This window comes from Rattus rattus, chromosome 5 (assembly GCF_011064425.1).
Source record: "Rattus rattus isolate New Zealand chromosome 5, Rrattus_CSIRO_v1, whole genome shotgun sequence".
NCBI lineage: Eukaryota > Metazoa > Chordata > Mammalia > Rodentia > Muridae > Rattus > Rattus rattus.
Genome location: NC_046158.1, coordinates 103,626,122 through 103,914,479, shown reverse-complemented (window position 1 = coordinate 103,914,479; position 288,358 = coordinate 103,626,122). Strand labels below are relative to the sequence as shown.

At 44.7% G+C, this 288,358-nt stretch overlaps 2 protein-coding genes and 1 non-coding gene across 3 annotated transcripts in view; all 3 read left to right on the top strand.

Annotated features, from left to right (window-relative positions):
- The window catches only part of Cep152 (centrosomal protein 152), a 70,496-nt gene extending 45,269 nt beyond the window's left edge, over window positions 1-25,227 (top strand). The window contains exons 21-28 of the mRNA XM_032904119.1: window positions 2,225-2,875; window positions 5,320-5,461; window positions 15,487-15,651; window positions 17,808-17,904; window positions 18,541-18,644; window positions 21,004-21,160; window positions 21,370-21,482; window positions 24,011-25,227. Coding sequence (XP_032760010.1) covers window positions 2,225-2,875; window positions 5,320-5,461; window positions 15,487-15,651; window positions 17,808-17,904; window positions 18,541-18,644; window positions 21,004-21,160; window positions 21,370-21,482; window positions 24,011-25,020 — 2,439 coding nt within the window. The 3' untranslated portion in view covers window positions 25,021-25,227. The remainder of the gene's footprint in view (window positions 1-2,224; window positions 2,876-5,319; window positions 5,462-15,486; window positions 15,652-17,807; window positions 17,905-18,540; window positions 18,645-21,003; window positions 21,161-21,369; window positions 21,483-24,010) is intronic.
- On the top strand, window positions 13,573-13,704 carry LOC116902539. Its single transcript, XR_004388142.1, has one exon. It is a non-coding gene; the product is annotated as a small nucleolar RNA SNORA19 (small nucleolar RNA).
- A 62,354-nt stretch (window positions 25,228-87,581) lies between the features above and the next one.
- On the top strand, window positions 87,582-284,491 carry Fbn1 (fibrillin 1). Its single transcript, XM_032904117.1, has 65 exons — window positions 87,582-87,913; window positions 115,443-115,525; window positions 117,122-117,220; window positions 125,635-125,730; window positions 127,611-127,706; window positions 180,985-181,182; window positions 183,896-184,021; window positions 189,259-189,384; window positions 192,481-192,639; window positions 197,283-197,465; window positions 198,023-198,163; window positions 198,703-198,822; window positions 202,170-202,295; window positions 203,784-203,906; window positions 206,732-206,854; window positions 207,898-208,050; window positions 211,798-211,851; window positions 213,215-213,340; window positions 214,861-214,986; window positions 215,513-215,632; window positions 215,854-215,991; window positions 216,381-216,431; window positions 217,950-218,075; window positions 219,982-220,209; window positions 220,913-221,038; window positions 221,150-221,278; window positions 221,543-221,668; window positions 221,759-221,884; window positions 223,011-223,133; window positions 224,117-224,242; window positions 225,456-225,581; window positions 232,731-232,853; window positions 233,007-233,129; window positions 234,535-234,660; window positions 236,672-236,794; window positions 238,459-238,581; window positions 238,875-239,039; window positions 240,678-240,746; window positions 240,840-240,965; window positions 241,833-241,955; window positions 242,583-242,741; window positions 243,445-243,516; window positions 246,238-246,363; window positions 249,212-249,334; window positions 252,376-252,501; window positions 255,146-255,262; window positions 256,454-256,582; window positions 257,358-257,477; window positions 260,622-260,747; window positions 263,781-263,930; window positions 264,298-264,363; window positions 264,578-264,694; window positions 266,460-266,579; window positions 267,957-268,079; window positions 268,381-268,512; window positions 269,993-270,118; window positions 270,672-270,878; window positions 272,649-272,774; window positions 272,986-273,108; window positions 275,779-275,895; window positions 276,161-276,289; window positions 277,058-277,177; window positions 278,593-278,824; window positions 281,823-281,997; window positions 283,119-284,491. Exons 1-65 carry the CDS (start codon window positions 87,750-87,752, stop codon window positions 283,506-283,508), a joined length of 8,619 nt encoding a protein of 2,872 aa, XP_032760008.1. The 5' UTR covers window positions 87,582-87,749; the 3' UTR covers window positions 283,509-284,491.
- Window positions 284,492-288,358: the final 3,867 nt, after the last annotated feature.

Sequence of the window (288,358 nt, the reverse complement as noted above, 5' to 3'; positions counted from 1 at the left end):
TTAGCAGTGGAACCTGTCCTTGCCTTTCTGTAGGGAAGACATACGTCTCAGCTCCTTAAACCTCTCATTGTCAGCGATTGCTTAGACCTCAGCAAGTGTTGGTTGAGATTGAGAACAGGTCTCTGCTGTTCACTACCCTTCTGTACATGTGAAGACTTCCTGAGTTGTCTGTAGTCCTAGAGTGCGGTGTGTTCACTGTGTAAATACCCAGCTTCCTAGAGAGTCTATGCTCCTCAAAAGATAAACCCAGATTTGCAACCACATGCCCTGCCCCCAACCTAATTTATAGGGCTTAAACTAATTCCACCCAAAAGGCAAGCAAGCTGAAAAATAGCTTTAAAGTTTGACCCCGTAATTCTAACATTGATGTTGAAAAATAAAGGACTAGACCATTTTTACTGTTTAGGGAAAGGTATTGTGGTCTACACAACAGAGTGCATTTGAAAGCAAAACCTGCCTTGAATCACAGCACCACAGTTCATACAAGACGGGCTTAAGGGATAGGCCCAAGGAGGAATAAATGGTTAACAAATTGAGTTGTTCCATGGTGAATAGTCTTGGGGAAGTCGTTCTAGCCACCTGTGTATCCTAGTGAATCTTAGGTTGCTAGGGTTGGAGTCTGATAAATGAAAGTGTGGCACTGCATGCTGTAACTCCAGCACTCGAGAGATATGTCACCCAGGTCATCCTTGGCCGCAGAGAATGAGGCAAAAGTAAACCCGTAAATAAATGTCTGCATTTTCTTACTGGGTAATAAGTAGTACATGAGGATTCCTTATTTATCTCTGCTTGTGCGTCTGAAATATCTCCAAGGGAAGGGAACACAGAAGCAGTATATGCTGGGACCCCAGAGTCAAGGAAAAGAATAAAGCTAGGTAGACCATAGAACATCGAGAGCCTGAGGTCTTCACGAATTCAGAAGGCACTTCGATCCCAGCACTTAGGAGGCCGAGGCAGGGGGATCCCCCCCCCCATGCCTCAGTGGGTAGAATGCATGCTATGCAAGCACGGGCATCTGAGTTTGGAGCCTCGGACCCCACGCAGGCAAGTGCAGCTGTAGCCCCACCACTGGGCTGGAGATGGCAGGAGCCAGAGATTGCGACAGCCTGTCTAGTGGAGTACGAGTTTCAAGGCTGAGAGACTTTGTCTCTGAAAAACTAAGATGGAGCGCGATGGAGGAGGGATCCCAGGGTCTGACACCTTCACAGCGCGCGTGTGCACACGCACAGTACAGACACAGCTCTGTCTCTCTCTCTCTCTCTCTTCACAGCACGCGTGTGCACACGCACAGTGCAGACACAGCTCTGTCTCTCTCTCTTCACAGCACGTGTGTGCACACGCACAGTGCAGACACAGCTCTGTCTCTCTCTTCACAGCACGCGTGTGCACACGCACAGTGCAGACACAGCTCTGTCTCTCTCTCTCTTGCACACAATAAAATAAGAAGGAGAAGATCGGTCTAGTATAAGCATATTTTACCAACTGTCACACGGGGGTTTATTTTTCCCTTCATCTTTGTATTTTAAATTGCTTGTTTAGTTGGGAGCTTAGCCCAGATACTCAGGGTTTGTTGATAGTAAAAACTGTCAGAAACTGAAATGTGTGCGGCTGTCTCCTGTGTGCGGCTGCCTCCTGTGTGCGGCTGTCTCCTGTGTGCGGCTGTCTCCTGTGTGCGGCTGTCTCCTGTGTGCGGCTGTCTCCTGTGTGCGGCTGTGTCCTGTGTGCGGCTGTGTGCTCCTGTGTGCGGCTGTGTGTGCCTGTGTCATGTGTGCGGCTGTGTGTGCGGCTGTGTCCTGTGTGCGGCTGTCTCCTGTGCCTGTGTGCGGCTGTCTCTCTGTGCGGCTGCCTCCTGAGTGCTGCTGCCTCCTGAGTGCTGCTGCCTCCTGTGTGCGGCTGTCTCCTGTGTGCGGCTGTCTCCTGAGTGCGGCTGTCTCCTGTGTGCGGCTGTCTCCTGTGTGCGGCTGTGTCCTGTGTGCGGCTGTCTCCTGTGTGCGGCTGTCTCCTGTGTGCGGCTGTCTCCTGTGTGCGGCTGTCTCCTGTGTGCGGCTGTGTCCTGTGTGCGGCTGTCTCCTGTGTGCGGCTGTGTCCTGTGTGCGGCTGTGCTGTCGGCTGTGTCCTGTGTGCGGCTGTGTCCTGTGTGCGGCTGTGTCCTGTGTGCGGCTGTCTCCTGTGTGCGGCTGTCTCCTGTGTGCTGCTGTCTCACATGTGCTGTTGTACTTTTTAGCTGTCACTTGCACTCTCTGAAGCTAAAGAGAAGTGGAAAAGTGAGCTTCAGAATATGAAGCCAAATGTAGCGTCTGTCAAGGAACTGGAAGAGAAAATTCACTCTCTGCAGAAGGAACTGGAGTTGAAGGATGAGGAAGTCCCTGTGGCTGTCAGGGCTGAGTTGGCTAAGGCCAGAACTGAATGGAACAAAGAAAAACAGGAAGAAATCCACAAGATTCAAGAACAAAACGAGGAAGATTATCGGCAGTTTTTAGAGGACCATCGAAATAAAATTAATGAGGTGCTTACAGCAGCTAAAGAGGACTTTGTGAAGCAGAAAACCGAACTACTTCTTCAGAAGGAGACAGAATTCCAGGCATGTCTGGACCAGAGTCGCAAGGAGTGGGCACTGCAGGAAGCCCAGCGGACACAACTGGAAGTCCATCGGTACGAGGACGACATCCTCACTGTGCTTGACTTTCTCCTGAGGGACACCCGGCTGGAATATGATGGTGATTCACAAGGCAAGCAGCTTTTGGAAGTCATGTCAGTTTGTTCTTCAAAATGGTCATCTGTTCAGTATTTTGAGAAAGTCAAAGCCTGCATACACAAAGCTCTTCAAGATACATTGTCCTTGCTTATAGACAACATTGCCTCAGAACGGGAGAAGGTATGTTTTTACAGAGAGCTGTTGAATACCGAGGGTTGATTACGATTGCAGAAAGCGGACATGAGGGTTTGTCTTGTCATCATTTTACGATTAGTAGATTAGGATGTGTGTTTTCACTGATGATTTTATAAGCTTTAGTGCAGCAGGTCTACTGGGTTACATTTGTTGCTGGACTTTTTTTTTTAATTGCTTCATAACTCCATCACTGTGAGGCAGGGCATTTGACCTCTAGACATCTTTTACTTAGCCATGCATACGTTATTTTTATAAGGATATAACATTTAGAAAGTAAATAATTGTGTTCCTAACCACTTCGGTAAGTATTCATCATATTAAGACAGAGGGTTAGTTATTTTTGCTTTAGTTTTCTTTTTGTTCTTGAAGAGGTTAGAAGTCAATTTCTTGTCCTCAGTGAACTTATGTCTTACTTATACAAAAAGTTCCAGTAAGGTCCCAAAATTGTTAAAAGAAACAAGCAAACAAGAGGTTTGATTCATTTACTGAAATTCCTAGAGTCCAGTTTCATAGATGTCCTATGTGTGTGCTTGCAGAATGAATTCCCTGTGTTCTTTTAGTCACACAAACACTGTCTGAGACCAGTTAAAACCAGTCTGACCAACTTAGGTTTGAAGGGATGAGGCATTGATGACAGTTTTAGACTCGTGTTGTAGTATGTGGTCAGCTGTTTCAGTGTTTAAGACTAGAAGTGGGGGAGTGTCTGATAAGCTACTCTGAGGAAGCTCTAGATATCAGAGTTCGGGTCTGGGAAGAAGTCACAAAGGCTTCTCAAAGCCACTTTTGAGCATGTGGGGCTAACGTCTACCGGAAAGGCTTACATGATGGGGATGGGTGTTCCAGTGTAAGAGACAGATTATCGAGTTGCTTTGGGCAAACCCATGTTGTTGTTGACGCTCCCTGGCCCAGCTCTAAGCATGGTATCTGTGGGCCTGTGTGCATCCTCTATAAATGAAAATGGACCTTAGAGCCAGAGGAGCCGATGTGGTCAGCGCACCTCATCCTGGTTCATGTGTTTATCCTAGATTTTACAACAGTGTTGCTATTACATAGTTGCCATCAATAAAACTGACTGGCAAGAGCACTTCCCAAGAGCATTGCTAAATACTTCATTGAGAATAATGGGGGAAAATAATGAAAATAAGAAAAATAGCAGGTTTTAAGAGTATAAGTGATGAAATCATGCCAGTGTTTCCAAAAGACTCCAATTCTTACAAGTAAAACCGTGGCACCAGCTTTCACCTGCACGTGTTTACTAAAGGTGTTTATATAGTTGCTCAGGAATCTGACCTTTCCTATAGTGGAAACGCAAGTTTTCAAGGTCTTCTCATTTTACCCCAATGCAGAATCCATCTGGAGGTCTGTCAGGGCTTCTAATTGCACAAGCAGTGGGAGCTCATCTGTGTGACCTATCTGGCTCATGGCTGTGGACATGAGACAATCCGCTAAGAGTTTAGATGTTCACAGCTGTCCTTGGGTGGGTCAAATTCCATTCCTGAGGAAGATGACTTGAAACGCCTAATCTCCAGTTTGTCATAGAAGCAGCACAGCTCAGGACACTGTGGGTCAGTCAGTGACCCCACTTTTGCAGTATACGTTCCATAAATACAAAAGGCTGATTTATACTTTGTTAAACCCATAGGATTTAGAATTGCGCATGGAAATTGAAACAGACCCCCCACCCCAAAGCCTGCAAAGATGGAAAGGTGCAGGAAATGAGAAAGACAATCCTTAAGAAATTATTTTATCAAAAGATACTAATAAAATAGTTCTTAATGGATAGAAGAAAATGGAAGTATTCTTGGAAGAATTCCAAGCAAACTTAAGGCGGTGCATTCTGTCCCCCTCCAGGGACAAGACAGCGACACCATGTGCTCTGTTTCTTTAGTAGGTAGTAGGCGGCTGAAATCTGGAAATTGCGCTTTAAAGCCAGTTAACTTAGTAAGTGTGACGCCCGTGAGAGTAATGGGCACTAAGGGCCTTCCGTGTTAGCGAGGAAAGGGCTTGCACCACAGATCATTTCTGTAAGCACCGTCTGTCTTTAATTTGGCATCAAGTGGTCTTTTCTACCGAGGAACAGAATATGTTAAAGTACTTATTTTGAATATGTTAGGAAGTAAAATATTTGTATCATAGTGGCTAGTGAAAGTGTGTTAGATTTTCCGGAGTAATTCCAAAACCATTCATTATCTCTCCTGTGGTGTAGCCAGACAGGGAGGCCTGACCATTGGCACATTGGATGCTGGTCATACACCGTCCTAAGAGAGAGAGTCACTGCTGACATTTGAGCAAGGTTGTTGACAGGCAGTGCTTTCTTTTTGCATTTTTAATATTGGAGTTATATTTCTTTATTCTTTAATGTTAGGATTTTAAACAAATATTTGTAGATATTTTCCCCAGGCATTAAGAATGAAGACATTTTATTTCAGAGAAACGTGGTCAAGACCTCTGCAGATGCTGTCAGCTGGGACACTGGCCAGGGAGATTCTGGGGTCCCAGCACCCCCTCCTGTCTCCACCTCTGGACCCAGTGCACAGTCGTCGGCCTTGCTGGAAGCGGAAGCACAAACCGGTACTGATTGTGTTTCCTGTCTAGATTGCAGTCGGTGTTTAGGGACGGGGCTCACTTAGACCCTCTTCCATCTGACGTGCTTCCTTCCGTAAGGATGAGGACGGAGAGGTCCATAGAGCAGTCGGACAGTTAATCCAAGCCGTTGAGAAACAAGTTTTCACACTCAAGAAGTGCTGCATAGGAAACAGTGGAGCGTGTACATTCAAACCCCGTCAACTGGCGTCAGTCGTTTCTCTCTTTTTATTTAATTAAAATAAGATTACATCATTCAGTTTCTCCCTCACTTCCCTTCATTCCCTTCTGTCCTTTTACTTCACTATTATTGGGGTGTGTGTGTGTGTGTGTGTGTGTGTGTGTGTGTGTGTGTGTGTGTGTCTAGATAATTGCAGTCTATTTAGTGTTGCTTATGAGTATTTAATTTCAGGGCAGGCCATTTAGAATTGGATAGTCCGTGCACTCATTCCTGGGAAACACTAATTTTTTTTTTTTTTTTTTTTATTAACTTGAGTTTTTCTTATATACATTTCGAGTGTTATTCCCTTTCCCGGTTTCCGGGCAAACATCCCCCTCCCCTCTCCCATTCCTTATGGGTGTTCCCCTCCCCACCCTCCGCCCATTGCCGCCCTCCCCCCAACAGTCTAGTTCACTGGGGGTTCAGTCTTAGCAGGACCCAGGGCTTCCCCTTCCACTGGTGCTCTTACTAGGATATTCATTGCTACCTATGAGGTCAGAGTCCAGGGTAAGACCATGTATAGTCTTTAGGTAGTGGCTTAGTCCCTGGAAGCTGTGGTTGCTTGGCATTGTTGTACGTATGGGGTCTCGAGCCCCTTCAAGCTCTTCCACTTCTTTCTCTGATTCCTTCAACGGGGGTCCTATTCTCAGTTCAGTGGTTTGCTGCTGGCATTCGCCTCTGTATTTGCTGTATTCTGGCTGTGTGTCTCTCAGGAGCGATCTACATCCGGCTCCTGTCGGTCTGCACTTCTTTTGCTTCATCCATCTTGTCTAATTGGGTGGCTGTATATGTATGGGCCACATGTGGGGCAGGCTCTGAATGGGTGTTCCTTCAGTCTCTGTTTTAATCTTTTTGCCTCTCTCTTCCCTGCCAAGGGTATTCTTGTTCCCCTTTTAAAGAAGGAGTGAAGCATTCACATTTTGATCATCCGTCTTGAGTTTCATTTGTTCTAGGCATCTAGGGTAATTCAAGCATTTGGGCTAATAGCCACTTATCAATGAGTGCATACCATGTATGTCTTTCTGTGATTGGGTTAGCTCACTCAGGATGATATTTTCCAGTTCCAACCATTTGCCTCACAATTTCATAAAGTCGTTGTTTTTGATAGCTGAGTAATATTCCATTGTGTAGATGTACCACATTTTCTGTATCCATTCCTCTGTTGAAGGCATCTGGGTTCTTTCCAGCTTCTGGCTATTATAAATAAGGCTACGATGAACATAGTGGAGCACGTGTCTTTTTTTATATGTTGGGGCATATTTTGGGTATATGCCCAAGAGAGGTATAGCTGGATCCTCAGGCAGTTCAATGTCCAATTTTCTGAGGATCCTCCAGACTGATTTCCAGAATGGTTGTACCAGTCTGCAACCCCACCAACAATGGAGGAGTGTTCCTCTTTCTCCACATCCTCGCCAGCATCTGTTGTCACCTGAGTTTTTGATCTTAGCCATTCTCACTGGTGTGAGATGAAATCTCAGGGTTGTTTTGATTTGCATTTCCCTTATGACTAAAGATGTTGAACATTTCTTTAGGTGTTTCTCAGCCATTCGGCATTCCTCAGCTGTGAATTCTTTGTTTAGCTCTGAACCCCATTTTTTAATAGGGTTATTTGTTTCCCTGCGGTCCAACTTCTTGAGTTCTTTGTATATTTTGGATATAAGGCCTCTATCTGTTGTAGGATTGGTAAAGATCTTTTCCCAATCTGTTGGTTGCCGTTTTGTCCTAACCACAGTGTCCTTTGCCTTACAGAAGCTTTGCAGTTTTATGAGATCCCATTTGTCGATTCTTGATCTTAGAGCGTAAGCCATTGGTGTTTTGTTTAGGAAATTTGGGAAACACTAATTTATTCATTCTCATTCTCTTTCTCCCGCCCCTTCCATTCCTTTCTCCCCCTTCCTCCCTTGTCTCTCTCTCTTTCTCTCCCTCTCCCTGCCCCCCCCCCATCTTTTGCATTCCTTAGTTCTTTGTTAGGGGCGGGGCCCTGGGAGAAATACCTTATCTACTTTGGCATGTCACCTGGTATTGTAATTGTTCAGACCTTGTTTACACAGCCGTTTTGTGGAGATTTCATTAGTGTAGCTTTCTTGTCATATCTAGAAAATATAACCTTACGTCAGTCTCCCCCACCCCCATCTCCGTGATGTCCCTGAGCTGTGTAGGAGTTACGTTGCAAATATATCATTTAGAATCGGGTGCCCCACAAACAGCGTTCTGACTGGTTGCAGCTTCTGCAGAAGGATATTTTTTGAGGAGAGGCGAGAGCTTCATTTATCTGTGGGTTGCTCAGTGTCGTGGTTTGTGGGTGTGACAGCTGGGGGACGTCTGACTGCTTTTCTCCCTTGAGCTTGTATATCAACATCTGGTACTAAGAAAGCTGGTTTTCAGGGAGGAGACTTTCAGTTTAGATCCAGCTCAAATCCCCCAAAGTGTGTGTTATCCTCTGCAATAGGGACTTACCTTCAATTTCAGGGAGGCAGCCAAGGGCAGTGTAAGCAGCCCGCATTGTTTTGGGAGTCTCTTAGACTAACTTGGCAACTAAAACTCAAAAGGTTTCTCATGCCTGGTACTGGGCTTTGTTAGATCTATGACTCATGGGAAGTCATTATGTCCCCATGTATCATAACTTCATTTATGTTGTGTGTATGCATGTGGTATGCACCTGTATGCGTGTGTGTGCTCACATACATGTATATAATGCTAGGTAAATATACACTATGATCCCTATGGCTATTTCAAACGTCTTTAATGTTTTACCGTTATTTATCCATTCTCCCCTCCATGTTGTCCTTCTTCCCCATTTATCCTGTTTCCCTGGTTGTTTCTCCTGTTATATTTTATGTTTGATGTGTGTATGTGTGCATGCGTACATGCAGTCATAGGGTGGGGACACATGTACTACATGTGTGTACATGTAGTACATGTGTGGAGATCAAAGGACGACTTTATAGTCTGCTTTCCTTCTATGGTGTCTGGGGCTAAAACCCAAGCAACCAGGCACATGCAGCCGTGCTTCTACCACTGGGCCATCCTGCCAGTGTCTTACCATGGTAGCCTTTCTGAGAGGCTCTGATGGCTGTTGTAGATGTGCAGATTTCAGGACGGGAGTGGTGCTACTCTATCTTCTTCTATCACATAACAAAGTACATGGTAATGCGTAAGCGTTTGATGCAGTAAGATTTCGACTTTTTCAGGTAACATCTTTCAAGTTTTAAAAATTTTAAATTTATGTGTTTGAGTATTTTGCCTGATTTCAGAAGCCAGAAGAGGGCGTGGAGTTACAGACAGTTGTGAGTCCCCATAAGGATGCTGGGAATTGAACCCAAGTCCTGTGGAAGAGCAGCCAGGATTCTAAACTGCAGAGTCATTGCTCCAGCCCCCAAGTAACTTATACCTCATACTATGCCAAGGCCTTCACAGTCAAGAGTTTGCCTGGTAATAGCAGGCTATGGCCTATTCCCTGAGATTTCTGAACCAGTAACAGACAAATTCACAAGACCCATCCTTTCCAGTGAAATGACTCCTTGTGTTTGATCCTGCCCTGTGCACACCCTTCTGCTGCAGAACTGCCATTTTGTTAGAACCCGGAAGAGCTGACAGAGGCTGGGGCAAATCCTGTGATCCTGTGTACTGGCTCACACATCCCCGTTCACTTCCGGCTCACACATCCCCGTTCACTTCAGGTCCCTGGATCGTGAGTTGTCAGGTGCTTTCATCATCGTCCTCATCATCATCGTCCTCGTCAGAACCTTTCCCCTGACCTCGGGTTCTAGGCGGCCGCGGAGGATGATAGATCCTAGTCTGTGTTTTGTTTTTTATATTTCATTTGTAATGGCATGAGAGTTCTGTAATCTGTTAAATGGTAGAGATAAAATGTAGGTGTGACTTGGCTTCCTATGGCAGTAATTGGCCTGGGCCAGAGACCAGCGGCACTGTATGAAGATTCTCCTTTTCATTTCTCTTGTCATTTTCCTTAAGCACATCCATAAGCTCGTTAGGAAAGTCCTTTATAGTACTACTTCTGGAAGTTACCACAGGGGGTGTTAGCTTTGGATACAGTTTCCTAATCTTGTTGTTTTTCAGTAATTTTGACTGATGATAAAATATTTTGACACATGCCAAGAACATAGGCATGGAGGGAAGTATGCAAGCCAACAGCCAGTGACGCAGCACTTGGTAAGAAGGAGAAGGTCTTTGTATTTTTTTAAAAGATTTATTTATTTTATGTATATGAGTACACTGTAGCTTTTTTTTTTTTTTTTTTTTTTTTTTTTGTTAGATACAAGAGAAGAGGCATTGGATCCCATTACAGATGGTTGTGAGCCACCATGTGGTTGCTGGGAATTGAACTCAGGACCTTTGAAGAACAGTCAGTGCTCTTAACCGCTGAGCTGTCTAAGATCAGGAATTCAAGGCCCATACCTAAACATAGTAAAAGCCATATACAGCAAACCAGTAGCCAACATCAAACTAAATGAAGAGAAACTTGAAGTAATCCCACTAAAATCAGGGACTAGACAAGGCTGCCCACTCTCTCCCTACCTATTGAATATAGTACTTGAAGTCCTAGATAGAGCAATCAGACAGCAAAATGAGGTTAAAGGGATACAAGTTGGAAGGGAAAAAATCAAAATGTCACTGTTTGCAGATGACATGATAGTGCACTTAAGTGACCCCAAAAGTTCCACCAGAGAACTACTAAGCCTGATAAACAATTTCAACTAAGTGGCTTGATATAAAATTAACTCAAACAAATCAGTAGCCTTCCTCTATGCAAAGGATAAACAGGCTGAGAAATTAGGGATATCACCCTTCATCATAGTCACAAATAATATAAAATACCTCAGTGTGACTCTAACCAAACAAATGAAAGATCTGTATGATAAGAACTTCAAGTCTCAGAAGAAAGAAATTGAAGAAGATCTCAGATAATGGAAAGATCTCCCATATTCATGGATTGGCAGGATTAATATAGTAAAAATGACCATCTTGCCAAAAGCAATCTGCAGATTCAATGCAATCCCCATCAAAATTCCAGCTCAATTTGCAAATTCATTTAGAATAACAAAAAACCCAGGATACTTAAAACTATCCTCAACAATAAAAGAAATTCTGTGGGGATCACCATCCCTGACCTCAAGCAGTATTACAGAGCAATAGTGATAAAAGCTGTATGGTATTGGTACAGAGACAGGCAGGTAGCTCAATGGAATAGAATTGAAGACCCAGAAATGAACCCATACACCTATGGTCACTTGATCTTTGACAAAGGAGCTAAAACCATCCAGTGGAAAAAAGATAGCATTTTCAACAAATGGTGCTGGTTCAATTGGAGGTCAGCATGTAGAAGAATGCAAATCGATCCATTCTTATCGCCCTGTACAAAGCTCAAGTCCAAGTGGATCAAGGACCTCCACATCAAACCAGATACACTGAAATTAATAGAAGAAAATGTAGGGAAGAGCCTCAAACACATTGGCATTGACGAAAATTTCCTGAACAGAACAGCAATGGCTTATGCGCTAAGATCAAGAATTGACAAATGGGACCTCATAAAAGGCAAAGGACACTGTCATTAGGACAAAATGGCAACCAACAGATTGGGAAAAGATCTTTACCAATTCTACATCCAATAGAGGGCTAATATCCAATATATAGAAAGACTCAAGAAGTTAGACTCCAAAGAATCAAATAACCCTATTAAAAAGTGGGGGACAGAGCTAAACAAAGAATTCTCAGCTAAGGAATATCGAATGGCTGAGAAGCACCCAAAGAAATGTACAATATCCTTAGTCATCAGGGAAATGCAAATCAAAACAACACTGAGATTCCACCTCGTACCAGTCAGAATGGCTAAGATAAAAAACTCAGGTCACAACAGATGCTAGCGAGGATGCGGAGAAAGAGGAACACTCCTCCTTGTTGGTGGGACTGCAAGCTGGTACAACCACTCTGAAAATCAGTCTGGAGGTTCCTCAGAAAATTGGACACTGCACTACCTGACGACCCAGCTATATCACTCCTGAGCATATACTCAGAAGATGCTCCAACATTTAACAAAGACACGTGCTCCCCTATGTTCATAGCAGCCTTATTTATAACAGCCAGAAGCTGAAAAGAACCCAGACTTCATTCAACAGAGGAATGGATACAGAGGGTGTGGTACATCTACACAATGGAGTACTAGTCAGCTATTAAAAACAATGACTTGATGAAATTCATAGACAAATGGATGGAACTAGAAAATATTCTGAGTGAGGTAACCCAATCACAGAAAAACACACATGGTATGCATTCACTGGTAAGTGGTTATTAGTCCAAAAACTTGGAATAGACGAGATACAATTCACAGACCACATGAAGCTCAAGAAGGACTAACAAAGTGTGGCTGCTTTAGGCCTTCTTAAAAGGGGGAACAAAAATATTCATAAGACGACGAGATATGGAGATAAAGTGTAGAACAAACACTGAAGGAAAGGCCATTCAGAGACTGCCCTGATGACCTGGAGATCCAGCCCATCTATATACAACCACCAAACTCAGACAATATTGCTGATGGCAAGAAGTGCATGCTGACAGGAGCCTGATATAGCTGTCTCCTGAGAGGCTCTGCCAGAGCCTGACAAATACAGAGGATGCTTGCAGCCAACCATTGAACTGAGAATGGGTCCCACTGGAGGAGTTAGAGAAAGGATTGAAAGAGCTGAAGAGGCTTGCAACCCCATGAGAACAACAATACCAACCAACCAGAGCTCCCAGGGACTAAACCACCATACAAAGAGAACACAAGGACAGACCCATGGCTCCAGCTACATATGTAGCAGAGGATGGCCTTGTTGGGCACCAATGGGAGGAGAAGCCCTTGGTCCTGTCAAGGCTAGATGCCCCAGTGTAGGGGAATGTCAGGGCAGGGAGGTGGGAAGGGATGGGTAGGTGGGGGAACACCCTCATAGAAGCAGGGGGAGGGCGATGGGATAGGGAGTTTATGGATGGGAAACCAGGAAAGGATCTAATATTTGAAATGTTAATAAAAAATATCCAATAAAAAAGCTAAAAGAAAAAAAGGATACCAAACTTTTAACCAGTTACAATAAATTTTATTTTCCCGATAAGAAAAAAACAAAGAAAGAAATAGAAGGTCTGTTGTACTCTCCCACTGCTCCTTCCACAGCGTCTCACAGGCAGTGTTAACAGAGCTGATTTTCAAGTCTTTTTGTTGCTTTTTTTTTCTTTATATGTGTGTGTGTGTGTGTGTGTGTGTGTGTGTGTGTGTGTACATATATATATATATACATACATACATATGCATAAACTTAAACATTATAACAATTGATGAATATACATTATATTCTTGTAATCTGAGTTTTTTCACGTGACGTCATGCCCCTCAGCAGGTCCCTGTGCTGACACTCAGTTTATCTGTTTTTATCAATATAGACTGTGGTACTGTTCACAGATATTAGTCACAGTTTAGCTATTCCTTGTCCGTAGACATGTTTGCCTGGTTTTTAGTCTCACCATCAGCATCTCAGGTCTGGAATCCACTGGCTGCGCCAGTGTGATGCTTCTGTGACTCTGCCTTATGAACATAAACGGCATCATTGGAAAGACCCGGAGCAGTCAGGAGGGCTACGAGGGATGTCCCTGGACCTGACTCCCAAAGTGACCCATACGCCTTCCCCGCGCTCCCCCATCTGTTTCTCCTCCAGCGCATCGTTTACAGTTGTAGCCACCCATCTTCCCTAACACTTCTGTGTAACTTTTTATAAATTCTATGTGTTGCTGGGAGCAATATTGTTATTATTGTGTTCTCACTATATGCTAGATACTAGCCCATAGGATTCTGTTTATGGCTCCCAAACATTTTAAATGGATTTTCAATCTGCACATTTCATTGACCTGCTTTCTTTTGAATATGTGAGCAGTGTTATTTCTTATGTGCTATACAAATAGTTGAAGGTTAATTAGCAGAGCAACTGCATATAGTAATTCTGCCAGTCCCCTTCAGACAAAAAAAAAAGTAAGATGGACATACTTGTATTAGGTAAGTAGCAGGCCTTTATCTATGACTATGTGACCATTAGACTTTATATTTATGAAATGGGAAATTCAGAAATGTATAATGTAGTCATAGCATATGATTTGGAATCTGGGGTTGAAACCCTAGTTCCAGTAGTCTATTGCTAGGCTGAATTGTATGAACTTCAGTTTTTCTCTTCTGAACAATGGGCATAATTTCTGCTTTCTTTAGCTACCATAAAATTGCACAGAAAAAGTGTGATTAAGTAGTAGCTGTTGTTATTAACCCTGTGTTTTTTTGTGCAGAAAAAAAAAATAAATGGATTTTCAAATTTGGAGATAATTTCAAACTTACAAAAAGATTGTTAAAAGAATAAACACTCGTTTAGCTAGTTGTAGCTGTTGAGGACTTTTTTCTGTTTTGTTCATATTTGTGTGTGTGTGTGTGTGTGAAAAATGTCATTCATTGTAGAACTATCTGAGGGTGTGGTACTTTCCATAATTGTGATCTTTTATGCCTAACTGCCTCAGTCTGTGTTTTCTAAGAATAGGGATTTTCCTTTGTGTGCTCCTAGTACAGTATATTTAACATTGAGGTATGAACTGCTGTCTCCTTCCCGTTTTGTCAGCTGACCCCCGGGCTGCCTAGTATAGCACTGGCTGTGCGCTGCCCCGTTTACCTGGCGCCCGTAAGGTAACTGCTGTCTCATCCTTTGCTGCAGAGCTTTCCCACGGCTTCCCTCTGCCTTTCATCACTTGAAATGTTGGGGACTAAATTTCTCTCTCACCTCCCCGCCTTTTTTAAACAGAACTTATTCACTTGGAGCTTATCTGTTCTCAGATTGTGTCGTCTTGGCTGGAAGACTTCTGTCTCGTCACATCTGGAAGTACATAGTGTCCATTTTTCTTTTATTGTTGAGGCTGATTTTGATCACCTGGTGACAAAAGCCATGTGCAGTTTATTCACTGTGTAATCACTGCCCTCCCTCCATCAGCAGCCAGGAAGCTCCGTAGGGAGCACGTTGAGGGCCAGGCAAACGGCCTCTCACTAAAGCTTCCTCGTACTGTGGCACTCACTGCTGACTCTTCCCGCATCCTCTCAGTACTCGTAAAATAATCCTCTCAACTCTAACTGTGTCTCTATATTTACCAGTTGGTTTCAGCACGTTTTTATAGTAAAATCTTTGCTTACTGGATCATTCATCCAACTATTTATTTGTCTATCCATCTTTGTCAGTATTTGTATGATTCACATATCTTTATTTTTCAATACCTTACAATTCATTAGTGTATTTAATCACTGCTCAAATTGCCCAGACTTATGTAGGGAGACCTTTCAGATTATTGCCCGTGTCCTTGTTCTGTGCTCATAATTCTTACTTCTTTTTTTACTTTCTAGCTTGGCAAGATATTTCTGTTTTATTTTGTATATACTATCTTCTATTTTTCAGGTTAGCCATTTCTTTAAAAATTCTAATTCTCTTTATGGAGAGTGGTATTCAATATTAAGATCTCGGCATTAGGCTTTATAGCAATTTTAAACTGGATGCTATTATCAAGTCTTATGTATCAAAGCATTAAGCCTATGGAGGCTAAGTAACCAATCAGCAATAGTGGGACTGGAGCTTGGCCCCGCCTCCTTCTTGAGCACCCAGCTCTTTGAATTCTGCTGTGCCTTTGGCCATGTGTTCTGCCGTCTGGGTTCCTGTTTTCTTGCTTGGCCCCTTAACCCAAACAGTTTTATAAAAAGGTCTTGTATCATTTAATTTTTTTACAGATAAAAAGATCTTTGAAATGAAAGATTTATGCTGTGGACACTGCTTCCAGGAACTTGAAAAGGAAAAGCAGGAGTGTCAAGATCTGAGAAGGAAACTGGAGAAGAGCCGCAGGCACCTTCAGCATTTAGAAAGGACGCACAAAGCCACGGTGGAGAAACTTGGAGGTTAGCACATCCGGCTCACGGCCACTGTAGGAGGCTGGTGGGTCCCGGCTGAAAAGTCCAGATGGAATGTTTTGTTGATATGGGCACCAGTTCTCTCTTGGGGTCAATATAAACCAGTTTTGATCTGTATTTACTAATTGAATTAAAGAGCTTAACATTCCTTTCTTGATTGATCAGACAGCGTTTGCAAGTCAAGCTTTGCTTTGGGAGGCGGACCTAGCATAAATAAAGCATGTGGGTCTGGGCCAGCTTCTATCCAGTCCTCTTGAGCGCGCTGTCAGGGTTATCCGCTACTTGTCCCGTTTCCTGTCTGAGCTGCAGGCTTTACCCACTCCTCCACCTTCCTCTGTACCACTAGCCTTCACCTGTTCTCTTGACCGTACATTATGTCTGAAATGTCCCCGTTTTCTTTGCGTCTGGCTGTCACACTGTCATGTAGACTTGACCCCACCAGTTACTCCTTGGTCTAACTTTCATGCTTTAGGATTAACTCACAAAATGCTGTTCCTGCAACATCCTCTTTGCTTTTCCCAACTGTGAGAAGTGGGCACAGCTGTGTGGTCCTGTATCTCTGCTTGACTTTCTCCATTCTCAATGTTGTCTTCCTATATTCTCCTTGCTGGAGACCCTCTATGCCTCATCTCAGAGTCTTAGTGCTAACCACAATATTCTGCACAGTAAATGTTTGAGTGAATAATTATAATTCAACACCCTGAACCTGAATACCAGGGTCTCAAACAGTTGTGTGTGGGGGTGGGAGGGTGGGGGTGGGGAGAGGCAAGCAAGCACTCACTTAGTCTTCCATTCCCTCTAGGCTTACCTGGCTGTCAGCATCCACCGCCCAGCCTTTCTGCTTCCTTTCCCTACTGTAGTCCAGCCTTCATAAGGCAGCTAAAAATGGATTGGATTGTAATACCTTACTGTTAGACCCCTGCTCAGTAACCGTGATTTATACACAGTGATCTTAGCACTGTACACTGTGACCACAGAATAGTTTTTTATTTATGTATTTAGAAACAGAATCATCATATAGCCCTGGCTAGCCTGGGACTGGCTTTGCAGGCTAAGTTGCCCTTGGCTTCACAGAGATCTGCCTGCTTCAGCCCCTGAGCTCTGAGGTGGAAGCCATGCGTCACCATACCTGGTATAAAATAGGCATTTTGGGCTGTTATCTTGAATAATTCACAAACTCCAGGGAAAGTGGGTGCTTCTCGGGAAACAGCAGGCTGAGGAAAGGGCGAGGGCCGAAACTGAAGTAAGGCATTTGATAGCTGTAGCTGCTGTAAGTCTATAGTCTATTCGACTCTAAGTCTGTTATGTGAAATCTGCAGGTCTGCTTGCTTGTGTAAAGTTCCTTTTTGATGAAAGCATTTACCGGAGAGTAGCAGAGAGTAGTGGCGTCAAAGTCCACCGTGTCTTAGCTCCTGAGTCTGCTGGTGGGTGGGCGGCCTTGTTCATAGTTACTGAGTGTTGGTTTGCCAGGACTTGGAAGAGGTTTTATACATTTGTTGTGTTATCCATGCTGTGATTTGTAAGGTACATAACACCGTTCCCATTTCACACATGGGACAAACTCAGGCTTAGAAAGAGGAGTTTGCTCAGGCCCACCCAACTAGTACTTCACCTCAGGTTAAGCATCTACAGGGCACATTTTCAGCTTCATATCCCCTGGGCTCTGTCAGCCTCCTGTGAACACTTTATAGTATTTTTTCAAAGTGGTACCTACTTTAGACTATTTTCTCTTTATTTTATATCGAGGTTTCTCTCAAGAATGATTTATATGAATTCTAAGCTAGAGGCCAAGCATATGTAGAATTAGAAAACTCAGTAGATCTTTGTGGGGATGTAGTTTGGTGGTAGAACTCTTGCATACCCTATGCAGTGCTGAGTTTTAGCCATTGTTCTACAAGAAACCCGAAACAGACCCATTCTGGAGAGCTTCCATTTAGCTGGGATATACACAGACAGCTCGACACGAGGTTCAGGATGTGTACAGTGGAGAGAAAGATGAAGCAGGGTTTAGATGCTCAGAACACTGTAAAAGAAGCTTCAGCGCCAGGCTGACTGAGGAATGAGAGCCGGGAGGAGGCAGCCCCCGGAGGCACTGCGTACAAACTGTGGGACGGTGCAGCAGACTAACAGGCTTTCTGTTACAGAGGAGAACAGCAGGGTGGTTGAAGAATTAATAGAGGAGAACCATGACATGAAGAATAAGCTGGAGACACTGAGGGCCCTTTGCAGAACACCGCCACAGTAAGAGTGCAGGTCATACGGGCCTTAATGGCAGGGGAACTGTCGCTTGCCCTGTGTTATTTCACGGAAGTGTCTTCACGGGGAAGACTGCTATTATTCTGTTGCTGTACGTCACTTAGGCTATTTGGACGTGTGCAATGTTAAAAAATGGGGCTTGGGGATTATCGTGACCTTTACTGGCACGGTTAGAGAAGCCTTTCCCTGCGTTCTAGGGACCTCCTACAATGTGCACTTCAGTACATTTTCCTTGTGTGGATTTGTAGATATTTACCGAGGTAATCATAATGTTGATTTCCTTTGTTGTTGTTGTTTTTATTGAGACAAGGCTTAGTCTTTCCCAAGGCTAGCCTCACATGTACCTCAAGATTACCTTGTTTCAGCCTCAGTCCCGTGAGTGCTGGGACTGCAGGTGTGTGTCCCCATACTCAGTGTCTGGGGGTGGAGCCCAGGGCTTCCTGGGTGCTAAGGGAGCTCCTTCCTAACAGCTCCCTCCCTGGCCTTCCTCTGACCTAATGACTGAACGTGGCAGCTCCTTTGTGGGAGGTGCCGGGACAGCTCGGGTGGTCTTATAGAGTGCACATTCCAAGCAAAGCTCTCTGCTCACCGCCTCTGTGGTTCTACGATCTGTGTTTTTAGGTCACTGTCTGCAGGAGCCGCTGAGAGTGCTAGGCTGCTCTGCAGTGGGCAGGCCTTGGAAGAACTCCGCGGGCAGTACATTAAAGCCGTGAAAAAAATTAAACGTGAGTCTCCAGAGGGTTCTCAAGATCCTTGCTGGCATGGGCCTTTTTTTTTTTTTTTTTTTTGCACTGTTGTGAAATGGAAATTTAGGGTTTGCCATTTTAGTGACTTTTCCAAACCTCCTTTTTCTTCAGTCTTAGAAGAGATTGTCAATACCACCTCAAATTACACAAAAAGGGATTAGTTTACCCAGCTGACACAAACAGGTTTGGGTTTTTTTTTAATCATTTATTTTTATTTTATGTATCTCTGTGTGTGTGTGTGTCTGTTGCCTGTGTATTGTTGATTATCAACTTTTTAGTCTTTGTTTAGACATTAGAATCAAGCTATCTTAAAATGTAATATCTTTACAGCATAAGTAACTTGTAGAACATAACACACAAAGATTGAGGTAGGCTAAGAGGCAGGACCTCCTCAGCCTGTGCGAGGGAGGGACAGAGCCGGGAAGGAGAGAGGAGGATCACCTGAGTGAGATCGGCAGTGCGTCCTACTGTAGACTCAGGACTGTGAAGATGAATCCAGCCAGGATCCTTTTTCCTTATTTCAAACAGCTGTGAATTTGCCAGGGCCTTGCGAGTTCTGTCCAACTTGTAAGAGCATCTCCAGGTTGTCTCCAGAGTGAATACTCCTGTGTTCTAACTGCAGAAGTGCATGACTGTTGTTGTAAAATTATAAAAAATAAAAATTCTGTCTTTTATCCCCCACTAGGTCCACACCGCAGTGCCCCAAGATATCTGCTGGATATCTTGCCTGAAACACACATCCCAACAACATGGCGGCCCCGCTGCCGCCACACCCTCTCCCAAACTCAATTCTCCACAAGAAAGACCACACAACACAATAACCTTTGATCCAATTGATAAGATATAATTGCCCATCTAAACATTCAAAGCCTGGTACACATCCATCCCTTAAGAACATTCATAACAACCTGTAAAGGTACAGTGTGGAATCTTAGCGTCAGCCTCCATTTTGTCTCTCTCGGCTCCTCTCTCTCCTCCCCTTCCGTTCCCGTCTCCTCCTCTTCCTTCAAACTTTTCTCCCGCCCATCCTTCCTTCTCATCCAATGACAGGCCTCCTTCTATCTTGTAACCTGCCTCACCTATGACATCATCCCACACATGACATGGGTGTATGTCTCATACAGCAGTCAGGGCTTAGATAGAGAAACACACTTTCCTCCTAAAATTGCTTTCATTTTTAACAAAAGGCAGGAAAGGTCTCAGGTTCTACTTGTTGGGTTTCAGAGTTGCTTTTAGATGTAAAAGGCCAGTGAGATTTGTTTTTCAGTTATCCTTTGTCCCGGCAAAGGGCATAGTTAAACAAATAATTCTTTTGTTGTTTTTTTCTTCTTTGTTAGTTAATTAATTAACTAACAGTTAGTTAATTACCTTTACATCTCAACCACAGTTTCCCCTTCCTTCTCTCCTCCCTCTTTACTCCCTCTTCCCCCAAGTGCCCATTCACTCCTCTGTTTCTCTTCAAGAGGAGTCCTCCCGTGAGGATCAACCAGCCTTGGCATATCAAGTTGCAGTAAAGCCAGGCACATCTCCTACTGAGACTAGACAAGGCAGCCCAGTAGGAGGAAAGGGTCCCAAAGGCAGGCAGAGTCAGACAGGCCTCCTGCTAACAAACTGCTCTTGCAAGCTTCCAGTAAGAAGTGGAAATTACGCTGTCTTCATCCTGACACAATAGCCATGATGTCATGTCTTCCTTACATTTTAGAACGGTAGCTAGAGGTCATGTGGCAACTTTAATTTTTCCCATTTCAAGGAAGGAAAGGTGGACCCTAGTTAGCATCTGCACGTATAACATGGGATTTTCAGATGTTTGCTGTCACTGGCAGTCAGTTCCTGTGTGAGCCAGCATTCCTGCTGTAGCTAAGTGGCAGAGTCTAGATGCAGAATGTAGTTATAGATTTAGTTTTTAAGTTCGCTTCAAGCGGAAGTTGTGTCGATGAAGACGAAGGTACGATTATGAGTTTCTGTGAATTTCAGAAGGGAATATGATTCTTCCCACTCTGCAAAACATCTTCTACATTACCCCGTGAGTTTAGTCCTGTTCCGTAAATGCTACTGAGCATTGGTTAAAGATAGACCGGAGCCTTTCAGGCGCAGGAGACGGGCAAGGTCTTCTTCCTTTCCGCCGTCACCTTTCTGCTCTCTCTTTCTGGGTATTTCTTTTCTCTCCTTGAGTCACGAGGAACAACAGAACACATGCTTCTGCTCACTGTGTTCTTCTACCAAGTCCTTCAGAATGTGACAAGATAGGTTGCGTTCCTGCCCATGTGCAGCCGTCACCACATAAGTCTAGAGCGCTTTTCTTTTGAGTCTACCAAATTGGTTTCTTCACCGCCCACAGGTGACATGCTTCGTTACATTCAGGAGAGCAGGGAAAGGGCCACGGAGATGGTGAAGGCAGAAGTGTTGCGGGAGCGGCAGGACACTGCCCGGAAGATGCACAAGTACTATCTGAGTTGCCTTCAGCAGATCCTGGAGGATAACGGGAAGGAAGAGGGGTGAGTTCAGTGTACACTGCGAGGCCAGACTGCACCCGGACGGTGCGCCGTCATTCCCTCAACCACAGGACTGGTTCTGTGGTCATAGAGAGGCTTAGGCCGGGCTTCCCTCCCTGTTGGCAGAGGCATTAGGAAACAGTCCCAGGGCTGAGGAGTCTCGTGTTTTTCATTTAAACTGTTTTAATTTTATATCCTGGAATTACCCCCAGAGCTGAGAAAAAGATTATGAGTGCTGCTAGCAAGCTCGCTACAATGGTGGGGTTGCTGGGGACAATCGCAGAGTCCGGCTGCAGAGTCAGCTGCGCCCAGGCAGGCCACTCAGGTGAGTTCTCACCCCTCTTTATTTGGCTACCTGATGGTCTCTGTTGAAGGCAGATGTGCAGCCTTACCAGCCAACGCCATTATGTCCATCCCAAGAATGATAGACAGGAGTGATAGACAGGATTATGAATGATGGAGCCCGAGAAAAGGCAAAAATATAACTGGGTTTTGACCAGAAACTGTAGGAAACCCCTGAAACCAAGATGGTAGCATTCGAGGAAATGGGGAAACCTTGCCCTCAACTGTCCCCTAACAGTACAGGTCAGAGCAACAGCAAACCTATTTCACACGCAGGATCATCTGTCCCAGGAGACGCAGTGGCTCGTGGGTGCCTGTGGGTGATGAGCGGGTGGTGCAGAGCTGTGCTGAGCTGGAGGCAGGTGCTGTATCCTCCTCCTCCCTCCTCTCCAGCTCCCTCCCTCCCTCTCCTCCCTCCCCTCCTCTCCAGCCCCCTCCCTCCCTCTCCTCCTCCCCTCCCTCCCCTCCCCTCCCCTCCTCTTCAGCCCCCCCTCCCCTCCCTCTCCTCCCTCCCTCCTCTCCTCCCCTCCCCTCCTCTTCAGCCCCCCCCCTCCCTCTCCTCCCTCCCCTCCCTCTCCTCCCCTCCCCTCCTCTCCTCCCCTCCCCTCCTCTCCTCCCCCTCCCCTCCTCTCCCGCTCCCCTCCCCTCCCTCCCTCCCCTCCCCTCCCCTCCCTCCCCTCCCCTCCTCTCCAGCCCCCTCCCTCCCTCTCCTCCCTCCCCCTCCTCTCCCTCCCCTCCCCTCCCTCTCCCTCCCCCTCCCCTCCTCTCAGCCCCCTCCCTCCCTCTCCTCCCTCTCCTCCTCTCCCTCCCTCCCCTCCCTTCTCTCCCTCTCCCCTCCCCCCCCTCCCCTCCCTCCCTTCTCTCCCTCTCCTCCTCCCCCCCTCCCCTCCCTTCTTCTCCCTCTCCCTCCCTCCCCTCCCTCCCTCCCTTCTCTCCCTCTCCTCCTCTCCCACTCCCTCCCCTCCCTTCTTCTCCCTCTCCTCCTCTCCCCCTCCCTCCCCTCCCTTCTTCCCCCTCCCTCCCCTCCCTTCTCCTCCCTCTCCTCCTCTCCAGTTCCTTCTCCTCCCTTCCCACTCCTGTTTCTCTTTTTCCTTCCCAACCCTGGTGTTGGACTGAGTGGAAACATGGTAGCATTCTGAGTACTTGGATGTCAGGGATTCTGTTAGCCTCTATGCCCAGGGCATCAGCTCTCCGTCTTTCCACTTCCTTGCAACATACCTGTTCCCCTGTACTAGCTCCATAGTCATATACACAGCCAGACACTGCACTGAAGATATCTAAGAGATAAATGTTTAACCAAGAATCGCTAAATATTTAAAGAACATTATCACCATGAAAGAAAGACCAAATAAACACAGAACAAAGCTAACAGATTATGTACCTAATTAAAAGGATACTTAAGCAACAACCTGAAGATGTTCAGAAGTATAGTGAATGTTCTTAGAAATTTGTAAACTTTAGGAACACCAACAAAGAGGTAGAAATGAATATATAACTTCCAAACTATTAGAGGAATCTTTTTAAGAAAAAATATTAGTCTAATAAAATCAAAAAAGAGAAAAAGCTAGAAGACACCAACAGATACCAACAGCAAGCATGGGGTTGGCTTATGGGGTAAGGCTTTTACAAAATAGAGACTTGCTGTTTTTACAAGAGCTCAAACACCCAAGGTGACAGAGAATGACAGTAAACAGATGGAACGGGGCTATTGACTATAAACATAAAGACAGAAGTAGGCCACAGAGACAGATATCGCATGAGCCCATATAACACAGCTTTAAAATCTGAAAAATAAACACTGGTAGAAATATAAGAAGAAAACTGCTGAATTCTTAGTTGGACACACTTAACATGACTATGTGGAGATTCAGCTTTTGACCTTCTGGTTGCCTGGATGCAGGGGTTGTTCAGGCTCCTGAAGCATTTCTCATAGTATCACAGGCGTGACTTGTCTAAGTTTTGGATCGGTGCACTGTAGGTCAAAGGGTGCTGGCATGTAACAAGAAAGCAGCCTTGTTTGGGGAGCAAAGTCATGAAAATCATGTCCCTAGTAGAAGCAGCTTCTGTTTGTCAACTCAGGGTTACTCTGAGACACAAGTCTTCAAACTTGACGCCGTGGCTGTTTTTCTTCTGATCTGGTTCAATGTTCTGGCTTTCACAAAGGGCCGCCTTACCACACTTTGACAGAAACTTCATGCTTGACATCAGACTTGGAGCAATGTTGCACTGCAGTCAGCTCTTGAAGTGTAGAACCCACTGAGAAAGTGGATGGAGTAGCTGAAAAATAGGGCTCTCTTCTCTCCAGTGACTCCTGCTTGTGTCAAGATGACATAACTAACATTTCAGCCACAAACCCCACCATGTCTATGGACATGAGTGAAAGAATGTTTTTACTCGTGCAGCACTGATGCATTTTCTTTTCAATGCACAAAATTATAAATATATTGATCTCTTTAGAGCATTAATTTCCCTTATTCTTGTGCTCCTAATTTTATGTTCCTTTGCACGTAGTAGCACTTCCCCTGGCTTCAGAGATGCTGACGGGCGTTGAAAGATCAGAGAGGAGTGATGTGAGTCAAAGTACTCCACATTACGTGGAAAGCAAACCGAGCAGTGGAGAGACTATCCCCAGGAGTGCGTGTGAGCGGTGGCCTGGGAGGAAGGCTGAGCCCAGTTCACAGAGGCGGTTAGAGGATTGGAAGCACAGAGCAGTGAAACCCGTGACTTCCACAACTTTGCCTTCGGACTGTCAGTGTGGGGATGGGAGCTGCAGATACTCAGACAACTTGGCAAAGGATGTGGCCCCCGAGTTTCTTCCATGCCGGGGCGAAGGAGGCTTTGATTTGCAGGAGAAGAAAGAAGCACTTGGAGCCGGCTCTGAGTCGCTGCTTTACTCAGCAAATACTCACTCCCTCCTTGGTGGTGCCGAAAAGAAACCGTCTCCTAGACTCACCTCAGAGTCCGTGCACACAACCCTGAGAGGTCCCAGGGAAATACCAAAGTCAAAGCCGTTTGTGTGTGGTTCTCTAATAGAAACCGAGAGTGTTGCGTCTGAGAAGAGTCAGGGTGTGGGCTCTCAGGACACTCCAGTGAAGGACGGAGTGGGGCCCAGCGGCTCTCCAGCCTGGCCGCCTGGCAGTACTGTACCCTGTGGCAGTCCTGCTGTGCTGTTTCTCGGTGATAGGTCACAAAGGACTCAGGAGATGCTGGGGGACTCTGTTCAGAGGAAACAGTTCTCAGCACCCACTTGTCTTCCAGATGCCCAGAAAGGTAATACAGTTTGTCGGAGCAGTTACGCTCTAGATCTGCCCAGAGAAACCCTGCGTTCCCAGCAAGGGAGGATGGGTGCAACTCTGGGGCCCTCATCTCCACAGAGCACTGATGTGTTAAAGACAGATTTCAGGAAACCCAGCAGCACAGGACCAGCTTCACTGTGTCAGAAGCCTTTGATAAAGTTAACTGCTCCAGTGACTGGCCAGCAAGATAGTGGCTTTGACAGCCCACTTGTCAATCTAGGCTAATTATGTGCTGTGTTTCAGAATAGTCATTAGTTACTATTTAGATAAGAGACTGGACGGGAATACTTCATGCTAACAAACCATTATGAGGTCTGCCTGCGAGTGTTCGTGTACTTGATAGCCTTGTATCTGAGGACAGTGTTCTTCTCATGAAGTTACTTGAGGCTCTTATGCTGCCGTAATGTTGGAGGCCTGAATGGCGTGCTGTGTGGGCTGCTGTGTGGGCTGCTGTGTGGGCTGCTGCTGTGTCTGGTTGCTCAGCCTCTACTCTTATATTTATGTGCTGACTTATTTTGCAGTGTTAAAATATTTAATAAAATCATGCATAATCTGAAGATTTGTCGTGTCTTATCTTGTAGTTTATAATCTAGAAATAATACGTCATCACCATGTTTGAAATTGACTCAAAAAAAAAATAACTTTGATTGATTACTTGTTTGACCAGCTAGATGCAGTGTTTAAGCTCAGCTCATAAATATCAATATGCTATATATTACTTCTTACTAATTTTCCTTGTGACTTGTTTTTTGATTGATGAGTTGCTTGGAAATGTCACTTTATTTTCAGGAATTTGGGGATCCCCACTCCCCAACAAACACACACATAGTAGTTTTCCATATTTTCCATTGTTCTTTGGAGAACTCTAGCTCTTTTCTACAGATATGTGCCATGGTCTGTGGTGGACTGTCTTTCACCTGACAGGAGTGTATCTTCTGCGTGCATGCATGAGGCTTTGGGTCATTGGCACTGCCATCCTTGCTGTGGCTGAACTCTATGGGCCTTTCTTTCTTTTAGGCAGAGGGACTGGGGGCTGCAGAGAGGGCTCAGTGCTCACGTTCAGTTCCCAGCACCCCATATGAGTGGCGCACAACCTAGGGCAATGCCAGTTCCAGGGACCCAAAGCTACCTTCTGGCCTCTGCACTTATACACACAGACATACAGATATATAAGTAAATGTATATTAAAATTTCCTACTGAGGGGGATGTTCCTTTCTGACTATAGTCATTACATTGTTTTTCTTTCAGTTCTGTTGTTTTTGTTGTTGTTGTTCATGTACTTTGAGATGCTTTGTAAGGAGTCTGTTTTATTTGTTGTGGCTTTTTAATGTATTGACCCTTTGAACTTAATATCAATCTTAAGGTTCACTTTTGTCGTAATGACTGTAGCCACTTCAGCTCTTTTATGATTAGTGTTTGCTGTGTCTTCTGCTCTTTATCCTTTTTTTTTTTCTTTTCATTTTTTAACTTAATGGGGGGCTCTAGAAGCAAGTCACTGGAACTTGCTTTTATTTACCCACACACGTTCCCGTCTTCCTCTCGCTTCCTTTTCTGTTTCTTCCCTCCCTCCCTCCCACTTCCCCTGTCTTTCCTTTGAGCCAGTGTATGTTAACTGTTGGGTGTGGGGCTCACCCTGGAGCATTGTCCTCTTACCAAGTGTTGTACCCTAAACTAACCCCTCCCCTGGCAGCTTTCCAATGCCAAGAGCTCCTTGACCTTATGCTAAGGACTTCCTGCCTTATCCCCACTCCACAATGCTAGGATCACTTTATTTTATTTTATTATTATTATTTTTTTTGGGTCTGGCTTGAACTTGTGCAAGACTTGTACATGCTGTCACAATTCAAAAGTGGCCGGTTATCCAACTCAGAAGTGCTTAGTCCTATAACATTTGAGACACTCTTGAAGCAGTGGGCTTATCCTACCAAATAATAAAATGTGATGTTAAAAAAACTTTTTTGGAAAAAAAACTGTTCTGAAGATTTGGGGGAGTGTTATATGCAGTTATCTTTTGTTTTGCTCTCTCTTCCTGCTCTGATACTATGTTGTGCCGTGAGTCTTGATCTTCATTGTTCATCCTGTTTGTTAATTGTCACTAACCCACGTCTGGGTTTTTACTATCTTGGGTCACTGTTTCCTATTCGCATTGCCCCAAATAATTATCTATGGTGTTTTGCATGTATACATTGTAGCAACCTTGGATTTGTCTTGCTTCGTTGTTTTGCTGTGTGTTTGTGTTTGGCTTCACATCTAGTTGAACCTTTGTCTTTTCCTCCTCTTCCCATGCTCCCGAGAAAGCAAATGAGTCCATCGGGCTTCCCTTACGGGATCAGTTTAAGAATGTCTTTATAGGATGTGTGTGTGTGGGAGCTTTAGTCAGTATTTAAAGTCGATGGCCTAGGAGCCATGAGGTAGCTCGGCAGGGGTATTTTATCACCAAGCCTGACGGACCTGGATTTGATACCCTGAATTCATTTGATAGAAGACACACGGCTCTCACAAGTTGTCCCCTTGCTTCTACACGTGTGTCGTGGTGTGCACATGTGCGTGCTCACACACCCACACACTAAGTAAACAGTTCTTTTGTTGTTTATGGACTAGGATGTGACTAGGAATTTACCAGCCAGCAGGAAAGCCTGTCTCACTGGAGACGCCTTTGTAATTTTGAACTTCAACTTGGTTTCTTTCATCTTAAAAATTTTCAAAGAATTTAGAATTTTCTGGTAATAGAATTTCAAAATCTCTGGATATAATTTGGAATAAAACATTTAAACCCCATGTTGCCTTGCTTACTGGTGCACTGGATCCCACGGAAGAGAAATGAAGTTGGTGCTGCTGTTTGTTCTCTGTCAGTTTTCTCAGAGCAAGGCAGTGCCTGTGTCCCTTTCTCCCTCAGCCCTCTTTGGCCTGAGCTAGTCACAGTGGTCCTCGTTCCTCATGCCTAATTGGTTTAGGGTGGGTCACATCCCTCTTGCAGCCTAGGCATGACTGCAAAGTTGCAAATAAAATGTTCCTTTTAAAAAGCCACCGCCTTCCATACTGAAAAGGCAGGCCTGGCACATGACAGCCAGGCCTCATGCACTTGCTGCAGGCTGCTGCATCTAGCTGTGTCTTCTGCATCTGTTGCACTCCACCTCAAGAGGAAACCAACCAGCGAGGAGGGGCAGACTCTGCCGAATGTCCCCAGACTACCGAGGTGGCACACACCCTTACTGTTGGGAAAACTGGAGCCTTTCTGGGACCTGCAACTGCCTTACCACGACAGTATGTTCACGGGGTTGGAAAGTTCAGTAAGATTCCTTGTGAAGGGCCTGATGATGCTCATATGTAGTAAAGACTCCGCTTGTTTTAGCTCTGAGTGAATAAAGCAGTTCCAGCTGCCAATCTCCCTTCACTCACCCCTTCTGTCCATGTTCTCGGTACTTGGTAAAAATGACACGGGAGTATATCAATTCTAGGTCAAGCAAATGCCCAGAGGCTGGCCTAATATTAACGTCTAGAAGAAAAGGGTTCTTTCCTTCTCGGATTGGTATGTACCTGGCCAGTTGCCAAGAAAAGGTGGCAGCTGAGAGATAAAGGTGTCACCTGCTCGAAGCCAGTTTTCCTCTTCCTGCCGCTTCCTGAATAGGCATAGAGACCAAGTTGACCTTCACATGGCCTTTCCTTGAAGAAGGATTATTTACATTTATTTACCTGTTCCAAAAGCAAGGATGTGCTGGATAAAAGAAAATCATCTCAAAGGCAGCGGGCTTGCCCAGGGTTTCCCTCAGTGAAATGCTGGAGCGTTGTTGGTTTTGAAGAGGTCTGTAAAGACTTCAGAAACAAACACAGGAGTTTGACGCGGTTTGGATATGGACACCATGTGCAGCAAACACTGCCAGAATTGAAGAGGCTTTTGTCCTGAGTCCCACACAGCATGTTACTGTAGCTGGGGGCGAAAAAAAATCCGTGGCCAAACAGCCAGGAATCTGTTAAGCTGAAAAACTTGGAGTCTTTAGCTTCTCATCCCTGGCTCAGCTCAAGATCAGATAGCCTGCTCTTCCCCTGCCCCCGGACCCGAGCTGGCCTCTGCAGAGAAGGACGGCATAAGGTAAGTGCAGGGGGCAGACATCCCAGACAGACTCAGCTTTCAAAACATGCCTCTGATGGCCGTTCACCTCAGCAACTGGCCGAGCAGAGAGCTTGGAAACGGCAGAGACCTTCCCTCAGCACTCACTTCAGCAAGGACAAGTATGTGATTATATAATAAGCTTTGTCTCCTGGCACCCGGAGAGCTGACCTACAATGTCAAATGTGCAACTTATTAAGCAAATTCCACCGAGCCTACAACACACACTCGCTCTCTCAGGACGTTCAGTCTCTTTACCACGAGAGCGCCCTGCCCTCCACGGTTCCCGCTGGCAAACCCACTCTTATCTGGATCCTTGGCCTTGTAGTCACACCAGGTTTCTCTGTGGGTTTTTAAGAATACAAAACAAGTCGATCTGCTTCCCCCCCACACCCACCACTGCCCTTTCCGTCCGTGACTCCAGAGACCACAGATAATTGTTTAGGCCCAGTTTCACAATGCTATTCTGCTGGAGAAAATGTTTCCATAGTCCCCTGCCTCCTCAGGGGCAAGCAGAGCTTCGTTTTCTTCATTAAGATGCATACCCTAACAGATGCCTGGGATCTATTTAAGTGGGCACACAGCTGTGCTCTCTTTCTAGTCTAGAAAAGCCTTGACTCCCCAGCGAGCAGACAGGGTGAGTGGCTGCGTCTGATGTGAGTGGGTGACTCTAAGTTCATTAACTGGCAGAAGTCATTCTTTGCTGAGGACAGACAAAGAACCTCCATGGGGAGAGCTGTGTCACTGTCACCACAGATCGAGCTTTGGAGACACAGATGGCAACACCCACTAACGTGCTCGCCCGACATCCAGCCTGTTGCAAGTGCAGCAGATGTAATAGCATTTGTGATAACTTTGTTTGTGAGCAAGTCCACATGTCGAAAATTAAGGTCAGTCACAGGAGCTGTAAGTAGATAGACATGGAAGGCCCCGTGTGTGCTCCAGTCCCCAGTTGGAGCCCACCCTGGAAGCACAGTTTCTATTCAGCCGTGTACACAGGTGTACATGAAGTGGTTTATTTTGTTTTCTAAGTAGCATGTGATAGTCATTGCTCTGTGCCTTTAAAGTCAGCATATGAGTGACAGGTCACAACTTTTAGTGCTGAAATCCTAAAAGTGTGGCACATGCCTTTAATCCCAGCATTAGAGAGGTGGAGTCAGATGGATCTTTTTGAGTTCAAAGCCAACCTGGTCTACATAGTTTCAGGACAGATGAGGCTGTGTAGAGACTCTGTCTCACAATAAACAAGACAACCCAGAAGCAATGAAAACTAGACTGAGACCAGCTGTTTATCATATATTTATAGTAAAGCTATTTACATATGCACACAAGAAGGCCAAAAAGGTGAGCATAAGTGCTCTTGCTAGACTTCCTGTCCCCTACTGTCACCTCAGGTCTCTCTGCTCTTTCCAGGCCCCCCTTCAACCTCTGGGCTGTTCCTTCTTCCTCTCCCCACCTCTGACTTTATCTCATCTTACCTCTATCCCTTCTCCCAGCCTTGCTGTGAATTCTGACTTCTGCCTGCCCGCCCATCTTTTGTACTAGGAGAGGGTTGTATAAAAGATGGCCAGGGTCAAGAAGGCTGGGTCTGGGGGTACAGGGTGAAGCCCTAGGACCGTCTGTCTTTCTTGCCTGTTCTGGTATAGGTGAAGTGTTTACAGTTGGCATCTAGACGCAGACAGAACCAGTAAGAGATACAGAGCACAGACTGTGGGTGGAGCTGTGACAGGGAATATTAAAGACCCCGATCAGCCTTTGTTGGGGCAGAATGCACAAATGCCTTGGACAGAGGGAAGGGAAGAACACAGCAAGCAGGGAGCCCATGTGTCCAGCCAAAGTTAACGTCCACAAGCAGCATCTGTTTGTAAGGGAAGCAATGCTCACGTGAGATAATCCTCTAAACTGGGTTCATTTGACGCAGGACTTTTTTCACATCTGTAAAGCCCTTTGCACAGTACCTGGATTTGGGTATCAGAAGCATGTGAGTACAGTATGGCTGCTGTTTCCCTTCCAGCCAAATCTTGCAAGAGCAAGTGTCTTGATCCTTTCTTAATGGTAAACATATTAGAAGGGAATCCTGAGGACCTATAGTTCATCCCTACAAATTGAGACTCTGTAAGTTACCCACATGACGGGCAGCTGTAAGTTTAATGGAGTGTGACCACAGTCTTGGCTCTAATACCTAATTGACAGAAGAGGATCTAGAGGTTCAGTCGCTGTGCTTTTTCCTCAGCTGATGCTTCAGGGTGGAGCCAGCTCACAGCTCAGACTTTAAGGATACTGCTCTGAGAGAAGACAGGATTGAGAGGACAGAGCGAGGGAGGAGTATACGCATGGGGAAATATACATTATATGGGAGGGGAGCAGGCAGAGGGAGGGAGGTGGCAAAGAACCTGATATCCTACCCCTTTCTCATGTGTGACTGAAGACTGCATTACTCTATTTTTTAGTCACCATTAGAAGCAACTAACTGAACAAACCCTTGGGTACCTGATTCAGAAGTTAATAGTGTCTCAGCTTTACCATTCTATAACTGTCAGGAAGCTAAGCAAACCTAGGCGTCAGGGACCCCACCCCTCCCTATGCATGCTTGGATTCTCTTAATCCCTGACTCTCTGAGCTACTTCTCCAGTACAACCCCAATGGGATGGCCTTCTTACCCTACTTACTGTTCTTTCCCTGCAATTAGCTTCTAAGAACAAGCGTCCAGGGTACAGGTTCTCAACCTGTAGGTCTTGACCCCTTAGGAAATTACTGAATGACCCTTTCACAGGGTTTGTCTCAGACCATCAGAAAACAGATATTTACATTAGAATTCATAAATAGCAAAAGCACAGTTATGAAGTAGCAATGAAACAATTTAATGGTTGTGGGCCACCATAGCAATGAGGAACTGTATCAGAGTCACAGGAAGGAAGGTTGAGAACCACTGCTAGAGGCAAGGAACTTAGAACCCAAGCAGAGTTCTGAGATCCCTGAAGATAGGGACCGTGACACTGTGTCTGCCTTCCATAAGGATTCATTCTCAAGATCAGACTCTGAGAATGGTTTTTGTCACCATGAAATAATAGAACTGGTGCTTGCATGCACATGTGTCTGGGGAACCGTTCTTGCCTGAGGAAAGTGTGTCCTCAAAGAGCATGGGGCAGACGTTCATGTGGAAATGGGGGATCCCTTTGCGCTTTGAAGCAGTTAAGTGTGGTTGGTTGGGAGCAACAGACAGGCAACACCTGCAAGTCTAATCCACAAAGGATTCCAATTGGAGCTGTATTATGTTCTCATTTAATGCTTTACCCCCTCTGGTGGTCCCATAGAGCACGTGATAACCTGGGTATAGGCTGACAGATTTTAAAGGAACAATTTTTAAATGTGCTTAAAGCTTGCTCATGTATTGTAGAACATCTGTTCAAGTCTTTAAAATGTCAGTTAAAAACTGAAGATCATCATTAGTTCATCCATCCCCACCCCTACCCCTGCACTCAGGTAAATGATAAGACAAGAAGGGAAACAACTCGCCCAGGACAAAGTACTCTTCTCACAGCTGACTGCAGTATTTACCTACAAGTGCGTGTTGCCCGGAGAACGTATCCACTCGGATGCTCACCAACTCACCCAGGGGAGGCATGAGGAAACTGGAAGTCAAGTTTAGTAAGTATATCTAGTCTTGCTATTCTGGGGGCGGGGGGGGGAGGAGCCTTGCCCCAGGAAGGAGAGGGTAAGAAATCTCAAGAACCCTTAGAGATGAGTATCCTGACCAGGAGGGCCCTGCATTTTGCCCCTTTGCTTCTGCTGACTGCAATATTTGCTCAGCGGTGGCTCCTGCTGCTCCTGTTCCGTAGTATAAAGCTGCGCTGTGGGATTCTTAGGGCACATTCCACATGGCTTAGTTAAGGGCGAAGTAACAGTTGGAGGTTCTGGGGGATGTAACAGAACCCAACCCAGCCCGGAACTGCTCTTGCCCATTCTCTCCATCTGTGATCCAGCATCACCCAGCACAGGAGAAGCAAAGCAGCAAACACAGACGATCATGTTGCTGACACTATCAGATAAAAAACAATTCAAGGTAGCTTATTATAACTGTACAGAATGATGTAAAGGAAAATATGCTTATAATAAATGAAAAGATAGGACATTTCAGTAAGAAAATAAACCTTGAAAAAAAAAAGCCAAACCCCAAAACTTTGTGCTAAAGATTAAATTATCTGCAATATAAAATTTACCTGATGGGCTTAGCAGCAGCAGGAAATGATGGAAAAGTCACTCAGCACAGTGATTAGAGACTGAGAAGAAATAAAACCTTGGATGTATAGTAATATGTAAAAGGCTTAATGTATCAATGATAAGTTCAGAGGAGAAGGGAGTAGAACATTTTAAGTAATGCTAGCCAAAACCCAAATTTTTGTGTAAATTATGTTTATAGTTTTTAAAAGCTCATAGCACAGTGAGATTTCTGAAAACAAAATAAGTGGGCACTCCTGGAAATACCCAGAGAAAAACAATCATTTTTTCTTCAGAAATAATGATATGGATAGTAAATTAAATCTCATCAGAAATAATGGGACCAGAGGCAGTTGTGCTGGCTAATTTTATGTTGGCTTGACACTGGTTAGAGCCTATCAGAGAAAGATACCTCAATTATGAAAATGCCACTATAAGATGCGGCTATAGGCAAGCCTGCAGGGCATTTTAATTAGTGATTGATGCAAGAGGGCCCAACCCATTGTGGGTAGTGACACCCTGGGCTGACAGTCCTAAATTCTGTTAAGTAAGCAGGTTGAGCAAGCCATGAGGAGCAAGCCAGTAAGCAGTCCCCCTCCATGGCCTCTGCATCAGCTCCTGCCTCCAGGTCCCTGCCCTGTTTTATAGTTCCTGGCCTGACTTCCTTCAGGGATGAACAGTAATGTGCAAACTTAAGCCAAATAAACCCTTTCCTCCCTAAGTGGCTTTTGATTATGGTGTTTCATCAGAGCCATAGTAACCCTGAATAAGACAATACTAACATATATGTATATATATATATATTTCTAAAACATGTATATAAATATGTGTGTATGTACATGTTGGGATGAGACTCAAAACTAAACATGAAATGTGCTTAATGTTAGTATTGTCTAATTTTGGAAACATATAAATATATATTCAAATATGTAATATTTATATAATAAATAGAAATAATAAATAAATTTTCCAAAACTGAAATGTTTCTCACACTGGACACTCAGTTTATAAAATGTATAAAATAGAAAGAAAGTTTGATTCAAATAAACTGCTTGTGACTCTAAGCTTGAGCATATTTCACAGTTGATCTTTATATTTGTGTCCAAGAAGAAGTAACTTTGGTCATGGCATTTCATCATAGCATGAAAATCCTAAGGCAACAGTAATCTAACACTGTGTGTATATGTGTGCATGTGTATGGATGCTTACATAGTTGGTGCATGTGTGAGCACATGCCTGTGGAGGTCAGAGGGGCTAGACTGGCTGTCCAGACAGCCCCAGGGACCCTCCTGTCTCGCGTGCCCAGTGCTGTGAGTACAAGTGCGTGATGCCACGCTTAGCTTTTTGATGTGGGTTCAAATTCCAGTCTTCATCTTGGCACTGCAAGCCCTTTACCATCTCCTCAGCCCTGACAACACCTTTAAAGAACTTCACAAGAAAAATACCTGTCAGGTTTATATAACGTATCTACAGAAACATTTAAAAAAGGAGAGAAGTCCAGTAGGGTAGATCACACCTATAACCGGAGGCAGAAGAATTTCTTTGAGTTTGAGGGCAGCCTAGTGTACAGTGAATCCCAGGCCATCCTGAACTACAGTGAGGTCCTGTTTCAAAAACAAATGAGAGAGGCTATTGAGAAGGGGAAAAGAGAGAGAGGGGAGGAGAGGGGGGAGGAGGAGGGGAGGGGAGGAGAGGGAGGGGAGGAGAGGGGAGGAGGAGAGGGGAGGAGAGGGGGGGTGGAGGGAGGAGAGGGGATGGAAGAGAGGGGAGGGAGGAGAGGGGATGGAAGAGGGGGAGGGAGGAGAGGGGGGAGGAGAGGGAGGGAGGAGAGGGGAGGGAGGAGAGGGGGAGGAGGGGGAGGAGGAGAGAGGGGAGGAGAGGGATGGAAGAGAGGGGAGGGAGGAGAGGGGATGGAAGAGAGGGGAGGGAGGGAGAGGGGGGAGGAGAGGGGGTGGAGGGAGGAGGGGGATGGAAGAGAGGGGAAGGAGGAGGGGGAGGGAGGAGAGGGGGGAGGAGAGGGAGGGAAGAGGGGGGGGAGGAGGAGAGGGGATGGAAGAGAGGGGGGAGGAGAGAGGGGAGGAGAGAGGAGGGTGGAGGGAGGAGAGGGGATGGAAGAGAGGGGGGGAGGAGAGGGGGAGGAGAGAGGAGGGTGGAGGGAGGAGAGGGGATGGAAGAGAGGGGAAGGAGGAGAGGGGAGGGAGGAGAGGGGGAGGAGGGGGAGGGAAGAGGGTGGAGGAGAGAGGAGGGAGGAGAGAGGGGAGGAGAGAGGGGAGGGAGGAGGGGGAGGGAGGAGAGAGGGGGAGGAGAGAGGAGGGTGGAGGGAGGAGAGGGGAGGAGGAGAGGGGGAGGAGAGGGGAGGAGGAGAGGGGAGGAGGAGAGAGGGGGAGGAGAGGGGAGGGTGGAGGGAGGAGAGGGGATGGAAGAGAGGGGAGGGAAGAGAGGGGAGGAGGAGAGAGGGGGAGGAGAGAGGAGGGTGGAGAGAGGGGGAGGAGAGAGAGGGAGGGAGGAGAGGGAGGACATGGAAGAGAGGGAGAGGGGGAGGGGGAGGGAGGGGAAAGGGGGGAGAGGGGGAGAGAGAGGGAGAGAGGGAGAGGGAGAGAGAAGAGAAGGAAGAAAGGGAAGATGAAGGGAAGGAAAGAGGGGGGCAGACGAGGACCTCAAATCCAATCAGGAAAGTTATCCCTGTAGCAGACCTGCCCTTAATGCCGTAGGCATCTTGCCTGGCCAATTAATATTGTTGCACACAGAGTCCACACTGAGGAAGGCTGACAGGTCTCTCTTAATAGTCTGCTGAGAAGTTTTTAGCACTGGGGGCTAGACGGCAGGGAGGAAGCTTGGAGCCTCATTTCTGCTGTATTTTTTGGTGTCCCACAATTAGATGTGTGCATGTGTGTGCACTCATCTGCATGTTCTTAGCAGTAGCATTGTCTCATCTAGTTCTGATGGTAACTACCAGCAGTGGACATTGTCAGTAGTGCTTTGGGAGGTGGTCCACCCTTGTCACTGAGCTTTTAATTTAGCAGCCTACAGCTTTTGGCAGCCACTTTATCCACTCATATAGGGTATTTTTCTTTAATTTTATGATTTGCCTAGCTTGCCAAGAAGCTGATTTCCTCTTTATTGCTTTTTCTTGCGTGGTTATTTTTGGTTGGAACCCCCTCCCACCCATCTCCCTACCTGACTCATACACCTTTTCGTTCCCTGTGGTCCACCTTTGACTTTTATATTCCATGCATTCTATTATTCTTCCCATCTCTTAAAGAACGTTTTCCTTTTTCATGGGATTTCTCTAGCTTTCCAGGATCTCTCTACACATACTTATTCCCATATAAATGTACATTTATAAAAGGTGGAATATATAGGCTCTGCCCTGAGAGAACATGCTGGCTCTGAGCTGAGTGACCCCACCTGATAATATTTCCAGTTCCATCCATTTTCCTATTTTTCATTTCAGTTTTCTTTATGGCTGAATAAAATTCCATTGTGTACATGTATATGTCTATATCCATTATGTATATGTATATGTCTATATCCATTATGTACATGTATACGTCTGTATCCATTGTGTATATGTATATGTGTATATATATGTATCCATTATATATGTATATATGTATATATATCCATTATGTATATGTGTATATGTATATTTGTATCTATTATGTATATGTATACATCTGTATCCATTATGTACATGTATACATATGTATCCATTATGTATATGTACCACATTTTCCCTATCCTTTCATCTGTCAATGGCCATCCAGGCTGGTTCCATTTCTTTGTTACTATGGCGATGGCAGCAGTAAATGGAGATGAGCAAGTGTCCTATGTAAGATGGAGAGACCTTGGCCACTGTGGCGCTCACAGGCACATCTTGAATCCTTTGAGTGGTACAGCTGGGCTGTAGATGAAAGTTCTCTTTTTAGAGTTTTATGTTTTTGGTTTTGTCTTTTAAAAGATGCATCCATGCTAATTTCCATCAGTTGTCCCCCATGTACAATCCCACCAAAGTGAAGATGATGATTCTTGTCTCATTATTTCAGCCACTCTAAGTGGGGTGAGATGGACTCCCAAAATGGTTTTAATTTGCATTTCTCTGATGGATAAGGATGTTGAGTGCTTTTGTTTTGTTGAGACAGAGTCTTTCGATGTAGCCCAGACTGGCCTGGGACTCCCAGAGACCTTCCCCCTCTTCATAAGCACTAGAACTAAAGGCATGACCAGATATTGAATACTTAAAATATTGGCTATTCATTGGCATTTCTTTCACTAAGGATTCCCTATTTAGTTCTTATCTCATTGTTTGATTGGATCACTTGTTTTCTTATTGTTTAGGTGCCCCCCCACCCAGTTCCTCATACATCCTGTATGCTAATCCTCTCAGACGTAGGCATCAAAGGAGGGCCACTGCTCCTCAGGCTGTCTCTTCACTCACCAGCTCCCCCTGCTGTCAGAGCCTTTAAATCACATGTGGTACCACTTGATTAGATGCTCATTTCTGGGGTACTGAAGCCCCTGAAGAGAGCCCTCAGCCTTGAAGTGTTTTTTCTCCTTGCCCCCAGCAGCATCAGGTTTTACCTCGATGTCTTCCATAAATTTGGAGTTGGGTTTTGCGCAGGATGAAAGGTAACAGGCTGCCAGTATCCGACATGTAGGCATCCAGCTTCTCAGCACCATGTGTTCAAAAGGCTGCCTTTCCTCTAATACACATTTCTGGCATCTTTACAAAAGAGTCCGCTGTCTATATCTGCTTGGGCTTATATCAGGGTCTTGTTCTAATCACTGATCTCTCTGTGTGTTGGTACCCTGTTGGTTTTATTATTACAGCGTTCTCATATGATTGAAGTCAGCTCACCTGACATCTCCAGCAGAATCCATTTTGCTTAGGACAGCTTTGACCCTCCAGGGTCTCTGGTGCTTTTATATCAGTTCTTTAATTCTTTTTTTTTTTTTTTTTTCCGGAGCTGGGAACCGAACCCAGGGCCTTGCGCTCGCTAGGCAAGCGCTCTACCGCTGAGCTAAATCCCCAGCCCCCCCAGTTCTTTAATTCTTTATTTCTCCTTTGGATCTGTTTGTTTTCCTTCTCTTGTCTTATTGCTCTCGCTAAGACTTCAAACACTCTATTGAATAGAAGTGGAGAGTGTATCCCCTTGCTTTGTTTCTGGTCTTGGTAAAACAATCCTTTGAGGTTTCTTCTGTGTAGCTCGATGTTGACTATAGGTCTTTTACACAGAGACTTTACTAAGTCCACGTTCTGTGATGGTTTGCATGAGAATGGTCCCCGCAGGCCCATAGGTCTGAGTGCTTGGTGCTCAGTTGATGGAACTGTTTGGGAAAAATTGGGAGGTGTGGTCTTGCTGGAGGAAGTGTGTCACCGGGGCAGGCTTTTATCAAGAGCCTCCCTCCATCGCACTGCCAGGCTCTTAGCCTCCGGATTGTGGTTATGATGTGGGCTCACAGCCCCAACCCTGTGGAACCTCAAACTCATTTGTAAGTTGTCTTGATCATGGTGTCTTATGGCAGCAATAGAGAAGTAGCCAATACAGAAAACGTTCTCTGTATTCCTCGTCTCCTTGGGGCTTTTATTATGAAGGATATTGGATCTCGTCTGAAGCTCTTCTATGTCTATTGAGCTGATCACATGATTTCTGTCCTTCAGTCCATTTCCGTGATGTGCCAGGTTTATTGACCCGCATATGTTAAACCATCCTGCATGTCTGGAATGAAGCTAACTTAAGCAAGATGGGTTGTCTTTCTTGATGTGTTCTTGAATTTGCAAATATTTTGTTGAAAGAGAGAGAGAGAGAGAGAGAGAGAGAGAGAGAGAGAGAGAGAGAGAGAGAGAACAGAGACAGAGAACTTCAAATCATGATTCTGCTTGAAATCATTGCCTGGAGAGCGTGAAGCAGGTGACTTTTGTTGCACTCTGCCTCTGTGCACGTCCATTCTTCACTCTGTATTTCGCAGTGAGGCACCGCCTGCCAGGGCCCTTACACCATGTCCGAGTCTGGTGTGACTTTTCTCCTGTGCTCCTTCCCACAGGCCTCCAGGGACCAGCTGCCCCTGTGCCTGGGGAGCAGAGGAGTGTCCTGGGATTATTTGTAAACTCCTCCCTCGGTGACACGGGGTTAATACAGAATGTATTATGTATTATGTAATATGTGAATGTCGAGTGCGTTACATAAAGCAGACTGTATCAGGAGAAGACTCCCGGTTTTGAAGGCAATGGGGAATGCACGCTTTTTCGTTACAGGATCTTGTTCTTTCTTATTTTCTCCTTTTCTTGTGTTTTTGTTTCTCTTGTCATTCTATTTCTTAAAAATTTCTTCTTTTTTTTTTTTTTTTTTGTTCTTTTTTTCGTAGCTGGGGACCGAACCCAGGGCCTTGCGCTTCCTAGGTAAGCGCTCTACCACTGAGCTAAATCCCCAGCCCCAAAATTTCTTCTTAATATTCTCCTTTTATTCTTGTTTTTTATTTGGTTTCTAGTTTTCCTTCTCCTTTTTTTTTCCTTTTTAAAAGGTTGACCTTTTAAACACAGGTTTAAAAAGTGTTCTTTGTCTAACATAGAAGGTGATTTAATGATATCTACTTAGAAAATTAGTTTGTTGCTCACTAAATAGGACAGTGAAGTGTGGTGCATTGGGATTATATCACACGTACTGGGTAATGAGTTTCACATAATAACTGCTCATTAAATTGTTTTCTTCTGAATGAAACTTCATTAGAAATTCCAACTCTGTGGCAAGCACATTGTGAGGTCAGGATGTTGCCAAACGGACTGTACCTGTGACTCAGTTAGCCTAACCCAAACTGACAGAGAAACTGATGGAATGTTAATTGATAGCAGCTGGGTGACTGGCAGGCCTGCAGCCACAGGGCAGGGCCAAGGATCTCTCAGCAACTATAAAACTTACATTTGTCAAAGACCCCAGAGGCTTTTTAATGAGAATGACCTTTGGTTAAAACTAGAATAAAGGGGAAATAAAGATAGTGATTTGGGGACTGTGGATCTAGCATATTTTCCACTTCACAGCTGCCAACTTAGAAGACAAAACTCATGGAATTCTTATAGCTACTCTGGCGTGGCTTTAATGATCTTGAAACCTGGTTAGGTGGGCTCATGAGCTGTTGCTTGGCAACACTGGAAACATACACTGGTGTGTGTGTTGGGGGCGGGGGAGGGTGGATGTCAGGAGGAGTCCCAGAATACTAAGTGGTCCTGTGGGTACCTTGGCTGAGGGAAAAGCAGGTTGCAGTGATTGGATTTGCCTCTTAGGGGAGTCCCAGAGCGGCAGCGTGGAGCAGTCGGAAGACTTGGGATGTATGATTCAGAGGTGTGCATCACCAGCTGGATATGCACCAGTAAGGACCCCCGCCTCCTAGTCCATGAACGACTCCAAGTTACTACTGGAATAAAGAAACAAGGCTAAACTTCCTCATACTGGTTCCAGGGCATCTTTTGGTAGGGCTTGAGAGTCCCTGAGGAATCAAAGGCCACCTTGTTCACTAAATGAGACAACTAGCCCATGTGGGTCAAGCTGGGCACTCACCCTGGTGGCCACATGCTGATCAGGTTGTGACGCTCGTGTGGGCGAGCCGAGGGTTGATCTGAACGCAGAAGAGCCGTTGGGTGTGTCTCGCCCTCCCTGCCACACAGCTCCATTTTTTGTGGCCTTTTAAAGCAGGTCCTTGATGCCATTCATTATCTGCAGATACCTTAGAACCCTGGCTACTCTTGAGACATGTCAAGGCCGAATTTAGTTTTCTCTCAGAGATGCCACACGACAAACCTGATCCACAGTGCTTCCTCCCCATCCGTTCCCGCTATCGTATCATCATATTCTCTGTGTATGTGTCAGGAGCTTAGTAAAGGGTTCTCACTGTGAGCTTATTTTCTCAGGGAGTCAGTGAGTCTGTATGTGCTGTTAAGAAACATTCGCTCTGTTGCTTCAAGTGCTGGGACTGTGGTCCTTTGGACCAGGCCAAGTGCTTTATCCGCTGAGCATTAAAAGCTCTATTACCCCGAAGCTGTGCGATGTGATTATTTCCTGTACATGCATCGGTGTGAGTTTGCATATGTGCAGGAATACTGTGTGGAGGCCTGCGGAGGTCAGAGGTCAATGTCCTTGTGCCTTCCCCAGGCTTTCTTCACCTTAATTTTTGAGTTTGTTTGTTTTTCGCCAAATCCAGAGCTTGCCATTTTTAGCTAGGCTGAATGGTGAGTGAGCCTTAAGGAATTGCCTGTCACCATCCCTTGTCCCCTGGTCCTGTCCTCTTGTCATGTCCACGCATGCCTCCCACATCTGGGTTGCGGACACTCATGGAGTTTGTCATGGGCACTGAAGCCAGAACTCAGGCCCTCACACTTGCATGGCGAGCATTTTACCCACTGAGCCGAGTCCCGTTTCCTCCCTTAGGAATATTTTTGTCAATAGAGTCTCAAGGAGTCAGACTCTGGTTACGGTGCAATATGTTGAATGACCAGTTCTCTCGTCATAAGTGTAAGGTCCCTCTGCTTTCCTAGACTCATTTATAAGATGTAGGTATTTTGAGCCTTTTATTTTACTCTATTAATTTGCAAAGGGCTGCTACCAGTATTGCACACTATGATAATTTAGATAAAAAGAATAAACTTGAATATCTGACTGACATGGTCCTGGGAACCAAACCTTTGCAAGGGCACCACATGGTCTTAACCACTGAGCAGTCTTTCCAGGACCAGACAGTTCTCTCCGAGTACACACTTCCAGTGACCGGGAAACCAGCGTTAGTCTCTGTCAAAGGTCGTATCATTTCCTAATGGTCCCATGCAATGAAAACCAAGCTTTTAAGACACGGCCTCTGGGGGAGGTTCTAGATGTAAGCTTCTCAAGTAGAGTCGCAGGGCTTTAGAGAGTCACATTGGCAGTCAGTATGTAGTTATATTTGGCGTTTCCTCTCCCAAATACGTGCTTTCTGTTTTCTCCTCTTCTTCCTCTTCCCCCTCTTCTTCCTCTTCCTCCTCCTCTGCCTCCTCCTCCTCTGCCTCCTCCTCCTCCTCCTCCTTATTTCTAATTTATTGGCTGGCGCTTCTAGGGTGACATTAGTTCACAGTGATAGCAAATGATTTCTGCCTTATATCTGATTGCAGAGAGGATGTTTTTATAGCAGTGTTCCCAAGGTTTCTGAAGTTGTTTAAAAGTGAAGAAACCTGACTACAGTTGTCCCTTCCTCTACTCCTCCCAGCTCCTCCCCACCTCGCCTCCCATCTGAATTCACTTCCTTTCTGCCTCTCATTAGAAAAGAGCAGGCCTCTACGAGATAATAGCAAAACACAGAGAAATAAAATATACTAAGACAATACAAAACGCATACAGTGAAGATGGACAAGACGACAGAAAAAGAAGAGTCCCAAGAGCAGACACAAGAGTCAGAGATGCGCGGGTTCAGAAACCCCCATAAAAACACCAGACTGGACGCCTGTAATGTGCGCAGAGGACCCAGAGCCGACCTGTGCTGGCCTTGTGCTTGCTGCTCCAGTCTCTGCGAGTTCTTATGAGCTTTCCTTGGTTGATGTGAGGCCTGCTCTCCAGGTGTTTGAGGGAAGGGATTTAATGGAGGGGAAACTGTAATCAGGATATATTGTATGAGAAAAGAATCTATCTTCAGTAAAAGGGGGGAATAAACCAACTATATGGCCAGTGGTGCCACTCCCAGTTACAAGCCCAAAGGACACTAAGTTACCACACAGATGTTTGCACGTCCATGGTTATTGAAACGCTATTCACAGTACCTAAGTCATGGAACCAGCCTATGTGTCTGTCAACAAATGAACGTGGACAGGAAGTCAGGCGTATATACACAAAGGACATATTCGCCTCAAAGAAGAGTTATGTCATTTACAAGAAAATGGGGGCAATTAAAGATCAGTATTTTAAATGAAACAAGATAGACCAACAAAAGTATCACATTTTCTCCCAGTATTTTGGATCTTAGATTTACATAGATATATAAGATCATTTGAATATATAAATGCCACAGAGGCAGAAAGGAGAGCAGGTGAAGGAAGAAGATCAGGACAGAGTTGGGGGATGAGAGAGAGATGCAGGGAAGAGCATGAGGGTGAATATAGACCCGGTAGTAACGATGTTCTTGGAAGAGTTTGCCTGATGAAACGCATCACTTGTACAATGGATATGAAGATACACTAATAAACCATAAAGCCATTTAAAACAGGTGCAGAGTCAATGCCAGGTGTGGTGGTGCACACCCTTAATCCCAGCAGCCAGGAAGCAGAGCGTGGATCTCTGTGAGTTTGAGGATAGTCTGGTCTACAGGAGTTCCAGGTCAGCCAGGGCTGTGTAGTGAGATCCTGTCTTTAAAAGAGTGATATCGGATTGTGTTACAGAAATATATTATTGGTATTTTAAAGAGTCTGAAATATCTGTAGAAAATGTGATTAGCTTCTGCTTTCTAAATGCATTCAGTGATCATGAACTTCTCATCAATTTTGCCTGCAGTGTTTACCTGACCAGTTCCAACATTCTATTGGCTGTTATTTCAAAACCATCTTTAAGACAAAATTACATGAATTGCTTTGACTTCTGTTTGAATATAATTAAATGCTAAATTTATGAAATATATTTTAGTGTTTAATCTTTTTTGCTTTGCCAAATGCGTTGATTTATATTAATATATATTAAACCACTCTTGAATTCCTAAAATAAACCGTTAAATGACTGTGTTTTGTTCCTTTAATGTTCCTCCATATTTTCCTTGTTGCTATTATATTTAAAGTTTTTTGACTCTTACAGTCAGAAGTTATAAGCTTTAGTTTTCTTTGATATGTCAATATCAGCTCATACTTGTCGCAGGATATTTGATCACACTGTGAACCCCAGGATTGTGTTTTTTACTAGAAAACCCTGTTTCTATTTGTGGTGTGGTTCAGCCTTAGCTTACACCTTTGATCTCTTTGGTTGGAATACAGATATGCCTTTAATGCACACACTGAATCCCAAACAATGAAGGTAAAGTTATGGGACATTCACAAAAAGGGACCTACCACGACTGCCTCCAAAAGACCCATCAAGCAGCTGAAGAGTCAGATGCAGATGTGTGCACCCAACCAACAGACAGAAGCTGCTGACCCCTGTGGTTGAATTAGGGGAAAGCTGGAGGAAGCTAAGGAGGAGGGCAATCCTGTAGAAGGGTCAGCAGTCTCAATTAACCTGGACCCCTGAGATCTCTCAGACACTGGACCACCAACCAGGCAGCATACACCAGCTGAGATGAGGCTCCCAACACATACAGCAGAGGAATCCCGGGTCTGCGTCCAGTCAGAGAAGATGCACCTAACCCTCAAGAGACTGGAGGCCCCAAGAAGCTTAGAGGTTGGGTGGGATGGGTGGGGTGGGGACATCCTTGTGGAGACAGGGGGAGTGGGGGGGAGGTATGGGATGTGGAACCCTTGGGGGAGGGGTAGACCAGGAGGAGAATAAAATCCGGAGTGTAAAAACAAGTTAGTTTCTAGAAGGAAGCACCCATGTTTGAAAGCAATATCTGATTGAGTGGCAAAGTGACAAATCAGAGAATTTCACAGAATAGGACATGTCCAACTCTCATGAGAACAGAGAGATAAGAAAGGCTACTTAAAGAGAGCACCACAAAGAAGAAGGGGGTTGGGCAGTCTTACCAGGACAGTTGTACTGGTAAGACCAGACCAACACCATCTTGGATTTGAGAGACCAGACCAACTCCATCTTGGACTTGAGAGCCAGTCCAACTCCATCTTGGACTTGAAAGCCAGTCCAACTCCATCTTGGATTTGAGAGACCAGACCAACTCCATCTTGGGTTCAGGCTCCATCCTTGACCTAAGGTTGAACCAGAGTTAACCAACAAGCCTGCACCTATCACTAGTCTCCAGGTCACTCCCTAACAACCACCAATCGGGAGGAAAGTAGAAGTTATAGTTGTACCTAAAGATATTTACTTATGAAAGTTATAGTTTGGCACCCAGCACCAGCCAATTATTTTAAAGGGCAACAAATACCATAATAGCCCCCCAGTCAGATGTGTGCTAAGCTGGAAACCTCCTTGCTTGCTTGCAACTGGGATTGGGGCTTCACCCTCCCGTCCTGCTGCATCAGTGATGACCGTGTGGCCCAAGCTCAAACATGAATAAAGCCCCTAGTTTGATTGCAACAGAATTGGCTCCTTCGTGGTCTTTTGGAGTTTGAGAAACAGGCACAGTACAGAGGTCGCAGAGATGGAACAACCTAGACACAGGTGAGGATAGAATGAGCCGGAGAACGAGGAGCTAGACGATTAGAACAGATGGCCAGAGTTAGTTTGAGATGAAATAGAATAAAAGGTCAGAGGCCGAGAGAGAAGCCAGATTGAATCAGTCAGCTTGGAGAGGAGTTTGAGGCAGAACAGCCGAGTCGACCAGCCAGCTAGAGATCAGACAGAACTAGAAAGGGGTGAGCTTATCTAGCAGTAAGACTCAGGGGTCGAAAACATTCTAGGTCTAGATAACATTGTATGGAGGCTAGAAGCTTCTAGGACTAGGACTAGGTTAACAGAAGGAGGCAGTGAGCCTCCCAGACATCAATTATATCAGGCAAATAAAAGTTATGTTTACCCATACCAGCTTCATAAATGAAGTAGAGGTTTTTATACTTTGCATAAATCCCTACAAGAATTGGGGTATTGGGGGGGGTTGAAAGTTTGGTAAGTTCCTGGGGAGTTTAGAAGCACTGACTGGTGGAGCAGAGAGGTGGTTACTGGCCATGATGAAGTGGATGTTTGGAAGCCCACCTAGTCTTCTGAGCATATCTAGAGTTTCTTGTCGCTGATGGTTTGGCAGTATGATCACATTGATGTGTGGGATTGGAAAACCATGGGGCGGGGGCGTGGGGACCAGTCTGGAGGAAGAGTGAGGCCGAGATGTGTCCAACCCTGAAAATCTTGTCCTGAGACTGGCAAGTATAGGATTGTTTTTCTGTCCTGGCCCACGTGGCCTGCATGAGCCCCACCTCTGACAACCTTGAGGCAGTCATGTAGCCTGGTGGCCAAATTACAGGTTTAACTTCCTCTCTCTCTACAAGGACATGCCCAACAAGAACCCAGGATTTTTCTTCATGCAATTGAAGCATGAATTCTCAGCACCTTGGCACCATCCAATAATGTACGCTCACCCTGAAAACCCCTACCCACTCCCCAAGGTATCTATAGCTTTTGTTACCCCCAATAAAGAAGAGCTGTTTTACTGAACACCAACTTGGAGAAAGCTGTTTCTCTGACACTCACTGCCAACCAAGGTCCTGCATGATGCACCCACCCGGATAAACTGCCCTCCTTCCTGTCCTGCATGGTGGGTAACAGTGCTCAGATTTCCTGAGGGGAGAAGCAGAACCAGGCTGGCATTGATGGACACAGTGACTCTCCTGTATCCATTCTCAGCTTTCCTCTCAATGCAACCAATTTGGCAACTCACTTGTCCAAGAGACTCTCATGGGGACAACAAGTGCATTTATAAAGCCCAATGGCTTACAATGGGTCGTGTGATTTCTTCTTACTCTTAGAAATCTGCTGTCTCTATGTGAAACACCCCAAGCTGACCTGCTGGAAGATGAGAGACCACATGAAGAAAGCCAGTAGCCCATCTAAGACTTCCTGACTAGCCTGGAGTCAGAGAGTGTCCACACAAGCTCCCAGGCAGGACCAACAGAGCAAAGCTAGCCAGTGGGGACTGCAGAGGAGAAGGCATGGAACGGATCACCTGACCCGCAGGAGCAGTAGCGCACGCCCTTTTTCCTGGGCTGTGTTTGTTACGCAGCAGTGCTTGTTAATACAGACCTGTGTCCTTAGAGAAAAGGCTTTGACAAAGAGGTTTTATTATAGAGCAGTACGTTCACATGACACTTTTTTATGAGTTTTCTTATTTTAGAGTGAACTCCATTCCCAATTCTAATGTTCTTATTTGCCAAGTTTTCTGAAATAAATGAGAACACATTTATTTCAACCAAGTTTGGTATGATTTTAATCTTTAAAAAAACAAATACACTTCTATCTGTAGCTTATCTATAGTTAAACATAGGCTTCTACTATATAATTCTGTTAGTTATTCCTTACATTTTATTATTTTTTTATTTTGTGTGCTCAATAAAATTTGTCACTTTTACTCTTTTGTGATTTATTTTGCTGCTATTTTTCTAGAGTTTTGGGTTAAATGATAACTTTTCCACTAAAAATGCATTAGAACTGTGGATTTTCTTTTGTTCAGCTATGGCAGAATTTCATGTCTAAAGTTATTTTCTTTCCTCTATCTTGTTACATCTAAACTGGTAGTTCAACATCTTTTATATTTTTACAGAAAATAATTTTTTTTTACCTTTTCAACCTAACGTTTAGTTATAAATTTGAGAACTTACCGTGAATTTCAATCCGAAGCCTTCTGAATTGGTAAAGAGTGTGATCCTTTGTAGTTTGACTGTGAAGGAATATTTTGATTAATTAATGTAATATTAAAGGAGGGCTGTAAAGCCAGAGAGACATCCATGGGCTCTCGGGAAGCACAGAGGGAGAGGTGTCATGGGTAGCACTATCTGTTAGAATGCCTTGGCGGTGTCCCTGTTGGACCTTTACACAGGGAGCGAAGGGTCAGAAAGAGAGCGGCAATCAAAGACATAGTGAGTAAGTATCCTATCCTGCCCCAAGCCACACGCTGCTAATTCTTTGTCCATAGAAGTTTAAGAGATAGGTGTGTGTGTGTGTGTGTGTGTGTGTGTGTGTGTGTGTGTGTGTGTGGTGTGTGTGTGTGTATCACATGCGTGGTCTGTAATGAGAATATGTAGATATTTCCAATCTAAAGTCCTTTGATACAAGCAACTCACAGATACCTTTTCCTTATACTCCCAGTGTTGCCTCTCCTACAGGCCGGGTTCCTGACTTGTGCAGATACCACCCCAGTTGATGTTTTTGTTGTTAGCAACACCCTAGCCGGAAAAGACTGGATGTGAACTTTTCATCTGAAAATCACAAAGAATTTCAGCTTTTTACACTATCAGTAATATCAGTTTAGGAGAAAAATTTGACATGCTTTATCCAATTTTGCTAGGTTTTAAAATTAATAAACACTGGAGGAAAAGGGAATTAGTTATGGTCTGTTGATCAGCTGGGACAAACCATTGCTTGTCAAAACAATGAAGTGAGGAGGGAAATATGTTTTGGGTAAATAAATATATTGTGTAACTAAATCCTCATCAGGTTCTGACATAGATAGGCAGAAAAAAAAAATCGTTCTGACTTCTGTTGTAGAGGAAGGATTCTGACGTGTAATAAAGCCACTGGACCAGCCATGGTGTCTGCTTGCCAAGGTGGAGTTTGAGGCTTTAATATGGCTGCATTCCCTGAAACAGGTAGGGTGTCAAGACCTTGCCAGTGTTGGGTTGTTACTGTTTGTTTGTGTTTTTTTTTTCCTGTTGGATGTGTATAAATATGAAAGAAAATCCCCACATGTTCAGTAGACCCCTTTCTTTATCTGATGTAGGAATCTGGCCTTCAGACATAGTCCTGCTCACACACACGGCAGTTGTGGACACGCACTGTACTCTTAGGTTTCTCTTCAGTAGCATATGTGGTATCTGCCATTGCCATCTCCTGGCAGCGAGTGACAAGTCTGTGACCTGTGGGTTCCTGTCTGTCAGGGATTGAGTACAAGTCCTAGACATCACCCTGCAAAGGCTCCTCTCCTACTCCCCAGGATCTCTGGGATTTCAGTGTGTCCTTCCCCCGATGTCTGCAGGTCTTTGTCTTTAAATACCTGGCCTTCTCCAGTGACCTGTCCTGGAGACCTGGGGCATTCTGTAAGCACACAGCATCCATCCCCCCTCCTCTGTGTGGCCCATGGCCAGTGACAGACCAGATCAGCTGAGTTCTACTTTAGAGATGTGATCGGCCCTCCAGAGCACTCTGGTGGTGCTGGCTGGGGCTGGGGCTGTGCCTAAAGTCATAATCTCTCTTAGCCTTCCTCTCTTTCCATTGTCATGTCCCTTGTCCCTTTAATTGGTCTCTCCTGGAAGCACTTCCTCAATAAATCACAAATAAATCCTCATTGTAGAGTCTGTTCTGGGTAAACTGACCTGAGGCATGGCTCAGTCAAGTAAAAAGGAAGAGGGTGATATAGAGAATTGGGTCCTTCCAAGTCACTGCAAAGGATCAAGAACCAGAAGCCACCATTTAAGACTATAATGCCATAGTCACAAACAAAGGGTCAGGGAGCATCTGTCACCGTGGTCATACCTATTTCTCGTAGCCCAAGCCGTTGACAGGCAAGAGACCCATGCATGTGCCCACTGTTGTGTACACCTTATCTACAGCTGTAACTTCCTGGAAGCCACAGCAAGATGGCATCTTCGTAGGCTCTAACCGGCTGAGCCCACTGCAAATGCAGAACCTAGCTCTAAGGGTTTCCTCTCCTGTCCATGCAATATAAGAGAACACTTAAAAGCTAGTGGACATTGAAGCTGGTCCCAGTCCATCTTAATCAACCACAGTGGCAGAAGGCAAGAGAAAGTAACATGTATTCACTTCAGGGACACTTAGTATTGTGGGTTTTGTTTGTTTTTGGTTTGTTTGTTTGGCTGATGGACCACAGATCTGGCACTCTGTGTGTGTGTGTGTGTGTGTGTGTGTGTATGTGTGTGTGTGTATATGTGTGTGTATGTATGTGTGTATATATGTGTATGTATGTATGTGTGTATGTATGCGTATGTGTGTATGTATGTGTATATGTGTGTGTATGTGTGTATATGTGTATGTGTGTATATGTGTGTGTATGTGTGTGTATATGTGCATGTGTATGTGCGTGTGTATGTGCGTGTGTGTGTGTGTGTGTGTGTATGTGTGTGTTAGCACACATGTGGGAGTATGCATGCGTACCTGTGGTGGCCATAACTTGACATTAGGCTGTCTTCCTCGGTTGCTCTGTATCTTGCTTATTTGTTGAGACAGGTTCTTACTGTGTAGCCTTTGCTAGCCTGGAATTCACTATGTAGACTAAGCTGGATTTAAAGTCACAGAGATGCCTGCCTCTGTTTCTCAAGTGCTGAGGTTGAAGATGTGGGCCACTATGCCCAGCTTCCACTCATGTTTTAAGACGGATTCTCTTCACTGAACCTGGAACTTAGCATTCCAGGAAGGCTGGTTGAGAGCCCCGGAACTCACCCTGCACTGGGATACAGATATTCCCAGCTAGCCACGCCCAGACCTTTCTGTGGGTGCTGTGCATCCCAAGCTCTCATGGTGAACTGACTTTGGGTGTATGCTCAGTGTCTACAGGCCTAGCACCAGGCAGCGTGCTAACCTTGTTTTCTCTAACCTTGCTGTGAGTTCTGATACATAGTGACCTTTCATAGACCTGATGAACAGAAAAACAGGAGAAAGGGACTCCTTTTTGCATTATTTAGTCAGGGACAAGCACATTTAAGATTAGTAGCAAAGCTGCATAGAAGTAGATGCCCCAGCACAGAGCGGTCAGGTCCCTGGAGAAAGACCTTCAAGCAGAAGATACCGGTTTGAGCTGCACAGAAAACATTGCTGTACCCTCACAGAGAAGGCTCGTCTTTGACTTCACATTCTCAGGCTGTAAGCAGAACTCAAGCAGGTGTGCACAGGCCATTGAATAGACAGTTGACACACGTGCGTCCATGTTCTCAGCATCGTTTTGTATCTTTTTGTAGACCTGCTCTGTGTGTGAGTGAGTGTGGCGGTCAGAGGACAAATCTCACCATCTCTGAGACAGGGCCTTTGTTCTCTGCCTCATGTACCAAGCCACCTGACCCACTAGCTTCCTGGGGTTCTCCCCTCTGTGTCTCCCATCTCACAGGACGAGTACCAGGATTTCAGATGCATGGTACCTGTCCACCTTGACGTGGTTTCCAGATCTTAACAAGCGACTTACTGCTGAGCCATCTTGACAATATTTTATGACTTTATGTGGTCCTCGTTGTCCTGACTAAAGGAACTCTTTAATAGTGTGACATGTAGGTTTCTGTGAAAATATATGAGTAAAAAACAAACACAAAAACTCCTGAGCACTCTTTCCCCATTAGAGAGACGTGTGAGACCAGAAAGTGACAGAGCGGTGGCTGGGTGTGATATTAAAGAATGGCAAAACCAGTGTATATTAAATGTTTGTTCTGTACCAGGGACTGTGCGAGAGGGGATGGCCATGGAATTCTCACTATTCTAGGGGGTTTAGCTGAATTTTACAGATCACCGTCCTCAGAGAAATGGAGAGTAAATGCTCCTGTGTTTCAGAGAAAGACAGCACAGCAATGGCTTCAACCCGGTTCTGTCTCCCAGGCTGTGCTTTCAGTTACTCTGGCAAAAGCCAGTGGTGACTAATTGTCTAATCATGTATCTAGCCCTTAATTGTTGCTTTCTGTTTCCTTGTGGCCAGAGATTTATTTTAATTTTTCCTGTGGTTGATGGTCCATGACATAAGATTCCACAGTCATATACTGTAAGTGCAAAATGCTTGTGTGGACGGCCAAGAAAAACTTCCCCTTCAGGTCACAATCGCTCGAGACCTCCGCCTTTACGCTGCGAGCTCGTGTTTACAGCTGGAGTGGGTTAGCATCGCTGGTTACTCCTAGCTGTTCATTTATTTTAAAATGAGTACATGTCAGGCAGCGCTGTGGACACTGGGGATATTAATGAAGACCCTCTTTTCATGGAGCTTTCAATCCCGTTGGAAGGGGCACATGAGTAAATTCCATCGGGCACATCTGGAGTGGAAAGTTGGCCTAAGCTCAGGGAGGGCAGTGTTACAGGCAGCAGCAGCTTCCCATGTTCCTGGGTGTTGAACTGTCTGTTGAAGGTGGTTCCGGAAAGCGTTGGGGTCAGAGGACATCTGAGCAAGGACCTAAGAAGAACGGAGGAGAAGAGTCATCCGTGGTAGCACTTTCTAGGTAGAGGTGCAAGCAGGTGTAAAGATTCTGTGAGAAATACAAGGAAGCGTCCTGATATAGCATGATGGGCAGGCATGGGCTGGATAGGAATGGCATGAGTTAATGAAGGCACTACCATAGGGGTCTCGTAGGCCCTGATAAAGACAAACTTTATTCAGAGTAAGACATCGTGGGGCACTTTTAACAGGGGTCATAGGATGTGGGTCACTTTCCAGGAAGGACCCTGTGGCTTTGGGGACCATAGGGCAGGGATGCAAAGACAAGGTGGGAGCCAGCTCAAAGGGAAGCATATAGAATTATCCCAGATGTGTGGATGTCACTGTCATCACTACACATCAACCGTGAAGGTTGCTGCTGAGAGACTGGGGTTGAGTGGTTGACTAATTCAGGAGCCATTGTTGAATTTTACAATGTTGAAATTGTGTGTAACCTTGAACAAGGTGTTTATGCAGATAGGCACTGCCTTGTGGGAGCCAAGGTAGCTGCAGCAGTGCTGGCTTTTCTGGAAAGTTCTACAGAGGAACTCAATGCTAAGATAGCTTAGAAGCCTTTTGTCTTTTTAGTGATGGGGGTTCAAGGTTTCACTGTGCAGCCCTGCCTACCTTGCACTCACTATATAAACCAGGCTGGTCTTGAACCCACAGAGATCCACTTGCCTCTGCCTTTTGAATGGGCCACCACACTTAGCTTTAAAACTCTTTTCATTTATTTTTAAATATATTTTTATTCTTACCAGACACACAAGAATTGTACAAACTTGGTGGGCTAGAATGTGATATTTCTGAACCACATTTGGAAATATGTGTATGGTGTGTGCCAATCACATAATAACCTTTGATTTAGTTTTAAAGATGGGATGACACCACGTCGATTTGTTGAAGGGATCTATCTAATGGAAGAAACTCTTCTTAGACTGGAGTGTAGATTGCCCACCCTTAAAATCACTAGTCCTGAGATCCTGAAGTTCCACTTTATTTTTTCATTAATGGCTGGTCTTCTGTTGCTTAATCCCCCAGGGACAGAGCCAAGCACATGTTTTTGGCATTCAACTCTTTCCCCAGCATCCCAGGAAGTGCCAAGCATGTCGCATCGCAGAAGCACCAGGCACCGTGGAATCTGCTTCACTTAGACCTCAGGGTTCTGTTCTCCCTACTTCCTTACTCAGTTAAGCTCAGAATGGGCTGGGCAGTTCTCCTGAAACTTCTAGTTCTGAAATTAGATCCATATACCTAACTCCCCATCCCCAACGTGTGCACCATTATGCGGTATCCTGAGCACACGTTATTTGAATTGAATCCACAGAGCACTGACTGGGGATCAGTTGATGCCTGCCAGGCCGACTTCATGAATTGTTCAGCCTCGTTTTTATTTTGGCCATGGGTTAGCATTGATAGTAAACCTCCGAGGGAAATAGCAGTTTGACTTATGTCTTGGAATTCTAGGACACCAACTCACAAGAACAGCAGGCAAACTCTAGCTCCTACCTCACCCACTGGAAATAGTCTAATTTAAAAAGCCTACGTCAAAAACTTCAAGAATTTGCTTTTGATCCCTGCCCCATCCCGCACTGGACAGAAAGAGTCAATTTGACATAATGTTAGATTTTAAGATTGCTAAGAAGTGTTTAAAAAAGCTGTCACTAGTTCATGATATTCTAGAAACTTCCCTGCCTCTCCTGTTGCACATCCTCTGTTTGGGGCCTTGCCACCTACCTTTCTCATTGAGCTTTCTACGTCAGTCCTCACTGTAAAATTAGCATGCTGACTGTGAATAAAATATGGGATTTTTGTCAATGACCTGAGTCCATTCTTTTCAAACTATACAAAGTAAGCGTAACACCATAACTAATAGAGAGAGATGGCTGCCTTGGAGGACAGCAGTCAGGGGGACAAAGACCCCAGAGTGAGTCCAAGAATGTTGGCCATTAAATAGCATCTGCCTTTTGTTTCCCACACCCAGCAAATGGTGGTCCAAATGGGGGTCATGTGCCCCCATAAGTCTAGGAACGATTTTCATTATTCTATTAAGTCACTATAGCTTTAAGTCCCCAAGAGGACATTTAATGTTTCACACATTTTCAAGTATTTGGATGGTTTCATAGAGTCCATCATTTCTGAGATGATGTTATACAGATGCTAATAGTCTGGCACAAATATTTCTTGCTGAAATTTGAGAAACTACATTATAACAAAATATTTAGTATGTTACCATGTATGTTTCGAGGGAAGCAATCCACCACTGACCCACATCCCCAGCTCACACATGTATGGTTTGAAAGGGTACATTACTAAGTTCTTGGACCATGTTTACTAGGACATATCTACATATTCCAGCAAGGTGATTTATCAATAACTAGTTTCATTATTAGTTTAAATAATTGATTCCACATGTGCACTATTAGTAACTTGTGATTCTCAAAGCTTTGTGTGTTACATTTTCTTGGTTTGTTGATGTAAGAGAGTTCTGTTGGTTCAGGTACTGGAATACTGTTTTAGGGGCATCCAGACAATCACACTGAACCCCAGGATTGTCAGGAGATGGATGGACTGTGGACTGACTTCTGTTTCATGTACACCTCAATCCACTTCAACGGCTCCTTCTTCCAATCTTCCCTCTCCTCTGGGAGGTTTTTGTCCTGCTGTCTTTTGACTTGAAGGGTTAGCACGGCTTCCCAGCCTTCCCAATTTTTTAGATCATTGACAGTTAAATGTCCTGAGTCCCATCTTCTGTGATCATTGCTTTTTTTTTTTTATCATGTTATAGTTTTTGCCTTTGATGACGCATCTGATACTGATTTTGAATAGACATTTTTAAGGAGACTATGATGACCTATTAAGACCTAGAGATCTGAACACACATAGGAACTACCCTAGTGGCCTAGTTTATGTTGTGTGTATGAGGCAATCACTAACCACATCAAGATCGAGCCCAAAGAGATTATAAACAACCAGCTGCCAGCACACTGTTTTGGAAAAGAGCCAGAGAATCTTTTTTATTTTATTTTTTAAAGATTTATTTTTTATGTGAGTACACTGTCTTCAGACACACGAGAAGAAGGCATTGGATCCCATTACAGATGGTTGTGAGCCACCATGTGGTTGCTGGGAATTGAACTTAGGACCTTGGGAAGAGCAGTCAGTGTGCTCTTAACCTCTGAGCCATCTCTCCAGTCCCCTTACTTTTTTTTATTGGTTTTCTAAGACAGGATTTCCCAGTATTGTAGGGGGAGGAACTAATATTAAAATCTGGTTTCCTAATTGTTTATTGATTATGTCAATATTGATGGCAGAAGCCAGTTGTTGGGTGAGGGGGAAAAAGGCTGAATTTCCAGGTATCAGGAGGAAGAGGAGGGATCAAGAGTTTGGGGAGAGGGGAGGAAAAGAGGGAGGAGAGAGGGGATTTTGGGTCAGGCTTTGGGGAGAGGAGCACACCCACCGTGTAAGGCCTGGGGGCAATTAGATCTCGGTGGCAGCCTCTGGATAGCTGATGGGTTTAGAGCAATAGATTCTTCGCCCAGCAGTTGTGCTATCTGGCTGGTTTTAAAGCGTTAGAACTGTCCGGTGTTTTCCATTCGAAGTGTCTCTGGGCAGGAGAAAAGGCATAGCTAGCCGCGGGGGACGGGTGAGATGGCTATTGTCAGCACCCGGCAAGGAGCAAACATAGATTAAAATTACATGCAACACTGTATAACCTTAGCTGTCACGGAACGAGCTCTGTAGACCAGGCTGGCCTCACAGAGCTCAGCCTGCTTCTGCCTCCCAAGTGCTGTCATGTCATTGAAGGCGTGCACCACATTCCGTCTATCAGTTGATGTTTTCCAAATTATACCCTCCTCAAGTTCCTCGTGGCCTTTCCACATTCTCTGAAAACCTCGTGTTCTTCTTTTTTCTTTTTAAATGATCCATTGAGTCAATGAGTAGTGCCCATACATGCTCGGATGTGGGGCCATCCATTTTAGCACAATGAAACTACCAGAGATGACACCTCAAATTTCCCAGCAACCACCACGGGTCAATAGCGCCTCAGCTAAGGGCAGGGCTTATAAGCCCCGCCCATCTCATGCTGCAATTCTTACCGGCCTGATCTTGCGCAGATCACTCATAACCACAGCTGTTATGAGTGCAGAAGAAAGCACTTCATGTCGGTTCTCCCTAACCTCTGGCCCTTTCTGTTTCCTCTTTGCTAATATTCCATGAGCCCCGAGGGAAGGGGGTGTGATCCAGATATCCCATTTATGGCTGAGCGCCCCGCAGACAGTTATTCTCTATATTTTGCCTACTTGTGAGTACGTATTAAATACCATCCATTGCACAAAGAAGTTTTTCTGAAGAGGTCTGAGGGCTGCACTAATCGGTGAGTGGAGAGAGGTCAGGTCACAGGGCAGTCTGGTACTATGTTCATTTAGTGGGATAATGGTAGTAGACATTCTCCTAGGACCCAGAACACCCCAGTCATGAGTTCTTTTCCAGATTTATAGAACCAGAAAGAGTCTCTTCCTATGAAGAAACTAGGTTATTTTTTTAAGTTACAAACTTTTTAGAAGCTAAGGGATGCCATGCACTAGAAAACCAAAGCACTAGCTAGTCATAGACTTATCAGATATTTATATACCACCCACCTTCTAGTTTAATCTTCTGGCTTGCAGTTGGAGCATTTTGTTGAACCTGTCTTAAAAAGTAAATTGAACATTTTTTGTTTGTTTATTTTCTGAGACAGGAGCTCACATCGAAGCTCAGGCAGGCCTAGACTTCACAATATAGATCTGGAAGGTTTGCATTGGTATTTCTGAGGACAACTGAATTATTGTTATGAGTGCTTAGCACAGAAAGCTGCACCCTTTAAATTATGTATTTGGAAACTTTGTCCTTAGAAAGACAATCATAAAATGCTGATCTCGCCTACCAAATGACTTGAACATTTGCGGCAGAAGCCCTCTTTCCCTCGGTATAGTTCAGATAAACCTCTTCTTGGAAAACTCATGGTCTCAACAGTTCACAATCCCACCACCCCTTCAGATTCTAAATTAAACCATTTCTTCTCAACACAGCATGCAGGCTTCCCAGTCTTATGCACCTGCTTCCCCAGGGCTGTCCTTTCTGGGCAGAGATGCTTCCTGCCTTGGAAAAACCATCCTAACGTATCTCAGGAAGGAAGGAAGACCAAGTAAAAAGCAGCTCTGAGGGTTCAGGACAGTCCTAGCCACACCACCCGGCCATTCTATTGCCTCTGGGTTTGCTACCAACTTTAATTCGATAGCCATCATCTTTCTTGTTATGGAGACGCATGGGAGCTAGGCCGAAGTCTACACGTCCAAACATTTACCTTCCCTCTCAGCCCCTCTCATCTTCTCTCAGACCGAGGAGCTGCTGCTCACGGTGAGGGTGGAAGAGTCTGATATTAGAAACTGGGATCCACAGAGAGCGAAGGAAATGGCGGTGCTGGTGTTCACTGATGGGCATCACTGCTCATCCTTCAGCAACCCCTTCTCTACAGCAAAGAGAAGGCCAAGCAGCTAACAGATCCTCTCTAGATACCTGGATGGATGGCATGCTGCTGACTGGGTGAATCCTTGCTACAGCTCCCTGCAATTCTCCCTGCCAAGGCTACCTCCTGACTCTCCCCATTTCTCCCGTATTTCCTGAATAGCATATGAATCACAACAGATTCTCTGAAGACTTCTAGAAGTATTTTATAATTGTGCCTACATCTGTCAGCTTTGTGAGGTCAGCTGGGGGCCTTGAGCCGTTGGGTCATTTGTTTTTGTGTTGGGCCACCTAAGAGGGTCCTGGCACTGTGGACACATTTCCTGTCCTCCTGGGGTATCTGGCTTCAACCTCCCTGGGATACCTCATAGTGTACCCCTTAAGCCTTGGGATACTTCATAGTGTACCCCCTTAAGTCCTGGGATACCTCATAGTGTACCCCCTTAAGCCCTGGGATACCTCATAGTGTACCCCCTTAAGCCCTGGGATACCTCATGGTGTACCCCCTTAAGCTTTGTTCTGACCACCCAACTGCTAGTTTGAACCAAGACTGCTTCAATATCCTGGGTGGCAAAATTTAATAAGTAGATTTTTATTAATTCCAAGATAATAAAACATAAAAGTAAGTCCTAAGATGCACTTAAAACTGTCATATATTATTTTAGGCTCATGACCGATGAAATAATGGTAATAATGATGTGTTTAAATCCACTAAATCATGGGGCCAGCTGAAAGCACTCCAGAAAGTAGAGGTAATAGCTATAGGTCAGACTGAAGTCTGAAAGATGACCACACAGAGGCCGGGGAGGCTCAGGGATGTGTGTTTCTTCTGAGACAAGAACCTTGGTAACTGAATCTCTGAAGTGCAGAGAAGACATTGGCTTATAAAGCTTGAAGGTCCAATGACTTAGTAATGGAAACCCCATTCACAGACTGCAGTGAGCAGTGCCTGTCCCTCCATAGGCTTGTCAGTCAGTTCTACAGAATTGGTAGGTCGGGGAACTCGGTGTGTGTATGCTCTCAGGTGCTTTTAATAACAACATCCCATTCAGTTTTCTAGTGAACCCCAGTGATGCAGGCAGAGTGAATGGTTCTCTCACCTCACGGATGAAAAAGATGAAGACTGAACCGTACACGTACCTCCCGACCCTTCATGAACATTTACAGGGTCCGAGGCTTCTGTGGAAGGCAGGTTCGGCTACAGTAGCTCTAGAATGGAGATGGGAAGCAGTGCATAGCTACCATGCTTCCATCCAAGGTTCCTGCTCTGTAAGACCAGAGACAACCTGAACGCATCCAGTTTGCTTGGCCAAGAAGAATTGCAAAGTTTCAAGGCATTGAGGAGAAGTAAATGGGTATCATATGTTTCCTAAATTAATATCTTGGTGCTACAGGCTAATCCTATTTAAAAATCAGCATATGGGTTAGAGAGCTGGCTCGGTAGTTAAGAGGACTTACTCTTCTTGTAGAGAGCCTGAATTCTGTGATGGCTCAAAATTCCTGTAACTCCAGTTCTAGGGGATCCAACTGCCCAACTCAGGCCTCCGCAGGCTACTGCACATCTGAAGAGTTCATAAACACACATATGCATAAGATGATAAATCTAAGAAAAGAAAAATAGTGCAGACCCCTGTAATAGAATTTGTCACCATCTTTATGATGGCTCTTCAATGGACTGTCATACCCCCACCTCACCCCCAAGCTTACAGGGAAGATATTTAGGGCTATAGAGGATCACTTGTAGCTGGTCCTGCATGTCTTGTTCAGGACAAAGGCCCTTACTTACTGCTCTTTGTCTTTTAACTGATGGTGTAGCACTGAACTGGAGTGGCTTTTGCTTTCGTGAAATGGATACTTAGTATCTAAGAAGCAGCTGAATTTCCTAGTCACTATCTCAATGATAGAACAGGCTCCCCTGCCAGAATGTCTCTTGAACACGGTGGATAATTGGTTTGCTCCGTGGCTTTCAAACTAAGTTTTTACAGAATTGTCACAGAGACAATGCAGAAGGGAAGAACACACTTGGAGCACACGTTCTGGACTGTTCTCTGTCTCATTCACATGCTGGAGTTCTGTGTAGGTTGGGAACAGATACAGTTTTCACATTGCACGTATGTTAAAAGCCTGTAGCTAGATGGGCTTGAGGTTCCTGTCTAAAGCTAACACTGAGTAATCTGGGCAGGTTGCTGAGCTCTACAGTGTGAATTAGAACTGGACCAACCACTCTGTCAGCCCATTCTTTCCGGAAGCCTAGACTTAGTATTCTCTCCTCTCAGCGACAGGTCTCTTCTTAGGCTGGTTCAGGGTGGTTCAGGGAAAGAAGGGAACTGAGGGATTTTGACACAAAGCTAAGCTAGCCGTGGAAACTTGTACAACCACAATTTTATCCACCAACTGTTTATTCTGCCTCTCCACTTCGGTGCTGTTCCGCTCACTGAGAATAGTGCGGTACAAGACTAGACATGGCACAGCTCTCACTAGAATCCCATGTAATACAGAGACGTGGCCATGGTAACTCTGATAAAGGAAAACATTTAATTGGGGCTGTCTTACAGTTCCAGAGATTAGGCCATGACAAATGGTGGGAAACATGGGGGCAGGCAGGCAGACCTAGTGCTGGAGAAGGAGCTGAGAGCTCTGCATCTTGATCCACAGGGAGAAAAAGTGAGAGCCACGTTAGGCCTAGCTTGAGCATCCAAGACCTCAAAGCCTGCCCCGACAGCGACACACTTCCTCCAACAGGGCCACACTTCCTCCAACAGGGCCACACTTCCTCCAACAAGGCCACACCCAATATTGCCACTCCCTATTGGCCAAGCATTTGAACACACGACTCTGTGAGAGCCATTCCTATTCAAACCACCACAGCAGTTAACTCCCCTTGGCCTTTGGACTGAGACCTGAAGGAAGTGATCCGGGGGAGAAGACAGGAAAAACTTCTGAGGATTGAGGTGGCATTATACCCACACTCAAAGCAGAGGCGCCATTTCCCCAGTTTGCAGACGAGAATGTACCAAAGCAGAGAGAAACAAGTCTTATGGAGTAAGATTGGGGAGGTAGCCATGGCCAACCTTCCAGTGCCAGGGTGTCCACAATGGCTTTGTTTAGAGTAACATTTGCCAGGAGGATAAGATGAGACAGTGGGAGTGTGAATCTTGGAGGTGAGAGTGAATCTTGGGCTGGAGTAGATGTCCATGAGTAGTCATTTATTTTTCCACCCTCTAACAGCAGGAAAATTCCCCATAAACAGAAATGAAGAAAAAAAAATCCCCCTACCCCTTCTCTCTCTCCCTCCCTCCTCCTTCTCCTTCCCTTCTCCCCTCCTCTCTCTCTCTCTCTCTCTCTCTCTCTCTCTCTCTCTCCCTCCCTCTCCCTCCCTCCTCCTTTTCCTCCTCCCTTCTCCCTCCCCCCTCTCTCTCCCCCTCTCCCTCTCTCCTTCTCTCCCTCTGTGTGTGTGTGTGTGTGTGTGTGTGTGTGTGTGTGTCTGTGTCTGTGTCTGTGTCTGTGTGCTCCTTGACACAAACTCAGTGGAGACAATCAGAAATGCTTAGACTTCCCCTTTGGGAGTTTCCTCCTGTGTGCACACAACTCAAATGCTCAGAAAGAACGCCTGATACACAGCTGAAAGGATTCCAGGCTACCCCTCCCTCTTGGTTTTCATAGCATGCCCAGGCACTGTGGAAATCTCACAAGATGTAAAAATGAACTCTGTGGATTTTAGAGAACAGAAGATGTTATGGAAACTCCATTTTATAGACAAAGAAATGAGATTCCAAGAGCTCAACCTTTACACAAAGTCATTTGATGTATACAAGTATCTAAAAACCTGGGTCTCCTGAGTCCTAGTGTGCACTATAATCTCTTTAGTTCATGTGTTTGTGTTTTGTGTTTGTGTGAGTGTGCCTGTGTGTGCCTGTGTGTGTGTGTGTGTGTGTTGATCTAACCAACATGGACTGTAAAATGCTCCACTGTGGGTGTGGCATCAGGTCTGATATGAACTCATCCATTGGCCACACTCATCTGTCCAGTCATTGTTCACATGCATTTAGGACCCTAGCGACAGAAGGTCCCCAAGATGCTTTCCAACCTCCCAGCGTCTGACCCCAAGTCTTTTCTCATCAGGCATTTGGACAACAGACAGGATTCCTGATGGTGAGAGAGAACCTTTTGGACCGACTTACCTCCTTCTGGCAGAAACACCACCCATCAAACCAGAGGGGAGTAAGAAATCACAAGAGTTTAGTCATCTAAACTCAGAGAGGCCAACGTCTGAGTAAAGACAGACTCAGCTTATTAAATGTAACTTCTCGGAAACCACCCGACAAGATCAAGATGGTGAACCCCTTAAGGGATGGGAATAAAGGGCCCCTTTTAGCTAAGACTCCACCCTTTTGGGGAGACCCTTGTATCACACATGCAGAAAGTATGTGAAGTTGGAACATGATGTGTTCTGGGATGGCAGCATCCCAGCGGGTCCCATCTGAAGCTCGGCACTGGGAGGGGTGATATTGCCTTGGCTGGGAATTAAACAGTGACTGTGCAGGCTTCAGGGAATTGTACTAAGGATGAGGTCACCCCGCTGTGCCGGGCTCTCTTCACACAGCATGCTATCTGTAACAGACAGTTAGAGAAGGAAACTCTCGACATTCCAGTAAGTCTTTACCTAGACCCAGGTGATGCTCCTTTCCCAGCCATACAGGAGCCCTTTTGTGGAGCATGGGTTCCAGATCCAGACAATTTTACTTCACATTCTCTACGGCAGAGATGGGAAAGGCCACCCAGTTCTGCAAAGTGACCCGTGTGGTCTGAGTAACAAAATGCCCACCTCCCTTGTCTGTTCACTCATTTACTTGCTTACGTAACAAAAAGATTTATTTAGTGACGACATTTTAGTACTTGGGATTGATGGACAAACAAGAAAAACTCACTGCCTCAGGGAGCTTGCATTCAGGCTGGATCCTGTAAAGGTCTAAGGTTTTACCATTATTCTCTGAGCAACAGGCAGCCTTTCAGTGGTATTGGGATTTCTCACATCTACTTATTTCAGATGTGTGTATGATAAGGGCACATCGGTTATGGCACATGCAGAGGTGAAAGGAGGACTTCAAGGGAAACAGTGTTCTCCAGCACTGTGAGAGTTCCAGGGATTGAACGCAGATCCACAGGCTTGGAGGCAAGCCCCTTCACCTGCTCAGCCATCTTGCCAGCCATTCACGGACATATTTTACTGGATACTAAGTGTCTGACAGACTTTGCTTTCAGCTGGGCCATGGTAGCTGGAGAGAAGATCCTATCTCAAAACACACACACACACACACACACACACACACACACCTTGCACATGTCAACATGCATGTGCACACTCACAAAAACCATAAAACAACAACAATGAAAAAGAGTGCATTCTTTGCTTTCACTCAGCCCACGGTTTTCAAATGCCCTCTCTAAAGCATGTTGGAATCTGATTGCCAGTGTGATGACACGAAGAGGCAGGACATTTGGGTGGTGGTCAGGACAGATGCTGTCCTCCACCCCCATGAAGAATTGTAGAGGTGAGTTGTTTAGGAGCGTGGTAGCTGAACCCCATGTTCCCATGTGTTGTCTCGACATGTGATGCTTTCTACCATGTTATGATGGAATAAGAGGGAGTCCTTGATCTTGGACAGTTCAGCCTCAGAGCTGTGTGCTGAGGGAGTCTTTGTTTAACTTCCCCCGTCTCTTGTACTGCACTAAGGTGCATCGTATCCACCCGACCCGAGTAACAACAGTGTGATTTTCCACATGGTTTTCTTCCTCCCGTCCTAGAGCCACAGAAGAGCTTCCCCTAGCTTTTCATCATATAACAAGGGAGCCTTTACAGTTCTCTTACTTATAACAAGATGTTTCAAAACCGCCTAATTCCCCCCCCATAAACAGTGGAGTGCCTACTTCTGATACGTTGTTGCCAATTTCAGCTTCTCCCCGCCCATTGTCCCAGTTCCACTTGAAACCTTGTCTTTGGACCCTCTCTTCTCAGGTTGCCCATCTGTCGGGGTGCCTGTGTCTCTGTTCTCACTGACACATGGGTTCCTCTCCAGTTCCTCTTTGGACAGTACATTTGCCTCCCAGGAAACCTCCCCGACTTCCCTCTCCCAGTCCATCTGCTTGAGGGCCCCAGACAATTGTCCTCTGAACATCGATTACCCTGCTTACCTGAAACAAATCGGTCTGGTTTCAGAGACATTGCTGTTCAAAGCTCCTCTTCGCCAGCCCGACAAGGCCGTTTGGGTCCTTTGTTACAGAAACACAAACTGACCAAGACTCTAAGGTACTACCAAGTATCCCCCATTAAATACACTCTGCTGTACTTGAGAACCCACATTTGTGTACGTGGATGTATTATATATTCCCAGGTATAGCTTGGCTTGGGTGTTTCTGACCAAATAATTTATATTCACTTGAAAATGTTAATTAAATCAGTTAATCCCAGTACTCAGGATGTAGAGGAAGGTGGCTCTCTTAATGTTTGAGGTCAGCTTGGTCTACAAATTGATTTCCAGGCCAGCCAGGGCTACACAGTACACAGTGAGTGTGTGTGTGTGTGTGTGTGTGTGTGAGAGAGAGAGAGAGAGAGAGAGAGAGAGAGAGAGAGAGAGAGACAGAGAGAGAGAGACAGAGAGAGACAGAGAGAGACAGAGGGAGGGAGGGGAGATAGGAAGAGAGAGAGGAAGAAAAAAGAAAGAAAAAAGTTGGCTCTTTAAAAAAAATCTCCTAGTAATTTAATCTTAAAGGTGCTTCCATATCAAAGAGTTCAGACTTCACACACATGTGCATAGGAGAAGAGTCATATCATGACTGTAAAAATGAGAAGAGATTTGCCTTGAAGAGATGAAATATGGCTCTAATCCTCTGGCAGTATATTTAGCTTCAAACTCAATGAGCTAAAAAATCTGTTCCTCGGTGAATATAAATTGACTGTCACAAATCTGAGTACTGAGTGCGTGTGTGTTTATTTCTGTCTTCATTTGTGTGCACTATGTATTGTATAACATTACCTCATATGCTGTAATCATCATGTGTCACATACGAGATACAGAAACCACAGTATGAGTGTCCCACTATGTATCAAAGCCATCCAAGTCTAATTAAATTATTGTACAGAACGTGCAAACCTCAGAAATAAGAAACTAAATCCAAATATTTGAATATCCCCTTCTATAAAATCACAGCACTGTTATTTATTAATTTTCTATAATTTTAGTTTAGCTTTTTGTCCTTTTTATTTTTAAATATCACTTTGGAACAATTTAATGAATGATCTGCAAGGCAGTCCTCTCATTGAACTAACTTATGAGATGTGAGTTATTGCATAGGGACTGGTCATCAGTTTACTATACGGTTCTCCAAAGTCAAAAGACTCCTTTCAGTGCAGAGCAAAAGCACGCTTTTTTTTCACTCGATATCCATGTGTGGTAGAAAAACCTGCCCCCTCGCCCCTCAAACTGGTTCTATTTTCCTAAATAGAGCACGCTAAGACATCTGGTTATTTGAGATTTGCATGATCTTGAAGATCATCAGACCTAGAACTTAGTAGGTTGGTCACAGACGAAGAGTGTATGGTGTGGCTTGGCCATTGCTGTCTTCTCAGAGCAGGGTGGTTTTATCTGCAGAGGTTAGACAAGAGAACACGAGCTCTGGCCCATGCCTTTTTGTGCAAGCCTTCATCCTTCAGGCGCCAAGCCCTTTAACACACCCCTTTACCACATGTCCACGCCCCTCTCTGACGCATGCGTTATGACGCCTCCATCTTTCCTGTATGCCACGGAGTCGGGAACAAGCAAGAGAGGCAGAGGGGATTAAGATACTTTGTATCTAGAATAGCTCTGTGCTGCTTCCCTGTCAGGGAAGAAACAGGGCAGAGAGCCTCTCAGAACTTGTCACCATCAAATCAAACCCAACAGGGACAAGAAGCCCTTCTTAGAGGCTCTCTCCCTTTCTGCCGCTAAAGCAAGGCTTCAGGCTTCCCGACACCCATATCTCGGCTTAGAACGTAAAACATACATCCGGCAGCCTGAAACGCAGACATTTCCTGAAATACTTGCTGTCATTGAGAAGCCAGTGGTCAGTGCAGGATTCCCTGGTCCTCTTTGCAGCCGTTCTCTCCAGAGTCATCTTGTCCCAGCCTGTTAGGAAAACGCACAGTCTCAGGGTGGCTATTCCCTGAGCCTTCCCAGGCGACCAAAGCAAAGGAAAACTGGGGAGACATTGCCAGTTTGAGCTGTAATTTTTGCCCTTTAATGACAAGTTCTTGTAATATGAACTCATTTCCCCCCAGAAAAGGTTATATTTCTGCCTCCCGGGGTTTACAAATAACTCCTGACACATTTTTGAAGCATCCGTCATTGAACAATGCTTTCTTCTTGTTCTCATCATGAAGTTAAAATTCATAGAAATGGGACAGATGAAATACTTTTCTGTGGTTTCCAGACAATATTGAGGTAGCAACCATAATGGACATGGGTGGACAGTTGTTATTTGCTCTTATTGAACTTGAAATTTCCCATATTGGACACATTATCTTTCTGGAATGTTCTGTCAGATACCAAAATCCCCTGGTTTTATTCTAACTAACTCTATCATCTCTCTTTTAAACTAAACTGAAAAGTGAGTTTTCTGGTAAGCAATATAGAAAAACAGCAGCACAATACTTAGCAACTGTAGTAAACAAAAGACTGTTCTAGAGTGAAAGGAACTCCGCTGTGGTTTCACAGGCATAACTTCTAAGACATCATTAATTTTCTGTTAGTTTATCTCCAGTGTCTGAAGAAAAACCATTCAGATCAGTGTTTTTCACTCTTCCTCATGCTGGGACCCTTTAATACAGTTCCTCATGTTGCAGTGACCCCTAACCAAAAATTATTTTGTTGCTATTTCATAACTCTAATTTTGCTACTGTTATAAATCATAATGTAATTTTTTGATATGCAGGATATTTGATATTCAATCCCCAAAGAGGTTGTGACCCACAGGTCGAGAACTGCTGATTTAGATCTAAATGAGAAAACCCAAGACCCAGTATAATCCTCTGATCACAAAGACAGTGTTTGGCCTGTACTTTGTCATTCATGTTGTCTACGCGTGTAGAGTCATTGTTTTTGACTATATATGCATGGTGTGTTGGTCATTTTTTCTAGAGGTTAAGGGGGAAATGATATGTTCTGCTCTTGTCTCCTAGTTTTATTCCCTCATGGTGGGGGAGGATGTGGTGAGCAGAACTGCTGATGGATGCAACCAGGAAGCAGAGAGATGGAGAGTCCTTGTGATCCGGGGGTTTCCTTCTGTTCTCTACTTCATGTGGGTCCCCAGCCTAGGAGACAGTACTGCCTCATTCAGGGCAGCTTTTCTTCTCTTCTGAGGAAAGTTTCTCAAAGACAGCCCTGGAGGGTGCTCCTAAATCTCCCAAGCCATTTCCTAATCCAGTTGTATCAACAGTCAAGATCGAACATTGTATACAATATGTTCTCGTTATTTTGCTTTTTAAAACTTACCATTACATTATGAACATCCCCCCCCCAACAATAGTTTTCTAGGATGCAACTAAAAATAGCATATAAGTCTATCATATAGACTTAACTGTTGCCTTATTAGTCAGTAAGACTACCAATATCTCAGTAACAGAAACACTACTACTACGATTATCTTTACATTAAAAAATAAAGATTGGTTTCTGCAGTTAAAGTGAACATTTTAGGAAGTTTTTGCTGTACATAACCTAAAGCACAGCATGTCAGAAGAGTACAGTGACAACATTGTAACCAGTGCTCAACTGAGCACAGGCTAGGCAGTGGCTAAGCTTGCTCCCAGACTATCTTAGGAAGACGTCTGGTGACGAGTCATTCCACCTGGAACTCATCCTCTTCGTCCCCAGGTGCTGCCCGCTATCCACCACCTACCCTGCCGCAATGCACCTGGGATGCCTGGTCCCTACCCACTGTTCCTACTTCTCCAGATTGGCCACAGTTGGCTTGCTCTCTGGCTCGACCGAATCCTCAGTTGCCTGCTTCTGCCCTGGACCATCTATCAAGATAAAGATCTATTGCTCCTGATTTTGCTTTTAATATCACTTCCCATAGTGACTCACAACAGATTTATCTTTTCCAGCTCTTTACTTTTTTTTTAACTGAGTTTATATTCCTTTTCAAAGAATTACAAAAGGTGTTCAGTCTGTTTCAGAGAGATTATTCTCAATAAAACACCAACACATTTCTTTCTTTCTCCCTTCCATTCCCTTCTTCCTCCATGTGTATATATGCAGATATAGAAATGGACATGTGTCTCTAAGTTTGTCTGTGCCTATCTTGTGTGCATAGAGATAATATATGTTGTTGCTGACATGAGCCACTAAAAATTTTTTATTGGATATTTTATGTATACACATTTCAAATGTATCCCCTTTCCCAGTTCCCCCCTCTCCCATCTCCCTTCCCCTGCTTTTCTGAGGATCCTCCCCCTCCCACCCACTCACTCCCACCTCAACACCTTGGCATTCCCCTACACTGGGAAAACAAGCCTTCACAGGACCCAGGGCTTCTCCTTCTATTGATGCCGGACAATGTCATCCTCTGCTACATATGTGGCTGGAGCCATGTGCACTCTTTGGTTCGTGGTTTAATCCCTGGGAGCTCTGGGGAGTCTGGTTGGTATTGTTGTTCTTCCTGTGAGGTTACAAACCCTTTCAACTCCTTCAGTCCTTTCTCTAACTTCTCCATTGGGGTCCCTGTGCTCAGTCTGATGGTGAGCTGCAAGCATCCACGTCTGTATCAGTAAGGCTCTGGCAGAGCCTCTCAGGAGACATCCATATCAGGCTCCTGTCAGCATGCACTTCTTGGTATCAGCCATAGTGACTGGGTTTGGTGGCTACATATGGGATGGATCCCCAGGTGGGACAGTCTCCGGATGAACTTTCCTTCAGTCTCTGCTCCACTCTTTGTCCCTGTATTCCCTTTAGACAGGAGCAATTCTGGGTTAAAAATTTGGAGATGGGTGGGTGGCCACATCCTTCAACCAGGGGCCTTACCTAACCTCTGGTTATGGTCTCTACAGGTTCTCCCTCCCATTTGTTGGACGTTTCAGCTAATCTCATCCCCACTGGGTCCTGGGAGCCTCTTGCTTTCCTGGCATCTGGACTTGCTGGTAGCTACCCCCATTCCCCATTGCTACAAACCTCTGTTCAAATTGCTGACCCTCTGTATATCATCCCCATACCTGCTCCTGCTCCTCTTTTTCCTAACTCCCCCTCCTTTCTTCTTCCCAAGTCTCTACCACCCTCTACCTCTCCATGAATATTTTGTTCCTCCTTCTAAGAAGGACTGAAGCATCCACATATTTGTCTTACTTCTTGAGCTTCATATGGTCTGTGAATTGTATCTTGGATATTCTGAGCTTTTGGGCTAATATCCACTTACCAGTGAGTTCATACCATGTGTGTTCTTTTGGGACTGGGTCACCTCACTCAGGATGATATTTTGAAGTTCCATCCATTTGCCTATGAATTTCATGAAATCGTTTTTGACAGCTGAGTAGTATTCCATTGTGTAGATGTACCACATTGTCTGTATCCATTCCTCTGTTGAGGGACATTTGGGTTCTTTCCAGCTTCTGGCTATTATAAATAAGGCTGCTATGAACATAGTGGAGCATGTGTCTTTGTTATATGTTGGAGCATCTTTTGGATATATGCCCAGGGGTGGTATAGCTGGGACCTCAGTACTATGTCCAATTTTCTGAGGAACCTCCAGACTGATGGCTTCCTTGAAAATCTGTGCAACTATACATGGCCACTGTCATGTTTCCACAGATGTGAAGCTAGTATCTCATGGGTTTCTCTCCAGCCACAGGGAAACCTGCTGAGAGTCCCTTCTTTCCCAAAGCTACTCCCGCTACTTGCTTGAGCATATGGGTCAGGATCCTAAGGCTGGACAACACTATTGGGTTTGCTTACAGGCTCCACCCCCACCCTAGGAGGAGCTGTGGATGTGAGCAATCTCATCGTTTCAAACTAGGAAAAGTGGGTATAGACAAGCGATTTGTGCAAGATAAAACAATCTGGGCAATGGCGAAGAGCTTTATAACTCCCTCTTACTGGTAGGAGTTAGCCACTTTGACCATGGCACTTTAAACAATAAAGCAATGCCAAGCTGGGAGCCAGAGAGATGGCTCAGTTAGTAAGAACCCATGTTACTCAACTAGTAAGAACCCAGAGGACCTGGGTTCAATTCCCAGCATCCATTTGGTGCTCATAGCTATCAGTAACTGTAGTTTCAGGCATCCAATGTACTCTTCTGACCTCCAAGGACACCAGGCACACACATAGTACACAGACATACATTCAGGCAAGTCACATACAATAATAAAATACATAGATCTTTTTAAAAATGCAAAGCTTAAGTAAGCTTCCAGGGAAGCGTTCAGTATGCTCGGTCTCCATCTCTCCTTCTTCCAGTTAGTCCTATTCATGATGTCTTATCATAAATCCCCTGGTCAAAATCTGGCCTTACCCTTGCACCAGAAAAGCATTTATGGGGCTGGAGAGATAGCTCAGAGGTTAGGAGCACTGGCTACTCTTTCAGATGACCCAGGTTCAATTCCCAGCACCCGCATGGAGGATTCAAATGTTTGAAATCCTGATTTCCGGGGATCTGACATCCAGCCCTGCCCTCTTTGGGTACGGGGGACACATGTGGCACACAGGCATACATGTAGGCCAAACACTTACGCACACAGAATAAATCCTTTTAAAAGCATTTATAAATGTTGAAAACTATTACAAAAAAATAAATTTTGAATTGTAGAATTTGGAGACTTTGAAGGCTAGGCAGGAGGGTTGGGGAACTAGAGTCTTGACTCTGAACATCCAGATCCAAGTGGTTATGGGAACTGCAGCTCTGGAATCCTAGTCCGCACAGCATACAGCTCTGCTAAGGGCTCTGCTCAGCAAACGAGGCCCCTCCCATGTGGCTCCTCCCATGTGCAGTGATCTCACGGTCACTTTTGTCTGGATTCCCCTCTTGAGTTGTGTGTGGTGTTAGTCACCGTTTTTGTGTGCCATTTACAAGGTTTTTTGCGAAATAGAAATAATTTGTGCATCTAAAGAATTTAATTCTTTTAAGTGAATTTCAAGTATTCTTGAGTCCTGGCTATTCCTTTCTGTGTTTGTTTTGAGATAGAATCTTTGTTTAGGCCAAGGGAGGCCAAGAATCATTTGATATGAAGACCAAGCTGACCTTGAACTCTAGGCAATGTTCTTAGCTCTACCATTAGAATGCTAAGGGCCATGATTACAGCGTTTGATGCAGGAATTCTTACTTCACTAATTCTTGTTGGTTCTAAGTAGGTGTGGAGGTCAACTCAGTATTGGAGCCTGTGACATCACCCTGGTATGAGAGACAGAACACTTAATCCAACTCATTGGATAGATCAGGGTCCAGGTTAACCCTGAAGACACCCTAACCAAGTACTCCATCTGCGTCTGAGGGATGGAGGGAAAGGAATCTGTTTTCCCACTGGCATTTGGAGAGAGCGATGTTGGTGGAATAGTTACTTGTCTCATTGCTGTGATAAGGTAACAGACAGGAGCAGCTTTAGAAAGGAAACTTCTGCTTGGCTCACAGTTCTAGGTGTCCAGTCCTCCTTGGCATAGTGTGTGACAGGAGCCGGACGCAGCTGGCCAGATTGCCTGCATACTCAGGAAGCAGAGGGTGATGAGCACTGCTGCCCAGCTGTCTTTCTCCTTTTCACACAGTCCAGTGTCCCAGTCCATGGAATGGACCATTAGGGTGGGTACCATAATTAATGTAGATAATCCCTCATAAAAAGATCTATTTCTATAGAGATTCTAAGTCCCATCCAGTTGACAATCAAGAATAAACACCACACTGGGTGTTACTGAACAGAAGTTTTGTTGTTAAGCCATCTATTTCCCCATTCTTTGGTGTGGGGGCTTTTAGACTTTTAAGCGTCTGGATGTGAGTAGTCTGCAGTTAAAGGTTCTCGTGCTCCACGTGAAATCAGTAAAGATACTCACAGGGAATGCATGCCTTGTTTTCTCTGAAGTCTGAATGGAATCTACTTTTTTTTTCTTCATGTTAGAATCTGTGTATGCCTGCCACTATGACATCTAGGAATTTTTTAATTGTAAGGGAAAGGAGCTGGGAGGAATAGCCTGCATGATTTTGGTTGACACAAAAATTAAGCCAAACAATTTTGAAACAGAAGTCTCAGAGTTACAAGACTTACACTGTCATGAAGTAATCAAAATGGCAGTATGTGACTGCTATCAACACAATCAAAGTAATGAGCAACAGAGCCCACGAATGCCCTATCGATTGCTGGTGTTTGATATGAATGCTGACACAAATTAATGAAGAAAGAACAAATCATGCCAATAAATGATACCTGATAGTTCTGTGGATGAAAATGACCCTAGACCCTTCCTCATATGAAAAAAAATTAACTTGAAAATACCTAGACTGGTTGAGATATGGCTTAGAATGCTTGCCTAGCATTCATGAAACCCTGGTCATGTCTCCAGCTTGAATAAAACCATGTGTGATTACAAGCCTGTAATCCTAGCACCTGGGAGACAGAGTCAGGAGATCAGAAGTTCAAGGCCATCCTAGTCTATATAGTGAATATTTTATGGGAGAATCTCTTTGGGACTCTCTCTCTCTCTCTCTCTCTTTCTCTCTCTTTCTCTCTCTCTCTCTCTGTGTGTGTGTGTGTGTGTGTGTGTGTGTGTGTGAAAAAGAAACCACTGTAAGTGAGAAAAAAATAAATTGAATTTCAGAAGATAAAAACTTCTCTAGGCTGGAAAATGGCTCAGCAGTTACAAGGCTTGCTGTTCTCCAAGAAGACCTAAGTTTGGTTCCAACATCCATTTCAGGCGGCTCATGACTGCCTGTAACTCTAGTCCCAGGGGATCTAATGCCTCTGGCTTTCTTGGGTACCTGCACACATGTGTCACACACGCAGGAATAAATATAAGAATATATCTGTAAGGATAAAAACTCCTGGTTGCCAAAAATGTCAACAAAATCGAAAGGCAATAGAAGACTTGGTTGTGATATACATGACACACGACTTGGAATATTTATGACCAAAGCCTGGCGTGGTGGTGGTCCAAGTCTGTAATCCTAGCACTCAAGTAACAGAGCCGTGAAGATTACCGCAGTCTCAGAAAAAGCCTGATCTACACAGAGAATAACTCTTGGGTGTACTTGGCCTAAGCTGGACAAGGTAGGTCAGGATAGCCAGGCATTCAGACTAGTCTTTAATATGTAACAAATTCAAGATCAGCCTAGGCTATAGGAGTCTGTGTTTCAACTTTCCCCACCACCAAAAAGGCACTGGATGGGAATTTTAGCCATTACTAGGTTGAAAAGATACATAAATAGGCAAAAACAGTATGCTTGGGGACTTTAGTGTCCCATCTACTTTCAACATAATTGCAAGACAGAAAAAGTTTTGGCTCCTCTGGGCCCTTCATTTTTTTTCCTATATACATTTTCCTCAGTATTCTAGTATGCATTCCTCTTACTAGGATAAATACCAAGACCAAGAGCAACTTGGGGGGAAGAGTTTATTACAGCTCACAGGTTACAGTTAGTTAATTACAGCTCACAGGTTACAGTTACTCATTGAGGGAACCCAGGCAGGAACCCAAGGTAGGAACTCAGGGCAGGAACTGTGAAGGAATGCTGTTTACTGTCTTGCACTCCAGTTCACATTCAACATTCTGTTTTATATATCCTAGGGCCTATGGACAGTAGAGACCACAGTGAGCTGGGCCACTTAAATCAATTAGCAATCAAGAAAATGTTCCACGGACATGCCCATAGGGCAATTAAAGTAATTCTTTACAAAGGGGTTCCCTCTTCCAAGATGTGTCAAGTTGACAACTGTCTTAGTGTTTCATTGCCGTGAAGAGACATTATGACCAAGGCAACTCTTATAAGGACAATATTTCACTGGGGAAGGTTCAGAGGTTCAGTCCATTATCATCAAGGCAGAAGTAAGGCAGCATCCAGGAAGACATGGTACAGGATGAGCTGAGCGTTCTATATCTTCATTTGAAAGATTGCTAAGAGAAAACTGGCTTCCAGGCAGCTAGGATGAGTGTCTTAAAGCCCACACCCACAGTGACACAATAAGGCCACAGCTACTCAAACAAGGCCACACCTTCTCAGAGTGCCACTCCCTGGACTGAGTGTATTCAAACCATCACAACAACCAAGCCATTGAACTCTGTCTTCCATTTCTGCATAACATGTCATTGTAGCTCTAATCTTGATTATGTTTGTCTCTGTGTTACAGATCTATGGATCAATTTGTGGGAGAGTGACCTCAATATGAAATTTTTCAATTCCAGACGTATCTTTCTATTTACTTGTGTTTTCTCTAACTTCTTTTGGAAGCATTTTATTATTTCCATGCCTTATACATATTTTAACATACACTAAGCTTTTCATATTTTAAAATAACATTTTAAATGTTTAAAGCAAAATATCTTTCCAGGCATGGTGGTGCATGATTTTAACTCCAGCACTCAGGAGACAGAGGCAGGTGGTTCTCTATGAGGCCAGCCTGGTCTACAGAGCAAGTTCCTGGACAGTCTGTGCTGTTACACAGAAAAATCCTCTCCAGAAAAAACATCCAACCAACCAACCAACCAACCAACAAACCAAATAACCAACCAACCAACCAACCAACCATCCAACCAATCAACCAACAAACAAACCAAATAATCAACCAACCAACCAACCAATCAACCAACTAACCAACCAACAAACTACATAACCAACCCACAAACCAATTAACCAACCAACCAACCAACCAACCAACCAACCAACCAACCAACCAACCAACCAACCAACCAGCCAGCCAGCCAGCCAACCAACCAACCAACCAACCAACCAACCCAGTAACCAGCCAACCAACCAACCAACCAATGGACCTTTAATTTAATTTTCGTTCTTGCAGTATATTTTTGATGGGTATAGAATTTTGAGCCACTAATTTCTTATTTTTTTGTTCTCTTTGTGTGTTCTTATGTGTGTTTGTGCAAGTGTGCTTTCTGTGTATACATTTGAGGCCAGGGTCAATTTTGGGTGTCTTGTTCCATCAATCTCCATGTGTTCCTTCTGTTTTCATTATTTTGTAAGACACAGCCTGTCATTGAACTGGGAGCTCATCAATTGGCTAAACTAACTGATCAGTGAGCTCTTGGGACTCTCTTGTCTATGTCCCCCTATCCCTAAGGTTACAGGCATGGGCCCATCATAACTGGCCTTTAAACTTGACCAGAGCCCTTTACTGGCCAAGCCATTTCCCCAGCTCCCTGAACTAATGCATTTTTACTGTTATTGTTCCACAGTCTAAGGATGTTGTTTCATGGGCCTGGGCGATGACTCAGTCATAAAGCACTTGTGGCACAGTCAAAGGACCCTAGTGTGATCCCCAGCACCCGTGTTCAGCAGCTCCATGTGGTGGCACAGTGGGAGGTAGAGGTGAGTGGATCCCTCAGGTCCTCTGGCCAGCCAGCTTAGTCTTTTGGAGAGCTCCAGGTCAGTGAGAGACCATATTTTAGGGGGAAAAAGTGAATAGTTTCTGGGGAACAGCTGAGAGCTTGCATCCTTATTGGCAAGTAGGAGGCAGAGAGAGAGAGAGAGAGAGAGAGAGAGAGAGAGAGAGAGAGAGAGAGAGAGAGAGAGAAATCTGCTTTTGAAACCTCAAAGCCCACCCCCAGTGAAATATTTCCTTCGACAAAACCACACCTACTAATTCTTTCTAAACAGTTACACCACCTTGGGACCAGACGTTCAAATATATGAGCCCGTGGGGGTGTTCTCATTCAAAACACCACAGATGGCAATATCTATTTATATTATTCGTCTGTGTACAAAATATCATTTATTTGGCACCGTATTTTCTTTACGTATGTCTTATTTAAAAATGAGTGGGATTTTCTTTGTATTTATTGATCTTACATTTGATGAGTATCTATAAATAGATTTTTCCAAAGAAGGACAATTTTTGCATAAAGTTTGCTCTCAGGCCCTTCTACTCTTTCTACAACTTCAAACACATGTATGTTAGACCTTCTGGTATGGTGTCATAAACATGGGAAGTTCTGTTTTCCTTTCCCTTCTTTTTCTTCTTCATCTTTAAAAAAAGTTGATCTTTTCCTCTGTGCTGTCTTAACAGTTCATGTTTACTAATTTGCTTGGGAGAGTGACATGCATGCATTCCGTAGCGTGAGTGTGGAGATCAGATGTCAACCTGTGGGAGAGGCTTCTCTCTTCCCACATCTCGGGTGACTGGGCTTGGCGGTAGCAGTTTTGTCCACTGAGCCATCTCCCCGGCCCCCGACTATGCTGTCACCTCAGCTCTACATTTCGCTCGGCTAGCACACTTGAGGTTGCCATTACTGTGTGGACCACTTTAGGCTTTGCCTCTGGGTCTTTTGTGGCTTTTGCTTTTCTTCATCTCCTTCATTGTTGGCACACTTCTTATACGTCCCTGAGTTCCAGGCCATCCTGAGTTATGCAGTAAGACGCCATCTCAAGTTAAATAAAATAAAATGAACCGGGGAGTATTTGATCAACACCTATCTTCTGAGTGAGTTTTTGTGAAGCTGTTACTATCTCTCTCTTTAGTAGTTAAGTGGCCAGGAAGCTATTGAACGAGGGCCTCGTGCTTCCTGGGTAAGTCCCTTCTCTCTGACCTACATCCCCAGCCCTGTTGAGATATTTCTAATTACAAGTTTCACCCCTCTGTCTTTTTAGTTTTTTTTTTACTATGTTTTCATCTTTAATTTATGGCTTTCAAGAATTTCTCTCATTCCACTTAGGTTGCCATATTTATTGTTTATGATATATAGGCTTTTTAGTAACCTTTCCACCTTGATTCCTGATATTGGCCATTTATGTTTTATCTCTTTTTAATCTTGAAGTGTTGAATTATCCATAACAGGCTTTCAGGAATGTTAAAAAAAAAACACTGGGCCACACCCTCAGGCGTCATCTTGGTGGTTAGGCGGTTCCCTGTGGCCAGTATAGTGTTCAGTGAGGGACACAGCTGGGAACTGTTAGCAGTTAATAGCCAGGAGATGGGGGATGGGCTCACGAGCCCAGCTGAGCAGATCTTGGCAAAGAACAGCCTTATCTACTTAGGAAAGAAAACACATTCTGAGTGTGAGATAAGGCTTGAGCAAAAGCAGGATGCTAAGCAAAAAGGGATCTGTAGACACAGAGCGGGGCTTGGTGGGGACCAGAGGGCAGACAGATAACAGTGGAAAGGCTCAGTTTGGATTCCCTGGGTCACTAGGGAAGCAAAAGAGGCCAAGGATCCTAAAAACCATGACTATTCTCCTAAACTAACCACACCAGCTGCCTGTGTCAGCATCCATGATCTGATAAATACCTAGGTAATAGAAATAAATATTTTTTTCTTTCTTTTCATTTTGATTTTGGGATTGATTTTGGTTCTGGGTCATATGCAAGCTTGGCAAATGCTGTACCATTAAGCTATGTCCCCACACCTCTTTATACTTACACTGGGATGAGGACCCATTACATGTCCTAGACAGGCCTCAACTTTGCAATCCTCCTGCTTCTGCCTCCAGAGCAGCTAGAATTATGAACCTGTGCCATGTCCGCATTCATTTTTACTCCACAAATATGAAGTATATTTTTAGGTACCCACCATCAGGAATTCTATGTAAAATCCTGTAGCGTATTTTCATTGGACAATGTAGTGGGTTTCATTAGGAGCTTTGTCTGTGGGTCTGTAGCTCACTTTGACCACATCCATCACTCCCTCGGTAGTAATTCCAATACAGACTCAGATCTTAAACTGAGAACTCAAGATGTACCTGTGTGATTGTGTATTTTAGGCTGGCTTTAAACAAACAATTCTCTGTTCAAAGGAAACACATAAATCCCTTGCTTTGACTGATAGTCTTTGAGTACCCACACACGGCTGTCATATTTCTCATTCATAGATTTTCTGGAAGTGGAAGTGATACAAAACAATGCCTTATCACCCTCCTTTCCCCTGTTCTATTGTCCCAAGGGGAGATGTGTCTGTCCTTTTCTTCTAATCTCCACCAGCAGCCCCGTCTGTTTCTGATATTTGCAGGGTGTTTCTCCTTTGTAATTACTCAAAACTTCGACCCCTTACCATGAGAATCTGAAACTCAAAAACAAACTTTGGCTGTCAAGATAGGCCTCTCTTCCAGGTCGGTTTGTAGGATTAATATAAATCAAACTGCGGCAGAAAGCAACTTGAAATAGCTGGTAAATATACTTCCCTTACAGATGCTCACACAGCCAAGTCCCAAGCATCGCCTCTCATCTACAAAGTTGACGCCTCTGTCTGCCTGCTGTGTCTCCTCACTGGGATCTCCTCAGAACAGCCATGCAGCACAGAGCGTACTCATTGTCTTCCTTCCAAATTCAATTTCTCCTGCCTCCATCTCCTCCCCATTGCTGTCTGCTCCCCAGACAGCTCGCTTCAAATCTGTGTCAACGTTGGCTTTCCCCTGTCTGTAGCTTCTCAGATTGAATTCTTCACACAGCCATCACAGCTCTGCTGTGAAATTGAACTATAATTTCCCATTCTTTTTCCTGTGTGCTGTCACATACTTGGAGGACATTCTCACCACTAAGACTAGATGCTGAATTCATTTCCTCTCGTTTTTCTTTCTTTGTGTGTGAGACATGTGCTCAACTGTTCATGTGTGTAGGTGCACATGTGCACCGACATACCTATCTATCATCTATCTATCTATCTATCTATCTATCTATCTATCTATCTATCTGTCTGTCTGTCTGTCTGTCTGTCTGTCTGTCTGTCTATCTATCTATCTATCTATGTACCTGTGTATCTATTTATCCATCTATTCAATTTTTTTATTCGTCCACTGTTTTTACAGGTAGATTCGTATGTAGCCCAGGCTGTCCTCAGTCTGGTACCGTACCTGAGGATGACTTTAAACACTTGATCTTCCAGCCTCTACCTTCCAACTGCTAGGATTATCAGCAATATGCCCCGATGCCCTCCTATCCTATCATGCTCTAAATTCTTCTGAAAATATGTTTACTTTATTCACTTATTTCCATATGTGTATGTGTGCACTTATGTCATGGCATGTATGTAGAGCTCAGAGAGCAACATGTAGAGCGTTGTCTCCTCTACCGTGTGGGTCCTGGGGATTGAGCTCAGGGTGTCACTTTTACTGAATGAGCCATCTTGCCAGCCCTCCAAATTCTTTAGTGATGTGTATTTCCCTGAATTCTTCAATCTTCTAGCCTTGACCCACTTGTAATCGTCTCTCATTCTTCTTTGCCTTTATGAAAGCCATCTGGTGCTGTTCCTGGGTTTGGCCTTCCCTTGTATAAAAGCTCTTCTTCCTGCAAGAGAGGAGGGCTTTGCTGTCCAGCTGTAATCGGTTTCTTCAGGTTGTCATCCCTCAGCCCCTCTCTCTCCACAGACATTCTTCTGGTCACTAGGCCAGAGTTATTTTCCCCCTTCTGAACATCTAGAATTTAAATCCTCTGTCTACAGTATTTATTGCCTCAGATTATGACCCCCAACCCCAGCTTGTTTCAGCTCTCTTTTCTTCTGCTATATGGATGATGGATGATTGAACCCATGCCAAGCAAGCATTCTACCACTGAGCCACACTGTCCAAATTTCTTTTATTATTCATTTGTAGACAGGGTCCCACCTTCTTAGGCTGGCCTAGGGTGTGCCTAAGCTGGGTTTGAACGTGCACCTTCTGCTTCCACCTCACAAGCAGCTGGGCTTATAGGCCTACACTATCAGGCCTGATTTTAGTGTCATTTTTTTGATGTTCTGGCTTAAAATTCTATTAGACATCACTACAGTTTCATCATGTCCCTCCCCTTCTACTAACGGCAGACTCCAGGCTGAGCCTTTTCTTCTGTGAAACAATTGGTATGAGTTAAGAGGAGAAATAATACGGATCTTGATAACAGAGGACTGGGGGGCTGGACAGAGAGGCTGAGGGATCCTAGGAGAGAGGACAATCACAGAAAGGAGGCCAGGGTACAGGCAGGCAAAGTGTTGGTCTGAAAGATTTGGAGAAGTTTAAGGGGGCCTTGTTTCTATAGCACAGGGCTGTAGAAACTACTTCCTGTGGGCTCCGTGACTTTCTTGCCTTCAGTAAGGCCTTTAGCAAGATTTTTTTTAAATGTCCTTTTACCCTTTACTGAAGATTGTGAGTTATGGCACCGTGTGGAGACAGGCTTTCAGGGGAAGATAAGAAAGGCATTCTGTCTCTCCCTCCTTTTCTTTCTACCTGTCTTTCTCCCCCTCTTCCCCTCCCCCTCTCCTCTTCCCCTCTCTCCTCTTCCCTCTGTTTTGTCCTCTCCCTTTCCTCCTTCCCTCCCCCCTCCCCTTATCTCCCTCTCCTCATCATCTGTCTGGTCTATGGGAACAGTATCTTTCATTTCTTGGTATCCTGTGGGTGCCCTGCAGTTTTATGAGTTTAAGACATTCATTGCTAAGTCGGCTGTTTGCCTGTACCATTCTTAAACCTTTGTACATCTCTTTGCCCTATTCCTGTAGAACTGTTACGGTTTCCAGTGGGGTTAATCTACCTCAGTGACTGTTCAGGGAGATCCATCAGGGTTTGGAAAGAAAATAAAGTAAAAACTAAACAAAGCATGAGTGCTCACACCCAAAAAAATAATCCTTTAAAATGTTTGCATGCGTATATTATATTACACATATGTTATATTATAACATTATATATAATGTAAAATTATATTATACATTATGTTATATAACATATATTTAGCATTCTAACATAATAGAAGTGGTATCTAGTTAGATCCTGCTTAGCAATGACAGACTAGAACAGCCTTGGTGCAGATTTAAACCATAGGTTTCTATATCTAGATATCCTTCAAGGAACTAGATATTGTAAAACTACAGATTTCCGAGATGTGGAAGACCCTTGGGTAAGTGCTATTATGCCCAGGTATGTGAGACTTCATTCGCTGGCTGGTTTAACCTCAAGCTATTTACCTAGAGCTCCACTGTCTACTGAAGTCTACACCTCAGATTTTCTTGAAGAGGAAACAAAGTCTCCTCCAAGTGAAGTGGCTTGCCAAGGCCACAGCAGTAGCGAGGCCAGGTCTGATCGTATGTCATTTACTCCCAGGCTTGTTCTAGCACTGTTCCTGTGGCTGACTTGCAAACAATGGGAACACTTTCCAGCGTTTCCAGACTTCCCCCACCCCTATTCTATCATTCTGGACACTTCCCAAGGGTTTATTATCTATGGAAAGATACCCAGAATGATGTCATGAATATGGCTGCTGGTGGAATCCTGCAGACATTGAGCAAGACCAAGCTATAGTATAGACAGCTTGAGGTCCGGATGGAGCACAGGGAATCGATTAAGACTGCTAAATTGAGTCAATTATGAGACAATATTTTCTGTTAAAACAGCTGAGCTTTAGTAGGTGTGAGAAGCACACAAGACGCTTGTCTAAGACGGCCCTGGTCAGCGTAGGTGAGTACGTGGTAGGTCTTAGAATTAAGACAGACAGTGCAAACGGAGGGGCAAGTTTAGGCATTTTGCTTAGATATTTGTTGCCCATTTCTTTTTGTATTATATATTTTTATTTTATATGCATTGGTGTTTTGCCTGAATGTATGTCTGTGCGAGGGTGTCAGATCATGGAGTGACAGAAAGTTGTGAGCCACCATGTGGGTCCTGGGAATTGAACCTGGGTTCTTTGGAAGGGCAGTCAGTGCTCTTAACTGCAGAGCCATCTCTCCAGCCCCTTGTTATCCATTTTTATGCAGTGAACAGCCTCAAAATTCAGAGGCTTCAAGCGCTCCATTTCTGTTTTTTGGTTTTTGGTTTGTTTTTTTTTTTTTTCATAATTTCACTGCTTTACTAATTCTTACACTCCCATTAGCTAGGATTACAGTGGCAGCCGAAGATGTCTGAGCTCCCCCATGTGATCCTTAGAGGAACAAAGCTCCCAGAAGGCTGTGGACTGGGAACTCGGGTTCTCAGAGACTCGTAGCTTCTTCAGTCTTGTGCTCCTGGGACTCTACAGATCAATGCACCATAGAGATGCCATCAGTGTCGCTGAGAGGCAGAGCAGGAAGGAAAGGGTGAAATGAAATTCACCGTAATTTAATAGAAAAGTGATATTCCCTCACTTCTGCCACACTAGAGGAGAGACTCTCAGTGGGTCCAGCCCATGCTCAGGGGAGGGAATTACCCTATGGCGTGAGTACCTGGGTGGGATTTTTGGAGGCCATTTCAGAGGCTGCTACACAATGACTTTGGCCCAGGAAGGAGTGGGTGGAGGCATCCAGCAGGAACTTGGACATCTGCACTGGGGCTCCAGGGACACTCTGGGGTGGAGGTACAGATTTGGGACTTTATGTTATAAGCAAGGGGTGAAATCATGGGAATAGATAAGTCAGCTAGGAAGAAACACGTTTTAATATCCACTAATTACTAGTATCCACTAATTACTAGTATCCACTAATTACTGTTGGGGGAAAATTGAGATTGAAAGTAAAAACAGATGTAGAAAAAGATAATGTTACTAAAGGAGACAGCTTGTCAGTCCTGTCTTTTTTTTTTTTTTTTTTTTTTTTTGGTTCTTTTTTTCGAGCTGGGGACCGAACCCAGGGCCTTTGCTTCCTAGGTAAGCACTCTACCGCTGAGCTAAATCCCAGCCCCTGTCAGTCCTGTCTTAATTAGAGTTTCAGATGGCCCATGACAGCAGGTTATGGTCTGCATTTCCTGGAATAAAGGGACTCTCATTAGGGTCCTGAAATAAAGTTCATTCTCTGCTGAAATTCTTCAATGTAAGTGACTAATTGAACCCCGGCGGAAATCGAGTGTCGCTTGCCCTCTGTCAGTTTGAACACAGAGGTCAGAATGGATTCCAGTTCTTCCAGGGCTCGGGGATGGAGACAATAAATGTTCTTGTGGTGTGACTAATCACGGTCATTTAAGAAACGATACCCCCGGGTCCACAGTAGCCTGCTGCCCTTCACAAATGCTCAGCCCAGGGTGTGTCCCAGAGAAGGATGGGAAATACCTCATCTGTCTCCTCTGGCCCCTAATCCTTCCCCCTTTCTGCTTTCGCCTCCTGCTCCTCTTTTTGTGTCTGGAATGTTCTTCCAAGACAGTTCTATTCAGCCAAACCCTACCCTCCTTTCAAGGCCCTACTCAAATCCCATTTCACTCATTAAATCTTCCTGACCAGAGCAGTCATGCCACTCCACCCACCCGTCTCCCACGTGGGTTCCTCACTTTGGTGACACCCAGCTTTGGAATGAGTCCCTAAGCCATTTTCTGTGCCGGTCTTTGCCTCACAGGCCAGGTAAATGGTAAACTTTGCCGATTGGAAACCCTCAGTCCAAAGGCCTGAGAGCTGCAAAACGTTACGTCACTTTCCCATTGAAAAAGATCAGCAGAATGCTTCACTGCCCATGAAAACTAAATGGAGCCCAAGTGTCAATCAAGGTCCACAGATGAAATCTGAGTTTTGCCTATAAAAGTCTTGGAGTACTCTCCTTCCCCTCTCGGTTTACTGTTTGCCATGTTTGGGACTTCGAAGATATGGACTCCTTTTTCCTATTCTGAGAGGGGGTGAAGCCCTGGGAGTATTTTTTAGGGGCATCTGCAAGATCTACCCTGGTGTGGCACACAGAGCTGGTGTTTAGTAAACATGTGTCAAATGGTACCCAGGGAGGGTGTGTTTTTAATTTGTGATGGATCCAATGTTACATCCCTCACTGCTGGCCAGGCCTCTTCTTTACCCTCCTCTGCTGTTGGGCTGGTATCTGTTATGTCTGGTAAGAAAAAAAAAAAAGACAGGCAATACCAGGGTGGGACCCAGAACTCATCAAAACATAAGTGAAATGAGGCTGGGAAATGGAGCTTTTGTTTTGGGTGGAGAGGAACTGTTTGCTTTGGGGGATTGAGGTAATGAAAGCTATTTCAATAACATAATTCAACATTTGTACACGCTCTCTGCCAGAAGTATGGCTAGGCTAGGCGAGCCTCACCCAGAGACCCCCATCTGCAAAATGCACAGGCTTAGTCTGAAGTGAGAACAAATTCTCCCCTCTGTTCGACGGCAGACAAAACTATACAGACCCTGTGGTTATGACTACGTCAGATGTATCACAGGAACAAAGACTCATGGGAAATGGAGAAAACGTTAGAATGGCGGGATTATAGGGAAACACCTAGAAACTAAGCAGTCAAGATATTCCTTTGATAAAGAAAAGTTCTGAAAGACGATGGAAAAATAAACAGTCTCGTCCTCGATGTGGCGTTTAGAAGGAGGTACTTAACTTTGGTCAAATTGGCTAATGAACAATTAATAAAATGTACATATACATCAGTCGATGGCTGTCAGTCAACTCATATTTACGTCCATCGCCACAGCCAAGGTTCACTTCCTTCATTCTCAAGAAAGTAGTGGGGCAACTGAGGCCCGACAAGCACCATGGCTCACCAAGGCTCTGTCAGTGGCTGGAACTGTGCTGGTCCTTTCTTTAGTACACCAAATAATAAGGAAGAATGGCGTGAGATTTTTAAAGTTGTCACCATATCGCTACCCAGAAAGGAACTTCATTGGCTATTTTGGCTAATATCCGTGGTTCTCCTTTGCAGGAAAAGCTGTCCTGTGTGGAAGTCACGGGGAGGAGAAACTGAAAGTGAAAGACAGGCTTGAGGACTGCCACAGCCCTTGCCAGCCCCCTACTTGCTGGGGAAGACTTGAGATCACACTGTGAGGTAAATGGAACCCTTACTGGGGTTTGTTCTGTGCTACCTGGACCAAGTCTTCTGAGTGCCCTGCATTCAGTTGCTCCCTTCCTTATGTTGCTGAGTGGCAGCCTCCAGGAGACAGGGTCACATTGCCTCTTGCATGCCACCTGAATACAGAGCGAACAGGCCATTTCAAGATTGCACAGTGGGTCAGAACAGCCTGGATACACAGAGGTCAGGCCAAAGTCTCTCCTAACCCCCAGAAGCCTTGCTTCTGTTAACCATGGAACTATGGTTCCTCTGTTTGGACCCGTTTCCCACCCTTAGTAATAATATCCATGCCACCTGTTTGTATCTGGGGAACTTTGAAAGATGTCCCTGTCGATGTCCACCGCAGACTTTAACAACTGGGTCCTTGCGTCTAGTTCCTAGATCCCACTGTGCATCTACAGTTAAGAACACTGCTCTCTCTCTAAGTAGTCATGATACCTTAAAAGGGTTCGTTGATACTTTCTCAGGGAAGCTTTCCCTGTTGACCCTAGCCTAGGCCTAGTCACCGTCATATACACAGTAGCCTGTGTTTGTTGGCATGTGACATTGTAGCTATTGTTTCAAGCTTGCCTTCCCTGTAGACCACCTGCTGTGCACAGGGACTGAAACTCCTGGCTTACTCACAAGTAATTCCGATTCATTCATGCACTGGGTGGCAGGAGTATTCAATCCCTACTTCTTCAATGAATGGTTCTTTCCTTTATTACATTTAGGGTATATGTACTCATACTCACGCTCGTACGTGTGTGTATGAGTGTGCTGAGTACATTGATCGGAGGACAACGTTCTTTCCTTCCTTTTGCCACGTAGATCCCAGTGATAGAACTCAGGTTATCAGACTTGACACTTTATTTGGGCGGAGCCATCTCCTGGCTCTGGAATGAATGACTCTTTACTTACCTGGGGATGCATGACCGAATCTCCAGTTCATGGATCTGTCAAGGGCACTTTTTCTTTGAAGGCGAGACCTTAATTAAACCAGATAATATACTTAAGTGATTATGAATTTAAACCAGTGTTTTCCTCTTCCCATTCGGGTATGAAAGCGGCGCAGTGAGTCCGTTTTCATGGTCCATCTCAAAAAGAAGGTGGAGTTGGTAACGTGCCTCGATCTTTGTAATCTCATATCTGGGCACGAAATGTTGAAAACAAGAAAAATCCCGATCAACAAGATGTGTGCATTCTTTTTTTTTATTATTGGATATTTCTTTATTTACATTTCAAATGTTATTCCCTTTCCCGGTTTCCTGTCCATAAGCTCCCTATCTCCTCCCCCTCCCCTTCTTCTATAAGGGTGTTTCCCTCCCCATCCATCCCCCTTCCCGCCCCACCCTGACATTCCCTTACACTGGGAGGTCCAACCTTGGCAAGACCAAGGGCTTCTTCTTCCATTGGTACTCAACAGGGCCATCCTCTGCTACATATGCAGTTGGAGCCATGGGTGAGTCTTTGGGTAGTAGTTTAGCCCCTGGAAGCTCTGGTTGGTTGGCATTGTTCTTATGGAGTTGCAAACCTCTTCAGCTCTTTCAAGATGTGTGCATTCTTAGGGTATTTGTGCTGAACGTGACAGTTGGTGATCAGAAGTCCCTGGTTCATGTGGTATACCCTGATGTGGATTTCAGCTAAGCTGTAGTGCTGAGGATACTTGTGTATTCTAGACACACGCACCCCTCGTGCACATGTACGCATGTGCTCTCTGTATAGTGCGCGCTCATGTGAAAATAGAGTTCTTCCAGGAAACCCCATTCTTAACTGAGAATTGGGCAAGAGAATCACAGGCCCCTGACTGACTTAGACTTTTGCAGTCCCTTAATTTAGCCTAGGTGAGTAGCTTGCCCCGAGCCTTGGAAGAACCGCTCCTCCAGCCGTCTCTTGACACGGACGTGCCCCCTTTTCAGCCAACCTGTTGGCTGGCTCTGTGGTGGTGGCCTTGCCACAAGCCCAGCTGGAGCCTACAGTTTCTCCTCCCAGCCAGACAGCAGAGACACAGAAGGCTGGGTTGAGAAGCAAGGACCACTGCCACAGGGCCCCTTTCTGGCCAGGGCCTCCTGGGCCTCGGAGACCAAGGTGTCCAACATGCGTTCTCAGTGCAGGTGGCACAGCTCTCCGTCTTCTGTCCGCGGGAATCTCCGGTCTAGACCTCTCAGCCGCAGGCAGAACGGTCTAAACCGCTACTCCATCTCTTCCCATTCCCTTTTCTCCACCCCGGGACGGAATATCCCAGGCCAGGCAGGACTGGGTCACCTCCGCCTCCTCCCAGGGCACTGATCCGGCGAATGAGGGAGGCCCGGGTCCCGGGCGGTGGCTGGCAGAGGGGAGTGGAAAGGGAGGATAGATGGGGCCGGGGGTGGGGTGGTGATGGGGGGAGGTGGGGAGGGTGTCATTTTCTTTTTCTTTCTTTCTTTTTTTTTAAAAAAGTATTTCTCTCGCGAGAAACCGCTGCGCGGACGATACTTGAAGAGGTGGGAAAGGAGGGGGCCGCAGAGTTGGGGCAGAGACTGTGGGTGCCACAGGCGGCCACAGCTGGGACAGCTGCGGAGCAGAGCAGCCACCGCCGCCTGAGAGTCCAAGCCGCTAGTCCAGTGGGTCTCACGGGGTCCCGCCGGGGTCGGGCGGCAGGCGGGGGTCTGGAGGGCCGTTTGCGCGGCCTCGAGGGCAGGAGGCCGGGCAGGGTGAGGGGTTGTCTCGAGCATCTGCAGCTGGCCCTCTCTGCCTGACAGCTGCAAGACCCGGGACTGCAGTGCCCTGCTCCACGTCGGATGCAGGGGACTGCGGGGTTGGCGGTGACCCGGTATGTGGGCGGAGAGGACCCTGTTTGGGGAGCTGGGGCGTCAGCCGTCACCGCGCGCAATCAGTGCCATTAAGACATTGTAGGCAGCCGGCTCGCGGGACGCCGGGGCTCCCTGGGGACACAGTACTTGGCGCCGCGAGGCCGCAGGGTCCGCGGATGCCAGTCGCCGGGCTCTGGCTCTGCAGCCAGCTGGAATCGAACGGTCCTCGTTCCTCCGGCTAACTGCGCCACGCGCAGGCGGCGCGCGGGCTGGGCTCGGCACCGGGGACTGCGAGCTTTCAGCATCCCGGAGCCCTGAGTGTCTCCCCACCCCCGCCCCCGCCTTGGGGACTTGTCTGTGTTGCAGGACAGGGGCTGCCCGAAGTGGGAGCAGTCCCGAGAGAAGAAAGCGGTAGGACCCAGGCCGGGACCTCCCTGTAGCAGGACAGCGGGACAGCGAGACAGCGAGACAGCGGGATCCCGGAGACGCGGGCCGCTGGAAGGCGCGGCGGCGGCGGAGCGAGTGGCGGCCGGCGGCACCATGCGGCGAGGAGGGCTGCTGGAGGTCGCGCTGGCTTTCGCCCTGCTCCTCGAGTCCTACACGAGCCATGGGGCGGATGCCAATCTGGAGGCTGGGAGCCTAAAGGAGACCAGAGCCAATCGCGCCAAGAGACGAGGCGGCGGAGGACACGATGCTCTGAAAGGGTAAGAGAGGCTCCCAGCCGCTTAGGTGTGCCTCCCCTCGCCCTTCTTGGGACTTTGAGATCCACAGCAACTGACAGGGCCAGTTCTGGCCGGTAGAGGACCCTGGGTGAGACCTCTTGGGGACAGCCTGAAAGCGCCATGGTTACTCGGTCATCAACTCTTGTTCAGATAACTTGCCTTGTTCCTGGCCCAGAGGAGAGGTCCTGGCTGGAGGGAATCCTGGGCTATTGTTGAGGCAGATTTGGGGAGGCGAGAAAGATTCCTTGTGGAAGAAGGGGAGGAGCTGAAACCCAGAGAAAGGGAGAAGCCCACTGCTTTTGCTGCTTACCAATTCCGGTAGTGTGCAGGGAGAAGTGCTTTCCCATGTGGGCATCAGCTCTTTGGGAGGCAGCAAGGAAAGGAAAGAATTCGGAGACCAAGATGAGCTGCATGGTGAGGAGATGGTCCGCTCCTAAGACATGCTCATGAAGACCAGGACTGTACACTCCCTTTCAGACTCTGGAAGTCTGCGGGGCAAAGGTTTTTGAGAACTAGTGTCTGGGCTACTTGAATTCTGCTTGTGGCTGCTGGAGTAATGTCGCTGTGGCTGGCCCAAAGCGGGTGTTCTTGTGGTATCTTCTTGGAAAACCCATGTACTATTAGCTTCCCACGCCCCAGTATTACAGCAGGAGTGATTTAGATTGGTCAGGTTGGCGGTCTAAGGCTTGGCAGTTTCCGGAGCTGAAGGAGAGTGGAAATAATTCTTTTAAGCGTTTTTAAACGTTTAAAAAGGACAATCTCTGAAATTAAGTTGGAGCCTCTATTAGAAGGGGTAGGATGGAAATGAATGGCCACTGTTCTGTCCTTTGGAAGAGCCTGCTCATTGATCTCAGGGAATGCACACGCTGAACTTTCTTGTCATTCTAGGGGTGCATTGACCCTGTAACTTGATAATGTGACCCGGATGACATGGTGAAGGTGCTCTTAGGATATTCTTTTGTTTGTTTTGTATACTGTTTTGTGTATATGTAGTGATGTAGTGTATGTATGTATGTATGTATGTATGTATGTTTGTATGTATTTGTATGGCTTCAGTACAAGAAGCAAGAGAGGGGTGCATGGAACAGTTTTTGAGTCCTTGTCTGGATGAGGGATCAGTGAGCACTTAGGCTGTGCTAAAATCTTTCTGATTGTTTGATCTCAGAAAATAGCTAAACCAGTTCTGTCCTGACCTTTGTGGAAAACAGACCCAGAATTCTAACAACATCATTGGGAATAACTCTGACCAAGCAACAGACAACAGTTGCCCTGTGTAGAAGGCTTGACGAGAGTTCAGTAAATGGGTGGAAAAGCTGATTTTAATATGTTCTCAAGAGGGCTTTGTTTGGTTCAGCATTTTTCTTTCAAAAGTATATTTCTGCTGCACAATATCATCTTAGTGTCTATTGTGATGGAATTGCTCATATATACATGTACACACACACACACACACACACACACACACACACACATATATATATGAGAGGGAGCTAGGAGGAAGGGAGGGAGGGAGAGAGGGAGAGATATAGATAGACATAGATGATGGATGGATAGATTAGATAGATAGATAGATAGATGGATAGATAGATAGATAGATGGATAGATAGATAGATAGATCGATCTTTCACTCTGGGTGGCAAGTCTTAAGGCTAGAGCTTTATGGATCTTAACGTGTTTCTGTCACCAGCTCGTGTGTCCCTTTGGGAGGAGACAACCTGACAGGCAGAGAGTATTTCCTTTTTCTGCTGGCAGAGCTGCTCTTTACCACACCACTGGGGTTCACATGTGCTTATGAATGCCGTTACATCTCTGTACTTCTCCTAGTGTCTGATCTCCAACAGATCCCAGCCTGTCGCAGTTTTTGTGAGTCTTTTTCACACGCAGCATTAGTAGAACAGCCATTATGACTATCCCTAGCTCTTATGATATTTATATGGCTTTCTGCCTCCATTTCTATGTATGGCTGTGGCCAAAAAGACTTTAAAAGATATACAATTAAAAGTACTTCCTTTCTACTTTTTATGTACATTGCACATATTTTTCTAGCAAAATTATAGACATATACACATCTACATATGCAGTACATATATTACCTACATGCATGTTATATATATGTATATATATGAACATATGTATGTATACATGCCTTACTATATGGATAAACTGTATATAATGTATGCCTTCACTTTTTATATATCTTCATTGTATCCAACTGTTAACTTATGTTCTTTTGGTTTGTAGATTTCAATGATATGGTGGTGCAGAGCCAAATGATGGCTCTTGAGAGTATAGTAAATATTTTGCTATTAACAACATCTTTCTGTATATTGCATGCATATGCATAAGCTTATATGTGGCACAATGTAATCTAAGCACAACTGCTGGATCATAGTTTTCTCCTAGATTCTAAACACACCCATTCTGATGCTGATTTTGAAATCTCTCTTTACTCACTGCCATTACGGTCTCACGTGAAGAGTCTTTCAGCCATGGTCTGCTGTGTAAACCATAAGAAGAGCAAGCTATGCACGGTGTTTGCCCAGTTATAAGGTTTCTATTTGTCTTCACTAATGTGTTATGCAGTTCAAAGCTCCCCTCTGACTACGCTGACACCTGCTTGTTAGTTGGATGGACATGCTGGGTTTCTGAAGTAGAGGTGGTTTGTAGACCCACTTATGTGAAACAGAGGTGATGACTGAGGTGTTTTGATGCATTGCTAATAATTCACACACTGATGTCTGGCACGGACTGTCTGCTCTCCCACAAGCCCCACCCTCTGCTCTTCCTCTGATGGTGACAGGTGCCAGACCTAAGTTTCCTGTCAGGTCTGTTGCTCTGCAGACTGGAGAACTTGTCCCCCGCTAGGCATGCCACCCCAGTCCGTCTTCTCTCCTGCTCCCTTTAGCAGTGTTTCCTTCCGTTTTTCTTCTTGCTGGGCAGCAGAGCTTTGGCACTGTAGAAATTTAAGCATCCTCAGTCCCCACCCCAACTTTTGCTATGTTTTCTTGAAGTAAATTGTCAATTTCTGCTTTTATTGGGAACATTTCTTTCTTTCTTCCTTCCTTTCTTCCTTTCTTTCTTTTAATTAAAAGATATGGTGGTCCCCATTCACTCAGCAAAAACCCACATTTCCTTAATTTTCCAGTGAAAGTTTGAATGTTTATTTATTTTTTTATATTCTACTTATTTGTTGTATGTGTTTGGGCAACACAGTGTGTGTGTGTGTGTGTGTGTGTGTCCGTCCAGAGGACAACTTGCAGAATCTCTCACTCAATCACTAGTTTCTGGAAATTGAACTAAAGCTGTCACACTTGGCAGTAGGCACATTTACCTGCTAAGCCATCTTACTGGCCCACAGTTTGCAAGCTTAAAAAATAATTTTCAAATAGTAAATGCATTTAGTAGTTTTCTTTTGCCTGGTCATGTGTGAAAAGACTTGTTGAGAAATAACACAGTCTTAACGGGCATTTCATTTCGTATGAATTTCTCTCAGCTAAAGTTTAACACTGTGATTAGGTAAAAAGTGGAAGATGTTTCAGTAGTATACACACAGTACCACCAAGGACAATAACAGCAAAAGCAAGAAGCCAGCCCTAGTTGGAGAGAGGAGTTATGTGTCCTAACTTTATGATGGCCTTATTTCTTTAGTGCCCAAATAAGGAAATATTACAGTTTCATGCCAAAGGGAGACATTCCTTAGTCTGAAACTCTTTTTCCCTAAGTCTCCAGTAATTGGGAATGAGTCTTGTGTCCTTGTTGCTGGTACGTGGCTTGACAGACTTACAGGCTGACAGGCTGACACAGGCTGACAGGCTGACAGGTTGACAGATTGATAGGCTTACAGGTAGACAGGCTGACAGGTTGACAGGCTGACAGGCTGACACAGACTGATACAGACTGATAGGCTGACAGGCTGACACAGGCTAACCCAGGCTGACACAGACTTACAGGTTGACAGCCTGACAGGCTGACACAGACTGATACAGACTGACAGGCTGACACAGGCTGACACAGGCTGACACAGGCTGACATAGACTTACAGGTTGACATAGGCTGACACAGGCTGACACAGGCTGACAGGCTGACAAGTTGACACAGGCTGACATAGGCTGACACAGGCTGACAGGCTGACAAGTTGACACAGGCTGACATAGGCTAACAGGATGACAGGCTTACAGGTTGAGAGACTGACAGGTTGACAGACTGACAGGTTGACAGGCAGACAGGCTGACAGACTAACACAGGCTGACAGGTTGACACAGGCTGACAGGCTGACACAGGCTGACAGGCTGACAGACTGACACAAGCTTACACAGGCTGACACAGGCTGACACAGGCTGACAGGTTGACAGGTTGACACAGGCTGACAGACTGACAACTTGACACAGGCTGACAAGCTGACACAAGCTGACACAGACTGACAGGTTGACAGGTTGACAGGTTGACACAGGCTAACACAGGCTAACAGGCTGATAGGTTGACATAGGCTGATAGACTGACACAGGCTGACAAGGCTGATACAGGCTGATAGGCTGACAGGTTGACATAGGCTGACAGGTTGACACAGTTGACAAGTTGACATTCACAGGACTCCCATGTGTTTTACAAGGTTTGTCACCCTTCTCTTGATTTTTTTTGGTCTTTGTTTATATGTTTATATTGTCCAGAGTTTTTATTAGTATAAAAACACCTATGGAAAAGATCATAATCAGGGTAGATTATGTGATGGCAAATTCCGGAGATTAATTACAGAAGCGAGTTCTTAGTGAAATTTCATGGGAATAACAGAGGCTTTAAACAGCCTGTTTGACTCATAAAGACAGTGTTAAGATTCAGCTGAAGTCACATAGTCTCCTAATTGCATATAGGGGAAGTCCTGAAAAATAGCATCTTTTGTTGTCACATTTATGAGAAGAGGAAGCTAATATATTGAGACACAATTTAAAAACACAGATTTTCTTAAGCAGGAAGTTTATGTAATTCCAATTTTTAAATAAAAAGTAAAAAAATTATTTGATTTTTTCATCTATGCCTTTAAAGAACGGGTAAGCTATTGATATAAATGAATAAAAACACACATTAACACACAGCGTCATGATTTCAGAGTGGAAGGCGACGGAAGTCTAGACATGTCTTCAAGCTTAATTGGAATTTTAAATAATATTGAAACAGTCCTTTGTTAAAAACCATAGCATTATACTAATAACCCATAACTACCCCAACAAAATGCTAAACAACTAGAATATACATTCAGAACCAAACCACTCACTCAGATACTCTGGGAGCTTTAGCTTTGGTTTTCCATTTACTTGCTTTTTTGGAAGACAAGTAAACTATTTTAACAACTTCTTTGATTCTGGACACTGCCCAGCACCTGGGCTTGCTTTAATAACATTCCTCAAGAGAGCTGAAATCACTCATCTATCAAACACAACACCAAAAGTCTGTGAACACTTATTATTTCATGATTATTAAAACGTGATTATTCCTTGTGTGGTCTCACATGTGCATGTGTGTATTCTTGTGTGCACAGGTGTACATGTGTGTTTGTGTGTGTTGGGGAGGGGTGAACTGGCACATATATGGACACGTCGATGGTGGTCAGAGGTCGGTTTGAGGAGTCATTTCTCAGGAGTCATCCACCTTGTTTAATGAAGCTGGGGCTCTCCCTGGGGCTGCTCTCTGATTAGACTATCCTGACTGGCCAGCAAGCACCTGGTAACTGTCTGTCTCTGTCTCCCAGGGCTGGAATTCCAGGTTTGCAACACCTGTCTGGCTTGATGAGTTGGGGTTAGGGATTGAACTGAAGCCCACATTTTGCTGTGAAGGTCTCTCCCTAGACCCTAGACTTGATTTTCTTTCCTATTAGTTTGTGAAATCATTAAAGGCAAATCATAATATCATCAATCATAAATCATAATAACACTAATAGAACCACTAATACCATTAAATGTGTTTCAAAGAACCTTTAATTCTGGAAGCCTTGATCGGAACCCAGTGTTTACTTAGTTCAGTGGAATTCCAGAGATGTGTAACAACACCTAGCTTGGAGGGGCTTCATAGTTTACAGATGACCAAAATCCATTCACGAAGAGCAGCCACAGACAGTCTGCTATCAGGCTAAACAACGCTGCAGCATTGTGTTCCTTGGTTTGATGAAGTTAAGCACTGATAAATTCTTCCAAGGACTTTGAGCGAGTGTATTGGTCATCCTGGAGCTGGGGGCAGGATGGGGCGGGGCTGGGGGGAAATCAAAACTCAAAATGTGAAGTTTAGTTTTTATCAAACATGCACCTATTTCACAGCATTATAAACTAAAATCATTGTATCTCTAAACAGAGACTTAGGGCCTGGTGTAATAGTCGTGTACGACAGTGCTTAGACAGCACTTACGTGAGAAACTGCTCTCTGTATGTTCTAGGCACACACGTAGCGTTCATCCGATCCATACAGTATTTCTAGGAGATGGCAGTTGGCTCCATCCATTCACCCTGACAAACATAACCAAAGTCTTACTATTCAACTTTTTAAAACTAATTTTAATTGTGGTTTTTATTTCTTGCATCAATGAGCTAAGATGCAGGACCAAGATATTGGTGAAATTCCACTTAAAACTTCTAATAATCTGTAGTAATAGTTCAAAAATCCTAAGTGTGGTTAATCTCATACCATACTTAAATAAAAATGTTTTCTGAGACTTCAGCCCAGCATTAATAAACGGAAAGAATCATATGATGTCAGTGCCATCAGGACCTTGGATGGTGCATTACTAAAGTTGTAGTAACCATCTCAGACACACCCTTCTATACTCCCCAGCCTCTGAGCCAAGAGTATTATGTATTAATTTTTTGTTGGACATTTTTATTTACATTTCAAATGTTATTCCCTTTCCTGGTTTCCTGGACATAAACTCCCTATCCCATCCCCTTCCCTTCTTCTGTAAGGGTATTCCCCTCCCCATCCATTTCCCCCTCCCGACATTCCCCTACACTGGGGGTCCAACCTTGACAGAACCAAGGGCTTCTCCTTCCATTGGTGCCCAACAAGGCCTTCCTCTGCTACATATGTAGTTGGAGCCTTGGGTTTGTTCATGTATAGTCTTTGGGTAGTGGTTTAGTCCCTGGGAGCTCTGGTTGGTTGGCATTGTTGTTCTTATGGGGTTGCAAACCCCTTCAGCTCTTTCAATCCTTTCTCTAATTCCTCTAACGGGGGTCCTGTTCTCAGTTCAGTGGTTTGCTGCTAGCATTCATCTCTGTATTTGACATGCTCTGGCTGTGTCTCTCAGGAGACATCTATATCCAGTTCCTGTCAGCATGCACTTCTTAGCTTCATCAATCTTATCTAGTTTTGGTGGCTGTATATGTATGGGCCACTTGTGGGGCAGGCTCTGAATGGCCGTTCCTTCAGTCACTGCTCAAAACTTTGTCTCCATATCCCCTCCTATGAATATTTTTGTTCCCCCTTTTAAGGAGTGAAGCATCCACACTTTGGTAATTCTTCTTCTTGAACTTCACGTGGTCTGTGGATTGTATCTTGGGTAATTCGACCTTTTGAGCTAATATCCACTTATGAGTGAGTGCATACCATGTGTGTTTTTCTGTGATTGGGTTACCTCACTCAGAATGATATTTTCTAGTTCAATCCATTTGCCTATGGATTTCGTGAAGTCATTGTTTTTTATACCTGAGTAGTATTCCATTGTGTAGATGTACCACATTTTCTGTATCCATTCCTCTGTTGAAGGGCATCTGGGTTCTTTCCAGCTCCTGCCTATTATAAATAAGGCTGCTGTGAACATAGTGGAGCATGTGTCTTTGTTGTATGTTGAATATGTATTACTTTTATCATCTAGAATCTCTTCTTTTCCAAATCCGAGTAAGAAAATCATCTTTCAAGTAGAGTTAAGCAACACACATCTCTTTCCAGGGAGGCTGATGTATAGTTTACACTTTTGCTGGTAAAGATGAATTATTTAGTTATTTGCTTTGCTTTTTTGTATTGGTTATCTGCAAACTCAAAATTTTAATATTAAATGGAAGCAATTATTGTTAAAATAGCAAGCTTTGCTGTGTCTACGACAGGCGTTCTTTAGTAGTATTAATTCCTCAATATATAACTTCTTAGTAGGGAGATTAAATGTCTTTGTACATCTAGCAGGTTGGAAAAAACACCCAAATATTGTAGAGTTCCAGTCATTGCCCTAGGGAAATCACCTAGAGTTAAGAGACTTGGCTTGATACACTTTTAACTTAATATTTTGATGCTTCTCGGCTAAATTAAACTTTATAGCTGGTAAATGTCTTTCTTCAATCCTCTTGATACCTTCTTTCTCTAGGATGCTCTCCTGGGGGAGGGAACAACTCAACATTAGTTGAAGGTATATCCTGTTACAGGCCAGCAGAAGCATTGTTGGAAAGGGATTAATAAGAAGAGATATCACAGTCAGAGTTCACTGGCTCTGCAGACTGTGGACCAGGCTGTGTTTGAGAACAAAGCCGTGTTGACTCATTTGTGCGGATGTTACCACAGGGCCGCTTGCTCTTTGCAGCCCTTGAATGACGTAGCTGTGACAGAGATAGAACCTCTGCAAAGATGGGAATATTTGCTGTTTGGCCCTTTACAGAGACAGTTCCACAGCCTTTGACTGGGCAATAAAAAAGTGGCAGAGACCCTTTACAGAGGTAATTCTACAGCCTTTGACTGTGCAATAAAAAAGAGAGGTAGAGGCCCTGTGTGCTTTATTTCTCTGAGAATTCTTGGGCATGGGTAGGGTTCATAGATGGTTGTGGATGGTTAGATATGGACCAATTTTGATTGACTGACTGTGCAAGGTTAATTATTAAACCAGAGGTTGGAGAATACAAAAAACTGGCATAACAGGTAAAGACGAGGGAGAAAGACACAAGGCGGAGAAGATGTGAAATGAAGTATTTGGGATTGGGGGACACTGGGCACAGGAGGCCAGCTTTGCGCTGCACTGATCTGCTGGCACTGTCCAGTGTGGTCTGTACAAAGAGATGATGCTGTTAAGGGCAGGAACGGGATCCACAGAAGCATTACCAACTCACTGCTGTGAAAAGTTAGGATGAGAGGGACTCCAAGATGGCAGCAGGATCAGTCCTGTGTTACGGAAGCAGTGGCGGGAAAGCCATGGGGTTAGTGTAGGAGGACCAGAAGCTGGGAGTCTAGGGAGCAATGTGGGGCTCACTGAGAGTAGACTGAGCAAAAGCAGGGGAGTTGATGATGAAGAAGAGGCTTGGGTTGCACAGGCGCTATAACTGAACAGCCGGGGGAAGAGGTAAAAGGAGAAGAGAACCTGGAACGTTCCTACTACATATAAATCAAATATCTCACACTTGAAGACATATAAGCCCATTTTTGAGAAAACAAGAGGGCACAAGCTCACCCTGGGCTTCCCACGACCGTGAGACCCTGACTCTCATCCATGGTTTGGCCATCTTTTGCTATTCAGAAGCTGCTCTGAACAACTGCATGGTTTTACAGTTCTGTGGGGCAGGAACATAGACAGAGACTCCTGTGTTGGCTCCTCGTAGTGCCTGTTGGTCAGGGAGAGCAATAGCAGGACTGCCACCCTGTCTACCTTGGTGTGATTCATCTAAATAGAAATAAAGAAGTTAGACTGTGGTGGGGGTTTCTTGGGTTTTAAAGCTCTCCAGCCTGGGACTGCCCTTTAGGATGCAACCATTAAGTACGTTTTTGTCAGCGGAAAACTGAGCCCCCGATACATTGCTAGGCCTTGCTCAAGATTGTGTCTGTTGGAGCTGTTTCTTGGTGGCATGTTGGAACCCCAAATCCTGAATGCAGGCTGACTCAAATGGCTGCAGGCTGGCTGACCTTGAATGGGCTCATGTACTCCAAGTGTTGGCCGAGTTCCTCAGCTCACTTCCTTGTGGTCTCGGACTGTCTTCAATCGATGGCCTTTCTGCATGATCTCCCGAGAAACAAAGCCAGACTCTCTATGTACTGGTTCTGGATCTCCCAGGAGCAAGCACATTGGAAGCCACTAGGTTCTCTTCAAACTTAGCCTGAAATTATGTGACCAGGAATTCCACAGAAGTCACAGGCTTTTCCCAGATTCAAGAGCTTGGACAACAGATGCTGCCTTTGCATGAGAGGAGCAGCGTGTCTCTGCAGTGTAGGGAGAAACTCTTAGGAGCACAGTTAGACTAGTGTGCAGAGAGAAGCAGTGGGCCTTTGAGAGAGATAATCCAGTACTTTTGGTTTGAATTCAGGTTTGACCTAATCCGGTTGTCCCTGTTTTCCACTGAGGATGAGGCTGTGTGTGTATTGTATCTTGCCGTGTGTCTTCGGAATGAGGATGCCCCATGAATGACATACCAGGACAATTCTATTGGATCAGTGTTTAAGAGCAGGACCCTCGCCTCATGCGCAGCTCCCCACTGAAAGCACACACGGCCTTCGGAAATGAGATTGCAGCCAATGGCTGTGTGTGTTTATTTACGTATAAGCACTATAAACACACATCCTTATTGCTTTCCTTTAGAATTATGAAATTCGGTGAAAACTCTGTTGTGAAAGCACTTTTTCTTTCTTTTCTTTTTTTTCTTTTTCTTTTTTGTTTTTGAAGATAGGGTTTCTCCGAATACCCTTGCTGTCCTGGAACTTTCTCTATATACAGGCTGGCCTCGAAATCAGAGATCCTCTTGCCTCTGCCTCTCAAGTGCTGGGATTAAAGGTGCACACTACCACGCCCAGCACACTCTGTTTTCAGCATTTTTGGCTTGCTTTTCTATATGCGATTCTGCCATCAATTTCTTCCCCAGCCTCATTTTTCTCCATCTCTTGGGTCATCCTTCCTTTTCTGGTTTTGTGTACGTTTTGGTTTTGGAACCAGGGGTTGCAAACAAGAACCAGCAATAGGTTTGTAGTTGCCAGTGGAGCCGAGTGGTCAAGAGCCGGACCGCACCACGCTTGTGGTAGAGGGAGTCACCACAGTGCCACTGAGGAAAACCAGATCAGGACCGCAGCCAGACTCTTGTGTGAGCTCCACGCTATAGCGAATTTGGCTTTAAGTTCCCTGTGACTTCGCAACTTTCTCAGCTTAAGTGGTATTTTCAGTTAAAGTTATCGCCCAGTGTGTTTACTCAAGCCCCCTCAGAGCAGAAGGGAGGAAGGAAAATTCCCCATCTTCACCATTCCCAGCCAGAAATGTACTCCAGACAGGGTAGGCAGAGTGGGAGAACGGCCCCATTAGACAAGTGATTTGGGTCAGTGTTTTGAAGGGCTGTGAATTCCTAGACCATCCGTCATACTTACATTCAAATATACACATCGAATTCCAAATATAGTACCACCATTTATGACACTGGTGCTGAGAGACAGGATTTATGTCAGCCTATGGATACACTCGGTCTGTGGTTAAATTTTACGACAATCTCTGTATTAATAAAGAGCCTATTCCCAGAGACTATTTTCTTTTCTTTTGCCTCTTCCTCATTGCCATCTTTGTTCCTCTATTTCTCCCTCTTTCAACCCTTTCCTTTTTTTTTTCTAACAGACTATTACTATGCAATCCAGGCTGCCTTTGAACTCACAACCCTCCTAAGGTGACTTTTCCAGGCTGAGTGTGGTGACGAGCCTGTAATTCTAGGCAGAGGCCAAAGACAGCAAGCAGTAACAAAGGTGGCCGCAAACCCCAGCCCCGTGCTGGGACTGCATCACCGCCACTGAGCCTGGATCCGCCTTCTCCTTCTTTTACATCACCATCTACTCATCGGCTCAGCTCTCTCTCCTTTTGAAAGTAACTTTATAACTGCAGCTACGAGTAAATATGGGACAGATAGAAATATTAGAGTTTGAAAGTTAAGAAAAGTAAATACACCCCGACTAATAGGCAAGCCGGTTTATGTGGGAGACTTGGAATCTTCCAAAAGAAAGATACAAGAAAGGTCTTGTTACCGGAAGGAAGGGAAAAGCTGAGGGAAGCTGGAGGAGAACGTTCTGGAGTGAGGTTCTGTTCAGCTATGGGCTGGGGCGGACAGAACAGGTGCGGAGTTTCCGTAAACAACTTCCTCACGCGGGTGACCTTCAGCCTCTTCAGGGTTTCTGAAGGAGTCAATCCAAGACAGAAAAGATTCCACGCAAACACCCAAAGGAATGCGGTGGAAGGCAGGCAGGTTAACACAGGGCGCATTATGCACCTGTGACTGTGGTGCTGTATAAATAGTTCTGTGGGTAACAGCCAATGGCCACAGTTAGCTGTCCCCTCACTGGCGATGAGAGGACTACACGACCAGACAAGTCCCAATAGGATTGTGTCTGTGTGAATACCTTTAAATTTTTAGTTTGTTTTGAACCCTCTGTTTATGTATGTGGCTCTGTACACATGAGAGCAGGCGCCTATGGAGTTAAGCATTGGGCAGCAGGTCCTGTGAGCCACACTACATGGGTGCTAGGAGACAGACTGGGATCTCTGCAATAGGTGCTCGAACTGCTGACTGAGTCACCGGCCCTGTTGGGGACATTGTTAAAGGCTTTCTTGGTGACGTGAGTGAGATATGTTTATAAAGAGATGCATTTTAGACGTTTTCAGATGCTAACCAGGACCCAGAGAAGGGCCATGAAGAAGTGCTAATGGCACACATTTTCTTCTTTATTGCTCAGCTGTAGAAGCCACAGAGGAGCGGATCTGGTTTGGGTGGAAGCGTGCAGTGTTGGTAGTTCATCCGGTCCCTTGTGTTCAGACCCCAGAGAGCTGACAGCTGTCTTCAGGTCTCACGGTATACCAGGCATAAGCAACTCTCTGACCTCAAGGACCTCACTTTACTTCCTTCTTTTCTTTCCCTTCCCCTCTCTCCTACCCTCTCTTTCCTTCTCTTTCTTTCTGGAAACAGGGTCTTACTATGTAGACCAGGCTGGCCTTGAACTTGCTATGTAGACCAGGTTAGCCTAGAACTTGCTGTATAGACCACACTGGCTTTGAACTTGTCAGCCATCCCCTTGCCTCTGCCTTCCAAGTGCTGAGATTCTAAGTGTGTGTCACTGTGCCCAACTATGATGTCTTCCTCCTCCTTCCCTCCCTCCCTCTCTCCCCCTCCCTCTTCCCTTCCTTCCTTCCTTTCTTCCTTCCTTCCTTCCTTCCTTCCTTCCTTCCTTCCTTCCTTCGGAGAGGACTATGCAATAGTTATAGATATTTACTTTTATCTGTCAGTCTTGGGAGGAATGAGGATTTTTCTAAAGGAGCCCAATTTAATGAAGGCATGGGGGATAGATAAAGGAAAGCAGCAATTGTCTTAGGGTGTCTAAGGAGCAATTCACCCCGTCTTCTCCCTTCTCTATACTTCCAGTTGACAGGTGCAGGATCAGGCCCTGGCATGGGCCAGGACAATTCCGGATGCAGTTAAGCGCAGTCCTTTGCTTCAGAATGTGCATGCTCCACTCTCCAGTTACTGATTTACGCACTTAGACTCTATGAGATTAAACAGGCCGAGATGGGAACATTTTTAATGGCATTGTCTTCTATAGTCCCCCTCATATGTTTGGAGAACATCTGCTTAATTTTAATGACAATTGTTTATTGAGCATTATCTGTGTTTGAGTTGGACTGAATCCTTAGCACTCAGAATGAACGCACTTCTCAAGCCGTTGGTAGTGCTCTCCTTCTTAACGATTCTGGGCAGACCTGCCGTTGGTTATCTTTCTCTTTGCTGATGGATAAGTCAAAGATGATATGGGCCAGGCAAGGGCTGCCCTGACACACACCCTTCAAGCCCACACGTTGTTTTTAATTTCCCACGGATTACTGCTGTTTCACACCCGAGAATTTAGGCCACTGACCTCAAGTTTGCAAATTTTATATTCTATTACCACCCTGCGAGCTCTCAACTCCCCAGGGCCACACAGTTGACGGTTCAGCTGGAATCCGAGAAAGTGTCTGAACATTTCCTACAGAGTTGGCTAGAAGTGATTTGGCAGTTCAGTCATAAAACCCCAGAGCTGGTGGCTGGGGGTTATGCTATAATTACCTCACACTGTTTCCTGTTGGAGCCTGGTTGTGGGTAATGGGTAGAGTGGTATTACTTGTGGGACTATTTTTTTTTTAAAGATAGAGGACTCTTTTTCAATGAACGTTAATTGCCAATGGCCATGCTTTCAGAGAGGCCAGGGAGTGTGGGGATAGACGTACTTGGGTCAGATCCTGGCTCCGACACCTACTGGGAAGAAACCTCAGAAAAGTGGCCTGACCTCTGGAAGCCTCTTTTATTACCTTGTAAATAAGACGATAGCATACACCTTTCTGTGTTGTCCGAAGATTTAATGACATGGTGCAGTCCCTACTATAGTGCCTGCCTGGCTTGTCCAGCTATGAGGTTGGATAGAATGCTATTATAGGTAACCAAATTTATTTTAAGAAATCAAAAATATAAATGCAAATATGAGTACTTTCTGTGCTTCCTTAACTTCCAGGAGAAAAATGAACTTAGAATAAGCATTTCCTTTAAATTTTTTTTTACTTTTTTTCAGGGCTCTTATAAGAATATGCGAATAATTTTATCCTTTTGTGAACAATCTAGATATGATTTAAAAGCCAGACTCAAGGCGTGTTTGAGCTTAGGCTGGGTTATTTTTCTCATTTATGTTTTTTCCTGAAAATACAAATTATTGTCTTAGGGTTTCTATTGTTGTGAAGAGACACCATGACCATGGCAACTCTTATTAAAAAAGAAAAAATTTAATCGGGGCTGGCTTACAGTTTAGAGGTTCAGTCCATTATCGTCATGGTGGGAAGCATGACACCGTGCAGGCAGACGTGGTGCTGGAGAGGAGCTGAGAGCTCCACATCTAGATCCAGAGACAACAGGGAGAGAAATGAGACACACTGGGCCAGCTTTGAGCATCTGAAACCTAAGAGCCCACTGCCAGTGTCACTTCCTTCAACAAAGCCACACCTACTCCAACAAGGCCATAACTCTCTAGTGCCCCTCCCTAGGGGGTATAGGGGCCATTTTTATTCAAACCATCACAAATGGATTCATCATTAGGAAAGATTGAGAATACATGTAAAAATGAATCATTGCCAACGTGGTTAATGGCTTGCACAGGTCCGGTCAAGCTGTTCTCTGCTTCTTCGCCTGGTAAGCATCATTCTTACTTGTTGGCTGCTGGATTGTTGAGATTCACATAGACATTGGTTAGTTCTGGTCACTTGTTTGAGATGGTTAGGGTGGAGTGTTGTCATTTCTGGTCTGGGTCTTTGTTCCTCTCAGGAATACAGAGGTGTGTAACGGATACAGGTGGTTCATCCAGGAAACGAAGGAAGGAAACATGTGAAGAGGTGATGGTTTGTCAGACTGCGGCAGTCAGGATGGACTGGGAACCACCAGATGATGCCAAGAAGTTGTCATTTAACTTTCCAATGTGCAGATTTTCAGTTTGGTTTCTAGGAAGTTTCAGGTTCTAGGGAGAAGAATGCCATGATGTCTTAGCCTCAGCGTATCAATTGGTAGTCTCAGGGCTGGGGAGATGGTGCCACAGGTGAGAGCATTTTTCTCATCATGAAGGCCTGAGTTCAAATCCCCACACAGGAAGCTGCGCGTGTTGCATACACCTGACAGAGAATTGCTAGGGCTTGGTGACCACCAGCCAAGCTTCAGGCTTAGTGGATGACCCTGGTTCAAGGAAGTGCAAAACAGAGTAATAGAGCAGGACACCTGGTAGCTCCCTTTAGCTTCTGCATGTATGGGCATGGGGAATTGTATCTATAGGCATCCATGTGCATATACCACACGGGTACATTACACTTATACAACTTACACACACACACACACCCACACATACATGAACACATGGAGTTAATCTTGTTTTTATATACTTCTCCTCCTGCCTTGAATTATTTGAAGTAAACCCTGGAAACGTTCTTTTGTATATAAGTGTTGGTGTGGGTATCCACATGTATGTCGAGGCCAGAGAACAGCCTCAGGTGCCATGCATTAGATGCCATCCACCCCTTTATCTCATTGTCCTGAAACATCGAAAGGAGACAACAGTGGCTAGCCAGCAAGCCCTGGACCCCTTCCTGTGTGCTGTTACTCAGCACTGGGATTATGAACACAACTGCAGTGCCCAGCTTTAACCCAACAAGGTTCCCACGTTCTCTAGGCAAGCTCTTTATTGATAGTACTCTATGCCCACCCAAATTCTTTTATTTGTAAATATTCCAACACGTCAAAGATGAGCCTTCCTCAAGAAACATAAATCCAATCCCAGCATCACATTTAACATTTGTTTTTTAAATACTATATCTGGTGAGTCTTAAATTTTCTCTATTAAGTCACACACTTTATTTTTATAGTTCATTGAAATTGGGGTCTAAATAAAATCCACAGTTTGCGATTGGTTGACCCACCCTTTACATATTTTTTAAAATGAAGAGTGACTATATTTCATTATAGAGGAAAGTGGTAACTGTAGGGTTGTTTACACGTCAGTCTGCAGATCACGCATCGTCAGTCTGACAAGAAGAGTGTACCCTGGTGTAGTCACTGCGGTACCGAGAATGTTCTTCAGCACAACCAAGAGAGCATTCTTCAGTGCAGCTGACGCTTTTTCAGTGGTGAGACTTTCTCAGGGTAGAAGGTGGCTCTGCGTTCCAGCACGGGCCCCGCCTCTGACTGTAGGATAGTAGTTTCTAGTTTGTGGGCCCAGACTATGATGTGGGCTTACTGTGTTTGCTGTGAATTCTGCAGACTTTTTGTCAAGAGCGTCGGTAAGTGGGCTGTGTTCTTTTACCAGGAAGTCCCTTTGTAACCCAAGCCTTTCTTCCCGTGACTTCGGTTATTCATGGTCATCTCCTAGAACCGCTGATTTATTTGGGTGACAGAATGGAAATGTTCTTACTCTGTCGTTCTCTGTTTATTGATGTTCTAAAGCTTGGGAAGTAGTTTTGAATATGGACCCAGGGTTCATAGCCAGCCAAGTTCGCCTTTTCTGCTCCATGGCTTTAAGGGGTATAGAAAAAAATCACAAAACATGGAAGAGTGAAGATTGGCTACCACGAGGTAGGTGATTGTGGGCAGTTTCTAAAGAGTGAGCCCGGTACTTGAGGGGGCAAATAAAAGAAGATAACTCTGTAGGGTTTTCCATAGCTGGGATCCCCAGGTCTCTTGATCTATTGTGGCTGTCAAAGTGGAAACAATGTTTTATTTTCTTTTAAAATTAATTTTGAGAGAGAGTTTTAGCATGCAGCTCTGGGTGACCTGAGTCATCTGGCTATACAAGTGTGCACCACCATCCCTAAGGTGTCATTGTTTAAGAGAAGGGATTTCATGCAAGGACACCACAGAGCTTCGGCAATGTTTCCCCTAGGGTTGGAAAGAAGAGGCTTTTAAATTTCACTCAGTGTCCAGAAGGCAATGTTTAGACCCTCATTTTGGCACTTCTATCTCAGGACTGATCATTTTATCTACTACCATAGCATAACTTTGGTGATTTGAACAAGAGGTGGAAAACTCCACCGGCACAGCCAGCATCTCTTAGGAAAGGACCTGGGAGCCGGAGCTGCCCAGGAGCCTCCTTGAGTGTGGGTGGGAGCAGTAGGTTCGAGGGCCGAGTCTCGAGGATGGACACCATTCCCAGAGGCCCAAGGCATGCCGGCCATCTGTTGAGAAAGTCTCCCAGGAAACCCTCTGGCCCTGGCGCCAGTGGAGGCCAATACTGGGATCACCTGGGTGAGAGAAAGCTTTCGTGTTGGATTTTAGGGGAGAGCTGTGGTGCTGGGAAAGGGTCGGGACTCTGATTTCTCATGAAATGGGTCACCCCTAGCTACATGTGGCCCATTGTCTCCTAAGCAAGGTTAGACAGCTGCTGTGTCACTGGACAGTGCACCTGGACTACTTTTCTAAGACAAAACTCAAGGCTCAAGTGGATGGCCAGGGTGCATTTCAGAACCAGCTGAGAGCAGGTTTCAAATCATTGTATTGCTTTCTACCCAAGCAGACATTTGTTGCAAATTCCTCAAACTCTTATTTGAGAGATGGCTAACATTTTAATCATGGGAGCTAACCCTGGTACTCACGCTGCAGGAACTGTGTAACAGAAACAGGGCCCTGTTCCCTTCACTAAAAGAAGTGGTTTTGTTTTGTAGACATAGAAAAAAAAAGCAAAGAAAACAACAACAGAAATAAAAACAGGGCACAAAACTATTCAAATTAGTGAAAAGCGGACACATCTTCTTTGGGCTGTTACAGAAACATCTTTCTAAGCTCTGCTCCAGAACTCTCCAGCAACAACCTGAGAATTTTATTCATAGATTCTTTTATTTATAGATTCTTTTGCTTTTTTCTTGGTGGTTTCAGACAGGTTTCCATGGTATAGCCTTAAAAAAAAGTTATGTCCTTAATCTGGCTTCCCAGGATCTTCTGCCAATGAGTAATGTGCTTTCCTGGTAGGGTTTTGGGAACAAACATTCGGTAAGTTATAATGGTCTCCGAAATTTGCTAATTACTGTTCTTATTTTGTAGTATGACAGGAACTGGATAAATTGCTAATTTAATCAATTTCCTTTAAATGTACACTACTTTTATTGCTTTTTCACATGTATATGTAAATTATTGCAACTTTACTTTTAACTGGAGGGTAAAAAAAGAACCAACATGTTTTAGACCGTAACAGTATCTAGTGCTAGTTTCAATGACATAATTGCACTAACTATAAGCCCCTTGAGGTGCAAATGGAAGACTCCCCCCTCCCCAGACCACTCTAATGGCCTTAAGGGTTCCCAGCCCCTCAAGGTTTGGGTGGCCAAACATTGCCCTACAGAAAAAAAAAAGCCCAAGATCAGCCCACAGAATCCCACCAATCCCAGGTCACAGCGGAAAGCTCTGCGCCCTCCCCCCTCCAGAAACCCTATATAAAGCCTGCCTCCTGCTCAGTTCTTTGCTGTTTCTCTCTTGAGCAGAGGCGACAGCCCTCTTGTGTCTTCCCCAATAAACCGCTTGTGTGAGATCTGTTGTGTGATTTTGTGGTATTCCTTGGCTCCCAACCACCAGGATACCTCTCCCCTCAGAGCTGCAACACTTATACTAACTGTAAGTCTTTACTTAACTTCCTCTGACTGAAGAAACTTAATGTTTACAAATGACATTGCTAAAATTCCCTCTCTGAGGGATATGTGAAGATCTAGCCCTTCCCCGCCTCCTTTTCCTCTCCTTTCCCCTCCCCCCTTAGGTTTTAAGGACAAACCAAAGTCCCATTCCACTGCAGCTCAGTGAGTTTCTTGAGCTTACTTACAGATCACGGATGACCCCGAAACAGCTGCATTAGGAAATCACCACCTGTCATGGACGAATATTTTCCTATGGCTGCATACATGAAGCCCTTTCACCTGGTCTTTCCTTACCTGTACCCCATGGGTTTTCATGGCCAAGTTTCCTTCAGGGTCTCTGCTGTGTAATGTTTCCCACAAAACGTGTAAGTTGTGGTTAAGTTCCCAGGTCAGTCCACAATAGCCCATTTAATGGATAAAGTAGAGGAGGGCCTGCTGTTTTTCTAGTTTAGGAACCAAACCACCACGTAAGCACACTGGAAAGGCTGTTCCAACCTTCAGATACCAATAGGTAGAAATAAAGTTTCGGAGCCCTGTCTGTTCAACAGTCAGGAGCTGCCAATATTCAGAACTAAAGTTTGGAGTCACCTTGCCCTCCTATCATCCACCTAACCCCCCCTTCCTCTAAGCTGGTTTCATTGGTGACTTCCCTAGAGTGACAACACTCAGAAAGTATCATCTTCCGCAGCAGAACTTTCAGTTTGAGATTTTCTGCAAAGTGTGAGAGAATTCTGGTTTGCCTCGATCCCCCAGTTCTAGTATGAGAGATAACAAGGAGGTAGGAACAGAGGATTCCATATGCCAGCCTGGACTGTCCATCCCTTCAAGACGCCCCGTCCCTTGAACCCTCTTTGTTTATCTCATGTTTTCAGTCACCTCTGCAATTTCATCTACACTTTGGAGAAGTATAATGTGGGTTTGGCATCGGTCATCGAAGTAGACATCAAAGTGTTTGCTATGGTCGACCTCGAGCTCAGTGGGTGAAGAAGCCCAGGGTGACGGGACTCTGTCAAGTAGCTCCTCATGTTTTCGTGAAACTACTGGTCAAGTATTCTCAGAGATTTGAGAAATACAGCTTTGAGACTTACATGCCTGTGTTAAGTTTTCCTTACCCCTCACAGGCCAACCAGTTCACGATTTGGGGCTAAAACTCCTGTCTGTGTACTGGATGTGAGCACCTTTGACATACGCAGAGACAAACCCCCACTCGAGTGTGGGACCCATTAATAGCAAATTAATGGTTTGTTGCTCAGGCTTTTGGGGGAGGCTCAGGTGGCCCAGGATCCGAGCAGAGTCCCCGTGCTCTTAGGGATACTTATCGCAGAGCACCAGAACCAGAAGGTGCCTGGTGCCTTGGGGGAATCAGCACCTGCTGCACCCAGAGATGTTCTTTAGACATCAGAAGAGCTGCTTTTCAAGCCCAGCATCCTTTCCTGTTCCAATGAACCTCAGAGATTTTTTTCTTTTGAGCCTTAAATTCTTCCTTTCTTTCCCCCAAGAAATACATACACCTATGGATGGTCCAGTCACCTGAGAGAGGTTCTAAAGAATTGAAACTAGCTGTCAGTTGAAGTGGCCTCCCAGGTATGGGGAATCACTTCTGTGTCTTCAACTTGCCAGAGCTGTGTAGGCCAGGAGTGAGGGCGTGTGTGTGTGTGTGTGTGTGTGTGTGTGTGTGTGTGTGTGTGCGCGCGCGCATGCCCTGTGGACAGCGTCTTCGCCTGCCAAGGCTCCGTCACTACAATCAGTGAACAAGTACTGATGCGCAGGAACTAATCCAGTCCCACGTTCAATCCTTTTCCTTGCCTTTTGCCTAATCATCTTTTCATGCCCCAGCCCCATCGCAGGATGCCTACCCCGTTGCATATTACATTTAGTTAGTGTGTTCGTTTTAAGCCCCAGAGAATTTCTCAACTTTGTCTTGCTTTTTAGTGATTGCCGTAGCCCTGAGGTTGATCAAGCGTCTTATAGACTGCCCCTTGATTGGAATTCTTTCATGGTTTGGGTCAAGATTGGCCTGGATGGGTTTTGGGCAAAGAAAGCACAGAGCTGGTTCTGTGCTCATTGCACTGCTGCACTGTTGAGTGGCTTTGTGATTCGAGGCAAGGTGGCTAACTGATCACATGACTGATGCCCATGTGGTGCTGAAGCTGCTGGCTGCACACATGGAGCACTGTCGTTCGGTTAGTGCAGGTTCAAGACGGTAACGAAACACTGCATTCGAAAGGTCCTGAAAATGGCCACTGAGGAGAGAAGAAGTGGGTGGGGTCAAAGAGAAAGAGCAAGGGGCAGAGATAGAAGGAGAGAAGGAAGGAGAGATACCAGCCCACAGTTGGGGAAAGAAGACTAGTTGACTGGTGCCAGGGAAAGCAAGTGGGGAACAGATTTTGAAAATCAGAGCATGAAATATCCTTTCTGGTTATATCTAGGTTGTTTTAGAATAATATTTTTGGTGATTTTGGTCAAGAGAAAGTCCTTGAAGTAAATTAGAGAGGTTGGTTGGCTTGTACCTTCAAAGTGGAGCATCGGGATTGTCTGTTTCCTGGGTAGTGTCAGCTCGGTCCAGCCAGAAGCCCGTCTCTGATCCGGAGTGTCTGGCTGAGGCCTGAGGCGGTCACGGAAGCCGCTGCCATTACTCACATTGTTGTGACTGGCAGATGGGCTGGAACACTTACATGTGGTATTCACATCACTGCGGACTCGACCTCTGCCTTCCGCTGAGAGGATCAGAATAAAGGTGCTAAAATAACAAAGGGAGGCGGTTGGGAGGTGAGAAGCATGCTGGGATGTATCCCGGGCTTCACCAGGAAGTGCAAGCTGAGTTTCCTTTTTCTTTTCATCTTGATAAGTAAAAATGTGTCGGTGAACGGACGCAACCCTGCTGTGTAGTTGAGTATAGATCGAACCACTGTGGGCATTGCTACTGCTCCAGGATCTAGGACATGTCGGAGAGTGAAAGGCTCTAACGCTGGAATGCTGTGATACTAAGATACGGCCTTAGCACACGTCACATGAGTCCCTGGGCACTTTGTTACATGACAGTTCAGATATCTTGATCTTTCTCTGGGTTTATACTTGGAGGGTTCAATTGTAACTTTTCTCTTAGAGGTCAAGAAAAATAAAAAAAGCATGTAACTTGGGGCACAGAATCAGCCTCATTTGCCTAAACCTTAAGTATTTAATTGCTGAATAGGCTGGGAAACGCTTCCATGAAATAAAAGCCCTCTGACTTTGTTTTTATAACACCAACCCTATTTGGAGAAGGCTTTGCACTTAGGAGAAAAAGCAGAAAGGCTATCTTGCTGTTGGACAGGCCAAACTTGCAGAAGTGGGCTCTGGCTAAAGGAATGTGGACATCTGCAGACATCTTGCACAGAGGCCAATTTCTGCAATGATGTGGTCAGACGTGGTAGAGCCCAGCTGTTTGCTCTACTGAGAGAGGCTTTAGTTAGCCCACACAGCCTCCAAGTGCTGTGTCTGAACTGGCTCCAACAGCAAGTCTGTTGAGGCTCGCTCTCCCCAGGGTGATGGAGTTTGGTAGGAGAAGTTACAGATGAAGACCTAACCATTAAAATAGAAGTTATCACAATGGGGAGGTAGAATACACACATCCCTCTCTTATTCCATGGGCTGTTAGGATGCAGGCAAAATCTAATTCATCCCTTACCTCTAGTCTATCAGTAGACATGTTGTGATTTTGATTATCTATGTCACCACAAGGGCCATTGAGTAAAACACCGTCTTCCTCTCTAAGTACGACCGTGCCCTGGTTTATTGGTTAAGTGGACAGACTCAAGTGCAGACTTCCTGAGTTCAGACTCGTCATGACGTATCGCTAAGCCACGGGACTTTGGTGGTTGGTTTAACCTTCCTAAGGCCCTAATATCCTCCGAGTAAAAGATAATCACCACAGTAATCACCTCCAAGAGTTGCTGTGAAAATAAAACGTGAGAGCGGAATCCTAGTGTTTAGTGGAAAATTCTGTTTCCTCCGAATTCTTCTTAATTTGCTGAGGGCAGCTGCTATCTGCACGGAACACTTAGCCATATGACATTTCAGGAGCAGTGGGTCAGGGGAGAGGATGATAAAAAGGAAGAGAAAGTCATGTACGTGCTCTTCTGTCATTTACAAGAGTAGCTTAATTAAAGAATTATCTTCTTTGTAAACGCTGTTTGTACTGAAACCTTAGAGTAATATCCTCTATAATGAAAACAAGCCCATGGGTCTCCTTAGACTCTTACATGCTTTACTGCCTTCCAACTCAAACAAGACAATCATCTGTTGCTAGATTAGAGCCTTGGCGGGGTGTGTGTGTGTGTGTGTGTGTGTGTGTGTGTGTGTGTGTGTGTGTGTGCAAGAGAACCAGATTCCACTCAGTTTGTTTAAGAAATTTCTGTTAGCTCATGATTCTCAAGACTGGAATCACAGGGAAGATACCGTCAATCCCTACCACTTTCTGTGGAGACAAAGGAGCGTCAGGTGAAAAACTATCATTGGTTCACGTTGGTTGAAACAACTGAAATTGTAAAGGTATGTTATTTATTATAAAAGATAGAAGAATTAGTGGCTGGGCGGTGGTGGTACACACCTTCAAATACAGCAGTTAGGAGTCAGAGGCAGGTGGATGGATCTCTGAATTTGAGGCCATCCTAGTCTACAGATAGTCTACAGGATGTCCATGGTTATGCAGAGAAACCCTATCTGGAAACCTCACCCCCCAAATATAAAAAATGATAAAATTATAAAATAAAAGTCATAATGTGAATAAAGCCGATCACACTATTGTGTAGGGTAAAATGGTGTCCTGGTGAAACAGTTTGGAGAAAGAAACGTGGTTTGTTTCCTTTTAATAAAACAGAGCATTCTGCTGCATAACGGTGCCTTGGACGAAAGGTGAGGATCAGGTTATGAGCCAAGTATTTACCTGTGAAGCACGAGCCATGTTGTAGGGGCAGAAAGTGAGGAAGCAAACCATCTCTCGGCTGCTGGCCCAGCGAGCAGTCTGTTTTCAGTTCCCATGCTTGTGTCTGCTACACTTGTTCTACTATGTTTCCACTCAACAGCCATTGGTTTCTTAGGAAACGTGAGAGCTTAGCTCATTGAGAGATGAATACCTTGACTCCCTCTGCTCCATTTTTTTAAAGTGGGGTGGTTTGGTTTTTATTTGGTTGTGGGCGGGGTCTCACTGGATAGCCCTGGCTGATCTGGAACTTACTATATAAACCAGGCTAGCCCCAAGAGTGTAACTTTTTTTGGTCCATCATTTTGAAATTCTATGTAACACTCTTAGCACCTGTAGCTCTTGAGTCAGTTGTCTTATGGATTTCCAAACCTTTCTTCCCAACTTGTTTCTGAATTCATGCTGACTGTGTCATTGTTAGTTAATTATTGATTACACTTAATTTGTGTGAGTGCATCTGTAGTGTATGTGCCTGTATGCACGTATGGACTGGCCAGAGGGGTGTGTCAAGTGTCCTGCTTGGCCACTTTCACCATGGGATCTCTCACTGAATGTAGAACCAGCTTGGTGATTGGTAAGACCCCCTGACCTGTCTGTGCCTGCCACAGTCCTGGGGTCACAGGCACCTGTGCGGCTATATACAGTTTTTTATGTAAATTTGTATTCAGTTCCTCACCCGTGGGCACCAAGAGCTCTCTCACCCCCTCAGCCCCTCGCCAGCTCTGTGCTGTGACGTTGACACTGGATGCTTAGAACACTAACTTCCTGTTTTGTAACGGTGGTAAATCCTTCAGCCTTCTATGCTGTTGGTAATGGAATGGTTCTAAATATAGAAAATCAATAGTGCTCATAGTATTATAGCTTTTCAATACCCTGTCTGGGGAATCTTTTGACTATCTTGTTTTGGAGGACAGAAATGACTGACCCTGAACCTTTGCCATAGGCTATCTCATCCTGTTATATGCGATGCCACTCCATAAATGCATTCATTTATGCCACACAGTTCTGGTCTTTACTTGAAAAAAAAAATAGTACCTTTAACCACTGGGCACCCTGCAAAGGCTCAGGGGGCTTGTGAAGCAATCCCAGGATTTGGTTTGTGGACTGGGCTGGGTCAGCAGAGCTGTTGTAATGGGACACTGGCAGGGAAGGATTGAAGGTATTGACTCTGGCTGGCTTGTCATTTAAACCTGACAGAATTAGAAGGGTTCCCCTTATCCCCGTTTTCTGTTTCTCTATACATTTCTTTCCAAGCCTTTGCTTGCCCAGGATGTTCTAAATTCTGAAGTTTGGGATTTTGTCACACAAGGGATGAAATGACAAGATCCACACAGTTAAATTATTTTTCCCCCTAAAGCTTTACTTGTATGAGTGGGTTGCCGGTGTACATGTATGTGCACCATGTGCGTGCCTGATTCTTGTGGAAGCCAGAGGAGGGTGTCTGACCCCTCTGGGAATGGAACTACAGATGGTTGTGAGCCAGATTGGTGCTGGGAACTGAGCCCAGGTCCTCTGGAAGGACAGCAAGTACTCAACTGCTGAGCCATTTCTCCGATCTCAGACAAACTTAGTCCACGTTAGTCTCCTCCTGCGGACGCTGACTAGGTGAGATGACTTCGTCTGGATGCTGCTGCTGTTTGGTCCTCTCCTTCTCCTTCTCACACTCGATGCTTGGATGTCCATTTCTGTATGGGTATGAATGCACACATACACACAAACACACTTGCATGCATGTACACATTGTCTCGCACCCACCAAAGAGAAGGCAAACATTATATTACCACAATGCATGCTGAAATAAATGAAGACCAGAGAGGCCAAGGAAACCTGGCTCTAGACACTCAGGCTTCATGCTGCTGAGTATGAAGTTCGAGGTTGCTGCCAGTCCAGTTCTCTCCTCTGATCCTAACAACGAGTATGCATTGTACGCTGTAGAGTATTCCAGAATTTCCCGAATTATAAGAAAGGAGAAGGATGGGAACAGATTTTACCTGAGTCCCCGCCTGCAAAAGGTAGGAGAGAGGGGTGGAGTTCACGCAGGAGGCCTTCGCATCTAGAAGTAGGATGCATCCCAGCTCAGAAATACACGTTAGATGTGCAGTTGTGTTGAAGATTTATTCTTGAGGGACTGTGGTATTTATACTAGAAAGCCTTGGAATGTCCTCTGTTTTATAAAATTGACTGTAAAACATGTGACCTTTAAAAAAATAATACTTTTTAATCTTTGAGACTTTCATATTGTGCCCACTGCTACTTCCCTCCAGCTCCTCCCAGGCTTCCCCCAAATGTCTCTGCCCCGACTGCATTAATTGCCTCAACATCCTTTTCAGCTAATAACTACTGAGTCCAATTACTGCTGCCCACGGGGGCATGGATGTGGGGCTGGGACTTCCTCCCCCTCAGTCATCAACTGCCAAAGGTTCCTGAGCTAGGGGTGGACAGTCTCACGGTCCCTCCCCCCATGCTTCTGGAATTTTGGCTGGCTCTATCTTGTGTGGGTAACCATAGCCACAGTTGTGTTCATGAATGTAACAACCATGTTATGTCCTGAAGACGGCATTTCACAGCTCTGCTCCCCATTTTCTGGTTCTCACATTCTTCCTACCCACTCTCTCGTGATGTTCTCTGAGCCTTGGGTCAGGAGTTTAGACGTGAGCACGCAGCACACAGACCTTCTTAGCTGTTGTCGGCAGCTAGCATCAGTGTTTAGTCTCAGAGGACACGCACGCTGAAGAGCTAGCTGCTTTTCGGTCTGTGCTCTGCCTTGCTTTTCAGATATAGGAGTAGCCACACCTTCACCCAGTTCTCCCCAGGGACTGTTAAAGATCGACCTTCTGGATTCTGAATGGAGTCTTTACTCCAAGGCACGTGACAAGCTGTCTGTAAACAGTAAACCCAAAGTGACACTGCTTTAAATTTCTAGGGATTTCTGGTATTGACTGTTTCCAAGTGTTTGCTAAAGAAATAGTTACATGTTTTGGACCCTATTTTTTTTCTTTCTTTGACTGATGGTAGAGTTTGAATTCCTGTAATTTTTTGTGAAGGAAGAATGTGGTAATAGTTTGGAGGTCAGCTGTTGCGGGGGGGGGGGGAGACATATCATTTCTGAGAGTGGACATTTAAAACTTCATGTGTAACAGGTTTTAATATGACCTTTCTTATCCGGGTTGCTAAGGAGTTGGTTTAAACTGGACCTGCATACACCACCCCCTGGGGATTCAGAGATGGCACACACTGTCTTTGCCAGCTCTGGGTTTTCGTTTCCTGTGCACTGTTAAGGGAGTCCTGCCATATCAACAGGTTGAATGTTCCACATGCCGAAAACTACCCAACTTGGTCTGGCCCCTATATTTTAGTGTCTTCTGTTTGCTGGGTTTGCTTTGCTTGATCACTTAGGGTTTTTTCTCTCTATCTCATTTACTTATTTCTTATTTTTCAAAGTATGCAATTCTGCGTTTTTGTTTCAGACCCAATGTCTGTGGATCTCGTTATAATGCGTACTGCTGTCCCGGATGGAAAACCTTACCTGGTGGAAATCAGTGTATTGTCCGTAAGTAACTGGATAAGCTGTCACTCAAACCTTATCGTGGCCCTCTCTGCGTGCTGATACTCGCTACTGAAATCTACGAGTGTGTTTATAGCTCAGCCTTCTGGAGATAAGAATTTCCTATTTTTTCTGAATCCCATTTGGGAAACACAATAACTTTCCAGAGCACTGCCCTTCTTTAATCAGGGATTTCCTTTAGAACATTTCTGAATCTACGGAATGGAGCCATGGGGACTCTTTGATTACAGTTGTGAGCTGTTTGCACATGCTGCTCCTGGCTGCATAGTCTAGTGTAATCACGCTAATGGGATTTTGAACAAGACCATCTCATTGCTGACTTCCTCATTGTAATTTCTCCCTGTTTGGCTGTAATATGCCTGGGCCTCTCCAAACCATGTACATTAAATCTGAGGGAAAAGCAGGTCTAACTCTTGGACAAAGAGCAAAGGCGGGGACCTATTTAAATGATCAAAGACACAGCCGGCTGTGGCAGTCCACACCACCATCTGAGAACTCCAGGAGCTGAGACAGGAGGATCAAGAGCTTGAGGTCCACTTGGGCTACTTAGTGTGACCCTGTCTCTCTAAAAACCTAGGCATGGTGTTACACACCTTAATCTAGCACTTGGGAGGCAGAGGAGATCAGATCTCTGTAAGTTTGAGGATAGCCTGGTCTACACAGTGAGTTCCAGGCCAGCCAGGGTTATAGAGATCTTGCTAAATCACATGCATGTGCACACACCAAGAATAAAGAAAAATATTTACTAATAGGGTAGGGATGGTGGAATTTGGCATTTTCTAAAGGAGCTTGACAGTAGAATCCTTTCCTCCTAGTTCTTTGGAATTCTCTGGAATATTTTCACCAGGCACCAAAATAAATGTTGCTGTTCTTCTATGGTCTCTCATCTGGGAACAGTTTGTCTGTCTATGAAACCATGTACCGTGTCTCATTGCACATTCTCCCCTGTTTATTATTTTAGCCTTTTACATCATGTTTGCCTCTTACAGGCTCTTGAGTTTGGGTAAAGGAAGGTACTGAGTCTAACAAGTAGTGAGCAAGTCTTGGTTTGCTGAGAACTACAACTCAGCGGCCATTTAATTTGCTCCTCAGGACACTAGCAGAGCATTTGACTCCGGGTGACACGGGCAATGTGAACGACTCCCTGATTTGTAGAATTGGCTCTAAGTGGTGGATTCCAAATTCTCCCCTCAGGCTGTCAGCATAATTCAGAGCAGAGTGACAATTAAATGTTTACAATAAAATCATCTGCCAAGAATACTGTTATAAGATTTCCCTTATTAAATTATAAATTAATATAAGAACAGAGTTCGTGTGAGATTTTTATTTGTTTGGTTTTCCGAGCCTGTCCAGGGATTTTGAGCAATTGGGTCCTGTTAAACGAGAGAAAGGCAGAGAACTACCAATACCAATCAGGGAGTTACTGATTTCAAACTAGCGTTTCTTTCCTCTGGTAGACTTGCTTTGTAAATGACCACAGGAGGGGCAGTGGGCCCAGGGCTTTCGTCTGAGCGCTGAGTCCCTGTGCCCGGCTGTGTGCTGAGGAGCTCTCCACTGACAGACTTCTGATTTGATTTGCAGCCATTTGCCGGCATTCCTGTGGGGATGGATTCTGCTCGAGACCAAACATGTGCACTTGCCCATCTGGTCAGATATCGCCTTCCTGTGGCTCCAGATCCAGTGAGTCGGACATGTCATTAAAGACAATATTATTTTATGTGGTTAGGCCTCATTTTCTTCTAAATTTGCTGTTAGGTTTTTTTTTTCCTTTGCTTGCAATACACCCCTCAACCTCCACTAAAACATCTGCCTTCTTCACTTTGCCCGGAATTCTTGAAAAGGCATTCCTGGGTCTAGCCTCCCACTCCCTTCTTTACTCTCTGAAGGAAATCGCCTATGGACTGTAGATTCCAGGAAGAGCATAAAGGTTATGACCCTCAATGTCAGTACAGCCCCATTTATCTCTGTATCTTTAATAGAAGCGCTGGGGAAAAGGGTTCACAGAAATGATCATAGAATGAACTTATTTGGCTCCAGAAAAGTAGCCATTTTTCTTTGTGCTACCGAAATAGAAAACTGATCTGATGAAAACCTTATTTGAAACTCAAGATGCTTGCCTTTCCACCAGGAAACCAGGAGACTCAGTGACATACAGACATGACATTAGACGTGCTGTTTATTCTGTCTGGCCATGAAAACATCCACAGTTCATGCTACAGAGCCACTGCCTTCTGGTCTCACTGTTTCCTTTATCTTTAAGTGTGGTAACCAGAGTATTGAAATGGGGGAATGTGGGGGCTGGGAGGCCAGCCCTTTATTAGTTGTTTAAAAGTTAAAGTTCATGTCTGTATAAACAGTCAAACTGTTGCCAAGGCAAAACAAATGTGTACTCCTATTTCCCTTCCCGTTTCTGGGGGGAGAAAATGCACCCCCTTACTGCTATTCCATATTGGATGGGATTTTCAGAATCACTGGTGAGGAGCGAGTGTGTTCTTTTTCTTTGTCTGGTGCAAGGAGAGACCGCAGTGTGTCATGATACCCTGTCTGCTGAGAGGTTTCTCCTGGAGTTGGGGCTTTTATGAGTCCAGTGGCTGCCTCCGGTGAATTGTCTGGTACAGCAGATATTCTTAGTGCCCACTCATGTCCCTTGGCATTCGCAGGGGAGCACATGAAGTCACCCTGAAAGCTTGGTCAATGGTTTTCTGTCCAGAGATGGTCCAGAGTAGAGAAGTGGGAAGTGCTGTGGGATCAGTAGACTCAGAGACATCTTTCAACCAGTGACAGTGACAGATGGGCCAGCTCTGGGGCTTCTATGCTCCCAGTTGAAATAGCTCTGAGATTTGTTCTGCACTGTCTCCTAAATTTTTTTTTTTTTTTACCAGAAATCAGCTTCAGCCCATAGTTTGCCTCCTGGAACGACTCCCAAACACACTACCTTTGCTGAAACTGTTCTCTTGGAGTCGGGTTCTAGTGGAAGCCATGTAAAGTGGGCCCAATACTAAGTAAAGCTGGTTGTAGATCAGGATAGAAATTCCCTTGTGATCTGGGACTCTCGCTCCACACACTGAGCTTGGCACACTTGATCTTAGTTTGGTGTTACACATGCTTGAGCTGACTCTACCCGTCAAAGGCACTCAAGCTGGAGGAACAGAAAGAGACGATGCCATTTCAGGAAGATGCAGGGCATCTCTGTGTCTACCCTGAAGACCCCAGACTGCTACCAGGAGAGACAGCCTCAGTATTGGAAAGACTGCAGTTATCAAAGCAGGAATAAAACCAATCTCTTAGACTGGCCTCTCTTATCTGATGGTTACTTTAAGGGAAGAAAATCACAGCCGAGTGTCCAGATAGAAAGTTCATCCAATGATAATGTGAATGCTTGAGACTTTTCTGTAAGGGCAAACCATGAGATGTGGGCAGGATTTTAACAAGGCCAGAGATGATGTCCGTATGGTCCTGGTGTGCTTCAAACTAGCCCTGAGGTTGGAAGAAGTGTATCAGTCAGATCCCAGGCCAGACATAAGCTAGAGTTGAGTCTGGGACTTATGGGTGGGGCTTTCTGGAGAGTTTGGATTTGTCTGCAGTGCCTGGGCTTTGGGTAAAGCCCCAGAGCTGAGTGTAGATCTGAGTAGTGTATGGAAGAGACTTATTTCATCAAGATCTTTGAGGGATATGGAGTCTTAAAAATTATTGGCTCAAACTCTGTTAGAATTAACATTGTCCTAAGAGGTTGAAAAAAATTTATAGTTGGTAATATTAATAAAAAAATAAGTGTAGCTGAAGATGGCCAGAATCTTTCTGGGCTTTTGAAACTGTGTTTATGGATTAGTTGTGCTGTGTTACAGAGGAGTGTCCATCCTGTAAACGTAGCCAGTGTGTATGGATCACTTGGTAACTCTCCTGATCATGGGATAGCATCCATCAGTGAGATATTCTCATACAAATACCTGTCCTGTTAAAAGGGGCCAGTTCCCAGGGTATCTAACCTTTTGGTGTTGTGACAGAACTCTGTCATTTATAGCCACCCCGGGGCACTTGCAGCTCACAGGAGGCTGGTTGGGCAGGTCTACTTTCCATCAGTTCAACGCCATCCTAAGAGAGAACTCTAATCACTGTGTGATGGGGGATACAGGGTTGTGGATCTCTGACCTTAGTGTTGTGATCTGGCGGAGGAAAGGCTGAAGGGAGCCGCTCTTGCAGGTGGTGTTTGACTTGGATGCCCCATGGAGCCCAGATAGGAAGACCTCGCTCTACAAGTTTCAGACTCCAGCCTGCAATTCTCAGGGGACCAGGATTCAACTTCCCTTAGATCTAGCATGACTCTGGCCACTGGATGCTTACGCTCGAGAGCAAAAGGAGGATTAGGTAGACAAAGAGTGAGAGCTGGGTTTTTGTTCGTTCGTTCTTCTCTCTGGCTTTTAATTCCAGTTCATTTAGTTTCTGAGGCCAGGGTCCTATTGTGTTTATTAAATGAGTTCACAAACCTCCTTATATCTGTATGTACACATACATCTGCAAATGCATTTTAGCTTATAATAATACTAGGATAGCGTTTCAGGGGGCTGGAGAGATGGCACCGAGGTGCAGAGGACCTGAGCTCAGTTTTCAGCATCCATAACGTTAACTCCCAACCGCCTGTAACACCTGCTCCGTGGGCTCTGGTACCTTCTTCTGGCCTCTGTGGTACAGGCAGAACACTCACAGGAATGGAAGGAGGGAAGGAGGGAAGGAGGGAGGAAGGGAGGAAGGAGGGAGGGAGGGAGGGAGGGAGGGAGGGAGGGAAGGAGGGAAGGAGGGAGGGAGGGAGGAAAGAAGGAAGGAAAACGCTTTAGAGAGCCGGAGACCTGGCTCAGTGGTTGAGGCTCTGTCTGAGGACCCAGGTTCTCCTCCATCCCCTCCCTGTGCTCTCACCAGGTACCTCACAACTGCCTAAAGTCCAGCTCCAGGTGACTTAAAACCTTCTTCTGGGCTCCTAAGGCCCTCACCCAGGCACCCACAGATACACATAAGTACAATTTTAAAAATTACCTTAAACAAAGAAAATTGCTTCGGGCTGCCATAACTAAATCTCATGGAACTTTATTTTATGGCTTTAGAAACTGGGACTTGTTGATGCCAGGGTTTTGGAAGTTTTCATGTCTGATAAGAGTACATCTTCCTAGTTGTTACCCTGTATATTTTCACATGGCAGCAGAGTGAACAGGTTCCTGGTCCTCTTCGGAAGGGACTGTCTCAGTTTTTTCTCCATCGTCATCATAAAAAAATAGCCCAGAGAAAGGGTTTATCTGGCCCCCAGTCTCAGGTTAGAGTTCATCCTTGCAGGTGGGTCAGGGTGGCAGGATCTTGAAGCAGGAAGTCGCATCCCATCTCCAGTGAAGAGCAGAGAGCAGTAGTGTAACGCCTGCCTGCACGCACCTCACTTTCTCCATCTCTATACAGGCCTGAATCCTAAGCAAGGGAATGGTGCCACCCACAGTGGACAGCTACTTACCCTATTATCCTAGCTGGTCAGACATGTGATCTCCAGACATTCCCAAGCAAGCCTCTCTCTGTGGTTGGCTTTCTCCAAATCGGTAGGCTCTTCCACAGAGCAAGATTTTAAAGCCAGTGAACTCTAACTTATCAGTCTTTCCTCGGCTCTCATGCTTTTGGCATCCAGTCCCAGAATACATAGCATACTCTTTGATCACAGAGATTTTTCTCTAACTTGCCTCTAAATGTTTATAGCTTTACATCAACATCTGTGGTTTCTATGGAGGTGCATTTTGTGTTAAGTGTGAGGCTGGAGGTCGCATCAATTTTTACCTCTGGGTGTCCCGTTGCTTCAGAAGAAACTAAAATTCTGGACACCACACTCCAGCCTCAGCCTACCCTGTGCTGGGTGTTTGTAGAGACAAGCCATGTCAGGCTTACTCCCACTTTTAAAGGAATACTTTCCCCTTAAACTCTAAGACCCATGAATGAAAGCAATTATGGAAACCTCTGTTCTGCTGATAACCCCAAGGCCTACTGGGCAATGTGACCACTGGACTCACAATGAGTATACAACCATGTGCCAGAAAAGTGATGGGCTCAGAGAAAAGAGACTTGTGCCATGGCTACTCTGAAAGGCTCGATGCTGGAAAACACATTCTAGGGATCTGTAGGGTTTACCCTGACAGGAAGGGGTACCTAAAGGCTGTCCAGACTCATTCCTTAAGCTTGCCAAATTGGTTTTCTCTCTGCTCAGACTTTATGGAAACACCTATCACAGATGCCACCGAACCTGTCCTTTTCTGAACCTTTTCCAGCTCAGGTGACTTTTATTTGGAGATGTCCTGGTCCTGTTTTAAGCTATGTGAGTCTGTAGACACCTACAGATGTTTGTCCGTCCAAATGAAAACGGTTCTTGTCCTGCAGTGACTCAGGCCACCTCTGTGGCTTGTTGTCTCAGGTGTAGAGTCTAGAGGTTGGTCTGTCTGTTTCATTTGCCTGCTTGGGCTTTTCCCAGTGCTGAAATTAAAACACACATTCAGTTGCTTACTTGAAATTTGCCCTAGTGCTCTCTCCGGGGGCTGAGTCTGTCTAGAGGGTGACGGCTGAGATGTTGAGATCCAAATATTGGCCCTGCGTCTTTCCCGTCCTGTGCCTCATGCATGCCATTCCTTTCCAGTTAGTCATTTTAATGAGTTTGTACTGCGCTTTCTAAAGACAGGCCTTTGCGCTCTTCCCGTGACCCTCTCAATGGAAGATTTTCAGTGTGTGTTTGTTGAGTGATCGAAAGGACTGATTCTGAAATGAATGCAAAACTTATTTGGGATCTTTTTGTGGCTGCAGGTAAATAAATGTTGGCTGTGCCTGTTACTTCGAGGATGTGGGTGCTGGTGTGACATGGTCTGAGGCTCCCTGGCCGTCTTTAATGGGGCTTTTTCATGAGGGGTCTGACTACCCAGGACAGCTTCAACTTTCACAACGACTGCTTAGACTCTCCTAGTATTGTTTCTGGTAAAAAGTCTCAAAACAGGTTGAGTTTAGACATGTGCCTTGGCATGGGTATTTTAGCATATCAGATTGATGGATACTGCATCGTGTGAGTGTGAGTAGTACTCTGATTTTCAGGGTGTTTTTTTCTTTCATTAGATAAACTCTTGTCTGCTAATTACAAAGCATCTGGACCCCTGTTTAAGTTAGAGAGCAAACTTAGACGGGGTACCAGTGGCAGGATTCAGTGCAAAGGAAAGCCTGTCTGTGAATCTGGTGCCTCCAAATGATTTCCAGTTTGGGTGGCAAAGACCAGGCCTTGTCACAGAGATACTGGGTTTGCACTCACCGTCTAAAACAACTTCTGAGACGAGGTCTCAGTCTACAGATCATTGGAATGTACTCTGTAGCCCAGGCTGGCCCTGAATTCATGCCAACCCTCCACCCTCCAGCCTCAGCCTACCCTGTGCTGGGTGTTTGTAGAGATAAGACATGTCAGGGTCACTCCCACTTTTAAAGGGATGCTTTCCCCTAAATTCTAAGACCCATGCATGCAAGCAATGACAGGGACCTTCTCTCTGCTGATAACCCCAAGGCCCACTGGGCAGTGTGACCACTGGACCCACAGTGACTTTTGGCCTTCCAAGTCTTACGGGGTGGTTTTGGTTTTTGAAGGTAAAAGAGTATTTTTAACCTGAAGAAGTTTCAACTGGAAAGAGGTGGTTTAAGGAAATGAAAGTCATATCACGGGAGGCTTTTGATCTGTCAGGCTTCAATGTACACACAGTCGTTCTTCGCCCTGACTTTCAATTTGAACATGTAACTGGAAAGCCACTGTGCAAGCCGCTGGCCACGCTTTCCTCTGTGTGTGTGTGTGTGTGTGTGTGTGTGTGTGTGTGTGTGTGTGTGTTTGAAATCGAAAAGTAGCTAAGTGGCTTTGTTGCTCATGTGGGAATGGAAATCAGGTCTTGGCATGAGTCGCTTTAATTGAAATCAGTTTCTGCACTGAGTTTGCTCTAGGGATGACGTCATTTCCTGCCCTTTTCCAGTCCTCGCTGTTTTTCTAAGATAGGATGGAACTAAGCATAGCACCAAATTTTAAAGCAATTGTGCACCATTTCCTGACCCACTTAGAATAGTATCCAGTCTTAAGCACATTTTTTCCCTTTGTATACTTGTAGATCGCTCTAGAGTTAAAAAGCTCTTGGCTGAGAGGCTTTAGTGAAGCCTCAAGCAACAGTTTGCATAGTTTGCCTGATGTCTGTAGTGGGGGTGGGGGTGGCGGTGGGGAGCTATTAGCTCTTGTAGATGGAGGGAAAAAGATAAAAACGTTTGAATAATTATTCACTTAGACCTGTATAAGTACCTGGGATCCACGGGACAGCTTCTTAGCCTGGGCTACTCTTCCAGTGTAGCTCTTGTTGACATTGCTAGGCAGCGTGAGCTAAGCAAAAGCGATTAATCTTGCTGTTCTGGGCACCCTGAGGGGTGTAATTAAGTGTCATGACCTTCACTCTCAAGAAAGATGGGTCAGGGAAAGGAGAAACAAGAAAAGTACCCAAGTGTGTGTGTGTGTGTGTGTGTGTGTGTGTGTGTGCATGCGTGCACACACAGATTAGGAGGGGGTTCCACAAAGGGACACCTCAGAAACCTAGCATTTTTCATGACACATAGTAGGCATTCAGATGCGTTTGTTGAGGGACCAAATAATCTGCTTACAAGTCAGGCGACTGTCCCAGGAGCCCAGCTGGGTATTTAGGGCCCTACTGAAGAGGCTTTGAGTGCTGAGGTGCAGGAATCTTTTGGCTCAGGAGAAATGGAGCCTTTAATGATATTCCAGGAAGAGAGCAAGACTCTTGGAAAGGGAGATCACTTTCAACTTGAATTCTCTTCATGTCTAAGAGGGTGCAGTAAGAACAGGAGTTTGAGTTTTCCTTTCCAGCTGTCAGGCTAGGTTGACCTCCGAATAGTTGTAGCTCTTTAGACAAACGGCCTTTCCCCTCATACCAAGCAGTCATTTCTCAGCACTGCAGTGAGGACCGCTCACAGATGAGGTTGGCTGTGGGGGCTCTGCTGTACCCAGCTTGGGGGCAAGGTTTGGCCTGGGCATTTCATGACAACAGCTTAAGAATGAGTGGAGCCCTTAGTCTCAGCTTCCGCCAAGATGGACAGACCTCGGTTCCCAGCCGCCATTTCCACTGGGAGTTGTCTCCCACACATAGGACACACCAGAAAAAGCCAAAACTCTCATATCAAGAAGCATGAACAGGACTCATGATCCCTCTAGCCAAACCTTTAGTCTTCTCTAGGTAGGGTTAGCTACTGCTCTAGAAACCAGGGGCCAGCTGGATCTTTTGAAAGTGCTATGAGCACAGGCAGCCTACATGCTAGAGGAGAGAGCATGTTCTAGCTATGACTACCGCCATCTCTCATAGGAGGGTCTACCAGACATTTCTAAGATTCCACTTCTAGTGTGTCACTGTCTCAAGTCTGGTGGTGTCCACCCACAGTTTAGAGCTTGGCAAAGCACACTTCTATGGGTGAGAATGTGACACTGAATGAATTTGAAATACCCATGGTCTTACAGTTTAAGTGAGCAGCTCCTTCTGAGTTCACTCCAGTCAGCACCCCCTACTCTCCGTCCATCAAACGTCGTTGCTATGTAACGCTTCGAGTATGTCCTTTCATCCTGCCATCAAAACAGAAGAGGAGTCGGTGCAATGTATTACTCCAACCGTTTCCCTAGCTGGATACTTTGAACTCTGAATCCTTTCACGGGAATCCTTGCCATATCAACCTTGTCCTGTGCCGTCGCTCAGACACTCCTTTCTTATTGGTATAAATCACAGAGATGACACTGAGCTGTTGAGTTCTGCTAAATTAAGGAAGTCATTTAGCTCCATTAAAGCAAGTGCCCAAGAAAAAAAACAGCATTGCACTGTAAGTGGCTTTATACATAACATAATAAGCCTCGATAATTAGGACCCTTCTGCTATCTGCATGATGTATGAGTCTCGGTGAATTATTTTACTTATTATTTTTTTCAAAGAGCTACAAATCATCATCTCAGGGAAAATGTTCCATCTACATGTGCAGAGTGCCCCACTAAACCATCTCTCTCTTCTTATTCCTAGTACAACACTGTAGCATCCGCTGTATGAATGGGGGCAGCTGCAGCGATGACCACTGTCTGTGCCAGAAGGGGTACATTGGCACTCACTGCGGACAACGTAAGTAGCCTTGTGATAGATGTCGGTCACATGCAGACCTATGGAGACAGGTGCTGTGAATTTTCTTTGATAACCCAGGGCATCACATTTCTGCAGATGTCTCGGAACCCGTGCAGATGGACAGATCACCCAAACACTTAGTGCCAGTCTTCCATCCTGGGGTTGAGAGTAGCTTGCTTGTTTCATTTTCTTTTTGTTTACTTTTCCACCTGCCTTGCCTCTCACCTTAGACTTACAGGTACGAAATACTTCCTTTAAAAAATATTTGAGGGGGTTGGGGATTTAGCTCAGTGGTAGAGCGCTTGCCTAGCAAACGCAAGGCCCTGGGTTCGGTCCCCAGCTCCGAAAAAAAAGAAAAAGGAAAAAAAAAATTTGATAGCTATTTCATTCACAAACTACACACTTCACCCTTATCAATTATAGTGATTCCTGAAAATTCAGGTAGAGACAGTCGGCAAATTGAGAGGCGAATGTTTGGAACTCATGCTGAGATCTCTTTTTGAAGAGATGAAAATGCTCTAAAACCGGTCTGTGGTGATGCTCGCACAATCTGGTAGATGAGCTCAAGTCAGGAGCTCAGAAGCAGGAACCAAAGCAGAGACCATGCAGGAAAAGACCACTCAGGGGATGCTGCTTACTGATTTGTTCCCTATGGCTTGTTCAGCCTGCTTTTTATAGCACCCAGGGCACCTGTCCAGGGATGGCACCCACAGTCAACTGGGCCCTCCCACATCAGTCATGAATCAAGACTATTCCCTGCAGACTTGCCTATAGGCAATCTGTTGGAGATATTTTTCTAAGTTAAGACTCCTCTTCCAGATAATTCTAACTTGTGTCAGGTTGACAAAAATAGCTAATGTGGACAGGGAAGTGGCTGCCACCCATGAAGATGCTCACATTGAGGCCATGCTTGCAGGAGTCAGAGGAAATGGTTCATGGTGTTATCTTAGAGGGCGGACAACTAACATGTTCCTCTGCTGGTTTTTCAGGACCCACTTCACCAGTAGTGCCTTAGATTTTGTTGCAAAACAAGTGGATCTCAATTATATTTCCTAAACGGCTGAATACTGTGAAAATTATTATTATTCTGTATATATTAATTAAAGCTGGAAATTAATACGGTGGCAATTATTCCTTGACTAGCTAGTTCCCCAAATAATCACACAGAGACCTTTTAGTATTTCAAAGCTTAGGCCTTTCTGGGCAGACCCTCAACTAGCCCCTCTGAGTTAATCTGACCGCCTAGCCCCATCTGCCACATGTCTAGCTATACCTTCCAGGTCTGGAGTCACATTTGCCTCCCCTCATGTCTCCATGAAAGACCTTTCTCTTTTCTTCTTCTCAGAGTTCCTTTCTCCCTACCAGGAAGTCCTGCCTTCCACTTCCTGCCCAGCTATATGGCCATCTGATTTTTATTAAAGCCAATCAGAGAATGCCTTAGGTAGGTGAGGAAGGAAGGAGGCACAGCATCACACAGTGAACCCCAACAGAATCCTAGTCTTAACATTTGCAGTTAACTGTACTATCATGTATGATCATTGTTGCTCCTCAGGGAAGCCCTCTCAGAATTAAACATCAAGCATAAGCCAGAGTCCACTTCCTCATGTGCAGTTTGTATCTGGTGAAGTGAGTTAGAAACCCGCACCTTAGATGCAGAACTGAAAGCATTTCTCAGGGGCTACACAGTCCAAGATGAGACTGTAAGTGTAATCCAGATACAAAGTCACCTGTTCAGGGAGGACCCCAGAGTGACCTGCAGCTATGGGGTGTCTGTTCAAAGCAAACACTGGGGGTGGGGAGGGATCATTCACATTGTGCTTGCTGCACTTTCTGGGGGGTCCAAGCGCAGCATCACGAGACTCTCTCTCCTTATCTTGCAGCTGTCTGTGAAAGTGGCTGTCTCAATGGAGGGAGGTGCGTGGCCCCAAATCGGTGTGCATGCACATACGGCTTTACGGGACCCCAGTGTGAAAGAGGTAAGGTGTTTTCTAAGTGATTTGTATAAAGGCATTCTGGTGATGAGTCTGTTACTGGTTTATACTGGCATTGAGTGTGTGCAGCTACTTCCTGAGGTTGGCTGACCTGGCTTCTGAATCGTCACTGAGGAGGTCTCCAGGATGCCAAGATGTCGGCTCTGAGTTTACTCGCCGCTCAGCAATCCTTGGCAGTGGGTGCAGTGTTCCACAGTGAGTTTGCACGTAAGGAGGGTGGACACTGAGACACAAAGGGGACAGTTTCCCAAGCAGGTGAAATAGTGAGCATCACATGATCCTGTAAATTAGAGAAATGGTTTCCCAGGAGAACACACATAGAAAGGGAACGCTTAGAATGAAGGACATGAATAGCCACTGACCCTGGAGGGAGCTGGAGTGGCAAACATGGAGCTCCTGGCTCTGCAGGGGTCTGCCAATCAGCTGGGCTCAGCATGGTGCACTCAGTGCAGCCCAGGACGTGCGGACAAAAAGCCAGAGCTCAGAGATGTCCAGGGATAGCCTCAAGGCCAAACAAGTGTCAATCAGCTTTAATTTGAATCTGGATTTTCCTTTTTCAAATTTAACGCTCCGTGCTCCAATCAGTTAAAGACAAATTTTGCCTGCTTTGCCTGGCTGTCGTTGCAAATATGATAGTGACTTAATTTGGGGAAGCCTAATGTTCTCTCAATGGCTGCCAGCTTCAGTCATCATTTATAGTCCTCGTCACCTCTAGCTTAAATTTTTATTTTAGTGTCGCCTTTTAAAACTGGTATTTAAAATAGTTTATCTATCTCTCTGCATGTTACATATTACATGTGCACATGTTGTGCACACCCATGTTATACATGTGGAGGCCAGAAGAGGATTATGAGCTTATAATAAGAAGACTGCTCACCAAGATACAAAAGGACAATTCCCCATCTCTGTCCTTCCAACTTGTGCAGTGGCGTTGGGGGTCTCTCCCTGAAGCTTTCTGTGTTGGTTAGCCTGGTTGGTCTGTGAGCTCCCAGCTCCGCCCGTCTTTTCCTCACTATGCTGGGGTCGCAGGCACCCACCATCACAGCCATCTTGTATATGGCTGCTGGAGACTTGAACTCAGAGACTCTGGCTTCTATAACAAGTGCTCTTACCCACTGAGCCATCTCCCTAGCCCTACCCTTTGTTACTTTTGTGGTCTATAAAGCTGAAATTGAAAATTCTCTAGAGCTGGGCAGCATGATAGCATATGCTTTTAATCTCAGCACTTGGGGAGGCAGAGGTAGGCTGATCTCTGTGAGGTGAAGGCTGGCCTGGTCTATAAAACAAGTTCAAGGACAGCAAGGGCTCTATGGAGGAATCTTGTCTCAAAAAACCAAAACAAGACAAAAACAGAAAAACAAAGCAAAACAAAACAAAAATTCCTTGGAATGTTTCAAGAGTGCAATGATCACGTTTCTCCCAAATTGTATAAAGATCTTTTTCTAAGATGGAGAGCAAAGCTAAGTATCACTGTGATTGACATGTGTCACTCAAACCATGTAGCTGAATCAAAGAGCACTGCAGTGTGTGAGAAGTTGTTTATTTTTCAATATTGACATGAATTCAGTTGTTTTCTAATATACCAGGGCACATTTTGATAAGCAACTCTAGGGCAGTTGTATGGTTGTCCGATAAGTTATCCAGTATTTCTGTCCTTAGGGCCACTCAGAGTGTGATCAGGGTGGCCACAGTGCGGTATCTTGACGTCTTTTTGGAGTCTGTGTTTAAATGGTTTCCCTTTACAACCTGCACATGTATCTTATTTCCGTGGAGCCAATACAGACCCAGGGCATCCCAGCAATGAAGGACACTTGGTACTAGATAGACAGTAGCCCGCTGTGGCCTTGCTGTTTGCTTGATGAAGATGCCATGGACTAACATTGTCGATGTATGACTTGCTGGGCTATGAAAGGAACAGTTTAGACATTGCTGCTGGGTTTAATTTGTTTTGGAGAAACAATGAATAAAATAAACATTCTTCTTCAAACAAAGTGGTTCACAGTTGTTTGCAAAGAATAATTGTTTCCCATGCTGGGAGGAGCCGATGCACCGCTCCCAAGGGATCGTGGGCTATTGGTACTCACCCATTACTACTTCACAAATCTGAGGTTTGCCAAAGATGAAGAAATGGACTGAATGCTTGAGATTACTGAATTATTAATCAAAACAGTGAGTTTCGATGTGGAGTCTCCAAGTTTAGGGTATCTCTAAGTAGCCTTCACAGAGGTGTGGAAGGACTTGGCCACAGAGGAGTAGTGACTGTGGCAGCATTCCAGATAATGGAGAAGTGGAGGCTGGGGACAGGAAGTAGCTTTCCCTAGCTGTTACCCACCATTGTTCTCCCAGGAGCACAGCACTGACCTTCAGTGAGGGAGGGCGACCAGAAAGCCTTTCTTTCTCACTATGAGGGAAGTGCCATTTTGATTGCATAATTAATTTTTACTTATTGAATCCTCACTATTTTTTCCCTCTTCTGAAAGCCATGCTTTTAAAGAATGGGGTCCTATATCCTTCTACCTACTACATATGTTGTGATTTCATGAATGGTAGATGACAGCGTGGAATCTATCATGACCATCAATGCTGAAGGAAGGACAGCTTCTCTTGATGAGTTGTGTTAATGGATAACTTCTTAGGTCAGTGGTGTTCTGTTTTTATTGAGATGAGGCACTTTTGTTTGGAAACCAACTCTTTAGAAGCCTTCATTCCATCTGTTCTCTCCCCACTCACTGTAATGGTACCATGGCAACCACTACACTGTCGATGAAACTACAGATCGTTTTTCCCTCCACTGGAGTGCAGGCTCAGGAGCAGCTGAGGATTCGGTATCCTTAGTGCCTGACCCATAGATATGAACTGGGTTCCTCCAACCTCTTCAGGAGATCTAGTGGCATATCGTTGGATGTGAACTGTATATTCTAGAAGGAAAGCAGTATTGATTGTCTACGTGTGGACAGATTAGCATTCTTATCGGTTTTGTGGCAACCTTGGGTACACAGTAAGTTCAGGGCTAGCCTGGATACCTGAAACCCTGTCTCAGAAAGCAAATCATCATCATCATCATCATCATCATCACCACCACCACCACCATCATCATCATCAAAAAGTTAAGGCTAGAAGGGTGGTTTTCCTCTGTGTTACAGTTCATCCACATTTGTTCTGAGTAATTTTAAAAACCAAAAGAAGGTAGCTTCGACTGTTGTTTGTATGTATCTAACACAGGGTTCTAAAATTTTCCAACTAATTTTGAATTAAAGACACCAGTCTACTCTTCCAAGAGAATTCTAGCCTGGTTGCTGTCTATGTCAATGCGCTCCCTAGGACGACACAGACGGTGAGCATGTGCCCAGCTTCCTACACCCAGATGCATTTGTTCATGTAAGTCCCTGCTCCTCTTTCCAGGATGAGGATGATGCTGGCTCTGCGCTCACTTTGGAAATGCTTTCAGTCATTAGCTGCTTATCCATGAAGTACAGGGGAGCACTGTTGGCAGAAGGCATGGGGCAGCACAAAGCCGGCGCCCTTCACCTACAGGACCCACCTCCTGCGAGCTGCATGTGTCCTGACGATGGGCAGGCTTTTGTTTATTCATGTAGTAGGGAATGAACAGCTAGGCTTCTGCAGCGTCATCTGTACCTGTGGGTGCCGATGACGTGTGAGGATTCCTGCTTCTGTCCCTTAGTTTCTCTTAGGATTTAAGATAATTAATTATTCAAAATAATTTCTTTAAATGGTTTTAAAAATTGTATCATATTAAGCAACCAGTAAGTGTTATGTGAACCAAGAAGGGCATTGACTGTAGTGTCTGATGAATGGGAAAGACCAATACTCAGTGACACAGACTTATGATAATCCATAGTCTTGCCTGGGTACACCACTTCATCAAAGAAGGTAGCTACATTGTTAACTCACAAGAGCTGATTAGAGCACTTCCTGGCTCTTTTCCTCCCTTCCTCCCTCCCTCTCTCCTTTTTTTTTGTCTTTAATGTTTTTTAAAATCATTTTTCTTTTCTTTTTTTTCCCCGGAGCCGGGGACCGAACCCAGGGCCTTACGCTTGCTAGGCAAGCGCTCTACCACTGAGCTAAATCCCCAACCCCTTAAAATCATTTCTATGTGCTATATGGCCCATATTGTCCTTATTTTGCAATCCTCCTGCCTCAGCCCCATTCTCCGCCATCAAGTGTATCACCATATTTGGCTTAAAATTTATTATAAATAAATTCTGTGACAAATATTTGGGGTTTGTGGCATAATGTTATGGGATGCATAGGAAAAGTGACATGGCTTTCATTGTGGAGCAAATTATCTTCTCATACGTTTGCTTGTTGGTGATAGGAGGAATGAAAACCCGTGGACTTAACAAAACTCTATGAGTACAATGGTTATGAGAGCGTCAAAATGGCGGTGGCTAGGGCATGGAAGAAACCTCATGTCCGTGGATGAGTGAATGAGTAGATAAACTGACAAACCCACTAGACTACTAGCTAGCGTTTGAAACAGGGACCCGCCATTTCCCACAACAATACAGAATAGAGAATGTTATACTAAGCAGAAGTCATACTCAAAAAGTAAAACATTTCACAATGTCACTTGTCATGGAAGCTAAAAACAAAATTCAGAGGCCAAATGTTCAAATGCAGAAAATAGTGGAACGCAGCGTATACGCAGGCTGAAGGAGTTTAGACAGCTGGTGAGTGGCGGGGGGACCTGCCTGGGATCAGGAAATGAAGATGAACTCCTTTTCTCCTCAGATTGCTTCCTCTCCCTGCTTCAAGGTGGTTTTAAATCCCTAGAGGCCGTGACTAAGGTTTCTGGAGTCAGTGCTGCAGACCAACCCTCATTCCTCTGGGGCCTTTGGAGGTTTGAACGCTGCTGATTTTCCCCCCACAGGTGATAACACTAGTCACATCACTGACGTGCTGAAGTATTCTGTGGGCCTCGCCTTTGGCATTTAGTCTAACGGAAAGGGACAGTGTGGAGAGCCCTGAGACTGACTCTATGACTAAGGTAGTTTTACAAGTGGCAGCTGGCAGACCATCGAATATACCTGATTGTTTTAGACTCGATCCAGAAACTACGCCTGTTGACAAAGATGTTCATTTTTCTGACTGAACAGGTGTGGTTCAGAGGGCACACGCACCTCACAGGACCGGGTGTATGCAATTGGAAACTGCCTGGTTTCTGTCTCATACTCTCTCACCTTAGGCTAGGTTTTCTGTTGATGCAGAATGTGTTTTGTTTTTGTTTTTGTTTTTGTTTTTGTTTTCATGTCCCCGCCCCACCCCCATTGCGGAGTGTTTGACGACTGCTTTCCAGATTTCTTAAGTGGACAGACACCTCCCTTCCTGCTTTGCTTACACCAGCATCACCATCCCTTGGTCTCTTTCACCGTTGCTGCCCAGACAGCCTCTGGGGGTAGGATTCCAGCTCACCCACGCCAGCCTTCTCTTTTGGTAGCCCATGGCTAGAAACATTTGTGCCTTTTAATTTTTGCCACCAACCCCCACCAATACCCATCTTTGGAGACCCCATCCATGTAACCACATTGGGCATCCCCAGGCGCTCTGGGTCCTTCACTGAGCAGAGCCTTTGATGGGCATAATCTTGAAGCCTCTCTGGTGACTTTGGGTCATAAGGTGGACTCCCACCAGTTCTCCCAGAGGTGCTTGTGACAACCTAGCTCAGTCAGGTCAGTGTCTTTCACGGACACGTTGATATGTACACAGATTTAAGAGACCGTCACACCCACAGTTGCAAATTTGGCATCGAGGCCTCACACTTGACCTTGACGGTGTCACGAATTGGGTTTTGTGCTTCAGTTGGAGCAGCCATTTTCACCTGTCCTTCCATTAGCAAAGTAAGGACTTACCATTTTAAAATGTGACATCCATATATGACACGAGCATATGGTACATGCTCACGTGTGTGCAGGCGTGCGTACGTGCAGAGGCCGGGAAAGTATATCATGTGTCCTGCTCTGTTACTGTTCACCTTTCTCTCAGGATGGGGTTTCTCGCCTGACCAGGGCTGTACAGACTGAGCTGGCAGCTGGCAAGCCTCAGCAGCTCTCCTGTCTTCAACTTCCGCACGGTGCAGTGGCTACAGGCACTCCTGCAACAGCACCCGGTTTCTTATGGGGGATTCAAGTTCAGGTTCTTCCGTTTGCACAGGAAGAGCCCATGAGCCATCTCTCCAGCCCCAAGGCCAGGAATGCACTGCGGCTAGAAAATTTGCTATCACAGAAATTAGCTTCGATTCTTACCTTTTACTTTAGTTCTTGTGAACTTGAAAGTTTTTGTTATATTTCTTTATTTATCATGTATTTATCTTGTATCTGTGTGTCCGTGTATTTGTACATGTTTTTGCACACATGCCACAGCACATGTGTGGAGATCACAGGACAACTTTTGGGAATCTATTTTCTCCACCTACTATGTGGGTCCCAGTGGTCAAACTCAGGTAATAAGTTTTGGCGCCAAGTGCCTTTCCTCTCTGAGAGCCATTTGGCCGGTCCCTCATGGATGTTTTATAAAAGGAAACTGGTTATGTAAATGAGTAGCCATGTTTGATATTTGGGAAACTTCTTAGTCTGGAATGTGCAAAGCTCATAATTTTAATTTGTGTTAAATCCACATGAAGAAAAAGGCAAATTCTATTTTTTTTAAAGTACATTTTATTTTAACCTGATCTATCTAATTTCAATAGATAGCAACAGAGGTTATAATATAATATATTCCATTATTTTTTTTAAGTATGTCTTTGCAAGCCAGAGCCTATGTTTTAGCACATCTTAGTCTAAAGCGTCAGGTAGCTGTGTGGCTCATGGCTGCAGTAGTGTATAGCACCACCCAGAGCCTTGCTTCCGGTCTGCAGAGCCAACCTTAAGCAAGGCCCTTCCTCCCTTCTACTGCTTTTTTCTTTTTCAATCTTTCAGAAAGTATTTTCACAAAAAGCTGAAAAGGACAGCATGGATACTTAAAAAGTAAAGAAATCCAAAGGGCGCCGTGGCTTCCAAGCAGCCGAGTTTACCAGGGCTGTTTACTGGACTCTTGTTGAGCGTGAGAGATGAACACAGTATCTGCATCCTGTCAGAGGTCACAACTACAGCAAATGTTTAGTAAAGGCCTCGCTTTGACCTACACAAGTGGTAGGATCAGGAAGTAACACATGGCTCTTGTCATCAGCCTTGAAATACACAGAGAAAGAGAGAGAGAGAGAGAGAGAGAGAGAGAGAGAGAGAGAGAGAGAGAGAGCCACATGCAGTAGACAGCAGGGTACCAGAGGTAACAGAAATACTGCAAACAGTAGGAAGACAGTAGACAGTGTACAGATATTCAGATACTCAGTTTGATCTGGGGCAAAAGGAGGACTCCCTATTGGGAGCACCCTTTTATGGGAGCCCAGATGGAGCCTAAAGGCCTTCTGGCCTCATTCCAAAGAAGAGCTGGGTTCGGGGCTCTCTGGGCCCACCTCCCTTCCCACTGTGCTTCCGCATAACTTATGTCCATGGTGGGGTATGGGCTTTTAAAGAAATTCTCCTTTGTATGTATAAATTGGGAGAGGGCCAGTCTATTTCCGAAGCTGTTTCAGCTATGTCTGTGAACTGCTGTCCAGAGACTCTTACCAGGTTTATATGCTCAATTGAGAGTCTTATGGAATATGTGGTTCTTATGTTCCTTGGTAGTCATGGTCCCTAGGGAGTCAGTCTTTGGGGTTTATTAATGTATATTGGACAGATATCTGGAGCTATGTGGTCCATCAGATGTGCCAAAGTACTTTTTGTAGAACATTAGTCCCAAGAGGGTTCCATGAAGCGCAGTTTCCATGGTCAATATCATTTTGGAAACCCTACACCACAGCCTTATTCTTGGAGAGGTAACAGGAGTATTAACATATGAACTCCTGGGAGTTCTGGGTGAAACCAAATATTTTGGCTTAGCTTAACTTAAAGACTGGATATTTTCAAATCTGCCCATCCGTGTTTCCGGAAGCCTCCACTTTCCTCCATTGACATCATTGACATCCTGAAGCTCTGGGTTCTGACTGTGTGGATAATGGTCTTTCACAAGCCTACGCAATGGCTTCATGGTTTGGGGTGATAGTTCTGCTCCTCACATTATCCCCACTCAGAAGTGGTGACCATCTACACTCCTAGACTGTTTGGATGAAAAGCATCATCGTAAAGACACTCACTCTTTCTCAGAGGGGGTTAAAATGCTCCGTACCCCATGTGGACATGACTGTAGATGCCTATCACTCCCGTGTGGAGGGGAGGGAATGAATGGAGCAATCGACAGCTTTCCCACCATCCTCCTCAGCAACAAACCCTTTGCTCTGAATTTTTTCAGAACTTTAAGAGTAGACAATAGGTCAGATCTTCGTTTCCTTAGAAAATGAAAACATCCTAGGGCAGTGTTTCTCAACCTGTGGCTTGCGACCCCTTGGGGATTGCACATCGGATATCTGGCATATCAAATATTTACATTACAACTCATAACAGTGGCAAAATTAGTTAAGAGGTAGCAAGGGAATAATTTTATTGTTGGGGGTCACCACAACATGAGGAACCGTATTAAAGGGTTGTAGCATTAGGAAGGTCGAGAGCCACTGGTTTAGGGCCACAATTCATAAAACAGGGCCGTGTCTGTTTCCTTCTGGTAAGCTGTCCCTGGCTACTGGCCCCAAAGAGGCCCTTTTGACCTTCACTGTTCCAGGACACTGAACCAGGCTGTAAGCGAAGGCTTGCAGTGCAGGCCCGTGTTTCTCCAAAGGGAAAACGTTTTCCATAAGCACACGCTTGTTTTTGAGGTGTTGGGTTTTTCTTCAAGTCACCCTGGGGTGCTTATGCTTCCTCAGAGATCCCACTCTTTAAGTCAGTCTCATGAACTGTAGACCAAGGCAACACAAGATCCCCTCGGCAGTCAGTTTCGATCCAGTCTTCCCTTATGTGACTTATAAACTTCACTTGAAAAGAGGAAAGATTCCTCAAGGAAGACAGCCTTTAAACAGCATAGAAAATTCTTTATGATTTTTAGAGCTCATAACCTGGAGTAGCTAGGTGCTTTCTTTCTGTTCGGACCTCATTTAGAGCCACACTCTTCCTGTCATGTTTCCACTTACCAAACAGGACAAATTCTCACAAAACCAACAGAAGACCACAGATTGAAGACATCATGGCCCTCTCTCAAGCCCCTCGATACAGGCTCCTTGTGACTTCTGGGTTGTTTTTCTTTCTCTTTTATGAATAAGAGAAAGTAATAGTAAAATCATTCCTAGACTAACTCCCATCCCAAAGAAGCCCCTATTCCAATGTAATATTATATGACTATCACTTTAAGGTTAGCACCAAAAATGTCTATCTAGGAGATGTAATTTTTCTTAACTGCCTTATCATTCCAGGCATATTTAGGAATATACTAAAGCTCTGGAGAGAAATCCTTCCATTTGCTGGCCATGGGGCCTTAGGCACCTGTTTGTGTTTTACTTCTCTGATCTGTAAATTGGGTGTAATGAGGGGGACCTGCCTAGTGAAACCGTCGAGAAGGTTCAATGAAGTAATTCAGGGAGCACTGAGCACAGGGCTCGACCATGCATTTCTGGTGACTGGTGTCCTTACTCTTTGCTGGATGTTGGTTTTTCATAAATGACATCATAAAAAGTTTCCATTCCAATGAAATCAGACCTCTCTTTTAGAGACTCCACTGTGATTTTCCCCACTCCCCATTCAGATGCAGTTGGCTTTCCTCTTGTATATAATATCAACCACATGCATTTCCTTAACACACGCCCAGCTATTGCATGCAGTTCTACCACAGACTGAACCACAGTAGGGCAAAGTGCAGACGATGAGGAAGAAGAGGTCAGCCAAATCTTTGATAACATGTAATGCTGATCATGGCTGTGAGAAGCACTTGCTGTCCACCACTAGATCAAATGTATGGAAGGTTTTTCTATTTTTACTGACACATACAACCAAACAAAGTGTGAACCTACCCCTTCACGAAAACCCAACAGCAAAATATAAGAGATACTTTAGGGATGTGTTTTTATTCCTCAGTATTCTCATGGCTGTTACATTATGTCTGACACCAAAGCTGGCTCACGGTTTAAGAAAGGATACAGTCTATCTTGGCAGAGGAATCAAGGCAGGAGGATTGGAGGTGGCTGGTTACATTGTATCTATAGTCACAAGTGGGCTGGAAGAAGGGCCATTAAACCCCCAAGTCCCACCAGAAGTGACTCCCTTCCTACGGAGAGGCTTTGACTCCTAAGAGTTTCACAACCCTCCCAAAATGTAACACCAAAAACTGGGGACCAAGTTCACATAGGAGAGATTAGGGGAGATGCTTCACACACAATCAACAGCTGTGCCACCCTTAGAATTGTGGTATTCTAAAAGCCAGTGGGAAGTGTTAGATACTGGCGTTTAGCACAATAGGAGCAGCTGCCTGAGTTTATACTTAATTTTACAGTGGTCGTGATAACTTGAGTCTACAAACAGCACTGTCAGGTTGGAGTAAAACAGGCTTCCAGGCGCAGCACCACAAGCCACTCTTCTTTTATTTCAAAGCAATAAAAAATGTTGGTTCTGGAAGACTCAAGCTTTGAAAACCAAAATATTGGAGTAGTTTAAACCCACAGCTTTCAAACCATCTTCATTAGTGTTAAGGTCTGTGATGCTTCGCCTGAATAAAAAGGGCATCTTAGCGCTCGAGAGATGACTCAGTGGTTAAGAGAGCGCACTAGAACCCCAGTTCTAGTCCCACCGTCCATGTCAGGTAGCAACACACAGCCACCACCTCCAAGGGATGCAGCACCTTTGACCTCCACAGAAACCTGCAGTCACATGCACAGACCTCTCACATGCACACAGCTATGCATATACATGTAATTACAAATAAAAATAAATCATTTCAGGCATCTCAACCTGAAAGGAAATTGTTATAAGGGGAGAGATGTAAACTTACTGTCATGCATTGGTGAGAGAGCACGTGTCTGCAATAATGGATGTAATACAATTGCCCCAGCTCCTGAACTGCACTGGTATCATAGCTCCTGGTCTGGGCCTCATATAATTTTCCTTCAGTACATTAATAGCCCAAGTCTCACATTGCATACATAAAACTGCCCCAGTGAGCCCTGGAATCCTGACTCTGTTAAGACCAGAGGCTTCTCTGTGGTTTTCTTTGAAGTTAGAGGGATCTTGATAAGTTTATTACGTGCCTTGCTTTCTTTCTCTAATCCTTGTGCTCCTGCAGCACTGAGCCCCTAGTTTTTCCCTGGAATCATCATTAAGCTGGAATCTGGGTGACCTAAAAACAAGGACACCGTGAACGTGAATTGTTGAAGCGCCACGCATTATGAGACAATACATGCTTTTGGGAGGATGCCTGCAGACTTATCCCCTGGGAACGCCTTTGGATGTCCTAACAGCAGTTCTGCCCTCCATAAATCACTTGCTATTTTGGACAAGCCATGGCCACCTCCTCAGTCACTAGATACATTTGTAACAGTTTCTGGGAGAAATATCAACAGCCACCTAGCAACATGCTGTTTGGTCATGTCCTGCTTTAGAATGCCACGTGTGGTTTTGTAGGCTTCAGAAGGTAAGTTCTTACTGTGTCTAAACTATGTTGAAAATAAAACAGTGGATTTTGACTCCATTGTGTACAAGAGGATGAGCCAGGCTTCGTGGAGCAGCTTATAAAAGAATGAAATAGGGGTTCGCTGGTTTGTTGGTAAGGTTCTACCTCACAAGGATGGATCATCCACCTCGTTCACTACCTTAGGACCAATGGCTAGCAGTCGGTACCTCAGTAAGCATTTGTCACAATTCTTGTGAGTCACTTAAGAAGTGACTGACCCATGCAGGCACAGTTTCTTTGTGTTTTAGGTTAGTATACAAAATAATGGCACTTCCATACATATGTTGAAGATCCTCTAACTTTTAAAACTATGAACAGTGTCAAACACAGCCAGGGAATTCTGTGAAGAGTGCTTGCTCCTCCTACTCCATGAAGCCCAACTGATGTGGTTCTTCTGTCTGTGGGGTGCACATAGACACCCCTATCTCACTCAGCCCTGAGAGTCACTCTTACTTTATAGCCAGGAGAACTGGGGCTGGAGGAACCCCAGTAGCCACCACCAAAGTGGGGTTCTAGAAATGAGGTCCATGGCTTCCACAACAGCTCAGGCGCCATGGGATGTACACCCAACCCGTGCATCCAGGGCTGCCTCTCTCTTCATCGGCCATTTTTAACGAACCCACTGGTACTAACTGTCTTTATTCCTTCCTCTTGGGCCACACACCTCCTTGATTTTGGATTGACATTTTGTAATTTCTGTCCTGTGTCCCTCAGTCTTTAGGTCCGTTTTTTTAAACTCTCAATTTTATATGACCAAGAAATGCTTTGGATTGAGTTCATTGGGAGAGGTTTCTTTAATTATGAAATGCTGTTGTATGACAGGCGTACTTTGTCTGAGGCTGTGAGAATAAAGTTTTTATTGAAATATGAGGGGTTTGAGATCTTATGGAAATTGAGCTAGGGCTTATAGAGGAAGAGAAGTGGTCCTGGAGGAGCTCGAAATATCTCGTGTGTGTGTGTGTGTGTGTGTGTGTGTGTGTGTGTGTGTGTGTGTGTGTGTGTGTGTGTGTGTGTGTGTGTGTGTGTGTGTGTGTGTGTGTGTGTGTGTGTGTGTGTGTGTGTGTGTGTGCGTGTGTGTGTGTGTGTGTGTGTGCCCGCGTGTGTGTTCATGCACATGCATGCATGCATGCATGGATGTTGAACTTGCAGGAGTCGGGTCTCTCCTTCTACTACTTAGGTTCTAGGGATCAGACTCCGGCCAACAGGTTTAACAGTAAACACCTTCACCAGCTGAGCCGTTTCTCTGGCCTCTTTAGGGAGCAGGTCGTGGAAATGGGGAGCCAGGGAAAGGTTGAGAATCAGTTTTCTCTTGCGATCAGTTTGGTTTGTTTCTCAGGAGGCATGGAGTTTCTTTTTCACAAAAACAACTGGGAATTTGAAGCCTTGTGGGAACAAGGTTTGGGGCTGACATATCGCAGAGCTAGAGAATGCCTTCCATCTAACAAGCATTCTATCCGTGCTGAAAGCACGCTTCTGTTCTGTTCCCACCTGTGGCTCAAAGTGGAGAGCGTGAGTGGCCGCACGATTGCGGAGATGTTCAGTGATCAACTTCCTCAGTTACCAAGGCAACAGCACAAAATGCACAGCAAGCAAGCATTTGGCCTGCTGTAGAGAGCAGAGCTTTCCTTCCAGTCGCTCTTCCTGTGGGAAGAAGCGATCCCCACTCCTTCCACACACTGTGCCTGATCATGGCATTGACTTAGTTTAACTCCATATAACAGAATCGTCACTGTAGCTGATCTGTGGCTGCAAAGAGGGAGGGTTGAGGATGACAGGCATTGAGTGTGCTCCTTTGGGTAGCCTAAAGTGACATGGATTAATACACTGCCAGTGTTCTTCCCCTGAGAAACATTTGGTCACAAGAAGATCTGGCTTTAAGAAGAAAGTCAAACTCGGGTGTGTGGCTTTTGGCACAGTCTTGAGTCACTGGAATGGCTTTATGTGCATCTGGTTTCTTTTTCCCATGCTTTATTTGGGGTGTCCTGCAAGACACACTTCCTGCCTGTGGGGTTATCTGCATCCATAGATGGAGCCTTGCCAAGTCACATGGGGAAGGCTTCATAGAGAGCACATAGGGCAGTGTAGAGACTGGACAGAAACACCTTTGAACTTGGATGCAGGATCATATAAGGCAAGTTTCCTCAGTCAGTGGACATTGGGGTATTTGACTGAAGGCTGACAGTCAGCAACTGTGTTCTGTTTCTGAGACTAAGAAGTGTCAATCATGTGACAGATGCCCTCAGTCATCCCTTGAAATGCAAATGTCACAACTGTCAGATTGTCAGAAACCTAAAAACTATGTATTCTCTTGTCACGATTTGTACGTAGGCTGCATGTTCTTTGATAGTGTCACAGTGTGGGTAGGTGCTTGAGGGGCAACTGGAAAATTGGAGTAAAAGAAAAAAAGGAACGAAAACTAAGATATTTGGTCAGAAAAAGAAGCGTGTGGCTATGCTAAGCTTTTGCTTTTAGCTCGGGTAACTGCAGACAAAGAACGGATCAAACTTTGACATTCTCTATAGAGCAACCCACACTCTGGTTTCTTCTTTATGCTGTAACAGTGAGACATTGAAGACACCACAGGAAGCTTTTTAAGGTGACATAAGGGGTTAGTATGGAATTCTCACTTACAGCAAGAATTCTCACCCAGAGTGTCCCAAAGGCGGGTCCACACTGCCCAGGAACAATGGAGAAGTTGTTTCTTTCTTCACCACTATTTTATCCTTTAAATGGCTGTCTGGATTCTTTTCCTCTGTTATCTTTCAACAGTTCATTCCATTTTAGAATAATAGTTGACTTGATACAGAGCTTTCTGGTTTTAGAAGTTAATTTTTAAAACAAACTCTTTCTAATTTCAGAGAATTAATATCAACGACAACTCTATTAGATATGATGGTTACTGAAAACTTATCTTCCCTACAAAACTGAGAATAATTGAAGCGTGGGGCTTAATAGCATGTAGGAAGTGCCCACCGGTTAACGGCTTGTCTCAGGATAAGGAGGCCGAAGGAGCTGAAGCTTGAACTTGCTTTCCCACTGTGAGATTGAGACGGGGCTGGGCACTGTTTCTTGGTCCTTTCTCAAATCAGTGTAGGATTTGAGAGAGAACTCCACGCTGAGGCGAAAGCTTGTGAGAAGTGTTCCAACCATTGTTGTTCAGCATCCCAGGGGGGTGCAGATGGCTCTGGAATTTATAAGGCTGGCTTTGGGGGACATGAGACTTTGAGAAGTATGCAAATTGATCACACCACGTTTCTTGCTTGTTTATCGGCAAATAGATGTTATTTGCAAACACACATAGTCTTTATTAAAACAAAGCAGCGGCCTAACGGAAATCATATAGCTGTCTAACTTCACAGGGTGGCTCCTAGGTTCACGTGACACAGCATTTGTTGGACTGGGCTGTGTCTGGCCTTGCCGCTGGGCTGGCGTGCCTGGAGTGCTTCCTTGCCACTCCAGGGAGGCAGACCACAGTCTGTAATGGGGTCCTCAGTCTGTGTTTCCTCTTTGGAAAACAGCAGAATCTGGGACCATCACTGTGGTTTCCAGTCTCCTGTGTACCCAGGCACTGCTGCCATGCTGCTGGGAGCTGGGAATGGGGTTCCCCAGTCCACACTTCCCCTCAGGAAGTCCACGTGCCAGGCAGGAAGGGGGAGGCAAAGCCTGGAACTGGGATGGAATCCAGATTGATTCTGAGTGAGTGCAGAGAATTCGGAGGGGCAAGGAGAGAGAAGGCCTTTTCTGGGAGACTTGGGTGCAGCTCTTTATGGTTAAGGACCCCCTCCCCTCAGGTTGATCCTTGATGAAGAATAGTCTTTGCTTAATCAAACTGTTTTATTTGATTGTGAATGTGAATGCATACACCTTAATCAGGGTGAACCAGGGATTAAATACCTGTAGCCGGAAGAAATGCCCAGGAAGGGAAGCCCATTGGCTGAACACTCAGGGTCTATCTGCATACCTCATTAGCACAGAGAACCCCAGGTTTTCATGCTACCCGACTGATGCCATGATCCTCTCAGTGGGGTGTCATGGTTACCAGTTTCAGGCCAGGGGTTTGGGCTCACTCGACCTTACCAGTTCTTCCCTCTGGTGGCACAGTCCACTTGCCTCACAAGCATTTGCAAGACCTGGCTTTTGTCGTAAAGAATTGGCTCCTCTCTGCGATTGCTGCGTTCATCCCATTATTGTGACAGAGAACCCTCCTCTTCTTCCTGACACTCTTGATTCTCTCACTGGACTTTCCCCATCTGCCTTCCCTTCAAAGTCACTGCCCCTGCGGAATCGAAGTCCTTGAAAGCATCTTGAAAGAGTTCTACCACACTGAAGGTGCATCCTCAGAGTTCACATCTTTAACTTTGAAACAAGTCCAAGAACACACTTTGGAGAGTGTACATCCAGGAGTGGAACAGTGTCAAGGTCCAGGCCTCCTCAAAGCCCAGTTTGCAGTCCTGTCCCAAAGCACCCCAGTAATGTCACTGCCAAAGGTCCTCACCTAACCGTTCAGCCATTTTCTCTTCTGTACAGACGCGTGGATGTAGCATAGCTTGTGACTTTTACCATGGAGATGTACTTCTCTTTTCTACTTCTCCACTTTAATGAAAAACTTAAAAATCAATTTCAAAGATTTGCCAACCCCAAGGCTAGACTTTTAAGTGTTTTCTTCTTCTAAAATATTGGAAATAACAGCCCCTCTCGTGATGGCTTAGTCTCACTTCCTGGACTCCAGTCTTTAAGTTCTTGTAGGCAACACTCCCGAACATTGTGTGTTGGTGGGAAGAGGCATTACTTGGTAACAAGTACATAGTAACAGCCTAATTTCCTTTTGAATTGTTAAGCTGCACAAAGTCAGTCCATGCCAGCCGAAGGTTGCTTTTACAATAAGAGATGTGTTAAGTGTGCTAATGTTAACAGTGTGTTCCCCATGGGAAGGGGCCAAGCAGGATGTTTCCTCTCCTCTAGCCAGCTTACCTCTGCGCCCGCCGGTATCAACTCGTGTTATGGACACTTAGTAACACATTAAATAGGAAAGTAGAAACAGCACTGTTGATCAGAGGGGTAAATGAGAATTCTCAGGGCTTCTTAACTGCGAGGAAGCACACGCTTTGTTTATTTAAGAGGCCAGTTTGGGAGTTTCTTGATTTCTTACCGTGAAAATATGACAACAGAGAAAGCTGAAAGAAGAGAAAGATAAACGGAGTGGGTCAGCAAAGCATGTTGGGAGCTGTTTAAACGCCCACCCCCTTGGAGTTAATCAGTGGTTCGTAAACTTAAAAATGCCTTTTTGTTTTGAGAACCAAGTTTCGGACTCAAGTTACACAAGAGAAAATATTATTTGGCTTGAGAACGGAAGGAGCTGGGTTCACATGAATTCGGACGCAGATGCTTTTATCGTGGGGGAGCTGCAATTAGGGATTCGGGGTCTTGAGAACATGATTGTGACCTAGTTATTCCTGTACTTGGAGTACTCATAGGAGGTACTGGCTAGGACTGAAAATAGTGAATTAAGAGTTTCCAGCTGGGTTGTGATGAAAGCTCTCTGGGAGTCTCCGTGTCTTGGCCAGACTGCATGGGTTATAACTTGGAGGGACCTAAACTAGCGGGAGTATATGACAGATTTATGGCCCAATTGATGTTGGGCATCAGGAAAAAAGGCTGAGGCTTAAACTGCTTTGAGGACTCTGACTTCTGGACGTTCTGCCATTGGGCCGCTAAAGAAGAAAAGGGTGACTTCCTTCTGTGATGGGGATACAAAACCAGCTTGAGGCAGCCAACCGGAACCAGCTTGTTTTATTTTCGTAGCAGCATCTTTTCCTCGACCCCTCCTTTGCCCTCCCTGCTGGCAGTTTTCATTGACCTATTCCACACTATGCAGCTTGCGTGATCGGGTTCTGTTGCTAGGCCTTGGGACATCGCGAGGTCAGGCACTTTCCCCTACTCTTTGCTGTACCCACAACTACTAGAATAGCAGCACGGGCAGCAGCTCACGGTAAACTTGGTTGAGTGGAAGAGCGAATGGATGGACTCATTTTAAGCTAGAAGTTCATGTTGGCCTCTTTGCCTTCCCTTTACCGTGTATTTGCTCACTTAAGCTGATAATTCGAATCATGTGAGAAAGTGATGGTGCTCTTTGTGACACTGGGTGCTCCCTGGTGGTTCCCTGGGTTTCTGACTGGGAGCCCACGGGAGCTCCTGCGTTCCTGAGCTTTTCCATGTTCTTGATCATTTTGTTAACATTTTGTCGAATGCTTGTAGCTAATAACATTCGTATTGCAAACTGGTTTTGCTCGGATGAGAATGGTGGGAAATTAATTAACTTTGCGTCCCAATTGCAATCCTCCTCCTCCCCTCCCCTCCCTTTCTCCTCTGAGAATGGGGATGTCCCCCTGGGTATCCCCTACCCAGGCACATCAAGCCACTGTAGGACTAGGTGCATCCCCTCCCACTGAGGCCAGACAAGGCAGCTCAGTTAGGGGAATGGGATCCACTTGCAGGGACAAAGACTGAGGGACTGGCCAACCAATGGCCGGTCCAACTTGAGACCCATCGCGTGGGCAGAATTATAGTTCTAAAGCACGTGTCTGCCCATTGCCTTTAGGCAAAAGTCCAGTTTGCTTTTCTCAAGAGTCTCTGCCGTTTGGAGTTGGGAGCTGGTGAGCTCGGTCTCCCGCCACCAAAGCCACAGCCCAGTCTGTGGTATCTGCTCAACACGCTGTGCTCCACTCGTTCTTCCCATCAGACACATCCTCGCTGATCCGTCAGACGAGAGAGCGAGCGCTCACAATCCCGATGAAATGATTTCAGTGCTCCGCACCGTTTCCGATACATCACCGCGTCCCTGCACTCTACAGACTCACCTCCTCTAGTGTGCGCAACATGGACTCTTGTCATTGTTTGTTAGCTTGTACCTCTCATGGTGGCAAGGAACTCTGATCAGAGCAATCTGCGCTGGAGTAGTGTGAGCGGGGCAGTGGTGGCCTGAGAGCTACCCAGCTCTGCGGTCCCTGCGGCGCACAGAGACTTGGTCTTTGCATGAGCTCCTGAAGCCTTACACTCTGCTGGGTTGTCATAGGCCCACGGTCAGGCCGCGTTTACTCTGGAGTTCCGTCTGGTCGCAGCAGTAGCAGAATGACGGTTTCTGTCTTCCGTGTCCTAGCACTGCCTCTGCCACTTGCTAGGAGAAGCTCTGCTGAGACATCAGGTTCTCTGAGAAGTCCGAGCCTCGTTACGAGAGTTCCCTTAGTTGTCTGTCAAACACCTTCCTAAAAGAAGCCGACATTGAGAGAGTGCATCTATCAATAGAGAGTGAGGTCTAAAGCTGTGGTTAAGCCTATTGATCCACACAGTGGGTCTTCAGAGAATTAGTTTTTAAAATATTTATTCTATTTATTTGATGCTTTTCTTGGAGCTTAATTTCTGTTAATATTCAGAGTTTTTGGAGACAGGGTCTCATATAGCCCAGGCTAGCCCTGAGCTCACTGTATAGCTAAGGATGTCCTTGAACTCCTGATGTTCCTCTTCCCATCTCCGGAGTGCTGAGATGACTAAGATATGTAGCCCTCGGGATTGAACCTGGGACTTTACTCACACAGGCAACTTTACCAACTGAACTATATCCCAGCTAAGCAGAAATTATATTTTTTAATTCAATGTTCCATGGGAATACTTTCTTTGCAATTTTTGTCTATTGCTCTTGAGATTACAGAGTGCTTTAGCTTCCAGAAACTGGATAAGTATTTTAATTTACATTCTAGTTTTTATGCTGCTTTTTAAATGTATTGGTGCATCAGCCCAGTTTGGATTTGGCGCAGGCTTAGGACGGAAAGTAGGAGAACACCAGTGTTCTGTGCCTCCTCAAGCCAGTGTGCGACCAGCACTGAACCACGAACTCCAGGGTTCATCCCCCATTAGGGAGCATGGCTCTTACTGAAAATGTTACGTACGTCAGTCTGACTGTTGGTCTAACCTTGGACTTTCCACATCTCTGCTGCCTTCCTCTGGCATTTCTTTCTCAAAGGTGCTTTCTGTTCTGTGGCCAGGCCAGGCCAAGTTCTTGGCTTCTGTCTCTGGCTTGTGAACTCTGCCTTTGTGAAAAGCAGGTACTTAGCGTTTGTCAGCCGTCACTCATCTGCAGGCCGCATCCCTTTCCGTGTCCTTGCTGAGGAGACCTGCTCACCCAGCATCCCGGAGCCTGGCCCACAGCTGCTGGTTTGCCTGGCTTGGCCAGCACATGGAGGCAATTTCTACTTCCTTAGCTAACTGAGAGGCCTTCTTTCCCAATCCTGCTTGTCTAGAATAAATTAAAATACTGTTTATAGCAACATCATCGCTTTGTTTTTTTTTTTTTTTTAAGGAGTTTTTAAAAGGCGAATAGTTCAATAATTGAGCAAGAACTGACTCCGGTGTAAGCGCAGTTTATGCCCTGGTGTTCTTCCACCTCCGTAACCTTCTCGAAGTTCTTTGGCTACAAGTGTACCTCACTTTTCATATTTTCTGTTTTTCTCCAAGTTTTCCTGGTATTTGGGGTGTCTGAGACACAAAACAGAACTTTTCAAGTTGCAGGGCCTTTTGGAGAAAATGGATTCCAAAAGGTGTTTAAAAAAAATCCTGATTGGGACCAAGTTTAATCTGGCACAGACGGTCAGACATACAGATGGTCAGACATACAGAGCTCTCGTCACACAAATCTTTCAAGTATGACTATCGCCCTAGATGCTAAACTGTTGACCATAAAGTTTACTGTCGGGCTAGTTGACAGTCTGTCTGTGTCTGTCTGTGTTTACCTGGAGCCAATTGCCTTAATGTCATAATAGATATAAATATAGAATGTGAGTTGAGTCACCATTTTGTTTTTGTTTGTTTGTTTGTTTATTTGTTTTAAACTGAGGTGCATTGCTACAATGTAAAGCGTGAACTCATTTCGTGTATAGCTCAATGCATTTTACTTAAGAGTGACGTAACCTTACCACCAGCTGTCTTTTGAGTTCCTCCCACTACCGGCTGCCCGAGTGATCCTTCACCTATTATGAGGAAATCTACGTCACCGGGTCTAACCAGCCACTGTTCTTCCCCTTTCTTGATTTCTAAGTGCCTTTTTCTGAGCCTTCTGCACAAAAGAACTTACAGTTTACAGTTTCCCTCCTGTCTGTCTGTCTGTCTTTTGGTCGTTTGCTGCCATGCAGTACACATCAAAACTTTGTTTTTTTTGGTTGCGGAATAATATCGCACCCTACAAGGGCATCGCATTTTGCCTATTTGTGTGACATTGTTTCCCTAATGACCTATGACCTTGAACATCTTTTCCTGTGCTCATTCATGTCTATGATTTGGTAGAGTGTGCACTTAAGTATTTCGTTGATTTTTTTATTTTAATTCAGTTTTCTTACTGACTTTTGAGAGTTTTGTGTTTGATGGAAGCCCTCTATTGGAGATGAATATTTTTCACAGTCCAGAACTTACTTCTGTTTGTTGCTCTTAGTGTAAATATTTCTTCAATTATAAGATAGTTATCTTATTCCTTGACAGTTTCCTACACATAGAGTAGGTTTTCAGCCCCCATTACAATCCGTTCTCGTCCTCGTTCCCCTTCCACTGAAACCCTGCTCAACCTGCTCCCTCCTGCTTCCACTTCTCTGTGTGCCTGCATGTGCACATGTGTATGTGCTTGAGTGCATATGTGGTGTGTGCGTGTGTATAGTGTGTATGTAAGTGTAGTGTGTGCGTCCGTGCGTGTGACCCACACTACACACAAACAGCTTAGTGCTGTTTACCCGATCATAGGTGGGGGCTATTTATTGGTTTATGGGGTACAGTACCGAGGGGACTGATGCCTCCTCCCCCAGCAATTATTAACCGCCACAAGCCCCTCAGGGAAGAAGGCCTCCAGTTTCACTGTGGTTTTTGTTTGTTTGTTTTGTTTTGCCTTCTAGGTTCCTCTACATTTCCTAATTTATAAACTCTTGCTTCATTTTTCAACTTGTGAAAATAATTCTTTTGGGGCCAGTTTTACCTGGAGCCAATTGCCTTAATGTCATAATAGATATAGATAAATTAGATAAATGTAAATATAGATACATATCACATTAACAACTCCTTTTTCCATTCTGTATCTATGGGATTTCATATTGCTTATTTAAAGACTCTTCATACCCTTTTGGTTTCTCCATGAGGAGTGACACTGAAGCGATCCACCATCCCCTTTTATCACATCGTGTTAGTTTCTCTGGACTCATTGGGACATAAATGGACAATGGGATTTTTCTCACGCTTTGTCTGCATCTGTCAAGATAGTGACATTTTTCTCACTGTCCACTCATAATGGACATTCAGACGGTTGCTTGTCAGGTGCTAAACCAGCCTTGAATTCCTATAATGAGTCTCGCCGGGTATGGCAAATAATTCTTACACTTTTACTTAGCTGTACTATGTTCAGGACTCTTGCTTCCCTGTTCACAGGGGTGAATTTTAGTTTTTTGTTCACTATCTTTCTCTGGTTTTCACAATAAGATAATACAAGCTCATAGACAAGTTGAGGGGTGAGTCAACTGTTTTCCCAGGGATTCCGTTAGAGGGAGGAATGACTGTGTAGCTGCTTCTTACTCTGTCTTTGGTGAAATCCCATTAAAATAATTTCTAATTTCATGTGAACAGATGTCCTTATAAAATGCAATTAAAAGAAAAAATTATACAGATACAAATATAGCTAATAAAGGTTTCCCTTCACAAGATAGATTTAGCATGTTTTGAAACTACTGGGACCAGTCGATACAAATACAAAGACTTCTTTCTTATGTGTTTGTGAATTCATGTCTCATATAGACCAAGCTGATCTTGAACTTGGTATGCAGGAGAGAATGACCTTGAACTCCTGATTCCCCTGGTTCTATTTCCCAAGTGCTAGGTAGGGATTATGTGTATACCACCATGCTGCCTTCTAAAGATTTATTCTTAATTTTTGCACATACTTCCTAATAGACAGGAAATAATTCTCCCAAATCTGAACTAAGTTGGCATTGAATGGCTTTGGCTTTCTAAACGTGGATGTGTGTAGAAACCACCCAAGAGTCTTGCTAAATAGAAAGCAATTCTCACTGAATATGTCTGGGACCAGGCTTGAGCCTCAGCTGGTCCATCACACTCTAGGTGCTTGCCAGTGGCCATACTAAGGTCCATAGGTATGAAATAAAACACAAACAGTAAAATAAATATGTATATGTGTATATAAACACACACATATCTATGATTATGGGCTGTGTCTGTGTAGGGTTTGTGCACACATGGATGGGTGCTTATGGAGGCCATTAGCTACAAGTCCCCCTGGAACTGGGAATAAAGGTATCAGTGAGCTGCCTGCTGTGGGTGCTGTGGATGAATTCAGGTCCTCTGTAATAACACTACATGCTCTTAACCCGCTAAGCTATCTCTCCAGGCTCCATTATTGGATTTTATACCCTACTCAACCATTATCATTCTCTAAAGACCAGTTGTTTCTCTCGGTTTCTAGCCTTCCTGGTCCTCCAACTATGAATTTATAGATTGAGGGGTTTGCACAGAGAAACTCTCTCAAATCTCTTCCAAGTCTGTGATCTTAAGCACACATGCCAAGGGAGAATTCTGACCGAATTCACATTTCCTTTCTTATAAACGTATGAAGTTTTCTATTGAAACAGTCACAAATAAAAGCAAATATTCTTTACCAAAGTTAGCATAGCATAGAAAGATCAATCAGTGTATAAGAATTATTCCGTGTTTGATGTCTGGAAGAAGTAGGTGGGATCTTGTTCAACCTTACAGTTGGGAATCTGATTGAAACACAATTAACCGTGCTTAAACTGTGGGGAAACAAGTAAAGCAGGAGTTTGTATTATGAAATTCAAGTTGACACAAAATAGCCGAAAGGATTCTGGCCAGTGTGCAATGATGTCATTTTCCTTTACATTCTGTTTTATTTACTGAGACACAGAGAACACCCTCCTCACCGCCGTACAAGCAAATGGAATGGAACGGGCTGTGAATCACTGTCCAAACCCCTGGGGCCTGTGTACCCAGCCTTCAACATGTGTTGAAGCTCTCGCTGCAGGCTCTACACTGACGGGTAGGGACCCTTGACGGCCTCCAGAGAAAGTGACTAAGAATTGACGATGTACAGAGCACACGAATAACACATTCTTTGGGTAATAGAACAGAATTCTGTTTTACCCAGTGTCGGAGAGTCCATACTCCCTCTTTCGGACCTTCCAATAAGATTTAAAATGCTCAGCCACCCTCTTTCTGACTCAAATGCAAACCAGCTATTCTGTGTCTCTAGCCATCTTGATTGAAGGGCAGACATTGGCGGGGTTCGTACCGAGCATATGGAAGGCCCTGGGTTGGTCCTCAGCATGAACAAGCTAAATGAAAGCCTTGCTTCTCTAGAAATTCCTCAAAAAATTGAGGATTTTGAAGAGAAATATCCATGTGTCATTATTTTATCTGGCTTACCTGGCCAGTGTAAGACACATTTTTGATTTAACACACCATTAATCATTTTTATCTTGGTACAGAGATGTGAAGATATAAATTTATAAAGTAGAAGAAAGCATTCTCTCTTTTTTCAATTTAATGCATTGAACACTTAATTAAATGATAAAGATACCATATTTCTTTCGTTCTTGCTTTTTCTGCAAGATATTTTATAGATAGGTTTTGTTTATTGATTTAGTAGTAAGATAATTATGATAGACCTTTTAACTTTTTATTTAAGCATTTCTACTATTAATATTTCATTTTATATGCACAGGTGTTCTGCTTACATATATGTCTGTGTACCACATGTGTGCTTGCTGCATATGGAGGCCAAGAGAGGGCATCAGCTACCCTGGAACTGGGGTTGCAGATGGACGCCACCATGCGGGTGCTGGGAATTGAACCGAGATTCTTCTGAAAGAGCAGCCAGTGCTCTTACCACTGAGCCATCTCTCCAGGCCCAGACAGTTTGATTTTTATTAACAATGCTGCATTGTGTTCCCTGCTAATGGAATTCATTAATGTTAGGGCAAACATGACTCAAAATGTCTCCAGTGGTTCTTCCTCGCAATGGAAAAATTCATCAAAAAAATCATTTCCTGTTTTCTAATTTACTATCATTTTTATGTTCTAGAAGGACCTCGGTTTAACGAAAAGGTTTTATATACACGACTTTAACACTCTAAGAATTATAGCTTCATTTTGCTCTCAAGAATTTTTCACATACCTATTTACTGTATGCAGTGCGCCTACAGTGCCAGGGCATCTGCTTGAGCTTAGAGAGGAAAGCCAGTGAGAGCCAGCTATTTCCCATGAGCTCGGGCTGTGGTCCATCATCACACTGAAGTCTCCCCAGTAGGGAACATGCTTCCCCCAATCACATAGTACCGTCTGAAGCAAAAATCTGTCCCTCCCAGCTGGAAGGGTGGCTGAGTTGTGTAGGCAGAGACCTCTGCCTGGTACTTGGTGCGTGGGAAGTGTCACAGTCATTGTGGTATGTATCACAGTCAGTGTTGGACAGCCTAACCACAAGGCATGATGGCTCACCGAGGCAGTGTCTGAGAAGTCTCTGCCATACCTACAGCTACTCTGCCCTGGTACAGGAGTCTGAATGCCCATGGCCAGAAGTTGGTCAAGCTTTTCTTTAGGGACTTTGTGACTACATTTCTAGCGTTAGCATAAGGGCTAGTGAGAAATTAGGGTTTGTTTTATAGTTGCATAACTATTATTTTTATTTTGTAGACTTTCCTTTTATAACTATGTGAAGGTCAGTTAGACTTAATTGTTTTTATGCCATTAATAGATAGTAAGCATTTGAAGGGAAACAAACCAATAACTAGGAAAAAATATGCCCTGCGTTATCTGAACAGTTCAGATGAAGGCACGGAGTCAGAGAAGCACCTCTCCGTGAGGTCATAGCAAACCACACTTTAAAGATTTATTTATTTTATGTATTTTTGTACACTGCTGCTGTCTTCAGACACACCAGAAGAGGGTATCAGATCTCATTCCAGATGTTTGTGAGCCACCATGTGGTTGCTGGGAATTGAACTCAGGTCCTCTGGAAGAACAGTCAGTGCTCTTAACCACTGAGCCATCTCCCCAGCCCCCAAATCACACTCTAAACCCCTCTGTCTTTGTATTGCGAGTAGGCTCTGTGACCCAGCAGAGAATTCCAGTAAGCTTGCCTTATCCATCTGCTTGCCCAGGACGCTGTCCAGCCACACTAATTGTGTTCCTTAAAAAGCCTTCTTGGATGATCACTGAGTGGCAGGGTGGAGCTGGCATCAGGGATGAGGAAGAGGAGGATGGGTGGGGTCTGATCGCAAGTTTCAGGTTCCACAGCGAAGCAGTTACAGCACCAGCCTGTAGCATTCTGCATGCCACCTCCCAGGCCAAACATTATTGCCTTCCCCTTGAATTTCCAGACCACCCACCGATACACTATAGCATCTAAAAGGATCCAGATGCTTAGAAAGAGTAAGGGTGAGGGTAGAGCGCGTGTGGCACTCTTCCACTGGCCTCTCTAGATTTGGAGCACTGTTAACATAGCTGGCTTCCCAGAGGGGCTTCACAGTCCCCCTTTCTGACTATCTTTTAAAAGAAATATATCAGGATTAATATGTATCATGAAGTATATGCATTTAATTAACATGCATATTAATTTATTATATCAATTAATTAATATAAGAATATGCTTGACTTGAATCTCTCTCTCTCTCTCTCTCTCTCTCTCTCTCTCTCTCTCTCTCCAATAGTCCTTTGCAAATGGAAGAGAAATGGATTATCTGATGTACATTAACCTCTGCTGACAAGAGGTAGAGAGAGGGTGAACGAGCAGAGGGTGTCGTATACATGAGAGACAGCTGAAGAGAAAGGGGTATCATATACATGAGAGACTGTCCCTAGGAAAGAGTACCAAATACATGTGGAGAGCACGTTTGCAGCCTAGTAGAAGACAGATGACTAAATATAGACAACATACAGTGTAAGGCCCACTTTCTTAGAAATTAAAAAATGTTTCATTTTAAACATGTTTTAGGAATGAGTAGGTAGTTAGAATTTAAGCCTCTTGGCAGCTTCCCTGTGGTTTAACTAGTGGAATATGGTTTTGAAATAGTTCGTTCAAGACCAACTTTACAGAAGCCGCCTCCTTACTCTCCCCCAGGATAGCAGGTTTATGGGAAGTAATTAATTCTCCTCACAAGACACCCATTCATTAATTTATGTATCACAAGCCCTTCATTTCTCTCATCATCCTTTTTAATGCTGTCCCCCAGTCCAAGTTCATCACATAACATCATTGCAAAGATATTTCTCCCAAATTACATTTCTCTTTAGAATGGTACCACAAGAAAAGCAGGAGGTAGCTTGGGGCAATGGCTCAGTGTAACCTGTTTCCTGCTCAAGTCTTCCGAGCTGAAACCCCACAAAAGCCAGGCATGATAGCTCATGTCCAGTGTATCGCTATGGGAAGGTAGAAGTCAGAGCAATGCCTGAAAGTTTCCGGTCAGCTAGCCTGCTACACGCAGCCTGGCACACGCAGCCTGGTACACGCAGAAGTCAACACAGGAGTCGCTGTTCCAAACAAGGCGAATGGCCAACACCCGAGGCTGCCTTCTGACTTCCGCAGGCACTGTGGCATATCCATACCTACTTCACAGGGGAGGAAAAGGAGGAGGGAGAGGAGGAGGAAGAGGGGGGGTGCTGAGGAAGAGGAGGGCAAGAGATGATGTTTTTGGTTGTTTGTAAAGTATCTTCAGTGTCTAAAATAACTCATGACCAATGGCAGAAACTCAAGACTCTGAGACTATGTGAGCCATGAGTGCTTAGTCCTAAACATGGCATTTACGCTGCTTCCTCAGTGTTCAGAGAACACTGTAGAAGAGGGGACAGAATGGGGGTCATAGCTGGAAGAAAGGGAGGAGGGCTAGGAAGTGCCTTTCTGGTCAAGGCATCCATGGCAACCAGGAATGCACAGTACTGGGTCTGCAAAAGACTGGACCCATCGCCTGTCAGGCACGAATGGGGGAGGGGCTCAGGGCCCTACTCCTACTGCTGAACCATTTTCTACTGATGGATCCAGGGTAAGGAGAAGCCATTGCCTTAAGTAGTGAACCCATGTGTGACCCCACCAGGCTCCTAGGGATCGTTTCAATCTAATGGTCACACAGAGGACCCAGGTTAGAGCAAATGAGTCACAAAACAAAATCTAAGTCATGGATGTCAGAAAGGCAGAGGAGGGAGGGAGAGAAGAGAAGTGGGTTAAGAGGGAGGGAAAACGGATCAGGGAAGTGAACAGACTGCATTATTGACATTTCTGAAACTGTCAAGGACTAACTTAAAAAAAATGAAAACAAAGCAAACAAAACCAGAAATGTCTGGTTCATAGCAAATTCTTGACGAGAACATGAGGAGTAAATATTTTCTTGGTTCACCCACATTTGTCCTTTCGTTCATCTGCCCCTCAAGTTTTTATTGAGAGCTTGTTTGTGCTATAAACTGTAAATCTGGGTCCTGAGTGCTGGAGTTTAAATGTTTCATTAAAAACTCCAGTCTCTCAGAAATATGTTTTAAAGCAATTTCACTCTGTGGTGGTTTGAATGAGAATGGACTCCATAGTCTGTGTCTTTGAATGCTTTGTTACTGGCGAGTAGCACTACTTGGGAAGTGTGGCCTTATTGGAATAGGCCTGGCCTTGTTGAGGGAAATGTGTAGTGGGGGTGGGCTTTGAGGTTTCGAGGGCTCAATCCAGGGTCAGCGGCTCCCCACCTTCCTACTGCTTTTAGATCCAGATGTAGAAGTCTCAACTATTTCTCCCACACCATGCCTACCTGTGCCTCCCCTCTACTTGCTCCTCACCATAAAGGTAAAGGGACTGAACCTCTGAAGTCGTAAGCCCTCCCTGCTTAAATGCCTTCTCTTTCTAAGAGTTGCTGTGGCCATGGCGTCTGTCTCTTCACAGCCTAGACCACAGTGTACTTTATTTGTGTGAGCTGATCACTCTGCCTGATGGTCCGACTTTACCAAACCATAGGCTGCAGTTTACCAAACATAGGCATGCCTGGGCTTCAGTGGCACTGTGTGGTATCATCACCACAGTGCCATCTGTAAAAGTAGAACAGGTCTATCCTTGAGGATGGAAGTGCTCTGGTTTAAAAGATACTCTTCTGTTTTGGGTAAATCCATGCCATTTTGCTGATGGCAGAATGTAACAATTTGATTCCAGCACAAAGAGTTAATCCATTTGGAGGCATCTCATGGTGGTTCAATTCCTATTTTTATCATATAACATTTAGCAAGACAACAACAAAGAAACACTTTAGGTCAGCAAGCTGCCTTTCAACATGTGTTGTTTTCCTGAAGTAGGCGTGTCCCATACAGTAACACATACTATCTGTGGTCCACTGCCTGTCAGAATTACCCAAGGTGGCATAGCTTTTCTGTATATATCTATACAGGGAAAATTGATGGCCACCTGGTTCACTGTCTCTTTTTAGTAGGGATCTCGTGGCATTCTGGTAAGCCAGAGTTATTATCAGAGGCCACACACATGCTGGTAGGAACCTGCTTGAATCCATTATCCACCTAGTTCACTCTTGCCCAAAATGTGGTCCATCTGCTCTAGAATCATCATCACATGGCTGTCAGTAAACACATGACTCCTGGCCCCAGGGGAGTCAGAACTACTGGGCAGAACTACTGGGGGTCCAGTTGAGGAAATCAAATGTTCTATGTACTTAACTTGGACTGACAAGCCTCAAGACTGGGGCCCTGGGAAAGCCTCTTGCTGGGTGATTCTAGAACGGTTACCAGGATGATCTGCCTTCCTGTTTCTCTTCCATGAGGTCACTGTATTTATTTTGTAAACCGTTCTAGGTGAGCTTTGAGGATGGATAAGAATGTTATCAGAAGCTAAACCTCTTACTTCGAGAGAAAATTTTCCTCCACAGGATTAAGACAAAGAAAATTCTCATCTCACAAGGTTGTTAATTTAGGGGGTTAGGAATTGTTGATAAAGTCTACGACATGGAGAAATGTGGAACTTTGGTTGATAGTGAGTTTATTTAATTTGTTTGCATTTCCATGAAAAATATAACACCTTTCCAGAGAAATGGGTGTGTAGTCATGGAGTGGTCCTCTGTTAAGTGAGAAGAGCTATGCAGAGGTGAAGTGGAGAAGGCTGGGGAATCTTTAGTGAATGTTCTCCGTATTTCTTGGTCTTTGGCTCCTATGAATGCACCACCTACTCAGAGAATTTAGGATGGTACAATAATTTATCTGTGGGTAATTTCTCTGATTCCCAGTGTTCTAGAATCCTCATCTTCCCACCGAACAGGAGGCGATGAGCACTGCTGAGGGTCAGAGCTGGGAAGTCAGAGTCCACTGAGCCAGCTCATTTGCAGGAAATCACTAATTGTACAAAAAACATAAACCATGGGAGTTTGTCACCCACGATCCTGGAGTCCCTCTCTGACAAACCATTCTTAGGCTTTTAGGTGATTTTGGGGGGAAAGTTGCTGAACTCTTTCCAGATACAGTTCTCCAGGCTGTGGGCACTCTCTGCCCTTCCATTGCTGTCTGTTGTGAACGCATTGTATTAAGCAACCCTCAAAGCAGCTCTGGGAGTGGGCTGTGTGCTGCTGTCTCCCTTGTGGGGATGAAGAGATGTGGTCAAGAGGGTGAGGTGGTGGATGAAGGCTCACATGACAATAGGATGTCTATCATATTGAGGTCTTTCCACTGTGATACACAGGACATGGTCTTTAGGGCTCCTTCCAGAATTACAGTCTTAGTCTAGAGATATTTGGGGCTCAGCTATGTTCCATGCCCTTTACAGAGATTCTAAAGCAATGGAAGCAGGAGACCTTCAAGTTAGGAAATCCCATTGTATTAGAACAGCATTCTACAAAGACTGGGACGTGCATACAAACCTTGCATCCTGAAGAATATAAATATTCCAGATCTTATATCTCAGAATGCCATTTCCCTATTTTATTTGTCTCCTAATAATAATGGTGGTTTTTTGTTTTGTTTTGCTTTTTCGAGACTGAGTTTCTCTGTGTAACAGAGCCCCCTGGCTGTCCTGGAACTCACTCTGTAGACCAGGCTGACCTCGAAATCACAGAGATCTGCCTGCCTCTGCCTCCCACGGACTGGGATTAAAGGCGTGCGCCACCATGCCTGAGCCTAACAGTGACTTTTGTTTGAACATCCATGAAACTCCTGCTCACTGATAGTATCCTTGAAAAGGCCCCCAAGTGAAGTTCACTGCTATATCCCTGTATGGCCCTTCTCAAACCTTGGAGCTGCCATACTTGGAGTGTCTGAAGGGTAGTGGTGGCAGTTTGTGTGTGTGACTACGCCTAAGCCCTACGACCCCTTCTGAGGAAGGTACTATTTGACTCATAGGTGGCAGCGTTGGGTCATTAAGGAGGAGACGGTGCTGTTGTTATATATGCTTCTGTTCCTGTCTTATCTTCATGCTTAGAAGACATGGGCATGAAAGAAAAAACTTAGCTGGTTAATCTCCAAGGCAGTTTTAGTTTCCTGCAGGGGCTATCGAAGCTATTTCCCTGCATTCAGGCCCCAAAATTTACCTTCAATCTGTAGTATGGTGAGTAGAGCTAGAGTCACTTTGTTCTTGCAGGGAAAGGTGACTGGGCATTCTAAACGCTCTGACGGCCTTTGTCTGTAAAGGAGGCCTTGTGGGGATGGTATCCACTGGTGCTCTCCCTCAGTATATGCTGTTCGTTATTTTCCGATACTTAGATAGGAAATTTCCCCTATCATCTTCACTTGCTATTCTACTATTGTTTCATCCCTGTCTCCATTGCCAGAGTCAATCCATTCTGCCCTTGGAGGCTGCAGAAACCTCTTGGCAGCAGAGGCTTGGCATTTACTCGGTTGCTTTGGGAAGCCAGGGGAATTTTCTTTTTTCCCTTATCCACATGGACACAGTGAGGTACGCAGCTTGGCTGTGCTGGCAGAAATCGCACAGATTGTAAAATTGTGCTTTGCTTGGGACCCTGGCTGCTTTCAGAGTCTGTCTGCTTGTCCTCCGCCTGTGTCCTCGGCAGGCCTTTCACTGGAGTCAGACTCTTCTAATGAGAGTTCTTGGGTTTCAGTCTGGGGGAGCCCAGCCTCCACCAGCCAGACTTTCTGGAGTGTTCTCTGCTCTTGCTCAAAAGTGCCCAGAGCCCGGAGACTGCTTCCAGCTCCCTTTCGAAGGGGTCTCAGAATTCCTCAGACATATGTTTGTGACTACAATTTGTTAAAAAAGGAACAAGGCTGTTGCTTGTGGAAGAAGTGAGAGAGAGAGAGAGAGAGAGAGAGAGAGAGAGAGAGAGAGAGAGAGAGAGAGAGAGAGAGAGAGAGAGAGGAGAGACCCAGCACCCCATCGCTTTCCCTTGAGCTCCACATTCGGTATTTCCAGTAACTTAAAGCAGAGGCATTGGTGCAGCATGGTGACGTGTTTTTATTTACCCGTTTCAGAAAAGTTGTGGATGCAAATATTCCCCAAACAGCTGCTCTGGGGAAGCTGGGCAACTGAGATTTCTTGACAAGGATGCTGTACTTAGTTCCTTTTCTGGCTGCTGTGGAGAAATAATCTGACAAAAGGAACTGAGAGAGGGAAAGGTTTATATAACAAACAGTTCGAGGGTGGAGCTCACCATGGCAAGGATGCTGTGGCAGTGAGAGCCGCTCTGGCTGTTGCAGAACTCTGTGTTGGTCACATCGCATTAACAGTCTGGATGCAGAGAAGCAAGTACTGGCTTAGCTGGAATTCTCCTTTTCACTGTGCCTGGGACCCCAGCCTTGGGGACCCAGCCCGTATCCAGGGAGGATATTCTTTGCTCAGTAAAACCTTGCTAAAGACAGCCACAGTCTGAAGTGGGTGTCCATGATGCGTCTGAGTCCAGTCAACTTGACAATGAAGCTGTCCATCACGCATGGACACCTGAATGTCCACAAACTGCTCTGTGGCTCACGGTTTCGTCACTAAGGCAGAGTCCCCTGACAACTGTAGGTCTCCTGAATTACTCCAAGGAGACACATGATGTGAACGAGCTCCTGGGAAACAGATCCAGCCTTCTCACTCCATAGGCTCTGCTGCTTGAATACACGCCTGCTATCTCTTCCCATTAAACCTTCTCTTTGATACTGATGACTTGTGCTACTCCTATATTTATGGCTTTGTATTAGCATATACTGTAGCCAGGTATTTTCCTGGCTTGTTTGATTTTTTTTTTAACCTTTTCATAATGCTACTTAACTTCTTAGAGAATAGCCAATAGCAGTGAGGGTGCCAAAAGAGCCTTCGCTTTAACAGAAGTCGTTTCCTGCTTTGCTTGACGGGGCTGTGAGATGACCTAGCTGGTTTCTATTGCTCTTCCTCACACTGGAGGGAATATCTTTTCAGGAAGGGTTTTTTTTTAAACCTCAGTTTGGAATATAGCTAATAATTTAAATGTTTCTTCTGGGAATTACTAAGACCTAATATTAAGTCCTATGCTAATAATGTTGAAGTCAAGTTGATGTTCAGAACGGTACCCAGTCATCAATGGCTCTAATCAATCCTGAACTCTCTTGTTCAGGTAAACTGATAGAAGAACAGGAAATAGTTGAAGGTCTAGAAAATGTGTGAACAGGAGAGTCTGCAATGGCGTTAGATCAAAAATGTATCAGCTCTTGGGGAGCAAGAATTCAAGAAGGGTATGAGGTGCTAATTATTATTTAGATCTAGCTTAATTAAGAGGTCTCTTTTATAGGATATCAAATGTGAATGGCTTAGCCACTACAGGAGAAGACTGTGTATTCAGACTGTGAAGTCTTAATTTTGGCAAGTTCAATTCTTGCTGGTGACTTGAGTCTATTTTAAACATACTATTTAAATTGAGGGCTATGTGTTTTGTGTTCTCTTTAAATGTGAAAATATCACAAGTACATAAATATCAGGTAGTCTGGGGCCCTCCAGAAGCAGTGTGAGTGTTCAGTCCAGCCCTAGGCTGGGAGAGATACCTTAGGAAAACCCAGTCACCTTGTGCCTTCCCCTTCCCCTTCACCTACTTCTTGTCCCCAACCTGGACCTATCTCTCCCAGTCTCCTCAATGAATTCTTGGTTTGAACACCATTAGCTCAACTCTGTTGGTGACACACCCATCATACTGACGGAATCCTGGCTGGAATGACGATTGCTCAGCTGTGCTATAGACAAACCCTGCTGGCTGACCTGGTTTAAACCTGGATTTCTTGACGCCATCTCTGGTGTGTGCCAAGGTGAAAAAAAAAACCCCTCTGTTGCCCCTTCCCTGGTTCCTCTGGGGGGGGGGGAAGCAAGTTGCCACCTGGCAGGAGAGCTCATCGGGCTCACATCCAAAGTAGTAACATGAGTTAGTGAGAATGGTCCTGGGCAGGGAAGTAAGAAACTCAAGTTCAGTGTCGGCTTTGACTTTCAAGAGCCATGTTGACCTTGGGCAAATCACTTCACTGGTCAGCTTCGGGTTTTTCTTCTGTGGGGATAATTTGGGCCAGATGTTCCCTGTGGGGCTTTATGATCCTGAAAGCGAGAGATTCATTTCAGGTTAGCAAACTCTTTATAAATAGATATCTGTGTTCTGCACACTGGATAGTCTTTTCTGTGTGACCCCTACCTCTTCCTACAGAACATGACTACTTTTGTGTGGTCTCCTAGTCTATGGACAGCTCCCTCCCCCTGGGCCCCTTTGTCTTGGGTTGTCTCAGAGCCCGTCCTTCTCTACAGTCCACACTGAAGAGGAACATTTAATGTCTGTAGGATAGGGCCGGTGACTCTGCTTGTTCATTTGTCTCTCATGGGTGTTCCACACTGAGTTACTTGTTGACTGCTTTTTCCTGGAGAATACTTATTCAGGTTTCACTGAAAACCTTGTACTTGACAAAAGGTGTTCTATGTGCCATGTCCTTCCTAAACCTGGACAAGCCAAGAAGGAACATCTATGATATACGCTTGTCCCTAGAGTGACCCTGGGCAACCCAAGAAGGAACATCTATGATATACGCTTGTCCCTAGAGTGACGCAGCAGCACATTCCTGATGGTGGTGGGACTGTGTTCTGGTCACATCCATCCATCCACAGCCTACGGTGAACCTGGTGCTCTGTATGAGGGAATCAGGAAACCCTGTGAAGGTATCAGAGAAAATGGTTTCTTGAGGCTTTTTAGATGGTCTGAATCTGTGCTGAGCCAGCACTTTTCCATTTATTTTAAATCCAGCCTCTCAAAGGGAATTCAACTCACACACTTCTGACTAACTTGTACATCACTCATCAGAAAGGAGCTGTTTAATAAACATTCTTCCCTTCCTATGAGAACTTCCCGGCTCGTATTTGGCTGTCATTGGCTGGAGTTTGAATCTGATGTGGCCGAAGCTCCCCTTTCAGTCCCTTCCTCCAGTCACTGCTTCACAGTGGCTTCGCCTTAGGCATGGATGGCACTTGAAGGGAGTCACGGAGTCTTTTCTAGAGCATCATAGACAGACAGACACAGCCTCTGATGCTTACCACACTCACCTTGGTCTCCTGTCTTAGGTGATGGAATTGCGAACTGATGTGCTTCCTGAGAGAACTACATTCACAGATAACGCATTTCCCTCTGCTATTCCACTGGACAAAACTGTCTTAGAGATGGGAGGAAACTGTGTAGGGGAGACATGTTAGTACTTTACAAGAGCTGTTAAATGTAGAGTTTTTTACTCTCCAGGTCTGGGAGTGGTGTACCTAGCACAGAGCTTCCTCCAGAAGCCCTCATTAAACATGCAGAAGGCAAGAGCTTGTTTACCTTTGCACTTAGGAGCACTGGGGACATTCAGTTCCGATAATCTGCTGGGTTGGAGACTTAACTAACTCTTCCGATTAACTTCACATGAACTCATCTATGGAATGTGTGTACTTGTTGGTAGTCGCAAATGCACCAAATGGGTGAAGACCTAACCCTGCACCCCACTAATAATAAATGTTCTACTCAGCAAACATTTATTGAATGTCTCTTGTTCCTGGCAGTTGGAGAACAGGAGTCAAGAGATAGAGGAGAGACTATCTCTCTTTCTAGGGAGTGTGGTACCCAGGAGGCTGTGACCTACAGTCTTTGTACCACAGGGGAAGGTGTTATGGCTCTGTGCATAGGTGCCTGTGCACTGTACAACATGGAAGGTAAGAAAATGAAAGATTCATCTCCCTTGAGCATCAGATTGAATAGGTTGCTCCCAAAATGTAATGTTTACATTTAGTCTTGAAGGATAAAAGGGATTTGGAAGGGAGAGGGGAATTCTGGAATGAGACAAGCCAGATATATTCATAGGTGATGTAAACAATGCCTGTGCCAGACCGTGCTGGCTGGGATAGCTGCCCTGTGTGGTCGTGGCTGAGTGCGTTTGTAGACGTAGACTATCTCCCCAGAAGCTATGACTGAGGTAAGGGAGTTGTGTTCCTCAGGAACGAGCAGCCAGGTTGGCAGAGAGTTTGTGGTGGGCTGGTTCAGTCTTGGATCAAGGAGGGAACACGAAAGGAGAAAAGAGAATAAAGGCTCACAGATACAGTGTGCAAAGCTTGTTCATCCTATTGTTGATCATGTTTCTGTAGGTTATGCTACATACCTTTTGACATGGCTAGGCAGTAGGATAGTATGTTAGTTGAGACCAGTTTTATCTGATGTCTCAGAACCAATCAAATGATGTGTCTTAGGCAAAGGATTCTGTTCACATTATGGTGATATGCAAGAGCACGACTTACATTTCCCATTTCAGTACATTGTCTCGTATAATTCCTACAGACATCCACTGTCATCCCTATTTAACCTGTGCTCAGTGAGGGAAGGGTTTGCTGATAGTCACATAGGTACAAAAGTTGTTTCCATCCCTGGCCACACACAGATGTGTCTCAGTGCGTGTTGCTTATGTTTTGTGTTATGTATATGTTTCTTATTATTATTATTGTGTTTTTCAGTACATGAGATGACATTAAAATATGCTTTGTATGTTAGACATAAAATAATAAGATGAACCTAGCTTAAGCTCTAAAACATTAGGGTGTGCATTGGGCTTCTCCACTGCATCCCCTGCTGCCCTCTCTGTCACATGGTCCAACACAAACTCTTTTTAGATGACTTCCTAAGTGATTCCATGTTCTCTCAGCTCGAGGTCAACGGTTAATAGAGCAGGATTGGGATAATTTGCATTTTATAAAGACAACAGCTGTCACTGCACTCCGGGTTTAAATGTAACTGAACGTTAGGACATGACTGAGCTGCCTGACTTATACAAGCATCGCTTTAGTTCCAAGAGTTCAACCCTAGCACTTACTCTCTGCATAACCTTGGGCAAGTTCTTCAATGTTACTCCTGAGCCTCAATTCCCTCTTTTGTAAAACTGGGTAAGTCTCCCTCCCTGGATTATGAGAGTTAAATGAGTGGCCAGCACTATGCGCTTAAGTGTCCATTTTCTTCTCCTTCTCTGCTTCTTTCCAATTCGAAAGTGAGAGGATCCAAAATTTGTTTTATACATAAACATTGGAAGCACAAACAGCTCACAATTATGGCATTTCCTGTCTTAAAGGCCTCAGGAATTCTCTCTAGTCAGACTTGTCATCAGAAGGTCTTCAGAGATCTGGATGAAGCTTTCAAATTAATAGCAACATCTGGGATTGATGGGGAGTTGGTCCTCTCACACTCAGTGAAGATAAGTGGAGAAAATCCAACACCTCCTTCACACACACACACACACACACACACACACACACACACACACACACACACACATGCATGCCACCGTAGCTAAGAGTTTGGTTTTTGTGTGTTTCATGACCTATCTGTGCTTATGTGAGATATGTGTCACTCTATTTAATAACTAAGTATTTCTCCATGTTCCTGCAATGGTAACAGATACCCTTCAGTGTCATGTCTTCCTAGCATGAGGATATTTGAAGACATTTACATAGCCATTTGTTCTCTTCTTAATCCATTCTTGCTGATGTACAGTTTGAGCTTGGGCACAGAGGAATAGCTCTAGTGCTTCAGTATTTTCAGTATATCCTCTGTATTTGCGTCTCAGTCAGGGTTTCTATTCCTGCACAAACATCGTGACCAAGAAACAAGTTGGGGAGGAAAGGGTTTATTCAGCTTACACTTCCACATTGCTGTTCATCACCAAAGGAAATCAGGACCGGACCTCAAGCAGGTCAGGAAGCAGGAGCTGATGCAGAGGCCATGGAGGGATGTTACTTACTGGCTTGTTCCCCCTGACTTGCTCAGTTCACTTTCTTATAGAACCCAAGATAACCAGCCCAAGGATGGCACCACCCACAATGGGCTGGGTCCTCTCACATTGATCACTAGTTGAGAAAATGTCTTACAGCTGGGTCTCATGGACACATTTCCTCAACGGAGGCTCCTTTCTCTGTGATAACTCCAGCTTGTGTCAAGTTGACACACAGAACCACCCAGTACAATTTATTTATGTCTTTATGATTGTATGGTACCAAATTGTGAGGATAATATTTGGAAACTGTGATTTTTTTTTTAATTTCAACGAGGGCAATATGTAGGTAAATCACATTCAAATATCTCAACTATTTAGAAAATAGAGTACACAAATGTGATTATCTGAGTGAGATATTACAAAGCTTATTTTCAAAACCAAAATGGATTTTACAAAGGGGGGGTTGGTGCGAGTGAGACACATAATCATGTTTTGTGTTGACTTTACTTGAAAAGTATGCATATCTCAAAGAGAGGCATGTTCAAGCACTCTATCAGAATTATGTCCCGATGTCAGACACCTTTTCCAGGTACCAGAAGAGAAAATTAGATTGAGTCTCAGTGCAAGCTGATGAAGAACATTTTGGGATTCTCACTTGCACATTGTGTGAAATTGACACAGTTGACCCACTTTGTGCTCTCAATCTTTGAAAATTCAGGCTACACAGAAATTTTAGAGATGTACGTCAAAGGACACAAAATCCACACGCTGGTGTCTCAGCCAGAAATGAGTTTGGATGGGAGTAAAAATCTGAGAACACTCAGCCACAACTTAAAGAGACAAGGGGGATACAAAGTTAGCTTTGTTTAAAATGGTAAGAGGCTAAGAGGTAGCTCAGTGGTATTTGCTCTGAGTCAGGGGAGAGGAATAGACAGAGATAGAGTGGAGGGGGGAGGAAGGAGAAGGAGGGGGAAAGGGGAGGGAGGGGAGGGAGGGGATGGAAGGGAAGGAGGAGAGGGAAGGAAGCAGGAGGGAGAGGGAAAGTAGAAGGAGGAGGAGGAAAGGGAGAGATAGAAGAATAAGAAAGGGGGAACTAATGAGAGGAAGGAAAAAAGAGGGAGGGTCAGAGGAAGGAGGGGGAGGGGTACTGGGAGGTGAAGGGTAGCAGGGGTGGTCTAGGTACTCAAATGACATTAAGGACCCGAATACTTCTTTCTTTCTGTTCATCGTCCAAGTACGTGAACATTTGTCCTCATGCCTGCAAGTTGGCAATGTACTCCCAGGCACCATATCTTCCAGAAAGATGAAAGCGACGTGGGCAGGGTGATACAGAGAGACTTATCTCGTTTCATCAGAGAGTGAAAACATTCCTGGGCTGTCTCTCCTTAGACCTCTGCCTGCATCTTATTGCCCACTCCTGGGCAAAAGTCCACTCCTAACTGGAAGGCAGCCAGGGAGAAGGGGTAGTTAAGTGGTAGAACATCCAGCTGCTTACTCACTGACAAAGGCTTTCCTCAGTAAGGCTGAGGGTGTCCTTTGTCTGTGAGGATCAACATAACTGTTTGGAAGGGTGTTTGATGCTAAGTCATATTAACTAAATGACAGTGCCCTGGTTTCCCTAAGGGTGGGGTATGTGTGATTTTTACCAACATGGGTTTGATCAGGTTTACAGTACTGGCTGTGGGTGGCCTCCTGTGGAGTCATCCTTGAATCCGATCAGAATCCGTGTTACTTTTATTTTTACTTATTTGGAAATTCTCCACTGTTGCACACATGAGAGGACCAAGCAAGTGTGGAGGGATCGCTTACAGCCACTCCTGTAGAATGGAGCAAAGGGTGTGCATCACCTCGAAGTCTGAGTTGGTGCCGTCAACTCTTTGTAAGAGTGACAGGGTCTGTGGATGATGGATTTAGGGGAAAAGAAAATGGGTGAACCAAGGAGTGTTTATGTAGTTTCACTCACTAGCTCAGGAGGCACAGACGACTGATGTCAAGGCTAACTTTGTTCCCAGCCTCAGTGATAACCAGGATGGAGCATGAATAAGTAGTTGTGTCCTGACTAAAGAAAGGGACTAATGCACAAGATGGGGTGGCCTAGACTAACTTAAAAGGAGCTCTTTAGTCGTTCTCTTCTGTTTGCTAAGTTGTTCACTTGTGCCTATTGTGAGGGTGAAAATACTCTCGGCAGCTAAGATACATCGTTTAGTGAGATACAGTACTCAGTCTCAAGGCTCGTGGTTGGTAAAAGGCAATTCTACTCCTGAGTGATCCCCGTAGAGTTTAATCTGTGTCACAGAGCACAGAGAAGAAAGCAGTCAAGGGAATCCTCCAGGAGGAGGAATTTTCTAAAAAATGGAAAGGAGAGAAGGCATGTGCAAAGACCCATGGGTAAAAGAAATGGCCACGGGAGTTCAGGAACCACAGTTCACTCAATATCTCTGGAGGGTGACGGAAATAAGGGAAGAAGCCAGAGCTGACATGGGAGGAGCCTGCAGCAGGTACTTCAGACTCTGGTGGCAGCTACACTCTTCTGCAGGTGTTGGGAAAGGGGCTACCTGGCCATCACTAGTAGTTTACAAAAGAGGGAGGTCATGTGGGTCACCAAGTGTGGAGTATGAAGGATGCTGTGCCCTCCCCCAAGTCTGTGGCCTGAAACACTGGGCTATCGTGAATGGTATGTGGGAAGTCAAGTGTGTGACAGATACTCCTGTCAGCCATCTTCCTATGCACCGTTCCCTGACCTGTCAGTAAGATAAAATGACTCATCTTCTCCCTGCCCCCAAATCCAGTCCACTGCCCTCTGTGGGGTTCTCTGTCCACTGTAGGGTGTTCAGGCCTACAGAAGGGCCCACAGCACCCACCCGTAGCTTACCTCTTGGCTTCTCTGATCCCAGCAGACCTGTGGGATGTCTAACTCAAGCTGACCCCAGACTGGAACACAGACCTCCTGAATTGGGTACCATGTCTTGCTTTTCCTATGGCATCAGTTGGACAAGTAAACCCAGCAGAGATCATTCGCTGCCCTTGGAAAACCAGTCAGTGTGCATTGCTAAGGCCTGCGGTTGAGTTGCCTGTGGTTTCTTCCGAGTTCGTTTCTGTGTGGCCCTCTTTAGTTATAAATCAGGGAAACAGAGTGCCTACGTTCCTAACCAAGAGACTTGTTTATTTGTTTTTTCTTTCTTTGTTTGTTTGTTTATATGTTACTTTTCTTTGGGATTGGAAAAAAAAAAAAAAAAAGAAACTTCTCCCCGATAAGCCTGGCCAGCTACCTTGGTAATCTGTTCTCTTAACTGCTTTGTGTTAAATACTGGGAGCTTCATTTATTCCACTGTTGAACTGTGGGAACTGAGAGTCTGATGTAAGCTGTAGTCACCCAAACGGATACCCACTGTCTTAGGTCACATTTTGCCAGCTGCAAGTAAGGAAGCAAGCTTGAGCAGAAGGGATTTGTATCCAGAAACACGATGCACTGGTTCCTGTGTAATTCCAGAGCAGGTGCGCGGTGGCCATTGCTTGGGACTGGACTTGGGGGCAAATGACTTGTAGGCTCTCTGAGCTGTGTGTGCCCTGTTCCCTCCCCTCCCTCACACCTGCCACATCTGTCCTTTCTTTCCCCATGAAGAGGCTTTGCCTCCCCACACAACAGTTGCCATCTAACTCCTGAAGTCCCAGACAGCTGCGGGGATGAAAAGCAGTTCTTCTCAACCCCAATTCCAAAGTTCTGGAAAGAGCATTTGGCTGTCCACCTGTCCTCAGAGATATCAAACATGCATATGGTTTTATGGTTTACTCCAGATCCCGGAATTCACGCTTATGATCTTTGAATGACAGCTCCTTGACTGCACAAAATTGACACTGATAGCCCAATAGTACTCCATAAAACATTCAATGAAAACTAAAACTAGAGATTGGGGTAGAATGTTTACACAGACATATAGCATGAAAGCGCTTGGTGCCTCCAGAAGTTGTGAATTCTGAGTATAAGAAGGCAGAACTTTGGATCCCCTGACTAGAATCCCTCAGAGGAGAGGGATGTCCCAGGACAGCGAATGGGAAGCTCCTGGAATTATAATTGCAATGTACACAATGGTGCACTTCTAACTGTTAGAGGTTTGGGAATTTGTTTGTTTGCACCTGACCTTATGCTCAGGGGTCTCTGATTCCTACAAAATATCCCTGACTCCAGATAAGCAGATACTCATACTTAAAATGGACTATCAGTGAGTGACGTCAGCTGCAGGTCACACAGGCCACCAAGTGGCATGCCTTACTCTAAGAGAGGACGCCACACTTTCCTCCAACAGTGCCTGGCTTCTCTTCTAACCCGCCCTGTGCTCCTCTCTCTGATCTTTATCTTCTGGCTTCACTGAAAAATTTCCATCAGTAGATACTGTCCTTCCTCAAAGACGTGACTAGGACTCAGGCACTCATAAGTGGAAGCTGCCAGTGCTAAAGGCTGAATACCCCTGCTCACTGGAACCTGTCTGCTTGTCCACTTGGCCATGGACTTGGCTGCCCTGCAGTCCGTGTGAGTCCTTGACTGCGTGTTAGCAAGTGGATGGAAAAGTGCGACTGCTTCTTCCAGTGGTGGCTGTGAAAACTCCCAGGTGTCTTCGTTGATGTCATCTTTTCCTTCCTTGCTGTTTCCCAGGTGATAACCCCAGGGAAGCCTTGAAAAGCACCTGATAAGATGGTACTTTTATCATAGCTGGAAAAATTAAGAATCATAAACCACTTTGGTGGGGGTACAATCAGAATAGCTGATAACAGGATCATTGCACATACTTTTTCATACTATTTCATTTCAATTCATGAACTTATGGATATCTTTTTGTTACAATGAATACCTATTTGTTATAACAGATAAGTATGGCCTAGTACCCAGGACCTTCACTTCCCTAAACTAGTTCTCCCCTCCTCTAGGACTAATAGAAATATTTCGTCTCATTTTCCAAAGTCTTCTTAAGGTTTCACCTCAAGTTCTATTTCCTTTCCTCTTTACTTTTATTCTTTTTTTAAATCAACCAATTTTTTAATTTACATTTCAAATGTTATCCGCTTTCCCAGTTTCTCATTCATAAACCCCTTGTCACATCCTCTTTCCCCTTCTTCTATGAGGGTGTTACCCCACCAATCTATCCCTGCCTTCCCACCTCCCTGCCCTGACATTCCCCTACACTTGGGGGTCCAGCCTTGGCAGGATCAAGGGCTTCACCTCCCATTGATGCCCAACAAGGCCATCCTCTGCTACATATGCTGTTGCAGCTATGGGTCTGTCCATGTGTACTCTTTGGATGGTGTTTTAGTCCCTGGGAGCTCTGGTTGGTTGGTATTGTTGTTCTTATGGGGTTGCAAACCTCTTCAGCTCCTTCAATCCTTTCTCTAACTCTTCCAATGGGGACCCTGTTCTCAGTTCAGTGGTTGGCTGTGAGCATTTGCCTCTGTATTTGTCATGCTCTGGCAGAGCCTCTCAGGAGACCGCTATATCAGGCTCCTGTCAGCATGCACTTCTTACCATCAGCAATATTTTCTGGGTTTGGTGGCTGTATGTATATGGGCTGTATCCCAGGTTGGGGCAGTCTCTGGATGGCCTTTCCTTCGGTTTCTGCTCCAAACTTTGTCTCTGTATTTCCTCTTATAAATATTTTTGTTCCCCCTTCTAAGAAGGACTGAAGCATCCACACTTTGATCATCCTTCTTGAGCTTCATGTGGTCTGTGGATTGTATCTAAGGTAATACGAGCTTTTGGGCTAATATCTACTGATCAATGAGTGCATACCATGTGTGGGGTTTTTGTGTGATTGGACTACCTCATTCAGGATGATATTTTCTAGTTCCATCCATTTGCCTATGGATTTCATAAAGTCATTGTTTTTAATAGCTGAGTAGTATTCCATTGTGTAAATGTACCACATTTTCTGTATCCATTCCTCTGTGAGGGGCATCTGGGTTTTATAAATAAGGCTGCTATGAACATAGTGGAGCATGTGTCTTTGTTATATGTTGGAACATCTTTTGGGTATATGCCCAAGAGTGGTATAGCTGGGTCGTCAGGTAGTACTATGTCCAATTTTCTAGGAGAGGTTTGGAAATGTCAATGTTAGCTATTGACGTGTTTCCTAATTATCCAAAAGGTATACAGTGTAGACCTGGTATATACCGGAAAGCCAAACTCTCCCACAAGTAGAGTTCAGCTACTTGGCTTCAGTTTGTTCCTTGGTACACATTAGACCACTTTCAATGTGGTCTCCCATGACTTTCTAACCATATTCATGTTCCTGCTATGGCTTCACTTAAATTCACAGAAGTTTCTAAGCTACACTCCAGCCCCTCCGTCCCTGCCATTTATTGTTAATAGTTACCGCCTTCCAATCATTTGCCTGTGATATCTGTGGCACAGTGACCCATTCCAAAGAGCAGGGTACATGGTGTAGATTCTGCTTTAAAATAGTAGTCCCTTACAACCAAGTCAAAATGTGTTTCACGGAGGCCATGATGGTCCAGGAGTGACACGTTCTTAGTTCAAGCACCAGTTTTTATATGTGGATGGCCATGGAACAATACCAGCACTGACCACTGGGCTTCCCGTGAGCCCAGACTTCGAGAATGTTCATGTATCTAATTTTGATACCTGAGCATAGGCAGATCTTTGTTAAGATCGGTTTTGCTGTGTTTGAGCACTGTTTTTTTTTTTTTCTTGTCAACTTGGATCTGCATCTCTGGACGCCAGTGGCTTCCAGTCCAACCTGTTGCTCGACCCATCCCCTCTACAGCCAATGCCTCTGCAGAGGTTACTCAGGTGTCCCGCGCGCGTTCCACTACTCTCTTCAGATTTGTCTCCCTTCCACTGAACTCATCACCAGACCCTGAGCTCCAAACAGTGTCAGGGAATTTTCTTCATCTGATATTGACTTCCAAAGAAAAGTTCTGAGACTAACAGAGCTGCCTTGAGAGTTACTTGATAGTGTATTTATGAGAGAGAGGAGGAGGGAGGGAGGGAGAGAGGAGAGAGAGGAGGAAAGGAAGGAGAGGAGGGAGGGGTGTGGAGGGAGGGTGTGTGTGTGTGTGAGAGAGAGAGAGAGAGAGAGAGAGAGAGAGAGAGAGAGAGGGAGAGAGGGAGGGGGAGGGAGAGGGGGAGAGATGGGTAGAGAAAGGGAGAGGGAGAGGGGGAGGGAGAGGGAGAGGGAGAGAGATTGATTTATAAACTCCACAAGCAAGTGCATATTTGGTAAAATGCCAACTCAAGAAATACTACTTGCCAACCAGGATATGTAAACGATCTCACAGCCGTTGGTCTGACTTGATATTATAGAAAGTCCGTACTGATGTGAGACATTTCTCAGATACAGTTGGTAATGGCTGAACATTCATTCGTGCTTCCAGCTTTCTATTAGCCCTCTCAGGATTGATGACACGATGGGAATGTGGTATGTATCCATTAACCGTGGACTGAGCACTAGGCTGGCAGCTCACGCACTAGTGGTCTTGGATTCCCATGCCTGTCATTGCTGAAAGAAGCAGGGAAATTGCTCTGGAGACAGCCCCTCCCCCAGCATGCCAGGGTTCCCACCCACCCCACGCCAGAATTCCATCACACATTGTTGGTCTATACTTAATACTCAGATGAAATGGCCAAATGCATTTGAAGAACGTCTCAACCACTCAAACATATATCTATGATATAAGCAAATGCTTATTTACAAAAAGGAAAAGACAAAAAAATAAATTAAAGTATATGGGTCAAGATATGATTTAATAAGGTTGTATTTAGTCTTGACAACATTGGGATTTGCATACCCTGTCCTTTCACTCAGGGCCAGCCTTCTCAGCTATAATCATTTGTCCTACAGTAGCTTCTTTGTTGTGAAAGTGAACAACTTTTAATACTTGCTTTTATCAGAATCTAGCCTCTCAGTTCCTCCATTTTAAAAAATGAGCTGGAAGGCCAGGGTCTCTGACTTTGGTTTCCCTCATCCCTCACTTCCAATCCACTGGCAGCCTTGTTGGTCCCTTTTGAAAGACCATCTGCCATCCATAGCCTTCCCTCCTTCCTACACACCAGTGGCCAAGCTACTACAGACTTCTACCACAAGTCCTTCAATAGGCTCCTTGCGAAAGCCTCCTGTCTCCCCAAGGGAACCCACTAGGCAGCAGTGTCCTTTAAATTAATGCCTGGTGGTGACTCCCTGCTAATTCATAGATAAATCTAAACTCCTCACTGTAGCCTGGGGCCTCCTGTGAAATTCAGTCCCTACCTAATGTGCCAGCATAGTACCTCCTTAGCCTATGTTCTTGTCAAACAGCCTCTTATCACCAATGAAACCAGGCTACCTCCCAGCTCAGGCCACCACTCTCGCTGTTGCTAATGCCCAGGATGCCTGTGCTACATGGTACGCATCTTGTCAGCCTCTAGCCTGTTCCTTTGTCATCCTCTCTCAGTCTTCTTCGATCATCTTACCATGACTGCCATCCCCAGTTCCTTCACTGCAGGAGCCATTTGTAAACTAAATCACAACTTCATGTATGGAATTGTTTTTTTTTTTCATTTTTAGACTTATTTTGTTCACTGTTGTTTTGTATGTGCACATGTATATGCACATATGATGTATATGTGTATGTGTGTGGAGGGGTACACGTGCCATGCATGCATGCGGAAGTCAAGGGACAACCCCATGGAGATGATTTCCCTCCACCTTTACATGTGTTCCAGGAGTTGAACTCTGGTTACTAGGTATACACAATAGATCTTTCACCAATCGTACTGGCTCTGACATTATTTTAATGTATTTGCTTACTTCTTGACCATCTCCTCAGTGGGTTGTAAACTCCATGTGTGCAGGGACTTCGCTGCACTCCTCATTGATACAGCATAGCTATTCTGTAAAGGTTGCTGAATGAGTAATGAAGCCCTTGATTCTTAAGTTGACTGCTTAGAGCAAAGCACTAAGATTTAAAAAAATGCTTTTGTGTATACAGTACAATCCTTTTTCTTATTCTAATATGCATGCAAAAGAGAACCTATTGCTGTGACTATTTTAGACAGGCAGTTTGCTGGCTTTCAGTAAATTCTCCTTGTGAGGCAACCATCACCAGATCCATCTCCAGAACTCTTCTTTCAAGTTAAATGCATTTTTGACAGCCCCCTACATGTGTGTAGTGCATTCTGCTTGTACCATCTGTCCACCCTCTATTATCTCTCCAAACACTGCCAACCCCTCTCTTAAATGTCTTTCTCTCATTTTTTTATGTCCTTTGATTTTGTTATTGTGGGCCGGTCATGTAGGTGTGGCGTTGAGATAACCACCGGAGCATGGTGAATTCGCCAGTGGTTATACCACTGAAGACAATGACTCCACTCCTCAGGGACTGTCCATATCCGTGGTTTCTCAGAGAGGGGCTAGGTTCCATGAGAACCTCCCCTAGTGAGAGGCCTGGTCTTCTGCAGGCCCAGTGCAAGCCACTGCAGTTGCCGTGAGTTCAAGATTGCACTAGCCACATCATTCCCAGAAACTAGCATTTCACAATCCTCCGCTCTATCATCTGCCCCTACATTCTTTCCAGCCCTCTTTCCAGATGTTTCTGAGCTTTGAAGTGAGTGACACAGATATTCCTCTTGGAACTGAGAGCACTCATTTGCTCTCAGCACCTTGACCAGCTGCGAACCTCTTCATCCATTGCTGCAGAAAAGCAGCGTCTCTGATCAAGGTTTTCTATGGCTATAAACAGAAACCTTTAGGAGACAGTTTGACAATGTGACCATTTGGAAAAGGAAAGTAATAGATTCACTCCCCTGGGTCTGTGACTGCCTTTGACCAGGTCCACAGCACTAGGCATGAGATCCCTCCTGTGGAGTGAGCCTCAGATCCAATCAGAAAGCAGTTGGTCGTCACCACAGCAGTCATGCAGCTATTGAACCAGTGAACACATCTACCTGGCAGGTTAGTGTCAGAGCAGGGGTGTGCACAGCCGGGAGGACGGTTGGTGCCTTTTCTCCCCTGGTAGCCTATGTTGCACATTCCATCACAGGAAAGACAGCCATCAGTGAGGAAGCTTCTCCTTCAGTTTCAGCTTGACTTCCCTCTGCCTTCTAACCAAGCTATACAGTGTCTTCAGCAATAAGATCTTACCATTAAGTTCTGGTGGTCAACCAAGACTGATTCCAGTGCCAAATATGGGATGCTTCCTTATGACTTGTGGGTCGAAAGGGTCCCAAACACTTGCAGAAAAACATTTTGTTTTAATATTGACCTACCACTGGACATCTCATTCATGGTAATAAATTCAATGACAGACTATTGCATGACCCACCTGTAGAATAAGAATCCATGGTGCGGCTGGTTAGACTAGGGACAGGGCTCCAGGCAGCAGTATTTTGCAGAAGCTTCTTAAGTGCTAAGGATAAGTGACTGGAATGAGACATAGAGACAGTGACAACAAGGCTGCTTCTGCTTAGAATCCTGCGATTTCCCCCCATTTGGTTTTCTTTAGATTAGAAGCTTTCTGAATTCCTCCCTCGAAGGTTGAATTAAAATCCTATTGGTCAGCTTTCCTGGGAGGCGCATGCCTGTTCCGACTTTCTCTGTCATGAATAAATTGATATCTTAATCTTCTATATGTGATTTTATGAAAGGAAGGGTTTAAAATAATTGGAGCCTCGTACCCAAAATTACATCCTTCTGATTCTCCGTAGCTTGTGGTTCAGTGGCTGGGCAAGAGCGACAGGAATTTACTGACCACAGGAAGACTTTGCCTGTAAATGATGAGTTTGCATCAGGGGCAAGTCTGACTATGAAGGAAAGAGAACCAACATTACAGTCCAAGCATTGTGAGCTGCAGATGTGGGGGTGAACTGAGCATCCAGGACCTCAGCTATATGGCCAGAACTTAAGCCTAGACGAGGTGGCTTAGTAGGTTAAAGTACTTGCCTCCAAGTCTGATGACCTGAGTTCAAGCTCTAGGAACCACACGGTAGTTGAAGAGAACCAGTTCCCATAAGATGTCCTCTGACCTCCACACGTGTGCACGGTGGCACACATACCCTATCCCCCTTCTCCATAAAGTAATGAAATTTTAAATTCTTTTTCTGTGTATGTGTGAATGGGTAGATGCCCATGAGTCCATCAGATGTCCCCTGGAGCTGGAGTTGCAGATTGTTTGAGCACGTGACCTAGGTGCTGGGAATTGAACTTAGGTCCTCTGCAAGAGCAGTCCATGCTTTTAACCTCTGGACCTTCTTTCTTAGTTGGACAAAATTAAAGCAACACAACAAAAGCCTCTCAATCTTAGAGGCCACACTAGTGGAACGAGAGGACAGCGCTTGTGCTACCCACTCACAATGGATTGCATAGAAGCAGATGTCCCGGAAGTGAAGTAAAGCAGTTGATAAGAACTAATCTTGCGTTTTAACTCAAGAAGAAAAAGCTTTAGAAGAGTTGGCCTGGTGCCCTGGTCGATGGGGCTCTTATAAGGAAGTAATTATAGAGAGGTTTGCAAGGAGAAAATCTTTCTAACACCACGTCCTACTTGCGTTAAGAATCATAATTTCTGTCAAATCCAGCAGTGAGGTATTACAGCAGCATATTTCTAGCATGAGCCTATATGTGAAGAAACATTAAAAGAGTTGTTAATTTAGCTTAGTATCTCACAGGAGACATGGGAATAGTTATACATAATTAGATTGTTAGTAAAGAGTTGGGAGTGTAGGTAAAGTTCCTCTGTGGTTGGAATATTGAATAGAAATAGGATTAACTTTAAATTTTTACTAAAGAACAGAACAAAAAACACAAACTGCCAAATCAGAACGACATTTTAAAGCCCTGTTAATACATCATTGGCCTTTCGAGAGATTTCTCTTTCCAATTGCATTTCACCCAGATTATGCTACTCTCTGCAATCACTGACTTTTCCAGAAAGTATGGGTCTCAAGTATGCTTGCCAACAGGCACTGTCAAGCAAACCACTTCTCCTAAGCCGATTCCAAAATTACTTCATCTGTGGCTGTAAGTTTCTAGCGTGGACATGTGTGAAGTCTGTAGATTCTGTTCTGTGCCCTCGAGCTATTGGCCAAGTATCCAGTATATTAACAAAGATAAGTCCCCATGGGCTGTAGTTGCCAAGTGGACTTTGTGAAAATTAACAATTGTCTTCTCTGTTCCATGTATTTCAACGTTTCACTTTTTAATCTGGAAAAGTTGTGATGTTTTCGTTTTTTGGTTTTCTGTTTGTTTGCTTGTTTGTGTGTTAAGAGAGTCTAGGCAGGTCTGGAACCAGTGTTATGCATGATCAAATTGGACTTTTCTTGGCATTGTGTGGTATTCCTGATGTTTGCTGGTTCTACCCACAAAACACCATGTTCATGTTACTTTGCAAGCTTCTACCACTCATGCATATGATACCCTATAGGATGTTATTAAAATGAGCACAGATTCAAACAGTGATAAAGGGAGGCTCATTGGTTAAAATCCACATTCTGTTATGCTTTTCAAGAAATATTGAGAATGGCATGCTAGTACAAATTTATTTGGTCAAAGCATTTGTACTTGCCTTAATAAATTACTAGGAAAGAAGAGATGAGACTATATGCTGCCTTGTTACATCACATAGAAATATTTTATGACTCTTCTAAGATACATAAAGTGAGACAAATCTTAATGGCTGTTGCATGAGCTAAACACATTGAATGCTATGTTTAATAATGAGGAGTTGGAAGTGATTTCCATGATACACAGTAAAGAATGATTGAATAAATTACCTCATAGCTTGATGAAAACTAGGAAACACTAAACTCATATTTTAGGATATTAATTACTTGGGGAAATATGTTGGGTAACATTTGCTGGAAGAGAACCAAGATTCTATCTTGCAAACAAGATTATTGTCATGTTATCATTCTGCTGTGGTTTAAGCAACAACGCATATGGTAGATTATGTACAATATAACCACATATAAGAGTTTGTATACTGTTAGCTTTATTGATGTCTCATTGCCTTTTCCTGATTGTCTAAAATACTTTCTTCAGTTTGAATAAAAAGTACATGATAAAATATTAAATAATAAAAAGAAAAAAGTTAGTAGAATCAAGAGATAACCTACAAGGAATTGATATCTATAGTAAATAAAGAATTAAAAGAACTAAACATCAAAAAGTGCCAAGTCATGCAATTGATAAAGAGGTAAATTAACTGGTTAGACAGCTTTCAAAAGAAGTACAAATAGCAAACACATGCCAAAAAGGTTACATATCTTTTAGCTGCCAGCAAAATGCAGATCTAAACTACAGTGTTGAGATTCCATCTACCCCGGTCAGAATAGAAAACCGAAAACTTCAAATAACTGGTGAGGATGGGGAGGGAAGAACATTCATTCCCTGCTGTCAGGTTGTCAGTGAACATGGTCGTTATGGAAATGGTTGTGATGCTACCTCGTCAAATGCAACATAGAGCGTCCAGCTGTACCGCTCCTGGGTAGATATCTCAAAAGGTCTAAGTGAGCACACTAAGACCTCTGCACACTGTGCTTACTGTAGCACCATCCAAGACAGCCCGTTAGAGAATCAGCTTGTGACTCGAGAGATGTGGTATATATGAACAGTAGAGTTTCATTCAGCCATAAGAACAAAATTATGACATTTTCAGGAAAATGGATGGAGGTGGAGATCTTATGACAGCAAAACAACCTAGATTTGGACAATTATCGCTTGTTTTCTCTCAGATGTAGGATGTAGATTTTTCAAGATAAATGTATATATATATCTTAAAATATATGTATATATGTATATTTCATATACTTATATAAGAACAAAAAACAGAAATAGTAATGTGATAAAGGGGGAAACACAATATATATATGTATGAAAATCCTGCTATGAAACCCACTATTTTGTATGCTAATGTTTAAAATGATAAATAAAATAGGTAAGAAGTATTTATTAAATATTCATGGGGCCATGTTTATAGAGATGACTTCTGTGTCCAATTTTGTCCCTATAGCTATTGTATATGAGAGATTTTGTGGCACTCATCCCCAGAGTCCAGTGACTTCTTCTTTGGGGGAGAACAAAATGAAGACTGAGATTTAGTCAGTATATAATTGTTAGATTTTGAACTCCTTTCAAAACTTAGAACCTATGGAAGATGGCAAGCTTTGAAACAATCCAGCACATTATATAGAGTATCAAAGTATGCCTGAAATTCAACTACAGGCAAAATTATTTTAATTTTTTTTAAAAAATTAAAATCCAGTAGAATAAAATATGTACTCATGGAGAAATGTTATACCAGTTTAGACTGGGGGATATGAGATCTCAGTCATGGAGGTGCCTCCTGCCTGATAACCTGTGTTTGACCCCAGGGATGGGCATGGTGGAAGGAGGCAACACATGCCCACAACTTCTCGGACCTCCACATGCCTGCCATGGCATAAGAGTCTCCCCTTACACACACACACACACACACACACACACACACACACACACACACACACACGCACATACAAGCACACACACAGGCACATTCACAAAAGTGAATAAAATATGAAATCAGTCTAAACATGTCCGCTTCATTGAGCATTTCTTTTTTATAGAACTCCCAGTGTACTCTTCTCCAGATTTTGAAATGCATATTCCATTATTGCTGTCTGCAGTCCACCATTGTGCTGACAAACTGATAGTTAGTGATAACATTTCCCCACTCCTTCCTTGGCTCTCTTTCCCTTTGGGACCTACTCTTCTACTCCTGTATGGTAACTTAAAAAACCCCACCTATGAATGACAGGACGTGGTACTTGCCGTTCTGTGCTTTCTTAATTAATTTACCATAATCACTTGTACTTTCATCCCCACTGTTTTTAAATGACAGGATTCTATCCATTTCGAGACTGAATAATACTTAATGGAGCATGTCTACCACAGTTCATCCATTAGCTGACAGACACATGGGTTGCTTAGCAACTATGGACAGTATCAGTGACCATGGAGTTCTTATGCTTCTTTGAAGCTGGATTTCACTCCACTGAAATGAAATACCATGGCACAAGAAGGGGCTGATGCAATATAGATGCCTACGTGTTTTCTAGACCAACTGATTGGATAGTAATGGCCGCCATGCCGTATTTCCCTCAGCATTCAGGGCTGTAAAGAATTTCCCTACATGCATCTGATCCTAACAAGAGCATCTTCAAAGTGGTCAGGAACTAGTGTTTTTGCCTTCTTTGTAGGTGAGAAAAGTGGGAGTTAGGGGTGGAAAGGTCCATTTAGACCTTACAGAGTCAATCATGTGGGAGCTGCCGGAAGTTCCTGTCCGAGCTTGGAGCTGAGCACTGCTGCCCCTCACGCTGGTCCTTTCTCTTCTGGACTTTGATGAGTCTCTTATTCTTTACTTTCAGATTACAGAACAGGCCCGTGTTTTACTGTGGTAAGCAACCAGATGTGCCAGGGACAGCTCAGCGGGATTGTCTGCACCAAAACACTCTGCTGTGCCACAGTGGGCCGAGCCTGGGGCCACCCCTGTGAGATGTGTCCTGCCCAGCCTCACCCCTGCCGCCGCGGCTTCATTCCCAACATCCGCACCGGAGCTTGTCAAGGTAACGGAGCAGGAATAACAAAGAGCAGTCCTGTTCAACGGAGGGCCACGCTCCAGCTGCTGAAAATGCCCTCGTCCCTGCCCGAGGGGACAACTCAGCTGCTAGGAGCTCCCATCCCCTGCCTCAGGGTACAGCTGACGCCTCAGTAGCGTGATTCTTGGAGGCAGGAGGGTTTGCTAAGTCTGTCTTGCCAGCAGGCCCTCTGGCCCAGGAGTGGTTCCATGTGCGTCTGGCCCAGGAGTAGCAACTGTGTGGGGGCAACGCTGTGCCTGATGGCAGTGCCTTGTAGAAACACAGCGAACAAGGTGGTAGTTGTTGTTTTCTCTTCATTTGAAACTCGTAGAGGCCTGGGCTCCAGGTTGCACTTAACTGACCTAAAGAAAATTGCTCCTCTGGACATTTGATTTGCTACATTATGGTTTGTTTGCTTGTTTGTTTGTTTGTTTTTGAACGAGTCAGAAATACATGAGAATTGGTTTCACTGTTTTAACTGCCCCCAGATGTTGTCTTAGCGCTCTTCTGCCCTCCCCTAGAACTCTGGTTTTGGCTTTGACTCTTCTCCCCCAGCTGTGTAAATTCTTCCATTGTCTGGATGTCTGGCAGGAAAGAGGAGGAAGTGAACAGAGGCCACTCCACTCTAAACTGATGGGCCTGAAAACTCCCAGGCTACCTCTGCTTCCTTTAGACGTCTGTGGTGCTTTTTTTAGACAACTGCAGTATTTCCATAAAACTCACAAAATATGCTTTTCTGAGGCAAGTAGGTAGTCGTTTGGCTCTGTCCCTTGTGTTCCTTCTGAAGGTTGGGATGCAGGAAAACAGGACTTGAGCTGCTCTCATCTGTGTGTGCGGTGGGCTGCACTGAGTTCATTGTGCCTGGCTTCCAGACACTACTCCTCTGCATGTCCTTGAACGTGTCCCTCTAAATGTCGGGAGCAGCCAGAAGACGCTGTTTTAAAATCCTAGAATCGCAAAGGACTGGTCGGAGCAGGCGTCTCCTTTGATGCCTTTTTTCCCTCCTTCTTAGAAAGTCTCCTTGAGTTTTGAGGAATTTGTTCGTCCTTGTGTTCTGAAGTTGCTAATAGTCATGAGTTGTTGACAGTGACTAGAGAGGTAGACCTCCATTCTCCAGCTTCCTGTCAGTGAGCTTCTGGTCAGGGGTTTGAGAACCAACAGAAGAAAGAGAAAGGGAAGGAGAAGCGAGGAAGGCAGACTCCTCAGCTTGCATTTCCCCCAAATTTGCTTCCTGTCCCTTCGTGACTGTTTGTCAACACCTGGGGGGGAAAGACTAAACATTTGTTTGGCAAAAATTCCATGACTTCAAAATAGCAGCTTATATGGTCACTTGCAAAAGAGAATGTCTTCTTTGCTGGGAGAGATTCTCAACGTGTTCTATGTGGCCTGGGTGTCTTTTCGTTGGTGTTTTAGCCCTTGGGCATAGTCAGGGAGCTCATGGTCAATGGGGAACTGCCTTCATATACATTTCCTGTTGGCCAAAAGTCATGATACACAAGACTATCTAGAGCTGTCTCTCTGGCTATAAAAGTGTGATTTCAACTCATGTAAAAAACCAACATTCAGAAAATCCTGACCTAAAAGAAAAATGAAACTGACTATAGAATATAACCACGATTGTTTCAATATGGTCATTTGTGGGTCAGGATTTTCCATTAAAATAGTGACACTTCTATTCCCAAACAAATATTTCTCCTCTGGTTCCCCTTTAACTGTGGGTGACTTTTCCCAACAGGGTAGGGTAAGAGTCTGGAAAGGTCACTTGCTCAGTTGCTTCTAACACCATCAGGACCTCGAGAGGTTACTGTGCTCACCAATGTCTACAAGATAGTCCAAGACGAAGAAACATAATTCCTGTTCGGGCTCTTGATTGAATTGGGATTTTTCTCTATTCCAAATTAAGAAACTGAGAGAACATACTTGTATACATTGTTTTCACAATGGAACCCAGGCAGCCAACACAATGGATGGGGCGGTTTCTGTTGGAAAGGTTAATTGGGACTAACCAGAGGCTAGACTCTAGGTTCTTGGATAGGGCATTGAGCAAGGTGGATTGAGTCTGCTGTGGGGAAGCCCATTCATCGAAGAGTAAAACAAATTCATTATTAGGACAGCAGGTGGTGAGAACCAAGGGCTGGGTGTTTCTATCACAGTAGCTGGAGCAAAATGGCATTGGAGTAGAGACTAAAAGGTGAGTCAAAGTGAACCACGTGGCTCCAACAGGGAGAATATTCCAGAAATGCTTACGAAGGCCTATGGCAATCTCAGCGATCTTGGACACATTTTGTGTTACCATTATCATTCAATGTAACACGTCAAAATATCTTTATTATAGACATGCTTCACATTTTGCTGTCTAAGGTTATCGTAGATACTTCTGATTATTATTGCCAGTCTGAAGGTGAAAATGGCACACCAAAAATGGTCATTTTAATCACTGTGTGTTCTGCTTGACTGTGCATGACGAAGCCCCGGAATTAGTAGAATGGTCTCCTCTGCCTGTGGGAAGACAGGGCTCCTCGTTGGGTGCTATTGGCCAAGCTACATTAACTTAGTTATTTACATAATATGTTATAACAATTGCTGTCGTCATAGTCTAAAAGCCTCGGTGGATGCCTTTGACATAAACATGGTAATACAATTGTTGATAAACTATTACATTTTCTTCTGCAACGAATCTCTCTCTTCTCCAATCTGACAGATGTGGACGAATGTCAGGCTATCCCGGGGCTGTGTCAAGGAGGAAATTGCATTAATACCGTTGGATCTTTTGAGTGCAAATGCCCCGCTGGACACAAATTTAATGAAGTGTCCCAAAAATGTGAAGGTAAGCAACCTCATGTTTGCAGCTCAAGGGAAAGGGGAGGGCAGACGGGGTGCATCAGCAGCAAACTTGTTTGCAGATTAAACCCCAGACCTTTCGGGTTTGTCATTCCCGGGTGACTGGAAATGTGACAGTCTGACAGAAGTTATGCATCTTTGGAGGATGGAAGCAGAAAAGCCTCTGCACATTGTTCTACTTTTATAGACACAAAATAAGAGGCCCATCTGAATCAAATTAAATATTAAAACATGAAATATTTTTGGCTGATATTTGGTTTAAAATGTTCAAGACGTGTGTTGTGTATGGTTTTGGAGGCACGACTTTAAAACTGATTATTAGATCCCATTCAAAATTATACCCCTGCTATTTTATAGCTAAAATATAGAATTTTGAAGGGTGAGTGTGTGACATAGTAACATAAATAGTTGTGCTCCTAGTTAGAACTTAGGATTTTCTTTTCTGAGCCTTGACTTATGTCTACTGAACGAAAAGCTTCCCCAAGCAAAAAAGCAACCTGATGTGAGTTTTCTTTTTTTCTTTTTCTTTCTTTTCTTTTCTTTTCTTTCTTTTTTTTTTTTTTTGAGCTGGGGACCAACCCAGGGGCCTTGCGCTTGCATAGGGCGCTCTACCACTGAGCTAGATCCCCAACCCCCTGATGTGAGTTTTCTATTTGTGCTTAGCTTGTAGAGTATGCTTCTAAAATGTATACACAGGGGACATGTTTACATCTAGCACTGCTGTTAGATGCAGAAGTAGGCTGACTTCCAGCGCTATGATATGATTTGTTTTTGAGACGCAAGAGTCTGGGAAATATGGAGACAGCTCAGTTCTCCTTGCCGAGTTCCTGGAGTACATGGAGCATGTTCTGACAGCCTTGGAGCAACAGTCAAAGATGCATCTTGTGTCAATCTCAGACAAGGCCTTTCCTTTGTTGTCATCTCTCCACCGGCTGTGGCCTGGGGTTTCAATTAGAAGTCTGTGATTTTCTGTTGAACACATCTGTGGGTCCTTTACTGCCTTGTGGATTCCCAGTCTATCAAAGCAATAGAAGAAAGCTTCTGATGTGAAGTTCTTTCAATAAACTACAGTTAGACATTCGATATGATTTGCCCAGAATGGAACAACCTAGTTGTCATTGAATTCCCTGTGTGGGTTACAATGGTCTTTAAACTTATTAATTGGCATGATTTATAATTGCTGTTGCAATAGAGAATATATTTTTATTTATATCATATATAGGTATATATGATATATCATATATAAATGCATCCTACATAGAATCATATGATATATGATATATATATATACATATATATATATATATATATATCAGTTATTTCAGCCGTAGAATGGTTTCAGTTCCTTTCTGAAGCCAGGCTTCATTAAAAACCTCTTATGTTTTGAAGAACAGTAAGACTGGTTTTCTCCAGGGGGATGGATCTTAGAATCTGTAGATGTAAGGATGACGTAGAGAGCATTGGTACTGACAGGGGCAGATGTCCGTCTGCTTTTCCACATTATAAATGATGGGAACGTCTTGAGGGCGCTGAGTGAGGCTGTTAGGTAGCTGCACGGGCTTCATTTTGACTCTCATCCTGGTGCTAACTGAGTGCATTGTATTGACATTTTTCCTAAATGATTATCTCTCTTTTTTGGAGACTCTGTCTGTGTAGCCCTAGCTGTCTTGAAACTCTCTCTGTAGATTGGACTGGCCTCAAGTTGGCAGAGGTTTACCCGCCTCTACCTTTGGAGTCCTGAGGCTAAGGACAAGGCCCATGCCCAGCCCTTATTCCAATTCCTAGTGCCTGGAACTATTTAAGAATACTTGGTATGGATATTCAGCCATCATTAATGCTATCTTTCGTGTTAATGTAATGAGGTTTCTTGCATGCAGAATCCACATCAGCCACAGGCTGTGTCTCAAATTTCCTCAACTTACCGTATTGAGCAGCAAAAGATGTACTCAGGGAGATCATATGGCCCGTCTGTGATTGTCTTTTAAAATCAGAGTAACTTCCTGCCTGAACAAAGATCAATCTTTCTGCCTTTTGCTTTTCTTCATTAGAAGAGCTAACAGTCAGAGACAGTCATGCATGTACATCACACAGAAGATGCAGATACAATGTTCACACTGAAAGAATAGGGAACTCAAAGTTTTTTATTAATGCTAAGACACCTACTTTGTGATATATCTAATAAATCAAAATTTCAACCTGAGGATTAATAATATTTTTGACAACAAAAACAAATTCTCAGCTGCACATTGGAATCTATAGTAAGACAAAGAACAGACCCCTTTGGCAAGAGCTCATCTTTCCTCTGCTGTCCACAGTAATATGAAATTTAGTTTTTTCTCATCTCTATTTTCTATGCAAATTGACATCACATAGGATATTTTCCTGTTACTACTATATGTGCTCTGGCCTGGGTCTGATTGGAATAATATTGACCTGCCTTGCCCTGGTAGAAATGTCATCAGAAAGTCTTTCCAGAACCTTCTGAAGATTGGATTCTCTCCTTCAGTTCCTTTACCGTATCCCAATTAGGGCGGCACACTAGGGGAATGGCACCACTGGGAACACAGACTGTCCTTTGTGGTCAAGGGAGGGATGCTCGCCGAGCAAGCACACACTGCAGAGAGGACAGAGATCCTCTAAGTAGCTGGGAAAGAGGGTCTGGCGTAATAGTGCCCTCGTTGTGAGCCCGCTTTGTGAAAGCTGTGTGAGACTCAGCTTTTCAATTCTATGACAAAATACCTGGGGTAATCAACTTAAAAAGAGGAAAGGTTTGTGTGCCTATATGTTCCTGCACCCATGGCACCCATGTGCAGGTCTGAGGACAGCTTGCAGGAGTAGGCTTCCATTGTGCGGGTCCTAGGGGATCGACCTCAGGTTGTAAGGCTCTGCAGCAAGAGCCGTTACCTGCTGAGCCGTGGCAGTGGCGCTGTCGCTGGCTTGTAGAGTGTGTTTCCCCTTGACTTAGAAAGGATGAGATGCATAGAAGCAGGGGAGAGAAGAGGGGTAAGGGAAAGGGGAAAGGGGATAACATTTGAAATGTAAATACATAAAATAATCCATGAAAAATAAAATTAAAAAAGGAAGAAAGGATGAGATGATGTAGTTCTTATATTATTTTTTTTAAAAAAAGCCACTTCAGTCCAGTGAGTATTAGCAAATTCCTGAGATGGCATTCGCCACTCCTCCATTGCAGGCTGCAAAGTCTGCCCTTTCTTTCCCTAAAAACCCAATGAAATGATATAAACTGAGGCTTAATAAATACATACAGTTTAGAATAGAAGTCAAATGTAAATTAATGAGCCAAAGCGATTCAATATTAGATCTTTAAACATTTTAAAAGGCAGAGATGGAGGTTTATAGCTGTGATTTGAGGAAGAGGGTCAGAGCTCACATGGGCCTTTTTGCTTGATTTTCTGAGGACCTCAAAGCTCCCGTACTAAAGGAGCAGAGGCACCCTCCCCTTCTGGAAACCAAGTTTACTGTGGGAAGCAATTAAGAATGTAAAAATATGTAGTTAAGGGATTACGTTTTATATCTGGAAGAACTCACATGAATTAATGATTAACTTTTAATGTTTGGGGATTTAGATTATCATCAGCCCGGCCTCCAGCAATCTTAAAAGCCGTGCACAAGGCAAAGTAATTTTTACTATGTGGTTCCTATATCCATGCACTCCCTGATATGTGAGTTACAGTGCTTGGGACTTCTCTTTACCACAATAATGTCATACTTATTATATATGTATATAGTATATCATGTTATATTTTATACATTCTATATATGTATACATAGACATGTATATAATATACATATATGTGTGAAATAGATACATTGTACATATATACATACATGTATATATACATATACACACGCATACACATACACACACACACACACACACACACACACACACACACACGTATATCTTCCACTGTATCCAGCAGGCCTTTCAAACTGCTGTATTTTTATGGCTGGCATCTGATGAGGACTGATTTATGGAAACCGTACTCAAGTAATCATTTTGGATTCTGTTTTTTGGGATGCCTGAGGTTCTAGTAAAACGAGATAAGCATAGAGTTGTAAGCCTGTAAGATGATGGACCAGGAGGAGGAGGTCTAGCCTGTGGCTCTGGTTGAACCCCTTAGCACATAGCCCCTTCCCAGGCACTTTCACCACTGTCTCCTGATGAGGCACACCTCCCGCTGTGATTCTGAAGCTGTGACTTCGAAGCAAAGGGCCTCATGACAATAAAGGGCAGAAGGAGAGCAGGTCACTGGGGAGGAAATATTAGGGAATTCAAACCTCCACAGTGACAATTTGTCTCACCCTGTCTTACCCTCATGAGCCCTAGCGGCTGATCATCTTTGGGCTCTGTAGCACTTAAGATATTTGTTAAGGCATTTCTTCAGGATCCGTTGTGAGAAAGCGGGAGAAGTGTCTGGAGTGTGAAGAGGTTGCGTGAGCTCATCGATTGACCACAGAGGGCAGTGTGGCATAAGTGACCTAGGTGGTGTAGAGTTAATTCACCTTTGGCGATGCCCATGACTTCCTATTAGATATGGGGTACCTGGGCAGGGTGTGATCTCAGGCAAGGCAGTCGTGTGCAGCTCCATGATCCCTGACAGGACCAAAAGTCAAAGACAGTCTGTTGACCGCATCTCCAACGGCAGGAGCAGACAGTCCTCCCGTGAGAAAGCTGACTAGAACATGCCGTCTAGAGTGCACATTCTTCCAACACAGGAGCACCACCATGGTCATTGGGATGTGTTTCTGACAAACCAAGCTGGTACTTCCTACCCCAAGACTGGTCACTACAGGTCAGATGCAGGCCAAGAGGTCTTCTCTGAGGGATTACGGTATCTGCCTTGTGGGAAATTTGATTTAAAAAAATACAGAAGATGATGAAGCATATATAATAATTAGCAGAGAGTTTAATAGAATACAAAATATGCAGAGAAAGAGAGAGCGGGAGTTCAAGACAAATGCACTTGAATACTAGCATGCTATTGGTCTGCTAGTTTGGTTCTAGGGAACGTGAGTTTATTTGGCTCCGTCTCTTCCTCGGAAATGCCTGTCTAAACAGGCTCTTCTCTGGACAGCTGTTACTTGGTGCAGACAGCTGCTTCTGGGGGCCTGACTTCAGAAGCACTCCGTCTGAATCCTCGTAACCGTGGACTTCCCCACCGCGGCCTCCAGATAACGAGACTCCTCTTTCTGTTGCAGATATCGATGAGTGCAGCACCATCCCTGGCGTGTGCGATGGCGGGGAGTGTACCAACACGGTCAGCAGCTATTTCTGCAAATGTCCCCCTGGCTTTTACACCTCTCCCGATGGCACCAGATGCGTAGGTGGGTTTGATTACAGATGGCAGGCACGGGTTTTATACGTCGTCCGTAATGAACATCTCTCTGAATAAGTCTGTTAAGGGCACCAGTCATCTCTGGAAATGCATTCGAGTGCCTGTTAACTAGCAGAGGTGTCTTGTGTCCTTGTTTATGGATTTGTAGATGCCCTCAGTCTGTGAGTTAAGGTGCGGTCATGCCATATACTGTCTCTCCATGGCCACCTTAGTCATTTTCCAGAATCTAGGTCTGAGATTTTGCAATAATCTTCCACTGGTCTGGCTTCTGTGCAGTCTGCTTTGCCAGGCCTACCTTCCTAAAAGTGATTTGAGTAAATAACACTCTTGCTTACACACATCAGGTGCTTCTCCCCAGGACATGGAAACTAATGACATTCAGTCTGTGTCCAAAGGTTCCATGCAAACTGCAGGCATGGCAGTACCTGCATATATACACACACCAGGTAAGACAATACACACACACACATGCACTCAAACACACACACACACACACACATGCACTCAAACACATACACACACATGCACTCAAACACACACACACATGCATTCAAACACACACACACACATGCACTCAAACACACACACACACATGCACTCAAACACACACACACACATGCACTCAAACACACACACACATGCACTCAAACACACACACACACATGCACTCAAACACACACACACACATGCACTCAAACACACACACATGCACTCAAACACACACACACACATGCACTCAAACACACACACACACATGCACTCAAACACACACACACTGTACACATGCATACACACATACTTTTACACACACACTTTTGCACACATACTTGTACACACTTGTACACATACACTTTTGCACACATACATACACACACCCCGCATGCACATACACCCCACATGCACACCCCCCACATGCACACACACTTGTACACACACACATGCATACACATACTCCACATGCACACACATGTGTACACCCTCTTCTCCACGTATGGCAGTTCTGCTCTTATCTGTTGTGGTGCTTTACTTCCCTAAAGACAGAAAATTAAATGAAGGTTTAGCTTATTCTTTTTTAAACTATTTTATTTTATTTTTAATTATGTGTGTGCGTGACTTTGTGCACTTGTGAGCCCAGGAACAAAAAAGGGTGTTGGATTCCCTGAAGCAGGAATTAACAAGAAGTTGCGAGCCTTCTAATACAGGCGCTGGGAGCCAAACTCCAGTCCTCAGCTGATGCTATTTGTAAATCAAGGGACGCCAGTAACCTGACAGCAGCTTGTAACCAGCCCTACCAGTCCCCATCTTACCACAGTGACTAAGTGCCTCTGACTCACTGATTTAACATGCTAGTTACCCAGCTCTGTAACCGCATGCTATCAGTTAATTTACAAAATAATAGTCGTTAGCCTGTTAAAAGTTTGCCATTGGCAGCTATAGGTCCCAGCTTTGGTCTGAAGGAGAAACCGTCCATCTGCAAATGTAGATGTACACATTTCATAATTTGGTCAAGTGTTTACAACTGGGTTTTGACTACCCAGCTGCAATACAAATCAGGCTTGGGGTTCTCTGCCCATTCTTAATAGCCTTTGGGTTCCATGCCCAAAATATTTAATAACATAGTATATAAACATTAGTAGCTTTGAAGCCTCTCACACAGAGGTGCCCCACTGTGGGCTTCCCAGAACGGGTTCGTCTACACCCCTGTGTAGACTCCTCCTAGATCTAGCCAGAATAAGACCCATTCTTGCTGAGATGTCTGCCCAGAGGTACCTGAACCAGAATCAACATTTCTGGGAACTGCGTCTGTACTTGCTGGTGGTCATAAATACCACTCAAAAACTGTCTTGTGTCTGTGGTGCTGACCCTTAGTCTTTTTCTATGGCTTGTTTAGGTTTGTCTTATCCTTCTTTGCTTAAAGTAAACAATGTAAATGTTCCTAAATCATGCATGTTTATCTTTAAGTATTTCAACAATAAAACAATCGAAGGCCTTGTGTTCTGAAGCACGTCTCAGACAAGTGCACATGAAAATGACAAAGCTCGATGAATATTCAGACTTAGGGCTAGCATTTTGACTGCCAAAAAGTTTCACTTTACAAAATCCATTCGTGCATATCTTACATTAAGTGAGAAGCATGTTTCAGATACGACTTACTTTCTCAACTTGATTGTGTGCATCACTGCACGGAGATGTAGTTTACTCGGTGAGCCACATGTGTAGATAGAGAAGGCTGTTTACCCCTTGCTCTGGTCTCCTCTTTTCGAAGGATCACCCTGGGGGCTTTTCCTGTGCTCTGAGCTCTTTTTGGTAGCTGAGAGTTGTACCATAGTGTGTCAGCTGTTGTCATGACAGTCAGACATGATGTAATCCAATAAAAGTGATCTATAGGAGAGCGCCCCGCCATGCTGCTTTGAGAAGATAATTTTCTGCCAAAAAGAAAAGAACTCATCTGGAACTGTTGGGTCCCTGTTGTACTAAGAATCTGCAGTCAATGATGTTTTGGAATTTATTAATAATTAACCACTTCAGAACAAAAGGGAACCTGATTAATAAGCATTAGATCTGGCTGGAAATTGGCTCGTCCCTTCAAAACTCAACCTCACAAGTCTAAGGCCAATTTCAGACTAAAAACTAATGCCCATGTCACTGATTAATGCTGTTTTTAAAATGCATTTATATAAATGTTTGCCTAAAGTAGCTTGAATTAAGTAATTTAAACCTTAGACAACCCAGGCTGTCTTTAATATAGCAATGAGTCTTTATGAATAATTGTCACTACTGGTGATGTCTTAGTCTTTTTTTCCTATGGCACATTGGTTTAAACCATTTTTTTCTCACCTTGGGTATGGAATGTGGAGTTTTGGCCAAGTGTCCCAGTATGCAGGGGAAAGGTGTGAGACAAGACATTTCTGATTGCATACTGGGCCAGTGGAACACTCAAGGGCTCAACGCTCCTTTCCAAAGTGTACACTCATGGGTCAGCCTGTCATAGCCCCAGCGTGAGGCATGGAGGTGTTGAGGCAGAGGAATGTTGTCCAAGGCATAATCACAAAGACTACGTGTGTTTTTGTTGTTTCCTTCTCAGATGTTCGCCCTGGTTACTGCTACACAACTCTGACAAATGGGCGCTGCTCTAACCAGCTGCCACAGTCCATAACCAAAATGCAGTGCTGTTGTGATGTTGGCCGGTGCTGGTCTCCAGGGGTTACTGTTGCTCCTGAGATGTGTCCTATCAGGTCAACTGGTAAGAGTGCATCTATAGTGTCTACAGCATATCCCATATTCCAAGCCCATGGTGGTGTGTACATTAAAGATCAAATGATAGCCAGGTAAATCAACAAGATTCCAGAAATGTGACATACGGGCACGGAGGAATCCCCCAGATGGTGCATAGGTAAAGGCTTGTTTCTAGATCTGCTGGTGACTTAGTTCTCTCATTGCCACGGAGCAGCATGGAGTCTTATTCCTCAGTGGGGAACTTGGTGGCTCTCCTGTAGCTCTTACCAGCTCAGAATGATAAAACCCGTCTCTCCTACCACATATTCCCTTAACATTCAATACTTTTCTCTTCCTTCTGCCAAGTCTTATGTTTTTTCCTTCATGGCTTCCCAATTGTCTGTCACATTTCCTTTATTTTTCCAGAAAACTGATCATTCTATAACCTGGATGGTTGGGTGGCCTCCCATGTGCCCAATGGGAGATCTGCCTTATTCATTTCCCAAAGCATAGCTCACCTGACAATCGCTAGAGAGGGTGTAGACAAAGACGCCCAGGATATTTTCATTAGTATGGCCACGAGTGGTAGTTGCTGGTCCAAATGATTCCTTTTCCTCCAAAGAAATGTTTATGGTTTGGCTTAGCATCTGGAGTCCCCAAATCTGAACCCAGTTCTTTTAGTTGTAAATGTTTTGAGAGTTTTATTTTCTATTTTAAATTTATGGTTGTTTCCCTTGAATAGTCTCAGCATTTCTAAAAGAAATCAAATATTTTTTTCCTAAAATATCTGCACAGTTCATGCCTTACCTTCTACTCCCTTCTCCTGCCGTCCCTGTTGATGACGTATCTGCGAGAGCAGTGTTTCTCAACCTGGAGGTCATGACCCCTCTGGGGTCACCTGAGGCCATCGGAAAACACAGGTGTTTTCATTACAACTCATAACAGTATATCAAAATCACAGTTATGAAGTAGAAATGAAAATAGTTTTATGGTTGAGGGTCACTACATGAGGAACTATATTAGAGGGCTGCTGCATTAGGAAGGTTGAGAGCCACTGCTCTAGAGGGCCAAGGATCTGTGCAAACATAGCCTGATCCAGGGGGATGCCAAGACAACCACAGCTGGAAATGTGGTCTCATCCTCACGGCCCAGTGGTTTGTACCTTTTCTGTGTTCAAGGTCTACACTGCCGTGTGTTGTGCTTACCTGTGTCCATATGCTGCTCTGATGCTAGTTAATAAATCTTATGAAGAGGTCTTAGTCCTCACCGTCATCTTCTATTTCTCGTGATCCCTGTAGTGCCATAGTATGTAGCATACTCTTGCTCATGTGAGAGACTCAGGTAGAACACACAGCTCATTAAGTATGGCTTTGTCCACAAATCCATATCCAGTGAAAACCTGACCTGTTAGCTCTGTTTATCTTGATTCCCGAAAGGCACATTCGAATCAGAGAGTTGAGGGGAGGCGGTGAAACAGGGTGGAGGAGTGCAGAGCTGAGGTAATGCGTTTGAGATGCTGTTCATAGATGTGCAGTTCTCATCACGGTTATGGAGCCATTCATGGGTCTCAGTACAAGGTGCTGCCCACCACTGAGAACTGTAGCTGTGAATAGAAGAAGTAATAGAATCTTTCTGGGTCTCCATCCATGCATGCATGCATGCATTCATACATAAACACACACATACATATGATTCAACAGGTCATATGTTCTAAAAAGTAGCCCTTCTTCTTGATTTGCTGCAGAACTATTCCCTAGATCACAGTTTGGAAGCACATAACCTCCTATCAAGATGTATACCTTGGTACCAGAAGAATTGCTTCTTTTTTTTCTTTAACTTTTGTTTTTTACAGTCCAGTCTTTATCCCTTCCCAGTCTGCCCTATGACTGTTCCACATCTCATACCTCCTCACTGCCCACCCCCACCACACCCCATCCCCATCTCCAAAAGGATGTCCCCACCCTCCCTCCTCCACTCCTCCTGGCCTCCCCACTCCCTGGGGCCTCAAGTCTCTTCTTAAATGCACACATCAATTTGAGAATCGGTATCATTGGTTGGAGTCCTTGTACTGAGGCCTTGAGTGAGGAGAGAAGGCAGTGGATGTAGGAGCAAGCAGGAAGACCCAGTACAGGAAGACATGGGTTCCTAGCAAGTGACTTTGAACTGAGAGACATGAGCCTGACACAGGCACAGAGCAAAGCAGATAGGTCATGCAAACTCGCTTGCTGACCAGCTTTCGCTTGTTCCAATCTCCTGAGACCGTGCTGCTGAGCTCTGGGCCTCGCCTGTGCAAAGCAGTGATGTAAGAAGGACTTAGCCCTTTTATCTTTCTTTTTCTTTTCTTCTCCTTTTCTTAAACTGTGTTTCATCTCTGAGTTGCATGCAGACAGAAAAGATAATTGAGAAACACTATTTCTGGCTGCTGATCGTTAGGGGCTCACAGATAAAGTCTGTAGAAAAGAAGTTTAGTGCCAGTTAGAAACATGTCCTAAAGGGACATGTTTAGCGGTATTCTTAAAGTAATATACTCACCCAATTAGCAGAAATACTAATAAACCATCCAACTTCTTTCACAAATCTGAAAATAATCTTAAAATTAGGCTGACCTGGTGCTTGAAAACAAAGTGTTCCCTTTAATACAGTCAAAATTCAACTAAATCCAATATATACTGAAATCCTCTTTATGTAACTTACAGGGCTAGGCTGTGAGTAAGTTATAGCTTACATGTGGCCCAGATTTAAAGTGTGTCATAGCTTGCGGTGAGAAGCCTCCCAGGGACAGTCGATGTGGAGTATCTAGGTGATAATTCTGTGGGAAGAATCACAGTGGTTTAGTGGAAGGAACTTTAGCATCCTGAGTCAGGAAAACACAGACAAGGAAAAATCCCTTCCTACAACGGGATACCAAGAATTTGTGGGTCAGGATTCCAGATACGTGATGGAGAACAGCCATGGAATTCTCTGGAAACTTGAACTAGGTTTGAGTTATAGGTGTGAAATAAGACTGACGGATGCCCAGAAATGGACTAGTTAGTAGCCGCACAGCATGGGGAGCGTGGTGTGTTTAGTCAAATGTAAAATGGCAGGATGTCTCATGAGGTTGAGTTATGAGAGAATTTCAGAATTCCACAGGTAAAGAAAAACATTAATCTAATTTATGTTAATGGTTAGCACTCTGCAAAAAACATCTATGTAAGAATGACTTTGTGACTGTGGATAAAGTTATCGACGTCCCAGCCCCAAAGCAAAGATGAAAAGCACTGTGGTCTGCCTGTAGAAGGGGACTGTCACCACCCGAGACTGTGGAGGTGGATGACAGACAGACCTCGAAGCTCGATGCTCTCGATGCCGTCTAAAGAACCGTTCTAGAAACTAAACGATGTCAGGAACCTAGTGAAGATTTAGTCTTACAGACACCTGGTATTGTTTACAAAAAAAATGAATATTCAACCCCAAAATGGGCAAACGCAGGGAAGCACATGACCAAGTCAGGGTGCCCCAGCTCACAGAATCGTTGTGCAACATTCACCAGCCCCACTACCCTGCGCTTCCTGCTCCATGTGTCTATTGTGTTTACCAGACAAATCCTCAACGCTCTGCTCTGGACTTCAGCCTTCTGCATTTCTTAGAACTCTTCCATCCCATGGCTTCAAATGCTACCTCTCTTCTGGTAACAGGGAAAATGACTTGTTCTCTGGTCTCCAAACTCTCTTCACCAATCGTCATGTGCTATCACCGTTGAACTCAACTGTTCAAAGTAACACTTGACTCCTCCTCCTCACACCAGCCCCCGGCGCCTGACAGGTTTCCTCCCACAGTAAAGGACAGCAGCGGTACCCACCTCAACAGCTAAAACACTCACTAGTAGTTATCCCTGATTTCTTAGTTCCAGGGCTCTAACATTGTTCTCATCACCAAACACTGCCATTTGCCTGTGAGTTATCCAGGGACAATTTGTGCACTTTGTCAGGTCTGCTGCTATCTGTCTTGGGCATCCATCAGTATCTTGTCCTTGGATTCCCACACAAGTCTTTCTTCCCTATAGTATATATCAGTAAGAGTGATCTAAAGGACCCATGTGATCACATACTACCTGTTGGGGACTGCAGTGGCTTCCCCTGCACATAAAACACAACAGCAAGCCCTCCTGTAGCACAGGCTGGCCTTAGACTCACTGTAACCTTTGAACTTCTACTCCTGCTACACTCTTTGTGTTGTCTTGCTACCTCTTATTTTGTGAGTCTGTGAGTTCTGAAGCTATTGAAATACAGTGTAATGGGTCTCATCACAGTGTTCTCATCTATCTATGTCCTGTAAGTCTCTCTAAGAAGGACACGAGCCTTCTGGTGAGCATTTTAGATCCGTGAGACAGCCACATCGGGGTGGGTGGAGAAAGCGACACCTAACACTTTTCCTGATGGGTTTCAATGTGTAAACAAATGTCTTTCTAGATTTTGGAAGGAGCATGTGGTACCTGCTCTAGATTAATTTTTTTGTTTTGCCTTTAATTTTTAATTATTGTCTCAACGTGGTTATCATGTGGATATTTAAAATATGGGTGAAATTGTTTATTCCGATTGGCCAGTGCACTGTGATTTCGTTAAGGCCCTGTCTTCTCCAGCCTCCTAGCAGTCGAGGCTCTACTGATCGTGCCCTGTTGTATTCTTCCAGAGGACTTCAACAAGCTGTGCTCCGTCCCTCTGGTAATCCCCGGGAGACCAGACTACCCTCCCCCACCCCTCGGCCCCCTTCCTCCGGTTCAGCCTGTCCCTGGGTTTCCTTCTGGGCCTGTGATACCAGTCCCCCGGCCACCGCCAGAATACCCGTATCCATCTCCATCACGGGAACCACCAAGTAAGAATTCAAAACCACCTGCTCACTTTCCCTTGCAGTAACAGCTCTTATTTCCGGCTTATGCCACTTTCATCCTTAAATATTGTTGCCCACTGCTAGATTAAAACATTTTTGCATAGTTTTATGGGTCTCTTAGTTTTCCCGTTTGGTAAATCAGAATGGACGCCTGGGATGTTCCAGAGTTGAATGTCCTTTTGTTACTGATGTTCTCAATCAAACGTGGGAGGGGTATAGGAAAGACTAAAAATCACATTCAGAGCATGAATTAACGGCAGCAGATACATGATATTATACCTTAGGTCATTTAGTGTACAAGGTCGTTAACTGCCAACACCTTGCTGCTCTGATTATTTCCCCAAACTGGAGGCTTGCGCATGAGGAGGTGGGTGGATGAGGAGAGGCAGGCAGAGAAGCTATAGCACCTCCCGTCCTGTGCCAGGGTGCAGTGTGCTCTCTGAGGGCTGGGACTGTACTCTGGTGGCTGGCTCACCCCTGGTGTCGCTTCCTTTAGGAATGAATGTGAGTAATTTTGATGGGGTTCAATGTTGTTCTTCTAGAGGTGCTGCCTTTCAACGTTACTGACTACTGTCAATTGGTCCGCTATCTCTGTCAAAATGGACGCTGCATTCCAACTCCCGGTAGCTACCGCTGTGAGTGCAACAAGGGCTTCCAGCTGGATATCCGTGGCGAGTGCATCGGTATGTGACTCCTTACTTGGCTGACACAGGAAGAGACGTCTTGGTCAGTGTTCTGTTGCTGTGAACAGACACCAGGATCACCGCAAGAGGTTTAGCCCATTATCTTCATGGCAGAGATCATGATGACAGACAGGCAGACGTGGTGCTGGGTGGATGGTAGTGGAAAGTTCTACACCCAGATCCTCAGGCAGAGGGAGCCGCTGGGCCTGACTTGAGTATTTGAAATCCCAAAGCCCACCACTTCCTCCAGCTAGGCCACTCCTACTCCAACAGGGTCACACCTAACTCTTGTCAAGTAACTCCATGCTCTAATGTCCAGTCATTCAAATCTGTGAGCCTATGAGGACCATTCCTTTTCAAACCACCACAGTCTGTATTGGTTGCTTCCTGAGGTGGGAGAGAAGTGTGCCCCTCCACCACTGGCTTTGCTATTCTCTTATCTTAAAGGAAAACTTTTTTATGTGTGAAGAACCCTATGAATAGCCTTAGATCTGTGAGCTGTTGGGCACACTGTCACTGAGACATGCTGTGTTTTACAGACGTTGATGAGTGTGAGAAAAACCCATGCACCGGTGGAGAATGTATCAACAACCAGGGCTCATACACCTGTCACTGCCGAGCTGGCTACCAGAGCACACTCACCAGAACTGAGTGCAGAGGTAAGGAGCTCAAATGGAAGCCTGCCTTATAAGGAATCCAGTGAAACATAAATGCAAGAGGCTAATCCCCTCACTGCCCCCACTGCTGCCCCCACCCCCACCCCTACCCTGCTGCTTTTTTTTTTTTTTTTGTGCCTTATTCCAATCTCACTTTGAGGATGTTGCTACAAAATCTGGCAAACATTCAGATATTTTAAAAGCTCTCTGTGTGCCAGGGTAATAGCTTATTTTCACTTCTTTTGAGTTATTTCTTCTGGTGGTTCATCTTCCATCGGGGACGTAGGGGATGTGGTTACTCTGTGTGACAGAAACTGGGGAAAGCCTCTGTTAGGATTATATGTCATTAGCTTCTCCATAGAAAGGAGGACAGACGGCTCTGCTGCTAGCAGAGGTCAGCAGCCAACAGCAATATCACCTGAAGATTGCCTGAAATGATGATTCTCCAGTCGTTCCTCAGCCCGCTGTGGAGAGCCAGCATTTGGCAGGCTCCTTGGCCATCTGTACACACACTGACATTTCAGAAGCTCTGTAAATGTCTTCTCATCAAGGTTGCCCCTCGGGTTTATTTATTTTCCTTTTACTAAAATATAAAAAAAAATTGCAATAATTTTTTTTGAGAATTTTGGACATCAGTACAGTAGTTACATAATCTCTACTCTCTCTCTTCCCCTTCCAACTCCTCCTATGCCCCCATCAACACCCTATCAAACTCATCACTTCTGCTCTATTGTTAGCAAGTACACATGCACTTACACACACTCACACACATGTAAGTGCACATGCACACACACATGCACACACACATACATGCACACTTACATTTGTGTGTGCATTCACATACACATACATGCCTGCACGCACATGCACACTCACATGTGTACCTGCACACACGTGCGTGCACACACACACACACACACACACACACAGCTTGTTGAATCCAGGTGGTGTTGCCCATATGTAAGTGTTTAGGGATGGCTTCTAGGGAGGCTTGTCCCTGAAAAATGTCCCCCTCTCAGGAGCCATTGATTCCCTGGGACTTTTCATGTAGGTGTGGGACCTTGTGAGATTTTCCTATCCATGTTGACATGTCACAGGTTTATTCGTTGAATGATTTATTCTGCCTTTGGTTAAGGGACATTTACGTAGTAACTTTCCGGGGTGGAGGTGAGTGAGATATACTTCCCGCCCTTTGAGAACCGAGAGCTTTATCTGTGTGTTCAGCATAGGATGCGCTGTGCCATCGATCCAGCAAAACTAGATTAAACTAGATTAATCCAGCAAAACTAGATTAAAGCAGTGAGTGAGCTAAGCGAGCACTTATTCTTTAAACCCGGGGCAGGGTGGGGAGATTTCTGCTGCTTGAAAATGTGAATCTACTAATATGAGATGGTCGTTTGCCTCATTTAATGAAGGGCCTTGTGTGAATGTAGCATGTTTGGGGTTCATCCCTGAACAACTCTCATAATCTTTGAGTTTGGTCAGATTTGAAGACAGATCACCATCATCATTATTTTGAGTTTGGTCAGATTTGAAGACAGATCGCCATCACTGTTATTTAGATACACTGCCCAAAAATGTCAATTTGGTCAGAAAACAAAAAACCAAAACCTGGAAAGACAGTATCCCTACACAATTCTATCAACAACCTACAGTCTGAACCATAAATCTGAATAGGTTGAGTCTTTAGCTGATTTAAGGATCCTCTTAATGCTTTAGCTGTTAGTGTGAATGGAAGTGGTGTATTGGACATTTCTCAATAGGAGAAACCACTGTTAAGAGGCTTGGCTGCTTATAAGCTATGACAAACCGGAGAGAAGGGATTGGCTGGAGCGAGGTCCTGTCGGGGTAAAGGGGATGCCACTACCTCACCTGAGGCCTGGTTAGAGGTGAGGAAGACCTGCAGCTCCATCGCCATCTCCTATGTGCTGCTAGATTTACCAAGGCTAGGAGCGCAGCTGTGGTGTTTGGAGGACACCACAGAGAGACCCAGGAGGCTGCGTTCTCAGCTCGGAAGACATGCTTGGGGCAAAGGGGACGGAAGAGATAGAAATATTGGAAGGCAAATTTTAGTAATAGGGTTTTATGCTGCCTGGATTTCTGGAAATACACAGGATCCCCCATGGCATTCTGAAAGCAGTGAGGAAAAAAAAAGATGAACTCTTTTTCTTGTTTATTTTAACCTCAAAAAAAATTATAGAATGTTAAAATCGGTTCAAGAATATGTGGATTTTTGCTATTTTTCTTTGTGGAGCAAGACAGGTTTTAGTGAGCATTAAGAATAAAGAAAAGGGGAAAAGAGAAGAAATCAGAGAGGTTTGGCACCAAGATCAGACAGAAGAAAAGCCCAGACTGCTTCAGCTAGTCCAATGGCTCTCACAGAAACCACTGTGGGATCAGCCTGGAAAGAGAATGCGTAGGAGGGTCAACCACAGACACCGTGCAGACACTGGGCAGACAGGAGAGCTGGACAGGCCTTAAATGCACATTCCTCACTAGGGTGTGCAGGGTGCTGGTTCTCAGGGCCTCCACTCAACGTGGATGGGTTGCAGAACCAACTCCACATGGTTCTGCATCTTCTGGGAACAGATGATGGGAGTGAGCGAATGCTGCAGGGGCAAGACTGCTTTAGCCATCCTCTGTGATGTTCATCCATTCGTAGTCCTTAGGACAGGAGGAACAGACCCCGGCTACCCTGCTGTCTCTCAGGTGTGGGATTTTAATCAGGAAATAAAACAATTAGCATATATCACCTCTAACATTTCTATCTTCATCATAATCATCATTAATGAGGGAGGGGACACCCCCACAAGACCAATGCTTATTTTTGGTAGTCAGAATAGTCATTAAGCTGAGACTTATATGCATGCTCAATGAAACTCTACTTGGTCCAAAAATGCTGCAAGGCAGTTGGACATCTTGTAGTTATGTGGAGTTATTAGGGGGAACCGAGCAAAGAAAAAAAATAATAAAATAAAACAAAAGAGCATTTCTGTTATTATTTCTGATATTGTTATAAGATTTATTTTTTAATCATGTTTGAAATATCAGCCACAGTTCAATATAAATAATCACTCATACCACTCACATTATCTAGTAAGATGGTGAAAACTTGATCTCGGTCATGTAGTTGAGATCTAAGCAGTCTTAATAGAAACACAGAGTGGACTCTTGTGCCCTAAAGTTCTTTTCTGCCTCATATCTCTCTGACACGGATGATCCCGCATACCTGGATGGTGATGGATGTTGTGAAACAGACGAAATCCTAGATTATGAGTTTGAAAATGGAGGGAGAAAGGGTAATTCCAAGTCCTCCAAAGTAACTTTATCCTTTTTGATTTTAACCTCAGACATCGATGAGTGTCTGCAGAACGGTCGGGTCTGTAACAACGGGCGCTGCATCAACACCGATGGCAGCTTCCACTGCGTGTGCAATGCGGGCTTTCACGTCACGCGGGACGGAAGGAACTGTGAAGGTAATGGCAGGTGTCTGAGGCCGCCCCCTCCCACTGCAGCTTCAGCATCGAGAATCTTGAACAAGACAAAGAGTCAAGCGCTTGTGAAAGGTTGAACTGTGAAAGGGTTTCATGTATTTCTTTCTGAAAGGCAAACCTAGGTCTCCATGTTGTCATGACCACAATCAGTCGCACATAATAGCACCAGGGCGTGTTTGAAGGTGCCTGACGGTGGTGACGCTTTTCCAGAGTGTACCGTTACTTCTGAGTTTTATGCGATCAAGATTTGTATAGTGTGCGGTTTTGTAACAACAAACAAAACAACAAGAAAAGCATATTTAAGCTCATATCTTTTGAAGTCACTTATAAACCTTTTGTGCAAAATGCCTGCCTGGCAGTAAGACCCACTCACCATGGCTGGGCATGTAGAATTGCTTTGAGAGGAACTTGGGGTGTGGCAAGCCAGCTTCTTATCATGACGTCTGAAGTCATCCTGTGACAGGCTTCCCCTGTGGAATATGTATGAACGCTGTGGATGAGGTTCTGCTCTGTGGGCCTTCAGCAGAAACTAAAGAATGTTCTTTAGGAAAGACCCCAAGAATCTGTTAATATGTTGAAAGAATTTCAAAATTGTTCTTAGGAACATGTTTGGCAGAATATTATCTCGGTGATTCAATCCACAGACTTATGGCCAAAATTCCCAGTTAGGGTCAAATCTATTATTTTTTAAATAAAAGAAATAAAGAGAAATCATAAATTGTTTTAGTTTGACTAAAAGCCTGTAAGCGAAAGCAGGTCATGTCCAGAGGTGCAGGCCTCCCGGGAGAGCTTCAATTGCTCACAGACCAGCAAACCCATGAAATTAAGAACTGTCTTTGTGACTAAAGCGACCTAAATATTAGTAGCTCAGCTGGGTCCCGTAGCACTGACCAAATCCAGCTTTGCAATATCTACTTCAAATTGCTTGAAACGACAAGCTTTCTTCTGCTTTTCATTACTCTTCAGATTACTGGTTTTGAGGATTTCATACCATGTATTTTGAGCACATTTTCCCCTCCCGTGGCCCCTCCCAGAGCCTCTGTCACCTCCCTACCCGCCCAACTCCATATTATTTCTCTCTATGGTCTTTTTAATTTTTAAAAATGAACCAAGATTTAGCCTAAATACATTTTCACTCTCAGTAGCCTTAATTTTTGTTTCAGTTTCAGCTTCTCGGAACGCAAGTCTGTGAACTAAGGAAGCTAACTAGCTAAGCTGTTAGTGCGCCTTTCAGTCTGGGGACCAGTGATCCTCAAACGGATCCCGCTATCCCCGTCAAGAGAGTCAACCTGAACTTGCAACGCCTGTTTCACATGCCTTCTCTTCTTTCTGTATTTATCATATGGATGAAAATTAGCCTTAGGCTACATTTCCAAACGCTAAGAAGAGAAGTGTGAAAAGTTAGTTATATCCTCCTTCCTCTTCCGGCCTTCCTCTTCTTATCAAGACAACGCCTGTCTCTGTTTCTAGACATGGATGAGTGCAGCATCAGGAACATGTGCCTGAATGGGATGTGCATCAACGAAGATGGGAGTTTCAAGTGTATTTGCAAACCTGGGTTCCAACTGGCATCAGATGGCCGCTACTGCAAAGGTGGGTGCTATAAACCCCCAGAGTGTTCTCTTTGCCCGCGTTTCCTCCTCTCTACAGCTTCCGGGGAAGATCCTCCCCGTGTGGAGTTCCCCGGGCTCTGCTTTGGAAACCTGACTGGTATTCCTTCTTACCTTCAGCTGTCCAAACAGCCACAGTTAAGGAAACAAGGCTAGTCTTATTTCAGAGAAAGCATTTGGGTTCTTCTCAGAGGAGCCCGGAATGGGCTGAGGTGTGGCGATTTAAGGAGCTGAAGCATTAATCTGTCCCAATGGATCTGACAATCTTTCTGATAAAGCTGAGTTCTGCCTTTTCCTTCCAGCTGGGAATAAGGACAGTTGGGTGGTGATGCTTCTTGATCATTTCCTTTGGCCAACTCATCCCATCTTCCCTTGGGGAAAATGCTGCCTTTTTTTTGTGGTGCTGTATTCCTTACTGATTCATCTATCATAAGACACAACAATGAATTTAGGTTTTACCAAGTTACATAAGCCAAGGAAGAGAAGGAGGAGGAAGAAGAAAAAGGACAGAGCAGAAAAATAAATCAGGAGTAAGAGTAGCCTGACAACTTTTTTTTTCTTTTCTTTTCTTTTTTTTTTCTCGGAGCTGGGGACCGAACCCAGGGCCTTGCGCTTGCTAGGCAAGCGCTCTACCACTGAGCTAAATCCCCAACCCCTGCCTGACAACCTTTGAAATAATCTCATTGCCTCAAGTATTGTAAGCAAAACTTGGAAGTTCCATTTGTGCTGTAGGGATTCTAACAAATATGTTTCTGTGTCCTTCTGTATGGAGTCAGGGTGGGTAACTGTTGCATGTAGGTGCAAGATATGAAGAGGAGTCATTCTTTTCAAATGCTTCTATGTAGTGTCAGTCCAGAGTGTCTACTAAGTGGTCAAGAGCCTCTGTTCATAGCTCCTGCTGCAGAAATGTGGCACTGGACTCTGGAAAGGCAGGATCAAGTCACAGGGCACCTCTTCTGATGTCCCTAGTTTTCAGCTCTGGTTAAGGTACCGTGGAAGAAAGCCTTGTATGTCTTCAATTCTTGGCAAGGTGTGCACTTTCTCCAACCTTTAAAGAGCTTCCAGCCCTGGGCTGTTTACCTGCATCCCCTGTGACCTTCACACTCATGGCTTGTAAGATTGTGAAATCTGTCTTCAGTAGAAAACAAGCAGTTGACTTTTTTTTTTTTTTTCAAATTTCGAAGTAGGAAAATGGTTTCTGTACACATTGAACTCTGCCGGGAGGAGCTGAGATGGAGAAGAGGGGTTGGCGACATTCTGCAGTAAGATAAAATGTCAGGGTGTGCAAATTAAGTACTGTTCTGTAGGGAAGAAAGGGAAGGGTGTGGCCGATTACTGGGCTGTTTGAAATGCTGAAGTGTGGTGATGGAGGCATTCAGTTATGCTGTTTCAGAGGGTGTTATGACCTCAAAGATGAATGTAGGCTCTGAAACCGTCGGTGATCATGGAAATTGTGTCTTTCACATAAATAGTGTTGTTGAATTGTGTGGAAAAACTGATAATTACACTGGCTCACCTGGACTCAGCATTCTGGAGAGAGGGAAGGAGGAAGAGAGGGGGGAAGAAGAACAGGGAGGTCTCTGTATTATTGCCCTAGTCTTTCTCCCCTAGTGTAGAGAGCTCAGACAAACACGCTTAAGGGGGAAAAAGCAGGCAGCCTCCCTATGCTGCTTTTCTCTTGCTGTGGGACGAGATTCTCCTCTTCATCTGTCATCCTGAAGCCACAGACACATGACGGCTGAGAGCCTCGTCACCAGAGCCTCTGCCAACTGAGGGACTTCATGAAGAGCCTCTGGGCTGCTTTTCAGGATAGAGTCTTCACTGTCACACTCTAGGCTTCTGCTTGACCAGAAAGATGCCTGAAACAAATGAACCAATCTGAGTTCACATTCTTAAATATAACTGCTGTTTTTAATACAGTCTGAACATGAAGTCTTGGACCACCAGGATGTATTTTGTGCCAAATAACACAAGCTAAGTAAAACACAGAGGTGCTTCACTCTCAATTTGCCTTTTTAAGGTCAGGAGAAAGGAAATAATTGCGTACTCTATTGTATATTGTAAAAGGACTGTTGGAAAGTGGTTTGGTACTAAGCATCCTTGTTTTTCAAAACTCAGTTTGGGTACCTTTTCTACTATTAATGGGGGCATTCTCTAGTATTGCTAGCATGAACCAGGTGACATCTTTTACAGTATTAAGGGTATGCATATGACACTAAAATACTCAGCAATGCTAAAAAAGGATTTTTACCAACTTCCAGTGCCTTTGAGTGTTGTACTGACCAAGGGCTGTCATCAAAGTCATTCTGTATTTCTCTCTGTTCTGTCTCTGTAGTGCTCCTTCTAGCATTTGATGTCTGCCTCTTGCAGTTAGCAATTAACAATTAGTCCCATAGGTCTCAGGAAAGACTGGTACTAGCAGGAATGCCAACATGGGTGTTGGCTGCAGAAAAGAGAAGCTTCCTTGCACAGCCCAAGATGCAGTTTATATCAAGCTAGATTCAGGCACGACTACAGTGGGATATGTTACCCAGAGTCCTTTGCCTTCGAGTAGTCCTTTTCTTCCCTACACCGATTCTGCCTGCCTCCTTATATTTTATAGCAGGCATCTTGGGAGGATTCCATTGAGATGACTTTTAATAGGAAAGTACCAAGCTCGGCTGGTTTCTGTCCCATCTCTGAAAGAACAGGCGTCTCATTAACATGCTGCTGTGGTCATTGAGTATCATTTTCCATAGTGCCCGTGTTCCAGTGTTACCATAGTGAACGTGTTCACCCATGTTAAGGAAATACTTCTTCCTGTTGCAGATATCAATGAGTGTGAGACTCCTGGAATCTGCATGAACGGACGATGCGTGAACACTGATGGCTCCTACAGATGCGAATGCTTTCCCGGATTGGCTGTGGGCCTAGATGGACGTGTGTGTGTTGGTAAGAAACAAGCCACATCCTGATGTATGATAAATACTCCAGGAGTCAGCAATGTTTATCAATTACGAATGTATCCTACCCTCGCAAGTGAGATACAAAGATTTCTGCTGAACAATGTTTTAACAAATCCAGTTCTCTTCTGGAATAAATTGGACACTAATGTTAGGAAGAGAAAGGTAAGGTTAAGTAAAGGAGAGGCAGGGGAATCCCCACTTTCCTTCTCTCTTTTTTATCTGCCTTTGATTTCCTCCCCCGTTCTTTTGTGGATAAAAGTCTTTAGAATTGGTTTGTAATATGCATACCATTTTATGGTGAACATTTTACTGGAGAATTAAATGTCCAAAGGAAGTGCATGGTGCCACAGAAATATGGATAATTCGTAAGCATGCAATGACAGTTTTATATGGCTTGGAGATTCATTAAATAACAAGACTTTTATCATTTTTTTAAAAAATACTCAGTTAGCCCTTTGATTTAGGAAAGGATTGAGTGAAGCTGGAAATTCCTTCTCTAGAGATAAAGATAACACAGCTTAGTTGACCAACCTCTGCAGGTTTATATAATGAACCTTTTACAGATTAAACTTTCTCCCTTTTGGAAAGTAAACCCAATTTAGACATTCAATAACTGCCTGTTTATTTTTTGAGTAAGCCCCATTGCTAATAAAGGTCTTATTTATCACCATGTGAGATCCAGCCTTCATGCCGTGTTTATAAAGTTCCTGGTCTGTGCATGCCTGAGGAAGGCAAAAATGAGTGTAAAATAATCGCAACACGTAAAGGCCTCACCGTTTGCTCAGCTACATCACATCACCAGAGGAAACTGGCCGGCGTTGGCCATCCGTCCCCACTGCTCGGACACTAATGAGCTTTTGGACTTTTGTATTCGTTTTGTTTCTTTCTCATTGTCAAGTACTGAAAACACAGGCGTTCTCTGTGACTTAGAACAGGGCAACGGAGAGATAAGGGCAGCGTTGGCTTCGGTGTGGGGGCTTTCATCTGGTTGATACGGCAGTAGAATGACGGGTACTTCCTCCCCTTTAGACACACACATGCGGAGCACATGCTACGGAGGCTACAGGAGAGGCCAGTGTGTGAAGCCGTTGTTTGGTGCTGTTACCAAATCCGAGTGCTGTTGTGCCAGCACCGAGTATGCCTTTGGGGAACCCTGCCAGCCGTGCCCTGCACAGAATTCAGGTAAGTGGCAGCATGGAGGTGGCCTCATCCTGCCATCTTTCTGCCACCATCCATGGGCGCTGCTTTCCTGGAAGTTACCGGGAAAGGCTGTGCTATGCTCCCAGGGATATATTGTATACCCTTCTGGGGTCTTGGCAGAGGCTAGTCAGTGTCTAGACGCGCGTTACTCTCCCTGTCCTCACAATTATTTGCCATGTGCCTCTGTAGGGCCCACTCCACCTCAGTCCTGGTCACCTTCTCGGGAACACATGCCATTTCAGGATGCTTGCTTTTTTGCAAGAGATGACTATTAGAAAAGCAGAATTTTACACAGTGTAAAAGTAAATAACTTTCAGATGACCCGAATATTCCCAACAGCTCCCCAGAAGGCCATTTGTAATTTTGTTCACAACCTACATGTTGATTTTGGTGCACTCTTCTTAAATGGCTTTATTCAACCTTAGGGAAAAAGTATTTTTCTACAGTTTAGGTGGTATGCATAGTGAAAAACAACCAGGCCAGTGAGTCAAAATTCTGCTTCCAAATTCACGGGCAGAGAGGTTTGGGAGAGATTAGTTATTTTGCATAGCTTTGCTCACTTAAGTATTTGAAAAAGACTCACAATGATAAAAATAATTATTAAAATGAAATTAGATGGACAAGGGAATTCTTAGTGTTCTAACCTATAAAATAAATTTCATTGGATGAAATGGAAGGTCATATGCAGATAGAATTATTTAGATTTGTAAGGAAAAATAGTTTATTGAAATATCTCATGCTGCCTCCCATATGCGAATTGTGTGTGTGTGTGTGAGAGAGAGAGAGAAAGAGAGAGAGAGAGACAGAGAGACAGAGACAGAGACAGAGACAGAGACAGAGAGAGGGAGGGAGGGAGGGAGAGAGAGAGAGAGACAACAGTAGGAAGGGGCGGTGAGATGGGAGGAAAGAGAAAGTAATGAAGTGTTTATGTTATGGAAGCAGAAACAGGGGTGGACCCTTGGGAGACAGAAGAGATTCTAGAAGAGAGAGGAAGAAGGATTTGGAGTAAAACTGGCATACATTTAGGAAGAAAAAAATGTAGCTTATTGAAATGAAGATGGTCAATTTTTACTATGTGAATATGATCTTTGGCCGTTGACTTTTACTGTTCTAAAATAAAGCTAGGGCTAAATAAAACACAAACAAAAACCCAAGAAGTTAGTGAGTTTCCAGGTGAGATTCAGTTGTTTCATCTCCTTCCTAAGTGAAATTCATAAAAATTAACCTAAGTATGATTTTTCAGTGCTTTGTAAATAAAAAATAACAATTGAAATTACAGTGTTTGAAATGAATATCATAGGAAGCTAGAATAAAGGGAAGGCTTTAAAGGACATAAGGGATGCCACTGGAAAGAGGGTTGCTTTGGCTGGGAATAATTCAGATTATCTGCATGTCAGCAAAAATCAATTAAATGTACCTTTAATACACTTCAGCAATATGCAAATGGTCACTTAAACCAAATGACTGCATAAAACGCTACAGTTGTATATTCTGCCCTTGGTTGCACTAATTTTTCAAAGTGTTTTTCTCATAGACTTTGAGTTTACGAGACAGATGCGTGTCTGTAAAGCTATAAAAGATGACAGTGCACACACACTGTGAGCAGAAGCGCACTGCGTACGCTTCTTTGCTTTGGCACTTTCCCCTCTGCACCAAGAGCACTCAGGGGAATGACATGGACTTAGGAAAAGGTCACTAAAGAAACCCAGTTTCTTGAAGCAGTAAGGCTTAGGGAAGGTAATTGGTAGGTAACTGGAAGCCAGTGATCGATAACTTCCATCGTATTTGTGCTTTTCTGTCTGAGGATATTTGCATGGAAAAGGTCCACAGGACAAAGTTCTTTTATCACATTGGTAGTTGACAAGAATGTCAAGCCATGGAAGATCCTCTTAGGCTCTCCCTCATCTCAGGAGAGGGTGACCTAACGGGTACCAACAATCCCTAGAATCCATTAGTCAACTGGGGAGAAACTGCAACCATGTGAGTTTCCAAGGTCACCATGTGCTGTGCAAGCCAAGGGGCCTGTGAAAAGCTGTGCCACTGGCTCCTAACCCGATTCCTGTGGTTCAGCTTGCCTTCTCACCCCCTCAGCCTCCAGCCATTTTCCTCTCTCAGAAAGCAGTCAGCCTTGGGAATGCAGCTCTGGGGTGTTTCTGTGCTGCCTGCCATGCTGCTGTCTGAGGCACCACCTTGGGGGAAGCTTAGGAAAGAGTTAAGGGTGTGAACTGCCTGTGTTTATGTTTTCTCATTAACCCAGAGAGCTTCAGTATGGAATGGGGATGAGTACCCAGAGGGGAGGGATTTGCTTCTAGTCATTCGTATGTTAGCATTCAGATCCCTTAGTTACACAGAGCAGTCGTGTCTGGGCCAGTGGTGAGCACAGTGACCAGGCTGTGCCTCTGTGTAGGTCAAGTATCCGCTAATCGGGATTAACTGTGGGAACACTGTCCACAGAATCGTCATGGTTTTGCCTTCTTGCTTTATTATGCAGCTCCATGACCCTGCTAATAGTTGAGGGTGTGAGAAGATACTAAAATTACATTTTTGTTCTGGTTTTTGTCATCTTTCAGTCTCTGGCTTTTAAATATACAGTGGCTGACATGTTCCTCCTTGTCTCCCTTTGGTCTCCTTTTAAATGCTTTTTTAAAAAAACAGAAACATTTTACTGCTTATCACAAAACACACACTTTGAAGGATTAAGCCTTGTCTGTCCTGGAACTCACTGGCCAGGCTGTCTTTGGACTTACAGAGATCCTCCTGCCTCTACTTCTCAAGTGATGGGATTAGAGGTGCATGCCACCACACTTAGCTAAAAGATTCCTTTTTTTTTTTAAATTTTATGTTTTCCAAACTCATTGTCTACCATCATCAGAAGTAGAGAAAGTGTTTGTTCCCCTAATGTCCCATTCACCATGTGCAGCCTCTGTATGTGAATCCGATTCTGGCTGCCAGAAACCATGGGCCGGCCAAGGTCTATCTCTTCTCTGTGCCTTGTCTAAAGTCTGGTTCCAGGTGTTTGCCTTGCTCCCCGCTCACCATTAGGTTCCTCTGAATGTTGTTAGAGCTGTCTATGATGCTTCACAAGTACCAGAGAGCTGATCCTGTCACAAGTTTGGGCAGCAATTCTGCACACCTCAGTTTATAAGAAAGAAAGAATGATCTTAGCATTTATCAAGATTTTCCTCTGGATTCACCATGGAAAGCGAGCATAGTACCCGGATGATTCACAACTGTACTCGCACATGAGCTTGGATGCTCTGCTGCGTTCTCAAGAGGAGAGCCCGGAGAGTCTGAGGAGGACTGAGGACATGTGAGAACCCGATTGTACTGGAAAAACAGCTAGAACTGAGAAACAGGACTATTCCCAGGATGGCAGGGAGTTTTATTAACAGCTAAGAAACCGCATTTTAACAGGCATGCCTCACTGTACGTGCAAAGTGTTCCCTGGTGAACAAAATGAGTTGTAGGAAAAAACACCTTTTCCAAAAACGCTTTGCCCGAGAAATTGCTATGACTTCCCTGTATCCTTCAAAGTCACTTTCCTCAGTGGTGCAGAACACTTAAAATGAAAGCCCAGTCTGAAGGGGACTCCCCCAGGAGTTCCTCCCTCTTCTGTTAGCACTTTAGCTTGGTTCTCCTTGCTTTTGAGGAAATGATTGTGTGAGCCAAGGGCAGAATTGACCTGTTTCTACAGACCGCACTCATTGATTATCTGATAATTTATTGCAGCGGAATATCAGGCACTTTGCAGCAGTGGACCCGGAATGACATCAGCAGGCTCTGGTAAGGAGCCACTTTGAAGTTCCCTGACTTAAGCATGTGAAAGGCAGTATTGAGCCTTCTGTGGGTATTTAGTTCCTGTCATGACACAGTCTGGCCTGACACCTTGCTGACCATCGTGGGTGATGCATGTGGGTTGCCTAGAAGCCCCCACGGCAGAGCTTCTGTGGCGCCCTGGTGGCGGTGGATGTGGGGCTTTCTCACTGGCCTTTCCTGGGGACAATTTATGGAGAGCTGTAGACGAGATACAACGGCTAGTGTCGCTCGTTCTAGAGAAGTGGCAGGCTGAGCCTTTTATGGGTTTCCATTATCAAATACAGCTCAGGGTTTTAGATTGGACAAGACTTTATCCATTCAGTCTAAAAGATTTCTTAATTCTCAAAGGTTTGGTTATAAGACACCACTTAGATTTTCTAGCAAGGAATCATATCGGCTAGCTAAGTTGGGAGAAAATAAAATATTTATAGGAATGGGAGAGATTTAGGGTATCATTAAAAAGAATAGAATCAAAGGAGACCACTGAGAAGAGTGTAAAGATGGTGACAAGGAGTGACTTCCTCACTCACACAAAACTCAGCAATTTGACTAGGGGGTCTGAGGGAAAACCCCGCTGGCTCATTCACCCCGCCATATGTGTGGAGGAAGATGAGGAGGGAATAGTGATAAAGGGGGCTAAGAAGGGTGATGATGGAGGAGTCAGTGGGGGTCAAAAAAGCCGTGTTAAGGCCACAAGCATGAAGCAGATGGCAACCCTGACTGATGAAGACCATCCTTCCACATCCTGCCACTCTGTCACCCTCGCTGGTAATAGAGAGGTCTGCTCAGTATGTGTGAGCACAGAAGTGTGCCTGGCCTCCTCAGGGCCAAGGCAGAGGCTCTCCTGTAAGGAGACCTGATGACAGACCACCTCACAGCGGGGAGGAAGCCTTGCTTCAACACCAAAGTTGGAGTCAGTAAACACACGATTCCTACTTTAATTTGAAGATATTGTTGAACTTAAAAACTTGAAGCAAGGGCATGATGTAATCACCTTGCTGGCAGGATAGGAGGCAGAGGGAAGAGGGAAGAGGTGGTGTCATGTCAGGGACTTGGCCCTGTGTGTCCTCTGCCTTCATCCTGGTGCTCGGATCATCCAGCACATTGTCATCTTCAGCTTGATTCAGGGATGATGGGTAATCTGACGGTCACAGCTCCAGGTGCGGGGAAACGTGACTCACCTTACAATGGCAAAAAGAAAGAAACATTCTCTTCCCAGTGAGCCCACTGAGACGTCCCGTGGTCACCGTGCATGCTGTACTGCTTTGTGTTGTTTTCACTTAATGTCTGTTTTAGAATGTCACTGACTTTGAACTTTTTGGTGGTATAGATATAAACGAATGTGCATTAGATCCTGACATTTGCCCAAATGGAATTTGTGAAAATCTCCGTGGGACCTACAAATGTATATGCAACTCGGGATACGAAGTAGACATAACCGGGAAAAACTGTGTTGGTAAGGAGTTCAGCTTACTTTCGGTGACATTTCTGGACAGCTCGTGAAGAATCACATGCCCGGTTCACTTGGTAAAAGAGACCCTGGTGAAGGGTAGGAAGTGCAAGTGTCTGGAGCCTTTCTCACATGGCCACAGCGCCATTCCACCGAAACCGTTCTCCCAACTACTCATTAGATTTAATCAGAGAAAGTACAGCTTGTTTTCAGTAATAACGACTCTACGTTGGTTTTAACAAGCACCCTTTTCCATTCGATAACAACCTTTAATGAGGGAAGAATCCAGAAACTAAGTAAATCATTTGGTTGGGAATAAAACAGTCAGCCTAGGGCACTGGTTTTTCCTCCAACATTCTTTAGTAGCCTAGGAACAGCATTTTCTGAGAACATCTTCTGTCTGGAGTGACACACAGCCGTGTGTTGCCTGAAGTTGGGCTTTTAAAACCAAGATACTTACGCTCGTGGGGAAGGGGTGCACACATTCTGAAATGTATGTAAAGTAGTGCGTTTTTCTACTTGGAGAACAAATATATTTTTGAATATAAGCAAATAAACCTTTATGGACTGTGATGCAAATTGATAAGCTTTAAGATAAACTAGAAAAAAAATCTCTCAGATTATTTATTTTTATTCCCATTCACGGATTGGGGTTAGGCCTCCCACTTTTACTGTGGTGGGATATGAGTTTTGGTTGGGAAGCTCCCTGTCCAAAGAGCTGATCTAACTTTGAAGCAAGTAATTGATTATCCAGGGATAATCAGATTGATATAAAACTGTTCACTCTTCCAGTCTGGCACAGAGCCTATCAAGTATCAATAACTTGTTGTATGTGTACGAAACTCTACTGCTGCCCCTGCGGCGTCAGAATCTTCATGGGCTCAGACCCAGGAGAAGAAGAGCCCTGTCTTCATATTCCCTGACCCGTTTGAAGCCTCCTGGTGTTTGGGACTCTTGGAAAATAATTGTGTTCCTTATAGTATTTTTGATAGATTTTCGGTGTTCCACTTGCTCAGTAGAAACATTACTTCTTGTCTGATTTCTCATATTTTAAGCACTATATATGCATATATTATATATAAATATATAAACATATAAGCATATATATGTTGTCTATTAAAGTCTATTCACTGCTGTGGTTGGAGAATCCCCCATGGTCTTCTCCTCCCAGTGCTGGGATTACAGATGTACACCATCATATTGAGGGTGCTTTCTATTTATTTAGTTCCTTACAGCAGTCAGACCAGTCCTGTTGATTCTAATACTGCAAATCAATTACAGAAGTAAAGATAACTAATTTTCAGAGAATCCAAGAAGTGAAATAAATAGCATCCAGAAGCTTGAAGCTTTGTAGACACTTAGTCTGGACATGAATAACAAGCTCCCGTGTGGGTTACGCCAATGGAACGAGAGTCTTGCCTCTTTGGGGACTTGATTATATCATTAGGAATTTAAAGCCCTAACCTACATGGCATTGCCCGCAAGGTACAAGCTCTTTCCAATGTCCCTGTTTGCTGTCTTTCCAGATATTAATGAGTGTGTGCTGAACAGTCTACTTTGTGACAATGGACAATGTCGAAACACACCTGGAAGTTTTGTCTGTACCTGCCCCAAGGGATTTGTGTACAAACCTGACTTAAAGACCTGTGAAGGTACCTGTGCTTTTGTTCTTCCCCTGTGCACCTTCCTCTCTGGGAAAGCCATTAGAGCACGTTAGGAGTCAGTTGAAGTCTACTTTAGATAACCAAGCCAGTTCTGTTGGGACTCTGCTTCTAAATGGCACTGCACAGACTCTAGCCACAGACGGCACTTACTTGCTTTTGGCGTTTTACTCCCCTGTCTGTGGTGGTTTCAGAGCGTTCATTTCTATTCGTCTCTAGCTGGCATTTTCACTTGCCATCACTTAATAGATGAAGAAAATGTCGTGCATGTATAATTTGAATCCATAATTCTATCCAGATTTTTCTGAATACGAAGACTCACTCATGTGCCAGTTTCTATACTAAAGAAATATGCTCAATTAGTATTTTGACATTCCTTCTAGTTTGGCCAAACCTGTTTAGGCCAGCTTTACTATCTAATGAAGAATATGTGGTAGCAATTAAGGCCAAAGTCGAGGTATGCATTTTATGCTTAAGACCAACGTTCAGTAGTCATGGGGACCTGGTTTTGTTTCAGACATTGATGAATGTGAATCGAGTCCTTGCATTAATGGAGTCTGCAAGAACAGCCCTGGGTCTTTCATTTGCGAATGCTCTCCTGAAAGTACTCTGGATCCAACAAAAACCATCTGCATAGGTATTTATCCCTCTGAGAATGATTTTTTTCAGTGTTTATCAATAAGCCAGTTCTCCTACGTTCAATGGTTGCTTTGACTGCCACAGAAGTTCAGATATGGGAGAGACGTTAAAATAATTATTTCTCCCCTTTCATAATGTTATTCTAGCTGTAACTCCAGTGTATATGTTGGGTTTTTTGATAAGGTTCTGTTAAATGTCCGTCGCCCCCTCTTTCTGCAGAAACCATCAAGGGCACTTGCTGGCAGACTGTCATCGACGGGCGATGTGAGATCAATATCAATGGAGCCACCTTGAAGTCCGAGTGCTGCTCCTCCCTTGGCGCTGCCTGGGGGAGCCCGTGCACTATATGTCAAGTTGGTAAGAGAAGCAGGGCATGGCTCTGAAGCCATCTCATTGGCCACTCCACTGACGTAGGTCCACGTGAAAAATTTAAAGATGACCTTGATAAAAATATTCCTGAATGGGAAACCAGCAAAGTATCGAGGACATCTATTTTATGCGATTCTGGTCAGGTGCCATTTTCTATCTCCATGTGGTCACGTGATTGGCTTGTAGTGCTTCCCCTGGAACACCAGTTCCTGCAAGCTGGGCTCTAGTGGAGACCTCTCATTGCTGCTCTTTTATCTGTGCAACCCTGTGCTTATTCACAGCAGCAAAATCCACTCCTGTCCCAGGCCCCCCCTCCAGCTTCTCCTATCTATCATGTCCTAGAGCGATGTCATTAATATTGTTTTGTTTCCCCACAGATCCCATATGTGGTAAAGGGTACTCGAGAATTAAAGGCACGCAATGTGAAGGTATTTCTTATTTCTTATAAACCTTAAGTGTGTATGAAGAAAGTTCGTGTTAGCTTGGCGTCAACAAAGAAGTAAGGGAACTTCACAGCGAGGAATGTGATGCAGAGAAAAAAATTACTGAGAACCGCAGATCAGGACAGATGTTAAATGCACAGGCCGTTGCCAGTGTTGGATCACTCTGGCCAAAGGACAGCATGGCTGGCTATGCTTTAGAACCACGGTGCATCCCTGAGAGTGGCTGCATTTTCAAAACGCTATCTGCAAATCAGGAGCCAAAAAGCAAGACATTATTTTTTTTTCAAAGACTGTAAAGTTTGCATTCATGGTTAGCCCCCCTCTTTTTATTGTGGTCGCTTGTTTGTATCACATTCCTGGGTGATTTAGAGGGGTGAAGTCAGTTGCCTCTGTTTTCAAGGTCCATGGGACCCGCTCCAGTTCACTGTGATTCTCTCTCATGGAGTCCTGAGTGGATGTAGGTCACGGTGACTAACGTAGCCTGACAGGGCACAGCAGCTGAAATGTTTAAAAAACAACAGTCCCATATGTGGGATAAAAAATGGAGGATTTTTTCCCCTGTTAAAACAAAGAGAAATCCTACAACCCCCACCCAAGGGCTTGCTTTCCAAATGATGACTGAATCCCTTGGCGTTTTTTCTGGTTCAGACCAGCCGTTCATAACTTATCTGAGCTTAACAGCACATTTTGGTATACAAATGGCCAAGGAAAAACTCCGAGGGACAAACCCCTCACAAGTAGTCTCGACCTCATTTCTGTTTAGTTTGCTTTCAGGAAAGCATTGAGACTTTTCCTCAAAACTCTTGGATTAGAGAGAGACCTCTTTAAAATAGACGTGTGTGTGTGTGTGTGTGTGTGTGTGTGTTAACCATAGGCTCTCAAGGCTCTCCCCTTTTGGCATTTAGATTGCCTTTCTTTGGATTAATTCAATGATGTCTGTTTTTCCAAATTAAGTGCAGAGAACACACTGCTCTGTGAGGCAAACTGGGAAGGATCAGTAGGCTGGGGAAGCACTGGTGGATGACAAATGGATGGTCATGCGTGTTGTCGCTCCCTCGCCCAACCAACCACATGGGCTCACTACTCCTTCACTGGCCCACATATGCCACAACAGGATTTGATTTTTATACACTCAAGTTCAAGCTTTTCCTTCTTTGATAATTTGTGTCTATTTCCAGTCATCTTGTCTCCTAATGATAACTATAAACCCCAGAACCTTACTTACCAGTGCTGTCCCCCAAACCTTTGGCCCCTGTCTCTACAACTCAAATACGACTCCCAGAGGCCAGTGTAGAGACTCCTAGCTTTAGTGAGCAGACCCACTGCTTGCTATGAAGACACAGAAGTTAACACGAACTGTCTGGAGGCAAGCTAGTGTATTGAGCTTAGCATGTTCAGAAAAGGTCCTCTCTTTTGTAAAGATCATTGTGAATCTATGAGTGGGGTAAACCAGGATTAACTTATACAGGTATACTGACTTAATGCTTTCCTTTTCCTCTTTAGATATCAATGAGTGTGAAGTATTCCCGGGAGTATGCAAGAATGGCCTGTGTGTTAACTCCAGGGGTTCATTCAAGTGCGAGTGTCCCAGTGGAATGACTTTGGATGCTACAGGAAGAATCTGTCTTGGTAAAGATGAATGAGATGCAGTTGGACATTTGGATACACACACACATACACACACACACACACACACACACATACATGCACGCACACACAAGTTCAGCTCATTGGTTAGGAATTTATGGTGGTTTTCTTGACAAACTATTTTTCTAACTCTGCTGAGCTAAGGCTTTCTTCCATGCTAGTCTTTTCATTCTTCAGTTCAGTGCCAGCACAGCCGCCATTGCACAGCTACCCACATGCTCTGGGCTGTAGAATACATGCTGAGTGGCAGAGGGGAGAACATTTGCATGTAATGGGGAACCACACCCCATTTCTTTTAGGCTTGTGCTATAACTGATAGATGCTTCCTTATAGGAAACCCCCATTGGTATCAAGAACAGAAATCCTCCTGGGGGCAGCTAGGTAAAGGGATGTATATATATAAAATCTCCATCACCTCTATCAGTTGTGTGGGAATCTTCATGCCAACTGCTAGAGCCCAGGGAACACGACATACCCAGTCATCCAGTCATCCATCCCAGTGACATGGAAGACACTTGAAGTCCTCAGAAAGATGCCCCATGACTCTCAGCTGTGGTATCTGTCTGACTCCTAGTGTTATGACACAAGTGTCTCCCTACTTAGCCTTTGACTCTGTAAGTGATGTCACGCGTAGTACAGATCTGATGCTGAATCAGACTGAAGAATATCCCTGGTGAAAGACCACTTTCTGTGCTTAAAAGACTGTCAATACAGCTGAGGAATTGTGATCATTTACAGATGTGAACCAACCTTCAGACATAGAATTTTAAAGTGTTCACACAATATGGAACTGAAGCGGGGTTCAGAGCTCTGGGTCCTTTGTAACTAAGGATATCAGCCAATCCAAACCCAAATCTTTATTTATTTAGGAGGGACCTTATTTAATGAAGCATTCTTCTAGATTCTTAATTGAAAGATGGATTTGCTTTACATTGCCTGTGTTAGTCTGTGAAACTCGGACATAGGGCTGCCTAAATGCTGTAGAGGGCTCTTTTAAAAAGGCACTGGGTAACTTGAACACTTAAGTAAATACTTGCAGCCACTTGTGGAGACAAATGAGAAGGAAGACACACTTGAATGATGCTTCGCAGATCTTGGGTACATAATCTCATCAGAGCATCCCAGTGCTTCCTGGGAGACGGGCACAACATCATTCGACAGGCATGAAGATTTGGGATCAGGCATAATGATTTTGCTATGAGACAGTGAGTTGAAGAATAGTCCCAGAATCCAGGTCTTCTGTTCCCTGGTCTGCGGCCTCCTCCACAGTTGCTTAAATTTGGGGCTGGGAATAGGAACATACACACACACACACACACACACACACACACACACACACACACACACACACACACACACACACACATCTTAGAAGAATGGGTGGCATTTTTTGCCATCTCCTCTTCTGTCTTAAGGAAGGAAGCCCTCTCTCCAGATTATAGTCTGCCTCTCCAGAAACACAGGAAGTCTAAAGCTGTGATGTTTGAGTGGTAGGTCCATCCCAGCAACAGCGAGTTTGCTCATAGGCAAGAGACGCCAAGATATCATGGAATACATGCATTGGGGAGGAACATGACTTTACAAGGAGAAGATGCCCACACTCGGCAAAGTGGTACTTCTCGGTCATTAGCTGCCTACGTACAACTATCAGAAAACACCAAAAGCTGGAAGGGAGCCTTTCATAAACAGGACATTTAAACATGTCTGAAGAAGAGAGTAAAAGCTTCATTAGCTGGAATGCCTACCACATAATCTTGGTTTTCAACTAGAAAAAAAAAATGTAGTCATGAGTATAGCAAATTAGCATGTGTTGTATTTTCCCTAACAAAGGTAGGTAGCTTTGCACAAGGAAGGGCGGCTCTCCTCAGCCTCCTGCCCTCTCTGACAGATATCCGCCTGGAGACCTGCTTCCTGAAGTACGACGATGAGGAGTGCACGCTGCCCATTGCTGGCCGCCACCGAATGGATGCCTGCTGCTGCTCCGTTGGGGCAGCCTGGGGAACAGAAGAGTGTGAAGAGTGTCCTTTGAGAAACAGCCGGGAGTATGAGGAACTCTGTCCCCGAGGACCCGGGTTTGCCACAAAAGACATAACAAATGGGAAACCTTTCTTCAAAGGTATGTACGGTGCTCCCTGCCGCTGCTGCTGCCGCCGCTGCTGCTGGTGTGTGTGTGTGTGTGTGTGTGTGTGTGTGTGTGTGTGTGTGTGTGTCCCTTTTGTATTCAAGAATCTCTTTAATTACATTAGTGACATATAATGCTGAGAAATAAAAGTAGCATGGATTATTTGTAAACTTTTTAAACCTCAAATGACATCTTTAAATTCTCAAAGTCATATAAAGATGTATCCAAGAAAGAGCACTGAACAAGGGCCTTATTCTGTTGCCATGGTGGCTGGGTCGGGGGACAGGGAGAGGGTGAGCGGGTGAGTAAGAGGATGGGTAGCTCGGTGGCTGGGTGGCTAGGTGGCTGGGTGAGTGGCTGGCTAGGTGTAGTGGGTACTGTATTTGTCATTGTCCATATGCTTTAAGTAGCATTTGGAGTTCAGGCATTCATTGTCCAATGATGACCAATTGCCCGCCATCTCCCAGGAAGTGACCGGCACGCTTCCTCCAGTGTTCTCTTAAGATGTAGAGGTCAGAAAGACTAGGGATGTTTATGAAGTCCTAGCCCTGGATTTATCCATAACATTTCTGAGGTGGATAGTGACAAGACCTGAAATAAAGACTCTCCAACCTTCTGGGTTTAAAGTGTGGACCCCTGAGCCATCCTGACCAAATGCCCATATGCTTTTCTTCCCTGCACTTCCGTTTTCCTGAAGACATTAACGAGTGCAAGATGATACCCAGCCTCTGTACCCACGGCAAGTGCAGGAACACCATTGGCAGCTTCAAGTGCAGGTGTGACAGCGGCTTTGCTCTGGACTCTGAAGAGAGGAACTGCACAGGTCAGTCTCCAGGGGCGGGAAGGGAGGAGACCACCTTCTCCCTCTTCTGGGTCACTTCACCTTGTAAGGTTGTCCCTGCCCTCATGTTGCCCCCTTCTGTTTTTCATGCAGACATTGACGAGTGCCGCATATCCCCTGACCTCTGTGGCCGAGGCCAGTGTGTGAACACCCCAGGGGACTTCGAATGCAAGTGCGACGAAGGCTATGAAAGTGGCTTTATGATGATGAAGAACTGCATGGGTAAGTTTGTGCTTGGGAAGCAAAGGACTTCGAGAAGCCTGGATTCCTCACAGGCCGTGTCCCAGGCGATTCCTATGATCCAGTCTTCTGTCCAGCGAGGGCAGTCTGTGGCCGAGGGAGACTCATACAGGAAGGCACTGAGGGGCTAACAGTCATGGGTATCAGTAGCCAGGATTCCCAGCAACTGGGGTTGGAAAGGGGAACAGCCTGGTAAAGGAGAACAGGGTACCAGCATCTTCAACATGGGGCATTTCTATCTTACAGATATTGATGAATGCCAGAGAGATCCTCTCCTCTGTCGAGGAGGCATCTGCCACAACACAGAGGGAAGTTATCGCTGTGAATGTCCTCCTGGCCACCAACTGTCTCCCAACATCTCTGCATGCATTGGTAAGAAGCTCTTTAAAACCCTTGTGTGAGGTCACTTATTTCATTCAGACGTTTATGTCTCTCTCTATGATGTTCTTTGTTTCTAAATAGACATCAACGAGTGCGAACTGAGTGCCCACCTCTGTCCCAACGGGCGTTGTGTGAACCTCATAGGGAAGTACCAGTGTGCCTGCAACCCGGGCTATCACCCCACTCACGATAGGCTTTTCTGTGTCGGTGAGTTCCAGCCTTCCTTTTAGTTCCTGGTGCACTTTATTTCATCTCTTTGTAAAAGCCATGCATTCTGAGTTCCGTCTTCATTGCTAGATACCTTCACTTGATCTTTATTTCACAGATACCTTCACTTGATCTTTCTTATTTCACGGCAAGTCCAATTCTCCCAGCAGCCCACAATATTTGCACCTCACTTCCCTCTTCAAAGAAGCAGATGAATGAAAGATTCATGATCTGATGTGTGCTCTTTGAGAATGAACATAGCATATGCATGAATTAACCCTGGGGTGAACTATGTGTAGCAAGTGCCGTAGAAAGCACAGGCAGGCGAAGTCTCTGCCTGGCTTGGTAGAGATCACTTAAAGATTCCAAAGAGTGACCAATGACAAGAAGAACATGGAATGTTCGTAGCTTACCCTGAAATAGAAGCCATGTCTGGCACTCCCTAAGTATGGGTTTTTGTGGGACAAGAATTTTGCTTTGTGGTTGGTCCTCTGTAGGTTTAGTTTCCCCCGTGAAGAGTGACACAGGAGGCCCTGTGGCTTTATCATGCCCAAAGTCCAAGTGAGATTGTGTAAATGCTGCCAGTTTGGGCCTGGCTTGGGGTGTACACCATGTGGAACTGCCAAGTCTCAGACGGTTTCCACCCACAACCATAAATCAGCCCACATTCTTTTGAAATCTGGCCAAGGTCAACTCAGAACTTCAATTCAGGTTCTTGCAAAGGATCAGAACCCCAGCCCACCAAGCCTTAATTCATGTTTATAACTGAATCAATGACCAGGAAGATTGCTCCAAGTGTAGCACAAAAGAAGGTGTCTCTGTCAGTTGTGTGCTGTACTGGAATACCCGACACTGGCTAATTTATAATGATAGAAATTCATTGCCTCACAGCTCTGGGAAGCAATAGCAAAGTCCTGGCATTGGGAATGGGCCTTTTTGCTACACCAAAATGAAAAGGAAGAATGGCCAAATTCACCCATGTCACCAAAGCTGCCCAGGAGGGTGGGGTCCTCATAGCTTAATAACCTCCTCAAAGCACCACGCCTTAGTACTTGAATGGTGGTAATTAAATTTCAACAGCAGTTTGGGAGAGCACACATTCTAATATTCTTCTCACTTCTCTTAGACATTGATGAGTGCAGCATAATGAATGGTGGCTGTGAGACCTTCTGCACAAACTCTGACGGGAGCTATGAATGTAGCTGTCAGCCAGGCTTCGCGCTGATGCCAGACCAGCGATCATGCACAGGTGAGCAGCTTTCCCCACTCTCTTTCAGTAACAGTCCCCGAAGCAGAGTGGCTCAGAGGCCTGGGCTTCAGAGTGTGACAATGACGGCTCAAGTCCTTGTCTGTTGCATATTTTAGCTGTGTGTCTTCAAGCAAGACACTTAGCACCAGATGTTCATTTATAAAATGTAGGTGAGATAGTGGGAAAGAGGAAGAAAGTTTAGCATAGCACTTGTCGGGTAATAATTGGACTAGAAAGCATTTTCTTGGTAAACAGAATTTTGAGAGTTACATCTTGAATCTAGTTTGGTGCAATTCTGCAGCAGCCCCATGACCTGAGGATTTGTGAATCTGCAAAACCTCAGCTTCTAGCCAAACCTACTCAGTTGAAAAGTACAGGGCCATCTTAATCATCCAAGTGTTTGGAGAGAGCCGAAGTTTGAGAGCCGCTCTCCTAACTTATACTATCTCACTACCTTATGCTGGACGAGCCAGGTAGCCAACAGGAGATAAAAAGTAGAATGCATGACTTGGACTTTTGGCTCTAGTTAAGAAGAGAATTTGAACCTGGGAAGCACATTGATTTTATTTGACCTTTAAACCCCACCCCCACCACACACACATTCAAAACTCACCTCTGTATAAGTTGACTATCCAAAGTAAATGTTGGAAGTAGCCATTTATAACTGGACAGTGATAAAATATGATTCATGATCATTTTGAATTGTGAATTTATGTTTAAATTCATACTGATAGTCTTTTGACCAGTGTTGTGTCCTTGGACCACACACTGAGAATTCTGAGATTGGCTGCCTCCTCTGTCCCTGGGATAAACTGATCTCTAATCTATACAAAGCTTCATTTGAATTTAGGGTTAGAGATACTCATGTTATACAAGTGGGCTGAACTTCGTTACATTGGGTCAGTTCATACTTCCTCCCTGAATAATGGAACCAACATATTGATACCAGTGTAACGTGTAGCTGTTGATTTTCTTCTTTCCAGACATTGATGAGTGTGAAGATAACCCCAATATCTGTGATGGCGGCCAGTGCACAAACATTCCTGGCGAGTACAGGTGCTTGTGCTATGATGGGTTCATGGCGTCCGAAGACATGAAGACTTGTGTTGGTAAGGAAGAAGGCGGCATTGTCTAACTGTTCAACCACAGTGTTGAGAAATTAACAGTAGGGAGCAATTCCTTCCTATTTCCTGCTTCCTGTCCTGCCTGCTAACTCTTTCATTATAAGCTGGCTGTTTGAAATTTCACCTTGGTCAACTGCTGGCAATCTCTGTGTTCTAGAAGTGTCGTTGAACTTAGAGGATACAGTTCGGTCATCGGGAACCAGGCCACTCCTTTCTGCAGGTCTCACTTTTCAGCAGCAGTTAGCTGAGAACTGTTTTTGCTGTGTTATTGAGGCAAAACCCAGTGGAGCCCTACTCCATTCCCTGTGAAGTATAAAACTTTCTAGTTCAGCTTTGTGGGAAACGGCGCCATTGTTGGTCTCCTGTGAATGCCGGGGAGGGCTGCTCTTCCATAGGCCCAGGCTTAGAGTTTATTCTTCAGTAATCTGAGAATAATGTCAGACCCAACTTTCTTTCTTTATCTTAGGAATCACTGTATTTTTGTTGCCTTATGTCCAGGGCCTGGAAAACATTTCTCTGGCTTATGTTCGCTTTTTATCTCTTAACTTCTTTTTAGTTGTTTCTCATGAGAAGGTCATTCCCTCTTGGCCACAAGTAGAAGCCTAGGGTGGGTTATGAGTACACCCATTTTGTGGATGGGTGCTTTGCCTGCATGAATGCCTGTGTATCACATGCATGACTGGGGCCAGGGAGGCCAGAAGGGGACATCAAATCACTTAGGACTGGAGTTACAGACAGTTGTGAGGGGCCATGTATGTGCTGGGAATCGAACTCCTGGTCCTCTGGAAGAACAGCCAGTGCTCTTAACCACTGATCCATCTCTTCTAGTAAATTGTAGGCATCACACAGACAGAACCACAGTTAATTTACCACAGAGAATGTTGTCTCCTAGAAAAGCCATCACATGGACAAGCTTCTGTTCAGCAAGAGTTAGTGAGTTACTCACTACCCGGGTAACAGGCAGACCACAGGATTAGTCAGCACTAAGACGTGTCAGTATGAATGGGGTCCCTTATACATTTTTTTCTGAGAGAAAGCATCTAAATATAATATCATATAATGTTTACTTCCCAAGCTTATCATTTAGTGAAAAATGTCTCAGCTTTTCTTAGCTTTTAACCATAGTTCTCTTATCTCAGGGAGAAAGCAGCCATTACAGCAGAAACTTGGACATGTGAATTGTACCTATGTCTTACAGATGTCAATGAGTGCGACCTGAATCCGAACATCTGCCTCAGTGGGACCTGTGAGAACACTAAAGGCTCCTTCATCTGCCACTGTGATATGGGCTACTCAGGGAAAAAAGGAAAAACGGGCTGCACAGGTACAAAACCACGCCAAGTAGCTAAGAAACCGCCCTAATAATTCTAACTTGACACACGTTTTAAAACTTACATTTTTAACTGCACTGTAGGTGTTTCATGTGCCATGTTTCCTCAATTTAGCTTCTATCCCTTTGAAACTCCCCATGCTTTATTAGAACCAACCTGACGGAAGCCATCCTTCTACCTGTGAAAATGATGGTGTGCCGGATTGGATAAGTTAGCAGGACAAAGTGTAACCCTCGTAGGTTAAGGATCATGCCTTCAGATCATGTTAGTGACCATGCTGGTTGCTGAGGATTCATAGCTCTTTGTCAGAGAAACCTTCTTTTGCCAACAATTCATTTTGTAACTGAGATTGCTTTTCAGAGTAAACGCCCTGGATTTTATATGTCCTTACCAGTCCTCAACTTAGAGTACTTTGGGCACACTAACGTTTTAGCCTAAACAAGTTTTATCCGTGTGACTTAGCTAATGCCATAAAGGAATTGAAATAGTCACAGTTTTCTTTTTTATTATCGTTAGTACTTAAGAAACCCTTATGCAATATTTTCAGGAGACTATTGTATTAAATACCAAATGGAAGAAGCCACTCTGTGCCATGACGTTGTTTTATAAATATTTAGATGTTGTCTTCAACCATGAAATAATGAAATTAAGTGCATGTAATGGTAGAAAGTAACTTAAAATTAAAATTAAGGGGGCTGGAGAGATGGCTCAGCGGTTAAGAGCACTGACTGCTCTTCCGGAGGTCCTGAGTTCAAATCCCAGCAACCACATGGTGGCTCAGAACCATCTGTAATGGAATCTGAGTCCTCTTCTGATGTGTCTGAAGACAGCTACAGTGTACTCATATACATAAAATAAATAAATGAATTAAAAACATTAAAAAAAATTAAAATTAAATAACATATTAGAGATACAGATTGTGACTTATAACATAATTTAAAACATCACGGTGACCTTGAACTAGGTAACTTTAAAAACATTTAACAAGTAATTGACTGGACTTGAATTCTAAAAGCTGCTTGGCAAGGCCTTGTTACTTAAATATTAAAACTGGCATATTGGCAGTTTGATAATGTATGAATTCTCCTCTTAACTGTATCAGAAAACATACAAAATACATTTGTCAGTTATAAAGTAATTGTCCAACTTACTAAAACATGGCAATAATGTGATTGGTGGTCCAAAAATGACAGGCTGCCCAAGCCATTGAAAGAGGCATAATACTGACACTCTCTTATGCTCCCTTGCTGCTTGTCATAGAAATCCTTTAGGTCCCTTCTGGTGAGAGCTCATCCACAGAGATGCTAAGGTACAGATGTCACTCAGGTTCTGCATGTGTTATCAGCTTCCAATGTCAACATAAGGCTTGCTAAGGGATTGTGGCCTGGCAGCGGGAAGAGGAGGGTAGACTAACTCTGCTGCACTGTAACGAATAAAGGAAAACAACAAAGCTCACTGAAGTTCAGGCAGAGGACCATGATGATCATGAAGAGACAGTCTCTGGGAGAGACTTCATTGGCTGGAAGGGAAGGATCTGTAGAGCTCCATTTCCAAAGTCCATTTAACGGGCAAACATGCAGAGGACGGTTATTTTAGGTCTTTTACCATGATGAGTGACATAGTTGTATCATTACAGGCAAAAGAGATAAGAGTATGGGAGCTTACTGCTATCCCAGATAACAGGCCTAGAGGCAACGTGAAGTCTACTGAGGCCTCTATGTAACAAACTGTTCACCACACGTGCATAAAAATCCATTTTTAAAGGGAATTTTTTATATAATTGAATATGCAGAGATGCAAAGGCTGGGGGGACAGGACATGCTCATCATGGGCTGGATAAGTCAGTGTCAATGTTACAGCACAGAAGTCACCTGTTAGTGAGCCCTATGAACAGAAATATACCCAGGGAAACACTGTGGGTTTGTTTTTTTCAGAAGGGCCAATACCTTCCTTTTTTTTTTAACTGCAGTCTAAAATGACTTTTCAGTTTGACATTATCCAGCAAATACTGTAGGAAGATGCCCCAAATTTTGTGACCTCTTCAATATCACAGTAGCATAGTTTATGATATTCTTTTCTGAAACAGATGAATCCTTCAGGTCCTCGCACTGTTCTGTGATCATGAACTAATCATCAGAGTCATCTGACTTTAACCAGACAACCCTCTTGGGTAAAGAACTCTGCAGAAACCTATGGGAGGAGGGGCTGCATTAGGTTGAGAAGAAAAGATCCCCTGGGAATAATCCTGTTAATAGCAGCCAAAGGTATCACACTGGACCGGAAATGACTTACACAGACAGGAACTGGCAAGCCTCACATACTTGAGAACACATTTTTAAAAATCAGCCAAAATGTCTTTTTAGTCCCACATAACTAGGTCTCTCTCAGGCTGGTTTCAAGACAGTATTACTCATAGCTTCGAGCACCGTCAGGTCACCTTGGTGATGGTCCTGTTAAGGACAAGTGTTTGTAATGTCCCAGGCAACTGATGTAAACTGAGATACTTATCCTGCCTAATTGGATAAGCAAGACACACTACAAATAACAGTAAAAAGAAATGTTGCAACTGTGTCATAGTACACACACTCACATACACACTCATACTCTCTCACACACACACACTCACACAGACACACTCACACATTCACATACTCACACAGATACACATGCACACCCCCACACACCACATACATGCACATACACCACACTCACATGCACATACACACTTACAAATGCATATACACACACCACATACACATACATGAACACACTCACCATAATCGTGTACGTACACTCACACATATGCACACAAATGCACCGCACACACACACACACACACACACACACACACACACACACACACACACACACACACCACGTACATGCACACCCTGCTTATTTGGATAGAATTTTAAAGTGAGTACCCTGGGAAGCAATTATTAAGAACACATATGCTGTCTCCTCAGGAGGGACTTTGTTTCATGAGAACTAAGATCACCCTCTGGGCTCCGTTACAGCTCCGTCTAAATACTTGAGCTCCCTTGTCATTACTGATTGTTTCCATTTTAACAAATAAACATGTTTTCTTCTCCCAATCACATCAGCAGTGTTAGGAATCCACCCACTGACTGACATTCCCAGCCCACACAGATGCTAAGCGCCTCATTTTTTTCTCCTTAAGCTTTGTCCAAATTGTGGATACTGCTGAAGGGAATGTTTGATTTAATGGAGAGAGAATGTGCGTTTGCTTGGAACCTAGGACGCAGATCCTCCGTCTTTGGCTTAAGTGGGTGGGGTCACAGCTTTCCTGTGACCTCTGCTGCTCGTTCTAAGGAACTGTAATGGGAAGAAGATAAAGTCATGGCCGGGTGCCACCCAAGTGGGTCCTCACTTTCACAGCTAATTTTTAGAACCCACCTGGCATCACACGCTCGCTTAACCAGTGGATAAAATCAGAATTGTTGAAAAAGCAAGATCCCCTTTCACATGCGAACTGTTTCTGGCGGGTCTCAGAGTCATACTCTTCCGCACCATGGCTGGTCAGTTCCTGCTGCTTTTCTTATCACCACTAATTTTCCTCCTCTGGCTGTCAGCCTGTGGAAACTCTGTGGGTGTTCTCTTCAGTTAATAGTCTTGGCTCAAATTTTGACCTAAATTAAGAAATCCAAGTAGCACTTGCATTTAAGCTGTCATGCCCTCTTCCTCAGCCCCTAATTCTAGAGATCCCCCATGTGCCAGCACCACGGACTCAGGATCCATGGGAGGGCAGAAAGACAGGCGTTTGTAGGTAGCACGTTCTCTGTCTGTATGGTGGCTGTGGAGGCTATAGAAGTTCAACGTGCATCCCATACCTGTGTGACAGATTTGTGGGCATAGGCATAGTCCTGCCACAGAGTCTGCTTGCTGCTCACCCTTCCCCTTCATGGGGCCCTGTACAGAGGACCTGTGTGAGCCTTTGTGACCGAGGACCTGTGGGGTTAAGGGGGTTGCAGTGTCAGCCTGAATTTGAATTTCTTTGCTTTGCTTGGCTTCCACTTATTCTGAAAAATGAATTTTCTGTCTGGAGCAAACTTGTGGAGAAAAGAGAACATTTGTACAGAAAGAGACGAACTTGGCAGACTTGTGCCGTTTCCTCCGTACTATTGAAGAGCGTTTCAGTGCCGTGCTTTTGTTTGCTTGTTTTCCTTATGGCTCACTTTCCCCTCCACTTGCCCAAGTCTGCCATGGAAACAGTTAATTAGTAAGAGTTGGTGTGTGTGTGTGTGTGTGTGTGTGTGTGTGTGTGTGTGTGTGTGTGTGTGTGTGTGTGTGTGTATGCGCATGCGCACATCCATACTCGTGCTGCCTCTGCCTCTGTTCACTCAGAGATGTTTGCCCTGTATGAGCTGCTCTCTTTCTCATCTGCTTCTCACACACTGAGAACATACACCAGTTAATACGAAGCATTAGGTTCACAACATGAGACCTGAATATCACCCTAGAATCACTGCTTCCCAGGTGTCCCAAAGCTCACAACACACAACACAACCTCTTGCAAATAGAGTTTCTTTCACTTTGAAAGCATGGCAAACTTTAAAAATATTTTCTTGGATTAGAATTTTATATTAAATTTCAGTAATAATGATTAAAGGAGATTCCTGTATCGAAAGAAGTACAAGTGCAAGATTAAGGGGAAAGGTAAAGAGCACATGAAAATAGTGATGTCTTTGACCATTAGACAACTGGACAAAGGCAGGGGAAAAGGAGACAATTAGGGTTGAATATGGTTCAAAGACTTGATATACATCTATGAAAATATAACCAGATCCACTTCATACAGTGGAGATATATATATATATGTATATATATATACATATATATATATTAATAAAAAGAGGCGCCTGGAGAGGATAGTATGCAGATTGATAGCCTCTGATTGAATAACTGAAATTATACTCAATGAAAGAGGTTTGTGGATGTCTCTCTGAGTCTCATCAGCATTTAAGTCTTTAAAATAAAATTTGGAATAAAACTGAAGTTACTAAACTAATGATCTCAGTTACACATCCGTGTCCCGAGGGAGGTGTCAGTAGCCAGGGAAACCAAGTCCAGGGTAACCCTAGCTTCACCTTTTACTGGCTTTGGGGCTTAATCCCTGCCTTCTCTGAAATTTAAAAATCCCTAGAGCAGAATTCTAGCTCTTTCCACTTAAAATCTTTCTTGGTTCCGTATCCATTACTTTTCTTGAGGGGATGGAACACCCAATAGAAACAACTGAGGAGGAAGAGGATTTATTTTGCCTTGTGACTTCAAGGGACACTTTACCAGAATGGGGAGGGATGACAGCTGAGCTGCCCTACCCGTGGCAGCGGTTTGCAGGATGGCATGTCTTGACTGACCAGAAGCAAGTGTCATCTTCAAGTCTGGCCTGAGTGATCACATCCGCTGCCTAGGTCATGGTAGCAAAGCCTTTCAATCTTCCCAAACAGTGCCACAGCTGGGCAGCCAGGGTTACACGCAGAGCCTGCCTGTGCAGAGCCTGCCTGTGGGACATCTCACACTCAGCCCTTGGCAGTTCTGTAGTGTCTGGGACAGCTCCTTCTTTCCACCAACAATTATCATGACAAAAGGAGTTAAAGCAGAACTCCACGCAAGTTATGATTAGTGTATGACCTTCTGAGGTGTGGGACTTCCATGCCTAGGGACATCTGTGTTGGTTCTGTGGCGTCTATTAGACCGGCCTAGGGAGGCTTACTTTTCTAAACGCCTATGGGACATTCAGCACAATTATCCCTACATTGGCCTTCTTTATTTCTGTGGAGTGTGATGGGCTCTGTTGTCCAGTTACTTAAGGCTCCAGTCACGAGTTCAAAGCCTGCCCTACGACCTCTGTCGGTTCATGTGACTGTTGAGACCACATTAAAATCTACTGAAACAACTTGCTATAACCATTAAAAAATTCTTCCCTATGTATTTTCGTATCACGATTATCAGTGACATCACAAAAGCATTGAATAAGAGAACCCTGTCGTTATTGTATTTTGTGCTTCCTCCTAAGACCATTCTAGGCTTAAGATAGAGCAGTTGGAAGCTATTTCTTAACCCTTTCAAGTCGTTAAACTGAGCTCCGTGAGTAAACAACAGGGTTATTGCTTAGCTGGTTTCTTTCTAAAGTCACCACTTGAGGGATCCCTGGAAATTCTTTCCACATTTCCTAGGCCTGCCTTAGTCTTCTTGACCCAAGTTCTGTGTGGAGTATTGGTTTCTACTTAGAAATCGTAGTGTCCTAGCTGTACATTTTTGTTTCTAGTAAGTAGCAGAGTTAATCATGAAGATAACCTCTTACACATTGAGTTAGTTTTGAGGAAACAAAAAAAGTTACCATAACATTTTTATGTAGTCTATGTTGGGTAAATTTGAAGTGAAATTTCAGAGAATGAAGAATTTTGAAATTGTTTTGACCTTTTACTAACTTGACCTAATCTGGTATTTCTTAATTCTGATGAAAGTTCTCTCTAGGTTGACTTGAGTTTTGCATGAACTATGCAAGACTGCAGTGTGCTGCGTTCTCTCAGGAAGTAGAGAAGAGAGACTGGAGTATTTGCTTTAAGCAACATTTTCTGCATACGATTGAAGTGATAATACCTAAAATAAGAATCCTATAAAAGTAAAGCATATTGAAACAAAAAATACTTTAAATTTAAGAATAAATATACCTTATATCATTCCAAAGTTTTCTGATATGTCACCATATCCATTTGCCTATGAAGATGTGATAAATGCGTATCACCTGTAGTTGTCTTAATAAAATGTATTATCAATAAAAACATGACCATGGTCACTACCCAGAAGGGTGTTGGGTGACTCACTTTGTCAGTTGGAGAGGGTCACTTTTCTGAGAGGTGGCTGGGTGCTCACATTACACAGAAGGATGGGAACGACCAACGACAAATGCAATGGCCGTGTGTGTCATTCTGCCTTTGTAAATTAAAAGGCAAAGCTGTTCAACAGGGAGCTCAGCATCTGTGTGCATCCTTAGTTGTCTGCATTGCACCATGGTGAGGATGAGAGAGAATCCCCTTTCAAATATTGCTACGTCATTTAGAAGGCCCCAAAAATGCTTTTGCGCAGAACTTTTTCCTAAACCACTGATTGTTTTTCAGATATCAATGAATGTGAGATTGGAGCACACAACTGTGGCAGACATGCTGTGTGCACAAATACAGCGGGGAGCTTCAAGTGCAGCTGCAGTCCTGGCTGGATTGGAGATGGCATTAAGTGCACAGGTAAACTGGAAAAATAGCACAAGTTACATTCATGGTCTACTACGTGGATCCGAAACATAAAAGTATTCATTTTAGAAAGTAGAATGTAATTTTTTCGCATTACTCAATGTAAATGTCATTATATTGATAATGAAGTAAACTTTGTTCTTTAAGATCTGGATGAATGCTCTAATGGAACCCACATGTGCAGCCAACACGCAGACTGCAAGAACACCATGGGGTCATATCGCTGTCTCTGTAAGGAGGGCTACACAGGGGATGGCTTCACCTGCACAGGTAGGCTGACTTTGGAAACAACTGTGTAACTTGTTGAAAAAGCACAACATCCCATATCAGATCAACAATTCTTCTTGAAGACTGGGGTGTGCCGGCCAAGTAACAGAAGATATTACTATCTGAATTTAGATCCCCATGGAATGAAACCTTGGAGGCAAGTCACCAAGGAGACCTCAAAAGCTAGCACAGTGTGTGTCTCTCTACCTTTCACATCTTACATATATGCACACATATGCTCATACATAATGTAGATGTGCATGTGCACAAATATATGTACACGTACACATTTCCATGCACATGTATCAATCCATGTAATGGCTTCACCATTCTAAAACAGAGAGCACCACCTGTTACATGTGTTCACCCTTGTGTTCACACCTGATTCTCACTGGGGCCTTGCTATCTCTGTCAAACCCAAGGGTGAGCTTGCTCTAGGAAGATACGTAGGGCAGCCATGTGGTGTTTCTACATGAGGATGCAGCATATGCTTTCCCCACACCATCGCCATCCCTGTATTGGCATAACAACAGTTCTGCAGTGCGCCGTAAGGCTTCCTCTCACTTTCTGATATGCTCATGAAGTCATATTTCTCCTCAACTCTAAAGGTCACAGAATTAGCATAAACTTGCAATGTGCGTGTAGGTATGTGTGATTGCATGAGTATGTGACTGCATAGTGCATGTGCGCGTCCACAAAGACAGTGCTTCTTACGTCAAGGACCTTGGCCGTAAAGCAGTAGGGACTATGTCACCCATACTTTTAAGTTACCCTTGTGACTTGGAGCATCGGCTTCAATTAATGGAATAAATTGATGAGCACTAATTTCTGTCTGGAAATATGAAATTAATCAGGTGTCAGGTGAGTACAAAAGAAGCTAAGGGCAGCTGAGTGAACTACTGAAATTCACTGAAGGTTTTATCTCAGCTCAAATCGTCTCTGCCCAATCCAGAGGTGCTTATTATCTTGGAAGAAATTTAAATTACACTTACTAGACATCGATGCTCCGTACGCTCGGAATTTAATGCTTGGGAACTTGCTGCTCCATTTCCTCTGTTACCCATTTGAGCTGAGCCCAGAGCCTGAGACATGGACGTGCCCTGTGACATGTTCTTTCGGGTCTCAACTATGTCCCCTCTGTGGGTGAAAGGATCCGTGTGAACGATGAGTTTGACTTCTATTCACATGGCGGCATTAGACATGATCAAGCAGTCGGAGTTCTGTACCCAGTAGTGCTGCATATTCAATAACGGCACTCAAGAAGGAAAACCGGTGGGTTTAAAATGATCAAACAGGAGTGAATCGTGATGACGTGCAGTTGGAACTTGGCAGTTAGAAAAAAATTATAGGACCTGAGGCATTGGAGAACACTTGGCTGCAAAATCATAGCTTGTGTTTCTGCCCGCAGACCTTGACGAGTGCTCTGAGAACCTGAACCTCTGTGGCAATGGCCAGTGTCTCAATGCCCCTGGTGGGTACCGCTGTGAATGCGACATGGGCTTCGTGCCCAGTGCTGATGGGAAGGCCTGTGAAGGTAAGCATGGGGAAGCTGTAAGACGCAGCTGTTCAAACATCACTGGCTTTTTCCTATTTTAAACCTGAAGTGCATCTTGCCTTCCCGTCTAAGCTGGTCAGTTTGGTTGGCAGAGTTGGTATTGTCAACTTCAGAGGATCTAGAAACACCGAGAGTCAAGCCTCTGGGCATGCCCGTGAGGAATTATCTAGATTAGGTGAGCTGAGCTGAGTCGTCTTAACTCTGTGTGGCACCATTGTATATGCTGGGGTCCTGGATTAGATAAAAGAAGAGAAATCGAACTAAGCATTAGCGCTCCCTGCTTCTCTGCTTCCTGACTGTGGCCATAATACATAAAACTGCCTCATGCTCCTGCCTCAGCCAGGCGAGGCTTTCCTCCCACGAGCGTGCATGATCTAAAACAAACGCTCTTGACTTTGCTCCTTTTGTCACACCAAGACTAGCAGCTAGTATAAGGTTACGATACCTTCACGCAGAGAAAATCTGGGCCAAGTGATTTGCAGTGTTACACCGTGGGACACAAGAGAGGCATGACCATGTGCAGTTCGTCCAATGCAGCTCGGCTACTCTTACTTCTGGAGGGCGGGGAAGCTCTCAAAGCACAGACACTACCCCCCCACCCCCCGTGCTCTGTTTGAGGCTTGTCTATAAATACAGAAGCACGGCTGTTCCTCTCTGCCAGGCTTTGGTTCCTAGGAGTCAAGGATTCCAGATAGCAACAGCAGAGAGTTTGCCCCTTGTGCGGAGTAATGTCCTAAATATATCTTACAGCATTCTCTAAATATCTCGCACATGTAGACACAGAGCGGGGTCTGACATGTCCCTGGAGGAGAGTTCCCTGGAATGGTGCCACTTGCTTTGGTCTCTCAGCTTCAAGTTCTGTCTTTCTGGGACATATCGGTCTGACAGGAAGAGTCCTGGGAACCTGTTGACTCAGGATGGATCCAGTTAGGAAACAACAGATCCTTCTCCTTACTCACACTTGTCAAATCTAAGTACATTGTCTTCATTGAAAGTAATTGGGGATTACAGTGAGCTGAGATGATTTCAGGAGAAGTAAACCAATGATAAGGACCGGCAGAAGTTTAGACAAGAGCCCATTAGTGCATTAGCCAATAGCTGTTCCTTATTAAAGGCTGCAGCTTCTCACTCTTCAGCTGTGCCGTGCATACTTGTTTCTGTATTTTCCTCAGTTATGGAACCCTTGGGTGTTCTTTATCCTGTTCACATTAAAAGTGCAGCACTGGTACATGACTTCTGAGACCTTGCTTGTGAACCTAAAGCCTTGTTTGCTTCTGTACCCCCAAACTCAAGGGAAATAGGCACTGGGCCACCTGTGGAGACAGTCATGGGGCAAGTGTTGCTTCTCTTAAAACTTACAGGAAGGTTTTATTTGTTTGTTTGTTTGTTCTTAATATAAACCATCACCGACAGAGGGGTCACACCTAGTTAAAGCAGTCTCCAGTCTGAAAATGTGTCTGTTCGTCACACAAGCAGAACGCTTTGCTGGAGCAGTGGGTGAGGCCCGGAAAAGGCGTTTGTAGCGTGTAGGTCTCCTATAGACCTCAGCAAGCATGCAATGTAAAACTAGGACAGAAGATAAAAGTGAACTTTAAAGCTGCTCCCAAAGGATCTTAAAATTTTAGTTCTCCATCAAAATTGAAGACTCTATAGATAAGAACAACGCACGAATTTATCCTACCTTGTTCTGTTTGGCTCTTGATTACAACAGTAAGGTAGACCTATATCAAATGCCACAAAAAAGATAGATGGCTGTCTAGAAAAAGTTCAACCTATGGCGTAGCATGTGATGGGACCTCGGAAACAGAGCTTGTCACTAGCAAGGCTTCTTCACACAGACAAATGCCCTGTAGGTCCTGGGAACTGCCTACATTGATGTCAGGCAAACTGCATTGTCTTAATGCTAATATCCATTCCCTAGTTTTATGGGGTGGCTTCTTCAGTAGAATTTTTTTTTTAATCTGTCTCTTTTTGTAATCCCTCCCCCAAGATATCAACGAGTGCTCCCTTCCAAACATCTGTGTCTTTGGAACTTGCCACAATCTCCCGGGCCTCTTCCGCTGCGAGTGTGAGATTGGCTACGAACTGGACCGAAGTGGTGGGAACTGCACAGGTAAGGTATCACATATGTTAAAAATGGGCTCCCAGGTGTCCCCAGGGGTGCTTTTGCTGGGGTATCACCAGGGTGGCACAAGCTACAGAGGAAAACAAAGGAAGAGTAAGGCACTAAGAGTCAAGGGTACATTTCTCAGGCCTAGAACTGATGAGGGGTGAGTGTACAGAGGGAGGGGATACGTCTGTATGTGTGGACTTGAGGCTGTGGCTCCAGAGAGAGGTTTCTGGGGTGCTCCAGCTGTATGGCTTCCTGCCAGTTTCCTCCCTCCCTTAATACATCTTCAGAACCTCCTTTCAGAGACCATGCTCTGGAACCCCCAGTTTGCTTTGTACACTTCCAAGCACTACCCACACCCTCCCACCCAAGCTGAGGTTCTGACCACCAGAGTGCCTGACACACAGGGACCAGCCATGCATTTCCTTTGTGTGTGGTAGTGGTTGGGGATACAAGTAGACGGTTAGGTGTCTGGGCAAATGTATGTGGTGGCCAAAAGTCAAGTTTCCAGTGTCTTCTTCTACAGCTCTTCACTTCATTTGCTGAGACTTGGTGTCTCACTGAACCTGGAACTCATTGATTTGCTGGGCTGGCTGGCATGAGTTCTGAAATCTTCCTATTTCCTCTTCTTCCTACTCTTAGGATTATATGGGTGCAGAGGATCTCAACTTGTGTTCTCATGTTTGTGAACACTCTGCCCACTGAACCGTCTTCTTAGTCGAATTTAATACATGAGTCCTTTTTTTTTTTTTTTTTTTTTTTTTTTTTTTTTTTTTGGAGAAAAGGACTCCCAGGGGACAAAAGGAAAAAATTAGAAAAGTTGTAGCTCCCACCAGACTGCCACAAAGCTGCTCTCTTTGTCACCAAGAAAAGGCTGACAGTCGTGGCAGGTTTCCCTCTTAGACCACCCTCCTCCTCAGAATCCAGAGGCAGCAGGTCTCCTCCTGGAGGACACCAGGGTTTCAGACCACAGGAAACACAGGACAAGCATCCTGACTCCCCAGGCTGTCTGCTCCAAAGCCATTTGTCTAGTTTGGGGTATTTCTTAGGCATTAAAAATAGAAAAGAGGGTTGTACAGGGTTAGAATTTGTCAAAAAAGATCCATGTCCTAAATCTCTGGAATGCTGTACATAGTTTTGGAATAGAAGCCAAAAGGGAAATAAATGTTCAGCAGAGCATCTGGGCAGGGAAGGAGTCTGTATGAAGAAACACACAAGCCTCCTACATGCGTATGCAGAGAAGAGAGCAGAGACCACCTGCTCCCAAGTGTTCTAGGACGTCTTGTTCTAATTTGACAAAACAACACAGCACACATATTAATGTACTGTTCTTATAAACCTATGCCTGAAGTTTTGGTTGGCCGAGATCAAAACAATATTTTGCCATTAGTTACCTGGACTGGAATATTTTTCTTAGCTTCAAAGTTACATTTTATTCTGATGACAAGTTCAAAGAGTAAACGTCTTCAGGGGGTGGAGGTTGGACCGAAGGCTATGACTCAGTTCCCTCCTGGGGAGATGGCTTTCAGAAGTGGGAGGTTGCATAACTAGGCATAATCAAGGAATTGATTAGTTCTTCTCAGGAGCGCTGGACTAGGTGCTACTGCCATTAGTGATGTCAGTCCACATGGGATGCTGGGTAATTCTGCCCATTTGTTTGGCTGCAGATGTTAATGAGTGTCTGGATCCTACCACCTGCATCAGTGGGAACTGTGTCAACACTCCGGGCAGTTACACATGCGACTGTCCACCTGATTTTGAGCTGAATCCAACTCGAGTGGGCTGTGTCGGTAAGATCCTTAAACCTTTTCCAAGATACCTACTGTTTATTATTTTTAAACCAAATAGTCCATTTCTCATGTTTCCGAAAGTAATATCATAAAAACGTAAAGGTTTCTCAAACACATTGTATGCTTTGAGCTTTCTTTTCTGAAGGAAAATGACCAATATATATTCTTGGACACTTTCAACTTCTTAGGAAAAGTTAAATTAGGATTTTTAACTACTTTCAGAAACGAGTGTGACTTTTAACCTCTCCAGTCGGAGGAATAGGCCTGACACTTTTTTAATCTGTGTGTGATAGATACTCGCTCTGGAAACTGCTATCTGGATATCCGGCCCCGGGGAGACAATGGGGATACGGCCTGCAGCAATGAAATCGGAGTTGGTGTTTCTAAGGCTTCCTGCTGTTGCTCTCTGGGTAAAGCTTGGGGAACCCCATGTGAGCTGTGTCCTCCTGTGAACACATGTAAGTGGACACCCTCCATCTTACTGCAGCTACAACTACTAATGTGTAAACTACTGCTCCATCTCAGTCCAGTTCTCTCTGTAGCCATGAAGGAGAAGCCACTACTGTCTTCATGTTCAGCAAAGGAAAGGCAGATTCATCCACCAGTCCAGGATGTGGGAGTCCAAACAGCTCTCTCTTTGGCCTGTGTGAAAAGCTTATGTAGGGCAGGAAGTGTCTCCTATCTTAGTTAGAATTACTTTAATATTTCCAGGGCTAGGCTTTCAAGTATTTGTGAATGGAAGCTTAAGAATACAACTCCTTTAAAGGTGGGTTTCTGTCTTGTCCACTTTGATTTAAACTAGGTGTGGCCAGTCTGGCTGAGGTCAGTGCCTGCTGCTTATTGGGTGAATTGGGATGAATGTTGGTTCGTTTCTTAAATAATAGTCAATTAGTCACTTCTCAAAATATCCGTGAAATAAGTTGAGAGTAGAGAGCCAGAGGTCTGCCCTCCAGGAGTGCGCATCCATTAGGTAGAATGGAACACAAACAAGAGAGCTCTAATTCAGCACAGGCTCAACCACAGAGGAAGACATGTTTGACAGAAAACACACACGAGATTCAAGCTGGGACTGTTCAAGTGATGGCCGTATGACCTTGGCCGGACTAGTGTCTTAGAGTACCTCATCCAGTACAGCCTGGCTGGCACAACCTTCTCTTCCCTCTTCAGGGAGAAAGGGCTTAGTTCTAGATAGAAGTGCTGACCACTTTGTGAACTGTTGAGCTATGCATTGAAGAACAGCATGAGGTGAGTGAGGAGACACCCAATGCCATTGAGAGCAAGAGGAGCAAACCCAGATTAGGATTTGGAAATATGGAATTCAGCCTTATAGAATAATAATAGTTAGCAAAAGGTCACCAGCTCAAACTAGAATGGGAGTTTGAACATATGTGAATCCACGTGTTTTTATAAAAGCAGGGCAAGGGCCAGGCTCAGAAGACTTTGATGATTATGAAAGGACAAGACTCATGTTCTTTAGGATGATACTATGGCTGTGTCACTTTAGGCACATTCTGAGGCATGACACTGGAAGAAATACCTTATGTAAATCCTTATGGCTTGATGGAGGACTTATAAGATGGTGGAAAAAATAGATTTGGGGGTAAAATCAAGATTTTAGCATCACACATGTGACACAGAGGAATTAGAAAATATCTGGACATCAAGAGTGGCATCAGGTTTAAAATAAGAACAAAGGATCCCTGCACTCTGTTTGGAAAGGGTTTTAGGGATAGGCTGATGGTCGTTATTAGGGACATGGAGACATCTAGGAAAGAATGCTAAATACGACTGAAATGGAGTGAAGTTGGCAGGAAACAAAAATGGAGAGGAACTCTTTCTTAAAAGGCAGTGATGGAAAATAGAGAATAAAAAAATACCTCAGAAGAATATATGAGCAGCATAACCGTGGGTTTCAGTGAGGTGGCTTTATGTTTGAGGAATGGCCCGTGCATGGCCACGTGCTTTAAACTGGTAAATGAGAGCTGAAAATTCTGGAAGGTTAACGTTTTAGTCAGATGTGTCAGCATTGCTCCTGAAGATATTATTTTAGAAGTTTTAGATTCAGAGGAGCTCATGTGGAACTTTTGTTTCAATAGCCGAGTATAAAATTCTCTGCCCCGGAGGAGAAGGTTTCCGTCCGAATCCCATCACCGTTATATTGGAAGGTAAGGGTTCTCCTTTGCCGTAACATGTACACCTCTTGGATGGCCTTGCTTTCATTCAAGTCCTGAAGGCACTTGTTGTTTTCCTCCTCACAGACATCGATGAGTGCCAGGAGCTCCCAGGGCTGTGCCAAGGGGGGAAATGCATCAACACCTTTGGCAGCTTCCAGTGTCGCTGTCCAACTGGTTACTACCTGAATGAAGACACGCGGGTGTGTGATGGTAAGTGGTTGCCTACAAGATAATGTTACCTCAACTACTGAGGACTGACTGGCGCCCCAACCAGGATACAGTTACCAACTGAGCTCAGCAGCATGGCTTCACAGTCCAAACAAGCTAGGAAAATCCATTTTTGCTAGACCAGCATGCATCCTCACTCAGTGTTCAGGGTAGTTCTAGGCTTTCCTCTTGTCCTTAGACACTTGTCGCCTGTACAAGCGAATTCAGATGAGCCTCCCATAGAGCCTTCCTTTGTCTCTATACAGCCAATGGCTTCATTCACCTTTTTTAAAGATGGAGAATTCTGACCATTTTGCAGCATGAGAACAATTAGCTCAAGGACTGTGGTGGGGGATGGGGGGAGTGAGGAGACTCCATCTACATCCAGGACTCACAGGACCATTTAGGGAAGAGACCTCTCCCATAAGGATTATTTGAACACCGTGATGCATAAGACTTAGCACTCAGACTCATGGTTAAGCAAATATCCCTGTGCGCCACCTTGTTACCTGTTGCTAATGGCTCAGTCTGGATTATAAACATATAAAATTCGTCATTATCTTCCTGAGGTGTATTTGACAGCTATGATTTTGCCCATTTCCATCTCTCAGTCCTTTGGGGAGCATTGAGGACTGATTTATTAAGCGCTCATATCAGAAGGCATGAAGTCCTTAGTAAACCTTCTTTACTGAAAATTTGACGTAGAGGAGAGTCGCCCACAGCCTGAAGACCTGCTGTTCATACCTGGGTTTCAGGTCCTCCAGATAGAAGCTGTGCTCTTTCTGTCAGCATCCACACTGAAACTGAACGTCTGCCCATCCCAGAGCGCTGTTTTCGTGGTCTTGTAACACTCTCTCTTTTGGATTATAGATGTGAACGAATGTGAGACTCCCGGAATCTGTGGTCCAGGCACATGTTACAACACCGTTGGCAACTATACCTGCATTTGTCCTCCAGACTACATGCAAGTGAACGGGGGGAATAATTGCATGGGTGAGTCCAAGTGTTCCTCGGCGCTCGTCTGCAAAGACCAGTCAAACACCTGCTGTTTGCTGTTGCCCTGCTCATCAGAGTGCTTGCCTCCTTTAAACTGTTGTAGTGAGATACTCCCGCCTCCATCATGTTCCTTGTAACCCAGAAGTCTGGCATTTTCACCGCCGTGTGTGTGGCAGGGGGTGGTGGAGGGTTCCCTTTTAAATGTGAGGTTGGAAGATGTCAAACAGTTTAATAGTACTTCTTCGCTTTGACTTATAGGTGTGTCTTTGAACGGTTATATTACAGCACTGACCTACAGCATTGAAACATCCTGAATCGGAAATAAGAGACTCCCTGCCAAATAGCAGTGGAGGATTGTATGAGGAGAGCGGGTGGAGGGCCGGGTAAAGTTTGCTAAAGCTGCATTCCGTAATGTCCTCATCCTGTGGCACGGGACCTCGGGAGTGCATTTCTCCAAGTGCCTCGCTTGTAGGGCACTTGTAGCGGCATGGGTAGCTGAGACGTTTTCTACTCTTACCACAGCGGGATCACCATGTATCCTGGCCTTCTGAGACTCCCATTGTGCTCTGCCGGGTTGCGTCGATCCCGTGGGATCACCGGGTCTTTTGCGCTCCTTTCTTCTAGACATGAGAAGAAGCCTGTGCTACAGAAACTATCACGCCGACAACCAGACCTGCGATGGAGAACTGCTCTTCAACATGACCAAGAAGATGTGTTGCTGCTCCTACAACATCGGCCGCGCCTGGAATAAGCCCTGCGAACAGTGTCCCATCCCAAGCACAGGTGACAGTGAGCGTCCTGCCTCCCAGGGTAGATAAATCAGCTAGAAATTGCAAGAGAGAAAAGGTGTGTTCCCTTATTTTCAGACAGAAAACTTGACCTGCCAAGGTGAGCACTTACCTTTCGGTTGCTTTTGGTCCTTCCTGCTGGAAAACCAAGCGACAGAGTACATTTCCTAACTTATATCCAAATCTATAACCAGAGCGGTAAATTCAACATGGTCCAAAAATATAAGCATTGCTAGCACGACTTTAGAGCTCCCGTCGCATGATTAAAACACTGGAAACATCAGGGAAACAAATATGATAAATAAATGAACATTTTTATTAAAATTCAAAACCAGCCTTGGGCCAGGGAGACGGCTCGGTGTTTAAAATCACTTGCTGCGCGGGTGGGAAGGTATGAGTGGGTAATGTGTTGAGGATCCACATGAAAGCCAGACACAGCAACCAGGGTGGAGGACAGGGAAGCCTGTCTCTCTCTCGTAGTCAGCTGGGATGCCATTTTTCCTGTAGTGTCTGTGTTACAGGCAGTGTTGTATCTGCAGTGTTTTCCGATGGATAAATTTTCATAAATGATTTGGTTCTCTCTCTCTCTCTCTCTCTCTCTCTCTCTCTCTCTCTCTCTCTCTCTCTCTCTCTCTCTCTCTCTCTCTGAATTCCTGCTCATCCCTGACCTCTATGCCTTCTTTGTTTAACTCTTGCAGATGAATTTGCTACCCTCTGTGGAAGCCAGAGGCCAGGCTTCGTGATTGACATTTACACAGGTTTACCCGTGGGTGAGTTGTAGCCTGTGTCCTTGGGAGCACGGTTGCCGGGGGTGGGGGGGTCCTCTGCTTCTGCCTCTGTGTTAAAAGTGGGGTGCATACACACCACTGTTTTCCTAGGTTTGCTCTTTCCTTTTTCTGAGAAGGAAAGAATGTTAAATGAAGCCTCAAGCTGTTTTCAAGTCTTCATTTGAAATAGTGTGACGCCCTCTGCAGCACCACCTAATGGACAGATGTCTGTACTGCTCACGATTAAGGGGGTCTGGGAAGCCTTTCTAAAGTAACCATCAAGCACAGTGAATCAGGCCCTAGGTCCACAAAGAGAGGACAGAGCCAGCTGACATTGGATTTGACTTTAATTGCCCGATTTTTAACGTAACTTCCCAGTTCTTTCATGAGGGTTGGTTACACAGCCCCCTTGCTTCTCAACTCTGTCTCTCTTGGCCTCTTTTTGGGTCCCTTGCTCAGAGAATTTCATAGACATAAAAGTCTTCAGTCTGAGGTCTCACGCGGGAGCTGAAACAGACCCTGTCGTGGGATAGGAGCTTGTACTAGATTCAGAAGCGCCACGCACGGATCAAGAAGCGTTGTACAAAGGTTGGCCAGCAGAGACAGTGCCCTTGTGGTTTAGAAGCAAATACCACCTAAGTCAGAGGAAGCTGATGCGGTCTCTGAGTGTCCCCATCCTGGTGTGATTTATAGCCATCCTCAGATGCCCCCTAAACCTCTGTGACTCCATCTGGTAGCAGCCACCACGGCTTGCTTTATTGACTTATTCCTAGTAAGTAAAACTGAAGTCCACATCAGCCTTTCCAGTGACCTTGTTTAAGAAAACAAGGGCCTGGTCCAGCAATCAGCAGGCTTTCTCGGTGCCAAATCCATACGACTCCACAGACTAGTCAACATCCAAAGAAACTTCATGGTCTGGAAGGAAAAACTGCTAAACGACATTGGCATTGAACACCTGGCCTTAGCCGTTCTGTTTTTCTCCTTCCCAAACATCTTTTAATCTGTCTAGAATCTGTGATTGGGAGTTAAGTGGCCTCTAATGGTAATAGGTCTCCATGGGCAGTCCAGGCATGGAACCCAGCAAGGCCTGGCCCCCACAGTTGGCAATCAGCAAAGACTTGAAATGGCATTAGCACCATCCACTAGCAGACCTGGGAAGACCTCCAGCCACCCCGTCCAACTCCCTTGCTTTCCAGTGGAGGAGACAGAGGCCCAGAAAAGGGAAGGGACTCACCCAAGGCCACCTAGCTAATCACTACCAGAGCTGGGACCAGAACCCAGTCCTGACACAATTTTCTTGGCTGCTAGCTCTGGGCAACTAGAAACATGGTACTCAGTGATGTACTTAGTGTTACCAAATCCCAAATAAAGCCTTATTCTATTTGAGCTTATAACCTCCCTCTGAAAGGTCTTAGAACCGTTGGCATACAGAGCCCATTCCTGTGCATCTAAAACCACATAGCATGTGTGTTAATCTCACCCTAAAACACAGACTTCTCCAAGTGCAAATAAAATCCAGACAGGACAAGACAATGAAAACATTTACTAATATTCCTTTGTTGTTTTGTGCCTAACAATGACTGGAGATTTGACTCAGACGGTGTTTGCTAAGTTGAGTAAGGTCACAGCATTTCTATTTAGAACTAACAAATGTGTGTGGCCCTATTTCATGCTTTAATTGATACTAAAAGAGTGGTTCCTAAATTGATTTTTGTCTGCACATAGAATGTAATTGTGATGTTACCTCCCATGGCTATTTAACATTGGTGCCAAAAGTCAAAAGTACCTGTATTCAAAATAGTGACGTTTTGAAATTATACCCTTGGAGATATTTTTAAATTTGATTTTTAGGTTAATGTATAAAACCATGGGCTTTATCGTGACATTCTCCATACACAAGTATGGTTGTACTTCTTGCCTATTCCTCTCCCCTACACCCCACCCTTGCTGCCCCTTTGGCAGTTCCCTTCCTCCCTCCAGTCAGTCTTACTCCTGCTTTCTGCTACAGGTATCCCATTACCCTACGTCCGTCTCTCCTGAGATCCTGTTCTCCAGAAATCCCCTTTCTGGTTTCACAGCCTGCTTCTCCCCTGGAGAAACTAAACTGTGTTTTCCATTAAAGAGGTCAATTTGCTTTCAAACAAAATCAAACTCTTGGAAATGGGCCTTGGGCTGACAGGTTGTTTTCAGGGCGTGCTCTTCTGAAGTTTCTGTTGTTCTTATAAACCCTACCTTAGCTCATGGCTGTCCCCTTACATCTCAGGCAAGAAAATATCCTGCAGAGCCTCCAGATTATAGGAAAGCAAGTGCTTCTGTAGAAAGGCAGAAACCTCAGGACGAGACAGACACTTGTGAGTGTAGCCATACTGTTCATGCGTGCCCAATAGACATGGTCTGTCGAACTCTGACAAGCAGGAAGAGGGGCCCCCCAGGAAAAGCAGACGAGCCCAGCCCTCTGGCCCTAGGAAACATAGTCTATTACAACATCCCTTCCTCTGATCAGACCATGTCTTCAGTCAGCCCCTCCTCATCTGGCTTACATGTTGCTCTGTAGATTCAAAAGTGATCCCTGCCTTACAAATTGGATGTTTTGCAACAAAACTCAACCCAAAAGATATGGACTCCACATAGACAACACGTGTGCCTATCTTTGTAATCCTGTCGCAGCCTAATCACGGGATCATGGGCCACACTGCCGCTCACAGGGGGCTTCTCTGTTTCTAGATATTGATGAATGCCGGGAGATCCCAGGGGTCTGTGAAAATGGAGTATGCATCAACATGGTTGGGAGCTTCCGGTGTGAGTGTCCAGTGGGATTCTTCTACAACGACAAGTTGCTGGTTTGTGAAGGTGAGTGTGACTGTACCCCATCTACGAATGAAGCAACAAGCAAGCTACTTAACACCCTTGCCAAATTCTATCACAGTTCTACCACACTGGAACCTCAGCCCAAGAGGTAGGACAGAAAAATACATTGTAGGAAAGTCTCCTAGAGTTGACAAAAAAGTCATTTTAAAAATTAACCAATTAAGAAAAGTGCATGGTAGAGACTCACATGAGGTTTCTTTTGTCTTTTTTTTTCTTTTCATTGACTAGGCTGTTCATTCTAGAACCTCTTCCCCCAACACAAGATATATCAGAGTCCCAGCTGATAGGGAAGAGCTTTGCGTTCCTGGGTGAATCAAATAGAGTGCTTTTGCTTCACTCTCTACAAAACAAACACAAGAGGATAGTCCTCTTTAATTGAATGTCAAAGTCAGTGTTCTCTTCCAAACAGAGACTCTGCTTCTCGCAATGGAAACAATGGTAAAACCAATATTCCAAACACACGAGAGAATTCTAGATGGCAAGAAGAGCAAATCTGAGCTGATATGGAAAATGTTGGCTTGCATGCACAGGGATTTCCAGTTGCCTCCTATAAGAGTCCCCGTGTCGGCTGTAACACTTCACACTTTTCCTCCACGGGGAAGATAGAATTCTTTTACGTTTTAGTAGGAGAGACATTGCTCTAGAACAACTGGAGTCAGATTCTGCTTAATGCTTGAGTTGTGGGCCTCTAGCCAAATTTTACACATTGTAAAAAGGGTTGTCACCTCTTGGAGCGTGGGTTATGACACACAGGTCAATATTTTGACATTAACAAACCTTTTTTCTCCAAATTAGGGACTGTTTGTAATCCACATGTAGAGTTATGTTCCATTAGTAACCACGTACTTGGTGGGCTCACTTGCCAGCTTTCAACCACTGTGGCCAACTGGGCATGCATCCCTTGCCCTGCTTGTTGTGTGGGTTGTGGGCAGGGGTGATAGCCAGTCCAAGAGTCTTTAAAGAGATAGCCAGTTCAGACCACAGCCCAGCTGTGGGGTTTCAAGGAACCATCAGGATTCGGTTCCTGCAGAGAAGGCAATGAACAGGGAGCAGTGGATCTTATCATGCTAGAGGTGGTTATCTTCCTCATGGCTATATGTACTCGTTCCCTTCTGGTACATGTCTCAGGATACCTGCTACTTTTTTCCTTGCATTTCCTCTTCTTTCCTTTTGTCAGCCCCTTGGATGCTTACCCAAATACCCCCTTGCCGCTTACATTTGCCAAAAGTGCTGCCCTTGGCCAGGACACATAGGCAAGGCCACCCATGAGTACAAAGTCAACCCCAGATCTTGCAACATACATAAGAGTGAAAGCCAGCTGGGCCAGGGCAAGATGCCCTGCTGTCGGGGAAGACCCAGCCTGCTCCAGCCACTCTATCTGCTTATAAAGGTGTCAAGAAACAGTCCCATTCAAAGAACATTAAAAAGATTAAGTGCTCCAATTTTTAGTTTCCATTTCACAAGTTCTTCGTCTTCGAGGTGAGTGTTTAAATGCACTCAGCTGCTTCCCAACACATTCTTAGCTGTCAAAATAAATCAGAAAATGAAGGTTGACTTCATGCGTGTCTCAGCTATCCTGAAATTGGAGTGGATTCCAGGAATGTTTGGGGGACTTCCATATTTATACTTTCCACAAGGAAGTGCATGAGCAGATGTGAGCTTCTCGTGTCACAGAAGCGCCTGCCTGTCACACCGCTTGGCTTCTAATGTGGCATGATTTACTGTTTCTTTACAGTTTACAAGCAGGGCAGAAGTAGTGGGTAACGTGACGCTGTGTCCATCAGGACACCAGTATGCTGTTTATGGGTTTACTGCACAGAGAGGTGCAGTCCATCTCACCTTAAACGGACACTCCCAGTCCTGGAAGCTCCACCAGCCGCATTTCGGCTTTCCCACCTTTTAAGCACCAGCCTGCTGTATTTCTGTTGTGTCTCTTACTGGAGAAGTCTGAACTAACATCTCTTCACTCTGGGTAGGGCACTGACAGCAGAACAAAGAAGCAGCTCTCCCTTAGACTTGCTTAGTGGACCAGTAAGTTTACAGTTATGCACAGGAACATAGGCAGCTACATCACCAAAAGCCTTCCGTACTCCCACATGGGGGACAGTTCGTGAAAGCTGCTTCCTGAGCCACTCACAGGCAGTTTGGCCGGCCCTCAGCCAGAGTCTCCTCTATCCAGGCACTGTGTATGCCTTTCTACCTTGGGACTTCCTGAGTCCTCGAGGCTCTTTTTCCCTTCCTGAGCCTTATGTGTCTCATCTCCTAGAGGACAGGATCCACCATTGCTCTTGTACTTCCTGGTGATGGAACAAATTTATAGTGACAAATACAGCTACTGTGGCTTTATAGTGATGCGTGTCTACTATGATTTTATCATAGTTTCTCTGCTTTAAAACTTCTCTGTGTTTATCTACCTGCCCTCCCTTCCATCCCCACCCTCCACCTAAGCCTGGAGATCATGAATCTCTTTGCTGGTCCCATAGCTTTGCCTGTTCCAGAAATTCAGGTGGTTGAAATCAGAATGCTACAGAGCCTTTTCTGGTGACTTCTTTCACCTATTAATCCACACATGGGCTTCTCCCATGTCTTCTTGCAGCTAGCCAGCTCACTAGAATATTGCCTATACCATCCTAATCACCACAGTGTATTTATAATGCATTCACCTACTGAAGGTTATCTTGGCTGCTTTCAAGGTCTTGACATGATGGATGAATCTGCTATAAATATCTATTGCTGTCTTCTCAAATGATTGATCCACCGTAAGAATATGTGTTACCAACGCAACATCAGACTCCATTCTCCTTTGAAATAAATGCTCTTCTGCTTGCAGATATCGATGAGTGTCAGAATGGCCCCGTGTGCCAGCGCAATGCGGAGTGCATCAACACCGCAGGCAGCTACCGCTGTGACTGCAAACCCGGCTACCGCCTCACCTCCACGGGTCAATGCAACGGTATGTAGCACCCTCTCAGAGGCCTTCGCTGTCACGGTCCTGACTCTGCACTTTTTCAGAGATTCGAAGGCTAAGGAATAGAAGTGAAGATGTGGGACGATAAACTCAAAGTACCTAAAGAGGGAAAATTGTTAAAATAGCTAAACACTTAGATTTTCGCCTTCCTTATAAACAAAATATTGACAAAGCCAAAAAGAGGTCACTTACACAAATGAGTCCCTATATCCCTACCCTACCCAGAAATACCCATTACCCACATACATAAGCCTACAGTCCTCTAATCAGTGTTGCTGTTGTTGTTGTTGTTGTTGATGATGATGATGATGATGATGATGATGATGATGATGATGATGATTAGCTTCTACATAATCTCCCGTAACCAGGGAAGGTTTTCATCATACCTTCTACTTATGCTAGATGCCTTTACTCCCTTGAGTTGGAGCAGACCTTCCTGCATAAATAGATATAAAACATGAACACACGCACACACACACACACACACCACACACACACACACACACACACACACACACACACCACACCCTTGTCTTCTCAAACATTTTACTGACGAACATCACTCCCTGAAGACAGCAAACAAGCAAATCTTGGCAGACTCATTACCTCTCAGTACCTACAGTAAGCAGAGGTTAGGAATGTCGGCTGTCCACTTTGTCAGAATGTGGAAGAAAAGAGTGTGTTGTCCACTCATTTGGTCATTTGGTCAACACCTGAGGATTTCCTATAGCTAGTGGCATGAAAACTCAGTCCCTTGTGTCAAAGCTCAGAGGCAAACTCACACTTCAGACTGGTCTGCATGTAGACTTCAGTACAGTTACATTGTACTTACAAGTGTGTCTCCCTGCTCAGGGCTCACATCCAAGTGAGTTTCCTGGGCTTTGTGCACTTGTGAATGAAACGACAGGAGAGGAACCACGGTCAGGTTTTCCTTGGCTCCCTTGCCCAGTTATAATTAAGTGGTAGGAAGTGTGCTGCTCTCTGCAGGATATTTTCCATTGTTTAGTGAAAGCTTGGTAGGAAAAGGGTGTTAAGAACAGAACAAAAAAAATCACTTTGCCAACCAAGATTTGTTTTGTTGAGTTTAAGGGAGCATGTGTAAGGATTTAGCATTCCATCAACGGAGCTGAGACTATCCCAAAAGTAGAGATACAGAACAGGAAAACTGCGTCCCTGGCTGATATGAAGCACAATCCCCACTGTGACATTGGGCTCTAACCGCACTTCCCTGCATTTTACTTTAAAGTTATATTTCTTTGGAGCTGGGTGAAAGGTGGCCAGTTAAAATAAAGACTGGCTGGTCACACCAAGTGTGCCATTGTAGACCATTTACTCTGGCCATTAAGTTGGGCCATTTATAGATCGACAAAAGGCGATCAGCTACGGCCTACTACAGCTCACGCCCTTTCGTGTTTTCTTATAGAATGTTAACCTAAGCTGCCTCTGGTACTGTCAGGGAAAGCCTGGCGAGCAGTTTATGTGGCCTACAATTCAACTTCCCCTCATTTATTGAGGCCCTTGAGCCTTGTATTTGGAGATTTTACTCTAGAAATCAGTTCGTTCCCATTCACTCCTGTTGCTGATTCTTGAGACAGGATCTCACTATTTAGCTCAGGCTGTCTCAAGCACACACTCTGCCGTCCCACCTCCTGAGCACTGGCTACCACGCCAGGCTGCCGTCCTACTTTAAAACTATTTCAAACCATGTTTAAACACTGTCTTGTCTTGGTAGTTTTCAGACAGAATGCAAAGCATTCCTCTCTGCCTGCATTTAAAGTGGAAATATCACCCTCTGAGATTTGAATTTGAATTCATACACACATTGTTTAAAAGTCCACATCACAGTGGTCCTAGCTCTACACTGCGGTTGAATTGGTGCTCAAGTTGCCAGTCTGGCCTCAGTAGCAAATCCTACCCCTGTAGAAATGCCTTTCCCAGCCACATCCTCAGCCACTGTCTTACGATCTCTACTCTTTCTGTTTGGGATCCTGCCCCTATTCCAAACCTCCCAGGAAACCCCAGACATGCTCTCCTGGGGATTAGAAAATCTGCCTCTTAGATAGTTAGATGGTGACTGACCTTTCCCAAGGGAAGCTCCCTTTTCTGATGATAAAAATAAAAAGCTCTTTTCTTTGCCCACCCATTCTTCCTTTTAAATATTTTCTCAAATGAGAATAGTGATACTTGTTAACGGTTTTCTGTGTAGACTAGCCACAGTATAAGCACAATCCCTCCTACACTTGAGACTTCTAAACAGTGTTACGATTAATGGGTTCTGCCTGGAGCTGGCCAAGGTCTCTGCCACAGTTAGGCCACGTTGCTCTGAGGTGACATTTCCGTAGACTGAAAGCTGAAGGAGCGAGGCTAACTGCGAGCATCTATCCAATTATGGTCGTGTCCCATTTCAATATAAGCGCGATGCGTTTAACTTTACTGTAAATTTTCCAAAGCCTCAAAGTACCCATGATCTAGACTAAGTCCTAGAGATATCAGTTCCACACCATGCTGTTTAGTCACTGTAGAAAGCACTTCCCCCATTCTGAGCTTTACTTTCCTCTTTCAAGATACCCCTGGTGGGGGAGCTGTTCCCGTGGTTCACCTGGTACTAATGCTCTGAAAGTAAGCTCTGACCGATTCCAAAGGAAAACCTAGAGAGAATGCCAGTGTCTGCTTCACTGCCTCAGTTTCCAGTTAGGATTGTCTCTGAGAGCAATGCCTGGAGATGATCCGCCCAGTCGTTTTATGTTCTAAGTCTCCATCTAAGAAAACATGCTGGGCTGGAGCGATGGGCTGGAGAGATGGCTCAGCAGTTAAGAGCACTGACTGCTCTTCCCAAGGGCCTGAGTTCAATTCCCAGCAACCACATGGTGGTTTACGACCATCTGTAATGGGATCCAACACCCTCTTCTGGTGTGTCTGAAGACAGCTACAGTGTACTCGTATACATAAAACAAGTAAATGTTTTTTTAAAAAAAGAAAACATGCAAATGTGCACAGTGTGCCCCTAACATGCTTCTGGTTTACAGATCGAAACGAGTGCCAAGAAATCCCGAACATATGCAGTCATGGCCAGTGCATCGACACTGTGGGAAGCTTCTACTGCCTGTGTCACACAGGCTTCAAAACAAACGCGGATCAGACCATGTGCCTGGGTGAGTGTGTGCCCAGTGGTCCATGGGTGAATGTACACATAGGTCCATTGGTGGGTGGGTGTGCATTGGTCCATGGGTGTGTGCTCAGCGGTCCATGGGTAAGTGTGTGCACATCAGTCCATGGGTGAGTGTGTGTGCATCAGTCCATGGGTGAGTGTGTGTGCATCAGTCCATGGGTGAGTGTGTGTGCATCAGTCCATGGGTGAGTGTGTGTGCATCAGTCCATGGGTGAGTGTGTGCATCAGTCCATGGGTGAGTGTGTGTGCATCAGTCCATGGGTGAGTGTGTGTGCATCAGTCCATGGGTGAGTGTGTGTGCATCAGTCCATGGGTGAGTGTGTGTGCATCAGTCCATGGGTGAGTGTGTGCATCAGTCCATGGATGAGTGTGTGTGCATCAGTCCATGGGTGAGAGTGTGTGCATCAGTCCATGGATGAGTGTGTGTGCATCTGTCCATGGGTGAGTGTGTGTGCATCAGTCCATGGGTGAGTGTGTGAACATCAGTCCATGGGTGAGTGAGTGTGCATCAGTCCATGGGTGAGTGAGTGTGCATCAGTCCATGGGTGAGAGTGTGTGCATCAGTCCATGGGTGAGTGTGTGTGCATCAGTCCATGGGTGAGTGTGTGTGCATCAGTCCATGGGTGAGTGTGTGTGCATCAGTCCATGAGTGAAAGTGTGTGCATCAGTCCATGGATGAGAGTGTGTGCATCAGTCCATGGGTGAGTGTGTGTGCATCAGTCCATGGGTGAGAGTGTGTGCATCAGTCCATGGATGAGAGTGTGTGCATCAGTCCATGGGTGAGTGTGTGTGCATCAGTCCATGGGTGAGAGTGTGTGCATCAGTCCATGGGTGAGAGTGTGCATCAGTCCATGAGTGAGTGTGTGCACATCAGTCCATGGGTGAGTGTGTGCGCATCAGTCCATGGGTGAGTGTGTGTGCATCAGTCCATGGGTGAGTGTGTGCATCAGTCCATGGGTGAGTGTGTGTGCATCAGTCCATGAGTGAGAGTGTGTGCATCAGTCCATGGATGAGTGTGTGTGCATCAGTCCATGAGTGAGAGTGTGTGCATCAGTCCATGGGTGAGAGTGTGTGCATTGGTCCATGGGTGAGTGTGTGTGCATCAGTCCATGAGTGAGAGTGTGTGCATTGGTCCATGGATGAGCACATGGCTTTGGGTAGTATTTTTGTGGGTTCATTTGTCTGATCAGTCTTTTAATAGATGGACACTTTTGTGAGAAGTGTGTTCAGCTTGTACAAAATCTTTGAAGGCAAATTGAGAATTGTTACGAAGTACGGACAGGGATCATTTTCCTATGGGAAAAAGAGGAAGAACTCAGGGTTCCAAGTCCTTTCCACTTTTTGGTATTGTTGGAGTGCTTCACAAACATTTAACAGTCAAGGTCTCTCTTTCCTTCCTTTTTTTTTTTTTGACTTAAGGTTGCATCCATTAGGCCTTTGAGGGTCTTTAAGCCCATGAATCAAACTCATATTGGAAAAACAACCTACAGGGCCCTGTTTAAAGCACTTGCCTTTGGCTATAACTCGGTCCACCCACAAATGATGATTAATCTGCTCCTTAATCATCCTGGCTCATCCCAGGAGGGCTCACCCTTCCTTGAGGCATCACCACAAGAATCTGCCCCACTGTTTCTCAACCTCCCTCTCTTGGCTCTGGATGAGCATGACAGACTTGCTGTTCCTTCCTAAGTCTCAGGTGACTGAAAGAGTGAGAGTGACTCATTATTTGGATATGACACTCACTATGCATTCAAGGCCCGGGGGAGCTAGCAATAACTTTTCCATCTGAATTACAAATCATTATCTTCAGGTCCCAAACTTGAAAGAGACAGTCTTGACTCTGACTGCTACATTTTGGCCTCCCCAGGTGTCTCTTTCCATTCGTCCTGTCCCCTTATCCTCTGCCCATCTGGCCTCCGTCTTCAAACCAATGGTACCAGTGTCCTTTTTGCTACTCCCCCCTTAATATAGTGTGTAAGAAAGAAAGATGGTGGCTGCTTTGGTGAAATGCAAAACTGTGCAAGCTGCCAGAATAAGCATCCCACACACCAAGAAACAAAAGGCAAACAACGCCACAGCTTCTGAACCAAGCCAGGTTGAGCACTGTCTTATCCCTTACTGAGTCCAGAAGGATAGCTGAGCTATTACTGGTGGGAGAAAGGAGCCCGTGTCCATGATGGCAGCTTAGCTGGGGAGGGGAGTTCTGTTGCTGCTTGCAGAGCAAATCCTGGTGACCTTGGGGTAACATGGAGTATGAATCCTGGAGGCTGAAGTGTGCCAAAGTGCGGCAAAGGAAGGTCCAGACGCACACCGAAGTTTTTCCATTTTCAAGTGAAAATATTTGAGCAAAGTGGCAAGGGTGGAGAATTTGAGAAGCAAATAGAATAAAATTCTTGTCCGGTCCTCGTGTCCTCATCTCGCCTCCTCTCTCATGCCAACTGAGGAAACTCGGTACTTCCAAGATGGAGGCCCTCACTCAGCTTCTCCAAGCTGATGCCATCAGGCAGAACATTCCAGCCTCCTGGGACAGAGTCCATGCAGCCATGACTGCTCTTCAGCCTCAGTGACCACCTAACCACTTTCCTCTTTATTCACTGTGTCTCCCTCTCTGCCCTGTCTTCCCCCAGACATAAATGAGTGTGAGAGAGACGCCTGTGGGAATGGGACGTGCAGAAACACAATTGGCTCCTTCAACTGCCGCTGCAACCATGGCTTCATACTCTCCCACAACAATGACTGCATAGGTGAGTATGCAGGAGGAGGTCACCACGTCATGCGTCTGTCTGTATTGTGTCCAGCGTGCAATCATCTGCCTCACGGTTGGTCACACTACTATCAAATATAATGTGTTAATTAAAAGTCAAATTAAGTGACTCCGTTACCTTTATTGAACTGTGTGTCTACAGCTATAAGTTCTATATCTACTTTAAGTAAAATAAATTTCAAGATAAATGCTTTAGGTTAACATATACAAAGGCAACTCTGTAAACTGTAATTTGCGGAGGAGTGTGGAAACCTCGTTCAGATCCTTCTCTGCACTCTCTCTTCAAATAAACAAGTTATTGAGTGGATAGCATCCCTCTTATAAGACATGATAGGCATTGTCTCTCAGGTCCAGAATCTAGATTAGCTTTATGTATGTACTATATAAAACATCCACACATGAGACATGAAGCTGAAGGAAGAATGTTTGGAATGAGGAAGGGACCATTGGGAGGGAGGGAAGGACCGGGGAGGACACTAGGACTGTGAAGGTGAGCACGACACAAGGGTGTGCTGTGAAAACCCATTATTTAGAACTAACTTAAAATGATGTAGAGAAAGGATCCTAAGAAACGATGACGAATCAAATACCGTATAGAGTTAGAAGCTAATTTTAAATACCTCTGGTTACCACACTACAGTATGACTTCATCTGAATTATGCACCCAGTAAATCAGTTTTATCTTTTAAAAATCAAATCTAAGATAAAGAGACCAGAAAGGAAGGGGTTGAAGAAGCATGGCGGTGGTAGAGGGACATATTATTAATGAAGGCAAACGGAGGTCTGGGGGTGAACAGAGACTAGGGGGAGCCAGGAGCGGGTAGGGCAGAAAATCTACAAAAAAATTAATTTCATTTGAAAATTCCATGGTGAAACTTAATCCTGTGTATACTAATTAAATTTTTTTAAATAAAAAAGGCAAACAGGCAAAAAATACACAAAGCCTAAGCAAAACTGCTACAAATTTATCATGCGAATTACCAGCTTTAATATGATAATGTAATCTTTTCATTCTATTCAGGTGGGTGCCTACAGCTGGCTCTGGGGCTGAAACCACACCTTCCTTGTAATTCCTTACTTTTGGCCAAGGTCACAGAGGCCACTAGAGATTAGAAGGACGGTTGGGAATTTGACATTTTCTTTGGAACATAACGAAGATTTTTTTTTTCAGACGTTGATGAATGTGCAACTGGAAACGGGAACCTTTGTAGAAATGGCCAGTGCGTCAACACGGTGGGGTCCTTTCAGTGCAGGTGCAATGAAGGTTATGAGGTGGCTCCAGACGGCAGGACCTGTGTGGGTGAGTGAGGGGCTCAGGAAGACCCTGAGAGCTTGAGAGGGGCAGGCTGATCCTAAGGGGTCTGCTGTTCTGTGTAGCTCATGCAGATAAGGAAAGTGTTAATTGGTGTGTGTGTGTGTGTGTGTGTGTGTGTGTGTGTGTGTGTGTGTGTGTAACACAAACATAAACATGGAGTCATGAATTTAAGAGGGGTGTTGGGGGACTGTGGGGAAGAGTAGGAGGGAGAACAGTGAAAACTATGCAAATGCAGTGTAATTATGAAAGTCCTCAGATTGAAAGAGAAAGGAAGGAAAACGGTCCCTGAGGAAGTGTCCCCAGAGACCCACACAGAATCACAGTCTCTGTTCTAACCTGTTATATTTTTAAATGCATACAGATAGTCGTTTTTCTTCTTAGTTTAAAAATTCGGATATACTCATACCAAACATTTTAACTGCTAAATGTTAAGCTTAATAGCTCTGATGTATTACATTTTGCTCAAACTGCCCCTCCAGAGGTTGCTTTGCATAATCCTTTAAGTTCCTTTAAAGCCCCCGTCTTGCAGTACACTTTTCTAGGAGTACTCTGTTTGTGGCAGGAAGAAGAAAATGTGGCTGTATTGCGTCCTTTGGGAAGCTTTTCAAGTAACGACTTTGCCTTCCTCTTTGGGAGACATGTGATTTTAATGAGCTCTGTGTGCTTCTTCGGTTTGATCCCCGTGCCTTTGATTGAGTTTGCACTGCTCGATGGTGACCATGACAACAGGAGCCTCTCTCTGGTTTCCTTTTCTCTGCAGATATCAATGAATGTGTTCTGGATCCTGGGAAATGTGCACCTGGAACCTGTCAGAACTTGGATGGCTCCTACAGATGCATTTGCCCACCTGGGTACAGTCTACAGAATGACAAATGTGAAGGTAAGGGCTGCTGGTTGGGGTGAGCATTGGCTAGATTCTCCGAAATTACACATTTTTGTGATGGCAGTGTCAGTTTGGAATACTGAAGGAATTGTTTGTTTGTTCATTTAAAATTAACTTACAGAATATGGCTTATGACCTCATACTCTGTCAAGACAGGAAAAGCCAATTTCTGTCCTGATCACTGGGAGCATTGGTTTCCTCTGTGTACAGGCTGCTCTGGTGGCCCTAGGTCTCCCCACTGTGCGCTGATTCAGCACGATGTCCTGTCCCACTGATGGTCTTCCTGAATTACATGGTTTTAAGTGGCCATTGTGGGCAGGTAATAACAGCTCCCAGGTCCACTTAGGTCTTTAAGTGTCCATGTTCAGGGTTAGATGAAAGAGGTTATGTGGCTTGTCTATGATGCTCTCAGCTGTAGAGAGGTAGAAATGTGTTGTGAGTTCTGGAGCTTTCCATTCCCTTAACTCAGCACAGATTCCTTTTCTATTTCTAAGTGAAGACTAGCCATCGCCAGGACTTCATAAATAATTAGGAGTTCCCAAGACATCACATAGTTCACACTGCTCCCACTAAACAGGGCTTCCAGTCATCACAATGGGCTTGAGTTTTCTCTACTTTTTAATACTGCCAATGAGAAATTTTATCATAAATCCAATTCATACCACGACCAGAGGAGATATTTTAAGTAGAAACATTTTATCAAAAGTAAGTCTGAAGGGGTTGTTGAATGTTTTTTTTTTTTTCTGTTTTTTTTTTTATGCTTATTTTATGTGTATCAGTGTTTGGGCTGCATACATGTGTGTGCACCATGCACATGCCTGGTGCCTACAGAGGGCAGAAGAGGGCATCAGACTTCCTGTAATGGAGATGATTGTGCGCCATCATGTGGGAGCTGGAGGTCAAACCAGGGTTGTCCTGGGAGAGCAGCCAGTGGCCTTAACTGCGGACTCATCTCTCAAGACACTCTTTTGGGTTTTTTTTTTTTAACATTTCTTTATTTTATCTGTTTCTGTGTGTGTGTGTGTGTGTGTGTGTGTGTGTGTGTGTGTTCATGCATGTTCACATATGCCTGCATATGTACGTGAGTTGGGTATCAGAGTATAACTCCTGGGAGTTTGTATTTTCCTTCCATCATGTGGGGCTTAGAGATCAACTTCCAATCACGATAGCAAGGACATTGATCTCTGAAGAACTTGTTTTGCTTTCCTTCATGACTGATTCAATTTACTTCATGATTACAACAGAAGATCCCCCAAACAAATAGAATTGAAATACAAAGAAATAAAAATAACTCCCCAGATGATCAATAAAATGTGCCCATTCTACAATATCCCTACCTGTACATGGCACCTACAGGCTAATTTTTAATATAAGAAAAATGAACAGGGCTGGGAAATGGCTTGGTTGGCACGAGTGCATGGTCCTGAGTAGAGATCTCTAGCACCCACGTCAAGGCTGATGAGTTTGGTGGCCCTCCTATAGTCCCAGCATTTGGGAGGTAGAGACACAGGATCCTTGAAACAAGCTGGCAAGCTAGACTAGCCAAACCAGCAGGCTTTAAGTTCAACTGAGAAAAACTGCCTCAGTAAGTTAGATGGAAAATAATCTAGGAAGCCATCCAATATTAACCATTGGCCTTTGTGCACACGCATACACACAAGCACACACTTTCAAACACACCCATGCACACCAAATTCACATACACATGCAAATCTATGTATATAATAACAAAAAAAAATCATAGTAACAATAAAAGCAAACTCCAAAAGGAAATATTTGAGCATTTTCACATAAGTTAACATTTTTTTAGGGAAAGGAAAGATGCAGTGGTGGAAGGAATCTAAAAATGAAATAATTTAACGAAGAGAAGTCCAAACTCACTGATAAACCCAAAAAATTAACAACTAGAAAATACACTAAAGTTCAGGGATGGCAGGCTGATTCTGCTTTGTGTGAGAAAATGATCGCTTTGATTGCTCATTTCTAGATTATCTATTGCATGATAGTTTCAATGTTAAGGCAAGATCCTGGAGTTAGTTTCTTGACTTTCCCTTAGGTGGGAACAAAGCCACAAAAATGTACTTTGTAGGCAGAGCTGCACAAATGTGAAGCAAAAAAGTTACATGACCCAACAGATAGTTAGGATATTATAATGTTTAAAATTTTAACTAAGACAGAACAACCCAGATCTAAGTCTATAAAGACCTTTGTTTGCTATAAATTCTAGCTGAAAGTCACGGGAAATGAGTGAGTTTGTTGCAGTCAAGTGGCTGTTTTTTTCACAAAAGTAGAACAATCGTATATTATTCCCCAAACAGATAATTTGGAAAGAGAAAAGGAATACTTAATTATACAGTCAGGCCAACCTACACAAGCTAGGAATCTCTAGGGAAAAACCCTTATGACACAACACGTTGGTTAACCAAATAGGTCTCAATAGGTCAGTCCTTACAGGCAATATGATGTATTGGTGTTCTGAAGAGAACAGGCCTCAAATCACATTATCCAGTTCTAGTGCCTCTGTGATGAAAGGGAAGCTCTGGTCCATACAAGAAGAGGATTTTAATATCTCCAGAAAAACTAACTTGCAGATCAGAATCATCTTCTGGGATGGGATTGTGCTTAGTAATGTGTCTGTTAATGTCTTGAAGGTCGCTGTGAATGTGTCTTGAAGGTCGGGTATTGGGAATGCTACACATGGGGTGCGGGGAAGGCTCCATCAGTGAGTGGAGGGAAATCACCTTTCATTGAGATCAGCCCTGGACCCGAGTTGTGCAGTGGTGAGGTGGGGTGCTGGAATTCTGGCCTCTCTCCAAGTCGAGTGTGGTGTGGAGTTAATACAACTTCTCTGATTGGCCCTGCACCTTCACAAGTAAGGAGCCCATCTCTGTGACAGCCCTGCACCTCCATGCATCAAAGTTCACCATTATAACTCTCAGGAGGTCCTCACAGATCCCGTTTATACATCAAGACTCGTTCAAAGTAACTTGTTAAAACCTCACTTCGAAATTCTACCACAGGCAATCGCTTCCCTGTTGCAAAATGTACTGAAACACCTCCCGCACTGAACCCGTACGTCTCGGTGTGGTGACTAACGCTGTCTTGGCGACATCCTGACTCTGATGTGTATAATCCTTTTAGATATTGATGAGTGTGTCGAAGAGCCAGAAATCTGTGCTTTGGGGACCTGCAGCAACACTGAGGGCAGCTTCAAATGTCTGTGTCCAGAAGGGTTCTCCCTGTCCTCTACTGGAAGAAGGTGCCAAGGTAAAGGCCTCAGCAAGCTTTGGGCTGTCGTTATTCTGCGTTTATTTGTTGTGGTCTTTTGTTTTAAACATGGCAAGGCTCTGAGTCTTTGTGAACGGGAAGATGTTTCATTCACCCACAGGTCTAATGATTACCATATGCCCAAAGGTTCATTTTTTTTTTTACTTTTGAGGTTAAAAACTCATCCATCAAGTTTCAGTTGCTTATACAACGTTCTTGGCACCTACACCTCTATCCCTCTGACGAGCACAGATGCTGAAAGGCTCTTGGGAGGGGAGCATCCCCAAGAGTCACCGATGCTGCAGAACATGGAGGAGACCAGCTATGGGTTTCTGCCTCAGAAGCTGCAGCTTAAAGGAATGTGGGTGCAAACCAAGATCCTCAGACAGAGAAAACACAAACTGATCATTTGCCCTCCCCACCTTTGGGGAAAGAGAATAATACCTGTCAGTGGTGAAAATATTCAAGGGCTTGCCAGGTTAGCTTTAAAATCAAAGAAAAAACTTTAAAAGACTCAGAAGGCAAACACAGAGCAATGTCTGGATAAAACCCAGAAACTTGTTTAGACATTCCCCAGCAATGCAGTTGTTAGTTGGTTATACTTCCGAAAACGAGGTTAATAAGTTACAGGGCGGGAAGGTCCATAAATGTCTACATCTGGAATCTCTGTCCCTGTCTATCTGCTGCTTTGTGCTTTTAGTCTGTGCATGCGATTTGCTTCATATTACCAAATAATAGGTGGAGAATATGATTTCAGATTCCAAAAGATGGCTTTGGAATCTCAGCCTGCCAACTGTGAGGCCAGAGAAGCCATTTATTGGTGTAGAAATCCAGTTTGCTCACCCAAACCACACCAATACCCAACCAAGCAACCCTCCTGTGTGCATGACACAGTCCTATTGTCTCTGAGTCTCCTAGGAGCTCTCGTTACGATCATTCTGTCTGGTTGTGGTTCTATTTTATCAGTTGGTCAGTGCAGAAGTAAGAAGGGGAAGGCTGCAAATTCTCTGGTTGGTTTGCTCTCGTAGGGGACTATCAGATGACCACGAGGGTTTCAGAGTCATGATGGAGGCACAGCTGGATTCCAGTAGCTCTTCTGCCTGCTGCTCCAGGCCAGCCTCATAGATCCTGACTCCTGCTTGTGTCTTTGGCTTGCTCGGCCTGCATTCGGAAAGAAAGCAGTGAGAAGCCAGGTGCGAATCTGCCCATGTGGCAAGCCAGAGGAAACTCCAAGGCTATTAATTCAGTTTGCACAGGCCTGTCACAGGGCAAGCTGACATTGCAGGAAGAAACAGCCCAGCTGTGAGAACCCTGCCACATCCTCAGCCAGAACTGAGGAATGCAAGCAAGGAAAGTGACTTTCACAGTTCCAAAGAAATTTCAGAGGTCAGGAAGGACCGTTTGCAGAGGGGCTGGTAAGCAAGCATCCTGGTGAACTCTGGCTGAGGTGTATGTGAGCACCGGGCCGTTTCACAGTGCAGGGTGCTTATGAGTGATAAGCTCACCTAGAGGAACAACATGCCTGAGAGCAAACCTACTGAATGCAGGTTCTGCTGGAACCTGAAATATTGAGATGGAGATTTTTCTTATAGGGTGACAGATTGAATCAGGTTTCTTTCGGCATAAAATGAGGACGCTCCGTAGAGCCACTGACTTGGGGTTTTGAAGCACCAGATGTCACTGGGACTTCATGCATTTGGGTCTCAGTCTGAATCCAAACTATTTATTTTCTTTTGGCGTACCGAGTGGTGTGGGGAAGATTGAACATTGAATTGGATAGAGTAAGGTCATCAGTCTAAGGACAGCTGTAGGAGGAAGTGATAAAACCAATCCTGTTTATGCAGAACAATGGATGGGACAAAGTACCTGAAGAGTAAAGCAAATGAAAAAGGCGTCCCCCAAGAAATGAAAATTAGTAAGCCCTTGGCATTTCTCCTCAGAGTAAATATTTGGGTGGCGAACACTGCTGTGGGAGTGTGCTTTCTGGACTGGAAAACTGAAGGTAGAGAATGCAGAAGTCAGAGGTAGTCAGAACTGAGGAAGGGAGGAAGGGCACAAAATGGGTGCGGAAGCATGACCTCAGGCCGGCAGCGCGTAGCCGATGGGTAATGAAGTTGTACGTGGCTCTGGAAGTTAGGTTTGAAAAGAACCCACATTCCAGACCCCTAGATGAGCTCACTTCTCAGTTACCCAATCTGCTCTATAAGGGTGGGGACAGCTGCCTTCCAAAATGGTGTCAAGCAACATTGGAGCATTTTATAAGAAAGAGATCATCTCTTCCTTGGAGTTACCAGAGCCATGATGAATATAAAGAAATATATATATTCTTTGAAAGAAATGTTATTCTGTTCACACCCACCGATAGTCCTGCCGTCTGTCTTCTTTTCCCTTCCTCACTGAACAGACTTTGGTTGGAAACTTAATTCGATTAGCTGTGTGCCCATGAGTGTAAAGTCTGCAGAACAGTCCCCCTGGAAGTTTGTCCCCACACTTCCATGAACAGTGATTTCAGTTAATGCCCCCGGTGGCTCACCTGGCTAGTCCAAACCCTTCTTCGTTTGTCCTGTGCTGTGGTGCGGGGTTGTCTTTGGTTCCGGAGTGTATAGGACACAGGATGACACTCTGTCTTAGAACCGGGAGGCTCTCCTGCCTGAGTCTGCATGGTGAAAGGTGTGCAAAACTCGCACAGGAGAAGCCATCATGCAGAGGCTTCCTCGGGAATGACTTTCTGGGGAAGCTCCAGTCCTGGTGTTGCTAATGGAAGTCTATTAAGACTGGCAGGTTGGGAGTTTACCATTCAGATCGGATTGCTTTGCGGTGGTGGGTAAACTGGAGGAAAAAGATAAAGCAACATGAATCCGTTCGCCCCATCGTATTGTTGGTTGTCTGTGGCTATGGCATTCTCCGCTCTTTCGTGCTTCCAATCACGTTTGGCATGTTGCTATAGTCAATGAGAGAATGCACGGATCGGCTGTCATGCGATGAAGATTCAGTAGGAAAGCAACTAAAATGCACTGTGGGTTTACGTCGTAGACTTGAGAATGAGCTACTGCTACGCGAAGTTTGAAGGTGGGAAGTGTTCATCGCCCAAATCCAGGAATCATTCCAAGCAGGAATGCTGCTGCGCTTTGAAGGGAGAAGGCTGGGGAGACCCTTGTGAGTTGTGTCCCACTGAGCCAGATGGTAAGTCTAACGCTTTGTTTCTTGTCGCATGGTCTCGGGCACATATGACCATGGAATCAGTAACATGTAAGCATTACAGCCGATAAGATAATCAAATCCTAAGTGTAACTGGAATGCATTTAAACATATTTTACCGGAGGAGCATGGTAGTTATTTTCTCTTTTAATAATGTCGCAAACCAGAGTCATCTGAAGAATAGGCACGTCATTGATAATCTTGATGATGTCCCCTTGTTTCCGGGCATTTTGTTTGTGTCTCTCATTGTGTGCGGCATGTGGCCACAACTACACAATGGAAGGGGATGGGGCGTGGGAAGCCTGTCATTGTCTCTGGTCTGCCCACTAATGAGTATATCTCTCCACCACAGAGGCTTTCCGCCAGATCTGCCCCTTTGGAAGTGGGATCATCGTGGGCCCTGATGACTCGGCAGTTGGTGAGTGCCCAAGCTAGGTCCTCCCTGCCTCTTCTTTGTCCTTCCTCTGGGCTTTATTTCTCCTTATCTACCTGGGAGAAATAATCTCTTCTATTTGATGTCTTATCACATAGTTGTATTGTGATATTAGATATTCACTTACTGAACACCAACATGACAATAATTTAAGAAAAATACCTTGGTTTTTTCATTGTTTTTTCTTTCTTCACTTAAGATATGGATGAATGCAAAGAACCTGATGTCTGTAAACATGGGCAGTGTATCAACACAGACGGCTCCTATCGCTGCGAGTGTCCCTTTGGTTATATTCTGGAAGGGAATGAGTGTGTGGGTGAGTAGTGCTTCAGCCCCTTCCTTTGGAATTGCCGTATGCAAAAATTGAGAGATTTGGCTTTTACTGAGCCAAGGTTCGAGTTGAGTTCTATTCCTCCATTGAGGGCTTCTTCATTTAGACTGCTAGCCAGTCCCCACCCTGTGCTGGGTAGAGAGCTATGGCAGTGAACCAAAGAAGAACAGTCCTTCCTTGCATGGCCCTTGTAGCCTAACTGGAAAGGTAGATACTGGACTTATCCTAAGAGATACTGAAAGGGACAACAGAGAACAGAAGACTTAGTAAAACTTAAAATATACTGTTAGTGCCCATAGTTTATACTTTCAGTATGAATGTAAAAATACATAGTTTCTTATGCATCTTATATATTTGGCAATATGGAATGCCACCCACCATATTCAGTGTGTTATTTTAGCCTTTTCATTAAAATGTCCAACGATGGCTCCTATGTGGACCACTTACTCTTAATTCCATTCGCTACATGCTAGATTCAAATATTATGTCCAAGAACTCTAACAAAGTATTGTTGTGACATGGATTAAGTGTGATCAACACTGAATGTCTTGTTCATGCAGACTAAAAAGTACTGTCTTCATATAAAGACAGGGGGTCTGAGAACTGCAGTGCAGGCTAAGGGTTGACATTAGTCAACCTCTCCCGCCTTGGGTGTACTACTGTGCAAATGAAATGGTTTGTGTCTAATCACCCTGGCAGCTCTAAACTGCAGTGATACTGTTGTTTGTATTAAATCAAAGAAGATACAGTATTTCAGACTGTAAAGTGAGGTTTAGTAACCAGACAGAAACAGATTTTATCAATGTTAGTTTTTTGAAAACTTCCGTTTGCTAGTGTGTATATACCCCTAGGAGGAGTAACCCTTGGGGAGAGCCCACTTTGTTCCTGGGCTTCCCATATCTAAAATAGCAATGGTATTTCTTAAAATAGTGTTCTTTCTCTCCCAAGGGAAAATATTCTCCCTAAGGCCTGGGCCAGAAATAAGAACAGGGGCTGTTCCAGATGGGCGGGTTGGAAGGCATCTACATTTTTTAGGGATTTTTTGGTAAAATATTTTCTCTTTCAACAGTTGTTTACAAAGACGATGCCCTAAACATGCAGGTTTTCCTCTCTCTCTCTCTCTCTCTCTCTCTCTCTCTCTCTCTCTCTCTCCCCCCTCCTCCTCCCCCTTCTTCCCCTCTCTCTCTCTCTCTCTCTCTTTCTCTCTCTCTCTCTCTCTTGTCATTTCTTTTTTTCTGCCTAATGTAAAGCACCTGGTTTTACCAGAACCGACAAAATCTACTTGAATGTTGGTTTATACCCAGCACATTCTACTTACTTTTAGGTAGTCTTCTAGTTTATATCTAGCAAGACTCCCATCATATGTCAGCCTTCTTGTGCAGTGATGGGATGTGGGGGCCAATGGGAGACTTCATCCTCCAACCAGCAGAACCCCCTGGCTGCATGGAGGAGCCTTATTTTAGCCACTAGAACATCCATTCCCAGGGGAAGATGCACTTCTCCATAAGGACAGGCTGCAGAAAATCGCATGGGCGGTGTAAGGGCTAGACATTCTTATCTCTTGCTGTCTCTGCCTGTGAGCAAGTGCAAACTTCAGCTATAAACCCGTGACCAGAAGGTTTCCCTCCTTGCAAGAACAGGAGAACTAAGCAAGACAGCGCACATCCAAGAACTCAGGATGAAAAGTGATATCGGAGGCTGAGCTCCATTTTAGTCTCCGCTCATTTTATCCCCCTTGGATCACTGGCAGATACCGATGAATGCTCCGTGGGCAATCCTTGTGGAAACGGGACCTGCAAGAATGTGATTGGAGGTTTTGAATGTACCTGTGAGGAGGGATTCGAGCCTGGTCCAATGATGACATGTGAAGGTAAGGTACAGCTGCCTATACTAACCATGGGAGCAGCTGCTTGATTACATTTCTTAATATTAAATATCTTTCAAGGCACAGAGAATTAAGGCCATCTGAGCCTGGCAGGGTGTTACATCATTTCTTCTCTGTGTGGCCTCAAATGGTCAGGAAATAGAAAGAAAATAATATAGGTGGTGAAGTTATATTATATATAGCAGAGTGCTTACTAGTGTGTCTTCCTGCTTACATCTCAATACAGCTCCTGCCTCATTACTACCTCCTGCCTTATTCTCTATTTTCTTTTGTTGTTGTTGTGTTGCTGTTGTTGTTTCAAAGATACCCCTCCCCAGCCTCTTTTGTGTTTCCCTGCTCTCCTTTTAGAAACATCGGCACACAGAGCTAGATAACCACTGACATCCTGTGGTCATCTGGAGGCAATCCCAGAGGAGAGGTTGCCTAACCCATACAAGCATCTGAAAAGTATTTGTCAGTCTGACTGCCTGGAAGAAAAGAAGGGGAAACTAGGGAGTGCCACAGAGTGGTTGGTCCCTAGACTCTCTGTCTCATAATCCCCTGAGATATTGTTAGGGATGCCAGCTCTCTGGCCTCATCCTAGATCACTGAATCACAAACTCTAAAAGCAGGGCCCAGCAACGGTCCAAAGGAACCACACGCTCTTCAACATGGGGTTCACTGGTGTAAGAAAAGAAGGGGGAGGGGAATGGAAATGCTGGTATTGAAGGGAGGTCTTCATCAGAGATATGGACGGTTGGCACCTTCAGAATGTTGTGAGCCTTTCAAGGCTGTGACTATAGCCTGGCCTAGATGCTCAGTCTGTCCTCCACACACATCACTATTCTTGGGGAGCAACATGATCGTCAAAGAGGCTTGTTTTTCACCCTCTTGCTTTTAAAAACACATCCTGATATTTCTAAACTGTGTACTCAAGAAAAGTCATTTTGCCCAGTAGAGGGCATCTATGTAAACTGAGTTTCTCTGTATAAAATGACCAAATCACTCTGTTTGAACAGAGAATCCCTGTTGTCTCCTAGGAACCTCTTTGTTTGGCCAAGATGATATGTAGTCCATGTACAAAGGAAGTGGCAACTGGTCAACCTGAGTCTTCCAAGTGTGCAAAGTAGACTTATTGTTCCTCATTCCTGTAAATCCATAATTACACTAGGACAGCACGCTGGGGGGCTGTGCTGGGATATCTAGAACATACAGACACCATATTTATATCAGCCATAAAATAATCAACTCACTTTTATAATTTTTCTGGATCCATCCATGCCTATGATAAGGAAAGTCTTTTGACTTCTAGTAAAAGCACATTTCTCTCTTTTTGACATTCTTGGTGCCGTTGGCTTATTCTTTTACGTTCTCTTACTGCAGATATAAATGAATGTGCCCAGAATCCTCTGCTCTGCGCCTTCCGCTGTGTAAATACCTATGGGTCCTATGAATGCAAGTGCCCTGTTGGATACGTTCTGCGAGAAGACAGGAGGATGTGTAAAGGTGGGGGCCTATTCTAATCCATTTAGTCCTAAGAATTATAAATGCTTCAACAAGCAAGTATGAACCGTAAGACAAAGGAGTCCAGAGGGCTTGCATAGCATCTTGCTTCTGATAGGTCATCAGTTGGTCGGAAAGCAGTTTCCTCACCAAGTTCAAAGGTGGTTAGAAGATTCCCTTCCATTTTTAATCTATCAATCCCCAATATATACAAATGGAAATAAGCTCAACACTAAAATGACAAAGATGACGGTCAAGCATGCTGTGCAGTTTGTTTTCAAGTTGTGGTTGTGCATCTTTCCAGATGAGGATGAGTGTGCAGAGGGGAAACACGACTGTACTGAAAAGCAAATGGAGTGCAAGAACCTCATCGGTACCTACATGTGCATCTGCGGCCCTGGGTACCAGCGCAGACCTGATGGAGAGGGCTGCATAGGTAAGACTCTCTCTGCTACAGAGTGTTCCAGGGCAGAGTGACCTGAGTTCTGAGTCGGGTTGGTGACGAGCTCTTTCCTCCTAATCAAATGTCACAGCTCACAGTGGAGAGGCCTTACTGTTCTCCCCTCTGGGCTGGCCTTTCACTAGCTCTTGGCCTGGATTGCTGCAAGGGTCACCACCTTTGACCTTGACCTTTTGTTCATGTAGCCATCCAGGAGGTAGTTCTTCACACTGATTTCCCTCACCATTCTGTCGACCCAGTTGTCTTACTAGCATCCTGTGCTAGGATTGTTTCTACGCCAGGGCTCTAACTTTAGGAAACCCCTGCTTACCTTGAGGTGGGTCCAAGCACTGGTATTTTGAATGTCCCCAGGTGATTCTAATGTGTATCAAATATTGAGAACCACAACCCTAGACCAGGGAACGGCAAACTGCAGCTTACAACCAAACCTGTAGCTTGCCACGTCTTTTGTGAATAAAGTTTTATTAAAACTTCTCATGCACTTCAGCCTCCCAGGCAGCTGGGGTTCTTGGCCTGGACCATCAGATTTGGCTGAGCAGTGGGGTTTTTAACAAGACTTCACCCAGAGCTCTGGGTGTTGTTTCCTCGTTCTCTGTCTCTCTCTGGGAGCTCTGTGCTCTAGAGACTCAAAGCTATTTTCAAATGAGAGAGACACGAGGGGAAGTTAGTTGGTGATATTCAGATCTAAACAATTATCATATAATCCAAAAGTAATCCAGCTATTTTAATGTTTTTTTAAATGTATTAAATTATGGTTTATTATGTCTCAACAATATTGCTAAAGTGTTAACAAAAAAGGCATATTGAATCTGAAGATCAGCCCAGACTAATGTTTCTGTGTCAACACAACTTACTGGCATCATTCTGATGAAGTAATGTATCTCTTTAAAATGACAGTCAACCTTCAGTCCTCCCTTCGGTGTGTGAATTCACCTTTTAGGAATCTTCTTTATGTACAGACAGGGCAAGATTTAAGTAAAACATATATGTGTCCCAAAATGCTGCTATTTTGCATTTAGATATATCAAAACATGCTCAAGGATGCCTTAGAAGAACAAAGAAAGAGAGAAGGGAAGGGATGGAGGGAGAGAGAGAGAGAGAGAGAGAGAGAGAGAGAGAGAGAGAGAGAGAGAGAGAGAGAGACAGAGAGACAGAGAGAGAGAGAGATTACTTTTATTGCATAATCCATCTCTGGAAGGACACATCAGACATTGGCTGTCTGGAAGAGGGTTTTGGTAGCTGAGGAATACAGATGAAAGGGAGACCTTGATTTTTTTCTTCTTGGCCTTTCCTACCATGTGGATAGATTACTTTTGTTTGTAAAGTAAACTGAGAGAGTGAGTGAAGGAAGGAAAGAAGAAAGGAAAGAAAGGAGGGAGGGAGGGAGGAAGAGATCAAGTGGGAAAAAGTCAGCCTTTCTATAAATGTCTCATATCTCCTGTTTGTTTCTACACAGATGAGAATGAGTGTCAGACCAAGCCTGGGATCTGTGAGAATGGGCGTTGCCTCAACACCCTGGGGAGCTACACCTGTGAGTGTAATGATGGCTTCACAGCCAGCCCCACTCAGGATGAGTGCTTGGGTAAGTATCTGAAGCTGCTGCAACCTTCCCTCTCACTCCAAAGCATTGTTTCTGGTTTGAAATAAAAGAAAATGTCAAAAATTGCAAAGGAGCTGAAAACATTCACCCTTGGGAGATGACTTAGTGACCGGAGTACTTTGGGATCAGGACCTCCCTACAGTGAAATTCTTCCTTTGCTAATTGCACACGGAATTGCTAGCTTGGGGCTTCCTTCTTGCTGCCCTTTAAGGCCTTTGTGACAAGGTCCACTTCCATATGTTTTTTTGCCCCCTTTTCTATAGCATGGCTGTTGCGACTGTGCACATGTCTGGGGCACAGAGAGTTATAAGCTTGTCTGCATCAATGCCTTTCTGCCAACTCACAGATTTCTTGTCTTGTTTCCGTCAGACGCCTCCTTTCTCTCTCCCTGCTGTTTCCAGCTTTCGCTTCTCGCTCCTCTTCACCCAGGGTAAAGTGTTACATCCTTTTGGTTTTTATATCTGACCAAATTCCTAATGGCCCTATGCATACAGAACAGCCCCTCAGCTCCTCTTTGCCTCTTTGTCTCTTCCAGACAACCGGGAAGGGTACTGCTTTTCCGAGGTGCTGCAGAACATGTGCCAGATTGGATCGAGCAACAGGAACCCCGTCACCAAGTCCGAGTGCTGCTGTGATGGAGGGAGAGGCTGGGGACCCCACTGTGAGATCTGCCCCTTCGAGGGCACAGTGGCTTACAAGAAACTGTGTCCCCACGGCCGAGGATTCATGACCAACGGAGCAGGTACTTCACTTCGTTCTGTTGTTGACAAAAGGTGTGAGGTTTTCCTTCATTATTAGCTTTTCATTATTTGACAAAAGTGGTTGCAAGGAATGTGTGTGTTCCACTACTGAAAACGATGGAGATGTGGAACTGACAATATAGGCTTGCGCTGTCTGACTGAGATGGGCAGAAATCCTTCCATATAGTGCTATACACATTCAAGGCCATTTGTCAATGGTCCTTGGTCTAGTTGATTACATTTCAAGTGCTTGGGTCCTTGCCTCTGCCTTGCAAGGGTCCAGCAGAAATCTACTAGAAGATAGTTTATAAATGAGCCTGAAATTAACAATCATCTGGGCTGGAGAGGTGGCTCAGAGGTTAAGAGCACTGACTGCTCTTCCAGAGGTCCTGAGTTCAATTCCCAGCAACCACATGGTGGCTCACAGCCATCTGTAATGGCATCCGATGGCCTCTTCTGGTGTGTCTGAAGACAGCTGCAGTGTACTCATAAAGATAAAATGAAGAAATAATTTTTTTAAAAAATCATCTAGTTCCACTCCACCAATATTCATTTTAACTCAAAGCTAGCCAAGACGGATTGTATCAGAGAAGTACAAAAACTGCTAGTGTTCTAGGAATCTGCACAACCGTGTCTGAAAAGCACAAGCTGCTTTCAGCTAGACATCTAGATGTGTATGTGGGTCCATGGAGGTGTCTGAGGCAGTTGGGAAGGCCTGCAGGCCTCATGTGAGTCCGTGTTTATCAACACAGTTGGGGGTTAGTTTCTAGAAGGAGTGAGAAAGAGGGCCCTGCTGGTGTTCCATTTCCTACAGGGTGGGTGGGAGCTGGAGGAGGTTAGAAGGAAAAACATAAAGGAGAATTAGAAGAAAACTGTCTTCCTGTTGGAAAAATGTGACTACTGGCAGAATAAAGGCTGTGGTTAAGTGGGTTAAGTGGAGGAAATGAACAGAAGAGATCCGACCTCTTGGACGATGTTGAAATGAGACCAATGAAAAGCGCTTACCTGTACCTCAGGGTAAACTGCAGAAGGTCAGGCACACCCATCTACTGATATTAGATAAGTTTTTGGTTATGAAGAGCTGCTAACTCGTGCAAATGCTTGTGTTGGTGTGGCCTTAATGACCACCAGTGCACACCCTCCATGCCTTTCTGCCTGTGATGGAGACGAGACTAAGGGTGTCTCTTTCTAGCAAACTGGGTAAACCTAGCCCCATCATCTACCCCAGAGGCCCGGTTAATTTCCGTACCACAGAGGGAAGTAGATTCCATCCTCCCACCCCACATTAGGTAATTTGCTATTTTTCAGGATTAACTTCAAATAGGACAAAGAACATGTTAAAGAAGTTTCCTTCTTATTTTGAACATGCAACATCAGAAAGAAAAATTAGTCTTTCCTTGTCCAAAGGGTCCTCTGCTATGACTTGCTCATGGGATGCCTGAGGGCAAGACGGAGCAGAGGATCAAACATGTCTCCATGCAGTGTTATTCTATGTATCCAGAAGAGAAAAATAACACAACCGTAGATGACCAATTATTTTAAGGCTTTCCCTTTTTTGAACATCTTCTCATATCACCTCATACAGTCATTCACTATCTGTTCAATGAGTAACCAAAAGCATATGAAATCCTTTCTGTCTCCTGCGTTTAATATTTCGGTCCTTAATATAGTAACATGATATATAAAATGTTAAACTCAAGTGACCCCTATATATCAATGTTGCCCATTGTATATTTTAATGTACTCATTATTGTGATTTATATCTACCCTAGATATTGATGAGTGCAAGGTAATCCATGATGTTTGCCGAAATGGGGAGTGTGTCAATGACAGAGGGTCGTATCACTGCATCTGTAAAACTGGCTACACTCCGGACATAACAGGGACTGCCTGTGTAGGTAGGTGCTTCGTTTCTAAGACTTTATTCCCGAGTAGAAATTTCAGGTTATAGGGGGGAAAGACCCACACTAAAAAATCTAGAATGCATCTCTACTTTGAATAGCAACTTACAAGACAATCGGCAAATGCTTCACAGAGTCTGTAGGTGTAGAGATGGAGGGCGCAGAAAGTCTTTCAAATGCACACTACACTACCTTTCTTTGATCACAGATCTGAATGAGTGCAACCAGGCCCCCAAACCCTGCAATTTCATATGCAAAAACACAGAAGGGAGTTACCAGTGTTCCTGCCCCAAAGGCTATATTCTGCAAGAGGACGGAAGGAGCTGCAAAGGTAAGCGGTCTTTGGCTTTTTCCACTCACCTGCCTCTGGTTATGCCTGGGAAAAATCAGGAGACAAGCTGCAAGACCTGCTTCCCTGGACTTAGTGCCTGGGTAGAGGGTGGGTCCCTGAGGATTACACTGAGGCCAGGGAGGCTGCTTAAGGCTAGGAGTAGCAACCATCCTTGCTTGATACCTCATGAGCATCCATGGATGACATCCATGAAGGGTTCATTGGTACCAACTCTCCAAGGCACTGGTGAGGCTAATTCCCAGTAATTCCCCATCTTTTCCCATTCGCCTCATTTATTCATCTGTTCAAAACCAGTGTGACCTAGGAGGTCTTCATACCATGATCTTAGAGGTGTGTCTGATTAATTAAACTAGTGTTTCTATCTATCTATCTATCTATCTATCTATCTATCTATCTATCTATCTAGATTTTAAGTTTGCAAAATAAAGCCACCAAACTTTCTAAGAACTTAACAGAGGGAGTTGCGGAGTTGAGAAACATTCAAACTCTGTGCATAAATCTCTCAACTAGAAATTACCTTTTGTAAAATCAGTTCAGAATATATTCAGCCATGAACATCTTACTAGATAAAACCTTCAGATGTTCTCCTATGCAGACCTGGTCCTAGGTCCTAGATGATCCTGTAACTGGGGAAGAAGCCTCCGATCCCAGCATCTACTCATAGTCCTAAAATGTGAGCTTCACGTGGGATCACTGTGAGTTCTGGCAAGTGTAAGGGTTTGGAGCAAGAGACAATTTGTGTGAACGAAGAAACATGTTCAGAAGAAATTTCTCTTCTCTCTGCAGTTTGTAAGAAATCAAATTCACATCTTTGTAATCTGCAGCGGTAGGCCACTGCAGATGTTTGCCTCAGTGTGAGCAATGACTTTCCCAAAGATACACATCTGTAGTCACCCCCAACCCCCTCAGTGAACCCTTCCCACTCTCTGTAACTCTGGATTCAACATGCAACTTGAGCAGAAGGAGGCATAGGAGAGAATGACTGGAGTCTCAGGTGAGGGCCTGGTGACCCTCTCCTGACCTCTGCCTCTATGAGGGAACATCTACAGGCCTGACCGTGAGGGCTATTTGCAAGTAGCACGAGCTACTCTGATGAAGACAGTGACGAGGCTGTTAGGTCCAGAGTCTTTACTTCACATGCCCTTCTCTCTGTGTATTCTCATAAAGTCCAAGTTGGTCTACGCCTGACATGTGGAAGTGTGCAGGTACATGTCCCACTCACTCTCAGACGAAAACAGAGGAGAGGCTCTGGGAGAGGTGTGGGACCACTACCTTCCCCTCACTGGAGAAACAGGGTAGGCAGGAAAGAAAATCAGGGTAAGATTCATGCAAGTATGGATATAACACAGTGAAACCCACCCCCATTAATTTGAACAATTCGTGTATGTTATTGCTTATAATATAAAAGGAGAAGAGGGGGAGGTAATAGAAGATATTCTTGAGGTTGAGAATGGCAAGTTGCTGCTCAAAGGTTCACAGGAGTGGATTGGACAACTGTGAAGGACCACAGCACTGTTTTCTCACCAGCTGCAGGTGAGGGAAGTTGTCCTCTCAGCAGTAGAGGGCTCAAGAAAGGCTTCCTCTGAGGATGGGCACAGGGAGGTCCTCTCTGGTTAGGACAGGTGCCTTCCCAGGCAGGAAGGCGGCCGGGGAGCTGAGGCAGCTGCTACAAGGCTCACATCACTTGTGCCTCTGTGCAGGGCCTGAGTTCGTGATAAAGTACTCTTGAATTCGCAGGCATTAAAAGCCATCCCTCAAGTCCGGCATACGTGGTAGCTCTTAATGTATCTGTAAACGCCTTTGGGGCTTGAAGCGAGTCCAGAAGCTAAGGCTGTGTGTACAGACTCTGTTAAGGTGGGAGATTGTACTGAGATTTAAAAAAAAAAAAAAAAAAAGAACTTTGCATCTATAATAGGAAAGGGTTTTCTGTTTTTGTTTGGTTCATCAAAATCAGCTAGATTGATTGATTGATTGATTTTTGTCTTTGCCGGTTGTTCAATTCTATTTCATTCAAAGAAAAACTGCTAACCAAAGAAGTCAGGCTGATGGCCTCCTTTAGGTTTGTTCTAGACGCAGCAGAAAGGAATGAAGGCAGTGGTCCTCAGGCTTCCTTTCTCTTTACCCCGACCTTCCTCCACCTTCCTTTAATACCTCCTCATGTCACGGTGACCCTAACCATAAAATTACTTTGGGCACTACTTCATAACTGTAGTGGTGTCATTATGGATCGTAATGTAAACATCTGTGTTTCCCCATGGTCTTAGGCGACCCCAGGGAAAGGGCTTAGACCCGATGACTTAAGCGAACAGTAGATTTCCGGCCTCGACCTTTCTTTGATATCTTCACTCAGATCTTTTCAATGCTCTGGAGAATGTTCAGAATGAGTTTTTACTTCGTTTTACAATTTGTTTAAGCATTTGGAATATCTTCCAAATACCATTTGTTGACAAACCCCTACATTTCTTTAGCTAAGGGAACTGATAGACCTCGGCTCCCACGAAGCCACTTTCCCTTCCTTTCTCAGCCACCTCCTGCCTTCTTGCCAGCCCTGCTGTGGCTCTGCACTGCCCAGTGCCCTTCAAAGGCTAAGATTCTTCCTACCTGAACCTGCTCGGCACAACTTGAATCCCATCTTGCACTTTCTTGCAGATCTTGACGAGTGTGCAACCAAGCAGCATAACTGTCAGTTCCTGTGTGTTAACACCATCGGCGGCTTCACATGCAAATGCCCTCCTGGGTTCACCCAGCACCACACTGCCTGCATTGGTAAGTAGGAAGGCGAGTTGTGTACAGGACACAGATGTTCCCATCAGAGACTCCTTTCTAACCCCTCTGCGGCTGGATAGCAGTGCATCAGCAGTGAAGGAGTGCACAGGTTAGACCGGGGTGCACAGGTTAGACCGTGTACACACAATAGGAAGTTACTGGCCCTGTTTTGGACTTCCCTGGGTCAGCCTTCTCCCTTCCTTTCAAACAACGCAAAGCAGCTTCGTGACGTCACTCTCCTCTTTTCTCCCACTGCTTCTCCCAGATAACAATGAATGCACTTCTGAGATCAACCTGTGTGGGTCCAAGGGCGTTTGCCAGAATACACCAGGAAGCTTCACCTGTGAATGCCAGCGGGGATTCTCCCTGGATCAGAGTGGTGCCAGCTGTGAAGGTGGGTCCAGACCTCAGCAGATCCAGCTAGAAGCTCCTGGTAGAGATGGCGGATGTGGCTGTCAACTTCCATGAGTTACTGGAACTAATATCTCTTCTGGGTGTGCTGGGAGGCAGAGGCAGGAGGATTGCCACAAGTTGGAAATCAGCCAAAAATAAATAAGCAAAGAGGCAAAAATGAAGAAAAAGAAAAACATCTCTGAGCAAGGGAACCATCCAACTAAAGACCAGGCCCCTTGCTTGGCTCCATGTTTCAGAAATGTACTTACTTGTACCAACCACACATGCCTCTTCTATGTAGATCAAGATTGTTTTATTTAGGTTAACACTTTAACTGAGTAGGAATAACTCGGCAAGAGTGCCTTGACGTCTGACGTTTGCGGCCAGAGACCTTAGATTTCTCCAACATGAACAATACATGTGGGAAATAACTCTTCCACAAAGGCATAATTCACATTCAAATTCCAGTTCTTATGACTTTATTTTCTTACTGATATTCCTTGGTTTCTAATTCCAGTACAAATAAACACAGATAATTTCCAGAGCGATCCTCCAGCGCTCTGTGACTTCCAACATTTTTATCTGTAGACTTCCTGGGGAATCTGAGTATTGGTGTAGATATTCTCGATACTTTGATAGAATACAGCTTTTAGAAGAAAGGTTTATCTCTAGAATTGCCTTTGAGCTTCACAGGCAGGTGGATGAGGCTTCGGAGAGCCTGAGAGACAGCTGCTGGTGGGACTCACGGGAGCCTCTGCTTCTTTTCCAGATGTGGACGAGTGTGAGGGTAACCACCGCTGCCAACATGGCTGCCAGAACATCATCGGAGGCTATAGGTGCAGCTGCCCCCAGGGCTACCTCCAGCACTACCAGTGGAACCAGTGTGTAGGCAAGTAGCTCCCCGCCCTTCAGAGAAGCCTGGTTGCTAGCCCCTCACGGAGTCTGAACTCCTTTCTGAAGTGAAGATACGGAGCCAACAACAGCCCCCTGAAAGTTTCTCTATCCCACTTGAAACCAAAGGGAAGTGATAATCTTTAAGGATGACAGCATGTAATGGAGTGAGTGGCCTTTGGATGTAGTGGGGATGAGATGCCCTTAGACCTCCTTGATGCCATTGTATCTTCCTCTTCCACTGCACTGTTAGTCATCAGCCCGCACTGGGGATCTTTCTATGATATCTGGTTCCTTGAGGATTTACTTTGGTTCCGGGAGGATCATGGCCAGATCAGAATAAGTCAACACACACACACACACACACACACACACACACACACACACACACACAACTAAGTATTTGAGCTTATCAGCAAAACCCCCAGGCCTTCCACTTTTCCCACCTATTTACTCACTGCAAATGCATGACACGAACATAGAAGGGAGATTGTCTGGGGAAAGAAAGAGGGTGGGGGCAGGGAGGGGGAGAGTATAGGAAGGGGAGTATGATCAACGTACACGATACGCTTGGGTGACAATGTCTTTTTTAGACTCACCACCGTGAACAATGAACATACACCAGGCTAAATAAGTACTGGAGGGCTGGGCAATCAGCTCGGTGCATAGAGGCAGTTGCTGCTCAGCACGTGACCCTAGAAAAGCCTCCTATGGTAGGAAGGTTTACATAAATGAGTGCAAATCACATTCTCCGCCCCATGTTACTGCCTGAAAATGAACGCATGGAGTCTCTTCCAGCTACACGGGCTTTAGTCATGGCTCAGACGGCTGGTTTGGCATTCAGAGAGAGAGAGCGGACATACCGGTAGACCGGGCACCTGCAGGCCCTTGCAGAGTTTTTGAAAAGGGAGTGAAAATGGTCTGGATAGATAGGGTGGGCTCCCCTGGAGGACATCAGCCGTCCTCGACCTCTCATTCAGGGCCCAAGAGGAGCTTCTAAGAAGTGATGGGTCTCTGAGGGCACTTGTGATCCAAGAACTCAGCTAACTGTACAGTCTCTTCCCACCTCCTCTGAACTCCAAATTATGACTGTGGTCTTGCCTCTCACAGAGTGAAATACCCTAGCACTGGCTTTCAGGGGGAACTGGAGTCTGAGGCGCCTCTCAGCGCCATCCTGGGTATTTTGCTAGGAGCATTTAACCTCTTCTACCATATTTAGTCAACATGGCAAGAGGCTGCCTGCCACCACCACTACACCCCACCTCTCTCCTGTGCTCTCCAAGCTGACCACACTGCCTGCTTTCTTTTCTGAGAGTCTCCTTACCTATATAGGCCAGCAGGTCCGTCCCAAGAACGTGACCTTAGAATTCTATGTAACAAGACACATGTAATGTGGTCTTGTTGTCTCTGCAGATGAAAACGAGTGCCTGAGTGCACATGTCTGTGGGGGAGCCTCCTGCCACAACACCCTGGGGAGTTACAAGTGCATGTGTCCCGCCGGCTTCCAGTACGAACAGTTCAGCGGAGGCTGCCAAGATATCAACGAGTGTGGCTCATCCCAGGCCCCCTGCAGTTATGGTTGCTCTAACACGGAGGGTGGCTACCTATGTGGCTGTCCTCCAGGATACCTCCGGATAGGCCAAGGGTAAGTGTTACTACCCCTGCCCTCAGTTAATGACTGTGTAAATATTCACATGTGCATCGTACGTGTGTGTGTGTGTGTGTGTGTGTGTGTGTGTGCACGTGTGCACATGTGTGTAATCCCAGTACCACTCCAAAGGCAGAGGCATATCTATATCTATATCTATAGATCGATCAATCAATAGATAGATAGATAGATAGATAGATAGATAGATAGATAGATAGATAGATAGATATTCTACTAGAGACCTGTACTATATACACTTCAGGTTCATTCCAGTTAGCTTTGAAAAGGTTTGAGAGGAGCATCTGTAAAGGGGCATCCAGATTTCTAGAAACTCATAGAACACCTGACAATACAATGCAGCCACATGGTTCATATTTCAGTGTACAGCTTCTGTCATGTTCTTCACATCTTGCTGAGAGGTAATTGGTTTCTCCAAGAAGACTCCTCTGGATCAGCCCACGCAGAACTGGGCGCACCCCACACAGCTGAGCGTGCTGGGCTCCCTCTTGACTTGCAATGCTTTCTTTCCTAGCTCCCATCAGGTTATGGATAGCTTTGGCTGGATGTTTCTTTCCATCTTTAAGGCATCTTTTAGCCTTTGCTCTTGAGTTTACGTTAGAAATTATTTTGAAAAAGCACATTAAATATGAGCTGAATAATTAACTGTATTTCCCAAGTAGAAAAATTTGTGAATGAGGTGAATATATGAATGTGTTTATGACAGTTGGGGCAGAGAAGGAACACTGTTTATCAATGGCTTAAAATTTTAGAAGGTGTTAAAGTTGAGTTCCTCCTTAATGACTTGAATGTGTATGTAGTTTATGAATCTTTGTTTGTTCTTGTTTTTGTTTTTGAGATAGGGTTTCTCTGTGTAACAGAGCCCTGGCTGTCCTGGACTCACTTTGTAAACCACACTGGCCTTGAACTTACAGAGATCTGCCTGCTTCTGCCTCCTGAGTGCTGGGATTAAAGCGCGTGCCACCACTCCTGGCCTAGTTCTTAATTTAGAACTCTATCTGCGTATTTGTTTCTCTCTGTCCCTGCCCATCTCACACACACACACACACACACACACACACACACACACACACACACACACACACAATCATATACACACTTATCCCAAATATGAACTCAGTAGTCCTGGAGTCTCTGACACACTGGCTTTCAGGGACTTATTCCAGTCTGCATTAACTTCAAGGTAGAAGAATGCTTTGTGGGAAGCTCTTGGAATGCCAGCAGTAGGACCCAAATTCCCAGATGTCTGTCTGGCTCTCAGTTGACTCAGTATTTTTTTACAGTTCAATGCCAGAACCATTTTTCCCAGAAAAAAAAAATTGTGACACTCCAAACTGGCTTTTTGCCAGTGGGATTTTGTAGCCACATTTCTTATAAGTGGTGCTCCTGGGACAAGAAAATACTGGAGAAAAGTTCTGAGAAAGAAGCCAAGCCTGTAGATCTGGGCTTGCTTCCTGAAGCCATCGTACATGGATGCACACATGGGCATCCCCTCCACCCATTCCCTTGTTCATCCATGCTCCATGCTGCTAGGCAAACAGGGGAAAAAATGCATGCACTCAGAAGACCCCAGGACCCAGAAAGAAGCTCTAAAGTGTAGTGGGAACCAAGAGATAATCTGTTCCTTGGTGTTGTATTTTGAATCCTATGGACAAACAAAGGAATGAGCTGTGGAGAACAAGTCAGCTATTGTAGAGAAGCGGGTTAGTAGGCTTTGGTGCACATTTTGTGGTAGAAATCCACCCTTTTATAACAGCTTTGGCTTCTCTGTGATATCATTTGGGTGGACTTTACCCCCCAAGTAAGGGTTCTTTTAGGATAATCTCTAGGTTCCCAACATATTTAGTAAGGGAGCCTGACAAAAACAAATCAGATACTGTGTGGGGCTCACGCCATAACTTGGCTTCTACAACTGAAAAGCAAAGAAACAAGGATTAGATCTCTCTAGGGTATGGGTTTGTTTATCCGCCTTCAGATGAGTCAACGCCAATGGCCTTAGTGGTTTGAAATGACTCGAAGTTAAACTGTTTCCCACAGTTGGGCAAACTCTGCTCTGATCCATGCTGTATATAAGAATATATTGTACATCTTCACAGCATAGACTCATATCAACCCACAGACACTGTGTGGACTCCCCATCCTACATCAGCAAGAGTAAACTGTCAAATAGAAGTGATCGCTGAGAACAAGGATTAGGGAAGGATGATGGCAGTGTTGGAGTAAGAAGTGAGGCATTAAGACCTGGGGAGAGCACTCCACACTTGAGCCAGCAGGGGGCAGACGTGATGGAGAAGGCAATGGTTGGACTATGGACACAAAACATAAAAACGCAGGATATAAAACAGAAAAGACTGGGGTGGCGGGTGGTGGGAGCAAAGATAGCAAGCATCAGGAAGGTGGGAGACATGAGAAAAAGAAGGCCACCAAAACATACTGTGTCCAACTATGCCATAATGCTATCTGACATACTGTTTGCCGATCTTTAAAATTAAAACATAAAAATCAAGGTCACAGCGGAGGAAGAAATATGGTGTCCAGGAAAGAGGTTCCAGATATGGCCCACCTGCCCACTCACCACTATCTCCTAGAGGTACAGCTGGCAGGGGGCCTTCTGTACTCCCACGGGACAAGGTTCATAAAAGAGAAGACATGTTTGCTTCTCTTTTATGTTAACAGTGGCCCGCTAAGTCACATGATCTCGCTCACCCTTGATCTTCAGTTTTCAGTGTGTCCCCTCCCTGCATGAGTACTGCAGACGTTTGGCTGGGAAATGAAGGGACAAAGAAGTAGGCAAACAAGTGTCTTGAGAGAAAGAGCTCTGTACTCAGGGCACTGGAATTAGGAGCTAAACACCCAGGCATTGGTATGATGTTTAGAAGCCAGTACTGTCCAGTGGGCAGTCTGTCATCAGCAGGGAGGCTGAACGTCGGTGCTGCTGGATCTGACAGAAATTGCCTTGTGCTCCTTTCCTCGGTAGGCATTGCGTTTCTGGAATGGGCATGGGCCGAGGTGGCCCAGAGCCACCTGCCAGTGGCGAGATGGATGACAACTCACTGTCCCCAGAGGCCTGCTATGAGTGTAAGATCAATGGCTACCCAAAACGAGGCAGGAAACGGAGAAGCACGAACGAAACAGATGCCTCTGACATCCAGGTACGTCAGGGTCTCTCCTTGCCTGCAGATATGTGAGGGTTCCTGTGGTTCCCTACAAGGACACCTCAAAGAGGGAAGTCTCCCCAGACGGAGAGTCCAGTCATTCTCCTGGCTCTAACCCTACTCTACAAGAGGCCATGGGGTTTGGGGGTTTGCTTTATTTATTTATGTTGGCTGCCTCTTGGGAGTGGCCGTTTGACAGATCTCACACACTTGCTCATTTCCTCCGTCTCACCAAGAAGAAAGTCAAACGCCTACCCAGTGTCTGCAGACAGGACAAGGTCTGCAGTCAAGCGTAGCAAGTGGGCAGAATGGCATGCACATGGAACTCCCCACAGGGAGGCCAAGGTGTAGAAAGGGCTCTTCCATGGAAAATAGCCATAAGGAGTGGGGGTGGGAGAGGACTCGACTGGTGAGCAGGAACATATGATGCGATGCAAAGTCAGGAATGCACTCATTCACCCGGATCCTGGCTCCAGGCTGGGAGCATTCTAGTCCATGTGGTCCCAAAGAGGCGAGCAGAAAGCTAAGGGAAAAGCACCAAACGTTAACAGCTCATCACGGCCAGGAAGTAGGTTCATAGGTGTGTCCTTTAAAAGAGTGAGTTTCCTGTCAGTGAGCGAAATTGAAACAGACGTGTCCTGAGTACTCGTCTTGCTACCCACCTGCTGTGGTTTGGGAAATGAGATAAGTCTTTAAAAAGAAAACAAACTATGAAGCAAGCTTTTAAAACAACATCACTGTGTCTGAGTCACCTGGTAGGCTTGTTAGAATGGAGTGCTGGGAAAAGCCCCAGGAATTCTAATTCAAGGGTCTGGGAGGTGCTAAGGATTGGCATGTCTAATGGTTTCCAGACATGCTAAGGCCGCTGGTTCAGGGACCAACCACACTTTGAGACCTACTGAGAGACATGATTTCAACCTGGCTTCCTGCCGTGTATTTAATTTTTCGAGACTACGTTTGTGACTTAAACAAAGTGCCTATGAGTGTGCCTTTTCAGCTTACCCTACCGCACAAGCAGAGAACTGTATTTGGCTTGAGAGTTGAATGGCTTTTTCTTTAGTGTGAGGACTGAAGGACATATTTAGTTGGAGTTAACCCATCACCATGTGTCTTTCCAGGATGCGTCTGAAATGGCAGCCAACGTGAGCCTCGCGAGCTGGGATGTGGAGAAGCCAGCTAGCTTTGCTTTCAATATTTCCCATATCAATAACAAAGTCCGAATCCTAGAGCTCCTGCCGGCCCTTACAACTCTGATGAACCACAACAAATACTTGATCGAGTCTGGAAATGAAGACGGCTTCTTTAAAATCAACCAGAAAGAAGGGGTCAGCTACCTCCACTTCACGAAGAAGAAGCCAGTGGCTGGAACCTACTCCTTACAAATCAGCAGTACTCCACTTTATAAAAAGAAAGAACTTAACCAGTTAGAAGACAGATATGACAAAGACTACCTCAGCGGTGAACTGGGCGATAACCTGAAGATGAAAATTCAGATCTTGCTGCATTAACTCACCATCCAGAGACCAAATAATTAAAAAAGAAAAAGCAACTTTAGGTAGGTAGGATTATATTTTCCCCAAGCCAGAACCTTCATGGTACAATCATTCGATCTGTGTAAATGAGCACCACTCTTGGATGGCAACACCAAGGTACAGCAACGATCCTAGTTCAAACAACCACTCTCTCAAGCTTCTCGTGAGTAGCTCAGCTACCCTGTCATGGGTATTGATTCCTGAGAACTGGGACATGAGTATCGGCGGAAGTTGGCCATGCGTGCCGACCGGCCATCTTTCCAGCCGCCCCACAGAAGCATGCTTCCATCTGATGGACCGCTCCGTGGGTCTTCAAATTTCGAAACTTTGCTTCTCCGAGTGCAAGTAGTAGAGGTCTATGCTGTCTGTTTGGTGCTAGTAAATTCTCAAAATAGATTTATTGATGCACTGTAATAAGGACACAAGGTAGGAACCAAAATGCTAAGTACTCAGTTCAAATGCTTCATTCATTTCAATCAACCAAAGTTAGTTCAGTAGCTTATCTCACTTATGAGTATGGTGCAGTACATGTAAATTAAGTGTGTGTACACTGTAACGTGCTATTTTTATCATTGAAACATTTATAAACTACAATAATAAAGCCCTTAATGTGAGGGTTTGTAATGGTGCTTATTAAGACCAAAGACTTGTTAAACATCTACACCAAGTGGTAGTGGATTCTGAGACTGGCCCGCGTGTGCACTGAGGTTGGGGAGGACAAGGAAACGGCCTCAGCCACCAGAGGATCACCAGCGCAGCCTCCATCACGCCGCCTGTGCAATATGCCAAAACCGCTCTCCGTCATTCCTGTCAACCAGGGGTTAATGTCATGATGTCACAATAAAGTGATCCTCCCCTCCCTCCCCGTTTTAGTTTACACCTTGGTTTTGTGTTCTTGTGTGGGTTGAGGCTGGAGGGGCCTTTCTGGAGGTGAAATAAAGTCTCCTGGGTTTAAAGTATCCTTGGTTTGTTGTCTGTGGCTTCTGTGTATGTGTAACATAAGCACTAGGAGGAGAAATGGCTTCTCCAGTTAGTCCCTTGATGGTGATTACCCATTCTGAGGCTTGGTTCGTTATCCGACTTTCCTAGGGAGACACTTAGATTACAGCATCATTTCTAAAATGTGACCTAATTAGTCCTGGGACGTTTAAACTCCCAGATTTAAAAACTCACAAATATAAAATTGAGTCATTCTCTTGGAGCAGCTGAACTTCATGCCCCTTCCCCTCAAGAACACAGCATTGGCAAGGTGTTCCATCCTTTCCCCTGAACATCTGTTGTTGGTCAGTGCTGGGCTAATTACAGAGAGCTGATTGAATTGAACCCAACTGAGCACTGCATCTCTTGGTTCTCAAATGTCCTAACTTGAAAAATGGTGGTTTATTTTAAATGCAATATTCAATATTTAACTGTTAAGCTCATTTAGTTAATAGAAGAAGAAAAACCCAACTTAAATCCCCCAGGCCAGCAAAACAGTTTGTGGCAGTGAAAATAAGATGAATTAATTTTGTTGCATGAAGGGAGGTCGGGAGTGGAATTTTCCAAGACATGGGAAAGTCCTCTCAAACTCTTGGAAGCCGTATGCGAAAGCCAGTGGAGCAGGCTACAAGCTATGCTTTCCCAGAAGGCACAACTAGTGTCAAGTGCTATAAGCCTTTAACACATATGTCCCTTCTTAATGAGAAGGCTACCCATGGAGAGGAGAGGGTGGGTTTCCTTGCAGTGTGCTGAGTTCAACTAGGTTAGACGGGGGCACTGGATACATTTAATGCCCATGGATATGTTAAAGAGCCTGCTGTTTTTGTTTGTCTGCGTTTTGGTTTCTGGTTTTGTTTTTGTTGTTTTAATCTCTGGTTTTGCCATCCAGGGGAATGTTGGTCATAGTTTTTGCTCAGCAGAGATGAGCTGAGGATGGGCAGGATTGGTGCCTTAAACTGGAGGTTGAAACACAACCCAGAATTTCCCTTTAATGCCGCACCTATCGCCCGGTGATGGAAGGGTAGGAAACATGCTGGTGAAGGATCGATCACAGCTGGCAAACCATGGGTTTCATATGGAAAGTGTCTTTGATAACTTAACCAGAGCTGATTTCCATTCAATAATAGATTTTCTTTATGACGAACAACAGAAGAAAATGGGGTTGGCACGTGGTAGGCCACTTTGATATTTTTAATAGTCTAAATCTGGATTTTATTTATCCCAGAGCCAGCAGCGTTGAACAGCATATTTTCCATGTTTCTGACGGTAACAACATTTGCCTCATTGTTCCACGGCAAATATTCTCTTGTTAAAATCCCTTTCTCTCCCGGGGTTTCAACCCACACCTTTCAACTGCCCTACACCTTCCCGTTTTACGTTTGACAGTCAAAGAGTTTACGTTCTAAACCATGCAGAAGCTTGAAAATACCCTGCCTCTCCCACAGCCCGTTTCATTTGCCAATAATTATTCTGTAAGTAGCCTTGAAGTGAACTCAGCTGCCCTTGTGAAATGTTTAAACTTGCATAAACAGCTACATTTTTTTTGTGCAACAAATCGTACTTTACTCAGCCAAAATTGCTGTGAATGCTGCCATTACAAATACTGTTTCACTTCAGAAATCGTGCTCGTAAATTAGATGGGCCAGAATGAAGGACAATTGGGCTGATACTGTAAATCGGTACCTACCTATAAACAGCTGGGGTTTTCAAATAGCAGGGTCAGCTTTGTCCACACTATTTGCCACTATAGCTTCAATTGTGGTTTTTAGAGACCTATTAGAAACACAGCTATTCACTGGCTTAAGGACATTGCTTTGAAGGGGTAGGAGATCTATACCCCTGGAAAGATCGACTTTCAGACACACATCCTCATGGGCATGTGTTGGGGACATTTGACACTGCAGAACCTGGCATCACTACAAAATCTGTTATTTCAACTAATTGCTAATGAATCCAATTTCTTGAGAGAGAGAGAGAGAGAGAGAGAGAGAGAGAGAGAGAGAGAGAGATTGAGAGTGTCATGGCCATCCTTTCAGCGTGTGAGCTGCTTGCACCCTTAACCTTCCTACATGCATGGCACGGTCACTTTTGACTGCTGGCGAGTGGAAAGTGGATCATCTCTGCCGGTTGAGTCCAGTCCCACAGGTAAGCTGTGATTCATGTTAGCCGTTATTATTTTTGACCCCTGTGAGTATTCATATTTCATAAAAGTATTCAGCACTCTGCATTCTTCTTTGACCTCTGGGATTGGTTACAGTGCCCGCTAGAAGGCACCAAGGCTTCTCAGTGTTTCTCCAGTCCAGACAAGAGCTCAGGTTCAAGGTTATGTAGCACAGAGGTGGGGCATTTGGCAGAGACGTCTTCATTCAGCAGTTCCCGCCTGACTTCCATCCCCACCTGACCCACTCCTCGCAGCTGTGCTGGGAGTTGCAGAAATAGGAAGAGATCCGTTTCCTCTTCACCCTAAAATACTCGCTTGGGGAGAATTAAGTTGAACCTGAATGATTAAACTTTGGAGGCCCGGAATGGAGATATTTGAAAACATCCACCCTCCCAGACGCTGACAGAAAGGGGTCACAGACTTGTGGAATTGTGTCTGCATGGTGAGTTGAACCCTGGAGAAGAAAGCCAAACCTGTCAGAAAGAATTAATGAACCCTTAGTTTGTCGGAACTGGGTGTTTTCCTGACTACACAACCCAGCCTGAGGGGCTTTTCTATACCTTTCTGTTTTCCACCACATTGAGACCATCCTTTCTGGATGCGTTTTGTGCTTCTCTCAGGTGGTCCCAAGATCAATCCCCAGGGCTGCAAGTGCCAGCAGGGAACAGGCCCCTTTCTGGGGGTGTTCTTGTGGGCTGGCTGCTCCAGGGTCATTTGCAGGCGTTATGAACTCCTAGATGGAGCCTAAGTCTGTGCTACCTCATCCCAGGAAACGATGTCTCCAGGTCCTGCCCAGGGTCCACCCACACAGACCTCACACCTGCTGGAAGAAACAGGAAGCCCCGCCCACCATTCCGCAATGCTCGCCATTGATCGTTGGCAAGACTTTCTCCCCAGAGACTATGATTTTTGACCTACAAAGAAAGTGCACTGAGAGTTATCTGACCGTCTGGGAAGGCTGGGGGCAACTCCTTTGTTTTCTGAGTCTGGTAACTGCATCACCCTCTCTGTAGTATCCTACCATATTTATTACCCACTATATATATTTTTTCCCTAAATTTAAGCCATGTGATCTATGCTTCTCTGATTCACACTCTGCTTGGATATTTATTGGTACCCAAGCCTAAGGGTCTTGTCAAAGGTCTCTGACCACACAGAGGTTGAGATGACACTCAGACACCCTTATCTTCAACAGCATGGCATGTACCACTGCTGGAGATTGGGTACATTCAAAGGATGAATGACTAAAGTGTGGTGTGTCAATGCAATGAAGAAATCTGTCAAGGTAGAAATTACACATATCATTCGAGACCTAAAGTGTCCATGCTATAAACCTCAGTTTTACAGCCCTAGGAGACAACGTGCAAGAAAATGTGGCCGGTTCTTCTTACACACCAGCAAGGGTCTATATCACCAAAATCACAGACCCATTCTTCCCTATCTCCCATGCCTAATGCAGCGGTGATCTGCACAGAAAGCTGTGAGTTTTTAAAATTAGATCCTGTCAGTTCCTGCTAAAATTATAACCAGAATCTCCTTTAGAATATTATTGCCTCTGTAAGCATAGGATGAAATTTATATATAAGGTTAATATTATACATTGATGTTGGCATGGCCTTTATTTAGGGGTTTATAGATAACAAACGAGAAGTGTTTTAAATATTTCCACGGCATTGATCTGTAGCAG

Excerpts from the sequence above, each read along its gene's own strand:
- Fbn1 (XM_032904117.1), top strand. The coding sequence starts at position 87,750 with ATGCGGCGAGGAGGGCTGCTGGAGGTCGCGCTGGCTTTCGCCCTGCTC. Across the intron at positions 181,183-183,895 it reads CCGCACCGGAGCTTGTCAAG|ATGTGGACGAATGTCAGGCT; the intron begins GTAACGGAGCAG and ends CCAATCTGACAG. Across the intron at positions 240,747-240,839 it reads CATCACCGTTATATTGGAAG|ACATCGATGAGTGCCAGGAG; the intron begins GTAAGGGTTCTC and ends TCCTCCTCACAG.